Source organism: Schistocerca serialis, chromosome 6 (assembly GCF_023864345.2).
Source record: "Schistocerca serialis cubense isolate TAMUIC-IGC-003099 chromosome 6, iqSchSeri2.2, whole genome shotgun sequence".
Taxonomy (NCBI): Eukaryota; Metazoa; Arthropoda; class Insecta; order Orthoptera; family Acrididae; genus Schistocerca; species Schistocerca serialis.
The window spans coordinates 567829265-568117622 of record NC_064643.1 but is presented as its reverse complement, the minus strand read 5'-3'; the positions used below and the strand labels follow the sequence as shown (position 1 = coordinate 568117622).

The window sequence follows — 288358 nt, the reverse complement described above, 5'->3', positions numbered from 1 at the left end:
TGTAATAAATGCACTGAGAAAATTCTTTCAAGCTGCTTTCGGGAGGACGACGGTTCAAACCCGGTTTAGGTTTTCCGTCATCTCCCTAAATCGTTCCAGACAACTGCCGATATGGTTCCTTTGAAAGGGCATGGCCGATTTCCTTCCTAATTCTTCCCTAATCCGAGCTTGTGGTCCGTCTCTAATGACCTCGTGGTCGACGGGACGTTAAACACTAATCTCCTTCTCCTCTTTCAAGCTTTAACGACAATCGTGCTAATTTCCGGCTTAGAGCCACGTAGGGATATATTAAAGAAATTTAAAATCGTCACGCTTCCTGATTTGTACATGACATCACTAATTGTGTACACTAAACATTAAAGTTCATAGCTATGACACCAAAAATAGATGACTTGCATAGAAACATTCATACAAAAGCTCTGTACCAAAAAAGCGCACTGTATCTTTCGAAAACTCTGCTCAGTGATTTGCCAAAAAGAAAACAAAATCAAAGGAATAAAAAGACTGAATTATTTTAAAGAGGAATTAAGTTCCGAGTTGTTGACTCGGCCTCTGCAGCATTAATGAATATTTTAAATCGCAGCACAGATAAAGCGTATTCCAATAAGCTATTTCTCCTGTTATTCTATTGAAACTCAACCTAATTTACCGTATGACACTTACTTTTAGTATAAGATTGCCACATATTTTTGCAGACATAGGAAAAGTGTCTAATTTTTTACCTGTCTGAATGTCGAATTGAAAAGTATTTGTTTATTATATCGATAATTTAATTACAGTAATGAGTCTATTTGTAATTTTATGACACCAGTTTATAAACATTCAATAAAGTATTTGTAGCTCTCTTTCTCCCTCCCTCCCCCCACTCCTCTCTCTCTCTCTCTCTCTCTCTCTCTCTCTCTCTCTCTCTCTCTCTCTCTCTCTCCACACATGACAATTGCTTATGATGTATATGATGAAACGGTTGAAAACACTAAATGAAATGAAATCATTCTGACAGTTTCCATCCGATAGAATCGGCCCGACGTTGCCGGCCACAATATCCTCCGAGGGAAACGGATAGGAAAAAGTGGCCAGATTCCTCGTTGCCACCAGTGAGAGAGGCCGACGCAGCTGTTTCATTACAGACGTAGCCTGGAGATGGCCGTGAGGGAACGAAACGACGAGTCCTTTATGAGCGGCGTGTGGGCTGCGCGCCTGTCGCTACCGCACGTTACGCGATAAATCACGGCACGCCTCTCCATGTTGCGCAGCCTTCCATTTGCCATGGTAATATCCTCTCCCCCGAGACCAGCAGGTGGCCACGCACGTCTTTCTCGTCTCCGGCACACGGCTCCTCTCGGTAAGCAAGTGCTACGAGAAGCACTTCTTTGAATGTACGGGATTTGTAACGGAAGTAATGACATCTTCTCCATAACTGACATACGAGGGCGAGAAGATAAGATACCACCATATTAGGGTTTAATTACCTCTATGCAGAGATCATTAGCGACAGAGAATAAACCAAGCTTCGGGGAACGACTGGGCAGTAAATCGGTTACGTGCTTTTCGAAGCAACCACTGACATACTGTTTGTGGTGGCGGTGGTGGTGGTGGTGGTAAATTCCTGTGGGACCAAACTGCTGATGTCGTCGGTCTCTAGCTTACGCTCTACTTAAACTAACTTACGCTAAGGACATCACACACATATTTTACCTAACTCAAACGAACGGTAAGGACAAACACGCACCCCCATGCCCGAGGGAGGACTCGAACCTCAGCCGGGAGCTGCCGCGAGGCCCATCATTAGGCGCCTCAGACGACACGGAAGTTGCTAGTGGACACGGGCCCTCGTGTCCAGGGGCAGGTGTACTGTACCTCTTGGGGTGGTCATGAATTCGATGTTTGTAAATGCCATGTATTGATAATTATTGAATGAGTTACTGGCGATGTATGCCAAAGAATAAGAAATTCAATTGAATTGCAATATATTCCATGGAAATTCCAAATTCTGTGTCTGAACTTGCTATTCTTTTGTCTTCTTGTGTTCTAGAACTCGAAGCGAGAAGAACGATTATCAGAGGTTCACCTTGCTGTAATAGTCTATGCAAGTTGTAAATGAAACTAAAATATAGTTGTACATGACTTCAAACTTGTGTAAGGTGCATCATTATTTGTAAACCTAATCGTTGCTTGTCGTGAGTAGACGTGGCCTTAACGGAACATTGGCCATTGTTAGGCGCCATACTAGAAACTAATTAGTATTATTCTTTCAGCTAATCTGCGAGACGTGCTGCCAGTTACGACACCAAACTTTCTTTCTGATTCCACGAGTTATGCGGCCGCTACGAATAATTTAATATATTTCACTTTCAGATTTTCCCAAGGTTGCGAGGTAACATCCCAGGCAGAAAGGCCTGGTCACAGGATCGTAGTTCTAGTATAATATTTCATCTGCAGAATGTCATAGTTACTATCTTATACTGCAACTCGAGACGAAACCACGATCTGGAGTTACAGGTTGTGTTTCTTCACATTGAACTGTCCTACGAAATATTATCTGGTGCTATGAGCACATGAGTCTTAACCATATTTTTCATATATAAATGTATATCACACTACTTTATCTAACTTAAAGTAACTTACTCTAGGGACAACACGCACTCCCATGCTCAAGGGAGGACTCGAACCTCCGCCAGGGGGTTCCCGTCATTCGGCCCCTCAGAACACGGTAGTTGTACTGTAACTATTGGGGCGGTCATGAATTCGATGTTTGTAAATGCCATGTAGTGATAATTATTGGATGAGATGCTGGCGATGCAAGCTAAAGAATAAACAATTGAATTGAATTGGTTGGTTGTTTTGGGGAAGGAGACCAGACAGCGTGGTCATCGGTCTCATCGGATTAGGGAAGGATGGGGAAGGAAGTCGGCCGTGCCCTTTCAGAGGAACCATCCCGGCATTTGCCTGGAGTGATTTAGGGAAATCACGGAAAATCTAAATCAGGATGGCCGGACGCGGGATTGAACCGTCGTCCTCGCGAATGCGAGAATTGAATTACAATATATTCCATGGACATTCCAAATTCTGTGTCTGAACTTTGTATTCTTTTGTCTTCTTCCGTTCTATGACTCGAAGCGGAAAGAACGATTGTCTGAGGTTCATTTGCTGTAGGTCCCGGCGGAGGTTGGAGTCCTCCCTCGGGCATGGGTGTGTGTGTTTGTCCTTAGGATAATTTACGTTAAGTAGTGTGTAAGCTTAGGGACTGATGACCGTAGCAGTTAAGTCCCATAAGATTTCACACACATTTGAACATTTGCTGTAACAGTCTATGTATGTTGTAAACGAAACTAAATATAATTGTTCAGGACTTCATACTTGCGTAAGGTACATAATTATTTGTAAACGTAAACCTTGCTTGTCATGAGTAGACGTGGCCTTAACGGAACATTGGCCATTGTTAGGCGCCATACTAGAAACTAATTACTAATTTTCTTTCAGCTCATCTTCGAGACGTACCGTCGGTTAGGACACTATACTTTCTTTCTCATTCCACAAGCTATGCGGCCGCTACGAATAATTTAATATATATCACTTTCAGATTTTCTCATGGTTGCGAGGTAACATCCCAGGCAGAAAGGCCTGGTCACAGGATCCTAGTTCTAGTATAAGGTTTCATGTGCAGAAGGTCATACTTGTTGTCTTATACCGCTATTCGAGACGAAACCACGATCTGGAGTTACGGGTTTTATTACTTCACATTGCACTGTCGACCTACGAAATGTTATCTGGTGCTATAAACAGTGCAGTATGCATCCGGTTTTAAAGTGTGTGTAACCCATTGGCTTATGTAACAGCAGGGACATGTGTGTGTGTATTATATTAAATTTTGCAGATAATTTATGAATGTCAGTAGTTAAATGTTGGTAAAATTCTATTAATAACTATTTATTACCCTAGTTTGAGACTCTGATGTATCAGGTTTATTTGACCTATGTTATTGAATGTACTTATACTCCTGCTAATAGTTTAGGCTTCTGTAAAGACATTAATGATTCGCCATATTCAGGAAGACCTTTGGGGTTCAATGAAGATCATTAATACACAATGATCCTTGTCTCTGTACTCGAGAAGTAGCAAATGAGATGAACTGAGTTCATTCTACCGTCGTGCGACATTTGCATACACTGGGGAAGTTTCAAAAATCGGGTCGATGGGCACTGCATGTTCTAAGCCAAAACCACAAAAAGCAGAAAGTGGGCATACATTCGCCTCAGCTTGCGTTTGATCAGTTACCGGTGACGAAAAATTGTTTCTTTATGCTAACATAAGGAAAAGAAAAGAATGATGGAGCCCAAACAAAGCAACATCTCCCCGTATAAAGACCCGCCCACATCCACAAAAGATAATGTTATGGATCTAGAGGAACAGCGGCGGTGTGGTGTACTGCGAACTGCTTCCGCGAGGTGTAACCATCACTGCTGACATTTACTGTCAACAACTGTGACATCTTGCAGACACAATCCAAGATCGACGACCAGGAAGAACGCGTGAAGTGATGCTACTCCACGATAACGATGAATCTACTAGACTGACGAAAAACTCTATACAGGAGTTGGGCTGGTACGGCATTCCGCACCCACGTTATACACCTGATTTTGCGCCCTCAGATTTTCACCTTTTCTGCTCTCTATCAAACGACCTTCAAGGAATTTCCTTTCCGGATGAAAATGCGCTCCGAAAATGGATCGACGAGTTCTTCTCCTCAAAACCACGTGATTTTCACAGTCGCAGAATTGAAAAGTTAGCCAGCGTTGGCAGACTGTTGTCAGTAGTGAAGGAGAATATATTACTGATGACCAAAGTCTTACTGCTGTGTTTATTAAACTTATTCACCAACCCGGTACATGTTATTTGTAATTGGACTGAGACTAGGAGTTACGTTGCATTGCAACTACAAGTGAAACACACTGTTACGGGCGAAACGGACTGTCGTCATTTGAAGCAGCGAACTGTGTAGCGTCTGATCTGTTGTTGTTGTGGTCTTCAGTCCTGAGACTGGTTTGATGCAGCCCTCCACGCCACCCTATCCTGTGCAATTCTCTTCATCTCCCAGTACTTACTGCAACCTACATCCTTCTGAATCTGCTTACTGTATTCATCTCTTGGTCTCCCTCTACGATTTTTTCCCTCCACACTGCCCTCCAATGCTAAATTTATGATCCCTTGATGCCTCAGAGCATTTCCTACTAACCGGTCCCTTCTTTTTGTCAAGTTATGCCACATACTCCTCTTCTCCCCAATTCTATTCAATACTACATCATTAGTTATGTGATTTACCCATCTAATATTCAGCATTCTTCTGTAGCACCACATTTCGAAAGCTTCTATTCTCTTCTTGTCCAAACTATTTATCGTCCACGTTTCACTTCCATACATAGCTACACTCCATACAAATACTTGCAGAAACGACTTCCTGGCACTTAAATCTATACTCGATGCTAACAAATTTCTCTTCTTCAGAAACGCTTTCCTTGCCATTGCCAGTCTACATTTTATATCCTCTCTACTTCGACCATCATCAGTTATTTTGTTCCCCAAATAGCAAAACTCCTTTACTACTTTAAGTGTCTCATTTCCTAATCTAATTCCCTCAGCATCACCCGACTTAATTCGACTACATTCCATTATCCTCGGTTTGCTTTTGTTGATGTTCATCTTATATCCTCCTTTCAAGACACTGTCCATTCCGTTCAACTGCTCTTCCAAGTCTTTTGCTGTCTCTGATATAATTACAATGTCATCGGCGAACCTCAAAGTTTTTATTTCTTCTCCACGGATTTTAATACCTACTCCGAATTTTTCTTTTGTTTCCTTTATTGCTTGTTCAATATACAGATTGAATAACATCGGGGAGAGGCTACAACCCTGTCTCACTCCTTTCCCAACCACTGCTTACCTTTCATGCCCCTTGACTCTTATAACTGCCATCTGGTTTCTGTACAAATTGTAAATAGCCTTTCGCTCTCTTCATTTTACCCCTGCCACCTTAAGAATTTGAAAGAGAGTATTCCAATCAACATTGTCAAAAGCTTTCTCTAAGTATACAAATGCTAGAAACGTAGGTTTGCCTTTCCTTAATCTTTCTTCTAAGATAAGTCGTAAGGTCAGTATTGCCTCACGTGTTCCAATATTTCTACGGAATCCAAACTGATCTTCCCCGAGGTCAGCTTCTACCAGTTTTTCCATTCGTCTCTAAAGAATTCGCGTTAGTATTTTGCAGCTGTGACCTATTAAACTGATACTTCGGTAATTTTCACATCAGTCAACACCTGCTTTCTTTGGGATTGGAATTATTATATTCTTCTTGAAGTCTGAGGGTATTTCGCCTGTCTCATACATCTTGCTCACCAGATGGTAGAGTTTTGTCAGGACTGGCTCTCCCAAGGCCATCAGTAGTTCTAATGGAATGTTGTCTACTCACAGGGGCCTTGTTTCAACTCTGATCTAGTATCCTCTAAATTTGTTAATTTTTTATATATCGCTATCGCACTTTCAGGCACCATAGTGCAACAAACCGAGAAGAAAAGGACGTTTATTGGATAGATCTTTAATGCGCTTGGCACTGGAACTGCATATTTGCGTAATAAGCAAATATGAATAAGAAATCCACCAAATGCAGTACGATAGCATCGGAAACTGTAAAATCGAGATTGCGCTGTACTATATGCTATTCTTACGCAATATGAACACAGGATACATGATCTAGTTAACCAATTAGAACGAGCATAGCACATGTGAAATATTCAGCCAACGACAACGTGACTACTTCGTCACTCCCACACTAAACTAAAACACATACAATTTAGAAACAATAGAGCTATCTCTTCATAGATAATTTTGGTTCTGCTTTTGTTTTCGTCAGAGATGTGATTAGGCTAGGTTGTAAGACAACATCTCAAATTGATGCGAATCAAGCAATGGCAGTGCTGCTCCTGTTTGCGAGAAATAAATGGCTTTTTTATTTTGAATATGTCGTTATTTTCTTATCACGATTTCCGAGGGTATGGTATGACTTGGACAAAAACAAAACTTAATCCTAGAACATTGAAGGAAGGTGGGACAAAAAAATAAACCATCTTAAATTTTACTACTCCATGTTTTATTCAAAGGAAGTCATAATTTACAGTTTTACGCACTAGTTAATTACAATTAAAGGCCTCCAGCGGAACATCACGTACAAAATACGTAGAAAATATGCTTTTTTACGCTCTTTACTGACAAATAAACTGCTCTAAGTGTTGGCGGAAACCACGAATTTGTACCAACTGCAATCGTAAATTCTCGGACGGTTTAGTAATCTAGGGTTAACTGCGGGGAGTGAAGAGGTGACTTTTATATTCTTTGTTGTTACAAACACTTTGCTGTTGTTCTATGAATAGGATTCTTTTTCTAGGAGTGTGGTTAAGCTGTTTTCGGTTATATTTTCCGAATACATCGCGAATTCCTGAGTTGTTGTTAGGTTGGAGCACAAGAGCACAGCTTGAATTGTAAGCAAAAAACTGGTTGTGGTGACGGACTGATCCTTAGCGTAGCAAGTGTTCTAGGATAGGCTGGAATGGATTTCGGAAACATCGATCATGTGAAACCCAACTGGCACTTTTCTCACATGACATACTGAAAGCTTTGGATCAAGCCACTCAGGTAGATCCTGATTTATTTCTTGATTTCCGAAAAGCATTTGCCTCAGTGCCACACCTATGCTTATTGTCTAAAGTATCATATGGGACATCAAATGAAATTTGTGACTGGATTGAGGGCTTTTTGGTAGGAAGGACGCAACATGTTATCTTGGATAGTGTGTCATCGTCAGATGCAGAGGTAACTTCAGGTGTTCCCCAGGGAAGTGTGTTGGGATCCTTGCTGTTCATGTTGTATGTTAATGACCTTCCAGACAATATTAATAGAAAAATCACGCTTTTTGCAGATGATGCAGGTATCTACTATAAAGTATTGTCTGAAAGAATCTGTACAAATGTTCAGTCAGATCTTGATAAGATTTCAAAGTGGTGCAGAGATTGGCAACTTGCTTTATATGTTTAGAAATGTAAAATTCTGCGTTTCACAAAACGACAAAACGTAGTATCCAATGACTATAATATCAATAAGTCGCTGTTGGAATCGACCAACTTATACAAATATCTATATGTAACACTATGTAGAGATGTGAAATGGAATGATCACTTAGGTTCAGTCGTTAGTAAAGCAGGTGGTAGACTCGGTTTATTGGTAGAATACTGGGGAAGTGCTATCAATCTGGAAAGGAGATGGCTTACAAATCAAAGATGGCTTACAAATCACTGGTGCGAACGGTTCTGGAATATTTTTGAAGTGTGTGGGGCCCATATCAGGTGGACTAACAGGGAGTATTTAATGTATACAGAGAAGGGCACCACGAATGTTCACAGATTTGTTTAATTCGTGCGTGAGTGTCACAGGAGTATTGAAGGAACTGAACTGGAAGACTCTTGAGGATAGACGTAAACAATCCCGAGAAAGTCTATTAACAAAGTTTCAAGAACCTGCTTTAAATGATTACTCTAGGAATATACTACAATCCCCTACATATCGCCCACATAGGAGTCGTGAAGACAAGATTAGAATAATTACTGCATGCACAGAGACATTCAGAAGCCCGTGCTCCATTCGTGAATGGGACAGGAAGAAACCCTAATAACTGGTACAATGGGACGTACCCTCTGCTACGTACCTCACGCTGGTTTGCAGAGTATAGATGCAGATGTACACTCATGCTCATAAATTAAGGATAATTGCTGAATGTGGTGCCCACAACGTGGCATTACACAAAACTGGCGCTAATAGCATAGGCGCATAGGGAACACACACGACACAGTTCTGTAAGTCCAAGTATTCGTGATAAGTTGAGAAAACCGTCCCGAAACACATGTACTACAAAACGCCACTGTTTCCTGTGCAGGTACTTCGACATCAATATGGGATATGATCACCATTCACACGTACACAGGCCGCACAACGGGTTGACGTACTCTGGATCAGGTGATCGAGCAGCTGCTGGGGTAAAGTCTCCCATTCTTGCACCAGTGCCTGTCGGAGCTCCTGAAGTGTCGTAGGGGTTTGAAGAAGTGCAGCGATACGTCGACCGAGAGAATCCCAGACGTGCTCGATGGGGTTTAGGTCTGGAGAACAGGCAGGCCACTCCATTCACCTGATATCTTCTGTTTCAAGGTTCTCCTCCACGATAGCAGCTCGGTGGGACCGTGTGTTATCATCCATCAGGAGGAAGGTGGAACCCACTGCGCCCCTGAAAAGGAGGACATACTGGTGCAAAATGACGTCCCGATACACCTGACCTGATACAGTTCCTCTGTCAAAGACATGCAGGGGTGTAAGTGCCATCTAACCACGACCTCCATACAGGACCCTTTCAAGGACATTAAGGGTTTGGTGTCTGGTTCCTGGTTCACGCCAGATGAAAACCCAGCGAGAATCACTGTTCAGACTATACCTGGACTCGTCCGTGAACTTAACCTGGGACCACTGTTCCAATGACCATGTACAATGTTCTTGACACCAGTCTTTACGGGCTCTCCTGTGACCATGGGTCAGTGTAATGCACCTTGCAGGTCTCTGGGCGAATAAACGATGTCTGTTCAGTCGTCTGTAGACTGTCTGTCTGGACACAACTGTTTCAGTGGCTGTGGTAAGGTCCCGAGTGAGGCTACCTGCAGTACTCCGTGGCCGTCTGCGGGCACTGATGGTGAGATATCGATCTTCTTGTGGTGTTGTACACTGTGGACATCCCGTACTGTAGCGCCTGGAAACATTTCCTGTCTGCTGGAATCGTTGTCATAATCTTGAGATCACACTTCGTGGCACACGAAGGACCTGTGCTACGACCAGCTGCGTTTGACCAGCCTCTAGTCGCCCTAGTATTCTACCCCTCATAACGTCATGAACATGTGTCTTTTGAGCCATTTTCAACACACAGTCACCATTAGCACGTCTGAAAACGTCTGCACACTTAATCGCTGCACCGTACTCTGACATGCACCAACACACCTCTGCGTATGTGGACTGCTGCTAGCGCCATCGTGCGACGACCGCAGGTCAAATGCACCGCATGGTCATACCCCAAGGTGATTTAAACCCGCAAACCGCCCACCAGAGCGTTGTTTCACCATGTATCAGCCTTAATCTTAATTTATGAGTATGAGTATAAATGATTGGCTGATTGTGTAACGTGTAATGAGCTCTCATTCTGTGTTGCAGTTGGCTATGGAGATCACACGTCCTGTGCCCAGGAAATGTAACAAAAACACATCGCACTGCGTAATCACGATTTCAGTTTCCAAAGCTATCGTGCCGTATTTGATGGATTTCGTATTCATTCTTACTTATTGCGCAAATGTGCAGTTTCAATGCTATAGCGCATTAAAGACCTATCCAAGAGATGCCCTTTTTCTCGATTTGTTGTGCTGCAATGTTTGCAAGTGCGAAACGGATATACAGGGTGTTACACAAAGGTACGGCCAAACTTTCTGGAAACATACCTCACACACAAAGAAAGAAAATATGTTATGTGGACATGTGTCCGGAAACGCTTACTTTCCATGTTAGAGCTCATTTTATTACTTCTCTTCAAATCACATTAATCATGGAATGGAAACACACAGCAACAGAACGTACCAGCGTGACTTCAAACAGTTTGTTACAGGAAACGTTCAAAATGTCCTCCGTTAGCGAGGATACATGCATCCACCCTCCGTCGCATGGAATCCCTGATGCGCTGATGCAGCCCTGGAGAATGGCGTATTGTATCACAGCCGTCCACAATACGAGCACGGAGAGTCTCTACATTTGGTACCGGGGTTGCGTAGACAAATGCCCCCATAAATGAAAGTCAAGAGGGTTGAGGTCAGGAGAGCGTGGAGGCCATGGAATTGGCCCGCCTCTACCAATCCATCGGTCACCGAATCTGTTGTTGAGAAGCGTACGAACACTTCGACTGAAATGTGCAGGAGCTCCATCGTGCATGAACCACATGTTGTGTCGTACTTGTAAAGGCATATGTTCTAGCAGCACAGGTAGAGTATCCCGTATGAAATCATGATAACGTGCTCCATTGAGCGTAGGTGGAAGAACATGGGGCCCAATCAAGACATCACCAACAATGCCTGCCCAAACGTTCACAGAAAATTTGTGTTGATGACATGATTGCACAACTGCATGCGGATTCTCGTCAGCCCACACATGTTGATTGTGAAAATTTACAATTTGATCACGTTGGAATGAAGCCTCATCCGTAAAGAGAACATTTGCACTGAAATGAGGATTGACACATTGTTGGATGAACCATTCGCAGAAGTGTACCCGTGGAGGCAAATCAGCTGCTGATAGTGCCTGCACACGCTGTACATGGTACGGAAACAACTGGTTCTCCCGTAGCACTCTCCATACTGTGACGTGGTCAACGTTACCTTGTACAGCAGCAACTTCTCTGACGCTGACATTAGGGTTATCGTCAACTGCACGAAGAATTGCCTCGTCCATTGCAGGTGTCTTCGTCGTTCTAGGTCTTCCCCAGTCGCGAGTCATAGGCTGGAATGTTCCGTGCTCCCTAAGACCGCGATCAATTGCTTCGAACGTCTTCCTGTCGGGACACCTTCGTTCTGGAAATCTGTCTCGATACAAACGTACCGCGCCACGGCTATTGCCCCGTGCTAATCCATACATCAAGTGGGCATCTGCCAACTCCGCATTTGTAGAATTTGCACTGACTGCAAAACCACGTTCGTGATGAACACTAACCTGTTGATGCTACGTACTGATGTGCTTGATGCTAGTACTGTAGAGCAATGAGTCGCATGTCAACACAAGCACCGAAGTCAACATTACCTTCCTTCAATTGGGCCAACTGGCGGTAAATCGAGGAAGTACAGTACATACTGACGAAACTAAAATGAGCTCTAACATGGAAATTAAGCGTTCCCGGACACATGTCCACATAACATCTTTTCTTTATTTGTGTGTGAGGAATAGTTCCTGAAAGTTTGGCCGTACCTTTTTGTAACACCCTATATAAAAATTCTACCTCAGAATTGTATCTGAATTTGTGTGAGGGCCGATCTTCTAAACAATTTAATTTTGTGACATGTAAATTAATGAGGGGACTACACGACATAATTAATAATCAAGTAGCCTTTCACAGGTGTTCCTGAAAGTCAGTGTTCGTAATACTGTATTAAATTAACCCGATTAGTCCCGTCCCGTTCCGCTTTGAAACAACTCACACTAATAAAAACAGAATTACAATATCTTAAACTGCTCTGGATATATTTGAGGTAAATAGCGTAGCTGAATCAATCAGATTACACGATTACACAAGTGCACGGGTACAAAGTGATTTAGCGTTGAACAACCACATAAAACTACGTATTTGTGGGAATGGCAGATACCAGACTGAGTGAGATTCATTGGAAGAATCCCCAGGAGATGATGTTCGCGTATGAGGTAGGAAGCTAACAAAACCCTCGCTCGATCGCTGTTCAGTCTGGGACCCGTACCAGGTAGGAATGATAGAGGAAATAGTGAAGCTTCAAATACATTTCGTCACAGGTTATGTGCAGGTAGTCGAGCGGTCAGGACGTGGGAGTGGGAGACCAGGTTGATGTTGAATGAGAACAGGGAATTTGATCAAATAAAGAGCATATTATTCATTATACGGAATACATGGGGCGCGCTTAGGGAAGGAAGTTGCAGGTGGCTGAATAAACTAAAGAAATAGGCAACGGGAGAGGTGACGCTTCATGTGAAGTTCTGCTGGTGGCCGGTATTGAACGCAGAGCCAGAGGGACTGTCTCCCAAGAGAAACATTTGTTCTATACTCCGTTCATTATAAGAATTAACCGGATGTAAATATTACACAATGTGTTGCTCCGCTTTTGCTGGAATCTCTTTGGATTTAGTTTCACTTGGAGCGGAAGCCAAACTGTCGGAAGTACATACAGTCTAATACGATAATAAGGATACGTTTCACGCTGTGCGTTACGCGCACATCGACTCAGCGATAATACGGCATAATAGCTTTACCGGTGCACTGAACTTGGACACACTGGCTAGCCGGCTGATTCAACTAACGTGCAGTCATGTGAGCAGCAGCAGTTAAGGCGTAAAGAGAGAAGAGCAGAGAAGCAATATAGCTTCGAATGTCATTTAACTTTTCAGCAGAATAAAATTATATACGGCAAGAACATCGACATCTCATTTGCTACTTCTCGATTACAGAGACGAGGATCACTGTGTATTAATGATCTTCATCGACCCCCAAAGGTCTTCCTGGATATGGAGAATCACTAATGCCAAAACGATCCTCCTTAGCACGAGAATACCCATTTTCTTGCCGTGATGTGTCCAGTGGTATTATCCTCATTCGAGGAGCAAATTATTCTACATCTACATCTACATTTACACTCCGCAAGGCACCCAACGGTGTGTGGTGGAGGGCACTTTACGTGCCACTGTCATTACCTCCCTTTCCTGTTCCAGTCGCGTATGGTTCGCGGGAAGTACGACTGCCGGAAAGCCTCCGTGCGCGCTCGAATCTCTCTAATTTTACATTCATGATCTCCTCGGGAGGTTTAAATAGGGGGAAGCAATATATTCGATACCTCATCCCGAAACGCACCCTCTCAAAACCTGGACAGCAAGCTACACCGCGATGCAGAGCGCCTCTCTTGCATAATCTGCCACTTGAGTTTGCTAAACATCTCCGTAACGCTATCATGCTTACCAAATAACCCTGTGACGAAACGCGCCGCTCTTCTTTGGATCTCTCTATCTCCTCTGTCAACCCGACCTGGTACGGATCCCACACTGATGAGCAATACTCAAGTATATGTCGAACGAGTGTTTTGTAAGCCACCTCCTTTGTTGATGGACTACATTTTCTAAGGACTCTCCCAGTGAATCTCAATCTGGCACCCGCCTTACCAACATTTAATTTCATATGATCATTCCACTTCAAATCGTTCCGTACGCATACTCCCAGATATTTTACACAAGTAACTGCTACCAGTGTTTTTTCCGCTATCATATAATCATACAATAAAGGACCTTCTTTCTATGTATTCACAATACGGTACATTTGTCTATCTTAAGGATCAGTTGCCATTCCCTGCACCAAGTGCCTATCCGCTGCAGATCTTCCTGCATTTCGCTGCAATTTTCTAATGCTGCAACTTCTCTGTATACGACAGCATCATCCGCGAAAAGCCGCATGGAACTTCCGACACTATCTACTAGGTCATTTATAAATATTGTGAAAAGCAGTGGTCCCATAACACTCCCCTGTGGCACGCCAGAGGTTACTTTAACGTCTGTAGACGTCTCTGCATTGAGAACAACATGCTGTGTTCTGTTTGCTAAAAACTCTTCAATCCAGCCACACAGCTGGTCTGATATTCCGTAGACTCTTACTGTGTTTATCAAGCTGCCTCCGCTGCTGTCACCAATCTATTGAACTCAAACAGAAGAATATACCGGAAATGTTCCGATTTCTCCACTTGGCACTCCATTTTCTAGCGTCGATAGCTCCACTCACTACTACGAAGTTATAAAATTACACTACGTAAACTCAAACAGCAACAGTGAACTACACACAAAAAAATGACAATCGTTAAATAAACCCATAGCAACCGGAATACCAACATGCAAAACAAAGCCCCTACGAACTTAACGAACCAACCTAATAGGTAGTTTGTACTACATAGTTCATGTTGAGCTGCAGTATTGCTGAATAGCTTGCTTGCTGTTGCCTCTGAAGAGTTCTGTGGCTTTGATATAGAGTAAGTCATCTGCTTAAATCTTCCAGTCTTCTTTCTTACATTCTTCTTTCTTCTCCTTTTCGTATCTTCTTCTCTGTGTACTGTAAGACATTGTCCGTCTCACTGCTTCAATGACCAAACTTCCTCAAAAAACTTCTGCTCCTTCCACCACTTAGCATTTCATAAACTTTCCAAAACTTAATTCCGCATACACTACCGCGACATTAGCATACATCCTTGTCTCCCCTTGAACATAATTGCTCCTCAAGTGCCTCTCCATTCATAACGTTATGCACACATACTAATTTTCTTATTGGGCCAAAGCTCCTAAAATTACATACATAGCTGCATAGGAATAATATTACACAATAAACAACAATATGGATTTTGCATAACACATTACATAGCAGCTGTACACACAAAGCTATTACAAGGATAAGCAACAGAGAAAGAAAAAAATATATGCAAACTTCATCAATGTCTTTACAGAAGCCTAAACTATTAGCAGGAGTATTAGTAAATTCAGTAACATAGGTCAAATAAGCCTGATACATCCGAGTCCCAAACTATGGTAATAAATAGTTACTAACAATATTTCCCCAATATTTAACTACTGACATTAATAAAATATTTACAAGATTTAATATAATAAACACACACGTCCTTGCTGTTACATAAGCCAATGGGTTACACCCACTTTATAACCGGGTGCACACTGCACTGTTTACAAATACCGGGTAACGTGGCAACTTTCATTTGTTCTTCCACGCTGTGCAGCAGCATAGTCTCACGTATTTTCCCTCTATTGACAAACATTCCTTTGCAGTAGCTGGCAGCTCACCGGCGCACAGAGAAACCACCTTTTCGACAGCCGAAATTTGCCTCCTACAATAGTTGCTCACATATGTAACTGAGCGAGTGTTGTAACTGTCGTGTAGACTCATTAACTTCACTAGATAGCCTCACATAATTGCGTGGACACAACGCAAATTCCCTGATTAAAATGTGGCAAAATCTTCTTATCTTGAAATAATACTTCCCGTAATCAACAATCCTCTCATTTCTCTCTTCTATAAAGTCTCCTTAACTCAATGATGTTTCTGAAACTTCCTGGCAGATTAAAACTGTGTGCCGGACCGAGACTCGAACTCGGGAGCAGTTGCCCGCGAAAGGCAGAGGTCCCGAGTTCGAGTCTCGATCCGGCACACAGTTTGAATCTGCCAGGAAGTTTCATATCAGCGCACACTCCGCTGCAGAGTGAAAATCTCATTCCGGAAACATCCCCCAGGCTGTGGCTAAGTCATGTCCCCGCAATATCCTTTCTTTCAGGAGTGCTAGTTCTGCAGGGTTCGCAGGAGAGCTTCTGTAAAGTTTGGAAGGTAGGAGACGAGGTACTGGCAGAAGTAAAGCTGTGAGGACGGGGCGTGAGTCGTGCTTGGGTAGCTCAGTTGGTAGAGCACTTGCCCGCGAAAGGCAAAGGTCCCGAGTTCGAGTCTCGGTCCGGCACACAGTTTTAATCTGCCAGGAAGTTTCATATCAGCGCACACTCCGCTGCAGAGTGAAAATCTCATTTCAGTGATGTTTCTGTTACCACATTTCTCGATTGAATGGAGTTTTTTCAATCCGTACGCATTTGGCACCTGTTTCCTCGTTATGACAAGCAGACCCTCGAGAAAATCAAAAAAACTTCTCCGCTTCTCCCGCGTCTTCGTTTGATTTCTTGCGACAACATGCGAAAACCCACTCTCCTCGCTAGAATTCCATGGGTTTCGTACTATCATCACGGCGCCTTTTAAACCTTAACGCTTCCTTCTCACATTTGCGTCTGATGGGAATCTTCCGTTCTTCGATGTACACTACTGGCCATTACAATTGCTACACCACGAACATGAAGTGCTACAGACGCGAAATTTAACCGACAGGAAGAAGATGCTGTGATATGCGAATGATTAGCTTTTCAGAGCATTCACACAAGGTTGGCGCCGGTGGCGACACTTACAACGTGCTGACATAAGGAAAGTTTCCAACCGATTTCTCACACACAAACAGCAGCTGACCGGCATTGCCTGGTGAAACGTCGTTGTGATGCCTCGTTCACGAGAAGAAATGCGTACCATCACGTTTCCGACGTTGATAAATGTCGGATTGTTGCCTATCGGCATTGCGGTTTATCGTATCGCGACATTGCTGCTCGCGTTGGTCGAGATCCAATGACTGTTAGCAGAATATGGAATCGGTGGGTTCAGGAGGGTAATACGGAACGCCGTGCTGAATCCCAACGGCCTCGTATCACTAGCATTCGTGATGGCAGGCATCTTACCCGCATGGCTGTAACGGATCGTGCAGCCACGTCTAGATCCCTAAGTCAATAGATGGGGACGTTTGCAAGACAACAACCATCTGCACGAACAGTTCGACGACGTTTGCAGCAGCATGGACTATCAGCTCGGAGACCATGGCTGCGGTTACCCTTGACACTGCATCACAGACAGGAGCGCCTGCGATGGTGTACTCAACGACGAACCGGGTGCACGGATGGCAAAACGTCATTTTTCGTATGAATCCAGGTTCTGTTTACAGCATCATGATGGTCGCATCCGTGTTTGGTGACATCACATCGCGGTGAACGCACATTGGAAGCGTGTATTCGTCATCGCCATACTGGCGTATCACCCAGCGTGATGGTATGGGGAGCCATTGGTTACACCTCTCGGTCACCTCTTGTCGCATTCACGGCACTTTGAACAGTGGACGTTACATTTCAGATGTGTTACAACCCGTGCCTCTACCCTTCATTCGATCGCTGCGAAACCCTACATTTCAGCAGGATAATGCACGACCGCATGTTGCAGGTCCTTTACGGGCCTTTCTGGATACGGAAAACGTTCGACTGCTGCCCTGGCCAGCACATTCTCCAGATCTCTCACCATTTGAAAAAGGCTAGTCAATGGCGGCCGAGCAACTAGCTCATCACAATACGCCAGTCACTACACTTGATGAACTGTGGTATCGTGTTGAAGCTGCATGGGCAGCTGTACCTGTACACGCCATCCAAGCTTTGTTTGACTCAATGCCCAGGCGTATCAAGGCCGTTATTACGGCCAGAGGTGGTTGTTCTGTGTACTGATTTCTCAGGATCTATGCACCCAAATTGCGTGAAAATGTAATCACATGTCAGTTCTAGTATAATATATTTGTCCAATGAATACCCGTTTATCATCTGCATTTCTTCTTGGTGTAACAATTTTAATGGCCACTAGTGTAGATACTTCCGTGTTCAGAAAAAATTATGTTGTTCCTGATCACGTCACCAGGCTGTTCTTCTTTCACAACAAGGTATGTCATCTGGCTGGAGCTTCCGTGAGTGGTGTAACTGATAACGTCCACAGATATTTTGTAAGTAGGCTGTTTATGTTTTCTCTATGTAAGTAGGCTGTTTATATTTTCTTGTTGGCAACGTTAAGTAGGCTGTTTAGGTTTTTTTATGGCTGCTTCGTGATTCTGTAATGCATTTTCATGCCGCGAAAAAATAGGTTGAAAATGCTCACAAATTTGTGTTTTTACGTCATTACAGACTTTTTGACATTTCGATTCAATGTTATGTAACTCAGTAGTTAAATCTTCACGTGTTCGTTCAAGTGTGGTGTCTAACTTTTGAAGATTTTGTTCCATTGTGTCTAACTTTTTAAGATTTTGTTCGACTGTATCTAACTTTTGAAGCTTTTGCTGTGTTTGTCTCTGATTTTGTTCCATTGTGTCTAACTGTTGCTGTGTTTGTCTCTGATGTTGTTCCATTGTGTCTAACTTTTCAAGCTTTTGTCCCATTTGTTGCATTAATTGTAATAAAAATGCACTGGTGTCTGAAACATGTTCCTCAGTGCTTTTCGGCAGTGAATTTGCACCGGAAACATTCACATTTTGACAAGCAGAAAATGTGTCTTGACTTATTTGAGAAAACGGTGAGGATCCAAAACCTGAATCTACAGTATTTGCGAGATCGTGTCGTGTCATTTCGGCTTCCTGAGGCGAGCTATTGCCGACCGATCGATCGATAATGCTTCCCTCTTCACTAATTGTTTCACTGTCCACGCCATTGTTTGACGCCCGCTCCATTTCCCTGTGCACAGTTACCAAATTACTACTTTGAACATTAGTAAATTCATTACTCGGCGGCGCTGATAAGCTACGCTCGTCGTCACTATTATTTCTCAGTTTAGTTTGGAGCCTAGTGTTACGTTTTTCACACGCCATAATTGTCACAATATTTCACACGATAACACAGAAAAGCACAATTTGAAGTGCAAAAATAGGAGAACACATTAACATAGCACTGAAAATAATATGTAGTTAATTGCAAGCGATGCTGCGAAATACTTGGTGCAAATCTACATGCATGCCACAACTGTTTTACTGTACAACAATGAAAGGCTACAACTACAAAGGAGATTCTCTCTACAATTACGCGCTAGCAATAAACAAAAGCTACACTAAATACACAAACTACAAGAAAAAAAAAATCAGAAGATTCCAGTGAGGTATCCTAGGCTAAGGGTCGACATAAGCAACGTCCCCTTTTTAACAATTATACACGACTGTCCTTAAACTGACACAAAATATTTTTAGCGCAACGCAATCTGACTATCAAAGATCCCTGCAAAAGAATGGCCCTGACTAACATTAAACTATACCTTTCACAAATCACTTACCTCACAAAAATCTTCGCTGCTCAAGCTACTGCAATACAGCGAGCACCACTACTGCCAGCTAAATAAAAGATTCAAACTATGGAAGGCACTAACTACTGATAGGGATAGTTAGCAAATGAAAGATATTAATAGAGAACAAACAATGTATTTACCTTAATATCATCACAAGTCATAATATATATATCAGTTCATGACAAATTACAAATCTCCGCCATCTCTCTCCCCACATCCACCACTGCTGGCGGCTCACCTCCAACTGCGCAACGCTACGCGCTGTTCACATCCAGCTGCCGCTGCCCAACACTACAATGGCGAGTATTACAACAATGCAAAGCAGCCACAGACTGCACACAGCACAGCCAGTGATTTTCATACAGAGGTGGCGTTACCATAAAAAAACCTAAACAGCCTACTTAACGTTGCCAACAAGAAAATATAAACAGCCTACTTACATAGAGAAAACATAAACAGCCTACTTACAATTTTAACAAACCTCCCCCAGTCAGTTTGGCTTTGAGAGCAGTACGTTCTGGCTAATGGCGCTAACTCATCATGCAACATTCGGCCTTATTAGAAGCCGGATTGTACGGTGTTTCTTCAACATTATATTACGTCAACTTTCTCCTTCACTCTATTGACATAAATTAAGGACCATTGTCAGCAAAGATTGCTCTACGGGTAACTACCTCTTCTATGTATCTGTTAATCTTTGCTCTTACTGTTTTACCATTAGCTCGAGATATGTCGTATATTACAAGAATACGCTGACCACCTCCTAAAGTTTTCAGCATAGGACCAAATAAATCTGCACAAACTAATTCTAAAACATCCTGAGCTAGAACATTTTGCATGCTGCACTATACTATCTTATTCTGAAACTTAACTTTCTGGCACCTATCACAGGTTTTGACTCTTTGCACACTTTTTCTTCTCACATCCTTGACCTTAACCGATTCTCTTAGTGTTTCTAAACATTTTCGAGCGCCAGAGTGACTGACCATGGCTACAGTGTATATAGTCTATCAGGTTTTACATCACCTTACTGTACCAACAGATTCTCCAGCCCTGATCGTTTTCTCTCCTCCTTTCTGTAGCGTTTCGACTGCATTCAGTCAAAAAGTACGTTAGAGCGGAAATAAGCTGCAACAGAGCCAGACGCAGGCAGGCAAGATTGTTATGCGTTGCAAAGCAAAATAACCGCCGACAGGCGTTGCAAAGCAGAACCAGCTGGGTTTGGTATAGCAACAGCCGGTGCTTCAACACGATAGCAGAAGGACGAAAGTCTTTCCTCTCTTGCCATCACGAAAGTGTTTAGAGCACATGCTTTAGGCTCTAAATGAACATACTCTGAGGCGCATAAGTACTCAACCATTTGTATACTAGAATGTTACCGTCAGAGCACCACAGCCTGCGTTACAAGCCTGTGACACCTAGAATGACATCCTGGAATGCAGTACTGGGTCTAATGTTCGACCAGGGATGGGCAGACTGCCTTGAGTCAGAGCGGCCAACGCCAGAGCAGAGAGCAATACACTCACTCGAGGGAGGTCACGGCCAACTCTGCAGTATCGTCAGCTGCGCTGCCACACTGTCATCGCAGTAACAGCTGGAGACAGGTATTCGACTGACACCATGCCCGAACCTTCTCTCTGTGCTGTCAGCAATGCTGGACATCTGTTGTTTCATACGAGAGGCCACTGGACTCTTCCATCAAGCAACATCTGATGTACGAGGGTCACTCCAAAAGAAATGCACACTATTTTTTTTAAAATCCGTCTTTTATTCTACATGTTTGAAAGTTTTACAGTGTGTAGGTACATCAATTAGGAACAATATTTTCAATACTCCACATAATTTCCACCCCTCTCAACTGCCTTACGCCATCTTGGAACCAGCGCCTGTATACCTGCACCGTAAAATTCTGGACCAACCTGTTGGAGCCACTGTTTGGCAGCGTGCACAAGGGAGTCATCATCTTCAAACCTTGTTCCACGAAGAGAGTCTTTCAGTTTCCCAAAGAGATGATAGTCACATGGAGCCAGGTCAGGACTGTAAGGCGGGTGTTTCAGTGTTCGTTAACTCTCTGCACATTGTCTGGAGTGTGTGCAGTACGAGGCCTACCGCTGCGAGGACAATCCTCAATATTGTCGTGGCCGCTTTCATCACGTAACCTGCTTCCCCACCGACTAACTGTACTGCGATCGACAGCAGCATCTCCGTACACCTTTTTCAACCTCTTGTGGATGTTTCCCACTGTCTCGTTTTCACAGCACAGGAATTCTTTGACAGCACGTTGCTTCTGACGAGCATCAAGTGTAGCAGCCATCTTGAAGACATGCTGTGACGGCCCCACTCACGGGAACAGGTTGAACTAAGTTTGAAAGGGTGTATCTACACACTGTAAAACTTTCACACATGCAGAATGAAAACTGTATTTTTACAAAAATAGTGTGCATGACCCTCGTACTATGGCCAAGGGCTAGAATACAGAGGTTTATTAAACAAATCTACTGTCGTCCTGATGTCTTATTTCATTCTCCACTGGTGACAATCCATGGGTCATCTAACAATGGTGTCAGACCAGTGATGTCACCTTCTTAGAGCTGAACCTGCAGCATGCATTATGGTGAACCCAAAAATTTTGATGGTATTTGGTCATGGAGAAAAGTTCTGAAACTGGTGCTTTTTCTAAAGTAGATTTTAATGCCAATACAGAACAAGTGGATTTGTCCAGTTTTAGAGATAATGGAAGTTGCGATTGGTTAGTGCCTGTTAGATGTCCACAGTGTAACTTGAGGGCCATTCAGCGCTATGTATGGAATCAGTTCCAGTAAGATGCTATACTTTTAATCGTTTGGGGCATATGGCTAAGCGAAGCCAGGAGTTGAGATGGCTCATGGTTAGACATAGGAATTAAGTTAATGTATTGCGTGGATTGGTAGTATTGCAATCGTCACACCAGGGTCTGGATCTGTCAGCTGCAAGTTTAATCGTTCCTTTTTCTGGCAAGGCAAGCGAGAATGTGCGGGCCTTTTTGGGAGACATACAAAATCTGGGTAAGATTGAAGGTTGGTCTTATTAGGAATTACTGAATGCTGCAAAACTGAGACTAACAACGGAGGCTTAAACTTATGTATCTACATCTACATCTACACTCCGCAAGCCACCCGACGGTTTGGGGCAGAGGGCACTTTGAGTACCTCTATCTGTTCTCCCTTCTATTCCAGTCTCGTATTGTTCGTGGAAAGAAAGATTGTGGGTATGCCTCAGTGTGGGCTCTAATCTCTCTGATTTTATCCTCATGGTCTCTTCGCGAGTTATACGTAGGAGGTAGCAATATACTACTTGACTCCTCGGTGAAGGTATGTTCTCGAAACTTCAACAAAAGCCCGTACCGAGCTACTGAGCGTCTCTCTTGCAGAGTCTTCCACTGGAGTTTATCTGTCATCTCCGTAACGCTTTCGCGATTACTAAATGATCCTGTAACAAAGGGCGCTGCTCTCCGTTGGATCTTCTCTATCTCTTCTATCAGCCCTATCTTGTACGGATCCCACACTGGTGAGCAATATTCAAGCAGTGGGCAAACAATTGTACTGTAACATACTTCATTTGTTTTCGGATTGCATTTCCTTAGGATTCTTCCAGTGAATCGCGGTCTGGCATCTGCTTTAACGACGATCAACTTTATATGATCATTCCATTTTAAATCACTCCTAATGCCTTTTCCCAGATAATTTATGGAATTAACTGCTTCCAGTTGCTGACCTGCTAAATTGTAGCTAAATGATAAGGGATCTTTCTTTCTATGTATTCGCAGCATATTACACTTGTCTACATTGAGATTCAGTTGCCATTTCCTGCACCATCCGTCAATTCGTTGCAGATCCTCCTGCATTTCAGTACAATTTTCCATTGTTACAACCTCTAGATATACCACAGCATCATCCACAAGAAGCCTCAGTGAACTTCCGATGTTATCCACAAGGTCATTTATGTATATTGTGAATAGCAACCGTCCTACGACACTCCCCTGCGGCACACCTGAAATCACTCTTACTTCGGAAGAATTCTCTCCACTGAGAATGACATGCTGCGTTCTGTTATCTAGGAACTCTTCAATCCAATCACACAATTGGTCGGATAGTCCATATGCTCTTACTTTGTTCATTAAACGTCTGTGGGGAACTGTATCGAACGCCTTGCGGAAGTCAAGAAACACGGCATCTACCTGGGAACCCGTGTCTATGGCCCTCTGAGTCTCGTGGACGAATAGCGCGAACTGAGTTTCACACGATCGTCTTTTTCGAAACCCATGCTGATTCCTACAGAGTAGATTTCTAGTCTCCAGAAAAGTCATTATACTCGAACATAATACTTGTTCCAAAATTCTACAACTGATCGACGTTAGAGATATAGGTCTATAGTTCTGCACATCTGTTCGACGTCCCTTCTTGAAAACGGTGATGACCTGCGCCCTTTTCCAATCCTTTGGAACACTACGCTCTTCCAGAGACCTACGGTACACCGCTGCAAGAAGGGGGGCAAGTTCCTTCGCGTAATCTGTGTAAAATCGAACTGATATCCCATCAGGTCCAACGGCCTTTCCTCTTTTGAGCGATTTTAATTGTTTCTCTATCCCTCTGTCGTCTATTTCGATATCTACCATTTTGTCATCTGTGCGACAGTCTAGGGTAGGAACTACAGTGCAGTCTTTCTCTGTGAAACAGCTTTGGAAAAAGACATTTAGTATTTCGGCCTTTAGTCTGTCATCCTCTTGTTCAGTGCCATTTTTGTCACAGAGTGTCTGGATATTTTGTTTTGATCCACGAACCACTTTGACATAAGACCAAAATTTTTTAGGATTTTCTGCCAAGTCAGTACATAGAACTTTACTTTCGAATTCATTGATCGCCTCTCGCATAGCCCTCCTCGCACTACATTTCGCTTCGCGTAATTTTTGTTTGTCTGCGAGGCTTTGGCTATGTTTATGTTTGCTGTGAAGTTCCCTTTGCTTCCGCTGCAGTTTTCTAACTCGGTTGTTGTAGAACGATGGCTCTTTTCCATCTCTTACGACCTTGCTTGGCACATACTCATTTAATGCATATTGTACGATGGTTTTGGACTTTGTCCACTGATCCTCAACACTATCTGTACTTGAGACAAAACTTTTGTGTTGAGCCGTCAAGTACTCTGAAATCTGCTTTTTGTCACTTTTGCTAAACAGAAAAATCTTCCTACCTTTTTTAATATTTCCATTTACGGCTGAAATCATCGTTGCAGTAACCGCTTTATGATCGCAGATTCCCTGTTCAGCGTTAACTGTTTCAAGTAGTTCGGTCTGTTTGTCACCAGAAGGTCTAATATGTTATCGCCACGAGTCGGTTCTCTGTTTAACTGCTCAAGGTAGTTTTCAGATAATGCACTTAAAAGTTTCACTGGATTCTTTGTCCCTGCCACCCGTTATAAACGTTTGAGTCTCCCAGTCTATATCCGACAAATTAAAATCTCCACCCAGAACTATAATATGGTGGGGAAATCTATTCGAAATATTTTCCAAATTATCCTTCAGGTGCTCAGCCACAACAGCTGCTGAGCCAGGGGCCTATAGAGACATGCAATTACCATGTCTGAGCCTGCTTTAATCGTGACCTTCTCCCAAATTATTTCACATTTCGGATCTCCGTCAATTTCCTTCGATACTATTGCACTTCTTATCGCTATAAACACGCCTCCCCCTTCACTGTCCAGCCTGTCTCTACGGTATACATTCCAATCTGAGTTTAGAATTTCATTACATCTGGTTTCAGCCAGCTTTCTGTCCTTAGTACTTTGTGGGCGTTATGACCTTTTATTAATGAGAGCAGTTCTGGGACCTTTCTAAAGATGCTCCTGTAGTTTACTATTACCACATTAATACTGTTATTCCCTCTTGCGTTTTGCCTACTACTACGTTGTCGTGTCTCAAGAGGCGTCTTGTCGGGCCTAGGGAGGGAATTCTCTAACCTAAAAAACCCAGGTGTGCACTCCACACGTACTCCGCTACCCTTGTAGCCGCTTCCTGCGTGTAGTGCACGCCTGACCTATTCAGGGGGACCCTACATTTCTCCACCCGATAGCGGAGGTCGAGAAATTTGCACCCAAGATCTCCGCAGAATCGTCTGAGCCTCTGGTTTAAGCCTTCCACTCGGCTCCAAACCAGAGGATCGCGATCGGTTCTGGGAACGATACTACAAATAGCTAGCGAGCGCCATTAGTGTAGGGTATAGAGAAGCTCTTAAGGAAGCCACAACATTCAGAGAATTTAAAGAAGGGTTAATTCAGAGATATGTAAAAAGAAATAGTGCCAGACACAGTAAGGAACAATTAGGGGTAGTAACTAAGATAAATACGGACATGATGAACAATTTGCGGATAGGATAAGGAAAATTAATGGATGTACCTACGAATTAAGACAGGATGCTGCAGTCAATGAAATTATTTTGTAAAAAGCTGAGCACAGGGCGTTCGACGCTATTTTAAGAGGGTTGCATGAAGAAATGTCAAGACGTGTATGGACAGGGGGTCTGATGGATTTGTGCACAGCTGTGGAGATCGTGTTGTCGACTGGAATGCAGGGTAAATGCATATTGTTTACAGCTAATATAATATGTTTCAGGTGCGGACGAACGGAGCATGTGAGGAGGCAGTGTCGCCAGCCTCAGGGTGATGTTAATAAAGTAAGAGGAAGTAATAGTTTTAGAAGTACAGGACCAGGGAAGGATAATGTGTTAAAACGCCAACGGGAGCTCCAGGTCCATCTACGATCATTCCTGGTAAGATTGGATGCTACGGTATCTTGTACAGAGGTGGATTGTGCCATAAGACGAATAGTAGAAAAAAATGGTTGCAGGATATTACTGGACACGGGGACGCATGTGACAGTCGCCATTAGTGATATGGTGAAACGTAAGCAGAGGGACGCAGCACGGTACAGATTGCATGGTGCGGGGTATGAAGATGTCACACCGTAAAGATCGGTGGACATAGACTTTTGCGTGAATACAGTTCAATAAAACAATGTTTAAAGATTGTGTCACACGTGAGTGAGGCTACGGCATGATTCTTGGATTAGATTTCTTGTATCAACCTTGTGCCATAATCGATCTACGGCAACATAGGCTGGAACCTCACAGATAAATTTTTCAGTTAGGTAAAGTCACTACCAGTGTAGCAATGTCGCGAGGAGAGTGTGTCACGAAAGATGAACTGATTAATCCACGAACGCTCACACTAAGACTTGATTCGTACCTAGGGGTACTGGGAAATCACTTTGTGTCAGTGTTGAGTCTAGCTTGCCGGTAGGAATTTCGTGTGTGATGGAGCCGTTAGATGTGAACTCCTTAAGCAGCCTACAAGCTCTCGACCAGTGCTTTGACCATCCACGAGTCTCTTTATACCCTCGAGAACAGTGGACGTTCAGTGACCTTCATTTGGACACCAGCAAACGTCGGGATACCGGGCAATCAACTTGCTGACAGCGTGGCCAAACAGGCTACCAGTAAACCAACTCTCGAGACTGGCCTGCCGGAGACCGATTTGCAATCGATCTTCCGCCGCAAAGTTTTCGCTGCCTGGGATACTGAATGGTGCACCCTCAGTACACCAAATAAACTCTGTGCTGTCAAGGAGACAACATATGTGTGGCGGTTATCAATGGGAGCCACTTGCAGGGAATCTATTGTCCTTTGCCGGCTCCGCATTGGCCATACCGAACGGTCTACCCGACGGGAGGCCCTAGCCACACGACATTTCCATTTCCATTGGCCATACGTAGCTAACACATGGTCGCCTCCTCCGTCGCGAGGACGCACTTCTGTGTCACTGTGGCTCCCATACGACAGTCGCCCGCATCCTGTTGGACTGCCCAATTTTAGCCACTCTGCAGCGGACTTTCAACCGTCCTAGCACCCTGCCTATGGTGTTGGGCGACAATGCCTCAACAGCAGGTTTACTTTACTTTTACTTTACTTTACACGTGGCTAAGGCCTTATCGACCATACACCTGCTCTACGAGCCTCTTCCAATTATTTCTATCAAGGGAAATTGTTGTCCAATCAGAGTTGATGCCCATCCTAGCTGCATCTTCCCGGATATTCTCCATCCACCTAATTCGAGGTCTTCCTCTTCTTCTCTTTCCTTCTAATTTCTTAGTGGATGCTATTTTGGGTAGTCTGTTCTCCGGCATCCTTGCTACATCACCAGCCCAGTTCAGTCTTCTCTTCTTTAACATTTCCACAATGGTACTATGTTTGTACAGCTCCTGTAGTTCTTCATTTTTCCTTATCCTCCACTCCATGGCATTTTCATCGAAGATTGGTCCAAATATTTTTCTTAGTACTTTTCTTTCAAATATCAACAGTTTTTCTTCATCTTTTTTCCTGAATGTAATAGCTTCACATCCATATAATGCTACTGGTACAATAGTTGACTGATAAAAACGGATTTTGAATTCAGTACTAAGTGATCTCATCCTTAAAATTTTGATACAGCTGTAAGAAGTTCTATTAGCTGCTGCTAGACAGGCGTCTATTTCTATTTCTGCTCTATTGTCTCTGCTAAAAAGACTCCCTAAGTACTTGAAGTGGTCAACTGCCTTGAAAGTGAGACCATTTACGGTCAGTGGTGTATTCTTTTGGAGTTTTTTACTTATGACTAGATATTCTGTCTTTTCTTCATTCACATGAAGTCCAGCTTTCTCAGCTATTTTGTAATAATTTTGCATCATCCTGATTAATTCAGCTTTTGAAGTGCTTATTAAGGCTACATCATCTGCATAAGCAAGTCTAGTAATGTTCTGTCCCTGCAGTTGGATCCCTTGTGGATTAGTTTTGGTGAATTCTCTATCAATCTTCTCTAAGATAATATTAAATAGAATAGGTGAGATGGCATCCCCTTGTCTCAGTCCAGTGTACACCTTAAAATTTTCAGTCTCTCCTGCAGGTGTCTTAACTTTGCATATGGTTTCTTCCAAACACATTTTAACTAATTTGATTAATTTTAATGGAATTTCAAATTCTTTCATGGTGTTTAAGAGTGTCTGTCGGTGTATGCTATCATAGGCCTTCTTGAAGTCTATAAATAGAATATGGATATCTACATTAAATTCCCATGCCTTCTCATTTATTTGTCTCAATGTGAATAAGTGATCCAAAGTGGATCTGTTAGTGTGGAAACCACATTGGTAGTCCCCAATCAGTTCTTCGGTTATGGGAATCAGTCTGTGTAGTATACACATCGACAAAATTTTATACGTGACATCGAGTAGGGCAATTCCTATGTAGTTATCACAGACAAGGGGATCATTCTTCTTAAAGATGGGGCATATAATTGCAGTTTTCCAATCGGCTGGTATGTTTTCTGTCTCCCAAATTGTTTCAATTAAGGAATGTGGTTCTATTTCCAATTGTGGTCCTCCACTTTTTAAAAGCTCAGCATATACCTGGTCTTCCCCACAGGCCTTGTTGTTCTTTAATTTCTTTATTGTTTGTCTTATTTCATTTACTGATGGTGTGGTGACTTGTATATCAACTGTATCTGGTTCTTCACATGTAAAGTAATATTGTGGATCATTGCAGTTGAGCAGCTGTGTAAAGTATGTCTTCCATGTTTCTTTTATGTCATTCTTGTTTGTAAGTATTTTCCCATTATGGTCCTTTATAAACTGTTCCCTTTTAGTGAATTTTCCCAAGGACTTTTTTATATTCTGGTACATCTGCCTTGCTCTGTGATGCTTGAAATCATCCTCCGCTTCTCTTACCATGTTGTTGTAGTGTTTTCTCTTCTCTTGTCTTAGAGTTCGTTGTGTTTCCTTGCGGATTTTATAGTATCTCTCCTTTAGTGTAATATTGTCCATGTCTTGTAACCATGCCTTCCTCGCATTTTGCCTCTCCAGTACTCTTTCTTGACACTTTATATTAAACCAGATTTTGTTAGTTCGTTTTCTTTTACCTATAGTTTTGGAAGCTACATCTTGAATACTGTTTCTGAGGTGTCTCCATCTACTTTCCACGTCTTGCTGGTCACTATGTGTCAGTCTAGATTCCGATAGGTTAATTTCCATTTCTTTCCTAAAGTTTTCTTTTATTTTTTCTTCTGAGAGATTTTCTACATCGTACCTTTTCATTTCAACCCTATTTGTACTTTGTTTCTTTTTTAGCTTTATTTTCATTTGAGCTATGATTAACATATGATCTGTCTCACAATCTGCTCCCCTAAAAGTTCTAACGTCTTTAATACTGTTTTGAAATCGTCTTTGGATGGCGACATGGTCAATCTGGTTCACTACTTTTCCAACTGGTGATATCCCTGTCCCTAAATGAATGCGTTTGTGTTGGAATTTTGTGCTGCTTAATGTGAGACCATTTGCCATTGCAAAGTTTATGAGTCGCACACCATTCTCTGAACTTTCATCATGTAAGCTGTAATTCCCAATGGTTGGTTTGTAGATTTCTTCTTTTCCTACTTTGGCATTAAAGTCTCCTAACACTATTGTTGCGTTATGTCTACTTATTGAATTATATGTCTGTTCCAGTTGACTATAAAATTCTTCTTTCACGTCATCTTCCTTATCTTCTGTGGGTGCATGAACATTTATAAATGTAATATCAAACCACTGAGCCTGAACTCTAATGTGTGATATTCGGTTATTAATTGATTTGAATTCCTTTATTGTGTCAATTGCTGTTTTTGAATGTAAAAGCCCGTTCCAAATTCATGGTGCTGACCGCAGTCTCCATACATTATTGTCCCGTCTCCTATTTTCATTGCTCCCGTTCCCTGCCATCTTATTTCTTGGAGCGCTACCAGTTGTACCTTGTATTTTCCTAGTTCGTTTATTAGTATCTGTGCGCTTCCTGGGCGGTATAGACTTCTGACATTCCACGAGCCAAAAGAGAAATCCTTGTAACTTGGCCAATTTCTGTTCCAGTAAATTCTGTCCTGTTTCCGAGGCATACCTTGAGTGTCCTGACCGGCCATTGTTTTACATGAGTGGGTTGGTAGCCCTCTGCACAACCCCCAACCTGGAGGACCAGGAGTCTTGATTTAGGGGTACTCTACCCCTAGGGATTTGCCTTCACCATGGCTTGACGAGTCTTCCCTACCCGTGCTAGTTTTGGTCCACCCCGGGTATTTTATTTCCCCGGTACCCCCCCATACCTGGAGAGCATTCCCCAATCCGCCACCCGGGGAGGCGCCCGATGGGGGACTAGAAACCCCACAGCAGGTTTAGTTTTACGTTTTATTCGTGACGGGGGTTTTCATCGTACCATCTAAGGGTGGGCGTCTGGCCTTCTCTCGGAGGCCTCCACCCTCCCTCCTATTTAACTCTTGTCATTCTCTCTTTGAATTTTGTTTGCTTATTGATCATTTTTTTCCCTGTGTGTGTTCATCTCGCCTTGTCTTTTTAGGCTGGACGTTTTAGTGTATTGCAGAATGGCTGGCTCATACTCTTTTATTCTTGTGGTCAGCCAGCCCAGACCATCTGCTCATTGTTTTTAATACATTCCCCTACTTTTCCTTGTGGTGTACGTTTTCTCTCTCTTTCGTTTTCTCTTTCGGTGTGGTTCCCCATTCCTTTTACCCCTTTTTACTTTCCCAAATTAAATTTGGGTGTTGTTTTACCTTGAGCCTTCTTTGCGTCAGGAAAAAGGGACTGATGATCCTGTAGTTTGGTCCCTTTATACCCCAACACAACCAGCCAACCAACCAAGATAATGAACTACACTAAAGGCCATTAAAATTGCTACACCACGAACATGACGTGCTACAGACGTGAAATTTAGCCGACAGGAAGAAGATGCTGTGATATGCAAATGATTAGCTTTTCAGAGCATTCACACAAGGATGGCGCCGGTGGCGACACCTACAACGTGCTGACATGAGGAAAGTTTCTCATACACAAACAACAGTTGACCGGCATTGCCTGGTGAAACGTCGTTGTGATGCCTTGTGTAAGGAGGAGAAATGCGTACCATCACGTTTCAGACTTTGATAAAGGTCGGATTGTAGCCTATCACGATCACGGTTTATCGTATCGCGACATTGCTGCTCGCATAGGTCGAGATCCAATGACTGTTAGCAGAATATGGAATCGGTGGGTTCAGGAGGGTAATACGGAACGCCGTGCTGGATCCCAACGGCTTCGTATCACTAGCAGTCATGATGACAGGCATCTTATCCGCGTGGCTGTATTGTATCGTGCAGCCACGTCTCGATCCCTGAGTCAACAGATGGGGACGTTTGCAAGACAACAACCATCTGCACGAACAGATCGACGACGTTTGCAGCAGCATGGACTATCAGCTGGGAGACCATGGCTGCGGTTACCCTTGACACTGCATCACAGACAGGAGCGCCTGCGATGGTGTACTCAATGACGAACCGGGTGCACGGATGGCAAAACGTCATTTTTTCGGATGAATCCAGGTTCTGTTTACAGCATCATGATGGTCGCATCCGTGTTTGGCGTCATCGCCGTGAACGCACATTGAAAGCGTGTATTCGTCATCGCCATACTTGCGTATAGCCCGGCGTGATGGTATGGGGTGCCATTGGTTACACGTCTCGGTCACCTCTTGTTCGTATTCACGGCACTTTGAACAGTGGACGATACATTTCAGATGTGTTACGACCCGTGGCTCTACCCTTCATTCGATCCCTGAGAAACCCTACATTTCAGCAGGATAATGCGCGACCGCATGTTGTAGATCCTGTACGGGCCTGGATACAGAAAATGTTCGACTGTTGCCCTGACCAGCACATTCTCTAGATCTCTCACCAGTTGAAAACGTCTGGTCAATGGTGGCTCATCACAATACGCCAGTCACTACTCTTGATGAACTGTGGTGTCGTGTTGAAGCTGCATGGGCAGCTGTACCTGTACACGCCATCCAAGCTCTGTTTGACTCAATGCCCAGGCGTATCAAGGCCGTTGTTACATCCAGAGGTGGTTGTTCTGGGTACTGATTTCTCAGGATCTATGCACCCAAATTGCGTGAAAATGTAATCACATGTCAGCTCTAGTATAATATATTTGTCCAATGAATACCCGTTTATCATCTGCATTTCTTCTTGGTGTAACAATTTTAATGGCCAGTAGTGTATTAGATCAGGCGGGCTGCTTAATTAAAAAGAGGTACTGTACGTTTACAAGAAATGAAGACTGAAAAGAACATAACTGTTTTTATAGATAATGTGAGCACAGACGACATAGGATCAACAAAGGGGTTGTCAATGGCTAATATGAGTACCCTAGAGAAAGTAGAATGAGACACAAGTGGTATCAGCCACGGACAATCGCCGAACGCCATTGAAACTGCATTAGAGAAGATGTGAAGCACCTAGAGGGAAACAATATGGAATGGATGGAGAAATTACTTTTAAATTTGAGGATTTATTTGTTCCAAAGGGGCTATTAACAACTACGTGTCTTACACAGCACCGCATACCAAAGGGAAATGAATCACCAGTCTGCCGCAAACTGTACAGAATACGTAGGTACTTACACTCAATTTTGGAAGAATTTATCGATCAACAGCTGAAAGGTGGAATAGCTGAAGAAAGTAATTGTGCAAGGAATAGACGTTGTGCCAAAAAATCATTGGATGGAATACGAAAACAGGTTTCATTGTGATTACAGACATCAGAATGCGGAAACCATACCAGAAACCTAAGCTTTGATAAACATTTCAGAAACCATGTACCACAGAGGGCAACGAAAATATTTTTCAACAACGGATTTGCAGGGTGGTCATCACCAGATACAGGTTGCACCACAAGATCCACACAAAACAGCCTTTTCTGCACCCTGGAAACATTACCAGTTCAGAGGAAAGGCATTCAGATTAAAAAATGCACTTGCAACGTTTCAGACATTGTTAGACGGAGTACGCAGAGGTTTAAAACCATCGCAATCCTTAGTGTATCTCGATGACATAATCGTCTGTGGGAATGGTATGGAACAGCATATGCTGCGATTAAGGGAAGTATTCCTAAGGATAAAAGGAGCGAAGTTAACACTGAGTACAGAAAAGCGTAATTTTGTGATAGAAGAGGTAGCATACCTAGGTCATATCGTAAGTAAAGATAGGGTTAAGGCAGCCGTACTCGAATTTTCTGTACTAGAACCTGTAAAGGAGTTGCAATCCTTTTTAGGAGACGTGAATTATTACCACTGATTCGTAAAAGGATTTGCAGATATTTCCGGACCGTTCACACATTTGTTAGAAAAGGGTATTAAATTTGTGTTGTCAGAAGAGTGAAAGCATGCTTTTGAGGAGCTAATGGAAACCTCAACATCGAGTCCGATATTGGTATTTCTGGATTTTAAAAGAGAATTTTTTAATCATGCGATGCAGCAAACCATGCACTTGGCTGTGTATTGTCACAAGAGGTATAAGACATAGAGCGTCTGGTAACTGACGCATAAAGACAACTAAATTCTGCAGAAAGAAATTAATCCACAATGGAGAAAGAGATGTTAAGCCTTATTTACGGAATCACACATTCCAAATTTTATCTGTATGTTAAAAAGTTTAGAGTAATAGCAGACCATGTGGCATTGTTGTTGAGGTTAAGGGACTCTTGTAGTAGCTAACGTGATGGGCAGTAACACTAAGAGTATTTGATTTCGAAGTCACACATAAACCTAGGAAGAAGCACGAAAATGCAGATGGCTTAAGTGTAAAAGTAACAATATTATATATTGGGGGTAATGGGCATAAGGAACGGCAAACTGCCAGAAAGCGGACGACAAACGTAAGCAGTATTTTAAGGACAGTTTTGTATGTAGGATGGTTACTATGCAGAGAAACCAAGTTGGGACTGTGGGTAGTGGTACCAGCGAAGCTAAGGAATAGGGTGCTACAAACAAAGAGTTCATGATCACATATTAGCGGATCACGGAGGTTGCAGATCTACTAACAGAAGAGCAGCAGAAAGGTGTTGGTGAAGGAATAGGCAGACTAAACCAGTATCTGCGGAACTGCATACTGTGCGCACAGAGGCCGGATTTGTGTAGAAAAAGAGTAATATTGCAGAGTTTACGTGAAGCATTAACACCACTCGAATTTCTAGGGATTGATGTTTTAGGTCCATTCACTAAAACACCTGCAGAGAATAAGTATTTACTCACAGTCATAGATCATTTTTCAAGATATTCAGAAATTGTCACGATTCCAAACCATCAGGCAGCAACAGTGGCACAAGCACTTGTGAAGAAATGGGTACTGAAGTTTGAAGTGCCGGAAACTATGGTAAGAGACCAGAGAACGAACTTCATGTCAAATTATTCAAGTAAATGTGTAAGTTATTGAATGTGAAGAAGTTAAGGACGAGTCCTCTCCATCCACAAGCCAGAGGAAGAACTGAAAGGTGCATTGGACAATCGAGTATATTGACTTACATCACACCAGCTGGGATGTCTATTTGAAGCATGTCGTCGCCGCCTACAACTCAAAACAGCGTACGAATACAGAATTATCGCCACATGAAGTATTATATGGCCGTAAAATGCCACCATCATTCAGAATACTGAAAACGAAGGAAGGGAAGACCAGAGAGTCTGTTAAGGAATTTGTCAGAGTCATTAGTGAAATTTGGAACAGAGTACGGAGGGCAAATACATGAGCACTGGAGAAAAAGGAAGAAGCAGTGGGCCATATGAAAAGAATGCCACAGTATAAGGTTGCTCAGTGGGTGATGCTGTCAACTTCGTAAACTCTGAAGGAAAAGACAAAGAAGTTTTCTGCAAAGTATGAGCGGTCATACCAAGTAGCAGAGACTACATCGCCAGTGAATGTCAAGCTTCAATGGCCTACGAAAACAATTGCGCATGTAGAGTGCTTGAAACCTTTTCAAGGGAGTCGAAGTTATTCCAGGGCTAGGAGATGCGAACCGGAAAGGGAGAGTGAGCAGAAAGGTATTGGAAGGCAAATAAGAGGTTCAAAAATGGTTCAAATGGCTCGGAGCACTATGCGACTTAACTTCTGAGGTCATCAGTCACCTAGAACTTAGAACTAATTAAACCTAACTAACCTAAGGACATCACACACATCCATGCCCGAGGCAAGATTCGAACCTGCGACCGTAGCGGTCGCTCGGTTCCAGACTGTAATGCCTAGAACCGCAAGGCCACTACGGCCAGCCAGTAAATAAGAGGTTGTGAATGAAACTGTAATGGGGACACCGTATGGATGATGACTTAGGAGAAAGTCATTTAATATTTCTTTAGGTTAGGTATAGATTTAGTGTACAAACAGCTGCATAGCAGCTATGATTTTAAGGTGGACGAAGGTGATAGGTGTTCCTGCCCGTAGGTGAGGTGCGGGGAAGGCAAGATGATGTGGTTCATAGCAGTCTACTGATCTTTGTCAGTGTGGAAGCGTTATGGAACCAGCACCTGCATGGGGGAGCTGTTCTCCAAGCAGGAAGATGTAGTGATCACCAGTCACCGCTGGGTATTGCAGGTGGTCTTCAACGAATCGGAGATGCGTTATGAGGTGAGAAGATTGGAAGAAGCATTCGACATATTCCAACAGGGAACAGGAAGGCATGGGGTATTCAAAGGAAGTGCTGGGGAATGTGAGAAAGTACATGGAGCGTACGAGAAAATAAGAAGTTATATGACCCAGGTACTGCTGGTTATTCCACATACGCGAAGGAAGAGGGGTTGGATCGATGCTGGAGGTCGGCTTATGAAAACAATATTTGGCGCTGCGGATGAGGAAGACATTCAGAGGGTGAGCAGCACCGCAGATGAGGTTAAGCAGTGTGCAGAACGTAATAAAGCCGTGAGTGATTGGCACACTATGCAGACTGCAAGTTTAAAGAAGGACGTATTGAATAACACACGACTACTAAGACAACTGACTGGAGAGTTAATGCAGTATGACAGAGCTACAGAAAAGGCAGTTAATCAAAATATCAGAGAACTACAAACCAAAGTAGAGGTTTTAGACAGGTAAGCAGTAATGACAAAATGGTTGCAGTCTGTAGAAAATAGGGAAAGTAACAGAACTACAGAGGCTATGCAGCAGGCTGTAAGATGTCAGCTGGGGGTAAACATGAGCAGTATTTAGAAGGTCTAAGGAAAGTATAGAAGGAACTACCTGTAGAGTTTGGATTGGTTTTAGAACCCGAGCACAAAAACTTACCTTTTTCTTTCTAAATAGCCACAGTATCACGTTACGAGTGTTACGCAGTTTATCCTGTCAAGTGGGGTATACTGAAGAAATTTGTAAGAGGAAAAACGCAACGACTATTATTAATTGCAAGAGACAAGGTAAGGTATGTAGAAATAGAGGAAGAAAAGTTAGAAAAATGCTACCGAAGGGAAATCACAGTCTGTCCGAATATGATAATAAGAGAGGGACAGGATTCCTGTACAGTGGAATTGCTAATATTACAAAAGAAGGTAGGAGAATGCAATAAAGAAGTGATCGAACCTGAACTGTACTTTCTGCAGGTCGAGGCGCATTGATTGTATTCTACCTTTGACAAGATAGTAGTAGTGGCTAGTTGTTTGGAGCATGGGAAGCTTACGTCATCAAAGAAGCTAGAATTAAACGGGAGTGGTCTGTTATTAAATGGAACAGTGTGTGAGATAATTGGATCTATTTTCCATCTGTCCCTGCGATTTCAGGGATAACGTACCTAAATTTTTCGCAGCTTCGTTTGTATTGCCGCAGATCTAACCAGCTTAAATCAAACTCTAGGGCCGAAATTAATGCAGTCTATAAACACGCTTCTGAAACAGCGGCAGGGACGAGTCTCCTTGGAAACATTAGTGCAGCAAGTAAATTTATATCGGGAAAAATAAGTACTGGAAAGAGACAATACTGATTAATGTCGTACCAACCACCACTGCGACACATGTCCTGCTGAGCATAGTCATTGTTTTGGTACATAGAAAATGAAGCACATGACTGAGTTCAGACCTAGCTGTCATTGAGATTCCAGTGGATTGGATATCCTGAGCATAAAAGCAGCAGGAGGAAGATGAATGCACAAGGGTAGCATTAAGGATAATTGAGTCATTTTAGCCTCTAAGTTTGGAATAGAGAATTAGGAGTTACTGTACAAGAAGCGTAGTAATGAAATAAGTTCCAGGATATTTGAGTTAAGGAGCAGGACAAGGGGCCCTGTAGAAATGAGTAAAGTTAAGTGACATGGTTAAGCAAACCAATTGTTAGAATAATTCTTAAGAGATGGAACAGGGTCAGAAGGGCCAGTGACAAGGAACTCTAGTGTAAGGGATAACCTAGTTTAGTCGTCCCAAGGGACAGGGTCTTGACAAAAAGGAGGGCAATGTAGCATATCGACCGTATTCGGGCGAAAAGTATGCCAGAGCGCAAGTGAGTTTCAACAGAGCCAGCTGCAGACAGGCAAGAGTGTTACACGTTGCAAAACATGGTTCATCAGAGTTGAGAATTAGATCAAGCTGGTGCAATATAACAGCTGACGCTGCAATACGCTAGTGCAAAGACAGAAGTCTTTCCTCACTTACCACCGCAGAAGTGTTTATAGCCCTAAACAAACATAATATTACTATATATAAGTGTTCAGCTTTGATGGATGAAATAGTGAAGGCAGTAGAGGATCAAATAGGTAAAAAGACGAGGGCTAGTAGAAACCCTTGGGTAACAGAAGAAATATTGAATTTAATTGCTGAAAGGAGAAAATACAAAAATGCAGTAAATGAAGCATGGATGGCTAGAGGACAAATGTAAGGATGTAGAGGCTAATCTCACTAGGGGTAAGATAGATACTGTCTACAGGAAAATTAAAGAGACCTTTGAAGAAATGAGAACCACTTGCATGAAACTCAAGAGCTTTGATGGAAACCCAGTTCTTAGCAAAGAAGGGAAAGCAGAAAGGTGGAAGGACTATATAGAGGGTCTATACAAGGGTGATATACTTGAGGACAATATTATGGAAATGGAAGAGGATGTAGATGAAGACGAAATGGGAGATATGATATTGCGTGAAGAGTTTGACAGAGCACTGAAAGGCCTGACTCGAAACAAGGCCCCAGAGTATTCAACATTTCATTAGAATTACTGACAGCCTTGGGAGAGCCAGTCCTGACAAAACTCTACCATCTGGTGAGCAAGATGTATGAGACAGGTGAATTACCCTCAAAGTTTAAGAAGAATATAATAATCCCAATCCCAAAGAAATCAGGTGTTGACAGATGTGAAAATTACCGAACTATCAGTTTAATAAGTCACAGCTGCAAAATACTAACGCGAATTCTTTACAGACGAATGGAAAAACTGATAGAACCCGACCGCGGGGAAGATCAGTTTGGATTCCGTAGAAATCTTGGAACACGTGAGGCAATACTGACCCTACAACTTATCTTAGAAGAAAGATTAAGGAAAGGCAAACCTATGTTTCTAGCATTTGTATACTTAGAGAAAGCTTTTGACAATGTTGATTGGAATACTCTCCTTCAAATTCTTAAGGTGGCAGGGGTAAAATAAAGAGAGCGAAAGGCTATTTACAATTTGTACAGAAACCAGATGGCAGTTATAAGAGTCAAGGGGTATGAAAGGGAAGCAGTGGTTGGGAAGGGAGTGAGACAGGGTTGTAGCCTATCCCTGATGTTATTCAATCTGTATATTGAACAAGCAGTAAAGGAAACAAAAGAAAAGTTCGGAGTAGGTATCAAAATCCATGGAGAAGAAATAAAAACTTTGAGGTTCGCTGATGACATTATAATTCTGTCAGAGACAGTATAGGACTTAGAAGAGCAGTTGAACGGAATGGACAGTGTCTTCAGAGGAGGGTATAAGATGAACATCAACAAATGCAAAACGAGGATAATGGAATGTAGTCGAATTAAGTCAGGCGATGCTGAGGGAATTAGATTAGGAAATGAGAGACTTAAAGTAGTAAAGGAGTTTTGCTATTTGGGGAACAAAATAACTGATGATGGTCGAAGTAGAGAGGATAGAAAATGTAGACTGGCAATGGCAAGCAAAGCGTTTCTGAAGAAGAGAAATTTGTTAACATCGAGTATAGATTTAAGTGTCAGGAAGTCGTTTCTGAAAGTATTTGTATGGAGTGTAGCCATGTATGGAAGTGAAACATGGACGGTAAATAGTTTAGACAGGATGAGAATAGAAGCTTACGAAATGTGGTGCTACAGAAGAATGCTGAAGATTAGATGGGTAGATCACATAACTAATGTGTGGGTATTGAATAGAATTGGAGAGAAGAGGTGTTTTGTGGTACAACTTGACTAGAAGAAGGGATTGGTTGGTAGGGCATATTCTGAGGCATCAAGGGATCACCAATTTAGTATTGGAGGGCAGCGTGGAGGGTAAAAATTGTAGAGGGAGACCAAGAGATGAATACACTAAACAGATTCAGAAGGATGTAGGTTGCAGTAGGTACTGGGAGATGAAGAAGCTTGTACAGGATAGAGTAGCATGGAGAGCTGCATCAAACCAGTCTCAGGACTGAAGACCACAACAACAACAACAAGTGCTCAGCCATTCATGTACTAAAATATTCTCATCTCAGTATCACAGCCTACACCATGAACCTGTGACACCCGGAGTGACATCCTGGAATTCAGTACAGGGTCCTCTGTTCAACCATGGGAGGGGGGAGCCTGCCCTGAATCACGAGAGAAGCTACTGCTGAAGCAGAGAGCCACCCACTCGCTGGAGGGATCAGGTATCATCAGCTGTGGTGCTGCACTGCCATCATGGTCACAGGTGGAGATGTCGCTAACAGCAGCATTCGAGTGATGACACACTCGGCCTCACTCTTTGCACTGTCAGCAGTGCCAGACATCTATTGTTTCACATGAGAGGCAACTGGACACCTCCACCAAGCCAGGTCACAGGTTCAAATCCTGCCTCAGCTATGGATGTGTGTGATGTCCTTAGGTTAATTAGGTTTAAGTAGTTCTAAGTCTAGAGGACTGATGACCACAGTGCTTAGAGCCATTCCACCAAACTGTTACAGGTGTACATCGGCCGAGGGCCAGAATAAAGAGGTTAGTTAAATAAACTTACTGTCATTCTGACATCACATTTCACTCTCCATGAGTGACAAGCCATGGGTCACCTAACATTTGAAATAAAACTTGAAAACAGATAAGAAAATGCTTAGAAAGTTTATCATCATCTCATCAAACTTGGTTCCAAAACACCTTTAGAAGTGGGTCTTCCTCTTGTATCTGGGACAGTCTCTTACAAATTCTTCAGATTATCAGTTCTAGTGGGGTTCCTATGACACACATGTTTTTGATCTTCTCTTGTTCACCACATAACAGCAATCTAAAGAGACCACTTGATATTACATTATGCTCCCCTTTGACATATATTGTTTGCTAATCAAACTGTTGTAGGAATAAAGACCATCTGACCAATCTCCCATTTAATAATTAGCATTTCTTTAGGTAATTTAAAGCCTTGTGATCTGTAACTACTATACTGTGAAGCTAGTTACAACTAGTTAGGCTGCAGCAGCCAGAGACTATTGTTTTTTGGTGCTTCACTTCCTTCTCCCTGGTTTCTTGAAAAAGATGGCACCTGGCATCTGTTGCTAGGTAGAATGCTAAGGTCAGGTCTGGGAAGTGCAGGGTTATTGCTTTAGCTGAAGTTCTCTTTATGGTCTCAAATGCTATATGACATTCTAGGGTACATAACCAAATGGTATTCTTCCTACATAGTGTCACTGAATTTGGGTCTTTCAAACCTTGATCTGGAATAAATTTGTGATGGAATCCCATAGGTCAAATGATGAATTTAATTGCTACTTGTTCTTTGGGGGCTTCTCTAGAACTGCTCTTCTGGATTTGGCTCTATTTCTTCTCTTCAGATGTGATACCCTAAAAATTTGATTCTGTCTATTAGGAATTTGGACTTAGAATTTTCAGTTACATTCCACCCTTTCTAAGTGCCTTGAATAGCTCTTCTAGGATTTGACAATGTTCATCTCATTGTTCCATGGTTATCAGAAGTCATCGACATAGGGATGGGAAAAACCAACTGCGTAAAACCAATACCACTGTTTTGTTTCTGAATAACCAGTATTTTTCAATATTTGTTTGGTCTCATTTATAACAGGTATTTCTTATTTTTCACTAATAACTCATTAAAAAAGGGAAATATCAGTTAGCCATAACAGCAGTCCTAAAATTTTTTTATTTTTAAATATTTTTTAAGGATTACCTTTTATTCATAAAAAATTTGCACTGATTTGAAATATTGTGTTCTTATAGAAAATGGGAAATGCAAAACAATGAAAGAAATTAGTAACAAACACATGGCATAAAAATTAGTACAGCATTGCAGAGACAATAATGTCCCTGTTGCCATGTTTTCGTGGCTTAATGCATGTGTCCATGTAGTGTGTAAGACCTGTGTCCACCTGACATATATCGTAGTTTCTTACTGTCATTGCCGGACATCTATTATATTGCAGAATGGCACCAACCCTAATCTGGAAATATTTTTACAAAATGATGTAGCAACAAACTGCAATGCTTCATTTGCTTTAAAAGAGTTAAGATTTGTCTGCCATTTCTACGAAATAACAAAAGAAGGAGGTATTTGGTAACAGTAATAAATTATAAACATAAAAATAGTTCATTCATAGTACACAATAAAAATTGAAAGTAGCTGATCTGCTCTCTGTATGTACATAATATGCCTTTATCTGCTTGTAGCCCTCAAAAACGGACGAATTAGAACCAATAGGAAAATACAGGTTTTCTTCTTTAGTATTCAGCCACTTATCACTTTCTGAAAAAAGCAGTGAATGGTGGATGGTCTAAGATTTCCTTTATTTGCCTATTTAATTTAATATTTAGATTCTATGCACCTTGAGACTGAATCAAAATTTTTCAGTCTTCATTGGATTTCTATGTTTATTACAGGAAATTTAAGGAATAAAAAACTGAAAATCAGTTATTTTAGAAGCTGGATACTTTGAGCAGTTTTAACAATCAGGTTAAAGTGGCATGTAAAGTAACTGATACAACCGAAAACTGATTGTTTCAGTGCTAACTGCCTTCCCTATATCAATGTATATGGTTGATCTAGAACTCAACTCAGGCCCCAAGACAGTATCTAGAGCTCTGATAGGCACTGACATGGATTTGTTAATACCAAAAGGCATCACTTTATACTGGTAGGATCTTCCACTGAATAGAAATGCTGTGTATTTTCTACTACCTTCTGCCAGTGGTACCTGCCAGGATCCACACGCACCTTGACAAGCACCTCACTCTGGACTTTTATAGAATTTCTGATGTGTTTTCTGGCTTGTCTTTTCCATCACAATGACCTAATTAGTGTATCTGGCATCTAGAACCACACATACATAATGATCTTCTTTGCTTACTATTACCAATAGGTGCTATAAAGTGAATTTGCTCATTCAATCACTCCCCACTGCTCCATCTTTCTAAGTTCTTCCTCCACAGCAGCTCTCTTAGGTAGTGAATTGAATAGGGCTCCACAGCAAAAGGGTGATAAGGTCTGATTTTTAATTGATATTCATAATAACGAATCACTCGTGGCCAATCCACAAAGACTTGTTTGTATTTTAGTAGTCACTATCTTGGACAGGGTGTATACATGGACATGAAAAAAACCCTGAATTTATCAGTTAAAAATACACTTTTTCTCAGGTGAAAATAGACATTTTCATGTTAAGTGACAGTGTACTTTCCGTTGGAGCTGCAAAACTTATCAATCCTTTAAAAGCTAATAGTTTTATACACCGGTGTAGAACTTCCCAGCACTTTGGGAAATGAAACACAGCAAAAAACAACATGTTTGGGAAAGATCTTTGATGTGAAGCAATATGCAAACTGTGTATTTTCTTATTATGAGAGTATAATTCCACCAAATACAGAACATTAGTTTCGAATGCATTTAAATTGAGATCGCGACGCACTTTAGTCAGCCAGTCACAGTTCAAGTCACGTGAAATTACCAGCCAATGACAACAGATATTCAGAGCATAGGGCACATGATGTAGTCAGCCAATAGCAACATCACTATTAAGTAATGCAAAAAAAACAAATATGAGAAGTTAATGGTTTAAATTAATATACATATAGTATAGCTATGAGCAAAGATAAGGTTTCACATACAATATTCATCCTTTTTTTGCATGTCTTACCCTTTACGTAATATCAAACACAAATTAGCCAGTAAGTTTTAATAATGACATAAATGGTTGATCTTCTGGACCCAAATGTTTTCTAATTGGCTGGTCCTCACAGTGCTAAGTTTTGAATGAGAATCAAATGGTCTGTGATTAAGAAATTCATCACACTTTCTCACACTTAAAATAATTCGTTTTGCATAAAAGGAAATTTACTTTGGAGGTAACACTTCTCTCATTTTCCTCTGACCTGTTACAAATAGGTTCCTTTGAGCAGTTGCCAGAGTGTGCCAGAAGACAGGCATCACTGCCCATGTGTAGCTATAATGACGTAGGAAACCCATGTATAGTGTTCGCTCCGCTCGTAGGCCTTTCATCACGTTTCTGTTTGGAATTTCATGCCTAGTGGAGCATCACATGACCATGTGCAGCTCTGCAGCACATTGTTTGGAGAGGACATATGGGGTTATTGTGCTTAGGAAAAGTGATTTATCATATCCTATCGCCCACAAGGAATGCAAAACAAGAAAGCTGCCCTTGGCACAATATTCATCTCAAAACTAGATTCTACAACTCCCAAATATCCTAACATTTTGCTATGTGGTGACTTTAATAAGTGCCAGATGTTGACTCAATAAATAAAGGGTGGATAACCTTAGTTCTAACAGCACAGGATGTTTTAAAATGAGGATTTGCATTGAAGATGGATGAAATGTAAGGTATTAAGCTCAGCTAAATTTGGAGCTTTGCATGTTAGTCCATCCTAGTACTTTTCTGTACATTTATAATTTTGATGATCGATCATATTGTATGATTCATGTACCGTAGTAGGCTTTTTTTTTTCTTTTGAAAGACTTAATAAAGCATGTATGAAAATTTTAAATCAATGTATTTATTTCTAGGTGGTCATAGTTTCACTATATTTTTGAAATATTGACCACAAATGGAATGGTGGTTGACAGATACACTGAGTGTATCCCCAAATCTATGATAACTTTGACCATCTACAATTTTTTCCATTACTTCATCTGCATTTTAGACAATGTATTGTTCTAATTAGTATTTAATCCTTTCATACAAGCTCCTATGTTCACCACAGAGAACAAACAGTCATGTTAATCACATTAATCTAAAAATCGTTCAAAGTATAGCCGATTTATTCTGCTCAGCAGACATCACTGATGATTAGTGATGCAATATCTCCCACATGGCACGTTACAAGACAGTATGAACTTCTTTTATTTTTACTAAGAGTGTGTGATTACATTTCATTATGTTTGTTACTTTGTTGCCTTATTGATTAATTTTACTAGTTGCCTGAGGCTCTATACTGAATAAAGTAAGCAGTGCTTTCAGTTGATATGATTCAGCTGATTAGGCATATGTCCACAAACAAGTAAACTTCACAAAGTCGCTTGCAGAAGCTACTTCTGCAAGTTCTTTGACATCGAAACATCCCCACCAAGTTGACTTATGAAACTTTCATCAACATGCAGAAGTAGCTTCTGCACATTCGTGGAAACAGTTCTTAGCATCCTGCTGCAAGTAATTCTTGAACTCGCCAGCTGCTGGAAGTTTTTCTTAAACCTGCATAAGTTTTATGTGCTGAAGGCCAATATGAAAATGGCGGTGTCAAATAGGAGACTAGCACAAAGACAGATGGATCGAAACAAATGTACCATTGGAACCCGTAAACATAAACAATTAGCCACCATCAGTCAAGAAAGAGCGAAATTATTTTGCTGATATAATTTGTTTCACCAGAAGGGGAAGTAGAATGACAGTAGAGATATCTTCAAATTTTGACATAAACATAAATCTTTGAAAAGGATGATTGCTACTAGTTGCTACTAGTTTTTGTATCTTGTTTTCAAATTAAATTAGTTTGTTATAAAAGTAATAAATATTGTTTGCAAAGGTCAAAGAGTAATTAAAAAGTGATCTCTTGGTCATATAGCTTGCAGCATTAAATTCGCAGAAAGTTTTTTATCTGAGTGAAGTATCTGATTTTTGTTCATTGAGAAGTGTTCCTTGATAACTTAAACATGTACACCTCTGTTTCCATTTCTCCCCAAACACGTTTTTCTTTCCTCAAATTTTTTCTTAACTATTTTTCTTCAGTAGAAATCATGCAACAACAATGATGGCTGCTCTGGTTTTTAACCATGACAGTGTAAACATCCACTTGCCAGCCTCATCACAAGATTAGTGGAAACACTTCTGCAAGTGCCGGCCGCGGTGGTCTAGCAGTTATAGGCGCTCAGTCCAGAACCGCATGACTGCTACGGTCACAGGTTCGAATCCTGCCTCGGGCATGGATGTGTGTGATGTCCTTAGGTTAGTTAGGTTTAAGTAGTTCTAAGTTCTAGGGGACTGATGACCACAGATGTTAAGTCCCATAGTGCTCAGAGCCATTTGAACTTCTGCAAGTAGCTGCAAGAAGTTCCTGAAATCAACTTGCCCAAGTGACTTGCAGAAGTAAACTTGAACAAGTTTTTGTTCTCATTACATGAGTTTTGCTCAGCAGCTAAGATATTGTCAGCCCATCCATGTTCAAATCACATATGGTGGCCTCAAGTGCAGCAACATGTTGCTGCTTGTTTTTGTAGTAAACATAATAAAAATCCCACAAGTATTTGTGCATAGCATAGACACCCAAAAAGCGAATATTTCCTTCATTCCCTACTTCATATTTCAATTTGTTTACACGCCACTGATACACCTAACCTCAATACTCATGCAGCTAGGGTCACAAAAGTTGCGACAAGCCTCAGTTGTTTAGTTTCACCAATGAGTTGCACAAATGTGTGCCATGCATGTGCAGTGGCTGGTAGCACAGTTGCATGTAACCTAGTGTAAACACTTCAACAGGTGCTTGGAGAAGTTACTTGTTAGTGGGCCACAGACATAATGTATGTCTGTGTAAGGGGCACATGCCTTCAAGTTAAGCAAATTGTGCTACAAGCATAACACATGAGCACTGTGTAATCTCTGGGATTATGTTACATTACTGTAATCTAAATACAAAGAAAAATATAAGTATTTTTCACGTTCTAAGGCTTTGTTTTTGTAAATCCTGCATTGTAACAAGAAAAAAGTTGCACAATATTGATATGTTAAATAAATTCAAAGCCTCATGAGTATCTGCAGGCTTTGCAGGTTTGACAAGTTGATGTCTAGCAAGTGACTGAGTTATCTGGTATAATATATATTAGGGGTACGGAAAAGTATTTACCTTTTCTATACTACGATGTATTATGGTTAGGTGCCCCTGACTTTTTGTAAGAGATGCTATCTTCCAAAAGCTAGTAGTAATGTATGGAAGCAAGACAACATATGACAATACACGGACTTGTGTTGTTACTCTGTATCATCATGTTTACAGTAGGGATATGTTAGGATCAATTTTCAGGGCATGTACAGGTGAAGCTGAGACAAGTCCATTCTGTAGGGTGAAGGTAGGCATGATGGACAAACAAACAAATAAAGGTAAAGCAGTAGCCCGGAAAGAAAATTGTTTGGTGGCCATATTTGAACATGTACTTATTTATGAAGAAAGAGCACTATCAAACTGAATAACAAATGATCTGTGAATTTAATGTAGGGGACTCAAGTTACCTCTGAAGAGATAGAGGTAGTATATAAATTATTTGAATAAATACAATGAAAAGGCAATAATTATTATTATATTATGTGTTTTAACCTAAAATTGATGAATCGATGAGATATTCAGCAGATGTGCATTACTTTATAATTTCAATAATTAACAGATAGTATTTATGCATAAGTAACTTATAACAGTGCAAGAAGAATAGGTCAATATTATAAAAGGAGGAGTTAGTAAAACTGAATAAAGTTGATATAGGCTTACTATGGAGAATGCATAAAGAAAAGGGGTCATAGGCTGTGCACACTGTTAAAGATTTGAGATGGTGTATGCATGATTTTGAGTAGGTATTATAGATTACAGGGTAGGCAAACCCATAATAGGAATGGCCTATGCCAAGGCCAGGTAAATACACAGAACGAATGACCTGTGCCATTTTTTTCATGTGGATGGATGAAGAGAGGGACACTTTCATCAATGAGATTAAGGATATAGGGTACTTTACTGGCTCAATATTATGTAAAAATCAACACCTATTTCTTTCAGGTCCTGTTTATAATGTATGTGTTTTACAGATCTTTTGTTGATACCAGGTAATGCAGCAGACTTTCTAAACAAACAATAAGTATTTTGAACATTTTTGAATCTGCTTAGGTTTATTAAAAAAATTACAAAGAACTTGATGCAATTTTTTCTAAAATGCTTCCTCAAATTCAGGTACCATTTAATCCTACATTTCAAGAAATTTTTACCACATATGCATAACATGATGGCTGAGGTACTAGAGCTATTTAATTCCACCTATTATGTATATTACAAGGATAAAAAATATCACATCTTACATTTTAATTTTTTAATTTTGTCCTAGTAAAAATGTTATTTTTTCTAAAATTTAGTTGATTCTGCAGTAAAGCTTAGGTCTACTACGTAAGTATGGACTATCTCAAGTTACAGAAAAAATTTAGAGCAATGCTTTATAAACTTTAGGAAATATTTGTACCTGAATTCTGAAAAATTCAACTTGCAGGAAATTGCGAATGAAGATGTGAATCCAATGAAACTGTGCCTTAGAACATTACTGAAGCATAGTATTAATCCTGTAGCATTTCTTCATCTTCAAGCTTCCTCTTGGCATTCCTTTCAGCACTTCTTGCTTCTTTGGCAACTTGAAGAGCTAATCTTTGATATTCATGCACCTGTTGTCTGTCACTCACAAGCAGTTGATCTTCCATATTAGAGCCACATTTTTGCCTAAATCTCTCAGGACTTCCTATCACTCCATCATTGAAACATATCACTGCATCTAGTACACCAACTTTTAATGTATTTTGTCCCACAAAAACATTCTTGGGTAATCTTTCCCATATACAATGGTTGAAACTTTCATTTGTATTCTAAGTGCCCCCATGAAGACATTTACTAAGCAAAGCGGGGTCACTCTTGTCTCTAAAAATTTGTTTTATTTCATTCATAATAGGCTCAGGAAGAGAAAGCTTATGATGGTATATTTGACCACTTTCTTTTGCATTTTGGTAACTACACCAAGAATCTGCTCCTTTACAGCAATGTCTGAACAGGATGGTAACCTGTGGACAACTTATGAAAGTTGGTGGCCCATACAGTTTTTCTCAAAGAGGGTCTATTTCAGTTGTTGTCAATCTGCCTCGGCCAGACAGAGATTTTCCATCAAATAGCAACTTTCCTTTCATTCTCTTCATAGCTTCCTCAATCTAGCACCTATCCTCTTTTGCACATGTCCACAACACACCAGTTTTGTTACCAGGAAATCACCATAAACATTGAACTCATTAATTTTATCAAAAGCTTTAGAGTCTCCATTGCTTAGGTACTTCATATATCTAACATTATAAATGGGCACTGACCTCTGGAATATTTTTAGAGCTCCCTCACACTCCATACCTCCACTGTTACCATCATAATTCTTAGAACACTGATGTTCAATATGTCCTTCAGTGGTACCATGGCAGGTGTGGCAGTACTTAGATAAGCACTCAACATCAACAATTTTTCCATTCTCCATAGAAGTAGCATTTGCAACACCATTCAGGGAACAATGTCCTCAATTTTGCCATGTCCCATCAAGTGCCATAGCAATGTCCCTGGTTCCACTAATATTTACAGTTTCTTCTGCTGTATGTTTCATGGATGCTTTACACACAACTGTCAAGGCACCTAAAAGTATTATTTTTATGTACTTGCTGAACCTACCGGGAGGAGGAGGGGTAAGGTCCATCAAACCACAAAATGTTTGAGCAGCCGTTTTCCCTTTTCCTATTGCACGCATTGCATACACTAACTTCAAATTCAAATCATATGAATTATGCATAATGTTCAAAGTCATTTTCGAAGTAGATTTATTGCAGGATCTACACAGAACAACTAATTTTGATGCTAAACCCTTCCTGCCACTTTGTTGTTCAGTTATTTCCAGACAGCCTACACCATCACATTGTTTACATTTCGTCCCTTCCTTTATCAAAGAAGATAAGATGCCCACATTGACAACAACAAATCCACTACAAATGGTGTAATTGTTAACACAAAAATTTGAATCACCATGAGGTGTGCCATGTGGGAATTTCTTCCCTGAAGAACTGGAACAACGGTTACTGTTATAACGTCAAGTTTAACACATATTTCAGAACGACACAACACATATAAGTCACAGAGTAGGTTGACAAGCAAGACATGTATACACATTAGCATTCGAATGAGCACTGAGTCCCAGTCTAGCGGCCGCTGCTCGGCTGGCCGCTTAGGTGGCGCAGCTGCTGCATGGCTGGCAGACAGCGCCGCACGTATAGGACGCGTGTAATTGTGCGGCGGCGCTTTGAATGATTGGTGAGTCACAACACTTTTCCCCTCTTTGAAAATGTTGCACTGGTCTTGATGGAGGTGTCCTGGAGATGGCTAACGTCCATATCAGTTGTTTGACTCGCCGTAAAGTCTCGAGGAGGAGGCTTCCCGTACGGACGGAAGTGTCCCCGATGATAACGGGTCGAGATGACAGGAGACGTAGGGGTCGAATCTGCTGGGGCCCCATGCACCAATCTGCCCGTTGCGGCAAGTCCAGTTGATATGACAGGAGACATGGGCAATGTGTCGGCATCCGTTGGAGGAGGCGAGTAGATTTGCTCTGACTGAGGATGGTCATCCGGTTCCTGCATGGGCACGTCTCCTGGTGGCATCCGTTCCTGTGCTGGCATCACGATGACGGTGAGAGGGCTGCGTTGTGAGTATTGAGAGATGCCAAGATCCCGAGCGTCAGGTAGAGCTGAAGGTGGTGTAGCAGCATTCGGAACAGGCGTTGCCAGCACACGAGGCCGAAGCTGGTCCGAATGACGCACTGCAACACCCGTGTCCATCTGGATTTCATACAGGCATCTGCCACGGTGTCGTAAGATGCGGCCCAGGCTCCATTTTGGCCGCCTGCCATATCCCCGTACCCAGACGAGGTCGTTGGCGGTGAACCGGCCAAGTGAAGGCACCCGCGGTCGTGAGGTGGAAGACCACAGAAGATGAAGTAGCGTGCGGGGCTGTCGGCCATGTAAGAGCTCAGCCAGGCTGTGGTCGCCCATGGGGGTGAAACGGTAAGACACCAGAAACTGGAGAAGCGCATCATCAGCAGCAGAAGAAATCAGAAGTTTCCGCATCTGAGCCTTAAATGTGCGGACCAGTCGTTCAGCCTCACTGTTGGATTGTGGATGGAACGGCGGGGCTGTGACATGCATAACGCCGTGACGAGCACAAAAATTCGCAAATTCGCAAGAGGTAAATTGCGGACCATTATCAGTAACAAGAGTAGAGGGGAGGCCTTCCAAAGAAAAAATGCGAGCGAGAGCACTGGTGGTTGCCGCAGTGGTAGGCGACGTGTAACGGACAATGGAAGGAAAGTTAGAGTAGGCACCAATTATGAGGAGCCAATAAGTACCTAAAAAGGGTCCCGCAAAGTCAGCATGAATGCGCTCCCAGGGCTTCCCAGGCGAAGGCCACGGTGACAAAGATGACTTCGGGGCAGCGGCCTGTGACGCACAAGAGCCGCAGATTGCGACCACGTGTGCTATTTCAGAGTCGATGCCAGGCCAGTACACATGACGGCACGCCAGAGATTTTGTGTGAGACACACCCCAGTGCCCTTGGTGAAGGAGGCGCAAGACCGAAGCACGCAAAGACGCAGGTACCACAACATGCGGCGAATCATTGTCAGTGGAAAGGAGGATAACACCATCCCTAGCCGTGAGGTGGTAGCGCAAAGCGTAGTAGTTCCGCAACGGATCAGAAGTCTTAGCGGATGGGCGATCTGGCCAACCCTTCTGAATACAGCATAAAACCCGGGAGAGGGTAGGGTCAGAACCCGTAGCGGCCGCCAGCCTGTCCCCAGTGATGGGGAACCCGTTCACAACCCGCTGCTCGGCAACATCCAGATGGAAACACAAAAGTTCGTCCCTATCGAATGCCTGATCAGGACCCATGGGAAGGCAAGACTGAGCCATTGGCCAGAAATGAATCTCATAATTGAAACGAGACAAGTAAAGAGCCCAACGCTGGAGGCGGTGTGCAGCCTTGTCAGGAAGTGACGTTCATGGATGAAACAAGGAAACAAGTGGTTTGTGATCCGTAACAAGATGAAATTTTGAGCCATAGAGAAAAACACCAAACTTATGAAGAGCATAAATAATGGCCAAAGCTTCTTTCTCAATTTGAGAATATTTCTGTTGGGCATCTGTGAGCGTTTTGGAGGCACAAGCAATGGGTTGTTCCGAACCGTCAGAAAAACGGTGCGCAAGGACTGCACCGACCCCATATTGAGAGGCGTCTGTGGCAAGAACAAGATGTTGGCCAGGTCGATAAGTAGCCAGGCACGGGGCCTGTTTCAGCATAGTTTTCAATTTCTGGAAAGCCGCATCGCATGACGCGGACCAGTGAAAAGGCACGTTTTTATGCAACAGGCGATGCAACGGCTGAGCCACCGAAGCCGCAGGCGGTAAAAACTTGTGATAGTATGCTATTTTCCCCAAGAAGGCCTGCAGTTCCATAACAGATGTAGGGCAAGGAAGGGCATCGATCGCAGCATCAGTTTGCTGAAGCAGATGAATACCATCCCGAGAGAGTTGAAACCCCAAGTACGTGATAGATGCCTGAAAAAATTGTGATTTCTGAAGATTACACTTAAGACCGGCAGTCTGTAAGACATGAAAAAGTGTGCGGAGATTTTGAAGATGTTCTTCAGTGGTGGAGCCAGTGACAACAATGTCGTCCGTGTAATTGATACACCCAGGAACAGGGAGCAATAATTGTTCCAAGAATTGCTGAAAGAGAGCAGGGGCGCTAGCAACCCCGAATGGCAAGTGTTGGTATTGACAGAGGCCAAAAGGCGTGTTAAAGACCAGAAACTGACGGGAAGCAGCGTCGAGAGGAAGTTGATGATAAGCTTCCGACAGGTCAATTTTAGAAAAATACTGGCCTCCAGCAAGTTTAGTGAACAGTTCTTCAGGACAGGGCATAGGGTAAGTGTCGATGAGGCATTGAGCATTTACCGTGGCTTTGAAATCGCCACAGAGATGAATATCACCATTTGGCTTAGCAATGACAACAACAGGAGAGGACCACTCACTGGAAGTGACAGGAGGCAAGACCCCTGAAGTAGTGAGACGATCCAACTCCCGTTTTACCCGATCACGAATGGCCATAGGAATGGGCCTAGCCTGAAAAAAAACTTAGGCTGAGCAGTGGGTTTGAGCGTGATATAAGCTTCAAAGTCGTTTGCACGGCCTAACCCAGGAGAAAAAAGGGACGAAAATGTCGTCGACAAGGAATCCAGTTGAGCATAAGGAATAGCATCAGAGACAATATTGACAGAGTCATCTATGGAGAACCCAAAAACGCGAAAGGCATCGAAACCAAAAAGATTTTCTGCATTGCTTTGGTCGACCACAAATATGGGAACAGTGCGAACGACGGATTTGTAAGATACCTCAGCATGAAACTGTCCCAAGAGAGAAATCTTCTGTTTATTGTACGTCCGTAATTGCCGAGAGACAGGTGACAGGAGTGGAGAACCCAACTGAAGATACGTCTGAGAATTAATTATAGTGGCAGCAGAACCGTTATCCAGCTGCATGCGAACATCTCGACCAAGGATTTGGACAGTGAGGAATAACTTCCCTGAAAGGGAAGAAGTGCAATTGACAGACAACACAGAATCAGAATCAGAATCAGCGTCATGTTCATGAACATCATGTATGCGGTCGGATTTGCAAAAGGAAGACACATGACCTTTTTTTTTGCAATTGTGACACACAGCCCAACGTTGGGGACAATCCTCGCGTGAATGTTTCGTAAAACACCGTGGACATGAAGGAAGTTGCCGGGGGTTTTGCTGCAGTTTCTTAGCGGGTTGTTTACGGTTAGGCTGAGGCTGCGCGTGGGTGCGCACTGCGGCCAAGTCGGCCGGCGGGGACACGCCGCACGCGTCGTCAACAGCGCACAGAGGTTGTATTTCCCCGACATCACCCCACGCCTCTATTTGCGCCCCAGTGGCGCAAGAAATTTCGAAAGATTGCGCAAAGGAGAGAACTTCATCTAGAGTCGGATTTGCCAACTGAAGGGCCCGTTGCCGAACTTCTTTGTCGGGCGCCGATCGGATAATAGCATCCAATACCATAGAATCGGCATAGAATTCTTTGTGAACATCAGTAACAAATTGACACTTTCGACTGAGGCCGTGAAGTTCAACAGCCCAAGTGCGATAGGACTGATGTGGCTGTTTGTGACAACGATAAAAGGCAACACGAGAGGCTATCACATGCGTTTTCTTTTGAAAATAAACAGACAGAAGTGAGCACAAATCAGCAAAGGACAAAGACGCAGGATCCTTCAAAGGAGCCAATTGCGACAACAACCGATACATTTGAGGTGAAATCCAGGAAAGGAACAGAGACTTATGGTTGTTCGTCCATGACATGAAATGCCAAGAAGTGCTGTCGAAGACGTTTTTCATAATCAGACCAGTCTTCTGCCGTCTCGTCGTAAGGAGGAAAAGGAGGTATAGACAACGACGAGAAACGCCCCGCATTTGACGCCGCGACGAAATCTCAAATCGCCGCTGTTAGAAGCGTTTGCTGTTCAAGGAGATTTTGCAATAGTTGCTCGACAGTAGCCATGGAAACCTGTGGGTCAACGGTGAAAAGGAAAAATCCCATCCTCGTCGCCAATTGGTATAACGTCAAGTTTAACACATATATTTCAGAACGACACAACACATATAGGTCACAGGGTAAGTTGACAAACAAAGACATGTATACAAGTTAGCATTCGAATGAGCACTGAGTCCCAGTCTAGCGGCCGCTGCTCGGCTGGCCGCTTAGGTGGCGCAGCTGCTGCATGGCTGGCAGACAGCGCCACCGCACGTAGAGGACGCGCGTAATTGCGCGGCGGCGCTTTGAATGATCAGCTAGTCACAACAGTTACTCTCAACAGTGTGGCTTGTTTTGTTTGTGAACTGGTTACCACAGAATTTCCTTTTATTGAATTTCTTGATGCGTGGCACAGTTTGTATTTATTGCCCCCTAAAGAATATGTACTTCCACAAATATATAGCACTTGGGCAACAAACATTCAGTAACACATGAACAAACTGCTTCAGTGAAACAAAAGCAAAGATGATCATTTACAGACACTAGAAACCTGCACTGTTACCAACATATACAATATATCATACGTACAATCACTGGAAACAGGAAGTCCACAGTTCTTTTCGAAATAATACTGGTTTCTGTAACAGAAATAAAGGGGGTCTGGCAGCATACATGAAAGAATTTAATAAAGTCTTAAAAACATATCAATTTTTTCGCCATTTATAAGTACCCTGTATCATTAAAAAGTATTTGCACACTATCCACCCACAGAATAAGGTGTGAGAGCAGGTGTTACAGAGGTATGAAGCTGTACAATGATGGTTAGCCACACTGTCAAAGTGTTCTTGAAAATAGTTAAAGTATAATAGATTTACCTGGACACTAATGATTCTTTTCATCCACATTTACACACATGTTGACTTACCACAAATCTGAGATTTGAAGTTGTAAAGATGATTGTAGTTTAAAAAGCCAGAATGTAGCTCCTTATGGTAAAGACAAATCTAATCATTTTTGGTTTACCACCTCAATAAATCTGAGAGACTTATACTATTTTGATTACTGATATAAAAGTACAAAAGGGCAGCTACATCAGGGTAATTAGGATATTGTCTGGATAAGGAGAACTACTCTTTCTCATATTCTTCACTACAAAATGCGAAACAATGAACATGAAAATACCATACAAAGAGAGCAAAAAAATGCAAACAGGAGAAATTACACTCCTGGAAAAGGAAAAAAGAACACATTGACACCGGTGTGTCAGACCCACCATACTTGCTCCGGACACTGCGAGAGGGCTGTACAAGCAATGATCACACGCACGGCACAGCGGACACACCAGGAACCGCGGTGTTGGCCGTCGAATGGCGCTAGCTGCGCAGCATTTGTGCACCGCCGCCGTCAGTGTCAGCCAGTTTGCCGTGGCATACGGAGCTCCATCGCAGTCTTTAACACTGGTAGCATGCCGCGACAGCGTGGACGTGAACCGTATGTGCAGTTGACGGACTTTGAGCGAGGGCGTATAGTGGGCATGCGGGAGGCCGGGTGGACGTACCGCCGAATTGCTCAACATGTGGGTCGTGAGGTCTCCACAGTACATCAATGTTGTCGCCAGTGGTCGGCGGAAGGTGCACGTGCCCGTCGACCTGGGACCGGACCGCAGCGACGCACGGATGCACGCCAAGACCGTAGGATCCTACGCAGTGCCGTAGGGGACCGCACCGCCACTTCCCAGCAAATTAGGGACACTGTTGCTCCTGGGGTATCGGCGAGGACCATCCGCAACCGTCTGCATGAAGCTGGGCTACGGTCCTGCACACCGTTAGGCCGTCTTCCGCTCACGCCCCAACATCGTGCAGCCCGCCTCCAGTGGTGTCGCGGCAGGAGTGAATGGAGGGACGAATGGAGACGTGTCGTCTTCAGCGATGAGAGTCGCTTCTGCTTTGGTGCCAATGATGGTCGTATGCGTGTTTGGCGCCGTGCAGGTGAGCGCCACAATCAGGACTGCATACGACCGAGGCACACAGGGCCAACACCTGGCATCATGGTGTGGGGAGCGATCTCCTACACTGGCCGTACACCACTGGTGATCGTCGAGGGGACAATGAATAGTGCACGGTACATCCAAACCGTCATCGAACCCATCGTTCTACCATTCCTAGACCGGCAAGGGAACTTGCTGTTCCAACAGGACAATGCACGTCCGCATGTATCCCGTGCCACCCAACGTGCTCTAGAAGGTGTAAGTCAACTACCCTGGCCAGCAAGATCTCCGGATCTGTCCCCCATTGAGCATGTTTGGGACTGGATGAAGCGCCGTCTCACGCGGTCTGCACGTCCAGCACGAACGCTGGTCCAACTGAGGCGCCAGGTGGAAATGGCATGGCAAGCCGTTCCATAGGACTACATCCAGCATCTCTACAATCGTCTCCATGGGAGAATAGCAGCCTGCATTGCTGCGAAAGGTGGATATACACTGTACTAGTGCCGACATTGTGCCTGCTCTGTTGCCTGTGTCTATGTGCCTGTGGTTCTGTCAGTGTGATCATGTGATGTATCTGACCCCAGGAATGTGTCAATAAAGTTTCCCCTTCCTGGGACAATGAATTCACGGTGTTCTTATTTCAATTTCCAGGAGTGTATTTACAAGAAATAGGACATAATGAACAAAGGAATGGTCGGTTGAACATACACAAATATTCCCAATCCAGTGTGTTATGCCTCACTTGATCCTTTGTCTGACCAAACTGGATTAATTGATAGAAATTCATTTAAAAAATAGAAACAGATTTTGTTTTAAAAGACTTTATGCATGTAAAATCATGGTAATAGAAATAAAAATAAACCTGTTATTATTCAAAGAATATTTTGTTGATATGTGATGTTGTAATTAAGTATCTTGAGCTACACATCTTTCATCCAAGTGGGGGGGTGGGGGGTCTGTGGTGTAAAACAGGATTCTTAGGATAACACATTCCACTTTTATCCTCTCAGGCTGACATAAGATATTTGTGAGAAGTGAAAATGTAGGTTTCATAGTTGTTAAGTGTACAATGTCCCTCTAACAAAAAAGTTCAAGGTGCCGTATTTTACTGAAACTGAGCCAGTGGGACTCACTTCACCTGTTGTGGGGAAACCTGCTTTGTCCTGTGTCAAAAAGAGGCAAACACAAATGGCTAGGGATCTATTAATTATCAGCAGTTCAAACATAGGGCACAAAATGGCATTCCATAGGGAAATGGCAGTGAGGGATGGGAAGGAACAACAAGTACACACAATACCTAGGCCTGGAAGCCTCATTCAGCACATTGAAGAAGCTACAGTCCTGGAAATTGAAATAAGAACACCGTGAATTCATTGTCCCAGGAAGGGGAAACTTTATTGACACATTCCTGGGGTCAGATACATCACATGATCACACTGACAGAACCACAGGCACAAAGACACAGGCAACAGAGCATGCACAATGTCGGCACTAGTACAGTGTATATCCACCTTTCGCAGCAATGCAGGCTACTATTCTCCCATGGAGACGATCGTAGAGATGCTGGATGTAGTCCTGTGGAACGGCTTGCCATGCCATTTCCACCTGGCGCCTCAGTTGGACCAGCGTTCGTGCTGGACGTGCAGACCGCGTGAGACGACGCTTCATCTAGTCCCAAACATGCTCAATGGGGGACAGATCCGGAGATCTTGCTGGCCAGGGTAGTTGACTTACACCTTCTAGAGCACGTTGGGTGGCACGGGATACATGCGGACATGCATTGTCCTGTTGGAACAGCAAGTTCCCTTGCCGGTCTAGGAATGGTAGAATGATGGGTTCGATGACGGTTTGGATGTACCGTGCACTATTCAGTGTCCCCTCGACGATCACCAGTGGTGTACGGCCAGTGTAGGAGATCGCTCCCCACACCATGATGCCGGGTGTTGGCCCTGTGTGCCTCGGTCGTATGCAGTCCTGATTGTGGCGCTCACCTGTACGGCGCCAAACACGCATACGACCATCATTGGCACCAAGGCAGAAGCGACTCTCATCGCTGAAGACGACACGTCTCCATTCGTCCCTCCATTCACGCCTGTCGCGACACCACTGGAGGCGGGCTGCACGATGTTGGGGCGTGAGCGGAAGACGGCCTAACGGTGTGCGGGACCGTAGCCCAGCTTCATGGAGAAGGTTGCGAATGGTCCTCTCCGATACCCCAGGAGCAACAGTGTCCCTAATTTGCTGGGAAGTGGCGGTGCGGTCCCCTACGGCACTGCGTAGGATCCTACGGTCTTGGCGTGCATCCGTGCGTCGCTGCGGTCCGGTCCCAGGTCGACGGGCACGTGCACCTTCCGCCGACCACTGGCGACAACATCGATGTACTGTGGAGACCTCACGCCCCACATGTTGAGCAATTCGGCGGTACGTCCACCCGGCCTCCCGCATGCCCACTATACGCCCTCGCTCAAAGTCCGTCAACTGCACATATGGTACACGTCCACGCTGTCGCGGCATGCTACCAGTGTTAAAGACTGCGATGGAGCTCCGTATGCCACGGCAAACTGGCTGACACTGACGGCGGCGGTGCACAAATGCTGCGCAGCTAGCGCCATTCGACGGCCAACACCGCGGTTCCTGGTGTGTCCGCTGTGCCGTGCATGTGCTCATTGCTTGTACAGCCCTCTCGCAGTGTCCAGAGCAAGTATGGTGGGTCTGACACACCGGTGTCAATGTGTTCTTTTTTCCATTTCCAGGAGTGTATTATGGCTGCCACTGAGTGAACAGGGTGCAACCAATTACAGACTGTGATGCACCCTGAAACAAACAAAGATTGTTGCCTGGGCTCCAAGATCATACTTAGATTGTTCCAGCAACTAGCAGAAAATTTTGAGGATAGCAGCTTTGCTCATGGAGTTTCAATGAAGCTCACAGTTTGCAGCATTGTCCCCAGAACAGATCATGGTTGCTGGATCTGAGTCAAGTGGAAGGCTTGAACCACAGACTCCAAGAGTGCTGTAACAAGTTAGGCTGTTACTTCCTAGACTTGCGCTACAGGATTGAGAGCTGCAAAGTTGCCCTAAACCTGTCAAGTGAGCACTACACATCAGAAGCAATTACCCAAGTAGCTGATTGTGTGTGGGGTGCACACAAGGGGCAACTCTCCATCCAATCCAAATAGCAGTAGCTGTGGGAAACACAGAAGCATAAAACTCTGGTGGTTAACATTAAGCATACAGCTATAGTGAGAGATGCTTAATGAAATGTGTTTAGCAGTCAAGAGAGCTATGCATGAAACCTTCCATGACTACTGTAGAAGAATATTGTCAAATGACCTTTTACAAAATCTAAAGAAATTCTGATCATATGTAAAGGCTGCTAATGGCACTAAAGTTAGTGCCCAGTCACTCATGGGCAAGACGGAAACTGAAATTGAGAGGAGCAAAGCAATAGCATAAATCCTTAACTCTTGTTGTCAAATGTTCCTTTGCAAAGGAAAACCCAGGTGTATTGTCCCCTTTCATTCTTGTACTACTGAAAAGATGAATGAAATAGATATCAGTGTCAGTGGATTTGAGAAACAGCTGAAATCATTAAAATTGAACAAAGCCCCGGGACCCAGTTGGATCTCTACTAGATTCTACACCCACTTTGTGGCTTAGTTAGCTCCTATGTTAAATGCAATCTATCATAGATCCCTCAAACAAAAACCTGTGCCCAGTAGCTGGAAGAAAGCGCAGGTCACAAATGTCTACAAGCAGCGTGGCAGAATTGATCCACGAAACTAAGGTCCAATAACCTTGACATCCATCTGTTGTAGACTCTTAGAACATATTCTGAGCTCAAACATAATGAGATATCTCCATGCCAACCAGCTTGAATTTCAAAAACTCATCTTGCAGTTTTCTTACATCACATCCTGAAAGCCATGGAGATGCAGTATTTCTTTATATCCCAAAACACATTTGACTCAGAAACACACCTACACTTATTATCAAAAGTACCCATCATATGGAGTATCAGACAAAACTACTACTGAAGATGCAGCAAGTTATACTGGATGAAGAGTCATCAGTAGATGTAGAAGTAACTTCAGGTGAATCCCAGGGAAGTGTGCTGAGTCTTTTGCTGTTCACATTGTACATGATTTAGCAGTATTAATAATAACCTCAAACTTTTCGCAGATGAGACAGTTTTCTACAACAAAGTGCACTGTGAACGAAGCTGTACAGTCAGACTTGGATACGATTTCCAAGTGGTGCAATGACAAGCAACTTGCTTTAAAAGTTAAAAATGTAAAACTGTGCACTTCACAAAATGGGAAAAACATAGTATCCTATAAATATAATACTAGTGAGTCATAGCTGGACCCTGTAAACTCATAAAAATACTTGGTTGTAACACTTAGCAGGAAAATGAAGTGAAACACTCATATAAGCTCAGTTGTGGGTAAAGCAGATAGCAGACTTCAGTTTATTGGTAGGAAACTAGGGAAGTGCAATCACTCTACAAAAAAGACTGTTTACAAATCACTTATGCGATCCATCCTAGAATACTGCTCAAGTGTGTGGGACCCATACCAAGTAAGACTAGAAGGGGATACTGAACGTACCCAGGAAAGGGCAGTATGAATAGTCAACAGGTTTGTGTGACCCAAGGAACAGTGCCACTGAGCTGTTGAAAGAACCGAACTGGCAGACTCTTGAAGATAAACAGAAACTATTCCAAGAAAACCTACTCACAAAATTTCAAGAACTTGCTTTAAATGATGACTCTAGGAGGATACTACAACTCCCTACATACCATTTCCAAAGGGGTCATGATAATAAGATTAGATTAATTACAGCCTGCAGGGAGGCATCTAAATACTCATTTTCCCTGCACTCCATATGTGAATGGAATGGGAAAAGGCCCTAATAACTGGTACGGTGGGATGTATCCTCTCCCATGTACTTCACAGTGGTCTGCAGAGTATAGATGTAAATGCAGATGTAGTAGATGCACACAGTCTCAGATTCTATTACCGGTTTGTGACTGACATCAGCAAGGCATGATGGAGAACAAACCTCTCCACCTGCTGTGACAGAGTACTTGTTCTTTGAGCAGCTGACTTGCCAGTGTCTTTGAGGTCAAGGAACAAAAAGAGATGTGCAGAAATTAAAATGATCACAAACATCTGAAAAATTGTTATAACAACTGCCACTCTCTCTCAATTGTTGTTATCTATCATGAGGTACAAAGTAAGATAGACTTCACCTGTTCTCATAATTGAAGCACTACAAGAAAAACATTGTGAATAAAATACAGATGAGTTGACAAAAAACTATACACACACACACACACACACACACACACACACACACACACACACACACACACACACACACACTCTCTCTCTCTCTCTCTCTCTCTCTCTCTCTCTCTCTCTCTCTGGAGTGACATATCCAAGTGCAAATAGTAAATTTCTCCCACACACTGTCAAGATACCAGTGGATGCAAATACATCAATTACTAAGACACATATCAGATATCGAGCACTGCTTTCAGGAGATGGTGGACAGGCTTCAACAAAATGCTTGAAGAAATTGTGTTCCAAATATGATGTGGTACAGCAAACAAGTATCATTTTTCAGAATGAGATTTTCACTCTGCAGCGGAGTGTGCGCTGATATGAAACTTCCTGGCAGATTAAAACTGTGTGCCCGACCGAGACTCGAACTCGGGACCTTTGCCTTTCGCGGGCAAGGACAGCTTCTGTAAAGTTTGGAAGGTAGGAGACGAGGTACTGGCAGAAGTAAAGCTGTGAGTACCGGGCATGAGTCGTGCTTCGGTAGCTCAATTGGTAGAGCACTTGCCCGCGAAAGGCAAAGGTCCCGAGTTCGAGTCTCGGTCAGGCACACAGTTTTAATCTTCCAGGAAGTTTCAAGTATCATTTTATTTAAAATCAGAAGATATTTTTGATGTTGTTGTTGTGGTCTTCAGTCCAGAGACGTTTGATGCAGCTCTTCATGCTACTCTATCCTGTGCAAGCTTCTTCATCTCCCAGTACCTACTGCAACCTACATCCCTCTGAATCTGTTTAGTGTATTCATCTCTTGGTCTCCCTCTACAATTTTTACCCTCCACGCTGCCCTCCAATACTAAATTGGTGATCCCTTGATGCCTCAGAATATGCCCTACCAACCAATCCCTTCTTCTAGTCAAGTTGTGCCACAAAACACCTCTTCTCTCCAATTCTATTCAATACCCACTCATTAGTTATGTGATCTACCCATCTAATCTTCAGCATTCTTCTGTAGCACCACATTTCGAAAGCTTCTATTCTCTTCTTGTCTAAACTATTTATCGTCCACGTTTCACTTCCATACATGGCTACATTCCATACAAATACTGTCAGAAACGACTTCCTGACACTTAACTCTATACTCAATGTTAACATATTTCTCTTCTTCAGAAATGCTTTCCTTGCCATTGCCAGTCTACATTTTATATCCTCTCTACTTCGACCCTCATCAGTTATTTTGCTCCCCAAATAGCAAAACTCATTTAATACTTTAAGCATCTCATTTCCTAATCTAATTCCCACAGCGTCGCCTGATTTAATTCAACTACATTCCATTATTTTCGTTTTGCTTTTGTTGATGTTCATCTTATATCCTCCTTTCAAGATACTGTCCATTCCGTTCAGCTGCTCTTCCAGGTCCTGTGCTGTCTCTGACTGAATTACAATGTCATCGGCGAACCTCAACATTTTTATTTCTTCTCCACGGATTTTAATTCTTACTCCAGATTTTTCTTTTGTTTCCTTTACTGCTTGCTCAATATACAGATTGAATAACATCGGGGATAGGCTACAACCCTGTCTCACTCCCTTCCCAACCACTGCTTCCCTTTCATACCCCTCGACTCTTATAACTGCCATCTGGTTCCTGTACAAATTGTAAATAGCCCTTCACTCCCTGTGTTATTATATCCCTGCCACCTTTAGAATTTGAAAGGAAGTATTCCAGTCAACATTGTCAAAATCTTTCTCTAAGTCTACAAATGCTAGAAACGTAGGTTTGCCTTTCCTTAATCTATTTTCTAAGATAACTCGTAGGGTCAGTATTGCCTCACGTGTTCCAAAATTTCTACTGAATCCAAACTGATCTGCCCCGAGGTTGGCTTCGACCAGTTTTTCCATTTGTCTGTAAAGAATTCGTGTTAGTATTTTGCAGCCATGGCTTATTAAACTGATAGTTCAGTAATTTTCACATTTTCTTTGGGATTGGAATTATTATATTCTTCTTGAAGTTGGAGGGTATTTTGCCTGTCTCATACAACTTGCTCACTAGATGGTAGAGTTTTGTTAGGCCTGGCTCTCTCAAGGCTGTCAGTACTTCTAATGGAATGTTGTCTACTCCTGGGGCCTTTTTTCAACTTAGGTCTTTCAGTGCTCTGTCAAACTCTTCACACAGTATCATCTATATTCTCTTCCATTTCTATAATATTGTCCCCAAGAACATCGCCCTTGATTTGATTTGATTTCTTTATTAATCCATGTAACAAATTACATTGTGTGGATTTCGTCAGCAAAATCATATACAATACAATATACCTACAATTATACACATAAAATTAGTATTTACACACATTTTTGAGGTATCTAAAATTAGTTTTATATCCTTGTGTAGTTTGTAATTTTCTTATAGTACTGTACAATTTTTGATTTCATATTATAATTATTTCCTCATGTATTACAATGCAGGCTACTTTAATTACACTACATGTTTTAATTCAGATAGTCCGTTACTGTGTAATAACTTTTATTTAATAAAAAAAATTTTAGTTTTGTTTTGAACTGTCCGATTGTGTCAATATCTTTTTTTTTTGGGGCAATTTATTATATAATTTAACAGCATTGTACAACAAGCTCTGCTGAGTTTTAACTTTATTTTTCCTCTCTAGATGCAGATTGTATTGGTTTCTAGTTTCATAGCTGTGTACTAAAGAATTTTTCATATAGCAGTCAATATTTTTTTTTTACATACATAACACTTTGAAAAATGTATTCACAGGGGACAGTTAGGATTTCCAGCTTTTGGAAATGTTCAAGGCAGTGAGCCCTACTGCCACTCTTCGTTATTATACGAATTGCTCTTTTCTGTAATTTGAAAACTATTTGAATATTTTTACTGTTGACTCCCCAAAATATTATTCCATAGGTAATAACAGAGTGGATATAAGAAAAATATACAGATCTGACACATGTAGTATCACAAACTGCACTCAGAATTCTCAGAGCATAGCATGCTGTAGCAATTCTGTTACTAATTATTTTAATATGTTCTTCCCACTTTAACTGACTGTCAACATGCATACCAAGAAATTTTGTGTAGTCTACACATTCTATAGTTTCAATGTTTAACTTAAAGTTGTTATAGTGTGATTTTTTGCAGACATAGAAGTTAACAGCATTTGTTTTTTTAAGATTTAGTGTCAGTTTATTATTGGATGCCCACTCACGTACACTGTTTAGTGTTTGTTCGGCTTTTTCTTTTAGTGCATCTGGTGATTTGTCACTGATTAGAACATTTGAGTCATCTGCAAACAATATTGTTTGTCCACGCTTGATGCTCTGTGGGAAGTCGTTTATGTAAATGAGGAATAGTACTGGGCCAAGGACACTACCCTGTGGGACACCTATATTTACATAATTTGGGTCTGAAGTATACTTTGCAATATAGTTTGAGCAACTTGAAATATGTGAGATTTCAGTTATCTGTCTTCTATTTTTTAGATATGACTGGAACCACTTTTTCACAAGTCCCCTTATTCCAAGTTCATCTAACTTATTTAACAATATGTTGTGGTCTACTGTATCAAACGCTTTAGTTAGATCAAGAAATATACCTGTTGTGTAGTTCCCTTTATCTAATGCTTCTAGAATGTGTTTTGTGAGGTGTGCTGTTGCTGACTCTGTGCTTTTCCCTGATCGAAATCCAAACTGGTCAACAGACAGTAAGTTGTATTTATTTAAATAATTCATTAGCCTATCTTTCATAATAGTTTCTAATATTTTTGCAAAGCATGATAGTAGAGAAATTGGCCTATAATTTTCAATTATTCCTGCATCACCTTTTTTGAAGAGAGGTAGTAATTTTGCATATTTTAAATAGTCTGGAAAGTAGCCCTGCTTGAAAGATTGATTTATAATATCAACTAAAGGTGGAAGTAGGCTCTTGATACAGTCCTTAATTATAAAAATGGGGACTTCATCCAGACCAGCTGAGTTTTTGTTTTTCAGTTTGCTGACTGCTTTATAGACTTCTTCCTGTGTTGTAGGGAATAACACCATTGAGTGTGATACACCATTATTTGGCTTTTTGACCTGAGAGGCTGTTAGAAAATTTTGCTGTAATTTTATTCCTATGCTACTAAAATAATCATTTATATAGTTTGCCAAATATATTGGGTCTTTTATTAGAGTCCCTTCCTCTTTGATTTTCAAGTTTGACAGATTCATTTTCCTGGTACCAGTTTCCTGCTTCACAATCTTCCATACTGCCTTATTTTAGTTTTCAACAGAGTGCACTATTTTGGAGTTATGAGCTCTCTTTGCTGCAATCAATATTTTCCTATATGTTTTTCTATATCTTTTATAAAAGAGTGAGAAAGTAGGATTAGTTTGGCTGTGTTTAATGGAGCTCAGGTACTTGAGTGTTTCAGATGATTTTTTGATTCCTTTTGTGACCCACTTGCTTTTTCCTGTTGTTGGTAATGGACATAAACTTTAGGAAATGTTTCTTCAAAATTTAATTTAAACAATGTCATGAAATTTTTGAATTTTTCATTTGCATCTACCTCTGAGTATACTGAGTCCCATGTTTGTCCTGCTATCTGTTTGGCAAACTCATGTCTATTTTTTTTAGAAAAAATTCGTCTGTAAATATGCATTTTCTTTGTTTCTTCTGGAGCCACTTTTATATTAATGATTTGAGCTGAGTGATCAGATAATCCTAGCTCTGCTACCACCACCTCAAAGTTTTCTTTGCCTAAATCTGTTAATACCTGATCAACAGCTGTCTTTGAGTATTTTGTTATTCTGGTTGCACTGTTAACCATTGGAACTAAATTGAAACTTTGAGCAAGACTTTGTAATGAGTCCCATGTAGAATCAGGATTCAGTTTATCCACATTCAGGTCTCCACATATGAGAATGTGGTTCTTTGGAGTGGATATCTTGTCAAGAACATGATTAAGTTTGGAGAAAAAGATATTGAAGTCTCCACTAGGAGATCTGTATATACATAAGATAATCAAATTCCTACACCTGTATTGGTCCCTGATTTCAACTGCTGCCAGTTCAAAATTTTGCTGTTCACTGATTACACATAAATCGCTTCTGGTCTTATACTGATAATTTTGTTTTACATAAATACAACACCCTCCACACTTCATAGAAGTCCTACAGTATGCACACGCTAAATTATAAGACTGCAAGACTAACTGATTAATTTCAGCCTCATTGCACCAATGCTCAGTGAGACAGACAACTGAGCACTCTGTAGACTCCAGCTCCACTTCTAGCTGTTGAGTCTTATTTGCTAGGGAACATATATTTTGGTGAACAACTGTTAAGTAATTTTTTCCAGCGCTATTTGCATTCCCACTTTTTTTCGTTTTAATGTCGTTCTGTTTTGGTTCAACTGCGTCCTTATAACGATTACACTCAAGTTTTTTGTTTGCATATGGTATTCTTCGATAGTCACCCCCTGCAGACCGTATTAGTTTCCCTTATTTTTTATAATTTTACATAAATCCAGGAGCATTTTACTGAAAGTCATTGCACCTAGTATGTCTAGCTGCAGACCATCCCTACCCAGACATTTGTCGTCGAGAAATTTATTTGGGTCAACAAATACAACACCAAGCACTGTTCCCTAATGCCAGTGTTTATTTTGTTTGTATACGCGTTACTCACCGATCTTCTTTGTAGAATTCCGTTGATAACAATTCTGGAGCTTGTAAACAAACCTTTGGCTGACCGAATTACATTACGAATATCATTTATGATTTCTTCTTGTCTGCTGCTTCTAATAGAGTTTGTCCCTACGTGAATTATCACGCCCTTAAAATTTGTGTTGGAATCATTGTTGTTTTGGTTGGATTTTTCCGTGTTCCTAATGTTGTTGAAATGTTTCACAATCTGCTGTGGTCGGATTCCAGGAAGAACATCGACTTTACAGTTCGGAACACAGTCTAACATAACAGTCGCGACACTTCGCCTCGATTTTGTTGCCTACAGCGCCCCAAGCGGCTGGTAGGTTGAACTGTGAGTTCGGCGCGATCGTGAAGGGGAATAGTGATTGATTATTTTGATATATACAATGGTTTGTACCATCGGTAGCGTTTGTAGCGCAATAAATTGCAGCAACAACAGGAAGAAGACACCACAGCTGTCTCTTTTTAGCTTTCCTAAGGATCCTGAGACGTATATACCATCATGTTACTAAACTGTATCGCCAGGATTCACTTGCAAACTATATGTGTATAAATGATGAATGTATCGTTTTAGGAGCAGAAAATGGCTTGTTAATAGCAGACGAGAAGACCTTATGAAGAAAGACCCAGTTTACCCGCATAATAATATTAGGTTTTGTCCGCTGCATTTCGAAGAAAACCAGTTCATGAACGCAGACAATAACAAACTCGTGTGGAATGCAGTACCCACACTGTTTGACATCCTAAATAAGCCACCTCAACTGACGATGAAGAGGAAACTGCCACAAAGATTCGACAGTCAATCTAAAGCTGTAAAACAGTCGTATGACACAGAAGCAGCCAGTTCAGCTCTCCATGTATCAGTGCCAGATTCGTGAGAATCGTCACCACAGACGTGCTTTGACGATAAAGTGGTTAGATTAAGTGCAGCTTTTCACGTCTTACAAAAGCGTGTGAAGTGTCAGAATGTGCAGATCGAGCGAAACTATTACGGGGCAAGGAAAGTGCCAACAGACAGATTGTTTGAAAATTATTCAAATATTTGGTTTTTCGTGAAATGTAATGTAATCAGCTCATTATAATGTTTTCAGCATATTTCTGCCACTATTTGGCAGTTGCTTTACCCACTTTGAATAATATAAAGATTAAGGTCGTACTTGTGGCAACAGGCAACAGTGACACACACAGTAGGCCTACAGAACGATAAACGAGCTGTCGATCGCTTTTGCATGTTGTGGTACATGTCTGTGCTTGTTACATGTGAATCTGTGTGTTTATATTCTTTTGATATCAACGTGGTAAGCTGCAATTCTGTCCAATGTCACAAGTGTTTCTTCACGAATGTGTTGCAGCTTGCCACTCTATTCATGGTTTTTGTCCATACTTGCGCTTATTTTAGAATCATTAATAGAAACATATATGACTTACGATACTAAACAAATTCTTGGAGGCAAGAAAATAACTCGAATAATTCGGAAATTACGTAGGAAATGGATGTAAACAAACATTATGCTTACAACGCGTCTGACGTTCACCTTACCTGCCGCTTGGAGCGCTAGTGTCGCTCCATCTGTCAAACGGCAACAACTTTTACAGCAGTGAGTGTCGCGACTGTTATGTTAAGGTACGTTTACACTGGGATACATGTATCGCGACATGTATGAGCGACATGTCAAGGTGCGTTTACACTGCCATTTGTATCGGCACATGTATGAGATACATGTATATGCGACTTTGCGACATGTATCGCGACTTGTATGAGTTGACAAGTATCAACCTCATACATGTATGAGCGTGCGTTTACACTGGTTGATATGTATCACTGTGCGATAGCTTTCGACGACGATTTGGAAGATTTCACATTTTTATGTGCTGGTACACTTGCTCTTTTGGAAGATGATAGGAAGAAAAGGCGGAGGAAGCGTAGATGGTGGCAGAGAGAGTTTCTCGCGAATTAACGCTAAAGGATGGCGCATATTTTAGAAATTATGTTAGGATGAGTATGGAGGATTTCCATGGTTTGTTATCACTTGTGGCTCCTCTTGTGTCCAAAACCAACACCAACTTTCGGGAAGCGATTCCACCAGAGGATCAGTTGGCAGTAACACTCCGTTTTTTGGCCACTGGGGATTCCTCTTGAAACGAAGATTTCATTACAAAACATTTGCATTGTCGCGCGATCGCTAATGCCAACGTCTCACACACGATTGTCGGCTTCCGTTGTCAACATTATCACGCGAGGCCGCCGGAATAATAGCAAAAAATTGATATACGTGCCAGATGCATGAAAAAATTATAGAATGTATTACATACTCTGATATATATAAAACTTTTACCTTCACTTCTTGGAATAAAACTTGCACAATATCCCCGCAAACACGAAGAATAATGTTGCATATGGCACTTTTTGATGTTCTATGCAGATACATTAACGTCGAAACGATAGTCGGCACCTCCAAAACTCAAACAGCCGCCAAAGAGCCTGGTACTATGCATGCGCTAATCGTCAAAATAAGCAGCAGGCGACAAGACGACAGGAAATGATAGTACTGCGCATGCGCGAGTTCTTCAAATGTCGCTCATACATGTCGCGTATATGGCCAAAAAGCGATATACAAAATGTATACGCGACATGTATGAGCTCGAGGGTCCGCATACAAGTTCCGTGAATTTTTGTATGAGGTGATGTATCGCGACATGTCAAATTGACAAGTCGCTCATACATGTCGCGATACATGTATCCCAGTGTAAACGTACCTTCAATTTGACATGTCGCGATACATCACCTCATACAAAAATTCACGGAACTTGTATGCGGACCCTCGAGCTCATACATGTCGCGTATACATTTTGTATATCGCTTTTTGGCCATATACGCGACATGTATGAGCGACATTTGAAGAACTCGCGCATGCGCAGTACTATCATTTCCTGTCGTCTTGTCGACTGCCGCTTATTTCGACGATTAGCGTATGCGTAGTACCAGGCTCTTTGGCGGCTGTTTGAGTTTTGAAGGTGCCGACTGTCGTTTCGACGTTAATGTATCTGCATAAAATATCAAAAAGTGCCATATGCAACATTATTCTTCGTGTTTGCGAGGCCATTGTGCAAGGGTAAAAGTTTTATATATATCAGAGTATGTCATACATTAAATAATTTTTTCATGCATCTGGCACGTATATCAATGTTTTGCTGTTATTCCCGCGGCCTCGCGTGATAATGTTGACAACGGATGCCGACAATCGTGTGTGAGACGTCGGCATTAGCAATCGCGCGACAATGCAAATGTTTTGTCATGAAATCTTCGATTTACGAGGAATCTCCAATGGCTAAAAAACGGAGTGTTATTGCCAACTGGTCCTCTGGTGGAATCGCTTCCCGAAAGTTTGTGTTGGTTTTGGACACAAGAAGAGCCACAAGTGATAACAAACCGCGGAAATCCTCCATACTCATCCTAACATAATTTCTAAAATATGGCGTTAATTCGCGAGAAACTCTCTGTGCCACCATCTACGCTTCCTCCGCCTTTTCTTCCTATCATTTTCCAAAAGAGCAAGTGTATCAGCACATAAAAATGTGAAAACTTCCAAATCGTCGTCGGAAGCTATCGCACAGTGATACATATCAACCAGTGTAAATGCACGCTCATACATGTATGAGGTTGATACTTGTCAACTCATACAAGTCGCGATACATGTCGCAAAGTCGTATATACATGTATCTCATACATGTGCCGATACAAATCGCAGTGTAAACGCACCTTTAGAGTTAGACTGTGGTTCGGAACCACTACATTTTTTAACATGGAATCGCCGATAACAAAGAAATCACTTTTGTCGATCTGTTTTGCTGGGTTTCTTTCACATTTATCTTTGTTCTTATACGTCACACTTTTCCACTTATATTTGCTTACAGATTTACCGCACGAATAGTTTTCCGCCACTGTTTTCACTGGGATTTGCATATGCGAGTTTACACAGGTTTGTTTACTTCCCAATAACGGGGTTTGCACGCGGGAGTTTATTGAATTTCCACATGTTTCGCTTTCTGCCACTGTTTTTGCCGGAATATGCACATGTAAGTTTTCACGGTTTTGTTTTTTGCTCGCGAACGGAGTTTGCACAAAAGAGTCCTCACATTTGTTTGTTTTGTTCTGTAATGGGTTTCCACATACGCAGCTTGCCGATTCACTTTTTAGCTTTGCGTTTTCTTCTTTCAGAGACTGAATCTCTTTTTTGAGAGTTCCGATATCACTTTGTAGCACTTTAATTATTTCTTCTTTTGACTTTATGGTACTTACAAGTTCTGATGTTTCCCACTGCAAGCAGTCGGTGCATGTCCACGGAACTTCGTCACTAATGAATTTCAGGTTCACTTTTGCGCACTTCTCATGAAGCCAAAAATTGCACTTTACGCATAAGATTCTTTTTATCACACGTTTTCTGCATTGCTTACATGTAGAACCGCTGATTTTTTTCCTTTTTAGTAGAGACAGACGTGTCGTTACACTTTTCATTCGGCGCCATCTTGCATGCCCTTGTATAGACCCTCTGTATAATCCTTCCACCTTTGTGCTTTCCCTTCTTTGCTTAGAACTGGGTTTCCATCTGAGCTCTTGATATGCATGCAAGTGGTTCACTTTCCTCCAAAGGTCTCTTTAATTTTCCTATAGGCAATATCTTTCTTACGCTAGTGAGTGGTTTGCTTTTCTCCAAAGGTCTCTTTAATTTTCCTGTAGGCAATATCTATCTTACCCCTAGTGATATGCACCTCTACATCCTTACATTTGTCCTCTAGCCATCCCTGCTTAGCCATTTTGCACTTCCTGTCAATCTCATTTTTGAAACGTTTGTATTCCTTTTTGCCTGATTCATTTACTGCATTTTTATATTTTCTCCTTTCATTAATTACATTCAATATCTCTTGTTACCCAAGGATTTCAATTAGCCCTCATCTTTTTACCTACTTGATCCTCTGCTGCCTTCACCATCTCTCAAAGCTACCCATTCTTCTTCTACTGTATTTCTTTCCCCCATTCTTGTCAATTGCTCCCTAATGCTCTCCCTGAAGCTCTCTACGACCTCTGGTTCTTTCAGTTTATCCAGGTCCCATCTCCTCAAATTCCCACCTTTTTGCAGTTTCTTCAGTTTTAATCTACAGTTCGTAACCAATAGATTGTGGTCAGGGTCCACATCTGCCCCTGGAAATGTCTTACAATTTAAAACTTGGTTCCTGAATCTCTGTCTTACCATTATATAATCTATCTGATACCTTCTAGTATCTCCAGGCTTCTTCCATGTATACAACCTTCCTTTATGATTCTTGAACCAAGTGTTAGCTATGATCAAGTTATGCTCTGTGCAAAATTCTACCCGGCAGCTTCCTCTTTCATTCTTTACTCCCATTCTGTATTCACCTACTACTGTTTCTTCTCTTCATTTTCCTTCTATCGAGTTCCAGTCACCCATGACTATTAAATTTTCGTCTCCCATCACTATCTGAATAATTTCTTTTATCTCATCATACATTTCATCAATCTCTTCGTCATCTGCAGAGCTAGTTGGCATATAAACTTGTACTATTGTGGTGGTCATGGGCTTCATATCTATCTTGGCCACAGTAATGTGTTCACTATGTTGTTTGTAGTAGCTTACCCGCACTCCTATTTTCCTATTCATTATTAAACCTACTCCTGCATTACCCCCATTTGATTTTGTATTCATAATCCTGTATTCACCTGACCAGAAGTCTTGTTCCTACTGCCACCGATCTTCACTAATTCCCACTACATCTAACTTTAACCTATCCATTTCCCTTTTTAAATTTTCTAACCTACCTGACATTCCACGCTCCGATCCGTAGAACACCAGTTTTCTTTCTCCTGATAACAAAGTCCTCCTGAGTAGTCCCCGCCCGGAGATCCGAATGGGAGACTATTTTACCTCTGGAATATTTTACCAAAGAGGACACCTTCATCATTTAACCATACAGCAAAGCTGCATGCCCTTGGGAAAAATTACGGCTGTAGTTCCCCCACAGAACAAGAAAAAAGAGAAACGCAACTCCCGTGTTAAAAGTGGGAAAAACAGACTGACAGCAGCACCTCAAATGGTATGGAGATGAACTAAAATATGAAAACATTGCGGGTTGCATCCCCCCATAGTTTACTTACGTTGTAGGTTTTTATTTTTATTTTCATTCTATTACCTTATTTTTCTGGGCGTGCAATGTAATTATTTTGGCTGGCATCATAATAAAGTAATTGAAACACAGCTACAGCACACTGTACTACAGCAGAGAGAAACCTGTTCATTGATATTTTCAGTCTATTTTTGACGTTTGCATCTGACAAACAAGAAAACGTGATAGGAGCAGTGACTGTCAGGAACAAACGTCAAAAATAGACTTTTAAATTGACATGCTTATATTATTATCTATCAACATGTAAAAGCTCCTGCATGTTTTATGGCTCATAAGAACTCGATGCAACACTTGACACTGAGAGCAAGACGAAACAAGCTTGTGGTGTAAATAACTGAAGCAAAAGAAAAATAAGATTGTAGCAGCTAAACTGGACTACAAATATTCCTGAATAATGTCATTATTTTTATGTCATACAAGCTTCTGGATCAATGGAGAAAAAAAGCCTATTATTAAGAGAATAAGCAGCAGTTAAAGAGGTTCAATTAAGAAATATTTATCACAGTATTAATTAATGAAGAATTCTAAAATTTGTTACAACTATGTTGCAGGACTATAAGTTCTGAGTAACTGCCCAGCAAACTTGCACTACTGACCATTAATTTCTTAAAAAGGTTCCTACATCTTACTACTGTTAATGCTTCAACACAAAAAAGAAAACATCAATGCCAAGTACCAAAAGCAGGATAGGTGGATAAAAACAGTGAAATGAAAACAAAACTTACTTTTTATTTCTCAAGCACACGAGAAAAATTTTATTTTAGTTGTTATAAAGCTTTAAACAGTTTACTGATTTTGTCTTTAACAATATCAAGTCTTTTATTACTGATGGTGTGCTTCCAATCTTTTACATACTTGTAAATCAATAGAGGTACACATTGTCTTAAAATATACTGTTCAGAAAAATGGGCCTTGCAAAATGTTATTTCCTCTGGAAACTTAAACAGTGAATAGAATGTATTATCCAATTGTTCCTGGTGTCCACATTTATCTAAGAATGCATACAACTGACTATGAACATATGCTACAAAGGACATTAAGCTGTCACTAGCATACAATAATTTTGGGTTTAAAGCCTCATATTCTATGAAACTTGTAAATAAATGATGCTCTGTGGGTGTTGGTGAGAACAGAGTTGTTTTACAGTCACTACAGTTGGTTTCAGATATTACACCCATCTTTTGTAGAATGTAACCAGCTACATATGCTAGTGCTTGTCTGTCCTTTCTTACATGAGCCCCACCACTACCAGCAGCAGCTTCATTATCAGCAAGAGCACAATATAAAGCACTTTGATCCATAATGGAATGGTCTGTTGTGGAGTCAAGAAAGTTGTCATAACTAGTTCTCAAAAATTGCTTAATGGCATGCATCTATCATCCTCACAATTACCTAGTGACTTTGTAGGTAAGGATATGTTATTGACTATAACTGTTTTCAATGCTGCTTTGAACTGCAAGCAAGTTGGGTTGGTGTTTGCAACACCATGCTGCCTCACACAACAAAATACATTCTCCACTGGGTCTTGATTGAAAGCCCCCATGCTTAAAAAATTAAAGCCATTTTTTTTAATCTGTTCCAAATGAACATCAGTGATCTTATTGTAATTTGCCACCCACTTATGAAACTGAACATAGTTGTCTTATTTCTCCCTGTGCCTAGCTCCAACACTTTCCAATTTTCCATTTCCTATAACAGACTGTACCACATTTCAATATGTGGGGACTCTGCAGAGAGGGCACACTTATAAGATTTGCCATCTTGTGGATAACAATAGGAACTGTTCAGTGAATCAAATAAACAATCCATCTTTTCAACAAATTCTGCAATGCATATTGCCTCAGCAGGTTAGATATTAAATGCCACGTAAGTTTCAATAACTGCAGCAACTGTATGACTAAGCTGGGCTGCAGCTACCTTGACTTTCATTTTATTAAAAGAATCCTCTAATTCAAAATGATTCCTATGTAGTTTTAGCAATGTCTTAAACAACTTCTGCTGATCCAGAAGAAAAGCCTTGTGAATATATTCAAAACTAGCCTCTTTTTTAAACCCAAACTGTATTTTATTTCCTAGCAGAGTATTTTTAGTATTTTTTAATAGATGTAGGACATCATAAATGACTGCAATAGGTTCATCTCTGACTAAAAAATGAAATGGACTGGACTCAGCAGATTTCTCACAGCAGAGTTCCTTCAGTGCTCTCTGGTTGGTTGCACCCAGGTCACAAACTGTACAAACTACCTTTAGCCCTATTTCTTGCAATTGCCTTATGACATAGGTAATAAGACTTTTTAATGTGATACTTGAAACTGAGTTGTGAGTGAAATAATAAGCAACAACCTGCTTCCTGCTTTTATGTATGCTTCCAACCATGAAAAGTAATGCATGATTTGCATGAACATTTGATCTCCCTAAATCTTGAAATCCTGAAATTTCTTGTTTGCTTGCACTATAATACAACCCTCTTTCTAAAGACATTTCATCAAACAACAAAGCACAATATTTGTCACTGTTGTTCATTACTTCAACTTCTGCTTTCATTACATTCATGACCGAAGTATTCAATCCTGGTTCAAAAGGTATAGAAGACAATAGACATTTCAGATACCTCACAGAAGGAAGATAAAAATGAACAGACAAATATTTGTATAGGCGGGGACATTGTTTGTAAAAGGATAAAGCAAATACTTTGTCCTCGGTTGTCCATCGCCCTGCATTTGCTGATCGATGATCATTTCGTAATTGGCTGTTTATGAAATCTTTGGCAACAGAGTTTAAATTAGATTCTATGACAGAGAAAGCATTGCTGTCATATAAATCTTTAAGTGCTTTCAGTTCTGATTTTTCATGATGTAGCTTTGCTTTCAGTTTTGATAGCCTTGTTAGAGTATTCCTACAAATCTTGTACATTTTTGATTTTGTTGGAGTTAAGTCTGCTTTTGAAACCCCTGTACCTAAAACCTCATTTTCCTCATTACAAAATGTTTCAGATAAGAATGCGTACTCACTATCTGCAGATTCATTTTGAGGGGAGATAAAAAATTTAAGAGGTGCATCACTCAATGAATTACTCTGCCCAGCACAACTAGTGCTGGGTAATTCTCTAACACCAGTTTCACCTCTGGTATTGGCACCAGTATAATAAAGATTTTCCATGGTACTACTAGTGCTTGGCAAGTCTAATTCACTATTAATACCAGTTTCAACTGATCCACTTCTGGTACAAACACCTACATGAGAACTACTTGCCACAGCACAACAAAGGCTTTGCAGTTCATTAACACCAGTTTCACTTCTGGTATTAGCAGCTGTAAAATGAACAGTTGCCATAGCACCACTAGTGCTTGGTAGGCCCAATTCACTATTAACAACAGTCTCATCTGATTCACAACGGATTTTGGCAATGTCACAAGGAACACCTGTCACATGGTTTGGAAACACACCCCTGTTTAGCCTATGCCTACTTTTATTCATAAAATCTTCTTCGAAAAAATGATCTTCACAAACAAAATAAGAAGCACAGTTCGCATCTGGTGACAGTTTACAAACACTCTTCCACTTTAGAAGCAACTCTTGAGGTTGTTTTGGAAACCTGTAGAAATGCTTGTTGCAAATTTCCTCCGTTGAACCCACGTAATAGCCAGATGAACAGCTGGGGAACTTGCACGAGTATTTCAATGTCAATCTTTTGTGTTGAATATTCTGAAAGAAACATAAACGTCTCCATTAAATAAAACTACTACAGACATATCAAAGTTATTTAAATAAACAAACGGATACCACACTGCTTAATTCATGATAGAAGAGAATACATTTCATTTATATGCTACGAGATTATTTAATGAAAAAATAAATGTCTTACCTTACAATTAATTGTGGACATTTTTCAGCAGGAAATTTCTTCAATTTCACGGTGAGCTTTATGAATTTAAAGTAAAAAATCTGTTTATAATGAAAATGAGTAGTATGTAAATATGAAACAAATACAAAGACGACTGTAACCAAGGACCACAGGCTTCAGTGCAGAGCAAGACAATAGAATATTTCAAAACAACCACCATTGGAGTTTAGACAGCTCTCATTGGTCAATTCCAGCTTCGTTTGACCCCTAGCGCCTCTATGTGGCTTGTTGCCTCTTCGCCCATATAGCTTTCACCCCCGGGGTTTCCCCTTGCTTTCAGCCGTTTGCAGTACCAGCACAGCAAGGCCGTTTTGGTTAGTGTTACAAGACCAGATCAGTCAATCATCCAAACTGTTGCCCCTGCAACTACTGAAAAGGCTGCTGCCTCTCTTCAGGAACCACACATTTGTCTGGCCTCTCAACAGATACCCCTCCATTGTGGTTGCACCTACAGTACGGCTATCTGTATCACTGAGGCATGCAAGCCTCCCCGCCAATGGCACGGTCCATGTTTCATAGTTTTAACAATTACAATATCAGAAGTCATAACAAATAATGATAGCAGATGTGTGGTTCGAAAATCAGGAGAAGGCGGGGGGGATAGTAAAATCATAATGTGTTGTTGCTTGCTGAGTGTGGTCACTTTTTATATTGTACATATTGTATAATGTTGTGCTGAGTTAACAAAGTTGATAAAGAGAAAATAAATAGTAAATTGTATAACAACACAAAATATTCTGACAAATAAAATTACCCTATTTTTTTATTACATTACAAGTTTTGCTAGTTTATTTGATGTGCCTGTTATCTTACATCGGTGCCAGTTACTCTTTTAATGTGAAAGAATTCCAAAGGATGGAGTTATCAAATGCAGATATTTATATTACAGTTTTGTTCTTATAAACAGTTTCTCTACGCAGTTCCAAAAATTTGCAACTGCTTCTCATTTTACCATAACATCTTACATGGAATAAATAAAACAATATTTTACACTGATACAGCACGGAATTTCTCTATGGTGCTTCGTTGTCCTCTTGTTCCAAAATAGATTTGAAGGAGAATGGTGTAAAAAGGTAGCCAGTACCTGTATAAAATTTGCTCATAAACTCCACCCTGTAACAAAAGAAGATTGTAGGTATTTACATCTGAGCTAAAATTTCATAAAGTAGGTGAACTAAAATAATAGACAACAACTGGATACTGGTACTTCATGTAAAATTAAGAGGAATGATGCACAGTAATGGTCCTGGAAACTATTAGTTCCCAAGCTGTATAGTGAAGACCTGGCAGACAATTTTTTTGCAGATGATTCAGTTACCTGTTGTGAGAAACTATCTGAAAACAGCTGCACAGGTATCCATTCAGATCTTGATAAGATTTTAAAGAGGTGGAAAGCTTGTTTTAAATGTTCAGAAATGAAAAATTGTGCACTTCACAACACACATAAAAGAAGTATCCTGTGACTACAATGAGTCACAACTAGAATCAACTGATATACAAATATGTAGGCGCAACAACATTTACATAAATGAAATGGAACAGTCCTATTGGAGCAGTCATAGATAGGGCAGGAGGCAGATTTCAGTGCATTGGCAGGATACTGGGAAAATGCAGTCAATCTACATCCACATCATACTCTGCAAGCCACCTAATGGTGTGTGGCCGAGGATTGTCAGTAAGCATCTGTATTGGCTCATTGTGGTCATTACATGAGATGTACAAGGGTAATCCCAAAAGTAAGGTCTCCTATTTTTTTATAAGTACATAGACCTGTTTATTTCTACAATGGTTTACATCAGTTTACAGCTTGAACGTTTAGCTATTTTTCAACATAATCAACATTTCTGTCGATGCATTTTTGTAGACGCTTTGGCAGTTTTTGTGTGCCCATGTCATACCAGCTCACCACCAGCTCTGCGGCTTTGGTGAAGAAGGATGCCGCCACTGGCATGATTGGTCTCAGGTGTAAAGTGGTATGCCCAGGTTTCACCACCCATGACAGTCAAAGCCAGAAAGTTGTCCTGTTCAGCTGCAAGGCAGTGAAGAAATGCACGGGAAGCATCAACTCATTGCTGCATGTGGTCTCAGGTCAGCATACGTGGCACCCATCTTGCGCACACCTTCCGGTAGTTCAATGTTTCTGTTAAAATTCTGTGAGTGGTGCTTCGGGAAACCTCAGGAACCAATGTGCAAAGATCATCCAGGGTGATCCGCTGATCTTCACACATGCTTTGCTCAACCTTCAACACTGTCTCCTCAGAAACGGATGGTCTCCCACTCCTTTGTTCATCATGAATTTTGGTCTAATAGGGATTCCAGATAGATGAAGAATACTCCAGAATCTGGCAAACAAGTGCCTTGTAAGCCATTTCTTTCTTGCGTGAGTTACATTTCCTTAAGGTTCTTCCGATGAATCTGAGTCTTGTGTCTGCTTTTCCCATTATCTGTTTTGTACGATCATTCCCCTTAAGGTCACTCTGGATAGTTACGCCTGGATATTTTATGGCAGATGCTGTCTCCAACTGTTTGTCATCAATAGTGTAGTGGATTTCTTTTCCTATGTATGCGCAATATGATACATTTATTTACAGTATGTGTCAACTGACAGAGTCTGCACCATTCATCAATTCCCTGCAGGTCATTCAGCAAATTCTTACTATCTTCTGGCATTACTACTTTAGTATAAACAGCTGCATCATGTGCAAATAGCCTCGAAGAGCATCCTACAAAGGACTGTGCATGGCATCTTATAATACTGCTCAAGTACGTGGGGTCCATACCAAACAGGACTAACAGGGGGACGCAGAATGTATGGGAAGAAGGATTATATGAATGGTCACAGGTTTGTGTGACTCAAAGCAGAATGTCAGAAAACTGTTAAAAAACCTGAACAGGAAGATTCTTAAAGATAGATATTAATTATCCTTTGAAAGCCCACTTAAAAAATTGGGAATCAGTATTAAGTAAAGAATCTTGATAAAGTCTTCACCCTCTTTGTATTGCTCTCCTACATACTGTGAAGACAAAGGTAGACTAATTACAGCATGTGCAAAGTCATTAAAGCTTTCATTCTTCCTGTATATCATATGGCACTGGATTAGGAAGAAATGTTAACATGTAATCCAATTACATATCCCCTGCTACACACTACACAGTAATTTGCTGAGAATGAATGTAGATGTAGATGTGTTGGAATATGCTAGGCACAGTATTTGTTGTCTCAAATCCTTTCACAACCCACAGTAGCTGTTTTAGTATTGATAGATGCTACATCAGCTATCAGAAATAATCCATTAGAAGGAATTCTAATGATTTAAATCAGATAAGGATGGAGTCCACAGAATTTGCCCGCTTCAACCTGTATACTAGCTAGTAACTTTACGCGAACGTGTCATTGATCACGAATGCTGAAATATGCAGTAGTGCCACCATGGACAAAGATCATCCTTCAGTGGATTGATAGTGGTATGTCATCCAATTAATTAAAAAATTGTCTGGACAAGAATCCGTTCAAAGCCACATGCAATGCAGACAGTACCCATACTTGAATCTCTCATGCCTTGAAGACTAAGAATTTCCACATTAATGTAGACCTCCTTTCTTATTTTTGCAGGAGCAATTCAATACCTGATCTTCTATACACCATGTATATAAACAAAATAAAAATAGGTGCAGAAAAGTATGATATATTTAAATGAGTCCAATTTCTTTTGTTACAGTATTGAATGTATGGTCTGCAGTTGTGATATGCATGATATGTTTCTTCTGACTAGCAGCCTTGCCTAATACTCATGATTGTGCTATCAAAAAGAATGCTCTACTAACACAATGCTTTCCATAAAAAACATATGCCCCAACCAATTACGTGTTTTCCGGTCTGTGATAAGAGTAGCTCCTAATAACAATTAAATAAATCGGCATTTATAACTGTTATGGAAAGGCATAAGATCATAGAAACTACTGTATTACATTTAACATATTATGACCATCCATAGGATACTTAAATTTTAAGATGTTGTTCTTTCTACCGAAAAAGAATATAGCTACACTAATTAATATGCTTAATCTCTGAAAGGGTACACTATGGTCACTTTCATCTTTCTTGTATTTTTATTGATCCACTCAAATATTGAATGTACAGAACTGTACATGATGTGGAACAAGTCAAGCAGATGATGAAAACACATATACATACAACATTGTTACATATAGTATACATCACACAGAAGATATATTACACATGTATTCTTACTCAATCATTCAATATACAGAAGTGCACAACATAATGAAGAACGTATATACATATAACACTGATTCGCTTGATATATATCTTGATATAGATCACACTGAAGAAAAGCTTATTATCAGCCAGTCAAATCATATAATGCAATGGAAAAAGTCGATACATGAGGAAATGTAAAGCATCACATCAGATGAGGTAGTGTTGCAAGGACCAAATCAGAGAGAGAGAGAGTTGCTGTATGTGAGATAAACTTCTCATTATCAATGTGTGACATTGGAGATGATGCCATGCTCATGAAGATACAACAGAAAACTCTCAGTTATCCAGAAATGGATTATCCAGCTTGCAGATTATCCATGGGTAGGTTAGCAATGTTTGAAAAACTAAAATATGAGACATGAAGGAATTATTATAATTAAAATAAAGATTTTCATATAGAATAAAAATTTCTGGTTGTAGTGTGGATTCAGGTGCTTAAATAATAATGCCTGTGAACTGGGATTCCAGCAACTAAGTGACACATATATAGTGAAAGAAGCGTATTCAAAAGAACGAGAGGCAGAGGACTAAGTAACTGAGGAACTCATTATTAGTCACAGCGAGGTACTTAAATTCACTGATCTGTTATTAGAGCATGTAACACATGATTCATTTGACTATACCAATATTTTGACTCCCCAGAAAACGAGAACTAGTGTCCAGGAAAAGGTGAATGCAAACAGAAACAGAAAAAAATTGAACAGTAATGTTCTGGAAGTGAGGTTAAATCAGGTGTTATAAAATACAGTGTGTTTTAAGCATAATTTTGCAAATAAGTTGTCAGTTTCTGGCAACTAATGCAAGAGTAATACAGGGGCTTTTCAAATGTGACATGCTGGACATTTTAGAGATACTGTAGAGTAAATAGCAGTTTCCGCTAAAAACATGTGTTTTCAATTATCCATGTTTTTCAGATATTTGAGAAATGTGCATTAACCTCAATAATTGGGTGCCTGTTTTAATTACATTTCGTGCCTGCTGTCATAGACAATGAACTGTTCTATATTTTTGGATAACCAGTGTTTGCTCCATAGTGATCTAAAAAAATGTGCTATTTGATTTTAATGCACTTTATCAGGGGTGGAAACAAATCCTAATAAAGTGCAGAGTTTGTTAACTGCATTTGTGTTAGTACAATAATTATAAAATTAGACTTTCATGCCATTGTATACTTGGAGACAAAATGGAAAGATGTGTTCCAAGAGATAATCAGGCAGGCAGTTGGGACACAAAAGAATAATTAAATAACATCTGAGCCTCACATACAAGAAATAATATTTTCTCACATTAATTCTCAAAAGGAATAAATTATATGTCAAAATGTTTGAGGTTTCAGTGGCAGTGAGAGGTAAGAATCATAGAAAAACACAAAAGAGAAAATCTAATGCTGTAGTTGTATTAAGACGGATATAGATGTAGACACAGCGTAGGTGAATAAGGACCAGCACATCAAAACGTACAATTCATACTCAGGTACAAAGATTGGAATTTCTCTCTTCCCCCCCCCCCCCCCCCCCCCCCCTCTCACACCCTCTTCCTCATTCCCTTTCTCTCCTACTCTCTACTCTCTCTCTCTCTCTCTCTCTCTCTCTCTCTCTCTCTCTCTCTCTCTCTCTCTCTCTCTCTCTCTCTCTCTCTCCCCCCCCCCTCCCCCCCCCCACCCTCCCTCTCTCTTTCTTTTGCCCAATCATAAATGTCTCCTCCTTCCCATGATCTTCATCCTGCACACATTACATCCCCATACGCATATTTTACCGTATCCTTAGAAAACTGATATTCCTAACAGTACAAACTGTCAAATGCTGTAAATTAATGTACTCATATTAATACTCTTCTGCTTCTGCAGCTCTTGCTTGCTGACAGAATGCTCTGATGTACATGAAGACAATGTCATTAAGTGATTGTAGGATGATACAAGATGACTTGGACAGAATTTCTAGCTGGTGTGATGAATGGCAGCTTGCTCTAAATGCAGAAATATGTCAGAGAATGCAGATGAGTAGGAAGAACAATCCTGTAATGTTTGAATACAGCACTATCATTGTGCGGCTCAACATAGTCACATCAGTTAAATATCTAGGTGCAATGTTGCAAAGTGACATGAAATGGAATGAGTATGTAAGATTGCACGTTAATGGTCGACTTCAGCTTATTGAGAGGATTCTAGGGGAGTGTAGCCCATCTATACGGGAGATCTTTAGTATGGCCATTTCTTGAGTACTGCTCAAGTGTGTTGGTCCTCAACCAGATCATATTAAAGCAAGACATTGAAATGAAGCAATTCAGAGGCATGCTGCTAATTAGTTAGCAACAGGTTTGATCAAGGCACAAGTACTGTGGAAATGCTCCGTTAACTCAAATGGGAGTCCATGAAGGGAAGTCTAAGTTCCTTTCATGAGGCACTACTCAGAAAATTCGGAGAACCAGCATCTGAGGTTGACTGCAGAACTGTTCTACTTTTGCTAGTGTTTATTCTGCATAAGGACTATGAAGATAAGACAAGAAAATTTACAGCTAGTATGGAGGCATGTAGACAGTCATTTCCTCTCACTCCATCTGCATGTGGAACAGGAAGGAAATGACTACTAGCAGTACAAGGCATCCTCCACCACATGCCATGCTGGTCCCTATTTAGAAGCTGATGAGTAAGCATGATTTTCATTTCATTTCAAAATAATTGGTTCTCTTGATGCTACATAGAATTTTTAAGGCTTGTTTTTATTTATTAAAATGAATTCATCTTTATTCAATATTCTCATTTTCAAAATGCATGTAGTAACCATGCAGCAGTAACAACCTAATTTCATTAGATAATTGAAAAATAAACCTTATTTTGACACAGAGAATACTTTATGCCTGTATAATAGGTTTGGCTAATTCTACATTGTTTATAAAAGAATTTGTGTTATAGTTGTACTAATAATGCTTTGAAACATGTGAACTGGCAACATATAAAAGTTTTTATGCATAGTTCTGTTTTCACTTAAAAGTTGGGGTCATATCTTAATTAATAGTGTGGCTCATTGCCACAGTTTTGATGAATAGAAACAATATTTTCCTTTAATCAGCCTGTGATATTCTAGAAGTAACCACGCAATAACAGAAAAATATTTTCATCATATGATGGAAAAGTAAACAAAAAACACCTACATAAACTACATGTTTAACACATAAATAACAGCTTTGGTGTATTCCACATTGTTCATATTATGGAACTGGTTTGCATTTTACAGGGTGAAATATAGGCCATTATAAGTATGTAAGAATGTAGCTCTTGGTGTCATGTTTAAGAGATACAAAGGAAGTTCATTGCTACTGTACAAAGTATTTCACAAATATATTTTTAAAATTAAAATTTTCTTTTATTTGTTTTTATGAAACATATTTCTCATATATTAGTGCAATTCATAATACCTTTTTAATAAGCCCACATGGTAGCATCACTTACCAGTGCAGCCTCAATGTGTGAAGAAATGCTGAGAGGCCTTCCATCAGTACAAGGATGGAAAGAGTAAGGAAAGACCATGCCCAGAATATCAAGTATATTAAAACTCCCCCGCCATAGCCCAAATCCATCCCTAGAGCCATGTGGAAAATTTTGGACCACAGCACCTCAGACAGTTCTGTAAGACAGTTGGTGAAATACATGAATATAATTTTCTTATCAAACAAGTAAGTCATAACTTAACCTGATGAGGACTAATAATCCCAAAACCAATTATTACTAAATAAATATTAATTGAACAAAACATAATTTGTCTGCTTGTCACTCTTAAAAATCATTTCCTTCTATTTTTCATTTGCTTATTTTGAGACATAACACATCTTCACTGGCAATACACTAATCACAGTACTCCATCAGTAGTCAAAGTGCATTCCTTTAGTTCACTGGGGTACATTTTTTTCCCCATAAATTCTCTTACTGAAAACAAGGAGAGCCATTAAAAGATCAAGCTACCCCCCCCCCCCCCCCACACACACACACACACACATACACACACCAAACACACACAAAAGGCCACTAATTTTATTTTATCTTCATCTATTGTCGGTCAGCATTACCCCATAAGAAAGGTTTTCAGTTTTTGTATGACATGAGCTTATGAAGTAGACACTTTCCAGTAATTTAAAAGATTATATGAATGCACTTAGTGACATTGTTGTATACTCTGTATTGAACATTTGTGAAGATCCTGGTGAAGATGGATTGTAATTTCCTCACACATTTCCATAATCGATGAGTCATATAGTGTTTTTGTGCCTTACTTTGAAATGAGACAGTATTGATCATTCCGGAGGGAAAACATAATCTGATGTTGCTACGGTTTCCATAAACAAGTATAAGAACATTGTGGTAGATAAGAAAATAACAGATTATTACTCATTATGTTTTAGTGTAAATTTCCACAACTACTCATGTTCAAAAATATTATCAACAGCTTGAATGCATTTTGCAATTCATACATATTTTAACTTTTTGTGATCATGTCCACCAACTCCATCTAGCAACATAGTTTGGTAGTTCAATCTATGGAAGCAGTAAAATGCATTTAAGTTGTTGTGTTACTTGTGGTGTCACCCCAGACACCACACTTGCTAGGTGGTAGCTATTAAATCGGCCGCGGTCCGGTAGTATACGTCGGACCCGTGTGTCGCCACTGTCAGTGATCGCAGACCGAGTGCCACCACACGGCAGGTCTAGAGAGACGTACTAGCACTCGCCCCAGTTGTACAGCCGACGTTCATAGCAATGGTACACTGACAAATACGCTCTCATTTGCCGAGACGATAGTTAGCATAGCCTTCAGCTACATTTGCTACGACCTAGCAAGGTGCCGTATTCAATTGATATTGAGATTCTAATAATGTATCATCAAGAGCGATGTTCTACAAATGTGGATTAAAGTTAAGTATTCCAGAAGCTATGTACTTTTCTTTATAGCATTCATTACGGATCCTGTTTCAGACCTCACGCCAGCCTGCGTGAGTTTAATCGCGTGCCTTTCGGCTTCCTCTCATTGTGTCTAGGCTGTCTTGTCTAGACACAACATTTTTGGCGAGGAGGATGGGATTCAAACCCACGCGTCCACAGCACTGTACTTGGTTCGGAATCGATGCTGCGATTACGAATATGCGCTCTTCTTGCATGGCGTGTGCCGAACAACAATCCGCACCACCGCGGAAATTCTTTGCATGGCCGAATGCCACTTCCCCTTGGCAACGCTTGCACATTGATTTTGCTGGTCCATTCTGGAATGCTCGATGGTTGGTTCTGGTCGATTCCTTCAGTAATTTTCATTTTGTTGTCCGGATGTCTTCCACGACGTCATCTGCCACCATCCAAGCGTTATCCGCTATCTTTTGCATTGAAGGTCTTCCACAGACTATTGTTTCCGACAATGGCCCACAATTCATGTCTGCAGAATTTCAGTCATTCTGCAAGACCAATGGTATTCAACGTCTAACATCCGTGCCATTTTCGCCTCAGTCAAATGGTGCCGCTGAACGATTGGTCCGCACTTTCAAGTCGCAGATGTGGAAGTTGAAAGAGTCGCATTCTCGGGAGGACGCGTTATTGTTCTTCTTGTCCTCATATCGCTCTCAGCCCTGAGATGGTCGCTCGCCGGCTGAGTTGCTCCACGGTCGTCCTCATCGAACCTTGATGTCTTTGCTGCATCCGCCGCATCAGGTTCCTGTGTAGCGACAGCTACCTGCTTTTGCTCCAGGCAACATAGTATACTATCGCAACTATCACAGTTCACGGCGTTGGCTCGCAGGGAGCATTCTTCGCTGCCTCGGCCGCACTATGTATCTGGTTTTGGGGGCCTCTGGTGAGGTGTGTCGGCATCTCAATCAGCTGCGCCTCTGTCGTCGCACGGGTTCTGCCGCTCTCCGTCTGCTTTCAGCGACGGTGCCGTCCGGTCAGTGCCCTGGGGACCCATCTACTGGCTCGCCTCATCCCCAGGTGTTACTGACGCTCCTTCCATTTTGCCACATGGTGACGCGCCGCCGCCGCCGCCGCCGCCTGTTCTCCCACCGGCGACGCCCGTAGTGGACGCTTCGCTGCAACCGCCAGGCGCCTCCCTGGGTCATGCGCCGCCAATCGCTTCCCGTGACCAGCTGTCCTCCGACATGGAACTCTTGCCCGCTCCGGACCAGATGTCGTCTTCGCCCGTCGGGTACCCCGACGCAATGGAGGTCGAATCTTTGGCCCCTCCTGTCTCGTTACGGGCGCATACACCGCATGTTGGCGTGCACCCTGGACTAGGTTTTCAGGCGTTTCCTAGCTCCCCTCGGACCGAATGGCCGGGTGCGGTTGGCACAGCCTCGCCTGTTGTTAGGCTCCCCACCTCGTTGCATACGTCAATATGGAGTCCTCCCCACGGCGGGCGGAAGCCTTATAACACAACCGTACGCCGATTTGCGGGGGAGGAATGTGGTGTCACCGCCAGACACCACACTTGCTAGGTGGTAGCTTTTAAATCGGCCGCGGTCCGGTAGTATACGTCGGACCCGTGTGTCGCCACTGTCAGTGATCGCAGATCGAGTGCCACCACACGGCAGGTCTAGAGAGACGTACTAGCACTCGCCCCAGTTGTACAGCCGACGTTCATAGCAATGGTACACTGACAAATACGCTCTCATTTGCCGAGACGATAGTTAGCATAGCCTTCAGCTACATTTGCTACGACCTAGCAAGGCGCCGTATTCAATTGACATTGAGATTCTATTAATGTATCATCAAGAGCGATGTTCTACAAATGTGGATTAAAGTTAAGTATTCCAGAAGCTACGTACTTTTCTTTATAGCATTCATTACGTATCCTGTTTCAGACCTCACACCAGCCTGCGTGAGTTTAATCGCGTGCCTTTCGGCTTCCTCTCATTGTTTCTAGGCTGTCTTGTCTAGACACAACATTACTCTCAACTGCATGCCTGATGCTTTCAAATAACTCTGTCTCATAAAGTAGTGAGCACCGACCGTATGTTTACAAAATGTTGTCCCTTTAGTGTTTGTGCATGTCTGTCTGCTTCTGGAACACTGTTGTTTAATTCTGTTATGTGAATGTATCAGATAATGGTGTCTGCAATTTATTGTCGTGTTTGTGGTACCATGAGTTATTAGGGAAATTAGTCAAAGAAACAGAGTGACATCTAGCACCTCTACGTAGCTTACGTCACTCATATGGTGAGGAAGATGCCGAGATAACTGTCCCCAACCAATAGACATATCACCGCCACTATTGTTTCATGACCACACTCCAATAGAAATTATAGAGAGGTACAGGACTAAATTAACCCAGCACACATACGCAACAGTTGGTAGCATACCTCTGGAGAAATCACAAGCAATACTATTTCAATAGTTCCCTAGTTTCTGTATGCCATAGCATTTGGGCAAAAATATGTCATTATCATATCTTCTAAATACTCATTTGGATTCAAATGAAGAAGCAGCCACATGATTATCTGTCATTTAAAAAATCCTCATCAAAACAAACCTGTGACATTATTTTACCTATTAATACTGCTTTTTCATATTCACAGTCTTGAGTGAGCATAAAATGCAATCAGGATGTGAATGGTATTTACACTGTCTCATAGTTGTCTCATTACCTAATCTACTACTAAGAATAGTGAATCCACTGCATATCACTAGTAGAACTGCAAGTGTACAGAAAATTTAGCAACCTGCACAGTGAACTCTGCAAGTCTACACAAAATTTAGCAACCTGCACAATGCCTCATGTGGTCTCCACCATTCCTAAACTGACTGACCTCAAACAACCCACAGCTATGATTCAAACTGATAAAGAAATTTTTTTTAGACATCTGTGGCCTTAAGCTAATCCACGGTTACTAATAATTCACTGATGATCTGCTGTTATCTTAAAATAAGCAAATCAGTGAAAGCTGTGCATTAAATACTGGTGGCATTTAAAGTACCCTTCTGGGCGGTTCTTTAGATGTGATATGGTAATTTGAGGGGGGAGGGGGTTACTGCACACTTGTTATGATTTATCAGGGAACAGCACTGTACTAAACAGTCATTTAGGGTAATGAAGGTGGAAGGTAGTGAAAAGTTGGGCTGCTTCCCTACTCTCTGCCATGCAGCTAATGGACAGTACAATTCAGAAAGGTGTGTCAGCATGGTCAGAAGTATTTACTTCTATTGGGAAAGGTAGAGATTGTTTCTGTAAGTTCAGTTTTGAAATAAAACTATATGTGCTACATACAAGTACTATTGAATTTATACCCTGATGTCTCGAGTTCGTTTATGACTGCAGTTTCACAGAATTTTTCAAGGGAATAGTTCACTTCAAAACTCTTATTAGAAAAATAACCTACAAATGTCAGACACAATAACTGAATTTCGTTTTTACATAGTCTGCCAAAGATAATTCCCTTTACATACCGGTTATGATTCAGCAACATGGGAACCTCCTTATTCCACTTTATTAAATCAAAATACTGAGATTCTTTGTATAATACCTGAGCTTTTCAAGTTTTTCTTAAAGCAATTCATTGGTTTCTTGACAGTATTATGAAAATGATAGATTGCTACTCACCATATAGCAGAGATGTTGAGCCACAGACAGTCACAACAAAAAGATTGCTAAACAAGTAAGCTTTTGGCCAAAAGGCCTTCTCCTAAAACACACACACACACACACACACACACACACACACACATGACCACTGTCTCTGACCGCTGAGGCCAGACTACAAGCAACAGCGCTTGATGGGAGAAGCTGTGGGGGTAAGGAGGAGACCGTACCAACCAGTTTGCTTTTCCCGTTATGCGCTGTTACTCGCAGTCCAGCCTTGGCAGAAAGACAGTGGTCATGTGTCTTGTATTTTGGTGACTCTCTCTCTCTCTCTCTCTCTCTCTCTCCCCCCCCCCCCCCCCCCTCTCTCTCTCTCTCTCTCTCTCTCTCTCTCTCTCTCTCTCTCTCTCTCTGTGTGTGTGTGTGTGTGTGTGTGTGTGTGTGTGTGTGTGTGTGTGTGTTTGCTTTTCCCGTTATGCGCTGTTACTCGCAGTCTAGCCTTGGCAGAAAGACAGTGGTCATGTGTCTTGTGTTTTGGTCACTCTCTCTCTCTCTCTCTCTCTCTCTCTCTCTCTCTCTCTCTCTCTCTCTCTCTCTGTGTGTGTGTGTGTGTGTGTGTGTGTGTGTGTGTGTGTCTGTATTTCAGAAGAAGGCCTTTTGATTGAAAGCTTATTTGTTTAGAGTATTTTTGTTGTGACTGTCTGCACCCCAGTATCTATCCTTTTCATAATATTGTCATTATTCTGCCCTTGATTTTTCATTGGTTTCTTGCAGATACATAAAACAAAAATATGAATTTCCTAGGTAGCACAATTGCCATAGAATCTTTGACAAGTGCTGTACACTACCTTGTGGAGTGATATAGATGTTATTGTTGAGTTTATGTATTATTTGAATGAATTGTAGTCTGGAGGGTTACAAATATACAGAGTGTTAAAACTTCTGAATTTCAAAAGGCTATACTTTTAATCAAATAAATAACATGGAATTGCTTTTAAAATAAACACTTAAACACATTTTTATGTAAAAATGATTAAAATCTTCATAATCTTTCTGAATACTCTGCCTGTATAGTTGCATTTACGTCGGATGAATATATGTGTCGCATTGACACATGCCACTGAAGCATCTCCTAGTATGACAATCATGCAACAGATTCAGCCAAAAAGTCATTCATCTTACTAGAGGAATGGTACAAAAAACATACAATTTAGGTGAATTTCTCGCAAGTTAAACAACTTCACTAGGCTCCTATGAAAGCCAGGTTCTCACATTTTGACAGTTCACCTCCCTACTTAGACGAAAAGTTGCTTCATCATTGCATAGTTGAATGCCCTCCACGATTCATGAGAAACGTGAGGACACCCTCTTGATTTCCCCCTTGCACAGGCAACCTGTGTCTTTGAAATGTTTGTGCCAATGTCAGAACACTTTGAGTGGTAGAAGTTCAACACCAAATTCTCAACTAAATTTGAACTGTATTATTATACTGTATTTACACACAGTAAGGCATAGTACACAGAAAACGTTTTGTTGGATGTTGCTGTCTTTACTAACTGATGTAGGGAGAAATTCTCCTGTTCACCTTGCTAGTAGATGTGTACAATTTCTCTCCTCTTCCTAACAGTATGTTGTGTAATGTGTTTTACCAAGTACACACTGAGTTGCCAAATCAAATGACCCACTATGTCTGACAGAATTGCTCAAATTTGAATTTATCTTTCAGGTAGTAATTATTTGAAGAGTTTAAAAACAAGATTGCTAGGACATTTGTTAATGGTTTTCATTCTCACAGTTACATGTTGAGAACTGAGACAGCGCAACTGATATTTCTACCATTCTTCTTTGGATGTTATGTGGCAGCTCCAAGTGTGATGTATATAGAAGTATTGTTCAGTTCCTGTGTCAGTTTGTTTCATTATAACTGTTTGGAATTTTTTTAGATGTGATCATATTTTCAGTTTGTTTCTGGCTCATTAAATACCTACACAGACTACCACACAGTGGCAGATATTAACAAAAAGATCATAGTAGTATGCTCCATTCCAATGTGGAAAGCACTACCTCTTAAGCAAGAATTTTATCTGTCACATATCAATCATTGTTGTCACAAACAGATAATGTTTAATATCCATGCCACATCAATCACTGTTGTCACAAATAGATAATGTTTAATATCTGGTGTACTAAAGCAATGATTCTAAAATAACTCTATGAAGAAGGAAGAATTTTTTCCCTTTACTTATACACAAGGACTTGTGAATTTGCCAACAGTGTTGCGCCTTGTTTCTGTCTCACTACAACTTTGAAATATACTTTCAGCCTACCACACAGCATGCCAATACTGATGTGCTGTCCTGGCTTCCAGTGGGGTCAGATCCTACCTTTGATCAGGATGAGCTTCTTTGTTTTCATGTAGATGTACAGTGGAAGAAGTTGCTGCCAATCCAATTGGGCACCATGTTGTTCACCTTGTTCACCATGGTTGGCCAGGCAAGGATCTGGCCAGGACTTCTAATACTTTACTTAACTGTTTTGCCCTCCATCAGTCTTTCAGTGTAGGAGGGTGATGTTTTCTTAGCCACCGATGGGCTGTCACCCAGGGTTGTGACCACAGCCACCCTCTAGCAAGATGTGCTTCAGCTCCTATGTCACGGAAATTGGGGAGTCCTGGCCTGATGCCAGTATTTTGGCCCAGTTTTGTTGGTGAATTTGTGCATCTTGTTGTGGCTTGCTCTCAGTGTGCTACAAACAAGTGACACCATTGGTGTTGCTCTCTTCACGGCCCACACCACAGCATCCATAGGAATGTGTTCATGTTGATTTCGCGAGATGTTTCCAAAGTTGTTACTGATAGATGGGAATCAATGCCTTATGTAAATTTTCATACATTGTCTGCTGTCCCTTGATGTCAGCCACAGCTATGGTTCAGACCCTTTCTAAGATTTTTTTCTGTTCAAGGATTGCCGTATGCCCTTGCAATGAAAATGGTATGCTGCTTGAGCCTAAAACCTTCCATGATTTCTGTGCCCATCAAGGTATTCACAGTGTGACTACTCCTCCTTTCCACCCCCAAACTAATGGTGAGGTAGAACATCTCATCTGCACATTCAACGTTCAAATGAAGAAGTATGTCATCGACTCTTCCACAGATGACACCTTGAAATGCTTCTTGAATCCCTGCAAGATTATGCCAGTGGGGAATCAGAGTTTGCCTGACATGCTACATAGTCACCAAACCTGCAACCTCACCCACCTCCTCATGCCACCTCACTTGCGTCCGTCAAAGTGGCCCTCATCACAGTTTTCTTCTTGCTCTGCGGTCTAGTTGTGGGGGTCTGGCTGTCAATCAAAATGGATTCTGGTGGCATGCCATGCCAGTCAGCTGTGTCTTCACACCACTGTGAGGGCCACGGATCTGTCACCACTACCTCCATCTACTCCCATAGTACCCGTCCAGGTCTTGTGAGGCATCATTGCTGTGTTAGTGTTGCTCTTCTTTTCTTACAATAGCTGTGGTCTCAATAAGAGTATGGTCTAATGCTTTTTATTTATTTCCTGGTCAATGGAAACAGAATTGAGAAATATCATTTGTATCAAGAATGAGCAACAAATTGTTTATAATTTAGGAATAAAGGGAACAGTGCACCAATTAGTGGAAGAGTTGAGTCATCACCTACCATACATAAAGGAATGAAACTTCACTAGCTTTTTTTGAGTTAGAGTACACACACACACACACACACACACACACACACACACACACACACACACACACACACCTATGATGTTATTGTTGAGATAAGAAAATATCTGAATTTGTCCATTGTCATGCATTCCAGTACAGATGCTTTGTTTGTTCTAACGCATCCCCTGATTAAGATGACATAGTGCCAGTAAGTGATTGGCAGATATACTTCATGCAATGATGGCATGACTGCATATTTCAGTGTGTAAATATGAGTGCATCTCAGTTGTAAATGTGAGAGAACCTTAGTCAGGGGTAAGTAGAGGTGAATCAATTCCTAGCCCTCAACACACACCTGGCATAAACCCATCAGAATTGTTTCTGTGGTATTATGTCTGATTAATAATGACATTATGTCAATGATAAGTATTGCATAAATGCAATGTGAACTGTGGCAGTATATGAGAGAGTATGAATTGTCAGGCATATTCAATTGTGTGGAGAACTCACTTTTTGAATACTTTGTTTGAAGTAGTGTCAACCACTAGTAAAACACAGCAAATGATAAGTCTAATGAGCAGTTGTTTCAATGGACATGCTGTATGTGACAGAATCACAACTCATGAACTAAATATTTTCAGGTCCATGTTGATGCAAAGTATTCATCTTACTTTTTACACAGACTGGAATCATTAACATTGTCAACTATTTTTGATGTTTCATAAAAAGTTTCTAAAATAAACAGATCACACTCTTCATTTTCATGGAATAATCGAAAAGTGAATAACAAACATCTAGTATCAATGATGGAACAGAAAAAGCTACAAACAGACAAAAATAAAATTTATTGTACTTATTCCATAATTATTTATTTATCCATCTCCATTAAATATTTTATACTCACGAGAATGTGCAAGAGAAAGAGCCCACAGCCGCAAGTATGAGGCAGTGTGGGATATCGTTCCAAGGATATACTCGATTGTGTGTATGCCCTGGTAAATGAAGATATCACTAGTTTCGCCACCCTCGTGATCATCATGATTTCCTTCTGAAGAAGTCACTGGTCCAGCCTCTTCATCTCTATGTTCCATTTCAATGGTTCCATTTCCCTCAATATTTTCTGATGAGGGGACTTTCTGATGAATAAAATATAGAATTAATGTCACTGAGATGTTGCCATAAGATGGTAACACACTATTATCAGTTCATGAATAAGAAGATATATGTTTGACTGTTATATTTGTATTCACTTCAGTAAGGAATGGATTAAGCCTCCTGTAAATAGAGTCTATAGAATGGAGCTTCACTTACAACTGTCAACATTCTATAAAGAAGATACAAGCTAACAGCGCAGTGACATTTATATTATCTTACATATTATTTTAATTACATATAATGGAAGGTGTTAGGATTACAACTCAACATACAGTTGAGGCAGTGGGCAGTTTACAGTGCAGTCAAACTGCAGCATCAGTACGAGGTGGTCAGTCAGTATAATGTAGTCATGGAAGTGTATGAATGTAAATGAAATTCCGTACTGATCAGTTTTGAAAATTATATGTCTTCTTTGTGAGCCTGTTGACCACTCAGTGCCTCAACTGCAAAGTGAAATTTTACCCTGACTCTCTCCCATTATTTATAATCTAGCCAGGACTTTTCATTATCATTTTTTTACATTATTTCTGTTTTTTACATCACAATAAGCTTTTTATTGTTTATTTCTTTCTGACTGGCTTACTGTGTCTGTATCTCCACTGACTTGGGTTCCTGCTTAAACGCACAATAGTCTGCTTGCCTCATCTAATATATTTGTCTAAAACAATAACCATGTACGTGTTTGCTTTAGTTTCATAGGCAGATTTTAGAAAAATTCATTTTAAACATACATGTTTTTGAATAATCATAATGAGCTATTTAAAGGGTTTTGATCTCTTCCCCCCCCCCCCCCCCCTCTAAAGCTCTTTCATTTACATTTACACTCATTCATATGCAGTGTTTCACAGACTCCTGGAGAAAAACCAGTGTGTTATAAGTCAATTACTGGATTAAATAAGAATAGGTTTTTTATATTATATTGCTAAAACAGCTTACAGTTGTTAGTAATGGACTATGTATTATGTCATATCATGCAATGTCATTTCATTCATCCATATTTAAATAAGATACAAATGAATGTCTTTGTTAGCAACCAAAAGGAGTTACTCCAAAAAGTTTACTGTTTCTGCTATACAGACACCTGTCAGTGGGATGTGAGAAGAAGCCAAAGATGTACATTACAATGCCATAGGTCGGCTTAAAGCTATGAAATATTATATATCAGTGACAATATGAATTACACAGCAACTGAACACATTAAGAATCTCTGTGAAGAGACTCATCAATGGAGTAAAGGACATTGGAAAACAAAAAATTCTTGGATCCATCCCTAAATTTCATTATACTACAACAAGCAATTTAATATATTCTGGCAGGTTCTTCAACACTTGTATACTCATGTATTTGACTCCTTTCTATTCTAATGCAGCAACACTTAATTATCCATAGATATTGGTTTTACTCTTTATATTAAAACCATACTATCTACTATTTTCCAAAGAAAGAGAAATATTGCTAATGACAAAGGTCACTGTAGAATACCTCTCAAAATACAGATTTTTTAAAGATGTTTCTGTATGTCATTCTAAGGCCAACATCAGACATAATTCTTAGAACTCACATCTGTCTTTATAAAAACTGTCACAAAAAATAACTCCATACCTAATTCATGAATGGCAATATGTGAAATAAGGTGTTTCTCATATTTAAATTAATAAAAGAAACATTAGACAAACTAAAGTATTTGCCAAGACCAAGCTTTGGAATTCCCAGTTAAAGTTGAGATCTGTGTGGAATCTCAAACTTCAAACTACCTGTTCTCGCATTCTGTAAGAACTACTGAACTTTATGGGCTGAGGTTTTGTCATTTAATGAACCATCGACTGCTAATTTTCAAATTTATGGGGACTAGTATTGTTGTTTATTCCCAAACTTGTAGAAATAATCCAAGGTATATGTTGTACATCATGTAGGACTGTTTCAAATTCAAAGTGTCTATATGTTTGTACTGGGGATAGAGCTAATAGACACTGCCCCCCACCCCAAAACCTTTATTATGAATACTTCCAACTTTCACTCCTAATGTTTCTATGTATATGTACTGGAATATGAGCAGTTCATCAGAACATATGCATCCACATTGCTTCTACATGTTTTCTAATGTTGTCTACCTGTTTCCCACTATCTATCATCTAGGTCTTTTCTTATTTCTTAGAAGGTAAGGGCCTTTTTAACCCATCTATAAGGTGTCCGTAATTGATGTTCCAGTTTCAAAATGCTGTAGAAAGACAACCACTGCTCAGTATGATATAAATTTGAACAACATATTACTGATCTACATCTACATGGATACTCTGCAAATCACATTCAAGTGCCTGGCAGAGGGTTCATCGAACCACCTTCACAATTCTCTATTATTCCAATCTCATATAGCACACGGAAAGAATGAACTCCTATATCTTTCCGTACGAGCTCTGATTTCACTTATTTTATTGTGGTGATCATTCCTCCCTATGTAGGTCAGTGTCAACAAAATATTTTCCCATTTGGAGGAAAAAGTTGGTGACTGGAATTTTGTGAGAAGATTCCATTGCAATGACAAATACCTTTCTTTTAATGATTTTCAGCCCAAATCCTTTATCATTTCTGTGATGCTCTCTCCCATATTTCGTGATAATACAAAACGTGCTGCCTTTCTTTGAACTTTTTTGATGTATTCCATCATTCCTATTTGATAAGGATCCCACACCGTGCAGCAGTATTCTAAACGTGGACGGACAAATGTAGTGTAGGCAGTCTCCTTAGTAGGTCTGTTACATTATCTAAGTGTCCTGCCGATAAAACACAATCTTTGGTTAGCCTTCTCCACAACACTTTTTATGTGTTCCTTCCAATTTAAGTTGCTCGTTATTGTAATACCTAGGTATTTAGCTGAATTTACAGCTTTTAGATTAGACTGATTCATCGTGTAACCAAAGTTTAACGAGTCCCTTTCAGCACTCATGAGGATGACCTCACACTTTTCATTATTTAGGGCAACTGCCACTTTTTGCACCATTCAGATATCTTTTCTAAATCGTTTTGCAGTTTGTTTTGATCTTCTGATGACTTTATTAGTTGATAAATGACAGCATCATCTGCAAACAACCGAAGACAGCTGCTCAGATTGTCTCCAAATTATTTATGTAGATAAGGAACAGCAAAGGGCTATTACACTACCTTGGGGAATGCCAGAAATCACTTCTGTTTTACTTGATGACTTTCCATTGATTACTATGAACTGTGACCTCTCTGACAGGAAATCACAAAGCCGGTCACATAACTGAGATGATATTCCATAAGCATGCAATTTCACTATGGGCCGCTTGTGTGTTACAGTGTCAAAAGCCTTCCAGAAATCCAAAAACACAGAATCAATCTTAAATATCTTGTCAATAGTGCTCAACACTTCATGTGAATAAACAGCTAGTTGTGTTTAACAGGAACGATGTTTTCTAAACCCATGTTGACTGTGTGTCAATAGACCGTTTTCTTCGAGGTAATTCATAATGTTCAAAGACAATATATGTTCTAAAATCCTGCTGCATATCAACATTAACAAAATGGGCCTGTAATTTAGTGGATTACTCCTACTCCCTTTCTTGAATATTGGTGTGACCTGTGCAACTTTCCAGTCTTAGGGTACGTATCTTTCGTCGAGCGAATGTTTGCATATGATTGTTAAGTATGGAGCTAATACATCAGCGTACTATGAAAGGAAACTAATTGGTATACAGTCTGGACCAGAAGACTTGCTTTTATTAAGTGATTTAAGTTGCTTCACTACTCCGAGGATATTTACTTCTATATTACTCATGTTGGCAGCTGTTCTCGATTTGAATTCTGGAATATTTACTTCATCTTCTTTTGTGAAGGCATTTCAAAAGGCAGTGTTTCGTAATTCTGCTTTGGCAGCACTGTCTTCAATAGTATCTCCATTGCTATCGTGCAGAGAAGGTATTGCTTGTTTCTTGCCGCTAACATACTTCACATATGATCAAAATCATCTTGGGGATTTTGCATTTGTTTAAATTTGGCATGTTTGTTTTGTTGTTTCTGCGACAGTGTTCTAACCCGTTTTGTGTACCTAGAAGGATCAGGTCCGTCATTTGTTAATTTATTTGGTATAAATCTCTCAATTGCTGCCAATACTATTTCTTTGAATTTAAGCCACATCTGGTCTACACTTATATTATTAATTTAGAATGAGTGGAGACTGTCTCTTAGGAAGGCATCAAATGAATTTTTATCTGCTTTTTTGAATAGGTATATTTTTCGCTTATTTTTCTAGGATTTGGGGATTACAATACTCAATCTCGTTACGAGAACTCTGTGTTCACTAATCCTGAATCAGTTTTGATGCTCGTTATTAACTCAAATTTATTTGTTGCTAAGAGGTCAAGTGTGTTTCCACAAGGGAAAAAGTCAAGGAACAAAAAAAATTAATGAAAATTTGCCCAACAGAGGGCCCTGTAAGCATCAAAACATGCACACCAACAGACTCGCAGAACATGACTGTTCCTCAGTTTGCATCCAAGACACCAAACAAGACTGTCTCCATGAAGACTCACACACTACATGTACAGCTCTTTTACAAGAATAGTCACTGTGCACCAGTAGTCCTGCAGAAGTCCTGGACACTAAAATAATAAAGAGTATGAAAAAAAGGCATTGACCTGATGCCTACTAATGGTCTGGAGAAAATGATAATAAAATTCTAAAACAAAGGTTCAATACCAGAGAAGGAAAGTTGCTACTCACTAGCAGAGATGCTGAGTCACAATAGGCTATATGGTGAGTAGCAACTTTCCTTCTCTGGTATTGTTACATTCTATCCTGGATTCTCCATTGTTTGATTAAAACACAGGTTCTTTTGAAGTGCAATGTGGCAGAGCGGAAACAGCAGCTGATCAGCCATGTCTCAAAGATACAGCCACAGCATTGCAGGAGGAGTCAAAAGGTGGTGTGCACACATGCAGTGCATGGGGAATTGCCCAAACATTGGACATGCCTGTAAAATGTAAATGTCGTGTGACTAGGGCCTCCTGTCGGGTAGATCGTTTGCCGCGTACAAGTATTTCAATCTGATGCCACTTCGGCCACTTGCACGTTGATGGGGATGAAATGATGATGATTATGACAACACAACACCCAGTCCCTGAGCAGAGAAAATCTCCGACCCAGCCGGGAATTGAACACGGGCCCTTAGGATCCTAAGAAACATCAAGAATTTTTATCCATACAAAATCACCTACATTCAGGAGTTGCTTCCTCCTCACCTGCCAGCAAGAAAACATTCAGTACGGAATTTCTTGCTCTCATGTAAGTGGACAATGAACAGCCATGGAACATTCTGTGAACAAGCAAAGCTCATTTCCTGCTCCAAAGACATGTCAGTATGCAGAGATGGAGAATATGGGCCACAGAAAATCCACACACACATCAACTGGTACCACTTCATTCTGCAAAGGTGACTGTGTTGTGCAAGTTGATGGCTTCATTTATTGTAGGGCCACATTTTTTTGAGGAGACAAGTTCTTTGGGTCCTGTTAGCTGTACCATCACTGGTTAACACCATGAGAGCCTTTTGCACACCAATGTCAATCCAACCCTTCAACAGCATGGCTATGTGGGTAGGAGTTTTATATGTGAGATAGCAGTCCTCCACACATTGTACAACCTGTAAAGCCAATGCTACAGAGGCATTTCGGAAATGCTAGAATTATCAACCGTCATTTCCCTAGAGCCTTTCGATCCACATCACCTGATCATAAACTGTGTGACCTCTGGCTGTGGGGTTATCTGAAAGATGTTGAGTTCACTGTTCCAATTGCAAATGTAGTTGAACTGAAGGCACTGCAGCAACTAATTCTGAATGTAAGTCCTGAGACACTCCAATTTCTTGTGGAACATGCTGTTTCTCTATTTCAACTTGTGGCAAAAACAGTGGACAGCATATTGGACATGTCCTGCACCAGTCTCATGACAATTAGAAGCTGATGTCCTTCTGTTTTTATGCAGTTTTAGGCCACAGAACCATTACAAACCAATGTCATTTTGCTTTTTATGTAGTTTTTGGCCTCAGAATAATTAAAAACCAATTTTTCCCATCCAATACACTACAGCCTTGCCATGGTGGATCAGCTTGCCAAATAATGCCACAACTGTTGACTGCCAATTTGTGCAGTTGTGCACACTGAACAGTATGTATGGTGTAATGCGCAACTCAGAACATAGTCAATAAAAACCTGTTATGGAATCACCATGTGGACAACATACTGGTCCGACTGAATAGCCTTGTATATATTATGAATATCTTGTATAGTATTACTGATTTAGCTGTAAGAAAAACTGTATATAATGCATATTTTGTTTCAGTCATTAGGTATAGTATAATTTTCTGGGGGTCTGAAAAAACAAATTTATTTAGAGCTTTTAGACTACAAAAAAGAATCATCTGAGCAATGGTGGGAGCAAAACCAAAGCAACACTGCAAACCTTTATTTGTAAAACTACATCTAATAAGCATTCCAGGCATATACATCTATGAAACTCTCACTTTCACGAAAAGGAACCCACAACTTTTTGAGGGCAACCTCTTCTTGCATCAATATGATACTAGACATAGAACGAGTTACATGTTACCTACCCACCATTTAAAATCATATGAAAAAATCCCATACTATATGGGCATGAAATTTGTAAATAAAATATGGAAAGATATGGATGACCCAAATGTAAAAGGTACCAAAAGAGACCTGGAAAAATATCTGAAAGATAAATGTTACTATAGTGTAGAAGATTTCATGAATGGTGACAATGCATTATAATTGTAATTAAAATACCTCTTTGAAAATGTTACACCATATATATTATTAGTTTATTGTCTATTTTTAGTATTGTTATATATAGTGTAAAACTGACAAGTCACCTATGTCACAATCTTTGATTCTATAAGGCATGTTATGTGATAATAAAAATTGAATTGAATTGAATTGAATTGAATAGCTGTCGTGTTGCAATTCATCCGTCATTTGTAGCCAACCCCATTTATGTTAGGATGCTTACAGTACCTTCTATTTCTAGAAAAATTCACCCACCCACCCTCCCCCCATCCACCTACCAAGCCAAATAATGACATGCATATTAGTCATTGCAACACCACATTGTGCCAAACAGGTGTATATCATGCAGCAACAAAATTATAAAAGTCTTTCTGAACTACACACCTTTAAAAATTTTGTGACCTCCTACCTACCACAACAATGCTTTTATTCAGTCTCCCAGTATCTCATGCATGAAAACACGTAATTCAAACAATGGAAAACCCATAACTGAATAATGACAATGTTACGAAAAGGACAGATTGCTACTAACCGTATAGCAGAGATCCCAAGTCACAGATAGGTGCAACAAATAGACAGTGAAACAACACACACACACACACACACACACACTCACACACACACACACACGTGCACATGCAAATGCAATTCACACAAGCATGACCACAGTCTCCAGCGACCGAGGCCAGATTGTGGATATTCCATTGTTTTATTCTGATAACATTTTAACCATTTTGTGGCAATAACCGAAGGATCAAATTGATGAGGACGGAATGATATAACAACATAATAATCAATAAAGATATTACTGTATTTAGAAACATATGGTTAAATATCTATCAGCTTTCACGATTTCAGTTCAGCTATCATTTAGCGTTCTTATTTACTTGCTGCTGTCAGTAACATTAAGGACAGTATTGGCTATGATGGAATCATCTACCATAACAATGTTCCCACTGCCGTAAGTGGTAATCTTTCCCTCCTACATGTGTCGTTCATGTTTTAAGTTTACAAGCTCTGTTCAGCTATGTATCACTATCATTTTCAACATTTTTTGCTATACTCATCTCTCAACAACCATTACATTTAGCCTTTAGTGGAATCTGCAGTTCTCTGTTGATGTTTTATACCTGATGTATCTGCTCTCAGACAACATTACACACTCATAAGAGATCACATTTCCTATAGCTGAGTTTTGTAATTACTGGTAATTTTTATTCCAAATAACATAGTTAGGAATATTTTCTTAGAAAAAAAATCTCATGTTCTATCATATGTGGTACGCCAATGAAGAGCATGATTGTTTTAACATTATTCCATAGCACAAACTGTCTACCCATACTATCCAAATTTATACAGTGTGTTGAAAGTTCCAAATGCTACTGCATGTAGTGTTGGCAAATGGAAACTTCTTGATAATTCAATGAATATACTTAAAGTCTATTATAATTCATGAGGAATCTGTAAAAATTGCAACAAAATGTGTGATAACAACTGCATCTCTCACTGTAAAAATACAAAAAGCAGACAAAGAACCTAGAATGATGATGAAAAATTAGAATACAGATATAGCATGTACATGCACTTAAATGGAAGCAGAAAATCTCACATAAGCCAAGAACTTGAGCAGTTGATCAATACCCCACATGAATGTGTCCAGGTCCCAAGACTCTTCATCAAGGAACTGATATGACCTCAAACTGTAAAACAGTTGATTGCAACACCCACCTCACATGTCCTCTTCCCAAGAAAGGATAGCAAACAGCCTGTTCACTGAACATGAAAATAAACACAGATCAATCATAATCTACAACAGTAACCAAACAAGGGTAGCTCCTAGGATGAAGAAACACTGGAACTGGATCAGTAGCAACCACTCTGGGAATGTGTCTGAGACACAGGAGAGCAGCAACTTGACGAGAAGATATTTAATGGTACCATGTCAGGAAATGGAGACCTTGGAAGAATACATAAATGAAATCATATATCCTAGTTACAGTGCAGAAATGTTGCCAGTAATTCAAATATACTTCAAAGAGAAATGTCGTTTCAGTACTACACCCAGATAATAATTGCTGTAATAGAGTAGATGCATGGGAGTGAGTGTAGTGCATAGTGCATCAAGGAGAAGACAGCACGTATTGATAATGCAAATGAACATATAATTTGTATGTATATTTGAAGGTTTCAGATGAAGGAAAATATTTGACAATTTCATAATAACAATATGATGGCTATCCGAAACAGTAAAATATTGTTTATTGATTCAAATACACTACATGCTGCAAAAATTGCAACACAATGAAGACAATATGCAACAAACATCAAATTGCCATGAAGAGTACTGAATGCTTGGATATTCCTACGATTAGTACTTCAGCACAACCCCACTAACTGTGTAACAGTAATGCCACCTGTATTCTGTATATAAGGGAAAATTACAGAACAGGTTTCCCATTTAGAATTTGTGCATGTATATTGCTTGTTTGAGAGAAGATTATATTTTTCCTCATATAAGAAAGAGAAACATCTACCAGGAAGTTCCATAATTTGACAGTTGTAGGATCATGGCCTATCAAGACAGCAGTTTATTGTTCCATGATATTGTTGGTCACATTGCTCAGGATTCTGTGACTCGGTAGTAAAATTAGAACCAATGAGTTCAGGAGGGCCATACTCAACACATGCAGGATCTCAGTGGTCCCACATCACTAGTGCCTGAGAGGGCAGGCATATTGTTTGCTTGGTCATGGAGGAGCATACAGCCACATTATGCACCTTGTGGCAGGAAATTGGCTTCTTTGCTTGCAGCAAGATAAGTATCTGTATGAACAATGTGATGATGTTTGGAACGCCATGGACTTTCAGCATGACAACTACTGTTGCGGTTTCCCTTGATGCAGCAGCAGACAGAGGCACACTGACAGTTGACATTGGTGTACCCAACAACTCTGGACACCACACTATTTTCTTCAGATAAGTTCCAGTTCTCTGTATGGCATCACACTGGACATATCCACATGGGAAGGTTCCAAGGAATGAACATTGCCAGAGTGCATTCATCATAATTGTATGGGTCCAGCAGCTGGTGTGATGGTATGGGGTGCCACTGGTTATACAACATAATCAAATTACTTCACATAGCTGATAATTTGTACAGCAGCCATTACATTTATAACATGTTAATGTGAGTGGCTGTGCCTTATCTTCGAGAGCTTCACAACATTATCTTTCAACAAGATAATGCAAGACTCCATATAGCCCCTGGTGACTTGAGCTGCCTCACTGCAGTGACTGTTCAATTGTTGCTCTGACCAGCACATTCTGCAGCTCTTTCACCCACTGAAAACATCTGGTTATGGATTGCCGAAAAACTCACACCACCACTTGTGAGCCGCTATGATCAATTAACCTTGGCATAGAGGTGATGTAGCATGGAATGATGTACCTATATAGAACATATCCCTTTGTCATAAAAGTTCCAGGACAGTTTTTTTTTAATTTCTGAGTTTGCAGTACTAAACAGAAACAATTTTTGTTTTGTGTTATCTTTTTGTGTGTGCTCCCTTGAAATGACCTTAGCCGTGTTTTTGCGCAAACTCACTGGGTAGCAGATCTGTGTTTAGCAACACACTGTTTGGGATCTTGGTGAATTACAGTGACATAATGGATCCCATTTGTGAGCAAAGCTCATGAGAACCCCTGGTGAAACACGGACAATAATTAAACAAGCATATGCAGTAAGGCACTTTCAAGTAGTCATGTTTTGGATTGGTACAATAGGTTTCATGAAGGCAGAGATTCAGTGCAAGATGATCTCAGACCTGGTTGTCCATCTACAGCACATACCAATGCAAATGTGGAGCACGTAAGGTAGTTATTGCAAGAAGACCATCCTGGAACCATGCTTGTGATGTCAGAAGATGTTAATGCAAAACTCATCCCTCACACACTAACAAATGAACAGAAAGAGAAAAGATGAAGAATTTCTGCTGAACTACGGGATAGAGCCAGACATGATCCCACATTTCTGTCAATGATTATTGCTGGGGACGAAAGTCGGTGCTACCAGTATTACACTCACTGGAAGTGTCAAAGGGCTGAATGGTGGAGTCTGGATCACCAGGCCTGAAAAAAGTCAAACAACAACCTTCAAGAATAGAGACAACGCTGATCACATTGTTTGACATGGATTAGTAAAGGATTAGTGCACCATGAGTATGTTCCTCCACGTCAAACAGTGAACCAAACTGTTTACAATGAAGTTTTGAAATGTTTGTGACAAACAACTAAACATTGCCACCATGATTTGTGGCATTCTCAGAACTGTTTCTTATTGCATGACAATGTAAGATCCCATATCGTACTGCTTTATCTGTTACTGTGTATCTGGCCGGACATTCCATTATTGCCATCCTACATCCGACATATTCATCCAACCTAACCCTTGCAATATTTTTCTTGTTTCCATGAGTGAAAAGGCGACTGGAAAGAAAGCTTCATCAGGATATCACAGACTCCAACGAGATGTGACAAAGGAGCTTACAATCATCATTGTTGAAAATTTCCCTATTTGCTTCCAAGACCACCAGAAACGTTGGTAACTATGTATAGACAGCAAAGGTGATTGCTTCAAAAGGAGATAGGTTCATGACTTGGTAAGTGCAATTATCTACTTTAAAAAAAATTAAAATGTCCTGGAACTTTTTTGGAAAAGGGTGTACAAGTTCAGTTTAACCCAGTGCCCAGCTGAGTCAGAGCCATTGTTGGTACCAGATGAAACCGCTCTGTGTAGTAATTTTACATCCTGCACAACCCCCAAAACACTTACAAATTAATCATCTGTTCTTCATACCATATTGTATATGCACAATAAGTAGCACTTTGTTATTTGCTATCCTTCAGGGTGTTGCACTTGTAATTGCCAGCAGTACAGAAAGGAATTTTGGAAGCAACCAATCAAGGCTGAGAAATTTTACAACCAGTCAAATGAAAGGTCCCAACAACTATTGCCTAAGTCTTAGTCAAAGAAGTAATTATGCAAGGTGAGATAGACGTAAAGGTCCAGTCTAAACTAGAATTTATGATACACAGACTTAAGGTCAATGAAACTGGAATAGTTGGTATGATGTTAAGTAGAAACTTCCCAATACTTATCCAAATGACCAGCAATGAATTATATTGTTGACAACTTCCATTATTTTCCTTGGATGATACTGTGCACCAGGAGTACAGAATACAAAAAGATTCCAAATTTTACAACGCAGTAGGGTTAGAAACTTTGGGATGGAATGTTGCCACAAACTTCCAAGATCAAAACATACCTTGTATCTATAATGTGGTCTGGAATGGAAGCAGCGACACATGCTGGACCAAACAATAACCCTCTCCAAGCAACAGAAATGATGTTCCTTCATTACTGCCTACAAAAGACAAAAACCAAATACTGTAAGGAATGGGAATATCCAACAATACCTAACGACTGGAAAGTAGCCAGCTGGTGACTCTCACACTGAAGTAACATTGATGGTATGGTTAAATGAAAGAGAATGGCTCCTCATAGGACCAATCAACTAGGCTTTAACGAGAATGACTCCAGGAAGATTCTACAAGGCAACATTAATGATGCCCACAAAAAACAAAAAGATCTTCAAGGACCTGAGAATTAGAGGTGGCATCAAATGTACAAACACAACCGATGACTGGGCAAGACAAAATGTAGAAAAATCCCAATAAGTTGACTTGATGGAAGAAATGATGATGGCTATTATTTTCAGATGCAAGTACAGTAACATTAATACAATAAAAATGCACTAAATTTAAACTTCTTTATTGCTATGAACTGCTATGTAGAATTGTCTTAAAGATTGATCTACCTGATTTTAGTACCTTTTAAGTAATCAATAAGGTCCCTCTACTGCAACAATCAAACAAATTAAATCACCTATATTTTATTGCCTACCTAAAACCACAATAGCATGACACCGCTGTTACGGATTGAACACTTCTGATTCATCAATGAGCAGATTACTGAAACGTTTTGTAAGTTTTCTGAAACCTCGTTCAAGTCAGTTTTGAAACTGTCCTACATCTTCAAATACATTGTACCAAATGTTAAGATTTTTTCTGAACACATGGAGCACAGAAGAATGGTTGCTTAAATGCCTCTGTGCATGCTGTAATCAGTCTAATCTTGTCTTTGTGGCCCCTACAGAGTGAGGTATAGGGGCTGTAGTATAGGCTGCCCAAGATTCCTCACACAATGCTGGTTCTTGAAACTTTGTAAGTTGACTTTCAGGGAATACCTGGTGTCTATCTTCAAATGCCTGCCAGTTCAGATGTTTTCAGCATTTCCTCAATGCTCTCCCATAGATCAAACAAATGTGTGACCACTTGTGATGCCCTTTATGTATGTGTTCAGTATCCCCTATTGGGTCAAGAATTTGAATAACTTTCTCATCTGACTTCAGCATTTACATCTTTTTCAAAATTGGTTCAGTCCTAAGCCTATCTCCATTAAAGGTTCCACTGATTTGCCCTCTATGTCTCCTGAGTTCAGCATCATGTAATTATTCAAGCATATATTAATGACTTCATTTATAAATAACATTCTCAATAAAGGTGGTGTGCAGCTCAGTTCTTGTGAAGAGATAGATTACACAGCAGTGTAAGATTAATTTGTATAGAAATGGGAATGGTGATAATGGTAACATAAGACAAATATTTAAGGATGGTGCCAGCAACAACATGGGAATCTAAATACCTGACAATGGCTGACAAATTAGCCACACCTTCTGCATATTTAAGTATCTGTTATGGCTCCTAATCTGAGAAAATAATATTGACTCTGATAGCTGATAGGTACATCAGCATTCCTGAAAATGAAGTTTCTATGCATGAACGGTAGAGCTACATAATAGGCATACAATAAATACAAAATTGGAGAAAGCACAAAATGATATTGATATTTTATAACATACCTGTCTATTTTTCTTCTGGGAACGAATTATATATATTGGTTTGGCCAGAAGAAGCCACGGAATGCAAAGGAGTGCCACAAGTACCATGACTGCCTGTACCATTCTTTGGTTATTAAAAAAGTATGGATCACAGCAGTCTTCACCTTCACTATTACACAATGCATCAGATTCCTTGAAAAGGAGCATATTGATGAATGTGATGAGCACATTTGGTGCACAATGTTCACTTGTCAACAGTTCTGTAAGTAGACAGTTGTATTACATGAATGTTTTGTTGAACAGAGAGAAGGAAAGTAACTATCAAAAGCATAAAAATATATGTATTTATATTAACTACAGCCTCTGTTCCATAAATTCACAGAGAAAAATTCCTCTCAAATGTGGAACAGATCAGAAAAACAAATTAGAGATACACATTTTAGATAAGAGTATAGATGTTTACAATTAATGTTTAGTCTATAGAAACCAACTGAAGAAGTGGAACAAGACAAAAAAATTGTAAAAAATTGTAAATTAACACAGTGATTATTGTTAACAAACAAGTGTATATTTACCAAGCAGTGGCAGAACACACACATAAAACAAGGTTGTAATTAGGTAAGCTTTCAGAGCCAGTGGCTCCTCCTTCAGCCATAAGGCCAAGGCAATTGAATTGGTCTTTCCTTCTCATTCTGTGCAGTAAGTCTCCCCTGATCTGCGGTTCTGGGTGACTTTCCCAAAATCTACCCCTTTTCCTTGACTCCTCTTCCTTCCCCTTCAACCATTCCGTCTGAAGAAGAAGCCACTGGCTTCAAGAGCTTGCCCAATTACAACCTTGTTTTATGTGTTTGTTCTGTTGCCTCTTGATGAGTAGATTTTTTATCTCTCCAGTTAAATTATTTTGTCAAAAATTGTTATATTACAACTGTATATTTAGTGTCCCCCCACTGGACATCAATACAGACACAGATGAAGTGGCATGGGTATTATGTCGGAGTAGAGCAGAATGCTGTCACTGATGGCAGGCATGCAGTGTGGTATGTACAGAACTGCTGATGCTGGGAGAAGAACAGAATGCTGTCACAGGTGGCAGGCACAAAGTATGGCGTGGGCAGAACTGTTAACTCTGTTGTATGCTTGGTGGAGTGGGATAGACCGGCTCAGTTCCTTTCTAATGCTGAGATCATCTGACATGGATCTGGCTTTAGCATCATGCTGTGCTCTGGGTTCCACATACTAGTCATTTCAGTCATTCACACTAATCATATTTTATTTTCCTTTTCATGCCAGTCTCTGTGTGGTTTCATATTCTCTGCTCTCTTGTATATGGATGCTTGTCAAGTTTTCTAGAATGGTGACATTCGTATCACCAGTACGGTTTGTAGCATTGTCATCAATGTGCAGATATGATAAAAGTGGCAATGTGGGCATTCCTACATGTGTAACACATTTACTTTGTTTTGCAGTGTTCATCTGTTGTCACCAGGACTGGCATTTTTGTTATGCTGGCAGGAATAGTTGGACCTCCACAAGGAACAACAAAAGCTGCAACAGGAGAAGGTGCAGGAGATGCTCAAACAGAACATGGAATTGTTCTGGTCTCAAGCATTGTTGATCAGGTGTCTGAAGAGAAGTCTGCTTCCCTGCCCCCAAAAGCTACTCACCAGTTTCAGTAAGTCTGTAGAAATGTGGGAGAGTTACCTGAACTGGGTGTTGCTGCACTGTCAGGTAAGGCATATCACTGGTCCAGATGATATTGCCACCTTGTCACTGTCCAGTAGTATAGGGTAGTATGAAATCATACAAAATTTGAAGCCCTCTGCTGACCCCAACTTTGAGGAACTCTTTTGGTTGCTCATGCAGTATTTTGGAAATCAAACCCATGGGCTGGTGGAACAGTTGCAGTTTAACAAGTACCACAAGCACCCTGGGCAGTCATATGTGGACTGCATCACCGAACCTAAAGGTCTCTTGTGAAAGACCAACTAATTAGGGACTTGATTGTCCAATAACCACCGACCCCAAGGTTCAAACTAGAGCATTGTTCTTGTCTGACCATCTTTTGCTTGAGTGGCTCAGATAACTGAATCACATGATCTTAAGGCAGAGACAAGGGACAGACTTTCCAACAATTGGCAGGTGGTGAAGTTAGATTCATGTGGTAAACAGTATCTGGCACTCTGCGAGGTCTTCCACTAGCTTTCATGTGATGACATCACTGAAAATTCAAGCACGGTGATGTTATGATGCTGCTCTTCTTTGCCCATGGTGAGCTCAGTGGGTACATGCAAGTCAAAGAATTGTGGTCCCAATTCACAAGTTTTTCTGAGCTCTTGGCACTGTCATCCTGGCTCCACTCAGTGAGCAAGCTGGCAGTCCTACATCAGTTGTCATCTGGCACATTTCAAACAGTACTGCCTCTATGATGATACCATGCATGGGGTGTGCCAAAAAGTAGACCACTTAGCATTCATTTGTAACAGTAGGTAAGCCACAGGACAATTGTTGATGGCCTCAGAGTTTCCCTGGTCTCAGAGGCCATCTCTGAAGCCATAAAAGCATCACCCCACTAATTCTGGTGATGTACGGGTGATCAACTGAGTTTCTGGTAGACAAGGGGGCTATGGGTCAGTGTAATTATTTCGACACTACTGGCTCTTAGGCTGTCCTGCATTGCAAAGACTGCATGTGTCAAATAGTATCTTTTAGTAAATAGAGTATTCCATCATGGAGTGTTATAAGAATGTGGATGGGCAACTTACACTGTTAGAGTGCTTAGCACTGTCAGAGTTGGCACAAAATATTTTTGTTCAAGATGGATTTTGTGTTTTTGGATTTCAGATCATTGGTAAAGTCCATTTACTGCCCCAATCAGCCCCCTTTCAGGATTTGGACCCTATACTAAGTGAGAATACATTTGGGCAGGTGGAAAATTTAGAGGCTTAAATCTTCCTTAAAACATCAGCAATACCTACATTTTGTTACCCCTACCTCATTCCCTTTGCCACACATGACAAGGTTAAAGCCAAGCTGCAGCATTGGCTGAAACTCAGCAATGTTTCTCATGTTTCACCTAGTCATTGGGTTCTGTGTCCAGAGGAGCTGTTGTTGATGTCATGAGCTAATAATGGGTCACCCTTCTCTAACATTACCTTTTTCTTAATAGGAATAACCAATACCTTGTATGCTCTCAAATCTGGCATAGGTGAACATTCTCAGCTGTTTAATTAAATGAACTTCATATGATTTTGTATATCATGTGTTATGTTTCAAGCTAAAGTATGTAAAAAGAAATTAATTTGTTAGTATTCTGTACGGACAGCTAAAATTACTCTTCTTTTAAAAATATTTGAAATTACAAAATTTGTGGCATGATTAAAATTCATATTATTAATTTCACAGTCTACTGTTAATTATTAAATTTATTACTGGACTCATTTACAAACTAATGATATATTTTAGCAAAGATTCTTCCTTGTCAGGAAAGTTTGTAAACTCTTTTGCTTTGTAAACACTTTGGAAATTTTAGTACCACAGAATGTAAGTAGTAATGGTGAGGAAGCCTCTGTTGGAAACACATGCATTTTCCTAAACTTGTGGTGTGATAGAAGTGAAAATTGTTAAGTCATTGTGATTTAGAAGACTGGGATAAAATAAAAAATATATTCATAGCAACAGGCAAATCTTCATCAGTTATTTTGTCTTCAGGAACTCAGAATGTTAAATCAAAATTTCAGCTGCAAGAATGTACCCCTAGACACAACAAGACTTTGAGGCAACAACAACAACAATGAGATAATGAAGATAAGTAAAAAGTTTTTTCTTTTGTGTATCTTACACCTCTTGAAGCTTTCTTAACTTTTTGGTGAGACATAGAACTTTAATGGTGATATGTGGTGGGGTAAGATTACAAAACCAATATTTTTCTTCTATCAGCTTGTGCAATAGACATCTGGAGTTTCTCTCAGATGCTCCCTCTCAGCATTTCTTAGTGTTCAATACCCCCTTTGGGCTTTACCACTTCAAGTGTCTGCCTTCTGGAATTTTGTCTGCCTCAGAAATTAATCAAAGAAATTTGGAGCATTTGATTAAGGACATTCCCTGTTGTGTCAATTACTTCTACGATGTCTGGTTCATGAGATCCATGCAAGAGGATCTCTTATTATGCTAAGGTTCTTCCATAGGCCGTGCATATCTGCCATCCTCGTAACTTGCTTCACCAAACAGACATCAAATTCATGTGTTGTTCAGACTGTAAGCAGTCTTTTCAATCTATCAAACTGTGTTTGTGCTCTGTTCCCTGTGTAGCACACCAACCATATTTGGTCAGAAATGTACAAATTAGGAAGTGGTTTGCAATAGCACTAGCTACAGGCAAGTACAGATGCTATACCATATAAAATATAACACAGCTGTCACAACGTTGCAGAAGAGGATGGAAGCCTACCACACCAGTGTCCACCAAAATGTTTAGTATAGACCTATATGCTGCAAGGTATAGCAAGCACAGCTCAGAAATGTATAAACATATAAATACTTAGCCATTTTACACTAATATCTCTATCACTACGGGGCTGTGACGCTTGGGCACAATTCAGAATGCTGTTCACAAATCGTAGTTCAACTCTGCATCAGAGCATTCAGCCCTGAAATCAGAGAACTTGGAGCCACAACCACGTCAGGCAAGCACCAGCCCTGGGAAGAAACTTGCCTGCCTTTGACCCAGGGCAGGTCACTGCCATTACGTTACCTGCCTTCTGTCTGCTGGGCAGTGCAGGGTGTGAAAGCCACTCCATGACATATGCTGCAGACCTGATATTACCATTAGTGTAGGCAATTGTGTCATGAGGCATTGCTCAGCCACTGCTGTGTTCTATCAGTAATGTGGGACGACAACACACACATGGCAGCTGGATGTCCCAGCCATGCTGCTGCTTCCTGTACTGCAGGGCTATACTACAGCAATTTGGAATTTCAGCCTGCTTGATTGGCACTGCACAGTGTCCTCTTGTTCCAAAAATCTACAGGTTATTACAATTGGTGTCAGAAGTGGAACCATGCAGCAAGGATTCCGCAATAGAATGTTGGCTAATGGATAATGTTTTTGAATGCTTATACTCTAAAGAAGACAAAGATATTTTTTTGCAAAATAACAAGGGCCATATCAAGTTGTGGGAACTATGTCACCAAGATCCAGTTGCATGTGAGGACAACAATTGTACAAGTGGAATATTTGATACCGTTTCATGGGAGTCCAGAAGTTATTCCAGGAATTGTGGGATTGGAACAAAGGGAAAATGTGGAAAAGAAGGGGCAGAGGAGCAAGCAGGAAGTGTTGGATGAACCAGTGGGAAGAAGATTGTATGCGTGGAGACCTATAAGATAAGAGTAAATTTATATTTTGTGCTTGTTAGGTATAAGTATAGAATAATGTATAATGTAGGTGGGATGAACTGCTGCGGAATGAGGTGAGATGATTAGAGGAAGCATTAAACAGTTTCTGGCAGGCTGCTGAGAATCATGCAGCTTTCTAGCCACATATCAGGTGATACCCATGAACAGCTGCAGTCCGGTGGATAATTTGCATGGGTGCCAGCAGCAGGGCCTATTGCATTTCTTACACACCAAGTCATATGCTCCAGAATGTAGCAGCCCATTAGCCCATTCCATTTTCCTTGCAGGGCTGCCATTTGGGCCTTGTGTTTCAGCTGGCATCAAGTGTTGCTGCTGGGTGTTGTGGTGGGTCACAAATGGTGGCATTTATTTGTGGTGGATGTTGGTCAGATGCAGCAGACCCGTCATTCCGATCAGTTCCATCCATGACTCACAGGCCCTCAATGCCTCCGTTTCTGTGCCAGGCAGGCAATGAGGTCCATTGTACTGTTTTCCAGTAAGAGTCTCAAAAACTGTGGCACCATGCACATCAGCTGCTTTCCCCACTACGCTCTCCCCTGTCCTCCTTTCGTCTGTGGAATAGGGTATCCAGTGGCAATCACTCCTGCAGCACCCAATGCCGAGCTCATAGACTTGGAAGCTGCATCCTCCTTTCCCCATTCAACTGCGTATGAGTCCTTGTCCCCACTGATGCAGACAGACCACTTGTTATGTCAGCCTTAGCAATTTTCTGCCATTCTGGTGGAGACAGCTGCATTGGTGTTGCCTACTTTGATGGTAGACCTCCTGCTGGATTTTGCAGTGGAAGTTGTGGCAGAAACCAGGCCATTTTTGTCCCTACTTTGTCTTTTCAGTGGAGAGAATCTTAGTATCCCCATTTGATATGGATGTTGATGAGCTGGCATGGATATTGCAGCAGAGTAGTGCGGAATGCTCTGACAGACTTTGCACACAATGTGCAATAAGGGCAGAACCACTGACCCTGTTGTTTACTTTCTACTGGCGATATGCTCAGCCAGTTCAGTTCTACCACCAAGACCAATTAACACAAACATGGCTTCCACATCACTCCATGTTCTGAGTTACACATACTAGCTGTTTCAATCATTTGCACTGATCACATTTTGTATTTTGACTGCCCATTGAGTTTCCTGGAATAATGACATTCATAATGCCAGGATAGTTTGTTGTGTTGTTACACCTGTGCCAATAAAAAAGTATCATAACAAAGTGCATATAATAATTCCTAAACTATCAAAGCTACATATTATGCAAGAAAAAATGTATGGTATTTACTTGTACTGGTAGGATTACTGCAAATCATCAGCAAATACATCAATTAGTTCTGCTAAGAAATTTGTCAATGAAGCAACATGTGTTCCCCATCAATAAATTCTACAGGTTCTTATTAAATCATAGGTAAAACATTTTGTGGTTTGTACCAAGTTACTGAAAATAGGTGTTTGTGAATAATGGAAATATTTTAGACCAAACTATGTTCATTAATTTTAGGCCTGCATCTAGATTGTTCTTATTCCTTGCACTGATTGTGTGAACTGAGCTTTTGAGTGAGTACTTGAGCAATTTTGCAGCACTTTCAGTGCCACCACAATATTATGATATACTTGAAAGGCTACTGTGGTATATGCAGTAAAATGCCACTGACAATTCATAGAAGACACTAACAGTAGTAATTTATTGTCTAATGGATAAGTACATTCTTCCTATATGTGTAAATTGTCTTATCAATATCCAAATGCCTTAGAAGACCAAAGTGTAAAATAAGCAACATATTATGAGTGCCCAATATGTCTCTAACAATTCTGTGGCTTCCTGCAAAACTGGAATTAGATGGAAGAGTGATGAGAATTCTCTACCCTCTCACTTAACATTGTGATATCTTAAGCAACTGGAAATGTTCCAGTCATAAACAACTGGTCATAATAATAACATAAGCTCAGTTAGAAGACTGTCCAAAAAGGGTAGAGTTCAGGCTCAAGCCCAAGTCAGGCAGACAGTTTCAAACTCTAAGTAAGTTACACAACAGGAAACACAATTACTCCTGAGCAAAAAATTTATTCTGGAAACAAACCTAGCCTGAGACTTGCTTCTGTCTGGAATAGACTTTCTTCCATGAATGGTAGCCCAGCAAGATATGAAGGAAAGCTTGTGTGAATTTTGGAAAGTAGGAGACAAGAACTTTTAGGACTGAAACTGTAATTGTGATTCATGAATCATCATGGATAGCTTACTGAGTAAGAACAATCCCACAGAAGGTAGTGTGAGTCCCAAACTGGCTCAAAGTTTTAAACTGTAAGGAAGTTCACACCTTGGAAGGTTACTAAACTGATAAGAACACTGTTCAATTGGCTTGATATTTCATGATAAACACTAGAATTTCTTAAAAATGTTACTTCTTCCAATGAAGTAAATACTCGTGTTACGGATGTTTGTTCTCAAGGCTGCTTTTATGAAAACTTCTACAATAGCTATACGTTACAGCTTCAAACAAACCTGGAATACCTACAAATGTTTCACTCTAGCTTACATGTCGGACATTGCTAATGCTTTCTTGTACTGTTTACAGAAACTGGCACAAAGCCCCTAATGAGCAATTATAGATCTAACAGAGTTTTAGCTCTGTGTCGTAGGAAGTTCTTGCACTGTCATCAAGACTGACCTAACCCTTCATCAAAATGATGGATCTGATAACTGCCTGCCCCACATTAAGTGCTATTCCTACTTAATTCAACATTTTATCTGTTGGTCATGTTCTATCTGGGATTTTTGCAAATACCACTCTAAAGACTTCCATATTACTGTTTCCCTCATGGTATTTAAACAATAGGTTGTTATGGGGATTGGACACACATATTTGACGAAACAATGAAGTGTTAATGATCTCTTTTTCTATTGTCTTCAAGAATACAAAGATACCCCTTACTGTGCATAGATGTTAAGAGACTGGCATCCATCGCAAAGCGACTTGCTACATATGTTTATTCGACTATGGCATCCACAAGTACCTGTGTATTCCTTCTTGGTAGTTGCTCAAGTAACATTCTTTTTAAGGCGTGTGTTTGTATGCTGAGCCTAAAGGCGTACGTATTGTTTCCCACAATGGTAACCTACGGAGGGTGGAATTAAAAACATAGTTTGCACATGGCTTGTTCAGTAAGTAGTGATCCATGTTTCCTTCTTTCAATAGCTCATCTTTTCCTATTCTGAGCAGAACTTTTAAACCTTTCTACATCTTTGAACTCTTATTACCTAAGTTCCTATCCTGAGCTTCATGCACAGATTATTCAGCCTTAGCACCCATGTGTGCTATATTCTATGTCCAGTTCCAATATATACCTTTGAACATGTGCTACCTTTTACACTACTGTTGAAAATGATCATTATTTTTTGTCTTCGCATCATTCAATAGCCTGGTGCCTAATTTGTCTGATGTGGAAGGTGCAACCATAACAAGCAGAAATAAATTCAGATCCTTGAACAAGTGATGGCTGCTAACAACTAAATTGGAGAAGGGGAAGGATATAGGTAAACTGTATATAGGATAAAAGAATCAAATAGTACAGACCACAAAGCAAAGAAAGGATCTGATAAAAGAGAAATATGTGTAGCTCAACTACTTAGGGAAAGCAAGTAATAAGATATACAAACTCTTTAGAAACATGGATTTAAGGTTTAAAGCCTCCACACCACAAAAGTTAGGCAGAAATATTCTTACTGTTGCCAAGATAAGAAACAATGATTTATGGCAATCAGGTTGGTATAGGGATAAAATATAGGACGTGCTTGAAGACATAAATTCACTAAACTGGAAGGAGCTTTAGACTGTAGCACAGTAAAAGACCATAAGGAAGGCACTATGTCCAAGAAATCTATGGATTGTGCTCACTTCAAGAATTTCAGAAATGACCCTGGAGGTAGAGTCTACAGAAAGCTTAACAGTTCTGTACAGGGTAAAAAATAAACTATTTGATGTATTTGAAAAGCTACAAATATTTGCTGCAATAGAAGAAAACCTGACTCACCACTCAATGAACAAGATGGTATTAACTCCACCTTTTAGAGTTTAATGAGCTATAAAATGACAACATAAACATATCTAACAGAGAGGATATTTCATGAGTTTGGTATCTTTGGGCAACTGTGAATGTTGCCATCAAATAAACATCTGACTTTTGAGTTTTACACTTAAGGAATGTTTCACTGGTGTCAGTATACTGAAATTAATGGTTTATAATCAGCTGTTTACAAGTTCATAGTTACAGTTTTTTAATTTCATGCATTTATAGATTTAGCAATGTTAGTATACTTGCACCTAGGAGATAATAAATGTTACAGTGAGGAAATGTGTTACAACCATCTTGGACAAAAAAAGTATCTTAGTGTGTAGCATTAAAAAAATCAGTAAATTTGTGCAGTAAATAATTTTGTGTAACTGCAGTATTAACAAAACTATCAGTTTAATATAATCTGACACTTAAATATTCACCATGTAGTGTATGAGGGACAGTAGGAAAGTTTCTAGCCCGAGATAGTTACCACAATGTTTCGTACAAACAACACCACCTATTTTTATGGTGACCCTTTGTGTGTATGCAAATCAAATTTTGTGGCTCCAGCTCTGTTAATTTTGCCACTAGGATGTGTAGTATACTGTAGTGTAAGCAAAACGGTGAGTCAAGAACCGTGCTGTGATTGAATATCTTTATTTGAAGGGAATTATGCCCAAGGAAATTGCAGAGGACATGCGGAACACACTTAAGGACAGTGCTCTGTCTTATGCAACAGTGAAAAACTGGGTATCTGACTTAAAATGTGGAAGAACAAGTGCGGAAGATTGACCAAGGATTGGAAGGCCTGTCACCATTGCCACTGATGAAATAGTGACTGCAATTCATGATATGATTTTGCAGGATCATAGAACAATGTTTCAGCACATTGAAAGCACATTTGGAATCTCCCAAAGGCATGCTCATGACATTTTTGTGGATATTCTGGGAATGTGTAAAGTTTCATCTCAATGCATCTCAAAAGACTTGAAAGGAGATCAGAGATGGGAGTGTGTGCAATGTTGGGAAGAAATCGTCCACCAATTTGAAGCGGATGAAGACAGCTTTCTTGAAAGGTATGTAACAATGATCGAAACATGAGTTCACTACTTTGGTCCTGAGACAGAATAACAGTCACAACAATGGAAATGTCTTTCATCCCCCCAGCCCAAAAAAATTCCGGGTGCAAAAATCAGCCAGTAAGGTGATGGCATCAGTCATCTGGGATGCTGAAGGGGTAATTATGGTGAATTACTTGCAAAAGGGTGTAACTATCAATGCATCACACTATTGCACCCTCCTGCACAATTTGAGAGAAGAGATAAATAAAAAAAGGCACGGAAAATTGGTGTGTGGAGTACTTTTGCATCAGGAAATGCACCGGAGTACAAAGCCCTTGCAGCACTGGAAACTTGGTGTGAATGTGGATTCAAATTGTTACGTCATCCACAATATTCTCCAGATTTGGCTCCACCAAACTGTTTTCCTTTCCCAAACCTAAAAAAAATACCTCAAAGGACGACAATTTGACAATGATGATTCAGTGATTTATGCTGTGAACACTTGGAGGGACTCAAAATGGAAGACCTTTTTGTGTAAATTGTTTGCAGAAGTTATCTGAGCATGCCCACAAGTGTATTAGTGTACACAGGTATTATACTCAAAAATAAATTGGTATTATGAAACTTCTGTCACTTTTTATTTGTTAAGTTAGAAACTTTTCGTTTTCGACCCCCCCCCCCCCCCCCCTCTTGTAGGCACTGAGTCGCACATAAGCATAATGATAAAGATTGCTAAAATGTTAAAGCTTTGGGACAAAGTTCTTCTTCTGCAGTGGAAAACAGATCACAGACACACACACAACAGACACACAGAAAAACACACACACACAACTCACTAACACATGACTGCAGTCACAAGTTGCTCAGGCCACACTGCGAGCAGCTGCACATGATGGGAGATGCAATCGGCTGGTGGGGGTAAGGAGAGACTGTAGCAATGAGGCGGAGGGATACCAGGGTAGGGGTGGAGGACAGTAAAGTGCTGCTTGTGGGAGCATACAGGCGTGAAGTGGAGAAAGAGGGTAGGAAACCTAGGTGCAGTAAGACGAGAGGATAATGGGAAAGGAGAGAGGTTAAAAGATGTGGGTGCATTGGTGGAATAGAGGACTGTGTAGTTCTGGAATGGGAACAGGGAAGGGGCCAGAGGGTAAGGACAAAGACTAGTCAAGATTGAGGCCAGGTGGGTTATGGGAATGTAGGATATATTACAATTCAGAAAAGCAGGTGTTGGTGGGAAGGATCCAGATGGCACAGGGTGTGACACAGGTATTGAAATGAAGAATATTGTGTTGGGTGGCATCATCAGCAATTGGGTAGTCCAGCTGTTTCTTGGCAACAACTTGTTGGTGGCCATTTATGCTGACAGACAGCTTGTTAGTTGTCATGCTCAAGTAGAATGCAGCACAATGGTTGGAGCTTAGCTTGTAGATCACTTGACTGGTTTCACAGATAGTCCTGCCTTTGATGGTATAGGTGATGCTTTTAATCAAACCTATCCCAGCAAAGGCAGGTCTACCTGCAAAATGTAGTATGTTAATTTATATTATCATGTAGTTTGTGTACATCATGTAATCACAGTGACTGCTTAAATCATAAATTAATTTTGTTTATACCTTTTCCTGTAACATATGTATGAATAATGTGTTAAAAAGTGATTTCCTGGACCAAACAAATAGCTTGGTTCAGAGTGAAGTTATGTACTCTTCTGCAGATGTATTCAGCAAGCCCCCATCTAACACAAAGCATGAAACTGTAAATCCCTACCACTTGGAAAGGAAGCTAAAAACATACCTCATTAGCCACTATTTCAACAAATTATCTAAATATCTATATTCATGGGTTTAAAAGTAGCTGTGTTTATTGTTAAGTTGCATGACAGTAGTAATTTAATACAAACAGAACTCAGTATTTACAGCTGCATGTAACAAATGTCTTTCAAAAAGGCCAATGTAGGCAAATAAATACTAAGCTTCCAACAGGAGATAAACAACAACCATTTGGTATATATGAGGAGGTAGCAAGCAGTAGCTGCTTTATTTTGAATTTGTTTTACAAAGTTTTACAGGCATAACCATGAATAGCATTAAGCAGTATAATGATAATTTATTATTACTACAGTATTATAGAGATTAAGTTTTTACAATTTGCTTGGCTTTTGTACACCTTGAATTGTTCCATACCTATTAAGGTTCTACTTTTTGATGAGAACTATGGAACACAATGAATCAATTAATAAATGAATGAACCAAGTCACTTAGCAATGAATGCCATTCTCCTCACATTTTTGCACAATTAGGAAAATCTTTGTATCCTGAGGCCAAAGCAAAATGAAGAGACTCCAGCACTTCATTTTAGTATGGTTGAGTCAGATGATTATTCTTAGCCTGCCTTATTTGCAATTTTAACACAACATTTTTATGTCATAACTGAAATAATTTTAGATGAAGGCTTGCATTGTAAATTCTTCTAAATAATGTGCAATTTGCAAAGTTCTGCTATTAAAGTTGATATATCTATCTGTGCAGGTTTGTGGCTAGCAAGTACTTGTGATGCCCTCAGAATGTGACTAAGAGGCAATGTTAGTGCTAACTGACAGTTTTCCATCAGTTTTATTGTATATGTCAACTGTTGTAGATGTTGCTCATTATCTCCTAGTCTTTATTGGTTCCTTTCAGGGTGTGAACTAATAAAACATCAATAAATAAATAAAAAATGTTTCATGTGCTGCTTCACATGCTTATATTTACAGGTTGAATTCTATTTGAAACATTTACTGTCGTTGAAGAGAATTGCACATTTATCTTAACATAAAATCACTTACAAATTTGATATCAGAAAAGTATTCAATTTCACACTGAAGTATAACTAGATTGTTTATATTATGACCTTTTTTTTATATGAAGAAATTGAATTTCAAAGTTTGCCATAACAAATAAAATTTGAAAACAAACCTTTTATTTCATACCCATTACATTCCTTTTTATGTCTCAATCCTTTAGATTTTATTTTAGGAATAAGTGAGAAGGGCAGATGATTCTTAGAAATTTGAAACTACTGTAGATTCAACTCAAGTGTTTCAACAGTAGACAATTTTTTTCATTTTTAATCATTGTTTTCTACATGGTAGAATATGTATAAGCACACAGATTCCATATAAGAGAAATTCCACGTGTTACTGAATGTCCAAATCTAGTAACTTCTGACAATCAATCATTACAACACTCATGTAATAAGTGGTGACAGAAGGCTCGTTTTCACTGAATATGCGATCTGTGGTTTGTTGAAAACATTATGACATATATAGTGTGTACAAAAACTTACCATTTTTTGCTCCATATAGAATCCATTTAGCAAACATAAGTGACACCAAGTATCCAAACAGCAACAGCAGGAAAAGAAATTGGGGCACAGTTTCAAGGAGGATGTTGATTGGCTTACGAAAGTGGCTGTAAACAAAAATGGATATTGTCATCTTTGTTGCAAATGTAAAATCGCCTTCATAAATACACACTGCTTTGAGCATAATTCCACTTCATTAAACTGTGTATTTATAAGTTCGTTTAAGCAGTCAGAAAGTGGAAACTGTATAAAATTATATGGAAAATTCTGTTATTTGTTTATAGAATAAGTAAACTATGCACTCTAAAGTAATGTAATAATTATCTGACAAGTCACTGAATCTCTCAAGATCTCTCTTTTCTTTTTGCAGCCTACCAACAGTGAAATTTGCCTATGCTTTGTGTCACAACTTCAAGATGCTGACCTTTCTTTTCTCAAATAGTTCACAAGCACACCCATAATGCAACATCAGAAAACTCACAGGGTGAATTGTCATTTATTATTGAGAACTATACTAATATTTTACCCAAATTACATATTAAACTGTGTGGCACACTAGAATTTGCATGTGGAAATTTGCCAGTTGATACCAAACCATTTAAATAGATATCTTGGTTCAGCTGTCTGTCTGTCTGTCTGTCAGATTTTTATTCCTACACTTTCCGGCTCAGATGCTGATGAAAGTGATGGTGACGTATTCTGCCATTTATTGAAAAAGAAACAAACAGAACACTCCAATGATGATATCTAAAGAAAAACCAACAAATGTGTATCCAGTGTCTTAACTATGGCACAATATTTTCATTTTGAGGGTCTCAAAACAATACATTCGCAAATTGTTTCTTCCACTTCTTGAAAGAGAAAGAAATCACATGGGCTTGGATCTAGACAGAACCGTCTGAATTTAAGGTTTACCAAAAAATGCTTGTGCTTTGACTGTCTCCTCAGCAACCATTCTGCCATGGTCAAATAATAATGTACAAAATTTAATCTTAAGATGCTTTCAGTGTGTTTTTAAAAACCTTAAGACAGCATGCTAATATTATTCAAATGAGTTCACTCGCAGCACAGAAAATGTATATAATTTCCTTGCTCATACTCACTGCTGTCTGTACTTTTATTGTATGTTTATCATCAGAAACTTGAAGAGAGGGCTGGGAATTGGCCAAGGAGTGTGTGAACTTCAACAAAATCCAGTGGGCAGTGGGAACATTCCAACCGTTCAAGTCACCTAGCCCAGATGGAATAACGCGGCACATGCAGCTGCTCGACGACTGACACTGTCTTTCCAGATTCATTACTTATATAGCTGCCAGTTACCAAACCACAACTTCTGGGCTGCGGCACAGTGGCAACGAAAGCGGAAGGGCGTTGACCGGAAGTTTTCATTTTAGTGCCACGGCCAGTTTGTTAAAATTAGAGCTGGCCTGGCTCGGCAGATAGGCAACCAGTTACAACACTTTCGAGAAGAGCTTTTTCGCCCATATGAACAACACTATCGAGATGAGATTTTCGCCCATATGAACAAATATTAATGAGCATTTAGCATCACAGGGTGCCCCAGAGAGCATTCCAGGGTGCCCTAACACCAAGAAGAATCACTTCTCAGCTTTTGGCAAGATCAATGTGTAGTTTTTTTTTTTTTTTTTTTTTTTTTTTTTTTTTTTTTTTTTTTTTTTTTTTAAAAAATAGATAAGGATAAGGAAGGGAACTTTATTTAATTTTTTATTTAATTTCTATAATAATGAGTCAGATCACCAATGAGTGTGATCTTTTTACAGTTGTCAACACCTTTCACTCACACTGAGGCAGATTCCAATTCATTTATTTTATGACGGTTCCTGGTCCTGAGAACCTGGCGAGCATCATCTCTTTAGGGAAACTGGCCTCTGTTATAACCTTTAATCACCAATAATTGCGTGGATATTCAAACACACTCACTTAGAAACAATAGCTGGTTACATGATAACAACTCAGTACCTCTTATTCGACTGCCGTGCCGTGACGTGCGGCCGGCGCCATTCGTAGCTAGGTGGCGCTCCCGCGCTCAGCCAAGTTGCGGAGCACCTCTATCGCCATTTGCGCGTACTGTCGTGGCGGCACTGTAAATGTCATGGCACTGCCACAACACTTTTCCCCCCTTGAAAAAAAAAACACTCACTTCCTTGGAGACATGGACAGTGCGGAGACATCCATGGCCTCTTGTGAGGCCCCAAGAAGATCCCGCAGAGAGACAAGAGAGTATGGTCGAAAATGTCCAGGATGGAAGCTCGTGCGTGGAACGTGCCTCCTGGACGAGATGATGGGTGAAAACTCCGGAGCAGCATCCATAGGCGTTGTGGACCTGGGGGTGTGCTCCAGCGAGATGGGTTCCGGAGAAGGCGGCGTCATGACTGGGGCCGGTCCCGGGGTACTCGGAAGTGGTAGCGACATCGGCTGCAGCAACACGTACGGTACATCGGCAGCAGTGACAGGACTGGCGTCTCGGGCTGGTGGAGACGAAGGAAGGGGCAGTGGCACCAGCATGGCCACCACTCGTGGGCGCATCTGGTCATAATGGCGAACAACCATGCCGTCGTCCGTACATATTTCACAAAGCCGGCGGCCGCGAAGAGCCTTGACCACCCCTGGAATCCATTTAGGGCGAGATCCATACCCTCATGCCCACACGTCGGCGCCCACCGAGTATTTTCCTGCACTAGGGGACACAGCACAAGGCCTGACAGGGTGAAGCAGGTGCAGTAGAGTGCGCGATTGGCGGCCATGCAAGAGTTCAGCAGGGCTGCAATCACCCAGAGGCGTGAAGCGATAAGAACTCAGAAATTGCAGCAGACTGTCATCTGTGGAAAAATCACTAAGGAATTTTTTCATCTGGCTTTTGGAAGTGTGGACAAGGCGCTCGACCTCCCCATTCGATTGCGGATGGAAGGGCGGTGCTGTAACATGATGAATCCCCTGTCCAGTACAAAAATCATGGAAGGCCTGCGAAGAGAACTGAGGGCCATCATCTGTGACAATCGTGGATGGAAGACCTTCTAGCACAAAGATTTTGGACAAAGCCAGCGTCGTTGCTGCAGTGGCGGGCGACGGACATCGAACAACAAATGGAAACTTCGAGAAGGCGTCAATCAACAGTAGCCAATAAGTACCGAGGAAGGGGCCGGTAAAGTCAGCGCGCACCCGTTCCCATGGATGCGCTGGATCAGGCCATGGAGAGGGCATTGTATGAGGTGCAGCCAGTTGTGAAGCACACTGACCACACGCAGCATCCATGTGGGCGATGTCCGAATCAATACCGGGCCAATAAACGTGCCTGCGGGCCAGGGACTTAGTCCGAGAAATACCCCAATGGCCTTCATGCAACAGTTTGAGAACATCTTTGCGAAGAGAGGCTGGCACCATGACCTGTGGAGATGTGCCATCCGTGGCCAGAAGAACAACACCATCATGAACAGACAGATGAAGGCGCAAGGCATGGTAGTTGCGAAGGGGATCCGATGCCCGGCCCTTGGTCCTGTCCAGCCAACCCCGTTGAACAAAACCAATCACCTGACGCAGGACCGGGTCCCGCACAGTAGCCGACGCGACCTGTGAACCTGTAAGTGGAAAACCCTCGACTGCACGACGTTCTTCCTCATCAATGTGTAAACAGAGTAGTTCATCACGATCGAAAACCGGGTCGGGGCCCATCGGCAATCGCGACAATGCGTCAGCATTGGCGTGCTGGGCCGTAGGCCGATAGTGAATCTCGTAGTGAAAACGAGACAAGTATAAGGCCCAACATTGCAGGCGGTGAGCGGCTTTATCCGGACGCGACGCCGATGGGCTGAACAGAGAGACCAGCGGCTTGTGGTCGGTGATGAGGTGAAACTTAGAACCATACAAAAAAACGCTGAACTTTTTTAGAGCATAAATGATAGCAAGCGCCTCCTTTTCGATTTGAGAGTAACGCCGTTGCGCATCGTTGAGGGTCTTGGAAGCATAGGCGATGGGTCGTTCTGACCCATCCTCATATCGATGGGCGAGAACAGCCCCTAGGCTATACTGTGACGCGTCAGTCACCAGAACCAAGTGCTGACCCGGACGGAATGTGGCAAGACAAGGCACCGACTGCAAATGAGCCTTCAGGCAGACAAAAGCCTGCTCACACTCGTCGGACCAACAGAAAGGGACGTTTTTGCGTAACAGCTGATGCAGAGGATGAGCTACCGCCACCGTGGATGGAATGAATTTGTGATAATAAGCATTCATGCCTAGAAACGCCTGAAGTTCTTTGACCATAGACGGCTGGGGTAGAGTGTTAATGGCCGCAACGTGCTGACGTAGAGGACGTATACCCTTACGGGACAAGTGGAAACCAAGATACACAATGGAGGGTTGGAAGAACTGTGACTTGTCCACATTGCACCTCAACCCAGCCGAATGCAAAACCCGAAACAGGGAATGCAAATTGCGAAGGTGCTCCTCAGTGGAGGCCCCCATGACAACAATGTTATCCAGATAGTTTATGCAGCTGGGAATGGAAGCCGTGAGCTGTTCCAAAAACCGTTGAAAAATGGCCGGCTCGCTAGCGACGCCAAATGGTAACCACTGGTACTGATACAACCCACAAGGAGTATTGATGACGAGAAATTCCTTGGAAGAAGCATCCAACGGCAACTGATGGTACGCCTCCGATAAGTCAAGTTTGGAAAAGAACTGGCCCCCAGCGAGCTTGGTAAATAACTCCTCAGGACGGGGAAGAGGATAAGTGTCAATGAGACTCTGAGCGTTAACAGTGGCTTTAAAATCACCACACAATTGCAGACTCCCGTTTGGTTTAGAAACCACCACGATGGGCGATGCCCATTCGCTGGAGGTAACAGGAAGGAGAATCCCTGAAGCTGTTAACCTGTCTATCTCAGCCTTGACAGGTGCACGCAACGCCACCGGAATAGGGCGTGCCCGGAAAAACTTAGGGCGAGCTGTAGGTTTAAGAGTAATGTGGGCTTCAAAATCCTTGGCACGACCCCGACCAGCAGAGAACACAGGCAAAAATTCAGAACACAATCCATCCAGCTGTTGATAAGGAATATCCTCAGATATGAGGTGCATATCATCATCAATGGAGAACCCAAACAACCGGAAAGCATCATAACTGAACAGGTTTTCAGTGCCCGCATGATCCACCACATAAAACATGAGGAGCCTAACAACAGACTTGTAGGCAGTGGAAGCATCAAACTGGCCAATGATAGGAATTTTCTGTTTATTATAAGTTCTCAGATTTCGCGTAACTGGAGACAAGGGAGGGGAGCCCAACTCCAAATACGTGTGAGAATTAATGAGAGTTACTGCAGAGCCAGTGTCCACTTGCATGTGAATGTCTTTATCCAGAACACGAACAGTAACAAACAACTTATTTTTTTGAGAAAGCACACAGTTAACATCCATGTCCGATGCCTCATCCTCATTGACAGGAACTTTAGGGGACTGACACACAGAAGCAATGTGGCCTTTTTTCCTACAGGAATTACACGTGGCCCAACGTTTTGGACACGCGGCCCTGTCATGCTGTACGAAACAATGTGGACAAGAAGGAAGTGCGGAACGAACCTGCTTCTGTGGTTGCTGTTTTCGCTGCGAGCATTGCGGCCCAACGCGACGTTGTCTACACGAGTGAACCACTGCCACATCTTCATTCTCCTGTGAAACAGGCAAATTGTCTGTGTCGAAAGTTGACTGTACAGCGCCTACATCACACCACGCGCCTATTTGTGTGCCAGCAGCGTGAGACACTTCTAAGGATTGAGCGATGCTTAGAACTTCCGACAATGATGGGTTTGGCAGTAGTAGGGCACATTGCCGAACTTCTTTATCAGGAGCAAGCCATAGAATAGCATCCCTAACCATTGAATCAGCATAAGACTCATGATGAGTGTCCGTGACAAACTGACATTTCCTACTCAGACCGTGTAGTCCGCCGCCCAAGCCCGGTAAGATTAATGGGGCTGTTTACGACACTGGTAGAACGCCACGTGGGCGGCAACGACGTGGGTGTTTTTTCGGTAATAGTTAGACAATAAGTCACACATTTCTTGGAAGGACAGAGAGGCAGGTTCCCGCAGAGGGGCTAACTGAGATAGCAGCTGATAGATTCGTGGGGAAATCCAAGATAGAAATAACGACTTACACATAGGAGCGTCGACAATGCTGAAAGTCAAGAAGTGTTGCCGCAAACGCTTCTCATAATCCTCCCAGTCTCCAGTGGCCTCGTCGTAAAGAGGGAATGGAGGCGGAGAAGAGGAAGACAGACGATGAGTAAGCGACATTGACAACATCTGAATAGCAACCGTCAGCTGTGTTTGTTGTGCCTGAATAGCAACCATCAGCTGTGTTTGTAGTTCAATGAGCGCTTGCATAAGCTGTTCCATGTCTGCCCTGTCACGAACACACAAATCCACAATGCAGTGAAAATATCCGACCTCATCGCCAAAAAGTGTTATAACCTTTAATCACCAATAATTGCGTGGATATTCAAACACACTCACTTAGAAACAATAGCTGGTTACATGATAACAACTCAGTATCTCTTATTCGACTGCCGTGCCGTGACGTGCAGCCGGTGCCGTTTGTAGCTAGGTGGCGCTCCCGCGTTCAACCGAGTTGCGGAGCGCCTCTATCGCCGTTTGCGTGTACTGTCGTGGCGGCACTGTAAATGTCATGGCACTTTCACAACAGCCTCTGTATTCCAAGCTGAAATTACTGCAATCAGGACATGTGTGGAGGAGAATATGCATAGATGCTACAATGACCATAGCATCTACATCTATTCAGACAGCCAGGCAGCCCTGAAATCATTGGCAGCTCCTGCAACAAGATCTAAGATTGTTGCAGATTGCCACAGGGCTCTGGAGGAGCTGGGGGAAGCAATAGGGTGAACCTAGTGTGGGTCCCTGGTCACTCAGTGATCTGTGGCAATGAACAAGCCAATAGATTGGCTAGGATGGGGGCAACAACTCCATTTATTGGACTGAAACCTGTCTGACAATCACCAAGGCTATGATCAAATTAGAACTATGGAACTGGCTTAGGAAACAGCACGTAGGATATTGGACCAAGGTCCTTAAACAAAAACATGGTAAGGTAATGATGCCCAAGCCATGTTTTAAAAGAAGCTCTGTAGTCCTGGGATTGAACAGGAAAGAGATCAAACTCATGACTGGACTAATGACCGGCCATGGGAATTTCAAAAAACACATACACAATGGGTATAATGGAAGAGGACCCTAAAGGTAGGCTCTGTGATGAGGGTGAAGAAACTGTATCACACCTAATCTTCGAATGCATGGCATTGGAGAGTAAAAGATACAGAATCTTTGGGACAACTAGACCTGAAGAAATTGTGTCTAACAAAAAAACTGGTAGAGGGACTCCTTGCACTATTTACGGGTGCTGGTTGGCTGGCTGGAGCAATACCACACAATAAACATAGTTTCAGTGTGGGCAGTGGTGGGGCAGACCTAAGCTGTGTTAGCTCCCCTGTTAAAATCAGTCAGTCATCAGAAAGGACCTAGACTCATGTCAACTACTGTATCTGTTCATCAGACAAGTAAAGACATATATTACTACCAGTTAAAATGTTGTATGTTGAGTTTACCTTATCAGATTTAAGATGTCAAGGCTCTCCTGATAAAACTCCAACCTGTATCAGATGGAATGGCATCCACAGGCTGTGTATTTTGAAGATCCTGATGACAGATGAGGATCCAATACCAAGAGTACATAGAATGTGTTAGTGTCCTCCTCATTTTCCAACTACAAAATGTATTTGCTTTGTTGTTCTTGTGGTCTTCAGTATAAAGACTGGTTTGATACCGCTAGTCTACCTTGTGCAGGCCTCTTCATATCTAAATAACAATTGCCACCTACATCCATTTTGCTGAGTTTCAAATTTTACCACCAAGTAGTATCTTTGGTGTCTACAGACATCACTATGTTTATGTTTCTGAGTCTGTTGTTCTTATTTCTTTGTTATTCTCCATACAGTAAAGTACAAATATAATTTTTTGGTAATTACATGCCAAGCCTGCAGTTTCAAACCACAACCCAACAGGTTAAATGCCAAGTTATGTGATCAGTAAAAATGCCATTTTTCAATTAGATGAGAAACTAAATTCGTAAGCTGAAAAGTGCAGAAATAAACAAGTTCATTAACACAACAAATACGGTGCATATGACTGCTGCACATGAAGTCTTACTCAAAATGATGTCACACAGTAATTCAACACATGGAGAATACAAGCTGAAGCACTAGCCATCAAAAATGACACACAGGAATACAAGTCTGCAGACATACTGCAGCTTGCAGTGACTTGTGAATCTGAAATGCTTGCTGCTACAAAAGCTACATACAAAGAGTGATTAGCAGCAGACAGAAAAGCAATAGCAGGCTTGATTTTGTCCAGTAACCCACCCGAGCTGAAGCAAAACTGCAGTACATCACATTATATATGGCTTAAACTAGAATCATTTCACTACATTATGTCAGGTATAGCTTAAACTAGAAACAGGCTATGGATCCAAAGGACCTGCTCACAAAGCAATGCTGCTCAAGCACCTCATGCTTCACAAAACGCAACCCAGTGCCAACGTGACACAACATCCAATTGATGCTTTGAACAAGTTACAAGCAATGGATGTCAACATAAGTGATGATATATTATCAATAATCCTGCTCTACAGTCTTCCAGATAGTTACAACAATTTTAGATGGGCTATTGAATCCCATGACAATCTACCAGATGTCAAGACAATAAAAGTAACAGTCTTGGAAGAAAACAATGCAAGTATTCAGAAAGACAGTGAAAATACGAGTGACACAATGTTTGTTAAATCAGGTAAACATTTCATGAACAAGTCAGAAAGTGCTGTCAGTGGCAGTGACAAATCGGAACAAAAATAGAAACAAAAACAAAAAATCATAGGAATCAGCATACAAATACAGTTTTTGTGACAAAAAGGGTCAGAAAGAAGATGAGTGTTTTTTTCAAGAAGAATATAGGTATGCAAGCTGTGATCAAAGTTAATGAAGCTCATTGGTGTTTCTCTATGAATGAGACCACTGCAAAGTTAACTCCAACATTTCTGGTTCATAGACAGTGGTTGCAAATCACATCAAAAATGTGTCACAATCTGAAAGTGCTTGCAAGCAACAGTGCTACGTAAGTAACAGCTAAAAGTAATGTATGCATTGCAACTGCAGCCAGCACCAGTAACTGCATAACACTGAAAAACACTTGATATGCACCAAAGCTTGGAGCCAATCTGATTTTAGTGCCAAAAGTTGTGGGCAACAACCACATGGTACATCTGAGACAACTTTTTCAGTTATATTAGATAAAGTCAAAATGATTGCAAACAGAGATGGAAACCTGTTTTATTTACAGGAAAATTGTCCCAAAGAGTGTATCACTGCTGAGCCAAAAGTTATATGCAGATATGGCACACTCAAGTAAGCCACTTGAACTCGTGAAATATGATCAAAATTTTCAAGAATAAGTACATGATAAGTATGAAATTCAGCGGTGCCAATCTCACTAGATGCACTACATGTCTGATGAAGACAAGGGTACTCAGATGAACTTCTGGAGTTAACCCACTCTGATGTCTGTGGGCCAATGAGAGAAACATCTCAAGATGACCTGATAGATGACCAAAATACATCATTTCAAGCCCCTTTCATTTGGCGTAAGTAGAAGTTGTTGACAAATTTGTGAATTCAAAAACCTAGTTGAAGATCAAGCTGGTCACAAAATTAAATACTATATGTCAGCAATGGTCAGAAGTACTGCAGTGAAAGAATGGGTTCCATTCTCAAAATGGCAGGAATACAGTGACATCTAAAAGTTCCATGCACACCACAGCAGAATGAAGTCACCAAATGAAAGAATCATTCCTTACTCAAAGTGGCTCATTGGATGCTGTTTGAGTCAGGATAACCACCACAATTTTTCACCAAAGCCATCAACCAAGTTAGGTACTTCTTAAATCATTCTTAACTTAAGGACTGTTTGATGGAACTCCATGTGAGAAGTGGCTGAAGATAAAACCCAACTTATCTCATCTTTGTGCATCTGCTCAAAAGGTTTTCATCCCAGATAAATTACCAAACAAAGGAAAGATTGATCCCAAAGGCAAAGAAGGGATTTTTGTAGGCTATTATGACTGTTCGAAAGCCTATTGTGTGAGAGTCCAAGAAATCACAAGAGTTACATATCAAGAAATGTGAGGTACCTTGATAATAGTTTTGAGCCCAAACAAACTGAAGTAGACTATTAGCAAGATGAACCAGATCATCACCAAAGCGGGAGCATCAACATGAATTGCCTGGGAGGAGATATTAATGGTAATACTAACACTGAATGAGAGTCATTGTCAGATGATGATCCATTCTATGGTTTGGAGTCAGAAGTTGCTCTGTCTGCACCCAATGAAGGACAACAAGATTGAAATATGGGGACATGACAGACCAGGGTTAGTGTGAACAGTGAAAAGGGGGCATCCACACATCAGCCCCCCTCTGTCATACAATTTGAATGTAAGCTGTTGTGACTATCCACCAATCCGATAAGTAACATACTACAACTCCCTGCTCTCAACAGTTTATTTTAGTTTTAAACTCAGCAAGTATTTCAATACATAATGTTAACTTCATTGCAAATGCAACAGAGGTCAATGTCATAATGCAGTAACAGAGGTCATTGTTGATAATGCATTGTGTGGTCCAGATCATCAAGAGTTGTTTGAAGCTATACATGATTAAATCTAGTCACTGGTGAAAAATGATACCTGGGACATTGTAGAAAGACAAATAAATGAAAGGGTAATTGACTGTTGGACTGTTTTCAGGAATAAGTACAGCAGCAGTGGGTCTTTTCTGAGGAGAAAATCAAAAATAATTGCACGAGGATTCAAACGATGTAATGGAGTTGACTGTGTGAACATGTTCTCTTGAGCTGCAGGATCTGATTCATTTATACTACTTATGGCTCTGTCAGTCAAATTTGACTTAGGTGTCTCACAACTGGATATCACCACTGCATTTCACAATGGTGAAGCTGACACATTCTTTGTAAGAATTCATGTGGATTCAATGGTTGAATTATTACATAAAATGAGAGATGCACAGAAAGATAATCACATAATCAAAAAGGCAAGTGACATGCTCCAAACACTGAAATCCAGAAATAAAGTGTGCATGCTTAAAAAGGTCATTTACAGTTTGTGCCATGCTGGTTGACAATGGTATTCTAAATCGAATGCAACTCTAACCTCAGTTGTACTGCAACCCTCAAAATCAGATTCACCTGTCTTTGAAGACAGTGTGGAAAACTGTCCGTCCCCTTACTCATTTATGTAAATGACATTATAGAAATTTCAGCAGAACCAGAAGGGACAAAACAAACCAATGATGAGTTATCTCCCAGATTTGATGTCAAGGATCTTGGTGACATGCTGTCTGGGCATTGAGGAAAATCAGTCTGTTGACATTATTACATTGTATCAAAGTGGTTATATCAAAAAAGTTTTACACTGATTAAAAACAGATGACTGCAGGCCAACAAGGCTTCATTGTCAACTGGGAGAAAGTAGGATGCAAGAGCTTTAAATATGAAGATGGCCCTCATTATCCATTCAGAGAACTACTTGGAGCATTGATGTACATCATCATCAGTACTCGAAGCAACACATGCTGTGTAGTCAGTAAGCTAAGCCAGTACAATAACAACCATAATTTTGTTCACGAATCCTTAGATGACTCAAAGAAACCATAGGTGAGAAAGTAACGTACTTCAAGGATAAGGAATAAATATTCAATTTCATAGATACTGACTGAGGAAGTTCTGATGCTGGAAATCATATACGGACAACAACTCCATCTTATGCAGATGGTTTTCACACAAGCAGAGAGTCATTGCTCTTTCATCAACTGAAGCTAAGTACATGAACCTCACTGTATCAGCAATGGGAGCAATTCATTTGTCAACATTCATGAAGGAGCTGAGTTTAAGGCAACTGTCATACATCAACTTGATCACTGACAATCAATCAGTTGGAAAGCTACCACATAATTTAATTTTTCACTCAAAGGCAAAGCACATGCATGTAAAATATCACTTCATACAACAAGCTCTACAAGAGTACCCACTGAAAATAGAAGTTCAGCCAACACAAGATATGACGGCAGATGTACTAGTGAAGCCTCTTCTTGCATTGAAGCACAAGACATGTATTGAAGGACTTGCACTTCAGTCATAGAGCCACTAACATAAGACTCAATTCTTAATTTATAACGGTCTGAAAAAAATGAATGGGTCCTGTTATGGTTCAAATTTTACTCCTAAGTAATATCTCTGGTGTCTACAGACGTCACTATGCTCACATTTTCAAGTCTGTTGTTCTTAATTCTGTACTATTCTCTGTTCATTAAACTATAAATAAGATTGTTCAGTAATTATGTGTCATGCCTGTATTTTCAAACTACAACCAAATACATTTGAACCTGAAACTTCCCGGCAGATTAAAACTGTGTCCCAGGCCAAGAGTTAAAATCGGGACCATTGCCTTTCACAGGCAACTGCTCTATCAACTGAGCTACCCAAGCACAACTCACAACATGTCCTCGCAGCTTTATTTCCATCTCCTAACTTCCACAATCCATTTCCGCAAATCCTTTACTGTCTAACACAGAGTTACAATGTCATCAGCAAATTTAAAAGTTTTAATTTTGTGTCCCTGAATTTTAATTTCCTTTTCAAATTCCTTCTTGATTTCCTCCAAAGCATCCTCAATGAACAACATCAGGGACAGGCTATAGTCCTGTCTCCAATCGCTTCTCAACTACAGCTTCCATTTCATGTGCTTCAGCTCTTATAACTGCAGTTCACTTTCTGTATGAGTTGTAGATAACTTTCATGATGAGAGTGCGCCTTGACAGAGCAATACTGTGAACTTCTGATAGAGCCTGCCAATGAGTACCTTGCATTCATTTGCCTTATCTTATTGTGTTCAGTGTACCTTACAGTGATTAGTGTGCATGCCACAGTCTAATAACATTGTACTAACATTCTTGGTTGTGTTGTGTGCCCAAGTTACAACACATGTGACAAAGAGTGTGGGATTGTTCTCCACACAGTTTTCAGTCTCTGGTTGGTCTTCCATTGTGTCTACAACATCTAACAGTGCTACTGATGAGTCTTTAAGCTGGCAGGTTGGTCAGCAAAGAGTTCTTACTTTGGTGTTGCAGCATCTCAGTCAACAGCAAGAGCTGTTTGCCACAAAGTAACACAGTCAACACCAGGTATTGCAAATGCTTGCCTCTGCTTTGGCCAGTTTGGGTCTGTCTCAATCTACGTCATCTGCCACATCGCCCCTTGTATCTCCTGTTTTGCTTGTATCTCCTGTTTTGCCTGTTACTACTCCAGTTGTCCCCCCCTCCCCGCCATTCCAGTTCACCTCACGTGTATCAACTCCATTGCCAAAGGGCCCCCCTGCAGGATCCATCTTCACTCCTTTTGGTAACATCTGTGACCTTCTTTCAAATTACTGCTGTAAATAGATGCAAATCATTGCCAATTGAGTTGAGTTCTGTTGGTGCAAGGAACTGGAACATTCCTATAAGACTTGGACAGCTGAGCTTCACAGTTTAAGCTGCCATTGTCACACTGTCATTGATGTACTTAAGGAGTTGTATGCTGACCACATGGTTTGTGATGCAATCATCAGTTGGCCCCCGATCATGAGTTTCATGAGTGTGCCCTTCAATGTGACTATTGCACAATTGTTTGAAGTTTCAAAGCTTTGGGTACTGAAATTGAGTCATGGTGAGAGGTTTCAGATATTCAACCTGCTTTCCCCCACCAATTGTAAAATGGTTCATACTGGGACTATACTGACAGAGGTCTGCGGCAAGCAAAACATGACAGCAGCCATCTCATCTCACTGTGGCAGCCATGGGTGCAGCAGCAGAACAGTAAGCCCAGTAATGAACAACAATCCAAGAACTCCATGCTTCCCTCTTGTCCATCATGTTTTGTCATTCATGATAGGCCAGATTGTCCTAAGTGGTGCATCATTTGCCGCCAGTGCTACAAAATGGGTCACACTGCTCTTGTTTGTGATGTTAATTGCCAACAGCCTATTGCAGATGCTGACTTGGATGTCAATTGTGTGTCAGCAATCTCTGTTGCAACCAAACTGAAAATTTGTTTTGTTTGGATGCCTTTAACCTTTCCCAGTTAACTATTTCTGATGAAGTTATTCAGAATGGGCTATTCCCTTAGTCATTGTCAAGAACCCGTATGGGCAGTTATGCCTTTGCAGAAATTTCAAAGTTTCTGTCAATGCTCAATCTGTCATTGAAATGTATCCCTTGCCGTACCCTGATGAACTTTTTGCTAAGCTCACTGGTAGTCAGTATTTTCCAAGATCGACCTCTCTGATGCATATTTGCAGCTTTCCATTGATGCTGACTCAACAGCTCTCAGTTATTAACAAGCCTTTTGGTTTGTGTCATTACTTGCAGTTACCATTTGGTGTGGCTAGTGCCCTGACAATTTTTCAATGGTTTCTTGAGAAACTCACAAGGACTGTGCCTAGATACGCCAGTTATCTTGATGATATTGCGGTCTCCAGCTCCTCCACTGCTGAACATCTCAACAACTTGCTTATGCTCTCTTTGGTGTTACAGGCTGGCAGGTTAATGGAAAAGTCCCATTTCTTTCAGTCTATTGTTTGTCTTGGGTTCGAGGTCTGTAGTGCTGGTATCAAAGCCCATCATCAGAATGACTCTGCTGTCACGCCTCTTCCACATCCTCCATCGGCCAGGGAACTCCAGGTTTTTTTTAGGTAAGATAGCTCACTATCATCAGTTACTGCTGGGGGGCGACATCAATTGCACAACCATTACATGCCTTGCTGCATAAGAGGATGTCTTTCCACTGGTCACAAGCATGTGAAACATTGTTTTCCAAACTGCAGTCTATGTTACAATCTGCACCTTGCCTTATACTCTACCATCCAAGTCAACATTTAGTGGTAGCAACAGGTGTGCCCCAACATGGGCTGGGGGCAGTATTAGTTCATAAATATTCTAATCGCTCTGAGCGCTCTATTGAAATGCATCAAAAATTAATTTGGCTCAGACTAGATATTCACAAATAAAGAAAGAGGCCTTGACCATTGTTTATGCCTTAAAGAAGTTTCATGTTTTCCTGTATAGTGCAAAATTCCATCTCATCATGGATCACAAGCTGTAAGTTTTGCCGTTTAACCCCTCAGCATCATGGCCAGACAAAGCACCACATCCCCTTCAAAGTTGGGCACTATTTCTCTCTTGGTACAACTATGTGATTCAGTTCCACCCTACAGCTGAACATGTGAATGCTTACGTGCTCTCCCATTTTCCAGCCACACCAGATCCAATTTCCGTTTCCACATTGATGAATGCGCTCAACAAACTGTCAATGTTTTTGCCATCACAAGCACTCGGGCTGTGCGAGCTAGTGCAACTCATCCAGTTTTACAGAAAGTGAGACATTGCTTACAGCATGCTTGGCCTGAGGCACCTCCATCACAGGCTTCCGACCCCCCCATAACTACTATGTGTTTCGGCATCATTTCTCTGTTTGTTGATGGTGTTCTACTCCTTGATATGGACTATCAGCTCCTTGCTTAGTGGTTACCTCAGCTCTCCATTCAGAGATCCTGCAAATTCTGCACACTGGTCACTGGGTGGTACCACACACCAAGGCATTGGCCACTGTCATGTTTTTTGGCCTGGTTGGAAGGTGACATCACTCATTGGGTTACGGAATGTTCTCAATGTGCATAACAGCAAGCTGCCCTGCGGACAACATTGTATCTATGGCTCTAACCTTTACAGGCCTGTGACCATCTCCACATCAATTTTGTCAGACCTTTCCTTAATGCATACTTGCTAATAGTAATTGATGCATTCTCTCAGTTCCCATATGTTGCTCATTACCTGCCACCTTTGACCTCTAATGACATGGCAACCCTGTCAAAAAAAGGTGATGCTGAAAGGTTAGTTAGAACATTCAAAACGCAAATGAAAACATATGTGACTTCGTCCCCATCCAACATTGTCTTGGATCAATTTCTCTCTTCCTATCTGATATTGCCACTCAACAACAACAGCCCCACTGAACTGCACCATAGGTATCAACCTCTGATGCTCCTGGATCTCCTGAAGTCCGGCCAGGGATGCCAACCCATGCAGCCATCATCCCACTCCCAGCACGGACTGCCTGTCTGGGCACTTGGGTTTGTTCGCCCAAACTGGATTTGTACCATCATCTCCCGATGCCATGGCTACCATCCCCATGACTTCTGTATGGAGGAGGGCATCTGTGAACGTCATTATGGCCAGTTGCACCTGCACATGGATGACCAGACAACCTCAACCAGTACACCAACAATGTCATGCCTGTCTGCATCGCTCGATGGATCACCTGATGTTTCTGGGTCCCTGTCATGACATATGAGGGGGCCACCCATCACCAGTGGATGAACCTGGCACAGCTTCTGCAATACCATTACCAGTACCAAAGCAGTCATCATCCACAGTGAAGCCATCTCCTCCATCCCGGCTGCCACCTGCACGGGCACCACAATCACCAGGTGCTGGACCTGATATGAACATGGAGGTCACATTGACATCAACTACCCTATTGTATGAATTGACACAAGAAGGCAGACCAAAACACTGCCCACATGCCAAGTACTTAATACCATATGCCCAGGTATCACCATGTCATCTGAGCACCTCGAGGAGGAAGACACCATGGACATCTCACAAATCCGAGCTGCAATGAAGTAATGCACACACGCTTGAAAGCCACATGTAATAGCAGTGTGTTATATTTGCGAGAGTATGCCATAAAAGAGCAATCCTGTGAATTTCCAATAGAGCCTGCCATGGGCGAGTACCTATTTAAGCCCTGACACGCTATGCTCGCATTCAGTTATCATATTATTACTGCTTGCATGCATTTGCCTTATCTTACTGTGTTCAGTGTCTGTTATAGTGATTGGCATGCATACCACAGCCTAATAAAGTTGTACTAACATTCTTGGTTGTGTTGTATGTCCATGTTACAACATATCACTCCCAATATTTTAGCCCTGCTACTTTCAGAGTTTCCAAAAGTATATTCCAGGCAACAGTGCCAAAAGCTTTCTCTAAATCTACTAATGCTATAAGCATAAATTTACATTTCTTCACCTGTGGCTGTAATCAATGCAGAGAAATATAAACACTGTTACTTGTTCAGCGTAATAAGAGCTACGGTTTAGTGACAAAAGTAGCCATCTTGACAAAAGCTGAATGGTCTGGGTTAGTGGTGACAGATTTCATGGTGCAGCCAACCTAGTAAGCCACAGTTAACAGATGACAATGTGTTCAGCATAACTACATAGTCATAAACAAAAGTGATAACAGCAACTGGAATTAGAGATCACAGGAATCTTGTACGTAATTGAATCTAAAATGGTTTGAATTTGTTAATATGTTCAATGAAGGTACCCTTTGCACATGGTATTGACAGCTAAAGTTGAAGGGACCAGAATCAAATGAAAATCAGCCTGAAGTCATATATGAGGACAATTCAAAAATTCTGGAACATTTGTAATTTTGCCCCAATGGTGTGTTGGAGTGAAATGCAGTGGCATCCCTGCACACACCTGTGTTTACTGTGTAACTACTGGAAGTTTCATTGTTGTATGTCTGTTAGTTATTGTTCAATGCTGTATTGAGTAGAATGTTGTGTTGCACAGTTTATGAGTTTTAAGATGGCAGAGTTAGAGGAGCAACATGCCTGCACTAAATTTTTTGTGAACCTCAAAAAAAACTTTACAGACACTTCAAATGATGCAGGAAGCCTACATTGGTGAGTGCTTAAGCTGTACTCGGTGTTATGAATGGTTCACATGGTTTAAAAATGACCAGACGAAAGTTAAAGATGACCCTTGTTCAGAATTCCCTCTGAAGTCCACCGATGACGCTCATGCCAGGAACATCAACGAAATTGAGCATTGAGCTTGCCAATCTAAGACTGACTGTCCAAGAGATTGCAGAAGAATGTAACATTTTAGTTGTATCATGTCATGAAATCTTGACACAGCATTGTGTTGCCACCAAGGTCATCCCACAGCTCAAGAGTCAAGACCAGAAAGGTCTTCACCCTGCAATCTGTGAAGAGCACAAAAAATGAAATCACTGTGTTGCCTCATGCTTCGTACTCTCTAGACCTGGCCCCTGTGGATTTTTTTTTTTTTTTTAATTTCCAAAGTTGAAAACCCCATTGAAAGGATGAAGATTTGCAACGATAGATGGAATAAAAGAAAATTTGCAGATGGCACTTCACATGATGGAGCAAGAGGTGTACCAAGACTGCTTCTGGAAGTGGTAAAGGTGTTGGGAGCGGTGTATCAATCGTGGAGGAGAATATTTCGAAGGAAAGGTTCTGGGATTTTTTTGAACAGTCCTCGCACCTTCCACTAAAATGGCTACTCCCATAAGCCACTGCACTGTAGCTCTTCTTAGAGTCGGTAAGTAACAGATGATTCCAAGGCAAATCCACCATCAAACAATGCCAATATTAAATATCATATGTGGCTTTGAAAATACCACTTTTCTGGTGAAAAAAGCTGAAAAAGAGGTTTTTTACAAGAAGAATCTTAATGTGTTAGCACAAATATAAGCAATCAAGTGACAAAACAACATTATATTTTGGGATCAAACAATGGAAAATCCAGGATGGAATGTAACACTATTAGAGAAGGAAAGTTGCTGCTCACCATATAGCACAGATGCTGAGTCGCAATAGGCACAACAAAAAGATTCACACAGTTATAGCTTTCAGCCTTTAAAGTCTTTGTCAGCAATAGACACACATACACACACAAATGCAACTTACACACACATCTGCAGTCTCAGACAACAATGTGTGGTTTCAGTTGTCTGAGACTGCAGAAGTGTGTGCAAGTTGCGTTTGCGTGTGTGTGTGTGTGTGTGTGTGTGTGTGTGTGTGTGTGTGTGTGTGTGTGTGTGTGTGTGTGTTTATTGCTGATAAAGGCCTTAATGGCCGAAAGCTACAATTGTGTGAATATTTTTGTTGTGCCTATTGTGCCTCAGAATCTCTGCTATATGGTGAGCAGCAACTTTCCTTCTCTAATATTGGTATATTTTGGGATCAGTAGATAGGGAAGTTGTTGAGCTAATTTCAGATTTTATATGGAAACCATTATTAACTTCTCTGTATACAGACTTAGAAACAAGCCTCATCTCAGATTTGGAAAACTCAGAGTCACATAAAGTAAAAAGTAGCACTAGGAGACAAAAAACCTTTTACTGTGCTTATAGGTGCATGCTCTTTCTGGACTGCAGGTACCCAATGATCTTTTTTTAACTATGTTCCTTCAATGACTACCAACCAATGCACATTCTCTCTTAACAAATAGTCGATATTTAAGTCTGGATGTAGTGGCTTCTACTGCTGACAAAATCTCAGGGAATATGTAACCTAGTCGGTACTTATACAATGCTGAAATACACTCCTGGAAATTGAAATAAGAAGACCGTGAATTCATTGTCCCAGGAAGGGGAAACTTTATTGACACATTCTTGGGGTCAGATACATCACATGATCACACTGACAGAACCACAGGCACATAGACACAGGCAACAGAGCATGCACAATGTCGGCACTAGTACAGTGTATATCCACCTTTCGCAGCAATGCAGGCTGCTATTCTCCCATGGAGACGATCGTAGAGATGCTGGATGTAGTCCTGTGGAACGGCTTGCCATGCCATTTCCACCTGGCGCCTCAGTTGGACCAGCGTTCATGCTGGACGTGCAGACCGCGTGAGACGATGCATCATCCGGTCCCAAACATGCTCAATGGGGGACAGATCCGGAGATCTTGCTGGCCAGGGTAGTTGACTTACACCTTCTAGAGCACGTTGGGTGGCACAGGATACATGCGGACGTGCATTGTCCTGTTGGAACAGCAAGTTCCCTTGCCGGTCTAGGAATGGTAGAACGATGGGTTCGATGACGGTTTGGATGTACCGTGCACTATTCAGTGTCCCCTCGACGATCACCAGTGGTGTACGGCCAGTGTAGGAGATCGCTCCCCACACCATGATGCCGGGTGTTGGCCCTGTGTGCCTCGGTCGTATGCAGTCCTGATTGTGGCGCTCACCTGCACGGCGCCTAACACGCATACGACCATCATTGGCACCAAGGCAGAAGCGACTCTCATCGCTGAAGACGACACGTCTCCATTCGTCCCTCCATTCACGCCTGTCGCGACACCACTGGAGGAGGGCTGCACGATGTTGGGGCGTGAGCGGTAGACGGCCTAACGGTGTGCGGGACCGTAGCCCAGCTTCATGGAGACGGTTGCGAATGGTCCTCGCCGATACCCCAGGAGCAACAGTGTCCCTAATTTGCTGGGAAGTGGCCGTGCGGTCCCCTACGGCACTGCGTAGGATCCTACGGTCTTGGCGTGCATCCGTGCATCGCTGCGGTCCGGTCCCAGGTCGACGGGCACGTGCACCTTCCGCCGACCACTGGCGACAACATCGATGTACTGTGGAGACCTCACGCCCCACGTGTTGAGCAATTCGGCGGTACGTCCACCCGGCCTCCCGCATGCCCACTATACGCCCTCGCTCAAAGTCCGTCAACTGCACATACGGTTCACGTCCACGCTGTCGCGGCATGCTACCAGTGTTAAAGACTGCGATGGAGCTCCGTATGCCACGGCAAACTGGCTGACACTGACGGCGGCGGTGCACAAATGCTGCGCAGCTAGCGCCATTCGACGGCCAACACCGCGGTTCCTGGTGTGTCCGCTGTGCTGTGCGTGTGATCATTGCTTGTACAGCCCTCTCGCAGTGTCCGGAGCAAGTATGGTGGGTCTGACACACCGGTGTCAATGTGTTCTTTTTTCCATTTCCAGGAGTGTAGTTTTGCCTCCATTTGATAGACTGGAAAAGCAGGTTTAAGAATTATTGAGCCAGATTCAGAAGCTACAAACTTTGATATGATCGAGAACCAAATCAAAATCACCATGGTATACAGAGAAACACCCCGTGTGCTAGTAGCATTATAAACCGAAGCAAAGCACAATGAAATGTACATCAACATGTTCCTTTGTTCCTCAACAGTCCATTACTCTCAGACAAAAAATTACTATGCTCCCACTGGGCACAGCACAGCGTGAGGAGGATAAACCACCTCACCAACTGTTCGTAAGTGATCACAACACAAATTTTCAATTTTTGGTTGGTTGTAGCAGACATATCTGTACACGCAGCAAACAGCACAAGACAGCAGAAAAGTTCAGAAATGGCAACTCTGCAGTGCAAACAGTTCCATAACACACACATATGGTTAACACTACTGAACCTTGAAGTAGGCATTCGAAGACAACTTCCATCACCATTTCTTCTTATTACAGATATTGTCAAGAAATTATCACCAACAACTGGCTGATGAACATCAACAAGAAGAAACAACTATGAAAATCTTCTTCAAAGACCTATTTCTGGGTTCAGTAGGAATTCACTATATGCATGTATTAGGAACTGTAGTGAAATGAAAGTAGCAGAACTTGGAGCACCAAAATCAGGCCGTGAGCTATGGACATCAGCCACAGCCAGACAGACATCAATTCTGCTTGATCAGCACCACTCAGCAGCACTGCTCTGGGTGTCAATGCCCTGGTGCTAGCCTCTGAGAAGCCACTCTGACTTAACCAACTTCTGCATCATGAATGTGTGCTGCTGATTACACCACACACTGGCAATTGCCCTGTTCCAGATGGTTCGCAGTGGCTCACAAACACAGCTCTTCTGCAAATTCAGCAATGAGAACCAGCATTTAAATGACAGTTCAGCTGAGTACGTCATGCTCAGCATGGCATGGGCAAGCACAGTGCCTACTGATGCAGCCCTGGGGTCTTCACAGTAAACTCTGCCATCACAGTTCTCCATATGCAGTTTAGAATCTGGTTTTGAAATATCTGTCTTACTATTACCTAATCTGTTCAGAACCTTTTAGTATCTCCATGTCTCTTTCACATATACAACGTGCATTCATGATTCCCAACCCAAATGATAGCGATGATTAAACTATACTCTGTGCCAAATTCTACCAAGCAGCTTTCCATTTCATTCTTTTCCCTCACTCCATGTTTTCTAACTTTTTTCCTTCACTTCCCTTTCCTTCTCTCTCTCTCTCTCTCTCTCTCTCTCTCTCTCTCTCTCTCTCTATCTCTCTCTCACCAAACAGGTCTGGTAGCGACTGAATTTGGCGTCATCCTCAACCCATAGGCACCAGTAGATGCAGATATGGAAGAGATGTAGTCAGTACACCGCTCTCCCAGCCATTGTCAGTTCTCATGGCCAGAGCTGCTACTTCTCAATCACGTAACTCCTCAACTGGCCTCACAAGGGCTGAGTGCACAGACAACTCATACGGTAACCCATGCAAGTGCTAGCCAAAGCTCACAGCGCTTAGCTTTGGTGAACTGATGGTGACCAGTGGCAAGGTTGTTGGCTTTCCTTTTTCTACTACTGAGTTTCAGTCACCCATCACAATTGAATTTTCATACCCTTAACTAGTTGAATAATTTATGTTATCTCATAACATATTCATGCAATCTTTTTATCTTCAGGGGAACTAGTAGGCATATAAACTTGTACTACTGTGATGGGTGTAAGGTTCTTGCCTACCTGTCTATGGTAATGTGTTCAATATGTTGTTTATAGCAGCTTGCCCACATTCCCATTTTTATTCACTATTAAACCTACTCTATTTGAATTTGTATTGATAACACTGTACTCACTTTACAAGAAGTCCTGTTTTACACCATATCTAACTTAATCCTATCTGTTTCTCTTTTTAGATTCTCTGTCCTACCTACCCAATAAAGTGATAAAAAATTCTGTACTGTAACCCATAGAACACCATTTTTGTTTTTCCTCAAGACAATCCTGAGTAGTGTCTATCCAGAGATCCAAATGGGTAACAATTTTATCAAGATGATGCCATCATCATTAAGCAATACAGTATGCCTTTATATCCTTGGAAATATAATGTCTTTAGTTTTGCTTTGCTTTCATCCAATCCCTATACCAACATAGCAAGACCACACTGACTAATGTTATGACACCAGATCAATCAGTCATCTTGCAACTACTTAAAAGGTTGCTGCTTTTCTTCAGGAGCCATATGTTATTCTGGCCTCTTCACAGATATGCCTCTGAAGTAGTTGGACAACCACAGTACAGGCATGCAAGCCAACCCACCTCATTCATTGGCAGGAATGGGGTAGGGGGGAGGGATGATTTAGCGACAACTATTGCTGGGATTCTGAATTGACTTTCATCTTTAAGACAATTTATTTTATGTGTCTGGGTTCTTAGTATCAACAGCAGGCCATGACTTTGAAAGAAGAAACACCAAGGGCAAGCACAAAAGCCACTGATTCACACCCATAAACGGTACAGAAATTTACTATTTATGATTAGTGGCTGTCAATAACCATATACTAGGTGGGTCATCATAATGGAAGCCCCACCTTTTGTCAGTTGCTTACCTTTGGAAGGAGTGTAATGAGTCTCTCTTTGAGTACAATAATAGATATTTACAAAATTTTTTGAGTAAAACTTGCAATCCCACAACAAGGTGGGAGAGCCTTGGCAGAGTTATAAACTGTAGAAGAACAAATCTGGCAGACTTGAGCTGTGAATCACATTATAGAAGATACTTGGGTGGTGTAGATGCTTTTAATTAGGACAAAGATCTGGTGTTTGAGTTCTCATTTGGCATAGAATTTTCATATGTCAGATAAATTAAAACTGATTATAACTTCACTGATTTGATGATAATATCATTCAAGACAGGCAGTAATTAATGCAACAGGTTGAAGTTATTCACTGAAGTAACATTTTTCCTTAAGTCATTCTCAACTCTTGAAATATCACCACTATACTGTGGCATAAGGAATTTTCTAATCAAAAGAAAATATTGTGCAATATTTTCCAGTGCAAGTTGTTCCAGCTGGAGCACACATGTATTAGTTGCCACACATAATTTAGTACAGATGAGCAAGCATAATCTGTGTATGGACAGTCCAGGCAGTATTCACTGTCTCACCAGGTAGTTAGAAAGAAGAGATACAAGAGAGTTGTGGCCAAGAAAATAAGATTGTGAGAGGCAGAGGTAACACAAAAATTCAAATTAATGGAAATAATTCAAACTTTTGTTAACTTTACCAATTTTCCATTGCTGTTTATCTGCAAGTGATGAAATATCAGTCTACTGTGATAGGCAGAAGTGCCTCCAGTGTTTGTTCTTGAAGATGAGTATTTTCTCTTTTGCATTATATTCCAGCATAAAATGCTGGATAGATATGCAAGCTCACCACATTTGACCAATGTAATCTTTAAGATTTATTGGCTGAGTAATATCACTGTTTTAGAACAATGTTTCAAGTAGTTTCATCATTGTTATCTAAGTAAAATTTAAAACATCGAACTTGGCTCAACTAGTAACCCAAGATGAAGTCATCAGCAGAGAAATGGTGTTCACAGTGAACATTTCTGTGCCCAAATTTCAGACCTACCTATATGTTACCCTCCAGCTTTCTTACATCACTGTCCAATTAATCATACTGCATCATATCAAACAACATGTAGTGCTGGTGCACTGTGAATTTCTACACTAAGTACCAAACAACTACCATGTATTTCAACATTATGTCTTTTTCAAAACACAAAAATTTTGCCTTTCCCTAAAGAATGAAAATGGGCAGAAAACCATTCTAACTGTGATGAAATAGCCAGTTAGCACAGTATGTTATAATCAAGTTAATCACCTTAGGAAATAGGTTGAAATTAAATGAAAAAAATGAGAGATTATCAATAAAAATAGTGCTACTATAATATATTATATGTATGGGTACAGCTCAAATCAGTCAAAGAAAATAAGTTTCAAAATTTTAATTCAGATGAGGCAAAACTCTACATTTTTACTATGGCAGCAGTTGAATTACTATAGTGCTGTGTACAAAAGTAGCAAGGGGAGAAGAAAGAAAATGTAAGACATTGTATCTCTGTCTTGAAGACACATTAACACTGTCATATGCATAATTAAGAGACTAAGAGACTAAGTTTAGATCTACATTACAAAAAATAATTCTCTCTTGTTGTAGAGCTAATAAAGTATTAAAATTTCATCTTTATATGGAAACAATAGGTACTGAAAAAATTTGTTATGGGAAGTCAATTATTTGAGAAGACGTAGTGTACTTACATATGGTTCACAACACCAAGAATCACTCCAAATCCCATATGAAAGAAACCAAATATTATGGATAACTTCATTTTGAATGAGTTCAGGAACATAATCTTGTTTGCTTCAGCCAACTGAGAACAGCAAAAGGATATTCCTTCAGATGATATTGTTTTCAAACTTGTCAAACATGGATTGTGTAGATTAAGTGCTCATTCCACCATTACCCACCACTTCCCCAGATATGACACACTCCAGTCACCCCCCTCTCCCAATGAGATAAAATGTGTAATTAATCTGCAAGTATACATTCTGTCTGTCAGCTGACCAACCAATTTTTATCATAGTTCTTCAATGAAATTACTACCCCCTAATCTGTGACTACAAACAAATGGCTGTGCTGGTAACCAGTAATATTTGTCACTGAACATAATCTGCATCATAATAGTGGGATCGTAGTATTCGTTTCACCTCACTAACCATCTACCACTTCAATCTTTCTTTTTTTTCATCACATCTGTGTCTTTTCACTACCTTTTCCTATTTCCTATCAGCCACTTTTTTAAAAAGGGGAGAATTAATTTTTTGAGCTTTGTGGTGGCTATTCTTGTATCATTTTCCCCTCCAATATAGTGCTGATGTATATTCTTGATTTCTTGTAAGTTAAATATTGCGCTTCTAGAAATCTCAACTGATAACACCATATTACTACTATTACCACACTTTATGATATGAGTGTACTACTTGCTACTAAAGGAAAACAGCTATTATACCCTATATGATGTAGTCTTATATATAATGAATCTCTTTCTATTAAGTGTCAATGGGACTTTCCAAATCCAGAACCCCAATTTCCAGATAAATTGCATATGCATGATAATATCTTCATTAGTAAATGCAACTTGTTTGTCCTAAATTGGTTGACTAAGGAAATTATTTGACAAAAGAAGATGGTTTCACGACCTGATTATTGCTGCAGAAGTTAAGTCTAGATTAGTTCAAGTTCACTATACATGTACATAACTGTTCATAAAAAATGTCTCAGGTAAATTATACACAATTAATAAAATCCTGTACGCTGAAATGACACAAAAATTAATAACTGTTAGGGCCTGTGATACAGTATTTTGTTCTTAATGTGAAACTCAACTTTTGTAAACTAATACATGACATTAATGATGGCAGTAAGGATAAAATTTAAGTGGCTGTCCCTCCACAAAAAAATGTGAACCTTTCAGGGAAAAAGGAAAAAAAAAGATAATGATAACTGTAAGGACAAAATTAACAAATGCGCAACTAATTTACAGTTTATAATTGGTGCTCTGAAAAGGGATAGCATGAAACCATACAAAGGAAAAACTGAACTGAGCACACTAAAATTTCCACATGACAGTTTGACCCTTTTGGAAAACCTGAAAAAGTAAAGTTCAATAGCCACAAACAGAAAGTGAGAAATCTGTGAAAGGAACAAGTTTTGTGCACAACAACTTCTTCAATATAGTTCTACTATAGATTATTGAAGAGCACTATGTAGTTTTTGCAAGCCACAAGAAAATAGTGAGGACAATCCAGAACAAGAAAGGTTATGCACACAAGTAAATAAGAAAACAAACCTGAATATGGTCAATGAAAACTCACCGATCATATGAAACCCAATCTGTGCATTTGTTGCGTGACATAGTGAAGACACAGATCAAGGAAATTAAGTTGGTGCAGTTCTGAAAACCATTTGACTCAGCACAACACTTTTTTTTTTAACCAAAGTATGATTACATGAGGCATAAAATAAAATGTGTGACTGCATTGTGGATTTCTTGGTAAACAGGAGCCAGCATGTTATACTGAATAAGAGTAATTGACAGAAGTAAACTAACTTCTGGTGTGTCCCAGGTGAGTGTGTTGTTGAGAGCTTTGTTGTTCATGTTGTACATTAGTGACCTGGCAGACAATAGTAACAGCAATGTCAGACTTTTTGTAGATGATGCGAGTATTTCTAATGAAATACAATCAGATTTTAATAAGATTCCAAAGTAGTGCAAAGACTGGTAACTTACTTTCAACGTGCAGAAACGTAATATTATGTACTCCACAAAATGAAAAACATTTTATCCTAGAAGACATTATTAGTTATTCACAATTAGGATCAATAAACTCACACAAATACCTGAGAGTAACAACTTGTAGGTACATGAAATGGAATGATAATGTAAGCTCATTTGTAAGCAAGTAAATGGTAGACTTTGATTCATTGGCAGCATCCTTTGAAAATTCAGTTTATATATGAGACTGCTTACAAATCCTTTGAGCATCCTATCTTAGAATGTGTAACTCATACCAAATAGAACAAATACGGCAAATTGAACATATATAAAGGAGAACAGCATGAATGGATGAAGGTCTGTTTGACTCATGGGAGAGCATCGAGGAAATGTTGAAAAATCTCAATTGGCATACTCTTGAAGGTAGGTGCTGTGAGGGCATGGTGAAAAATAATGCCTCCAAATTTTTTATTCTGTTCTCAAGATTGGTAGTTGTGGTCTCAATAGTTCTGATGACAAAAGCGTAGGTGCACGCTCGTAGGTTGGCACTGCACCAACCACAGCGCCCTCCAGTTGATGCTGAGGAGCTCAACAAGCGCCACTCTGCTTTCTGCCCATTTCATCAACAGCGGATGGCCTGGATACATCATCTGAACTTTAGAGGGTGTTGGCTCGCTATCGAGACTTTGTACTACTTACAACTGGAATATGGCTTTGCACCTATGTGCTCACCATCACAAAGTTATGTAACCACTTATTAACTTGTTTTTGCCTATACTAAATGTGCTTTTACTGTACACACAGTACCAAAGTGCTTTACCTCACCTGCTTCTTCATTTGGCCTATTGCTTCAGTCTGGAAACACGCGACCGCCATGGTCGCAGGTTCGAATCCTGCCTCTGGCTTGTATGTGTGTGATGTCCTTAGGTTAGTTAGGTTTAAGTAGTTCTAAGTTCTAGGGGACTGATGATCTAAGATGTTAAGTCCCATAGTGCTCAGAAGCATTTGAACCATTTTGAACCATTTGGCCTATTTTGCAGATTACAGTACCAGACCCACACGCCGCCTTCCAGGCGGGATACAAAAGAAATGACAACGAGGATCACTTTTTCTCCTCCTACCTTTTTTTTTTTTTTTTTCTCTCTCTCTCTCTCCAAGAGCGTGAGTGCTTCCACCCTTCACTATAAGGCATTATTTTGTGTCAATGATGGCTTCATCACAGGAACAGGCTGTCCAATCTTGTACAGTTTCAGGCTCAGCAAATGACACAGCTGCTTGCTGCTGTAAATGGACTGGTCACACTGCAAACTGCAGCTACTACAATGCCTCCGATACCCCCACCTGTACCACAGACGACGCCTACAGTGCCGCCATTTCATGCCTTCAGTTTGGACATTGAACACTGGCCAGAATACATCACCCAGCTTGAGGCACACTTCGCCACATACAACATACCAGGTACAGAGCGGCTTGCCTTCTTCATTGCCAATGCGGGTGTAGTGTCATACCATTTGCTCGTAAAATTGTTCCCCACCGCCTACCCAGAGACTAAAACTTACACAGAAGTGATTGATGCATTGACCTCCCACTTCCATGACAGTGTAAATGTGGTAGCTGCACGCTACAAATTTTTTCGTCTCCGGCGTGGTCCTACTCAGTCCAATAAATCTTGGTTAGCAGACCTTCAGGGACTAACATCTGATTGTGACTTTAATTGCTCATATGGACTCTCCTATGCAGATATCATAATTAGAGATGCTATTACGCAGAATGAGGAGGACCACCGCATCCATGAGCAAATCTTTAAAGATTTAAAAACTCGTCTTTGCAGGAAGTAGTGGACTTGCTAGACAGACAAGATACATTAGATATGGCTACTTAGACGTTCAACGTGACACCAGGTGTGTGTACTGTTAGCACAGCACAACACGTGTCCTCCCGCCTGGCCCCAACACAGAGCGCCGCACCACACCCTTCTGGGCAAGTCAACAATTTTCCACCCAGGCATCCACTAAGAAACTGAAATCATGTCTGAACTGTTTTTGTGCCCATCCACGGGACAGCTGCCCATCCCGTCAAGCACAGTGTTATTTTTGTAATAAGAAAGGACATGGGCAAGCTATGTGTAGTAAGAGAACTCTAATTCACAGCCTGTTTACCATTTGCATGACTTGTATGGGCGTCACCGCAATGGAAACTGCCATGATTATGATTAACATCATCAGCGTATGGAGATCAATGCCATTTTTTCAAGGCCTTCTGCTTTACTGCTTTATGTGCTTCTACAGCTCATTGTGTGAATAAACAAGTTTTGCCAGACACTTCCTCTCACATTCAGCGCAATGCGAGGAAACTTTTTGTAACTTTGAACATTTGTGGACATTCTGTTTGCATGCAGCTGGACACTGGTGTGTCTGCTTCTTTACTCAACAGATCAACATATGACTTGCTTGGCTCACCCCCGCTTCATCGTTCACATTCCACGCTGACTGCATTTACTGGACAAGAAATCTCAGAGCTCAAAATGTGTAGTTTGCAAGCCATGTATAGTGCAATGACGAAAACAGTGTCTTTCCGTGTGCTCCACTCTAGTGATGCTATGAACATTTTTGGCATGGACGCATTTAAACTTTCTGGCCTCACAATACAGGGCAATGTACTTTGCCACAACGCTAGTGACCATGCAGAGAGTATTGCCACACTATGCGATGATTTTGCTGAACTCTTTTCTGATGGCCTTGGTTGAGCCACAGACTTTGCAGCGCATGTTGTAGTTAAAGACAATGCCATGACTATTTTCCAGTGCATACGCCCGGTACCGCACGCAGTGCACAACACCGTAGCTGCTGAACTTATGCATTTGCAAGACAGTGGTGTCATTGAACCTGTTTCTGCTTCGCAATGGGCTTCGCCTATAGTGTGTATGTGAGGAAACCAAACAGTTGTCTCTGTATTTGTGCTGACTTTAAGTCTATGGTCAATCCCCAGACGGTGGTCGCTATGTTTTCCTTACCGCATTCTGAAGACATTTTCGATAAGCTTGGTGGGGGAAAATTATTTTCCACGATTGACTTGCGGGACGCATACTTTCAAATTATGCTCAATGAAAAGTCACAGCACTATTTTGTGGTCAACACCCACCTTGGATTGTTCAAGCTTCACTGCCTTCCGTTTGGTTGTGCTTCGGCTCCTGCTATTTTTTAGTCTTACTTGCAGCAGTTGTGTGCCACTATCCTTGGTTGTTCCAATTATCTTGATGCTATTGTGGTATCAGGTCACACCCCTGACGAACATTTGCAGAATTTGCATGCCTTATTTACTGTACTTTTGCAGGCAGGACTCAAGTGTAAGAGAGACAAGTGCAAATTTTTTTCAAACTGAGATTCAGTATTTAGGACATATGATTAACAGACAGGATATCCACCCCTCACCGTCACATCCCCGTGCAATTAGAGACATGCCAGCACCCAGGAACTTGAAAGAACTTCAGTCTGTGTTGGGCAAAATTACATATTATGTTCAGTTTGTACCAAATGCAGTGCAGATTGCAGTGCCTTTGCATTGCCTTAGGCATAAGAACATTCCTTTTGTTTGGTCTTCAGAATGTGACGCTGCTTTCCACAAGCTCAAATCTGCTTTGTTGAGTGATTGCTGTTTGATGCCTCCAAACCAGTTGTTTTGGCTGTCGCTGTGTCTTCTCATGACATCGAGCTGAATCTCTCACACTGCATTCATTTGTCGATTGCCCAGTTGTTTTTGCATCTAAGTTGCTCAACTCTGCCCAGCAAACCTATTCTCAAATTGAGAAAGAAGCTTTAGCTATTGTCTATGGAGTGACAAAGTTTCATGATTTTTATACAGTTGCAAGTTTTATTTGGCACCGAACATAACCCTTTGATGTCATTGTTTCAGCTGTCAAAGTCAGTTCCAGCCTGTACTGCACAAAAGTTGCAATGTTGGTCTTTGTTTTTATCTAACTGTAATTACGAAATTTTGTTTTGGACTACAGCCCAGCATGGCAATGCCGATGCTTTGTCTCATCTACCTATAAGTCCTGATGATGAGTTTGATTCTTCCGAATTATCGTGCATGTTTATCGATTCACTGGATAAGGAATTAGCTGATGGTTTTCCAGTGGATTTTCATCGCATTGCTTCCGTGACAGCCGTCGATGCTTCTTTGCAGATTCTTTAAGTATATTCATACTCAATGGCCTCCATTTGCTAGGCAGATTAGTGATCCCCTTGTTTGATGTTACTTTGCGCAATGTCACAACTTGTCTGTACACCACGGTGTTATTATGTTACAAACTGACAATGACAGTCTCGTGTGGTTGTAACTCATTCATTGCAGTCGGAAATCCTCTGCTTATTGCACACTGGTCATTGGGATATAGTGCGGATGAAGCAATTAGTGTGTCATCACTGCAATTGGGTCGGCATTGATAAACAAATTGAGAATTTGCTTGCTAATTGTCGCCCTTGTGTGGAGCATCATTCTGCTCCCTGCCAAAGCTTCTTTGCGTGGCCAACTCATACTGTGGCTGGGCAGTGCTTTCATATTGATTTTGCAGGTCCTTTCTGGGACACCCATTGGTTGATAGTTATTGATGCATATAGCAACCTTCCTTTTCTCACTGCTTAACAAGCACACTTCTAGTTACATACTTATACACCGATGAGCCAAAACATTATGAACACCTGTTTAATAGCACGTTCATCCAGCTTTGGAACAAAATGCATGAGTGAGTCTGCATATCAGGGATCCAGCAGTTTGTTGGTAGGTTTGTGGAGGTAAGTGGCATTAGATGTCATGGGTCATGTAATTCATGTAAGTAACAATCTACTGATTTGTGTATGTGGTTATGGCACCCAATAGCGACCCAGATGGCTTCCATAGCAGTTACATCAGGCAAATTTGGTCACCAAGTGATCAACATGAGTCCACTATAACACTGCTCAATGCTCAAACCACTGCAGCATGGTTCCAAGACATGAACAATTATATTGCTGAAAGATGACATCGCCATTTGGGAAGGAATCTAGCATGAAGGGATGCAGGTGGTTCAGAATTGTCACCACGTCTTTGATTACTATCACAGGTCCCATGCAAGCACAGGAGAATGACTCCCATAGCATAATACTGCTCCCACCAGCCTGCATCTATGGTATGCTGAATATTTCGAATCACCATTCACCTCAATGATGGCATTTGACAATCATCGACCTAGTGTAGCAAAAATATGACTCATCTGAAGAGCTGACACATTTTCACTGATTCACTGTCGAATCCTGATGATCTCATGCCCACTGCAACAGTAATTTACAATGTTGTTGGGTCAATGTGTGAACACATAGGGGTGGTGTGCTGCAGAGCTCTGTGTTTAACAAGGCACGATGAACAATGGGCTCCAAAATACTTGTGCATATGCCAGCATTGGGCTCCTTCAGAAGAGATACCACAGACCACCATCTATCCAACTTTACAGAGCCATAGATGCTCATGACAGTAGCACATGAACATCTGTCCAGCTTTGCTGTTTTCGTTACTCATTCACAGGCTCTACATAATAATAATTTGCCCTTTGTGAAAGTCATGTATCTTAATGGATTTCCCCATTTTCAGCCCTTATCTCTGCTAGGGTGAGCCTCTGGCTGTGTCTGCTCTGCTCACATTCTTCTGTCATTACATCAAATGCCTGCAATGTCACTAGGTGGCATTCAACATCATGGTGGACAGTGGTCATAATGTTTTGTCTCATCACTGTATTCTAAAACTGTAATCACACTAAAAATAACTAAAACCTTTAAACAGAACCTTCTAAATGATTAGAGCAGCAGATTTTAGTAGCTATTCAAGAATGTGCCAACTTCAGGAAGTTCTCTGAGACATTGGCAATGTTCCTTTTCTTACATCTCTCAACATGTGATACTGCTGTGTCCTTAATTGCCAAGACTGTGTTCCAAATACTTGCAAAACAATGTTCACTAGATCATTATAATCCAAGCAAGTAAAAATCATCATAATAAATATCCTGTCAAATCTATAATCATGACATGTGTGACATGATGAACGGTGAAATATGCTTGCAAATTGCTATACAAACTTACTGTACAAAGTGCTCAAATGTAAATCTCTGTATTTAACAGATTACAATAATGAATAAAATGAAGCCAGAAGGAATGATTCAACTCAAGCTAGAAACAAGTTAATGGCACAGTGTTACATCAGAGCTACTTGTGGCCAGTATTAGTATATGCACTAACCTCTTCTGTTACCACGTTTGATCTCTTATTATTTTATCAAATTTCACCGTATTACTTCACATCATCCATTTTATTTTTTTCATCATTATTTTCCCTTCTTCGGCGTTGTTTTCTGACATACACTCCAGTGTCTTTACTTGGGACTGTCCCCAATACTTCATATGATCTTTGGAAAATTGCATTTGTATTTTATTACAAGGTGTGCAACTTTGCTTCCACCATTTTTCACCAACATTTGAGGCTTTAATGAAATAAATTGGTTACACATGTATTCAAAGTATTTTGAGGTTTTAATGAAACAAATTGGTTACACATGTATTCAAAGTATTTTTCATTGCTGGCCACTACTTTCTCCCCTCTTTTGGGCAGTGTACGAATCCCATATCGAAAAAATTGTTCATCTTTTGAAGTCATCCACGAATCTATCCAATTTGTGACTTCTTCATGAGATCGGAAGTGTTGGTCAACCAGGCCATGCGCCATTGATCAAACAGGTAATAGTCAGAGGGAGCAATGTCTGGATAATATGTCGGGTGGGGTAGGACTTCCCATTTTAATGTTTCCAAATACATTTTGACCTCTTTTGCAATGTGGGGTCGAGCAATGTCACGCTGCAAAATCACTTTATAGTGCCTCTTGTTGTATTGTGGCTGTTCGTCCTTTAATGCTCTGCTCAACTCATTAATGGCATTCAATAATGAGCACCTGGGATTGTTTCACTTGGTTTTAACACTTCATAGTACACGACACTGAGCTGGTCCCACCAAATGCAGAGCATGATCTTGGAGCCGTGAATATTTGGTTTGGCCATCAACGTGGAAGCATGGCCGGGATATCCCCAGGATTTTTTGCACTTAGGGTTATCATAATGAACCCATTTTTGTCCCCAGTCACAATGCGATGCAGAAATCGCTTCCGTTTTTGTCTCTGAAGCAACTCTTCACAAACACAGTTCAATGTCTCTTGGTTTCAGCTCACACAGAACCCATGTTCCTTCTTTCTGAATCATGCCCATAGCCTTAAGACGTTTTGAAATGGCTTGCTGTGTCACTCCCACTAATTGTGCCAGTTCTTCTTGAGTCTGACACGAGTCTTCACTCAAAAATGTCTCCAATTCTGCATCTACGAAAACATTCTCTCTTCCACCACTATGTTGGTTTCTTCCACCACTATGTTGGTCTATGATGTTAAAATCACCATTCTTGAAGTGTTGAAACTGCTCATGACATGTTCTTTCACTAATAGCGCCCTTATCATATGTACATGAGAGCATTTGATGAGACTCAGCTGCTGTTTTCTTCATATTGAAACAAAACAGTAACACCTCCCACAAATGACAAGAATTAGACTCCTAAACTGACATTTTCAATCAAGAACAACTTTATGATGCAGACACACATGGACTAATTTTTGAATGAGGTTATGTTGAATGAGGTGCAAGCTAACTGCCTGAAGTCTGCGATCTTTTTCTTATGACTGCTACTTAACGTTGTCACCACCTATCAGCAAACAGCAGAAGCAAAATTTTACACCTTATACATATTATGATAGCCTTTGAAACAAGAATCAGTTTGGTTAGGAATCTTGCTTTAAAACCGAATTTTATGTATATTTTTAAGGTTGTAGAAATCATTCTATGGAACTATGAGAAATTTAGTTAAACAATTTTTGAATGCATTTAAAAAGAATTTTCTCTCCAAAAATAGAGCTGAAATATAAGAATTAATATTCTTCGCCCATACTGCATTTAATTCTTTTCCTTTAATACCCTTCAGGTGTAGTATACTGGAGATAGCACATTTTAATAACAATTATGCATTACAGCCTATCACAAGTTTTGTCCCATGATATGTCCACCTATTATTTTTCTAACAGTGGAAAATCCAAGATGAAATAAAGACAATATGATGAAAAGGGTAGATTGCTACTCACCATATAATGGAGATGCTGAGTCGCAGACAGACGCAACAAAAAGGCTACTAAACATGTAAGCTTTTTGCCAGAAGGACTTCTTCCTTTTCTATTTTAGAAGAAGGTCTTCTGGTCAAAAGCATGTTTAGCAGTCTTTTTGTTCCACTTGTCTGTCACTCAACATTTTTTTATTATGATGAAAATATATTTTATATATCTTTTTTAAGTTTTTATTTCAGTTTTTTTTTAATTAAATGCAAATCATGCTTTTAAAATCCACCACCATTTCCACAGTAATGGGTTAGTTACTGTATACACCATTAACTTTAAAGATTGCTGCATGTACTAATCAAAGTGATACTTTTTGGTGCTAGCAATATAGTGTTTAGCTGACTGCATATGCAGTCAGCAAAAAGAGGAGTAAGTCACTCTAACCTAAATTAAAAATTTAATGGTATTACAGTCGTGTAGCAAATTGAGTTTCAGACTTACTATGTCCCATGCTCTACTAAAGGTGGAGGAGAACCATTTAGTTAACAAGGCACCCTCTGACAGTTAACATCAGCTTTTAAAACTAGAGACAGTATTTGTCTCTCAACAATATCCTCAGTTGCCCACAGGAAGTCAAGTGAGCAGCATCCAACTATGCCCATCAAGGAAAATTCATTAGTTATAGAGGAAACTAATTCAAAGTTCTCTGTGAAGTAGCCAGAGATGCTGGCTGTTCAGATGTGCTGGCACCATGAATTACAACACTAGTTTTGGGAAAAATCTATAAATAATTTTGATATTTGATGGCTTATTTTCACAACAGAAATTTCAAAAATAAACTTAATATTGTGTGACACTGTATAAGAGCATCTGTATCATTATTCCAATTCTTCATGACAGTCTTCTTACAGAGGAAGACCTTTGCATGATCTTTTATCATGTTTTGTATTTATTTCTGTTTCAGCATATGGTAATCAGAAATCTGTAGTCCAACTCAAAACTCTAAATTTTTTATCAATTACTCTATTTTTACTAGCAGTGGCAACAACAGCAACATTGTTAAATTCTGGTAACTCCTTTAGAAACCATCAGCATTGTACACATACAAAGCATGTAAGTTGTGTAATACCTCACCTGCCAAGCTGGATCCATGCCTAAGGGATATATGTTATCACCATAATCTGTTGCTGGATTGAGCTGAAGTTCATCATTTGATCTGAGAGTTGAACTATTATAGGAGACTTTCCAATTGCTACCAAAGATGTTAATTGATTTTGAGAAAATATCATTGTATATTAGTCCAGTATAAACAGAAAATATTCCCATTAAAACTATAATGTAACGTCCAGCGAAGAAGATGCCCCAAATCTGAAAAAAGAAGATTAATTACTGAACTGAAGTCTGTTTTTGAACTATAATACATTACTTCACCAAGAAAAACAAACACTGAATAACAGGAATTATATCCACACTTTCTGAAGCAGCTTTCAGCTGCCTTATGATCAGATGTATGACTAATATGATTTGTATTTTCCAAGATATTGTAATTAAATATGAAGAAACAAAACAAGGGAGCAAATGTGGTCATTTGATGTAAGGCTGTGACTTTCTATTTCTGCAAGAGAAGAAGAAGATATATACCAGGAAAAGGCCCTTAAAAAGCCAGCACAGCCCTCATGTAGGTCTCACTGGGCCCTCTGACTTGAGCACAAAAAATACTCAATACCTTTGCTAATATTTTTATGTCCTATAACTGGGCTATAAATCAATAAATGGATTGATATGCAAAGCACAGGAACATGTGACACAAAACACATCCACAGTAGTTTTTGAGCACTAGCTCTTTTTCTAGTAAAAGTACACACAATCACATAGATGCCCAAATGAACACTCCCAGGGCCATGGTAAGATATACTGCTCTGTCAGATTAGCCATCAATCAGAAGATATCTGATCAATTACCAGCCATGTTGTAAACATGATGCCTGCCACACAAAATGCCACACTCTTATATGAGAGCAATTCTCAAACTTTATTCAATTATATACAGGAAGGAAGTGTTTGTCATTGAAGAATACAACTTCAAGAAATTCCACCTTATGGTAATGTTATCCCTAAAAGCATTAACTAATCTCCAGCATGTAACTAAGTAACTATTTGTTACAAGGAAGGTACAATATTCAGCCAAAGAATAAGCATAACGCTGTTGCAGAACACAGCACCTCTAGTGGCTGGTGCCAAAATATTTGACAGCATGATGTAAGAACACCCTCACAATACCAGATGGTGGTGCACTACACAGAAGCAGTGGTCTTGGCTTTTACATCAGCCCCCTCCAGGGGAAGTGGAATATCCTTTCAGAAGCATCCTGGAAAGTGGACATGTTGAACTGATCTTGTTTTATGTTCAGGAGATATATTTGTGCTGCCTGGTGGAGATACCACTGCTGTTGTTTCTGCTGGTACTGGTATAGGCCAGCATTATAGTACAGTGGTAAGTGGCTCTTCTTGTAACACATATGCAGGTTTCACTCGGTCAAGGGAGACAGTAGTGGGCCTGTTGTTAACAAGTATGTTGATAACATGCGCCTCCCATTGTATTATCCTGTGTGGCCCTGTGTACCATGGTTGCAGTGCACATTTAACACCATCAGAATGAATCATGATGTACTTACACTTGTCTAGGTTCTGATGTACATAGCTGGAAGCCATGCCATGTCTTGATGTTTGCTGAGGACAAATGCATGAAACTTGCCCTCTCAATAAATTAACTGACATGGCCGGGCGCTTGTAGTGAATGTGCATTCATAATCTCTCCTGGTGACTGTTATATTTCACTATATATCAACTTGGCTGCTGTAGTGTCTAAATCTGGTTTTGTAGGTACTCCACAGGCCAAGTAAAACCATTGGCAGGGCAGTGGTCCAATCTGTACGGTGGCAAATTAGGGCAGCCTTCAGAGAATGGTGCCAGCATTCTATCATCCCATTACCCGCCAGGTGGTAGCTTGTGGTTCTATGATGCACTGTGTTGCAGAATTTAATAAGCTAGGTGAACAGTTTGGACTTGAATCGGAATCTACAGTCTTCTCAGACATGTAGTGAAGAGCTAAAATGTGACATCAGATGGAAACGAAGGTGGAACCTAAAGTCTCTGCTAGAATGTTATCTACCAGCACTGCTTCTAGCCAGTGGGTGAATCAGTTGATCATTGTTAGTAAGTATTGTTGGCCATTTGATGCCAGTAATGAGCCTACCATGTCAATATGGCTGTGTGTCAAGTGAACAATCATATACGGAAAGTCAATGATTGATGTGTGGACATGCCAGTTGACCTTGCTGTCCTGACATTTAATGCACATTTATGTGCACACTCTGCAGTCTTTGTGAAAACCTGGCCACATGAGTCAGTTTGAGACTGAGTGAGTTGTTGGTCAAAGCTCCAAGATGACACAGATTATGTAGGCTGTCAGATGCTCCTCTTCAGAATATGGTAGGTAGCAAAGGTTGATGTTTACCATTTGGCATGTCACACTATAACTTTATGTCGACTCCATGCACATGGATTAATTGAGGTTTCAACATTGATGACATATCTCTAAGCAGACTCCACTGCTCTTGGTCAGTCTATTGTGCTTTGGTGAGCTGAGTAAAGTCAAATTGAACATGAGATGCTGCTGACCTGAGAAAGACAGTTGGTGACTATGTTGTCAATCCCAGAAATGTCTCATACATCCATGCTGAACTGGGGTATGTACGCCAATTGAACGTGCTGTCACAATGAACAAATTATATGGTTTTGGCAGAAAGCATATGTAAGTGGCTTGTGATCAGTATAAATGGTAAAACCCCTGGCTTCTAGTTGTGGTTGGAAGTATTTTATGGCTTCATAGCTATCCAGAAGCTCTCTGTCGTAAGTGCTCCATTTCTGTTGTGTTTGTGACAGCTTGAGGGAGAAGAAAGCTAGAGGCTGTGCTCCACTGCCACACAGTTGCTGTAGTGTGGCACATATTTCTACCTGGCTCTCATCACCCATTAATACTCGGCTCAGAGTGTGCAAGCAGTGCATAATCCGCTATGCTCTGCTCAACTGCCTAGAAAGTGGAGATCATGTTATCTGTCCACAAAACTGACACTTACCTTTGCTCTTTGGGCCAGTGAGCACTGCTGTTAATGGTTCTTGCAACTCAGCCACATGTGGCAGGTCTTGGTAATAGAAATTAAAAGTATCAGGAAATATGCAGTTCTTTAAGGTTTCTTGATCGTGGGACTTGCAAGATGGCTTTAAACTTCTTAGGTAAAGGCAGTGAACCTGACAATGAGATCTTATGGCCCAGGAATTTAATCTGTGTCTGACCAAAGATGCATTTGGCAGTGTTTAAAACTATGTCTTACTATTCTAAATGTTCAAACACCATAGTTATAAGCTGACAGTGCTGTTTTGGTGAGGCTAAGAAAACCAGGAGATCATTCAGATACTCAAACCAAAAGGGGAGACCTTGTAATACCACATCTATAAACTTTTACCAACTCCATGCAGTGTTTTGGAGGCCAGATATTGTGAAACAACTCTCAAATAAACCAAATGAAGTGATTATGGCCATCTTTGGTATGTCTGCCTCTGCTGCTGGAGTCTGAATGTATGCCTTGGCACAGTCTAGCACACTGAATGTCACATCACTTAACACATAGTTATAATCTCGTAGTAAGGGTAAAGGGTATCAGTCCAGCACATTTCTGGCATTGATGGCTCAATAACTCCTGCATGGATGCCATTCACCACACATATTAGGCACTAAGTGACGTGGGGACAACCAAGGAATGTTCAATGGGCACATAATACCTACCTGAAGCATGCTGTCAAACTTAGCTTCTTCTATGTGCAGACGGTCTGGGGACAAATGACAAGGTCAGCTGGGTACCAGTGGGTTATTGGTAGTTTTAATATAATGCATAGTGTTGTGATATATCTCACTCAGTGTTCCAGGCAGTTGCATCAGTGCTGGGAATTTCTGCAGTAAGTCCTAATACTCACTGCATATGACTTATACAAGCTTCAGCATGGCCACATGGTGCAATTCGTCGGAAACCTGAGGTTGTTAAGCTGGTGACACTGTCAACTAGCTGAGCATTCACCACAACTGCTAACAGTTGGTAATAGGTTACAAAAGCCACCCCTACTATGGATTTTGACATGTCCACAATTCCACAATTGTAAAGCTCCGCACCTGGTCATACTGCAATCCGAGATCCAGCTTGATCCACAGTGTACCATACATTAGTATGCTAGCATTATTATTTGTGTTCAGGCAGAAGGTGGTTGGTGGTCACTTGCTGTGTAACTGCATGTGCAGAAATATGCATAGATCCAACCCAGTGTCCATCAGATATTTTTGTCTGGACTTGTAGTCACTTATGAACAGGTGCCGCGACACAGCCTGGCAATCGACTGACTTGCCTACATCTGATTGCCAGTGGGATTTGGGTGGTGCAAGGCATAGTATATTTAAGCACTTTGTTTCCAGATCTTTTGTGCTGCCAATAGATAGACGCTTTACTTGTCCCAGACATTGCAGATGTAGTTGATAAAGTCAGCCTTGGCTGCTAGAACATCACAATCAAATTGTGTAACCACAGACAATGACACATTGCTACCTGATGCTGTCACTGCACTTACCAGTGTAGGCATTATTGCATTGAATATTTTATCAGCTAATTCAGCCACTGCACCCAAGACTACATCTGTTTGACCTGCTATAATAGCTTTCACTTGAAATGGCAGATGACACTCCAAAATGTATGCATAAGACTATAAGGCATGGTACTAGTATCAATCTTACTCCAAAAGTGTCAAAAATATTGTGATGGTCACTTGTCACCAATATCTTCTCATGCTAAACTTTGCCTGATTCATTTCTTTTGCAATGCAGACGCCCTACAAACCAGATATTAATCTCATAAGCATCCATCATAGGTGGAGCAGTGATCCCGTCTTCAATTTCCGTGGTGTATTTATGGTCCAGCTGGCTTACCATGATCACAAATTTGGTGAAATCCACCGTAATCCCCGCATAGAGAAAACTTGCTTCCACTTGCATGAACCACAATGCTGGATTACATGGCCAACCACACTTTTCTGACATGACATACTGAAATCTTTGATCAAGGCAGTCAGGTAGACACAGTATTTCTTGATTTCTGAAAAGCATTTGATTCAGTACCATGCCTATGCTTATTGTCAAAAGTATGATCACATGGGCTATCAAATGAAATTTGTGACTGGATTGAGGACTTCTTGGTAGAGAGGACACAGCCTTGGATGGAGAGTCATCATCAGATGTACAAATTACTTCAGGTTTGGCCCCGGGAAGTGTGTTGCGACCCTTGCTGTTCATGTCGTATATCAATGACCTTGCAAACAATATTAACGGTAACCTCAGACTTTCTGCAGTTGATGAGTTGTCTATGATGAAGTACTGTTTGAAAGAAGCTGCATAAATATTCAGTCAGATGTTGATAATATTTTAAAGTTTTGCAAAGATTGCCAACTTACTTTAAATTTTCAAAAATGTAAAATTGTGCATTTCACAAAATGAAAAAACATAGTATCGTATGACTATATTATCAATGAGTCACTACTGAAATTGGCCGACTCATACAAATATCTAGGTGTAATGCTCTGTAGAGATATGAAATGGAATGATCACTTAGCCTCAATTGGGAGTAAAGCAAGTGGCAGACTTCAGTTTATTGGTAGATTGCTGGGAAAGTGCAACCAGTCTACATAGGAGATTCTTACAAATCACTAGTGCAACTGGTTCTAGAATATTGCTCAAGTGTGTGGGAGCCATACCAAATAGGATTAACAGGGGATATTGAACATATGCAGAGAGGGGCAGCATGAATGGTCACAGATTTGTTTGATCCATGGCAGAGTGCCAAAGAGATACTGAAGAAACAGAACTGGAAGACTCTTGAAGATAAACATCATCATTTTGGACAGTTTCCAGCCACTGGCTGGGTCTGTCGGGAACACAAGCCTCTCCATCGTGTTCTGTCTTTCCACCATTTCCCCTCTTCCACCTTCGTCCAGTTCTCTCCTCTTCTCGTCACACATTCCTTCACTCCCTTCACCCATCTATCTCTTGGTCTTCCTCTGGGCCTCTTCCACTCCAGTTGCAGATCAAACATCCTCTTTGGAATTCTTCCCTCATCCATTCTCTTCATGTGTCCATACCACTGCAGTCTTGATTTTTCTATCCTGTCCTGTACTGGTTCCTCCTTTAGTCTTTCCCTCACATACACATTTCACAATCTGTCTCGTCTTGTTACACTCAACCTGCTCCTCTGGAACTTCATTTCACTAGCCTGTATTCTACTTTTGTCGCTTTTGTGCATTACCCATGTCTCACTTCCGTATGCCAATATGGGGACAAAGTAGGTTCGGTATATAATTCCCTTGGATTTCTGTGGCACCTCCTTGCTCCAAATAAGCCCCCTAATGCATTTGTAGAACTGCCCTGCTTTTCTGCACCTTTCATTTATTTCCATTGCATTTTCCCCCTTACTTTCAATCATGCTTCCCAGGTACTTGAAGTTCTCTACCACTTGTAGTTTTTCCCCTCCACAAGTTATATCCACATTTGGCCTATTCTTCTTCCTTGTTGTGACAATTATTTCACTTTTCTTTGCAGAGAAATGCATTCCATATTGTGCTGCCATTGCCTCCCATACATCTAACTGCTCTTGCACCTCCTTCTCGCAATTTCCCCATAACATCAGGTCATCGGCAAAAGCGCTGCTTTCATTTTATGATCTCCAATTGCATCTGATACTTGCTGTAGGATTTCATCCATAACAATAATAAACAATAAAGGTGAAAGTGCACTTCCCTGTCGCAGCCCATTTTCCAGCTTGAACCATGCAGTACGTTCCCTCCCCACTTTCAGACAACTCTCACTACCCTCGTACATTTTTCTGACTTTTCGTGTTATCTCTTCATCTATCCCTTTTGCGTTCAGCACATCCCAGAGCTTGTCCCTACAGATACTGTCATACGCCTTCTCAATATCTAAAAAGGCCATGATTAAGTCCTTCCCGTACTCGTAGTGCCTTTCCTGCAGTTGCCTTACCGCAAATATGAGGTCCATTGTTGATCTTCCCGGTCTGAAACCATACTGCTCCTCTTGCAGTCTACTTTCAATACTGCTTCTTATTCTCTTCTCCAGGATCTTTTCATAGATTTTTCCACAGTGGCATAGCAGGGTGATTCCTCTGTAGTTCTCACATCTCCTTTTATCCCCTTTCTTGAAGATCGGGACTATAATTCCTTTCTTCCAATCCTCAGGAATTCTGTTCTCCTTCCACACCACCCTCAGCACTCTGTATAGCCACTGGGTTCCTACTTCTCCTGCTGCTCGTATCATATCCACTGTTACTTCGTCCCAACCTGGTGCCTTGCCCCCCTTCATCCTCTTTATGGCTTCTTCCACTTCATTCCAAGTTAGAACATCAATTTCCCCACTATTATAATCGTCTGCTGCCTTAGGCTCTCCATCGCTGTTTGTTACCCGCTTGGTGGCATTCAACAGATCTTCAAAGTACTCCTTCCAAATCTTTTTGAGCTCATGCATTTCCTCCACAACTCTTCCATTATTATCCATGATCCTCAGGCACTCGCTTCTGTCATTCCTCTTATTTCTTACCATGGTGTAAAGTACTTTTTTGTTCCCTTCACTGTCCTCTTCTAACATTCTTGTCCATTTTTCCATCCACTTCTTCTTCTCCGCCCTTACTATGGTCTGTGCCGCTTTCTTGCTTTCCTTATATTTTACCCTAGCTTCCTCTGTTCGGGTCTGGAACAATTCTCTGAAGGCTTTGTTCTTTCGAAGTACTGCCTCTTTACATATGTTGTTCCACCATGGGATTTCCTTACTTCTCCTCTTTGTGCTAGTTCTTCCACACACAGTCTCAGCTGCCTCAACTAGAGCCCTCTTAAAATCTCCCCATTCTTCTTCCACTGTTCTCTGATCTTCCTTTGGCAGCTTCTTCCTGATCAGTGTCTGGTACTGGGTCCTCCGTTCATCCTCTTTCAGCATCCATGTCTTCAACCTTTTCTCCTGCATATCTGTTGCCCTCCTATCTTTTTTCTCTCTCAGGGTGGCTACCAACAGCTGATGGTCACTGTCTAAGGCCCCAGATGGAATGACCTTAACATCTGTGAGGCTGCTCATCATCTGCCTATCCACTAGTACATAGTCTACTACTGAAGTTTGGGACCAGTCTCCACTGTACCAAGTTATTTTGTGGCTACTTCTCTTCTTGTACCAGGAATTTGCGATCGCCAGCCCATTCCTCTTGCAGAATTCCAGCAACAATTTTCCTTCTCTATTTCGGTTCCCCCAGCCCTCTGGTCCCATTATCTGCTCGAATCCTTTCCTGTCTGTGCCAACATGTGCATTGAGGTCCCCTATTATAATCTGATTACCTCCATTTAGCTGCTTTTGCATGTCATCTTCAAATTCCTCCTTCTCCTTTTTTGTACACCCCACCTGTGGGGCATATGCTTGGATGATTTCAATGCTTTTTCCTTTCACTCGTACTCTGGCTTTTATCATTCGATCATTGATACCTTCCACCTCCTCCTGCAGACCCTCTCTGACCACTATTGCCAATCCATTTCTTCCCCTCTCATTCCCTATCCAGTACAGTTTACATCCTTTAATTAGTGGTTTTTCACCAACTCCTCTCCACCTAGTCTCAGCAAGTCCCAAGATGTCCTATTTCCTCCTTTCCATCATTTCTACAATTTCTTCTAACTTCCCAGTTAGAGTCCTTATGTTTAAGGTGCCCAGTCGTAAACCATCTCGTAATCCTTTTCCATTGCTTGGTCGGTTTCCTTGAAATCCGTTCCGTGATCCGAGGCATGTTCCCTTTTTAAAAGCAGTTGATTTATCCACTACTGGCTTGCTAGGCCTATCGCAGCTTCACCAGAGCCCCATTAGCCGTCACGTTTCAGGGTTCCCATAGGGCCTTCCCAGCTACCGTAGCGGTCCTGGGGCACACGAAGTCCCCGCTGTACATCGCCCCTATAGGCAGGCCCCTACTTTGTGCCGTTGCCCATCTCCCACAACTTGGATGAGGGGTTGGACTTATGGGAGACTGGACTTATGGGAGATAAACATAAGCTATCCAAAGACAGTCTATTAACAAAGTTTCAAAAACTGGCTTTAAATGATGACTCAAGGAATATATCACAACCCCCTGCATATAGCTCACTTAGGGATCATTAGGATAAGATTAGAATAGTTACTGCATGCACAGAGGTATTCAAACAATTGCTCTTCCTGTGCTCCATACAGAATGGAAAAGGAAGAAACCCTAATAACTGGTACAATGAGACATACCCTCTGCCATGCACCCCGTAGTGGTTTCCAGAGTATGAATGAAGATGCAGATGTAGAAGGATGGTAAGGATACAGTGAGCTGAGAGACTGAGGTACAGGCTCATTTAATTATTCCATCATGTTATGACAGTTGCCCAGAAAGAAAGGCACCGGAATTTTTTTCCTTCAACAATTCTTTATTGAACATAGAGTGAATTACATGGTGTTTTATCTACACACCCTATTTTTCCACATAATCTCCATCCCATTCAATGGCCTTCCTCCAGTGTGAAACAAGGGCGTGTATGCCCTGTCAGTACCAGTCCTTGTTCTGGTGGCCAGAGCCAATGCTTGCTATGTGAATCACCTCATCATTGTCTTCAGAGTGTCTTCCATGACTGGCACCCTTTCATGCCCCAAACATCAGCTCACAGCAACATGTCAGGTGTAACAAGCATGGATGGTCTCCCCGACTGCTGCAAATCATGGAGCTCCACCGAATTGCTTTCCGATGACCTAACCCTCCATGCCTAGCATAAATGTCTTGTACTTCCAGTGTTATTGTGTGCTCAAATTGCATTAGGGTAACCAGTGCCTGATTAGTCATAAATAAGAAACTTTCCAATCAATTACCATGCATGTTGTAATCAAGGTGCCTGGCATACAAAACATGACACTCTTGTACAAGAACAATTCTCAAACTTTATCATCCAAAGAATAAGCACAATGCCATTGCAAAAGAGCACCTCTGCTGGCTGATGTGGAAATATTTGATGCTGTGATATAAACATGCAATTGCAACACCACATGACACTGCACTACACTGAGAAGTGATTGCCTTGGCTCTAAACTTCATCCAATTTCTATTATTGCTATAAAATAATACTTTTGACAAAAGATGTTTTACTACACTATATGTAATTTGAATATAATAATATGTGCACAGTGAGCAATGTGATGTGATGATCTGAGGTGAGGGACACTTGATATTGTGGTCATCAGTGCCCTGACGAAAAGTCAGCATGCTAATCTCATGGGTGGGGACATAGGCTGTCCCCACACGTGGAGCTGTTTATAATGTATTTAAGTCTGCCTCCCTTCCCCAGCAATTTAGGGATGAGGAAGACAGTTCACAAAATTTCACCACCCTTGTAACACTGGAATCAGTATCTGTGAGGATGGTGGGCAGATCTCCATCGAGATTGAGGGCTGCCCTAATATCATTATATAGGACACAAATTGCCAAAATATGCTGAACTGAAAGTGGCCCGCCACTAACTTCACAGAGTGGTGGATCCTCCCACTGGAGGAGGAAGCCATGTGTTAAAGGGCTAAGTCCAATGCGCAGTCTGGTAAGCAGAACCTCCTTCCAGGAGTGGGGCTGACATGAAGTCTGCCATGCCTTTGTGTTCGATTTGAGTGACCACTGTTTGTTTTCTGTCACCTGCAACCATTCAGTCTCCCGTTGATGCTTGATGCATCTGTCAGAAAATGAGATGATAGCGTGCAATGGGATGGGATGGTGATGGACAGCACCATCCTGACATGCTACGTTGACAGCTTTGTTGGTCATGTCATTTCCCTGTATCCTGATGTGGCCAGATACCCAGCAAATGATCACCTCCTAGCCACAATGTTGGAGCCACTGTAAGGAGTCATGGATGAGTTGAATCAGCTGGTCTACTAGACACATTTGGTGAAGTGCTTGCAGTGCACTAAGCAAATCAGAAGAGACAATAAACTTTGTACAGTGATTTTTGTGAACCCTCTCCAGTGCATCAGAATGCCATATAAATCCGCATCATAATTTGTAAATTGTTCTGGAAGGAGCACTTTAAAAACCCTATCAGGTAAAACAGCAGAACAACCAAGGACATTCTCTTGCTGGGATCCATCTATATAAACAATTATCAAACTGTGGTATGTATTTAAAATGGACAAGAACAAAGTTATAAAAACATAATCTGGAGTACAAGTTTTCTTGTACTGTGTCAAGCTTAAAATCACTTTGGGACTCTTAAAATGCCAAGGCGGCAATGTGTTCCATCGCTGGCTATGTGTTTTGATGCCTGATAGATCCAGATCCCTGAGACAGTCTGTAGCATATATCCCAAATGACTTGGTCACATGAGGCCAGCTCCTGAACAGCCATTCAAAGATGGGTTGGACCACTGAACTAAATCCCTATGACTGAGATGACACTGAGATTTTTGCCGAATCCAGAGTGGTGGTTCATCGACCTCTACACACACACTTGGAACTGGGCTGGTCTGAAAGTCTCCGAATGCCTTCATGGTTGACAGCATCTAAAATTTTCAGGTAGGAAGTACGGACTGACCAATATACTGTGCTGCCATAATCTAAATGTGATCAAGCAAATGTCCTATAAAACTGCAGGAGGCAGGACCTGTCAGCTCCCTATGTTTTTCCACTAAGTCATTTCAAAATATTCAATGACTGGAAGGCCTTTGTTCATAGGTCTTTCAGGTATGGGAGCCAAGTTAATTTCGAGTCAAATAATAAACCCAGAAAGTGCACAGTTTCTTGAAAACGTAAAATATTATCCCCCATTGTGAGCAATGGTTGGGTAAAACTTTGAAGAGCACAGTTAAAAGCAACACATGTAGTCTTCACTTGTGAGAACTGAAAACCAGTTGTCCTGGCTCAGGTTTCCAGCCTCCTCCCAAGCCATGGGGTACTGCCCATCAAACCAGACCAGATCTGATTGAAACAAGAGAGGAGCTGTCCTTTTGCTTCAGGGCCCAGATAATGAAGCATGGAATAATGGATCTCATCAGGTCCTGGAGCAGTGTCTCTGGCTGTAGACAAAGCTGATTCCAGTTCCCACATGGAGAATGGAATATTGTAGACTTCCTCATTATGCAAGAAGAAACTGAGCTTCCTCATCCCCACAGTCCTACAGAACACCTGAAAAGTAGGAGTTGGCTGGATGACTTAGTGAGTGAAAAAGAAGTGTTCAACTAAAACCTGTGTCATGTCTTCTGGCATGTCCACCAAGACCCCATTACTTGACAAGGCCATAAGGGGACACGTACTGCCCTTGCCAGAAATTTGTTGGATCTCACAAGTGATATGGGCCACCGTCTCCTGTGCACAGTCCTTTTGCTTAAAAATAGCCTGTTGACTGTACTGCAACCAATTTGCCCTTTGTATCATCCACCTGCGTGGTCTCCTGTCAGCCACAGTCCTAGTCAGCAGATGGATCCACACTGGGAAGTGGACACTAGATTGTAAATCTGTAACCACTTCTCACTGAACTGAGTCAGCGATAGCCGTGGTACAAAAACAAAAGTCAATGGCTGAAGAAGGCTCTGTAGCTGTGGAAAAGTGTGTCATTCAAAAGACAGATATTCTCAGAATGGACAAGTAGCTTGATCATCTGACCCCTGGAGCAAGTGATAGTTGAGCCATACAGCACATTGTGTGCATTGAAGTCCTCCACAAGTAGAAATGGGCACGGGAGTGCCTGGAAGAGTTCTGCCAGTGTGTCTACATCCTAAGCGTCATTAGGTGGAAGGTACTAAGAAAACACTGTGACATAAAAGGTATGAGGACTTTCATAGCAATTGTTTGCATGGTCAGGGTAAGAGGGACAGGAGAGAAGTGGCATCTGTTATCAATGAAAACAGCCACTCCACCTTTAGCCCTGTCTCCAGTAGTATCATCCTTCCTGCATGGGTGGTGACCCCATAATGCAGGTGTGTCGGTGACTTTAAGATGTATTTCTTGTATGCAGATGCAGAATGGTTTCTCCTAGACCAGGAGCTGTAATACTTTCAAATGTGAGTGATAATCATTTAAATTCCACTGCAACACAGAAGTCCCTGCGGAAGCCATTATTTAACAAAGGTTGTTCTTGTCTGTCTCCCTTTGAGGTGGTGATTTACCAGGGATGTCAGGGAGAACGTTAGACTGTTCCCAGCTCCCCATGTCCTTTGACTGGAAGTCCGTAACCCCAAAAGCATAGTCCCCTTAGAGAGGGAAAGAGCTTGCCGATCCGAAGGTTTAACTACCACTTTCTTGGACTCGGAACTACTTTTTGAATGATGTTTTTCTTTATTAATGGGAGGAGGTAGTTGTTTGGGTTGCAGGGATGCCTTAGTACAGGTACATTGACAATGACATGTGTTCATACTTCAGTCTGTGATCTGAGTTTGTGTGGAGGCATCACCCTCAGCGATTAGCATCTTAAGGGCTGATGTGAAAGAAGTAGCAAAACCAGGAGGTTGCATAGCTTTGAAAGCTTTTTTAGCTTTACCGTAGGCTATGCGCCTTTGACTTACAACTCGCTGAATTTTCTTTTCCTCGCTGTAAACCTCACACTTTCTGCTCCACACTGGGTGATCCCCAGAGCAGTTTACACATTATGGAGGAAGTGTACAAGAATTGCCTGATTCGTGAGCTGAGCCTCCACTATTGCAACATGTAGCCCTCCCATTACATACCATAGTGGTATGGCCAAATCTTTGACATTTGTAGCATCAGACTGGGTTAGGAACAAATGGGCAAACCTGAAGATAGGTACAGCCTGCAAGGATATGTTCACATAATTCTGCAGCACTGAACGACTGAATGTTATGTTGCTGATTTTTCCAATTTGCCATTCACTCTCTTCATATAGTTCTGCACTTCCATGATGCCCACATTTTTCCATTCTTCATGTAGCTCTGTGGGGTCCACCTCTATCATATAGGAACAGGTAAGCACTAAAGTTAAGGGTGTTATGCAACTCAGCCTCGACTAGGTAGTCACCTAAGGCCTTGCATCCCAGGAGCTTGGATATTTGGTTTGAATTAGCAGTTCCACTTTTTTGAGGCCCAGCAATACCTTCAAATTCCTTGTGAATATACAAAGAGGAGGCCTTCTCAAAAGTTCCCCCAGTTTGATTGATTACAAAGAAAGTGTTATGGCTCACTAATACCCTCTTAGTATAATTCTGAGACTTCTTTTTGGGAGAACTGACCAACCAAGCTATCTTTAATGAGTGGGTGTAAGTACTGCCTGATGGTACACCCAGCCTGTCACGAGTAGTAGTCTGATGGGACCATTCCATAGGGATCCCTTAAGGCACTAGGGAAACAAACATCAATACAGGCAGAGCCCTGCATGCTTGGGCAAGCCTTATGCAACTGGGAGGTGGCAGGTGCCCTAGAGGTTGCCCGCTAGAGATTGTTTTACCTCAACAGCCATTCACCTCATCAGCAAGTAGCACACCTTGAGGTTGAGGGTTTTTTATAGGGATGCGTACCTTCCTCACAGTCCAGGCAGTGAAGCCAAAACCCCCGTTCTCCAAAATACACAACATTCCACTGCTGCACCGCACAGTGGTCGCTGAAGCCTGCCCAAAGCTTATGGTGACAGAGGGCTGGCAGCACTTACTAGTCCCCAGCTCATGAAACCTGGAGGCGACAAGCCCACACTCAGGAAATGAATGCTGAGCCTCCGAGGGGCACAGTGAACAACTTGAACTTAAGGTTAGCCTATAGTAGATTGCATGGTCTGTTAGGGAGAATGACTTACAAATGAAGGGAACATTGTTTTCTCAATAAAGTACCTAGTATTATCCTTTCTTACTTCTTTCTAATAGTGAATTCTTCACATTTACACTGAAACTTCTATAAATTAAACTTGACTTTCTTACATTCACTCTTCTAAAAAAAAAAAAGTTTAATGAAGTTGTCACATGGATCCCTGCAGAATTTCTGAGTCTCTTGCAGCAGTTCAGGGCCTAGCACTTTCATCGCCATGTGCATCATATTTGATGAACATCAGTTTTTCCGTTTTTGCCATGTGCGTCACATTTGATCATACAAGGTTTCGTGAGTATTTGCCTGTGGTGCATACATGATCACACCTGCATTGAAAGCAAATGGGCATCACATTATTCTGGCCAATAGTACAAGTATTGTGATGTTGGTTTTGTAGTGGCAGCAATAGATGACAGGCAATTGTTACCTGTTTACGATGCAGCATCAGTACATGTTCCTTGTTGGCACTGACATTTTGTTTACATATGTGGCATTGTGTTGTGCTTGTTTCCAGTAAGATTTTGTGGATGTTAGGTGAAAAATGGATTCTCAAGAGGAGAGAATCTGAAAATGGTTGGAGGAATCAAGTTTATCTGATGAATCACTGTTCGGAATTGCTCATTCCTTGAGCAAGAGTAGTAGTGAAGGTGAAGTAATTCCTTTGAAGAAACAAAAGGTAGACATGCAAGTTTCAAATATCACATCTACAAATGGTGCAAACAAAGTTTCATCTTCCACCTGCTCTAGAAGTTTCAGCAAGTGAGGTCAACTGGCTGTTGCATGCATCTTCAATTTCAGCTGATAGTGCCGTCTGAAGATGGCCTACGGATAAGCCAAAACCGGTCATTTTAATAAAGTTCCATTGCAATGTAGACTGTTTTTTCACTGATTTTATATAGATTACAAGACTGCTGCTTCCTGAAAATGTTACCAAACATTTTAAATACTGAGAAGTCTACTAAATGTGAGTATAAGAGAGTAGTTAATCTACCAAAAAATTATCATTTTATGAAACTGCTCAAAGATATGAACAGAAGAGACATTCACAGTGCTTATGATATGAATGAAAAATACAACACATTCATTAACAAAGTCATTACCTTGTTTGAAAAATGTTCCTTCTAAAAGTAATTCAGATTAAAGAGAACTCTGCTACAAAATCATTGATTAGTCAAGGAATAAAGGTATCTTGTAGGACAAAAAGGAACTGTATCTGTCAGCCAGGGACAGCTTCAATGTTAATTGTTCAGCTTATTACAAGGAGTACTGCAGAATATTATGTAATCATGCAGCTAAGAAAATTCACTATGAGAAGAATGAAGCAACATCATCCAACAAAATAAAAACAGTATGGGACATAGTAAGAGATAAGTCTGGTACAACTAAAACGGAATAGGAGCAGATAGTTCTACAAACAGATGATTCATTGGTTACAGATGGATGTAGTGTGGTAAATCTCTTTAATAAGTACTTTATATGAGGGTTGCACCAAAAGTAATGTTCCCATATTTTTTACAAATAGAAAACATTGTTTATTGTTATTAATTTATATATTGTTGAAAAGTTTACACTTTTGTCTATTTTTCAACATAGTCTCCATTTTTTCTGACACACTCTTGAAGACGGTGCTGCAGCTTTTGTATTCCTAAGTCTAAAAAGTCTCCCGCCAACCTGTTGAGCAAGCGTTTGACCTCTGCTCAGACTTCATCATCGCTCTTGAAGTGTTTGCCACCTAAGTGTTCCTTTAGCTTGGGGAAGAGGTGATAATCGCTAGGGACTAAGTCCGGACTGTATGGGTGGGTGGGGCATAACAGTCCACCCAAATTTCTTCAGAAGCTCCTGCGTTTGACGAGTGATGTGGGGTCAAGCATTGTCATGAAGAAGCACTACTCACCCCTTCAGTCATTCTCTCCGCCTATTCTGGATTGCTCGCCGGAGTTTGGTCAATGCTTCACAGTATCTGTCTGAGTTTGTCATCCCAGGTTGCATAAAATCAATGAGGAGTACCACCTTCCGATCTCAAAACACAGTCACCATGACCCTTCCTGCCGACTGTGTTTGTTTGAATTTCTTTGGTAGAGGTGAACCGAGATGTGAGAAACCGGATTACTGCTTGAACCTCACACTTGGCGGGAGCGCAGCAGTGATTAACACTTCCATCTCTGACAGCTGTGAAGCCAACACTGAGTGACGTAGCGAATTGTGGATGGGATGGATTGAGAGTGTGGGAACCACTGTGCACGGCACTGTTGTCATCCTCTCATCATCATCAATGCTCAAGTCACCCTATGTGGCATCACACGCAATAAGACTTGCAACACAGTGACTGAACTTCCCCAGATGGGGCCTCCCTGCTAGCCATGTCATACTATCATTTCATTTTATTTTTTCATTGGATAATAAACTAAAAGCTACAAATATCTCCTGTGATTTTTCAAAGGAAGTTGGCTCCGTGAACCACAACATCATTTTAAGTAAATTATAATATCATGGTGTCACAGGCAATACTGCAAAATGGTTCATGTCACATCTCACAAGCAGGTAAAAAATGATGTAAGTAGAGAGACTAACAAATTAAGTTATCAGTCATCATCAGAATGGGAATCAATTCTGTGTGGTACTCCGCAAGGGCCCATGATGGAGTAGTGAGGCTGGGTGATTTGGGGGAGGGGACCAAACAGCAAGGTCATCGATCTCTTTGGATTTGATATGGATGAGGAAGGAAACTGTCATGCCCTTCAAAGGTACCATCCTGGCATTTGCCTGAAGCGATTTGGGGAAATCATGGAAAACCTAAATCAGGATGGCCGGACATGGGTTTGTACTGTCATCCTCCTGAATACAAGCTCAGTGCGCTAATTATTGCACCATCTCACTTGATCATTGCTTTGTCTTGTGTACATTAATGGTGTCTAGTAAACATCACTGTCAGAGCAGAGTTTGTTTTGTTTTCAGATGATACAAGTATTGAAATAAATAGCAAATCAAGCATAATTTTAGAAATGCAGGGTCATGAGATTTTCATGAACATTAATAAATGCTTTTTAGTCAACTTAAATAAAATCGAAAAAGGGAAATTCCAAATTGGAATATCAACAATGTAAGGAAAAGATAGGTTGCTACTTATGATAGAAATGACACGTTAAGTTGCAAACAGGCACAAGTAAAAGACACTAACAGTTTAGCTTTCAGCCACACCCCTAATCAGAAAAAGATGAGAAACACACACACACACACACACACATACACACACACACACACACACACACACACACACATATGCACACACACATTCATTCACACAAGCAACCTCACCTCATGCACAAATGACCATGTGTGTTTCACTTTCTTTTTCTGAATAAGGCTGTGGCCAAAAGCTAATGTGTAAGTGTCTTTTATTTGTGCCTGTCTGTGACTTAACATGTCATCTTTATGGTGAGTAGCAATATATCTTTTCCTTACATTACAGTCAACTTACTGTCATTAAACTTTAAAAAGACTCAATGACTGTATTTCTGAACACAAAGGTTTTTCACTGAGCATATACATAAAGTATGAAAAAATGCAGATAGAAGACGCTGACAGGGTTAAATTTCTGGGATTACAACTTGATGATAAATTTACCTGAGGCATACCACAGAACCATCAAAACATTTAAGTAAATCCTGATTTGAAGTGAAAATGTTATCAGACACAGGTGACATAAAAATAAAAAAGGTGGCATACTTTGCTTACTTTCTTTCAATAGGTATCATATTTTGGGGTAAATCTTAAAGTCAAACAAATGTTTTCATTGTTGAAAAGCACATAATGCACATTATTTGCAGTGTGATTCCACAGATATCCTGTAGAAGCTAGTTCAAGTTACTGTGTATACAGACTACTGTTCCTCAGTATAAATATTTTGTAATGAAATCTGTAGTAAATTATATATATCTGTATCCAACAAAAAGTTCAGGTCACAAAATCAGTACTAGGAAAAAGAAAAATCTACTTAAAGACTCAATGACTCTTGCTGTAGTTCATTAATAGGTTCACTGTTCAGGAACACACATTTTGAATAACTTGCCAACAGCCATAAAAAGATAAGCTACAAATATAGTTGAGTTTAATGGGAGTCTGAAAGACTTATACATGGCCAGTTCCTCCAATGGTAAATTTTCAAACAGAACCAGTTGAAGCACTGTATGTGTTATTAACAAGATTGTTACTACCAGGCGTGGCTCTTGGTCTCCATACTATGGAAGGCTGCAACATTTATCAATCAGAACTTGCCTAGATATGATGCTATGCTACAGGTCAATCTGTCACCACAACCAAGTTTTCTACTAAATAACATCAACTGCCAACTCCAAGGTAAAATCTATAGGCAGCTTATTTATCCCCAAACATCACATTTCCTGACAGTTTACCACAACAAATCGTATTAAAAGACATGTTTTAGAGAGATCTTTAATGTGGTGTATGTTAGCTTCATTGCATGCTTAAAGTTTTTCATGTTCATTTCTGAACCTCAAACATTTACTGTTTTGTGTACTCAAACCGCAGTGTTTGTGAGTTCGCATGATGATGCAGTGATGTTTCAATGACATCATGGATCTTGTGCTGTGATTGGCTGACAAAAGCAACTGCCATGGAAATGTACAGATTGTGTTTGTCATATTTACACTTGTGTATTACAAAAATATGTCTTTTAGTTGATATAGCACACACAACCACTCAACTGCATTGTGCAATGCCCTTTTAAAACTGTATGTATACCATTGCCCCTGAATTTACATTGTTTTTGTTCTTGATTCATATTTACATCAGCTCTGGGCGCACCAAGTTCCTTCAGTTTCATCCTAACTGCATGTTACAAAGCCAACAGCCTTGCCGCAGTGGTAACACCAGTTCCCGTCAGATCACCGAAGTTAAGCTCTGTCGGGCTGGGCTAGCACTTGGATGGGTGACCATCCGGTCTGCCATGTGCTGTTGGCAAGCGGAGTGCACTCAGCCCTTCTGATGCAAACTGAGGAGCTACTTGATTGAGAAGTAGCAGCTCTGGTCTCTTAAACTGACATATAACCAGTACAGCAGTGTGCTGACCGCATGCCCTTCCATATCCACATCCAGTGATGCCTGTGGGCGGAGGATGACATGGGGGCCGTTCGGTACTGTTGGGCCTTCCAAGGCCTGTTTGAACAGAGTGTTAGTTTTAAGGCATGTTCCAAAATTTTACCTGATAAATTGCACACTGAATTCACACTGTGTTGTTTTCGAACTCATGGTATGCTGCTGTTATTCGCAAGAAAATAAAACTCACTAAACTCATGCATAAGACAATTGCAAAAAGGCACTTGCTGATAATGCAAATTAGCCTTAGTCAGCAAGTAAGGAAACTAAAGTAGCATGACACATTTTGTACAAGTGGTATATTTCACACACTTTTTCTCTAATGATTCATGAAACTCTCACAAGGGGGTGTGTTACCATATTCTAGTGCACTCTGGTGAGACATTTGCAAACTTATTCCAGTGATGGATAGAATAGCTGAAGGCAGAAACAAAAAAACTGTCTAAAATACTATCAAAACAATAACACTAAATGTCGATTAAAGACGCATCAAAGCATAACAGAGATATACAGAGACCAGGATTCAATAGTGAAGTTTCACCAGCTCTGTTCATTCTCCTTTTGTGTATGCAGTGGAACATGAAAATTGCATGCAAGTTGGTAGGACACCCTTAAGCTGAAACACCGGAGCCTTCATGATGCCCATAAGAACTGTAGTCTATGGAAACCATGCCCCCAAACCTCTGCTAAATAGAGATAAGCAGGATTTCAAGGCACAACCTTAATACTAGCTACTACCTGTTTGAAAACATAATTTAACATCACATAGCAGCAGTTCCAAAAATGTTGACCAGCATTATTTACATCCAAGTGGGAAATATGCGAAATTTGTTCCAATAGTTTAACTTCTGTATAATGTCACAGAGAAATTTATTTTGATATATATTTTTGGGAAGTTCCACCTAGTTACTACTCTCACATCCACAAAGATCTCCTCAGAATGTAATCTAATCTAATCCCTGAAGAATAATGCTATTCAGTTAGTTAGCAATGAGTTATAATATCACATTTGATCAACTATAGCCCCTTCAAGGGTTATTGAATATTTCATAACAATGAGTCAGGTTCATAATTCACTATTTCCCCTTTTTTCAAATGTCTTTAAATAATTTAATTTTTATTGTGCAAGTTAATGACGCACAAAGAAAAATGTTGGCTCAGATAAAAATAATGTTAATTTTTCAAACAAATCTCAATGAAATCAAACTTGCTGACGAATTTTTCACAGATAATGAACCATTGTTTCTTCACATTCTGCTATAATCAATAGTCATAACAGAACAGAAAGAGCAGTGTATTAATGTGTTTCTAGATAGTGGTATAAGGTGAGACTTGGAGTAAATACAAACAGAAAAAGCTGAAATGGTGTTCTGATGATTTGTTTCACATTAGTAATGAGGTGCTCGTGTATGGGATGGATAACAGTTATTGTGAGTGAGGAATTCACTTGAATAACAGTACTCATAATATTTACTGTAAAACACATCTGCCTAGAGAAACTTTCTTTTGAGCAGCACACAGAAGTTGCTCCTAACAAGTGAAAGCAGCATGCAGTATTGTCAAACAGTAAAACACGCAATCAGGGCATCTGTTTCTAAATTACTAACCTGTATCAATTTCTCACATATGTTCTGAATTTTATGAATCAATCTGCTAAACGACTATTTTGGAAAGGATAATACTCTCTTGAAGACTAAGTTGGATTTCCAGCAAATTAACAGTTTTTCTTCTACTGGACTTGAAGTAAGTAGCCCAGTGCTTACTGTATTTGAGAATAAAACAATGGAAAAACCATGATGGAATGTAACAATTTTATGAAAAGGAAAGGTGATACTCAGCATACTGGAGCTAGTGCACCCTTGTTCTTAGTTCTCAGTTTACTACATTTTGTATTGCAATCACTAACTTATATATAAAAGATAACTCATTGCTATGTTATTTGAAGATAAGACTGCACTGCTTAATACATACCATAACTCAAAATCACATCACCCACATCAAAAATCTGATTTTGCAGTAATTAACACTTGCGGCCAAAGGTGACTATATTTCAGTCCTCAGATTCACATTCATCAGTAGTACCCTGATATGGGGGCGATCTTTTCATACCAATGTCTTTTAACAACATAACAAAAGTTATTCAAAACATTATGCAAAGACAATCAAAAAGAATTTTGCTGTCCCCTCTGATTATGAGTATTTCAATTAGCTACAGGCATAATTTAATTCTGGAAGTGTCTCTCAACAGTCATCAGTATACTGACAATGCAATAAAAGTATGATTTTTGTGACTGGAACATACCTCATTTGTAATTTTCTTTTTCAAGTGCTGCTTTTCAGTGAGAATCATATACAATCCAAAAGCAAACAGAATGAGTCCATGTCCAGAATCTCCAAACATTATTGCAAACAAGAATGGGAATGTAATAATTGTAAACAATCCTGCAAAGAATATTTTCACAGTTACATTTCTTACATTTTTAATTGTAAAACACCTATTAAATGTTTATCTCTTAAAGGAACTGCAATATCAAATTTGAATGTGAATAGAAATAAAGGCATCATACATGAATGGACAGGAAAAGTACAGAATGGCAAACATTAATTCAATATTAAATATCTGATTTTATTTGTAACTAAAATCAGGACACATTTTACTGGTAACACAATAATGAAGAAAATCTCGTAAAGTATTTATTGTAAACAAGAAAATCAAAATAACAGTTTCATATATTTAGTTGCATAGTGTAATGGGTCACCCTCCTCTAACATTATTTCTTCTTTTATAGAAATTAGCGATGCCATGTGTACTGTCAATTCTTGTATAGGTTAAAATTATCTCAGTTGTTTAACTGAATGAACTTCATATGGTTTTGTATGTGATGTGTTATGTTTCAGGATAAAATATGTAAAAAGAAATTAATTTGTTACACTCTGTATGTACAGTTAAAATTACTCTTCTTTTAAAAATAATTGAAATTGTGAAACTTCTGGTATATTTAAAATTTGTGTTATTAATTGTACAATCTAATGCTAATTATTAAATTTATTTCTGGACTCAATTATAAAATAATGATATAAATTAGTAAAGATTCTTCTTTTGATGTGAAAGTTTGTAAACTCATTTGCTTTGTAGACTCTTTGGAATATTGTGAGTACTGCAGAATGTAAGTAATAGTGGATGTGCCTCTGGTGGAAAGGCATGTATATTTCTAATTTTGGCGACAACAATGTGAATTCATGTTCTGAAGTGGAATTGTAGTCAGTGTGATATAGAAAATGGGATAAAATAAAAAGAAATTCTCAGCAACAAGCAGATCTTCATGAGTTATTCAGTTCAATAACAACCCGCCACATATCAAAATTACAGCCTCAAGAATGAACCCTAGATGCAAGACTTGGAGCCAATAACAATGAGATAATGAAGATAAATAAAAATTTTTCTTTTGTATATCTTACACCTCTCAAAGTTTCTGAAAATAGTGAGGAGATTGAGGGAAAATTAATGGTGATGCGTGGGAGGGTAAGATTACAAGTGTGGGAGTCAGCTGTGATCTGTTGACTGATAACAAAGTATTGTCTGTTGCAGAAGAAGAAAGAACAATTATGTGAGCATTTGCAATTTTTATGTAAATTAACTTCAATTACCTGATGAAAGAAGACCAGTGGACTGCCCAACAAAGTTGTATCAACAGTGACGAGATAATATCAACATTGACAGACCGGATGAATTGAAAGAGGACTTTATAACTACATGAAGGACATCAGAAAAGGTAGGTACAAATCATTTGTGAAATTGATTTTCTTTTTTGGTGGACTCGTACGATTGCTAGGAAAATGAATAGAGATGAGGGTAGTGATGTAGATGTGAAAGCTGCAGGACCCAGCCTAGAAACATTTGAACCAAATGAAAGTGTGGACAGCAAAGAAACAGTGAAAACCAATATTATGCAGTTGATTTTGGCCAAATTGGGTGCAGTTAATGATCAGTTAATATAAATAAAAACAGATAACAATAGCAAATTTAGTGCAATTAGCTATCAGTTAACAGAAATAAAAACAGATAACAACAGCAAATTTAGAGCAGTCAATGATCAGTTAATGTAAATACAATCTGAAAATAATGATAAAATGGACATTGTACAATACCAAATAGACCAACTAAATAATCTGGTTTTGGAACTAAAAAATGTGTTGTCAGATGGATTAAAAAGTGTGAATGAAAAAGTTGATGTATTAGAAAATAAATTTACTGTTTTGGAAAATGAGTTCATGGACTAATCTGCACAACAAGCAAAAAATGTTGATGACATCAGAGTTGAACAGAAAGCTGTAGTAGAAAGAATGGAACAGAACTTCAGTAGTTTAGGTCAAAAATATTAAATGTTGAAAACAGCATGCTAACTAATGTAAATGTTCTAAATCAAAAAATTTCAGTAGTTCAGGAAAATTGCATTCACAACAATCTGTACTCAAACAATGGTATTGTGTGGTCCAACATTCCAATCAAAAGTTTTCCATCAGACAATTTACATCCAGTGGATTTGCTAAACCACTGTAGAGATAGTTCTGTGTTGGGCAAGCTTGATGACTAAAAGATTAAATTTGTTAAAAGATGTCTTGAAGGTGAAGCTCTGCCTTTGGTAAATCTACATTTAGGTCAGTGGGAGACATACCAAAGTATCAAAAAAAGTTTTTTAAATAAATTTTGATCAGAAGCTGAGCAAGGGAGAATTAAAAGTGAATTTTGAATGGTCCCAATTACAGGAATAGGAACAGTATACTGTAAGAGTTTTGTAAGAACCAGCTTAAGAAATTAGCACACCTTGACAGGCCATTTGACAAAATGACTTTGATTGAAGTACTCAAAATGAGAATACCAGAGACGTTGCAGTGGGATTTAGTACACAGACCTGACAATTGCCTTGAACAACTGTTACAATATGTTGACAGGTTGGATAGGGCAGTAGAAAGAATCATGTACCATAACAGTCGAAATGATAGAGATCACAGAGGTAACAACCACAGAAACAGAGATAATGGTAATTTCTATCATGGTCAAAACTGTAATACAGACAGAAACTTTGAACATCAGCAGAATAGGAGTTATGGTGATAACCATGAGCAATTTAATAAGAGAGACAATCATAGAGGTGACTATTCAGGAAAAGGCAGTCTGCCTCGAAGAAGATACACAGTTTTGGGGCAAGGAAACACAACAAGTGCATGAGCTCCAATTTACACTCACAATTAGACAATAATAACAGCATTAATAATGTGGCACAGGTATCTGAAGCTAGACAGAAGGAACATCAGATTTCTCATTTATGTTTTGATCAAGAGTTTTGGAATACTATGTTACTTATAGCAATGTAAATGCTAATCACAAACCAGAATGTGAGAGTAATGAGAATTTTGATTTAATATGTACTAATGATTTCTTCCCTTGGTCAGAAAACAATGTTACTGATATATGTAAAACAGATTATGACTATATTGGATCCAAATTAGGAGGCATTTTTTTATGTAAATGTGAATGAGAGCTGTGAAATGACTGACGTTGGTAAGTCTGAGACTAGTAGCTTATTGCAATGAATGTAGGTGAGGTTGTTGTTGTTGTTGTGGTCTTCAGTCCTGAGACTGGTTTGATGCAGCTCTCCATGCTACTCTATCCTGTGCAAGCATTTTCATCTCCCAGTACCTACTGCAACCTACATCCTTCTGAATCTGCTTAGTGTATTCATCTCTTGGTCTCCCTCTACGATTTTTACCCTCCACGCTGCCCTCCAATACTAAATTGGTGATCCCTTGATGCCTCAGAACATGTCCTACCAACCGATCCCTTCTTCTGGTCAAGTTGTGCCACAAACTTCTCTTCTCCCCAATCCTATTCAATACTTCCTCATTAGTTATGTGATCTACCCATCTAATCTTCAGCATTCTTCTGTAGCACCACTTTTCGAAAGCTTCTATTCTCTTCTTGTCCAAACTATTTATCGCCCATGTTTCACTTCCATACATGGCTACACTCCATACGAATACTTTCAGAAATGACTTCCTGACACTTAAATCTATACTCGATGTTAACAAATTTCTCTTCTTCAGAAACGCTTTCCTTGCCATTGCCAGCCTACATTTTATATCCTCTCTACTTCGACCATCATCAGTTATTTTGCTCCCCAAATAGCAAAACTCCTTTACTACTTTAAGTGCCTCATTTCCTAATCTAATTCCCTCAGCATCACCCGACTTAATTAGACTACATTCCATTATCCTCGTTTTGCTTTTGTTGATGTTCATCTTATATCCTCCTTTCAAGACACTGTCCATTCCATTCAACTGCTCTTCCAAGTCCTTTGCTGTCTCTGACAGAATTACAATGTCATCGGCGAACCTCAAAGTTTTTATTTCTTCTCCATGAATTTTAATACCTACTCCGAAATTTTCTTTTGTTTCCTTTACTGCTTGCTCAATATACAGATTGAACAACATCGGGGAGAGGCTACAACCCTGTCTTACTCCCTTCCCAACCACTGCTTCCCTTTCATGTCCCTCGACTCTTATAACTGCCTTCTGGTTTCTGTACAAATTGTAAATAGCCTTTCGCTCCCTGTATTTTACCCCTGCCACCTTTAGAATTTTAAAGAGAGTATTCCAGTCAACATTGTCAAAAGCTTTCTCTAAGTCTACAAATGCTAGAAACGTAGGTTTGCCTTTCCTTAATCTTTCTTCTAAGATAAGTCGTAAGGTCAGTATTGCCTCACGTGTTCCAGTGTTTCTACGGAATCCAAACTGATCTTCCCCGAGGTTGGCTTCTACTAGTTTTTCCATTCGTCTGTAAAGAATTCATGTTAGTATTTTGCAGCTGTGACTTATTAAGCTGATAGTTCGGTAATTTTCACATCTGTCAACACCTGCTTTCTTTGGGATTGGAATTATTATATTCTTCTTGAAGTCTGAGGGTATTTCGCCTGTTTCATACATCTTGCTCACCAGATGGTAGAGTTTTGTCAGGACTGGCTCTCCCACGGCCGTCAGTAGTTCCAATGGAATATTGTCTACTCCGGGGGCCTTGTTTCGACTCAGGTCTTTCAGTGCTCTGTCAAACTCTTCACGCAGTATCATATCTCCCATTTCATCTTCATCTACATCCTCTTCCATTTCCATAATATTGTCCTCAAGTACATCGCCCTTGTATAGACCCTCTATATACTCCTTCCACCTTTCTGCTTTCCCTTCTTTGCTTAGAACTGGGTTTCCATCTGAGCTCTTGATATTCATACAAGTCGTTCTCTTATCTCCAAAGGTCTCTTTAATTTTCCTGTAGGCCGTATCTATCTTACCCCTAGTGAGATAGGCCTCTACATCCTTACATTTGTCCTCTAGCCATCCCTGCTTAGCCATTTTGCACTTCCTGTCGATCTCATTTTTGAGACGTTTGTATTCCTTTTTGCCTGTTTCACTTACTGCATTTTTATATTTTCTCCTTTCATCAATTAAATTCAATATTTCTTCTGTTACCCAAGGATTTCTACTAGCCCTCGTCTTTTTACCTACTTCATCCCTCAAAGCTACCCATTCTTCTTCTACTGTATTTATTTCCCCCATTCCTGTCAATTGCTCCCTTATGCTCTCCCTGAATCTCTGTACAACCTCTGGTTCTTTTAGTTTATCCAGGTCCCATCTCCTTAAATTCCCACCTTTTTGCAGTTTCTTCAGTTTTAATCTACAGGTCATAACCAATAGATTGTGGTCAGAGTCCACATCTGCCCCTGGAAATGTCTTACAATTTAAAACCTGGTTCCTAAATCTCTGTCTTACCATTATATAATCTATCTGATACCTTTTAGTATCTCTAGGGTTCTTCCATGTATACAACCTTCTTTCATGATTCTTAAACCAAGTGTTAGTTATGATTATGTTGTGCTCTGTGCAAAATTCGACCAGGCAGCTTCCGCTTTCATTTCTGTCCCCCAATCCATATTCACCTACTATGTTTCCTTCTCTCCCTTTTCCTACACTCGAATTCCAGTCACCCATCACTATTAAATTTTCGTCTCCCTTCACAATCTGAATAATTTCTTTTATTTCATCATATATTTCTTCAATTTCTTCGTCATCTGCAGAGCTAGTTGGCATATAAACTTGTACTACTGTAGTAGGCGTGGGCTTCGTATCTATCTTGGCCACAATAATGCGTTCACTATGCTGTTTGTAGTAGCTTACCCGCATTCCTATTTTCCTATTCATTATTAAACCTACTCCTGCATTACCCCTATTTGATTTTGTGTTTATAACCCTGTAGTCACCTGACCAGAAGTCTTGTTCCTCCTGCCACCGAACTTCACTAATTCCCACTATATCTAACTTCAACCTATCCATTTCCCTTTTTAAATTTTCTAACCTACCTGCCCGATTAAGGGATCTAACATTCCATGCTCCGATCCGTAGAACGCCAGTTTTCTTTCTCCTGATAACGACATCCTCTTGAGTAGTCCCCGCCCGGAGATCCGAATGGGGGACTATTTTACCTCCGGAATATTTTACCCAGGAGGATGCCATCATCATGTAACCATACAGTAAAGCTGCATGCCCTCGGGAAAAATTACGGCTGTAGTTTCCCCTTGCTTTCAGCCGTTCGCAGTACCAGCACAGCAAGGCCGTTTTGGTTATTGTTACAAGGCCAGATCAGTCAATCATCCAGACTGTTGCCCTTGCAACTACTGAAAAGGCTGCTGCCCCTCTTCAGGAACCACACGTTTGTCTGGCCTCTCAACAGATACCCCTCCATTGTGGTTGCACCTACGGTACGGCTATCTGTATCGCTGAGGCATGCAAGCCTCCCCACCAACGGCAAGGTCCATGGTTCATGGGGGGGGGAAGGGGGGGGGGGGTGGTAGGTGAGGTGTGTGACTTTAATAGAGATGAAACTTGTGTTGTTAATCTTGTTGTTGATGAGATAACTTTAGAAGAGTATACTGATGATGATGATGATGATGAGTATCAAGTTTTTGTGGAGTTTAAGAATAATGAAGTTTCAGAGTTATTTCTGAATACAGGTAAGGTAAGTGATGTATGTGAAGACGTAAGTGAGAGCCATGGCACACCAATCCAGTCAAAGCAGTTTTTCATTAATGTCATGCAGAGTAATGATCCAAACAGTGAAGGTGAGGTATCTGTAAGCCTAGAGAATAAAGGTGAAAGTTTTTTGAAATTTGTTTGGGACCAAATTGATGATAACCTACATAAAGGTGCATTCTGCAATATGTTAGCTGTGGTTAGTCGAAATTTGTATCCAAATTGGTGGAATAAAGTGAAAGAAGATCTAAGGAGGAAATGTAATTTTGACAGTAATATATTTTGTGTTCCTCCTGTAATAAGTACGGTTAGTTGTGCAATGGAACCCATTCAGTGTATTCAATTTTTACTGGACAACATGTGTGACTAAAGTAATGCTATGATACCAGTAAAGGTGATAAAACCTTGTAAGAATAGTGTAGATGTACCAGTTGATGAAATTTAAAGTGATCTTTTACATGAAGTGTCTAATAACAGAGACGACAATTCAGATTTTGGATGTCGTTACATTAAGATTAAGATTGACCAGTGGGAAGGGAACTGTTTGATTGATACAGGTAGCCCGATTTGTGGTACATCTGAACAATTTAGAGACAAGATTAAATATAGTAAGAATTTTGTGGAAACACCTGTTGTAGGTACAAAAATAAGAGGAGCTACAGGTAAGCAAAGCAAACTGGTAAAATCTCAGGTATTTTTAACATTTAATATAGAAGGTAAAACCTTTGAACATGGATGCTTAGTGATCCCCAGTCTGGAAGAAAATATAATTTTTTGTGTGGATTGGATAGCAAAAGTTGAGGCTTGTTTTGCTAAAGAATTGTTTATTTTGGAACTTAATACTTACGTGAAAACTAATTTCTGTATCTTAAGCTATGGGAAAAGTTGTACCTATTTGCAAAACATTGTGAATCAAGGTGAGTACCAGGTGTTTGATGATATAGATTTTGAAGAGACTAAGGATCAGGATTTTGAAAGTGTAGTAGATTCGTAAGTAAGGGGAGCTATGTCTCTTAATGACATACAAAAGGAACAACTTAGGAATTTGTTATTGGAGTTTAGAAATGTTTTTAGTGAAAAACCAGGAAAAGTGAAAGACTATCAGTGCATACTTTACCTTAGAGATCATCAACCTTTCTTTCTCAGGCCACATAATATACCATTTTCAAAAAGGAGAGATACAGAGGAAGAAATTCACAAATTGGAAACATGAGGTGTAATAGAGAGAAGTAGGAGTGCTTAAAATTGTGGTAAGTAAGACAAAAGATGGAGTGAGAATTGTTTTGAACTCTAGACATCTTAATAAATTTCTATCAGAGAGAATGACCATCCTGAGAACATGGACGAGCTGTTACACAAATTTGATTATGTAAAGTAGATGAGTAGTTTAGACTTCACCTCAGGATTTCATGAGATACCACTTGAAATTAATTCTAGAAAGTGTTTTCAATATTGTGTAGTGCCATTTGTGCTAAAGGTATCTGTAGCTGAATTCATAAGAGCTCTGGGTTCTGTCTTAGGAAGTGAAGTGAGCTCAAAATTAATTGTGTATATAGATGACATTCTGGTCACTGAAAAGACTTGGGAACAACATTTGAATCTGTTAAGAGATGTGTTTTCAAAATTAGAATCATTTGTAACAAAAAACAGCTTAAATCTTCGTTGGGTTAACTGGATTTTATATAAAATTTCTACGAATGAATTTTGTTATGTTTTTTTTGGCAGTTGATGTCTTTTGGAACTTCATAAAGCTGTTTCCTCTTAAGAAAGCTACCAGTAACCAAATCATCTCTAAGTTTGAAAACACATATTTTCATCAGGTGGGTATTCCTAAGACAATTATATCTGAAAATGTTTTTCAGTTTACATCACAAGCTTGGAGAGATTTTGTTGATCATGCAAAAATAAGACATATTCTAACCTTGATTTGTCATCCTTTGAGTAATCCTGCAGAAAGATATATGAGACAGATTGGAATGCTGTTTAGAACATATTGTACTAAGAATCATACCAGTTAGATAGATTATGTCAATGATTTTGAGGATATTATAAACAGCTTACAACATTCCTCAACAGGTTTTCCACCATTTGAAATAATGTTTAATCACAGACCAGTTAACTTTATTTCTGAAAATGTTGGGTTTCCACCATGTAAAATTCTGTATCCACAAGAGAGGGAACAATGTGTTAGGGAGATGACGAAGAAACAGGGAGATAGGAGAAAGCAGAGACATGATGGTAAAGGCAGATTTTCTATGTTTGAAGGAGGATATCTTGTGTTGGTGAAATCCAAAGAGAAATCTAAAGTGTTGACATCTGAGATTAAGAAATTTTTCAATATTTATATTGGACCATTCGAAACTCATGAAAATCCACATTCTAATGCATACAGACTTGTGTATCCAAAATCTAAGAAGTTGTCTGGATTACACAGTATCACTGAACTGAAAGCATGTAGACATGGGTCATAAGTATCTGATTTTTGTTTGTTTGTTCTTTTTCCATTGTCACAAATTTAGTATGTAACATGATGTGATTTCTAGAATTTTATCTTATCCATTGACTGAGTTAAAATCTGTGATACACTACATAGTTGTGTTCTGTAGTAGATATATGGTTTAGAATTTGACATATATATGCCATGAGACTAAATGAGTAGATCTTTTAGTAATCTTGACATGGGACAATTTTCATAAATTGTACTGCAAAAATTAGTAGAAGTATCTGAGCATATCTGTGTGTAATACGTTATTAGTCCAATTTTTGTTGCCTTTAACTCTGTTTATCAATGTTTCATATGTGAATACTTTTTTGTCTCAACTGATATAAATCCCATATAATTGACTTTAAAAAAAGTTTCTAATGCGAACATATCTTGTATGATGTTAAGGAGGTACTGAACAGCATATTTAGTACACAAAACAATGTTTCAGGATTTGATGTGAACACTAGATGGGAAGTTACCTATCTGTTGGAGCATGTAATGAGAACTTTAAGGAGGAAACTGAAAGATGTTGGTAGATCCATCCCATCCTCACACTGCTGTATGTCTGTACCTGCTGGACCAGTCAACTTGCAAGAGTTTGTGGGTGCTGGGTAATGTACTCAAGCATCTGTTGACTGGATCTGTGTTGTGACTATTATTTATGAATTGTTAGCCAAGACTGCTAAAGACAGTGTTGTTGTTGTTGTTGTGGTCTCCAGTCCAGAGACTGGTTTGCTGCAGCTATCCATGCTACTCTATCCTGTGCAAGCTTCTCCATCTTCGAGTACCTACTGCAAACTACATCCTTCTGAATCTGTTTAGTGTATTCATCTCTTGATCTCCCTCTATGCTTTTTACCCTCCACACTGCCCTCCAGTACTAAATTGGCGATCCCTTGATGGCTCAGAATGTGTCCTACCAACCAATCCCTTCTTTTAGTCAAGCTGTACCACGAATTTCTCTTCTCCTCAATTCTATTCAATACCTAGTCATTAGTTATGTGATCTATCCATTCAATCTTCAGCATTCTTCTGTAGCACACATTTTGAAAGCTTCTATTCTTTTCTTGTTCTAACTACTTATCATCCATGTTTCACTTCCATACATGGCTAAACTCCATACAAATTCATTCAGAAACGACTTCCTGACACTTAAATCTATACTTGATGTTAACAAATTTCTCTTCTTCAGAAACACATTCCTTGCCATTGCCAGTCTACATTTTATATCCTCTCTACTTTGACCATCACCAGTTATTTTGCTCCCCAAATAGCAAAACTCATTTACTACTTTAAGTGTCTCATTACCTAATCTAATTCCCTCAGCATCACCCGACTTAATTAGACTGCATTCCATTATCCTCGTTTTGCTTTTGTTGATGTTCATCTTATATCCTCCTTTCAAGACACTGTCCACTCCATTCAGCTGCTCTTCCAGGTCCTTCGCTGTCTCTGACAGAATTACAATGTCACCAGCGAACGTCAAAGTTTTTATTTCTTCTCCATGGATTTTAATTCCTACTCTGAATTTTTTCTTTTGTTTGCTTTACTGCTTGCTCAATGTACAGATTGAATAACATCAGGGATAGGCTACAACCCTATCTCACTCCCTTCCCAACCACTGCTTCCCTTTCATGCCCCTCAACTCTTATAACTGCCATCTGGTTTCTGTACAAACTGTAAATAGCCTTCTGCTCCCTGTATTTTACCCCTGCTAGCTCCAGAATTTGAAAGAGAGTACCCCAGTCAACATTGTAAAAAGCTTTCTCTAAGTCTACAAAGGCTAGAAACTTAGGTTTGCCTTTCCTTAATTTATCTTCTAAGATAAGTCGCAGGGTCAGTATTGCCTCACATGTTCCAACACTTCTACAGAATCCAAACTGCTCTTCCTCAAGGTCGGCTTCTACCAGTTTTTCCATTCATCTGTAAAGAATAAACGTTAGTATTTTGCAGCTGGGTTTGAATTATAATATTCTTTTTGAAGTCTGAAGGTATTTCACCTGTCTCATACATCTTGCTCACCAGATGGCAGAGTTTTGTCAGGGCTGGCTCTCCCAAGGCTGTCAGTAGTTCTAATGAAATGTTGTCTATTCCTGGGGCCTTGTTTTGACTTTGGTCTTTCAGTGCTCTGTCAAACTCTTCACGCAGTATCATATCTCCTATTTCATCTTCATCTACATCCTCTTCCATTTCCATAATATTGTCCTCAAGTACATCACCCTTGTAGAGACCCTCTATATAATCCTTCCACCTTTCTGCTTTCCCTTCTTTGCTTAGAACTGTGTTTCCAACTGAGCTCTTGATATTCATAAAAGGTGTTCTCTTTTCTCCAAAGGTCTCTTTAATTTTCCTGTAGGCAATATCTATCTTACCCTTAGTGAGATACACCTCTACATCCTTGCATTTGTCCTCTAGCCATCCCTGCTTAGCCATTTTGCACTTCCTGTCGATCTCATTTTTCAGATGTTTGCATTCCTTTCTGCCTGCTTCATTTACTGCATTTTTATGTTTTCTCCTTTCATCAATTAAATTCAATATATCTTCTGTTACCCAAGGATTTCTACTAGCCCTCATCTTTTTACCGACTTGATCCTCTGCTGCCTTCACTGTTTCATCTCTCAAAGCTACCCATTCTTCTTCTACCGTATTTCTTTCCTCCATTCCTGCCAATCGTTCCCTAAAGTTCTCCTTGAAACTTTCTACAACCTCTGGTTCATTAAGTTTATCCAGGTCCCATCTCCTTAAATTCCCCAGGTTTTTGCAGTTTCTTCAGTTTCAATCACCAGTTCATAACCACTAGATTGTGGTCAGAGTCCTGTAAATGTCTTACAGTTTAAAACCTGGTTCCTAAATCTCTGTCTTACCGTTATATAATCTCTCTGAAACTTTCCAGTCTCTCTAGGCCTCTTTCATGTATACAACATGTATTATTCAGCATAAATACATGTAGGGGGAATTAACTTTCCAATGCATTATGTAACCTTAAATCACAATGTATTCTTTTATCAACTGCAAAAGAATCTTCTAGGTTTTTATATATGTAGGTTAGTTTGGGTGAACAGTTTGCAAATAGTGTGGAAGACATTTACTAGTATTGACAATATAATAAGATGTATACATGTCTGCTTTCATACACTGATTTTGGTTCTCAAGCTACTGGATTGTGTCATCATTCAAAACTAATTTATGACTGTGTTTACCTGTATTTATCCTGAGTATTGAAATATTGCATCTGATTGGAAGATGAGTTGTGGACAGACTCATGCTGAGCACTGTTTTGGGTATCCCTGGTAATCGGGACAGTGTATGTGTATACTCAAGGAGAGTGTACAACTGTCGATTAAGGCTAGATGCTTCTTACAGTTACTCTTTGCGTATAAATTGACTTATTGATACAATTATGAGCTTTATTCATTTTGTCATGATGAAACTCTTTTGCTGGTTTCTACCCAGCGTGGTTTGGATTCGTGGGTTGATCCCCACATCGTAAACTTTGGCCCTAATATTTTTCCATTATTTTGTCAATATTTCCCCAAATATTCTGGTTTATGTGGCTGATTGATTCCTATTCATGGTTGAGTATATTCTTTTGGTCTGTACCCATCACTGTGAGTTTTTCGAGTCGGCTCACTCATGATACACTTCAGCTCTGGAATTTTTTCTCTTCTCTTTCAAAGATTTTGAAGGTTTCATTGTATAGATCTTAACTTAAAATTTATAAATTCTAGTAATTTACATGGTCTCTGTAATTATTTCTATGGTTTAGTGGTGCAATGTTGTAGTTTTGATTTTGTATTATTTGTCTTGTGTCAGTATGTTTCACAGATATGAAAATCTGAGTGCCATATCCTGATACATTTGTAGATTATTATTTGTGTAGTAGATATTTTTATTGTATTTTCTGTAATAAGTTATGTATCAGATACTTCTATACATCTATATTATATCCTGGGCATCATTTTGTACACCATTTGGCAAACCATATAGCCTGTCACAAAATATTGTAAACATTCTGTTTCCAAAATTTGTTTGGGGGATACTGTAATGGGTCATCCTCCTCTAACTTTATCTCTTTTTTTTTTATAGAAATAACTGATACCATGTATACCATCGATTCTTGTACAGTTTTAAATTATCTCAGTTGTTTAACTGAATGAACTTAATATGATTTTGTATATGCTGTGTTACATTTCAGGCTAAAATATGTAAAAAGAAATTAATTTGTTACACTCTGTACGTACAGTTAAAGTAACTCTCGTGTTAAAAATAATTGAAATCATGAAATTTCTGATATATTTACAATTGGTATCATTAAATGCACACTCTAACTCCAATTATTAAATTTATTTCTGGACCCAATTATAAAACAATGATACAAGTTAGTAAATATTTTTCTTTTGACATGAAAGTTTGTAAACTCTTCTGCTTTATAAACTCTTTGGAATATTGCGAGTACCACAGAATTTAAGTAGTATTGGACATGCCTCTGATGTAAATGCATGTATATTTCTAATTTTGTCAACAACAATGTGAATTCATGTTCTGAAGTGGAATTGTAAAGTCAGTGTGATATAGAAGAATCATCATTATTTATTGGGATAAAGAATGGGACAAAATAAAAAGATACTCATAGCAAGAGGCAAATCTTCATCAGTTATTAAGCTCAACAACAACCCGCAACATTATAAAAATTACAGCCGCAAGAATGTACCCTAGATGCAAGACTTGGAGCCAACAACAACAAGATAAAGAAGATAAGTAAAAAGTTTTTCTTTTATATATCTTACACCTCTTGAAGATTTTGAAAATAGTGAAGAGACTAAGAGAAAATTAATGGTGATGTGTGGGAGGGTAAGTGGCCCCTTCTTCAGGCAGAAGGGTTGGTGGGGAAGGAAGAAGGGTGAAGAAAATGCAGAGGTCTAGGAAAAGGTGTAGATTTTGGGAAAGTCACCCAGAACCATGGGTCAGGGGAGACTAACTGTACGGGGTGAGAAGGAAAGACTGATTGCTGGGGGCTGCATCAGGCAAGATTTGAAAACCTGAGAGCCTAAAGTTTTCCGTGATTTCCCTAAATCACTCCAGGCAAATGCTGGGATGGTTCCTCTGAAAGGGCACGGCCAACTTCCTTCCCCATCCTTCCCTAATCCAATGAGACCGATGACCACGCTGTCTGGTCTCCTTCCCCAAAAAGCCAATCAAACCTGAGAGCCTAAAGGTGGAAGACAGGTAATTTCCAAGACAGAAATTACTACAAAAACATTGTGCGTGAATTAATAAGAGTGAAAAGCTAAGTGCATTGTATCTAACAGAGGTGGGAGGGGGAGTGAAAAATAGACCTGCAAGATGACACATGTCATATGTAAACACTGTTCGGCATTCTACATCAGCATGACTGCCACCAAATTATCAATTAGGATGAATGGATGTAGGCAGGGGGTGTATACTGGCACCTCACAATATCCTGTTACAGAGTATGCTCTACAACATAACATTCGTGACCTCTGTGCATGTTTCACCACATGCATCATCTGGATTCTTCCTCCAGACACCAGTTTCTCAGAACTCTGCATGTGGGGACTAGCACAACAACATTTCCTTGGTTCCCGCCACCCACTTGGCCTTAATTTATGTTAATTTCTTCCGTCTCAGCATTTCTTCACTGTAACTGCTCCTTGCTTCACTCCATCTAAGTTTTCTACATCTTTCATTGTCTTTCCCATCTATTTTTCACCACCCTCTTCCCCCCTCCCACCTCTTTGTTGTACAATGCACTTACCTTTTCTCACTCATTAGCTCAGGCATGATGTTTTAGTAGTAATCTCTGTCTTGCATATTACCCTGTCTTCCACCTTTAAGCTCTAAGGTTTTCAAATCTCATCTGATGCAGCCCCCAACAATCAGTCTTTCCTATTCCTCCCGTATGGTAAGTCTCCCCTGAACTGCAGTTCTGGATGACTTTTCCAAAATCTACCCCTTTTCCTAGACCTCTCCAGTCCTTTTCCTTCACCTTTCTTCCTTCTCCTTCAACCCTTCTGCCTGAAGAAGGAGCCACTGGCTCTGAAAGCTTGAGAATTACAGCAGTCTTTTATGTGTGTGTTCTGCCACCACTTGGTGAGTAGATTTTTTATCCATTCAATTAAATAATTTTGTCAATAATTGATTGTTTTCATTGTTATAGATATAGTTACTGAATCTCAAAGAGTAGAACAAGACTTGATTTAAAAATAAGGAGAAAATATTCCTTGAAAATCAGGTGCCAGCTTACTCACATTCTGATGGAAAGAGAGAGAATACCTATACAAAGAGTTACATAAAATGCTGACTGGCAACAAATCCCACTACAAGGCGATAATGGAAGATTTTAATGTAAAATGAACACTAAAACAGAAGAATAGTTTTCAGTGGAAAGATTTGGATACCTTCATCTACATCCACATGAATACTCTGCAATACACACTTAAGTGCCTGGCAGAGGGTTCTACAAACCCCCTTCAGGCTATTTCGCTACCATTCCACTCTCCAACAGCGCGTGGGTGAAAGAGCACTTAAATCTTTTTGTACAAGCTCTGATTTCTCTTATTTTATTATGATGATCATTTCTCCCTACATACATTGATGACAGGAAAATATTTTCACATGCAGAGGGGAAAGTTGGTGATGAAATTTCACGAACTTTAAAGATTGCCACCTCAACTTATTTACCATATCTGTGACACTCCCTCCCCTATTTCACAACAGAACAAAATGTGCTGCCCCTCTTTTGACTTTTTCAGTGTCCTCCATCAGTCTTATCTAGTAAGGATCCCCTAAAGCACAGTAATACTCTAGCAGAGGACAAACAGGCAGTCTCTTTAATAGAGTTGTTGCATCTTCAAAGTGTTGTGTGCAATAAAATATGGTCTTTGGTTTGCCTAACCTACAACTTTATCTATGTGAGTGTTTCAATTTAACTTACTTATAATTGTGATCCCTAGGTATTTGGTCAGATTGACAGCCTTTATATTTGTGTGATTTATCATGTAATGGAAATTGAATGGATTTCTCTTTGTACTCACGTGGATGACCTTATACGTTTCGTTATTCAGTTATTTGAAAAAGACAGTGATCACGCCTTAGCAGAATTTATCGAAACAAACAACTATTCTTCTAGAAGATCACATAAACTGAATTTGGCAAGCAACAAGTAAAAGTAAATAGAATGAGATAAGAGTATATTTTACAAAACCATAATGAAGAAATCTTATGGGTTGTGATGTTTCTAAATCACTTTTGAACTGCCAGTCATCGCTGGCTTGTATAATGCAGAGTAAAATACAGATACATAACTAAACTGAAACAGAATCATAGGGCACAAAATCAGAAATGTACATCATAATAGTATATTTAAAGAGATGGAAGTATTCGAGGACAAGTGAAGCATGTTTAATATTATCATTGCCACTCTCCAAATCTGTCTCTATATTGCAAAAGTAGTGAGATATTAAATGTTTAGCAAATTATTTTTTCAGACAGCAAAATGTGATAAATAAGGAAAGGAAACTAAAGAAAACAAAATCATAAATGGAAGAAGGCAACTGTTATTGAGGTGCAACACGTTGTATCCTCCATGCACCATGGATCTTGCCGAGGTGGGGTGGCTTTTGTGCATCAGTCATAGAGATAGCTGTACTATAGATGCAACTATAATGGAAATGTATCTGTGGAGAGGATAGGACAGCCTGTGGTTCCTGAAAAGAGCAGCAGCCTTTTCACTGGTTACAGGGTTGACAGTCTGGATGAATGACTAAATAACCTTGTAATGTTGGAAAATTTGCAGTGTTGGCATGGAAAACACATGAAAACAAGGAGGAAGTGCATAAATTATTTTTCATGATGGCATGCAGCTCTTCCATATCACTTTGTAATGATGGCATCCTCTCAAGTAAAATATTCCGCACCACAGTAGTATAAGTTTATATGCCTACTAACTCTGTAGATGATGGAGAGACTGAAAGAATGTATGGTGAGGTAAAAGAAATTATTCAAAGGTTAAAGATAAAATCAGTGACACCTGCCCATGACTGGGCTACTGGTCTGACTGTAGGTAAGGAACAACCTACTTTGTCACGGCACTAGGAGGGGTAGGGTGGCGGCCCTGGCCGAGGCAAAGATCCCATGAGTTCATTTGATAGCAGACTGAGTGGACCTGGAGCCATCCTGGAGGAACTAGAATGAAGGGAAATCACCACTCTGGGATCCCCAGGGGTAAAGTCTAATGCTAGACCACCAAGGCCACTCAGGTATGAGAGTCAGCCAGAAAGTAATGCCTCCATTTTTTTCTGCTTAAATTAAGTTTGTTAAGCTGGTCCCCAGCATTGTTGAGAAAGGTAAGGAAGAGGGGGAGGAGTAGCACCTCATTAAAAACCTAGGTTCACATGCTCCATGTAACAGTACTTTGTGAGGGCTTCTTGCCAGTTTAATGGCGAAAACCTCAATGGAAGTGAAGGCAGAGATGAAAATCATTAGTATGGGAGAACTGGCGGAAGAGGTAATGCTGATTTTATGGATAATATAAACACTCAGTATGTGCTGGACTCTTCAGTGGAGGAAACTCCATTGGAATTCAGCATTCATAGTGTGTTCTGCAGGTTAGGAGCAACTGTAAAAGGCATCTGTACTCCAGGTTAGGGGCGGCCTTAACTAAACTCTGGGGCTTACAACCTGAGTTTTAACTCTGTGGATGGGCTATACTCACCCCCCCCCCCCCCCCCCACAACTATCGTAAACCTAGGGCAGGAAGGGGAACACTTTCAGTAAAGACTACTACACTAGGCAACTGGAAACAGAGCTGTCGGTTTCTGGAGAGCCTGTAACATCATACAGGGAAGATTGGAGCTTCCCAGAACCTCAACACAAAAGGTAGAATCCAAGAAAGAACACCTGTTTGGAATGCTAAACATCAATACACTTCTGAAGACAGGAAAATTAAAGCAACTGGTCAACGCTTTAAAAGACCAGAATTTCTACATACTGGCACTAAAAGAGACCAGATATGTGGATGAGAATCCATTTGACTCAGAAGAGTTCAGAATAGATAAAGGAAACCTTGTGATAAAAAAATTCCAGTTCAATGATCCTAGGGATAGTCTTCGTAGTCAGAAGGAACATAATTGGATCCATAATCAATTTCACCTCCCCATCAAACAGGATCTCACTTCTGTCCATTTGATATGGAAATAAGGCTTACACCCTTATCAACACACAGGCCTGATAAATGAAGACAACAAGAGAGACCCTCAAAAGGTGGATGACTTCTGGGAAACTCTTGAGGATCCAACTTCAAAGTCCCTCAACATTATGTTAATGTCTTTCTTGGAGACTTCAATGCTGACACAGGCAGAGAAAAGAAATACAGAATAGTTGTTGGGGACTACCTGCCACTTAGAAGAACAAAAAAAAATGGTGAATGACTTGTCACATTTTGTAGACAATTCAGTCCTATACTAATGTCCACATACATCTCAGCACTTTATAGATATTTGTAATTATTTACCTGCCTCGTCTACATTTTGTAGCTTGTAGGCATGGAAAAACAGTATGTGTATGTGGGTTTGAGTGAAGAGTGGTAAGTAGGGGGGGGGGATGATGGTGGGGGGGGGGGGGGGGGGGGGGAGAAGGAGGTGTCTCACCATGTGCTTCTGTGTGCATTCCTTGTTAATAATCTCAAATTTTATTTTATTTTTCAAATGGTGCAATATAACTCACTATGGGATGATGATTGGTGATGCCTCTAAATAAAAATATAAATAAAAAATATGGCTAAACTAGCCTGATGACCACAGTGAACAGAACTAATATTGCTAAAGAGGTGGTACTAACCTGGATTAACTTCTTGGTATGTTATGGATCCATATGAATCAATAAGGGTTTGAAATCCTGCTGTGAACTTATTTGTTCTAACGTATGTTGGTGGAGTATCTGACGTTTCAATTATATTAAGAAATGAAGCTACAGAACTTCCAGAAGCAACCTGAAAATAATACTTTTTATTAAATGCTGAGTGATAAATATGCAGTACATAGCTTTCTTTCATACAGAACACAAATATTTAAAAAGTAGCTTTTTTCTTTTGTGTCATAACAGAAGGCTGAAAAAGGATCTGAAACACCTTTAAAGTTCATCAGTTTGAATAAAGCTGAAGCTAACATCATTTAGGAAATGTCTGAGCTCTGAAAGAAGGTACAAAAGAGATTATGTTCAAGAAGACACACCCCAGCTCAATAGCTTTTATTAATTTAATTATTTTTAAAAGTATTTTATCAAGGTGTCAGATAGTATTATTATTTATAGCAATTTTTGTTGCTAGATCTTCCCATTTCCACATCACTGGAAATCTTTTCAACTAACTAACAATGTTATTTGTCAATAACAATAAAAATAAAGCTTTGCAGCAACTAAAATGTGCTGCATGTTTCCAAAAGTGGAATAGACAGTTTATGTTACAAAATGTATTGAATTTAAATTTTTCTGCACTTACCCCACCATCTTGCAGTGCTTGAGTCATCCTTGGTAGGTCATTCACAGGCACCCAGCACTCTGCAATAAGGCATCTGCTTGTGACATCCATATTGAAACCATTGAGAGTATGGTAAATAGCCTTCATCTTGCGTACCATCATTATCCATCTGTTCAGCTCTTTAGCAACAGACTGTAGTGCCCTCTGCCTGTGATCTTTAGTTTGATTTAGAACCTGTGAAGAGTAAACGATTTGGACTGCATTGAACTGAACTGAATTTTTATTATTGTAGGGACCTGTGGCACTGCAAGCATCAATACAGTTACAGTACACATACATACACACACAACAAGTTAGTTATCATTGTGGCACTACATATGTCACCATATTACTGATATTAATAATCACAACATTAAAATAAGGTATGTGTCATGTTACTGTTCAGTGATATACGAGGGCTATCCACAAAGTACATTACGTTTTGGAATTAAAAATAAATAAAGTATTGGAAATTTTTTAAATTATATACAGATGAAAGCCACACTTAAATACTACTTTTCTACACAGTTGCCATTTAAATTAAGGCACTTATCATAGCGATGGACGAGCTTGGAAATTCCTTCGTCGTAAAATTCGGCCGCCTGCGCCTTCAACGACTTGGTTACCTCTTCTTGAAGCTGTGCATCGTCATCAAAATGCTGCATAGCCAACCACTTCTTCATTGCTGGGAATAAGTGGAAGTTGCTTGGTGCCAGGTCGGGACTGTACGGCAGATGAGGAAACATCTCTCACTTAAAAGATTCGAGAACTTCACAAGTGGCATTTGCCGTGTGGGCCCGGGCGTTGTCGTGAATCAGCAAGATCTTTGAGCCCAACTTCCCCCTGCGCTTGTTTTGTATTGCTCTTCTGAGGTTGTGCAGAGTTTGGCAATACCTTTGAGAGTTTATTGTAGTGCCTCTTTCCAGGAAATCCACAAAAATCACACCTTTTCTGTCCCAAAAGACAGTCGCCATCACCTTCCTTGCCGACATTGTCTGCATGCATTTCTTGGGTTTTTGGGGGGAATTTGTGTGCCCCCACTGCATTGACTGCAATTTTGTATCGCAGTTCACATGCTTAACCCATGTTTTGTCACCAGTAACAATGCGATCAAGTAATGAGTCGCCATCTTTCTCGTAAGCGTCCAAAAACGTTAACACTGCAGCCATTCCCTGATTTTTGTGAATCTCTGTCAAGATTTTTGGTATCCATCTTGCACAAAACTTGTCGTAACCAAGCTTTTTGGTAATGATTTCATGCAACAAACTTCGTGAAATTTGTGGAAAACTCGTAAAGAGTTCCGTTATTGTGAAACTACGGTTTTCACGGACCGCGGCATCGACTTTTTCGACAAGTTCGGCAGTCACTATGCTGGGTCTTCCACTTCGCTCTTCGTCGTGAACGTTAGTTCGGCCATTTTTAAATTTTATGACCCATTCACGCAGTCCACGTTCAGTGATTATGTTGTCCCCATACACTTCACAAAGCTGCCGATAGATTTCTATCGGTGTACAGGTCTTTGCAGTCAGAAACCTTATTACAGCACGCACTTCACACTTCGCGGCATTTTCAATTAACACTGACATTTCAAACTGTCACAGTAACTCAACGGAGTACAACACGAACCTCTTACTAGCACAGCAGGATGGCCGCACTAGCCCCGCCCCTAACGGACACAAACGAAAACGTAATGTACTTTGTGAATAGCCCTCGTATCATCACTTCCCAATACTAATAATACAATAATAACAAGATTTTAAACATGGCTGCAGCAGCAACTGTTAAAATTCTTCACAATAAAGGATGGCAGCCAAAAACTGTTTTTGGCTGCCATCCTTTATTGTGATACAATAATAACATGGGCGCCCATTACCGGTGGCAAAGACGGGGGGAGAGGGGGGGGGAGGGCCTTGATCCCTTTGCCAGCCCTAGCTCTCAGGGAAAGGGAAACAATATACTGTAGTGACGCGTTTTTCTTTCAAGAAATTTTTAACAGGGTCAGAACTGGAACTCTTTTTGGTACTTCTAAATCCCCAGTTGTGTTCCAAAATATTAAAAATACTCCATACTTCCCAGGCTTGCACCTCCCCTCCCCCAACAAACAATCATATGGATGCTTTTGAATAACAAATATGTTACAATACCTAAATTTTCTTGTCTCATTTAAAAATTTCTTCAATGTTTCTTCCAAATTGCTAATCTGGTAGCTCACTGATAAATTTCTTCCAAACTGCTAATCTGGTTGCTCCCTGATAAATTGAGTTTATTACACTGAAAAGTTTAGATAAATTGTTTACAGAGTGCTTCTGTTTTTTTTTTTTTTTTTTTTTTTTTTTTAAATAATGGAGTGATACCATGCCACCTTTGTTCCTGGTATTTTACTTACGACATTTGCCATACACCTGGAATCTACAGTAGTTCACCCTGATATGCATTACAAACTGCATGGTATACAGTGATGACAGAGGCATAATCTTTAGTGTTCTGATGCAGGCTCTACAATGAGGTCTGGGCACCATGCTGCCTGTTATCCTCAATGCCTTCTTTTGCAGTTTAAAGGAACAGGAGAGTAAAGTATCTTCAAATTACTTCAAAAACTCAGTTCATTTACACATTTGCAAGGGGCAGCTACTGATTAAGTGCTTCTAACTGAAGAGGCAGGGGTTTTTAGTTGATGGAATCTTTGAGTTAATAAATATTAACTATTCACTTATATTCACTCCCAAATATATAAAATGTGATTTTTGTGTGTGTGTGTGTGTGTGTGTGTGTGTTTGTGTGTGTGTGTGTGTGTGTGTGTGTGTGTGTTTTTGGCCAAACACACTTAAGCTAGCTGATGAATTCAGCTAAATTTTCTGAATGAATATAGCTAATTGTCTGGTTCACTTACAGACCTGTAGCCATTACAAAATGTTTCATCATTCCAGTATAAACCATTTCTATTATGTCATTATAGACTTTTGACAAAAATATACAATTTACAACTTGCATCTGTAATGCAAGCAATGCAAGTGCTCTAAATGGTTAAGGGCCCTGGCCTACATGTGGGATAAATGGCACAGTCAAAATATTTTTTTTAAAACTATTCATACATGCAAGATGGTTTTACAAATGGTGTTCTTTGATGTTATGTTTTTGTCAAAGTAAGCTACAAATCTGAAAATTAAACACTGTTTCAGTAAATAATAATTTCATGTCACTCAATAAATGAGTGAATATCTTGCAACTGGATACTACTTCTGCAACTTGCATGTCCCTAATTCATCACAGTTATCCAGCCAATAAAGGAGAGCCTGCATTTAAGCATGGAAACTGAACCATGTGCTGTTCCTCATAAATAGTCATACTGTCGAAAGGTGAAGGCTAGATTAAAGGCAGACTGAAAATTTTCAGTCTGGTCGGACTCAACACCACAACCTCTCAGTTTCTAGACCCAACATGATAACAACATCAACAGAGCTTCTGAAACCCATTACCACTACAAAAAACTGCAATATTCGGCAGGGTTGACATTATTATCATTTTAATTATGCCTCTACCAATGCAGCAACCACTAAATCTGCAAACAATAAGAATGATACATACATGAGCTGCTGGAGCAATCTTTAATGGTTCAAGATGACAATTATGGTACCTTGGTTTGGGCCAAGTAAGTCCGGAATTAGTGTACTGTGGATATGTTGAGCAAGATTGGAGATGAGTAATTTTTATACATTAAACTGAATCAGCACACTGTCACAGACAAGATTACAGGACACTTACCACATGCAATTGCTAATTATCAAACAGTGAATGCTAACAAATCCAAGACACAACTTTCTATTTAAGACAGAGGGCACAAGCTGCTTGAACCTATGGCCATTCTTGTCTTTTCAGTTATCAAATATTCACTCTCATGTAGCCTGGACAGAGAGCAATGGACAGACATGACATTATAGGTTAAGTCTTCAATTAAACAATTAATAGTTTAGTTATTATCAATAATGGTGAGGTCTTTGGTCCTATCACATGCTGGAAATACCCTGTGGAGTGACAGAAAAGCATTTTATCTTGCATCCATGCATTGAATTGGATGTGTGAAAATTAAAATTCCACTACAAACTGACTGTTATTTTGGGTTTTAGATAAATCCACGATATGCATGAAAGAATTAAACAAAGGAGTCTAACACAGTCTACACTTTTTTCTCATAATACTTTCAGATAAGCAGTGTAGCCACACATAAAATTAAAACAAAAAAATTATCATAACCAGTCACACTATGTTGCATATTTCCACTCATCAGTGATAGTAATAAGTGGTAATTTTTGGAGTCAGTCACAGTTAGCTAGAAGGTTTCCTTTCAAGAAGATACATGTTTCAGCACTAGCAGGAAGAATGATTGCTTATCACTAAAGCTATAAGCAAATTAGAAAGGCATTCTACAGGCTTCTACAAAAAGCTCTATCATTTGTCCAATATCACAAAACTGTCTTGACAAATGAGAAATTAAATTTAAAATCTAAACTGGAGCAATTTATTCTAAATTATTTCTTCTAATCTACAATAACTATTTAATCAAAAACTATAAGTATAGAAGACATATATATTCACTTCTAAGCTTTTTTTTCTCAGTCTTGATTGCAGGAACTGATGAAAAGTTACCATATTAGCTGAGAAAATATACTCTGTGTACCTGAGCACTTTGCTAAAATTACTACATCAAGATACAAACTGTACCAGTCAAATACATAGTGGTAAATTAAAATAGCTCTCAGATTTGATTATGGTATTATTCACCCAAACTGGCAACTGTTCTTTAATTCCAGTGATCAATATGGAGAAACAAAAATTTCAAGAACTGGGATAATTGGATTTCTCCACTTGAGACTAATTTGACCCCAAGGTCAGCTTCTATCAGTTTTTCCATTCTTTTGTAAAGAATCAGTGTTAGTATTTTGCAACCATGACTTATTAAACTGGAAGTCCAGTAATGTTCACACCTGTCAATATGTAGCAATAAATTTATTACACTCCTCATTTGTATTGTTAGAGTTGTAAACATCATTCGAACTTTCTCTTTTCAAAAGAAAATAAAAATATTACGTATTTTACATACTGAAATTCCTTTCACTAGTTTCTAGTTCTATGGAGTGTTGTCCAACAGTGGAAGTAGTGGTACTTGTTAGACTATTTGTAGAGGTGTTTCCCATTACCAGTCAAAAACAATGTTCATATTTCATTTTATGCCATTTCATATTACTTTTCTGTTTCCTAGAATTTTTTGAGATCGCTGAAAACCCCCAAGCTGAAGCCAAGGTTATACAATTTACAAAATAGTGAGGAATAGTTCCCATGATTAATCTTTTGCATAGAGAATGGAGATTTCAGTTCATTTGTTGACTTTAAAGTTTTAAATTAATTTTCATGAAAGTTTTTTTCATTTTCTTTGCTTCCCAAAAATAGTGTTAAAGTCTGCTGTGGAATTTACAAAATTTTTCATATAATTTTAATAGTTTTCATGTTTCCTTTTTTATTCATGTTTTACTTATCTAAAATTAAAATTATAAAAGAGAACCAACAAAACTGATTACAGAGAGGGGAAATAATACAGGGAGTAAGATAAATATTTTGGACAAGTTATGGAAAATACTCTGCACTGGCAATTTTCTGCATATCCTAATGAATCAAATTTGTTAAATTCTGGAAGTATTGATATTCAACTGTATCTTTAAATTTGTTTTCCATATTTGTTCAGCTATTTTCAATAAGCAAGGATACTTACAACTGTTAGGTCTTGAAGGCGGGTGCGGACACCAGATAACATATCAGCACGCTCTTCTGCAACAGTTGGACATGAGTACAGTGCTGCATGGAAACCTGTACACACTTTTTTCACCCGGAGTCTCAACTGTTCGCCTTGAAAGAAGGCCACAAACACTGTCTTCTGTACCATGTTGCCCTGTAAGAAAACCATTACACTTCAACAGTTCATGATTAAAATAAGTATGCAAGTTATGTACTCTAAATATTAGAGAAATAAAAGGTGCAATCAAAACAAGCAAAGTGGCACAGTGGTTAGCACACTGGACTCTTATTTGGGAGAATGATGGTTGAAACCAGCATCCAGCCCTCCTGATTTGAGTTTTCCATGATTTCCCTAAATCACTCTAGGCAAATGCTTGGATGGTTCCTTTGAAAGGGCATGGGTGATTGCCTTCCCCATCCTTGAAATAATCCAAGCTTATGCTCCATCTCTGATGACCTTCTATCGTGTGGACATTAAAGCCTAATCTTCCTCTTTTCTTTCAAAAAAAAAATCAGAAGCTGTAATACATTGTTCTTCCTTGCTCTTAATTATGTAACACTTTTTTTTTCAGATGTAACATGATAATCTACAGAAGGTCTCTTGTCTTGTAACTGGAACATCGTCTCTTCTGTAGTATATAATGAAGCAATTTTGGGGGGATTAATTCAGAAAATTAAAATTTTTGTCATCATTGATTATAGTGCCTTTTGGCTCTGTCTGAAACTACTGTACACTGGTATATATATCAATCTTTTTAATTTATTTTGCTTAATATCTAACACCCAACTGGTGAAAATTGTTGGCAATAAGAGTAGAGTGTATAATGGTATAGCCTTCATTTACAAGGGAAAGAAAAAGAATAATTCAACCCCAGGGTCATTACTGAGCAATAATTCTATGTGAACAGAATGAGAATATTCTGCTGTGAAATAAAAGGTACTGAATTGTACACTTGCAGTACAGGTTCATAATTTAAAATTCTGAAAAGCAAAAATTATTACATTGATGTGTAATATTTACACACATGATGTAACACATAAATCATTAAATTTACTGTGGACTGCAGTATTACTTTTTTTGCAACTGTGCAGTACAGCTCAGTTTTATTGTATAGTTAAACAAATTCAAAGGAAATGTGAAATATGTCAGTCAGTTTCATAGATGTTGTTAATAAGCATTGTTTTTAAGTAGTTCATTTGGTGTTCGATAGAAACAACATTTTCCTTGGTAATTAAAAATTAAATCTAACATTTGATGATAATTTTAACATTTATATCAAATACACTTTTGATGCAATAGTATTTTTGATTCACTACAACTATCAATTTCTGTTCAATTCAATTTGAAACAAAACATACCAGTCAGTTAAACTTACTGTCTTTGGCTCTTCTAAGGGTTCTTCTAAGTCAGCCTGTCGCAAGAACACATTTCCATGTGATATTCTCCACAGCATTCTCTCAAATCCTGGAACCTTCGCTTTAGGTACAACTCCAGCAACAAATCTATGAATCAGAAAAAGCAAAACCCCTCAAAACTTTCAGTCAGCTTGAAATGCCATAACATCTATATATAAAATAATATATGAGCACATAATTTTTTTTAAAAATGAGCAGGTGGTATAAAATTATCCTTCTTTGCTACACCGGTTTGTGGGTTTCACTCATAATTTATCACGTCTTCTTTAACCATCTGCCCCATTAGACAAGTGAAAATATGTTGTGTGAACAATATATTTATGACAAAGATACCACCATAGCAGCTGTGAAAAAAATTGTTGATTTCTATCACAACAACTTTCATGATCCCTTGAGCACCAGTGCACAAAATGCTGTACAGATATTGATGACCATATTGAAAAATACGAACTATTCTTCAGATTTTTGCACTAACAACTAATACTGATGCTTTTAAACTCCACTGAAAGAAGGTAACATCTTTTTACTTGCTTAGCCTGTATTTACTGAGACCTTGTCTTTATACCACTAAATAATTGGGAAACTTTACTTTTTTACTGACTCATACCAACAGTAATGCAATACATAAGACAAAAAATGTCTGAATTGATTCTGACTGTCAAGTTAATAGTTATTATTGCTAACAAAGAAAAATGACTGTGAAAATGATCTATTTCCTACAGTATAAACCCAAGTCCAGATGTAAAGCACATTCACGCATCTAATGTATGATTGAATTTCAAAAGAGTTCAGATAACAAGCAGTACAGTGTTTTAGTCACTAAGGTTACTTTCTTGCAGTCTGTTTCAGTTTCACACATCTTGCAAGTGCTTATTCAGTGTTGGAGCTACACTATTCATGCACAAGTGAAAGATCAACTGCACTTGGAATAATTGGTGAAGCATGCAAAGTTAGCTGGATGAAATTAAAGGACACTTTTGTGGTGTCACCGCCAGACACCACACTTGCTAGGTGGTAGCTTAAATTGGCCGCGGTCCATTTAGTACATGTCAGACCCGCGTGTCGCCGCTGTGTGATCGCAGACCTAGCGCCACCACAAGGCAGGTCTCGAGATACGGACGGGCACTCGCCCCAGTTGTACAGACGAGATTGCTAGTGACAATACGGACGAAGCCTTCCTCTCATTTGCCGAGAGACAGTTAGAATAGCCTTCTGCTAAGTCCATGGCTATCGACCTAGCAAGGCGCCATTAGCCTTACCTACTTTGAGAGTTATCGTAAAAATGTCTCACGAAGAACGTTGTAAACAAACCAAGATTAAAAGTTAAGTATAAAGCAGCTACGTACTTTTCTTGCTACCATTCAATACTATCCTGTTCCAGAATTCACGCCAGTCGGTGTGTGTGTACGCGTGCCTTTCTTTCGGCTCCCTTCCCAGTGTGGCGTAGCAGGCTTGTTACGCCACAACAGATTTGGCGCCGAAACCCGGGATGGTCGCTTGCCGGCTGAGTTGCTCCACGGTTGTCCTCATCGAACCTTGATGTCTTTGCTGCATCCGCCGCATCAGGTTCCTCTGCAGCGGCAGACTTCTGCTTTTGCTCCTGGCGACGTTGTATTCTATCGCAACTATCGAGGTTCACGGCGTTGGCTCGCAGGGCGCATTCTTCGCTGCCTCGGCTGCGCGATGTATTTGGTTTTGGGGGCCTCTGGTGAGGTGCGTCGGCATCTCAATCAGCTGCGCCTCTGTCGTCGCACGGGTTCTGCCGCTCCCCAGCTGCTTTCAGCGACGGTGCCGTCCGGTCGGCGCCCTGGGGACCCATCTACTGGCTCGCCTCATCCCCAGGTGTTACCGACGATGCCTTCCATTTTGCCACATGGCGACGCGCCGCCGCAGCCGCCGCCGCCTGTTCTCCCGCTGGCGCCGCCCGCAGTGGACGCTTCGCTGCAGCCGCCAAGTGCCTCCCTGGGTCACGCGCCGCCGATCGCTTCCCGTGACCAGCCGTCCTCCGCCATGGAACTCTTGCCCGCTCCGGACCACATGGCGTCTTCGCGCGTCGGGTACCCCGACGCAATGGAGGTCGACCCTTCGGCCCCTCCTGTCTCATTACGGGTGCATACACCGCATGTTGACATGCACCCTGGACTAGGTTTTCAGGCGTTTCCTAGGTCCCCTCAGACCGAATGGCCGGGTGCGGGTGGCACAGCCTCGCCTGTTGTTAGGCTCCCCACCTCATCGAATACGTCAACATGGGGTCCTCCCCACAGTGGGCGGAAGCCTTATCTCACGACCGTTCGCCGATTTGCGGGGAGGAATGTGGTGTCACCGCCAGACACCACACTTGCTAGGTGGTAGCTTAAATCGGCCGCAGTCCATTTAGTACATGTCGGACCCGCGTGTCACCGCTGTGTGATCGCAGACCTAGCGCCACCACAAGGCAGGTCTCGAGGTACGGACGGGCACTCGCCCCAGTTGTACGGACGAGATTGCCAGCGACAATACGGACGAAGCCTTCCTCTCATTTGCCGAGAGACAGTTAGAATAGCCTTCTGCTAAGTCCATGGCTACGACCTAGCAAGGCGCCATTAGCCTTACCTACTTTGAGAGTTATCGTAAAAATGTCTCACGAAGAACGTTGTAAACAAACCAAGATTAAAAGTTAAGTATAAAGCAGCTATGTACTTTTCTTGCTACCATTCAATACTATCCTGTTCCAGAATTCACGCCAGTCGGTGTGTGTGTACGCGTGCCTTTCTTTCGGCTCCCTTCCCAGTGTGGCGTAGCAGGCTTGTTACGCCACAACAACTATCATGTCAAGAAAATTCACTAACAAGCAAATAAACTTTTTTATAAAGAGACTAAGTCGAAAAACTTGGTATGAAGTGTATACTTGTGGAAATACTAACAAAAAGTTTGAAAAATTCATGGAAATCTTCATGTCATACTTTGAAGCTGCATTTCCTTTAAAAAAACAAAAATGTCAACCTAACTTCAAAAAGAAAAAACGGATAACAACAGGTATTAAAATCTCTTGTGCAGAGAAAAGATGATTACACAATATAGCAAAGACACAGAACATGTCTCATGAATTTCATTTGTACTTGAAGAATCCTCAAAAATATTGTAAGGAAAGCCAAAACAATGGCAAATGACAAATACATTGAAAATTCAAAAAACAAATCTAAAGCTATATGGGAAGTTATAAGAAATCAAACAAGTGAAGCTAAACAATATAAAAATATGAACTTATGTTTTGAAGGACAAAAGATTTCTTGCCCAACAGAAATTGCAGGGACCTTCAACAAATATTTTGCAAACATAAGTGAACAGTGGGTGAGTGGACTGGAAGAACACAACAAAATATCACCTCCATCATCCAATAGTGTGAGAAATGTGTCTACATCTTTGTTCCTTTCACCCACAAATACTGAAGAAATTTTATCAGTTATAAAATCCTTGAAAACAGGCTACTCATGTGGAATTGATGGAATACCAGATGCAATTGAGGGAATATAGAAGAGTTGTAGGTAAACAACTAGAATTCTCTCAGATACAGATTTATTCACACTTAGCTTCTACACAGATACAAGTCCGGAGGCTAACTCCCGTTAGCATCCAACATCCTGCCCCAAAGCCCTCTCCTCAAAGATAGCACACTTATGCACAGAACAAATATCGATATTTATGGCGCTCTAAGCCACATTGCGCCCCCCCCCCCCCCCCCTCCCCCCCGCGCACAGTATGGAGTACGTCCCTGTGAATGGGGGGGGTGAGAAGTTAGGAAGGTAACACACAGTTCTTCTGCGTCAGGCGGAAGCGGTCGACTGGTAGGAGACCGGGGGGGTGAAACCCGGTACGTCGACGGTGAAGTCAGCAAACGACGCTGGTGGCTGAAGACGACGTCCCGTCCTGGAGTGGAGGTATAGCACTTTGTCAGCCGGCAGGCGGACAATCACCTTGCCAGAAGGCCTAACAAAGGCACACAAATTGCCACACGCAGCACTTCTGCTCAATTTAAAGTGGCGAACCACACGAGATTCTGCACTTCCTCCGTCAATATTGTCACACGCGAGTACCACACACACAGTATCGCCATCTACGACAACAGATAATTTATGTATGTCATCAGGGTGCACATGTGTTGTGAATTCTTGGATGGCACCTGTACGAGCAATGGTAGGGAGGCAGGGAGGTGTGAGAAAGCCATGGCAGGGGGAAGCATCTGCCAAGAGGGGGGTGGCAGGTGCACTGGACTGCGCAGGAGACAACCTCGGGTGATCAGCTGACAGATGAGGGAGCGTGACCGAAGGCAACGAGGAGCCAGCGTGGATTGAACGGCGTGACAAAGAGCTGTCACACGAAGATGGCAACAGAATGGTAGAATCCAAGTGGTTGGCAGTTCGACTGCGAGGGCTGTGAGGAGTGAAGCCCCGAAAAGATTGGCCACTCGAATTAGATGAACGTGGAGAAGGAGCAGTGCTCGGCAGAGAAGCACGCTGTGGAGAATCAATACCCGAATGCATGATGTGGGAAGATGGATGGCCGCTCGAAGCAGGAGTGGGAGAAATAGGGGCAGAATTAGGGAGGTTCACCTGAGGCTCAATGAAAGCTGGTTTCACTCGGTTGAGTGAGACCGTGATTACAGAGTCTTTTATGAGGAGATCCATGTTATTCTCCGAGCGTTTGACGACCTTGTAAGGACCTGTGTAGGGCAACTAAAGTGGGGCTTTGACTGAGTCGTCTCTGAGAAACACGTACTCACAAGAGTCTAGCGTGCGCAGTACGTACACGCGCGGAGGTGTATGAGCAGCCGGAGGTGGCGGCTGAATTTTGCTGCAGTGCAAGTGCACCCGCTTGAGAAGTGAAGGGAGTTCAGAGAGCCGTGGAAGTGGGGTCAGAGTGACTAATTCTCCAGGTAAAACCAGAGGTTGGCCATACACAAACTCGGCTACGGAACCCTTGAGGTCTTCCTTGAAAGTCGCACGAAGGCCAAGAAGCACAAAGGGCAGTGCCTCTGTCCATAGTGAGTCATGGCAATGCAGGGCAGACTTTAAGGTGTGATGCCATCGCTTGAAAAGCCCATTGCTTTGGGGGTGGTATGCAGAAGTATGAATTTTGACGATACCACACATTCTACATAAGTCAGAGAAAACTGAAGACTCGAATTGTCGCCCCTGGTCAGTGGTGAGGTAAACAGGTGAGCCAAATCTAGAGATCCACGAATCTAAGAATGCTCGACTTACTGTCTCAGAGGTAATGTTCGGAATAGGCACAGCCTCAGCCCACCGAGTCATCCTGTCAATAGCTGTAAATAAGTAACGGAAACCCTTGGAGGGGGGCAAAGGGCCTACGAGGTCGACATGGACATGGTGAAACCGGCCTGGTGGTTGGGCAAAACAGCCAAGGGGTGGAGAAGTGTGCCTGGAAACTTTGTTCTGTTGACACACCATGCATGCCCTTGCCAAAGACTGACAGTCACGGCGCATGTCTCTCCAGACAAACCGTTCAGCTACCAGACGGGTGAAAGCTTTGACACCTGGGTGTGCTAATGTGTGTAGTTTGTCAAAGACCTGGTGTTGAAGGGGCTTAGGAATGAATGGCCGCAACGTACCAGTCGATTCATCACACCACACTAAGTCAGATATGCCAGGGAAAGTAGAGTGTACCGGTTGGAGAGAGGAGCTGTGGTCTGAAATTAACTGCATGCTATTGGGGTCTGCCGATTGCAATCGAGGTAGGTCTGTTAAGTCAATTAAGGTTGTGACAGCACCAACACACGAGAGAAAATCAGTGACCACATTGTCCGCTCCTCAGATGTAGCGAATGTCATTTGTAAATTGCAAGATGTAATCGATGTGACGAAAGCGTCTTGGGGGCGGATCAGCCGCAGGATTTTTTATGGCAGGAACCAACAGCTTGTGATCAGTGAGCACATAGAAATCTCGTCCCTCAACATCAGTTCTGAAGTGTCTTATGGCCTCGTAAACTGCAAGTAATTCTCTGTCGAATGCTGAGTATTTCTTCTGCGCGTTGTTTAGCTTTTTTGAGAAAAACTGCAGGGGGTTGTAACATCGTTGTATGTCTGACTCAGTACTGCGCCGATAGCATTGTCACTAGCGTCAGTAGTGATAAACATTGTGGCGTCCGCCCGTGGGTGAGCAATAGTGACAGCGGAGGCCAACAGCTGTTTGAGTTCATTAAATGCCTTGTCCATGTCTGGTGTCCATGGTACCTGGCGGGTGCCAGAAGTTTGTGGGTCAGCGAGAGCATCTGTGAGAGGAGCCTGCACCGCAGAAGCGGCTGGCAAATGTTTCCGGTTATAATTAACTGTTCCGATGAACCTGTGTAATTCCCTATAGGTCTGAGGGCATAGCATCTCGAGAACAGGCTTGATCTTGTCCTGTGGTGGTGTCAGACCGTCCGATGACACAACATAACTTAGGAATGTGACGGATGACTGGTGCAATTGAGTCTTTTTATTGTTCAGTTCAATACCAGCGGCTGCTAAAATATCTGTCACGACTTGAACACGCTCCTCATTCTGTATCAAAGTAGAAGCAAAAACCAATATGTCGTCCATGTATACGAAACAAAAGTCTAGATGGGATAAAGTTTGATTGATGAAACGCTGCCACGTTTGGGGGGCGATTTACAACCCAAACGGCATAAATTTGTATTGGAACAGCCCGAAGGGAGTGGTTATGGCAGTCTTTTCAATATCCTCCAGAGCCATAGGAATCTGATGAAATGCGTGCTTACAGTCCAAAACAGAGAAGTACTTTGCACCTGCGAGCGCATGATTGAAGTCTGCAATGTGTGGCACCGGATATTTATCAATGATGGTGCAGGCATTTAAATGCCTATAGTCTCCGACCATACGCCAAATACCGTCTTTCTTTTGGTCAAACAGGATAGGACTAGCCCAGCAACCGGAAGAAGGTTCAATTATTCCCTTTTGTAACAGATCGTCCAATTGTTCTTTTGCAATTTTCATAAATTCCGGCTTGAGGCGGCGTGGCCATTGCGATATGGGCAGCTCATCACTTAGACGTAACCGATGAACTGTGCCATTAGTGACTACTGCAATACGTGGCACGGTTCGACAGTCAGATGTCCTTGACGTGGAGCAGGCAGTGGCGGACGGGCCAAGCTGTGGCGTTGAGGGCACGGAAGTACAGGTGTGCCACCCGCTCGTAGGCTGCGTAAAGGCCGCACACGTGTTAACATGGGCGAGGTTGGTACACTGGTTCTTGGTAGCGGGCCGTGCTGCTACGAGTGCTGTAGGCACGAGTGGGCGTGGCCGAACAGCAGATGGCCGTAGTTCATTGCCATGAGCTTGGCAAGTTAATTGTCCATTCGGAACGCAAGGAGCATGAGCACTCGGGCATACCCTATCATTACAGAAGGGGGTGCTGACACAGTTTACAGAGTTCACAACATTGTTGTTAACGTGCGCGGGCATGGGAACACCAGATTGGCAGGAACTGACCTTGTCTGTAGCCGACGAGTCGTCTGCTTGTAGTGCCACGAGGTGGTGTTGTGCGGAGGCCAACTCGTGGTGTATGTCGCGGAGATGCAGCAGCATTTCCGTACGTTCCATCCGCAACTTTGAAGACTTGGCGCACTCCACTAGCCACTTGTTTGTCCAAGATTGCAGCTCCAAGGATAGGTTTACACACTTCTTAGCAAAGCACACATGTTTGGTGTTAGCCGAACTGTCACTCGGCGAAGCGAAAGGAATATGTTTGTTATTAGCAGCACCAGACAAGGGCGTGGCCTCAGAAAGTGTCTTAGTGCGGTCACATCCAGAATGCAGTGCACGGAGCTCACGTTGCCTGGCAGAGTATGCTCTGTCGGCGGCGCGTAAACGTTCATTTACTGGCCTATCTTCATACGCAGAAATTGCAGTCTGGACAGGCAAAGGCAGCTTTTCAGTCCAGATTTCTGCGAGCGTGTCATCAGGCATAACTTGCTCATCGACGAGAAGATGGATGCACCGCCACAGCTGGGACAGAGACCTGTCGCCGAGACACTCTTCGTAGATAAGCTGTCGCACATTTTCTCTCCTGGTTTTAGAGACGCGCTCCAGTATCATCTGTTTCACCACAGCATACTTCCCTGCTAGGGGGGGTTGCTTTGACCAGATCGTAAATTAAATCAACGTGGTCGTGAAGATGGTTCATGAGGCAGGCAAAGCGTGCATCGTCATCCAAAGCACAGACATTGAATGTTTGCTCAACCAGGTTAAACCAGAACTCCGGGTGAGCGGGTTTGAAGTCTGGTAATTTCGGCAGATTCAGCACTGCGGAGGTGCGCCCATTACTTCGGACGGAAGTAGAGCATGCAGAAGATTGTGAGTCCGAATTATTGGCGTCCCGTAATGCGGGAATCGCGAAATTCACTTGACGCCGGGGGGGGGGGGGGGGGGGGGGGGCGGCTGAGAAGCGCCGGACGCTCGAACGGTGTGAGGATCATAGTCAAAATGTGCATTCTCATTGAAGTGGTAGCTCTGAGAGAAGCCACAAGTGCTTAAGTATGCCGGTGAATGTCCGTTATGCACACAGTATTCACTCGACCGTGAGTGGTGGGGCTGGTTGTAGATGTCGGAGTAATTACTGTCCAGCATAGAATTGTTGACTTGATTAGAAGCAACACAAGGATCCCACACACGTCCACTAGGATGCACACTCGGTGTGATATCTGCTGTTTGGCGAGCATTGAATACCTGTTGACTAGCCAGCGCGGAAGGATACACACGTGGTGGGAACTGATTCAAGTTTGAATTTACTACTGGATTTTCCAAAGTAGCAAAACCTCGCTCGACGCCACGAACTGTATTGAATTGTGTGTTCAACACAGGAGTAGGAATGTTCCGACCAACACTCTGTGGAGAACACGTGGGAAGGTCCAGGCTAACAAAGCCAGAGTCCACGACCGTTGGTGGTTGGAAGAAACTGGCGGCACTCGATGAATTCCACTGCATGTTCTGGCTGCAGGATTCCAAAGATTCTTGCGGCATGTCCACTATGACGGCAGGAGTGCTGGAGAGATGTTGCTGGAATCCGGGCAGCAGTGAATGCTGAAAGGCCATTGTCTGGAGCTGATAAAGGCCCTCACGATCGCGGAGAAACCCGACGCGGTAGGTGCGTAAATAACCTTCGGGCGGTAACTCGGACACGTATTACACAAAAACGGGGTCACCAGTGAGGGAATATAGAATAGTTGTAGGTAAACAACTAGAATTCTCTCAGATACAGATTTATTCACACTTAGCTTCTACACAGATACAAGTCTGGAGGCTAACTCCCGTTAGCGTCCAACATCCTGCCCCAAAGCCCTCTCCTCAAAGATAGCACACTTACGCACAGAAAAAATATCGATATTTATGGCGCTCTACGCCACACAATTATTAAAAAATGCTGTCTTGCCTTAGGTGAACCCTTGACACACTTGTGCAACAGCTCACTGGCATCAGGAACCTTCCTTTCATGCTTAAAAACAGCAAAACTGAAACCACTGTTCAAAAAAGGAAATCCACAATGTGTTTCAAATTATAGACCAGTAGCCCTACTGCCTGTATTTTCAAAAATTTTAGAAAAAATCTTTTATAAGAGATTGTCTGATTTCCTAAATAAAAATAAAATTCTCTCTCCTTCACAGCATGGCTTCAGGAAAGGCTATTCAACTGAAAGTGCAATATTTGAATTTCTTAATGAAATCTATACTAAATTGGATCCAAGTGAGTTTGTGACAGGCGTATGTCTTGATTTATCTAAAGCTTTTGATGTCACTGACCATAATGCCCTACTGCAGAAGCTTGACCAATTAGGAATTAGAGGTATATCCAATGAGTGGCTCAAGACATACCTGTGTGGTCACAAACAGGTGGTTGAAGTACAATATACTGACCATAACAAAATCAGCTACTACTATTCAGGATATGAAAATGTGAAATATGGTGTACCTCAAGGATCAGTATTAGGACCCATTCTGTTTTTCCTTTATGTCAATGATCTTATGTACAACAAGTATTACCAAACTACCCTCCAATTTGCAGACTATACAAGCTTCTTTATTAGTGGTAAAACAGAAGAAAAACTAAAAGACTCCGCTATCCAAGCAATGAACAGTGTAGAACAGTGGTTCAGCTATAACAAGCTAATTATAAACAAAGAAAAGACAGTAGCACTGAACTTCTATAATGTAACAGGAAGACACCACCCAAACATAGAAATAGAACTTAGGGACAGAGTTCTTGAAAGTGTTGACAGCACAAAATTTCTGGGACTCTGGCTCCAGAACAACACAAAATGGGAGGTACACATTGAGTATTTGCAAAGAAAACTAAGCAAAACCTGTTACATGATATGGATCTTAAAAACTTGTTGCAGCAAAGCCAGCCTGTTAAATGTATACTACTCCTACGTGCATTCTGTAATTAAATATGGCATAATCTTCTGGGGCAATGCAACAACAAATATTAAACTTTTCAGGATGCAAAAGAGAATATTAAGAATTATTGAAGGGGTAAACAATACAAAATCATGCAGACCCATATTCAAAAAACTGTCAGTTCTTCCTCTTCCTTGCATTTTTATCTACGAAACATCATTTTTCATCAGACAATATATTGATAGACACCCAGATATCTTATTAAAAAATGAAGATATAAATGCACACAATGCAAGGCAAAAATCTGACCTTCATATGAAGCAGGTGAGAACACCATTGTATCAAAAAGGCACACTACATACTGGAATAAAGATTTTCAATAATCTACATAACCACATTAAATCAGCAGGTAAACTCTGTAGTTTTAAGGCTGAAGTAAAGGCATATTTAATTGATCATTACTTTTACAGTCTGACAGAATACATAAAAGCCAAACAACAAAAATAAGATATGAATATTCTTCTTTGTATGTTGCCTGTAATGTTTGTTGTATGTTTGAATATTTGCTAAATTACTTCAATATCTAATCCTTAGGATTGCAATACAAACTGTATTTTATCTTGTAAATACCTAACCATGTCCAATATCCTTGTATATATTCTATACATGTAGGATTCGAAGGACTAAATAAAATAAAACTGTATGAAGAAACACTGACTGAAGCACCTCAGAGAATTGAACAGTATGCAATAGTTCGTCATTACATCAGCTCTCTCAGCAGTAAACATGCCAGAATACAAAATACAGAACACTGAGATTCTTACGCTTATAAACGTATTCTCATCTAGTGCTGTTGGTGTTATTTGATTGGCTATCACTTTATCAGGCTAGGTATTCACATTTATGAAAAAGACAGTGACTCCAGAATTTGCAGAGATTCAATTCTATACGAAAAACTCACTGGAAAAATCTTACGATGTGCCAAAACATAGATCTTTAACAGAAAACCACAATGTAGCACTTCCTTATATGATTGTAGGTGATGAAGCATTTGGGCTGATTGAAAATTTAATGAGACCCTACATAGAAAGCAGCTGACATATGAAAGAAGGTATTTATCTATTGCCTAACTGGAACATATAGCTATGTTGGGTGTACTTTTGGTAGGGTATGTAATAAGTGGACAATACTATTATTGACCATGAGATGTCAGTGGGGATTGCATCAAACACATTGTAAAAGCGATTACTGGTACCGTACTTCGCAACTATGTTGGAATGAAAGATAGTTTTAATCACAAAGATGTCTTAGGAGGCAGTTTCACAAGTATAGATGCTACCCACACTGGATGAACCATTTCATCAGTGGATAATGTTTCGGCTAAATTCACCAACTGTTTTGTTAATGAAAGTAGACTTGAAAATGTAGACCATATGACATGAACAAAAATATACTTACTATCGATAAAGCTTTTCTTACTTATACTTTTTTTTTTTTTTTGAGTCATTTTCCTCACAGAAGATCAACACCACTTCTTCTCAAGCTCACCATCTCAAAATTTTATTTTTATGCAGTTCTGATGATATGTTCCAAAATGCTGGCCTTTTTGCTACTTCATCAATTAGTAACTCAATGTCAACAGTCAGGTTCATTCCTTTTCACAATGTCTGAGTCATTTTCCTCACAGAAGATCAACACCACTTCTTCTCAAGCTCACCATCTCAAAATTTTATTTTTATGCAGTTCTGATGATATGTTCCAAAATGATGGCCTTTTTGCTACTTCATCAATTAGTAACTCAATGTCAACAGTCAGGTTCATTCCTTTTCACAATGTCCAACAAAGAAAAGTAACAGAAACACAAAGAAAATTCATCTAGCCATGACAGAAACATGTAATCAACTGAACAGTACACAGGTGCCACTTATCTTCTAACCATGAAACAACAAACATTAGTCTGCTTCTAGAACACACTGTAACATGTTTATGTAAATATCTTTTAATTGTGCCTGTCTGCAACTTAGCATGTTGTCTTTACGGTAAGTACCAATCTGTCTTTTACTACATTATTGATATTCCTACATGGAGTTTCAATCGTCTGCTTCTACAGACTTTTTCCACAGATGCTGCATTAACATGCACGCATATCATCAGTTCCAATTTCAATGCTAGCTGTCTAAATGAACATTTCAAATGTGTGTGTCGCATTTCTGTCATGTCAGCGTAGTCTAAAACAAGTGAATGCTGTTAATGAAGCATTCTATTTATTCATTCACAGAGTTCTGTAGATCCTGTTAAGAAGGAGAATGATAAGGGCTGTGGAATGAATGAAGAAGTACATTAACGAATGACAAGGAAGTCACATAAACTTAATCTGTAAACTGTACTAACAATGAACTGTCACTGCACTTGTTAATGCTGTTCATGCTTAAGCCAGATAAATTCAAACAAGCAAATTAAAATAAGATTATCACTCTGGAAAAAAGTTACTTCCTGCTCAGCTGTGCTAGACAGTTTCTGTTTATCTGCTATTGGTAGCTAAATATTTCTCGTCTTCCACTAGACAGTGGACTACATCAAAAATTATTAAAAGTGTATGGATGACTGCTTTGTGTGCAATTGTGGTGTAATGTATAAGCTATGAACAAAGTCCATTTTGTTACATACATGTTTTGAAGAGCAATGATGGTAATGTTCAGTGTGAAGTATAAAGTATAACGTTACTGTTAGGTAGTCTGTCAACAGAGAGACAATAAGAAGTAAATTATGTATTTTGTAGCAGTGCAATGAAGGTGTCTATTCATGTTCCAACCTAACAAAGGTATCCAACAAAAAAGGCAGAAATGTGTGACAGATGCTGCAAAATTTATTTCCATTTGCATAATTAATCCTTCATGTCATAACCCAACCACAACCCCCAGCTGTTTTAATATTCAACATTCACAAACTTTCAGTCTTGGCATAAAATACATAGTATGTTTTCTTACTTCTCATTAGCTGTCTATAACCATACTGGCAGTTCCTGCAGGAAATTAGTTGAGTTGTCAACTTCAAGCAATAGTGGAGAAGTGTCCTGGTCTGAATTGGACCTATTGTTATCCCTGACCTAGTAGTACTATAACATGTGTGTTACTATTGATTGTTGTGTAAATTAAGAGAAAGGAGGCAGTGAAACTTGATAGTTTAATGCTTCCACTCCTCTCCATACAAGACAGATTATCAACATCCTTGACAACAATAGTTAACTACTAGTGCAGTTTACAATACTGATTTCACTTTGTTAATATAACTTGATTTGTTCCACACTACTCAGTCTTATCCATCAAGGGACACAGGGAAAACAATGAATTAATTAATTAATTAATGGTAAATGGATATGATACTGTAGAGAGATAGGAACTTGAACAAGGGCATTGGCATCCACTTTGATAATCAGAATCAGTGTTCCATCACATCAAACTACCCATCTACCTCTCCCTTGCTCCTCCCTCACTGCTTGCCAAATATCGATGAAAAAATATCTTTCAAATCCTTTGTGTGCAGATCCAGGGAAGCAACACAACACAATTATCATTAGATTAAATACTAATATTTATTGTTAAGTCCATTGTAAATTTTAATTCAATTTCAGCTGATATAAAGTTTAGGAAAATCTTTAAACTGTATTAGAAGTTTACCCCAGGCTACCCTTATCAGGGTTCCCACTGTCAGGCTCATCCTGCATGAGTGCCCTAGTCTGCAGGTCAGAGGCATTTGCAACTTCCAGATTCTTAAAAAATCCCTCTGCCTTATCCAGCACATTCTTCAGTTCTGTCAATTCCAGGAAGTTCTGCTTCAGATTCACTGCATTCTGACTCAGTTCCCGTAATTCATTCTCCGTCTGCTCAAATTTTGCCTGAAAGGAACAGAAGACAAAACTGTAGAGAAACTTCTTCAACACATTTCTTACAATCACCTGGGCTTCAAAACAAAAAAGAAACAACACTGCTCACACTACTAATATGCTACTTGTCATGTTCATTATTGCATGACTGTTTCTTGACCTTGATCAGTGACCTGTGCTGTGACAAGATTCAGGAAAATCATTTAGCTCAGTGGCAGTGGTCAAGAAGTTTACTACAGATGTATCATTTCCACTTTGCCAGGAAATGTACGAGGTTTGACACAAAACAAATGAATGATGCTGCAAATATTCATAGCCCTACTTGCCAAATATCTTCAGTTAATAGTGGTCACCTTCAAAGCAGCACCCATTTGAATCCACACACTTCTGCATTTGTTACTTCCACTGCACAAAACAACCTGCATGTGATTTTGCTTGAAGGTGCCTTTGAGGTGCACAGTTCTTGCCTTACTGTGCATCACAAAAAGTACATATAGAGTTAACTGCTTGCCCACTACCACTGAGGTGGTCAATTTTTAAAAAAAATATCTCATTTGAAGGACAGAGTTCAAGATTTACGTAAAAGTCATGCACTAATACAGGATGAGGAATATTGCATTAGTCATTCAAGGAGTGTCATTTCTTTTCTATCATTATATGTACACTTACAAATATTGGAGAATCATTCATCAATGGTTTTGTAAGCTATCTCTCTTGTGGATGAGTAAAATCTCCTTAAGATTCTTCTTGAGTATCATTCTGAGATCTGCCTTTCCTCTAACTAATTTTATGTAACCATTCCACTTTATGTTGCTCAGCAAACATACTCCTAGATGTGCCACATTTGTGACTGAAGCCACCCCACGCACTTTGGTTCCAGATAACAGGACAGCATTCACTTCCCATGACTTCAAATAATTTTGTGCTCATAACAAGCTTCAATACTTTTGTATTATGCCCTTTCACCCGTCCTCCAACGTCAATGTGGAATGTTTTGTTTGGAGCTTCAAGATCCAACAGCAAAGGAAAGGTTGTCTAACAATGCACCTAATGCCCTCTGCGGCTTTCTAACAATTTATAGGGTCACTCCCAAATGAAGGCCACAGCCCAGCGGAGTGGCTTTATAGCTGCCTTCACTGCACACACTTAGACGCACCACACCCACATGTTGCCACTGCAGCATCTTCTTTCTGAGTGGACTCCCTGCTGTGCACCAACAAGTCCAGATGCCATTCAACCTGGATCAGCAGGATGATCTCCACCCAGGTCCATGATGTATACCATGGCCTAGACCTGTATATACGCCAAATCAGGGCCAGTCTGAGCCAGTTTTAATTTTACCATACATGGATACAGTGTGAGTGTGTTTGCCATTTGGACTTGGTTTACAAGTGTTTACTTTATGGGTCTGTTACTAAATGGCTGGAGTCACGACACTGCATGAACTAGGCTTTGGTTGGATTGTACTGCCCTGGGGACCATTCTGTAATACATGTTAAGTTCTCAAACAAACTGGAGTATCTCACTGTTAGTTTTGAGTGTAGATTGCCTTTACAAAAGCTGCAGTGACTCAAGACCTGTAATGCATGCAAAATTGTACTTTGAATAGTATGTGATGAGGCAAGAGTGGGGATTTTCATCCACAGAGCAGCTACAATTACTAATGCAAACAACACAAGGCTATCAAAAGCTAACAGCAAATACTGTTATAATCAGCTTAAGCATTAGCAAATGCAAGAGGTATGTCTTCCAGGTCATACTTGTTTATGGCCTTTCCACCTTTAACAAAAAGAGTTAACAGTGTGAGACCTGAGTTTCTTACAGCGTATACAATGTTCAAATAACTTATGGGATTGCAGCTGGTTGATGCTGTCGAGAACCGCCAATATTTCTATAGGAGCACACCCTTCCCTTTTCAAGGCAAAACTATAGCGAGTAAGTGCTGTGCAAGGGAATTTAAAATTTCAGTTTGCAAAGGAACTCCAGAAATACAACACACACACACACACACATATATATATATATATATATATATATATATATATATATATATAAAAAATGATGTGACTTACCAAATGAAAGTGCTGGCAGGTCGACAGACACACAAACCACAAACAAACACAAACATACACACAAAATTCAAGCTTTCGCAACAAACTGTTGCCTCATCAGGAAAGAGGAAAGGAGAGGGAAAGACACGAAAGGATGTGGGTTTTAAGGGAGAGGGTAAGGAGTCATTCCAATACCGGGAGCGGAAAGACTTACCTTAGGGGGAAAAAAGGACGGCTATACACTCGCGCACACACACACATATCCATCCACACATATACAGACACAAGCAGACATATTTTAGATATATTTTTCCTACGTGGAATGTTTCCCTCTATTATAACTCTATATATATATATATGTTAGTGTTTCTATCAACATACCAGCGGTTTTGTTTGGTAAGTTACATCATCTTTGTTTTTATATATATGTATACACACAAACCAAAGAGGACTTACATCAGAAGTCAGTTATAGTGAAATTAATAATCAATGGATGAGGTAGCATTAACTCTGTCCCTCTGTTTTTTGACAAGGGAGAGAGCAGGATGCCATACAGAATTTAAACAAAAACCATCATCTCTATATGACTATTTGCTAATTTAATTTCAACTGCTTCCTTCATAACACTATCTCAATAGCTGGAAGTGTATGCAAAAATCTCCTTGTTATATTCCACTGGATGACTGGTGTCAACACAATATTCTGCAATGGCGGGTTTGCTTAGCTGTTGTAAGCATGTGTGATGCTTGTGCACAGTACATGTGTCCTCCTCTGTCCTTGTAGCCTAGAGCATAAGAATTTTGAATACGTATAACTTTTCAAATATAAAGTTGATTGGAAAAAGTAAAATGGTTGTTGAAAAGACAAGACTGAGGACTTTCAAATGAGCTAAATTGATTAGAAACAAACAAGTTTTTGCTCATCAAAAATTTCACTTTCACTTAGTTTGTATATATAGTAAATTACTGGTATTTCCATGTGAACTAACTATAGCATTGTGGCAAGTAAATGGAAATTTATACAATAAATGATAAAGATTTACAAATTCCTGCCTGAATAAGATTTGGATATTTTGTGAAACTATTGTATGTTTAATACTAATGACATGATATCAGAAATGGAAAAATATAATACTGATGTCAGGAGTGATATAAGATCAAGTGTGATTGTTCCACTTTTTTCTGCTACTACTAAAATCCAGAACCTCGCCTTTTGTGGGTAATACTCTTACTGACTAAGTTACCATAGCAATATGTTCATTCTGAAATCAATGCCCAAGGCATTTCTCCACATATCATTCCGTGCTGGAGTGCTTGTCCAGTAAGGTACACAGGAGAGATCTGTGAGTTTTGGAAGGCAGGAGAAAGGTACTGACTGAAGTAAAGATGTGAGGGTGGGTAATGAATTGTGCCCAAATAGTTCAGTTGGTAACAGTTTTGTCCTTCAAAGGAGAAATTCCAGGTTCGGGTGATGGTCCAGCATATATTTCTGATCTGCAAAATAGTTCCAATCATCATTCTGGGAAGTACACAACATGCCAAACAGCACTAGTCTTTTTTTTTTAACAAACAATATTTGATTGACACATGTTGTTCCATTTTAACTACACAATAGACACTGTACACTGTGAAACATGAAACATTCATTCCTCTTGACAAATATAAACCACACAGAAGTGGGACTTCTCATGTCTGGAGTCTTTGGGATCTAACAAGGGGATTTCCATAAGTGCTGTAAATCCAAATTTCATGAGGAGTTGGCCAATCTCATTATTTTGTTATGTTTTTATTTTGGTTGAAATAGAGTAGATTGGGGAATTCTATTTTAAATCAACACATTTTAGTTCCTACTCCAAACACCAATATAATGTGTTTACAACAGCAGGGTTTTCATATTGCTTAATACCAGAATTATAAAGCTATAAAGGATAATAATTGTTGTATAATGGGCATGTCACACAATAACACACAGTTTAAATACTAGTATTATAGTTAGAAATAAGAGAGCTTGGAGCAATAAACTGGCTGAAGCACTGACTAGCAATATCACATCTAGTGCAGTCAGCATATGATAAGATGCAGGAACAGATACTATGATACTGAAGCAAAGTCATGGAACATCTGTATCTGCTGCAGATATTGTTGTGAGCCAATAAACTGGGTTCTGCATATTTTGTAAGACAAATGACACTGGACGCTGTCTGATGGTATAGCACAACCACTTACCTCCAGATCGACAAGCTCTCTTGGGTTAGGTGCCTTTGGGTTGTCCTCTACATCAGGAATTGGTACTTCATCCTTGATGATCTCAGCCTCAAAAAATCGTAGCTTGCGTTCAAGCTCATCACATAGTCGAACTTCATTAACAAACTTGCGCAACATGACATTCACATCATGATTTAGCTACAGGCAGGGAAAAAGTAAAAATTCAATGGGTTAGTGCATTCTGAATGATTGATGTAAATGAGCATAATAATACATGTTTACAGATATTCTCAAATATATAAATCTACACTAGCAGAAAACTAAAAACGACTGTTATAAGATGTGAAAGGCAGTGACAGACAACACTAACAACAAGGTGCTGTGAGCAAAGAAGAGAGCATACAGTGGTGTTGTAGTCTCCAACCCAAAGACTGGTATCATATAGCTATCCATGCTACTCCTCCCTTCATGTGCCAGGCTCTTCACTTCTCCATAACTATTGCAACCTACATCCATTTGAACTTGTTTACTATAGTACTGTAGTCTTCCTTTATAATTTGTACCCCCACAGTTCCATTACCAAACCGACCTTCCTTAAGATCTCACTCGGAATGTGTTACTCATATATCAACCAACCCTGTCTTTTACTCAAGTTGTGCATTTTATCTCCCAAATTAAATTCAGGACCTTATCATTAGTCATCTGATCTACACATATGATCTTCAGCATTCTTCTATAGCTCAATGCATCAAAAGCTTCTACACTCATCTTGCCTTAACCGTTCATCATCCATACACTGAGGTGACAAAAGTCATGCAATAGCGATAAACACATACACAGATGGCTGTAGTATTGCTCACACAGGGTCTAAAAGGTAGTGTATTGCCAGAGCTGTCATTTGTACTCGGCTGATTCATGTGAAAAAGTTTCTGAAGTGATTGTGGCCTCACAACAAGAATTAACAGACTTTGAACATGGTATGGTAGTTGGGGCTAGATGCATGGGACATTCCAGTTTGGAAATCATTAGGGGATTCCAAGATCCACAATTTCAAGAGTATGCCAAGAATGCCAAATTTCAGGTATTACCTCATACCATGGACAATGCAGTGGCCGACATCCTTCACTTAACGACCGAAAGCAGCAGCATGTGCATAGCGTTGTGTTGCGAAATCCACTATTGAGGGATGAAATACAGCATTAAATTCAAAGTTGTAAGCAAGACACTGGTTGGGAAGAAGATGGAGGAGCTGGTGCAATCGGGTATTCAAACAGAGGCAGGCTGGCAATGGTCAGTGCACAGGCTAAGTACACATGGAAACAGCCTCTAGTCGGTAAGCGCGTGACCGAGGTCCTGTATAGCAGTTCATGACTGTGACACAAGTGCCTCATGAGTTTCCCATATATGGTAATATACACTCCTCATTGGCAATGTGCGTCAGAGGGAATGTTCTAAAAACTCGATGAGCATTATAAAAAGGGGACCCGCCAGAACCCAAGGAAGAGCACGGTTGGTAGTCATCTGGGACACTACCCCTGTACCGGGCATCGCCAGGCTGAGGATTTAGAACAATTAGAGTCATGTCAGGCTCGAGATAATACTGAGAAGATAGTCTCAGGACTGCAAAATAGAAGGTAGCTCGCAGTTCAAGTTACATGAAGCCATATATACTAACATTGTGCATTGAATAGAAGAGGCTAATGTCAGTAGTGCCAGAAGTGAACTTCCAATGAACTTTATCAGTATGAGTTTGATTAGACCTGAGTTTCCTTGTGCTGTACACCAAGTTCTGTGTCCCTGAATACCCTCTTTATCTTGTAGATTCTTTACAGGGACAGTTCCACATGCTGCCTACGCAAAATTTGCCAATCAATTACATTGATCAAGGAAAGCCCTCATAATTACAATGTGTCCTTCTCACTCCCTCTTGGGACACTATAGTTGTCACTGCTAGCAGACAAGCAACACTGCATGAAATAACCACAGAAATCAGTGTGAGATGTACAAAGAACATATCCATTAGAACAGAGTGGAAAAATTTGGTGTTAATGGGCAATGGCTGCAGGTGACCAACACAAGTGCCTTTGCTAACAGCACTACATCGCCTGCAGCACATTTCGTGGGTTCATAACCATATCGGTTAGACCCTAGTTGACTGAAAAACTGTGTCCAGGTCAGATGAGTACTGATTTCAGTTGGTAAGAGCTGATAGTACGGTTGGAGTGTGGCGCAAACCATAAGAAGCCATAGACCCAAGTTGTCAACAATGCACTGTGCAAGCTGGTGGTGGCTCCATAATGATGTGGGCTGCGTCTATGTCGAATGTAGTGGGTTCTCAGGCCCAACTGAACTGATCATTGACTGTAAATGGTTATGCATGGCTACTTGGAGACCATTTGCAGCCATTCATGGACATCATATTCCCATATAACGATGGAGTTTTTATGGATAGAATGCACTATGTCACCAGGCCACATTTGTTCCTGATTGGTTTGAAGAACATTCTCGACAGCTTGTGCAAATGATTTGGCCATCCAGATTGCCCAAAATGAATCCCACTGAACATTTATGGGACATAATCGAGAGGTCACTGGCAACACTTTGACAATTATGGGCAGCTGTAGAGGCAGCATGGCTCAATATTTCTGCAGAAGGCTTCCAATGACTTGTTTAGTCCATACCACATCAAGACACTGCACTACGTCAGGCAAAATGAGGTCCGACATGATACTAGGAGGTATCGCATGACTTTTGTCACCTCAGTGTATTTCACTTCTGTATAAGACTAAATTCCAGACAAATCTCTTCAGGAATAATTCCTAATATTTAAATTTATATTCAGTTTAACAAATTTATCTTTTTCAGCAATGTTTTTATTGCTGCTGTAAATGTGTATTTTATATCCTTTCTAACTACCACATCATCAATTATTTTGCTACTCCAATAACATAACTTATTTCTTGCTTTTAATGTGACATTTCCTCATCTAATTCCCTGATTTATATGATTAAATTTGACTACATTGTGTTATTTTTCCTTCAGTTTTGTTTACACTGAACTTATGACTTCTTTTCAAGACACTATCCATTTCATTCCAATTCTCGTTTCAAGTCCTTTGCAATATCTGACATAATTACGATGTTATCAGCAAACCTCAAAGTTTTTATCCTTAACTTTGAAATAGAAGTCACTTTCCAGATTTCTACTTGTTTCCTTCACAGTTTGCTTAGAGTACAGACTGAATAACATTGGGCACAGGCTACAATCTTGCCTCACTCTCTTTTCAATTCTTGCTTCCCTTTCATGTCTTTCGACTCTTATAACAACATTCTGGTTTCTGTACAAGTTGTAGGTAACCTTTTTCTCCCCGTATATTACTCCTGGTACTTTCAGAATATCAAAAAGTGGTCTCCAGTCAATATTATCAAAATTTTCTCTACATCTACAAATGCTGTAAACATAGGTTTGTCTTTCTTCAGTCTATCTTCTAAGGTAGCACTGATTCAGGAAACATCATTTTTGTGAAACACAACAAGCTCTTAATTCACATGAAGTAATGAGAGATATCAATAGAGGATCTCAAGTTGATTTCATATTCCAGATTTCTAGAATGCTTTTGAGGCCATTTCTCACAAGTGACCTCTAATTAAATTGCATGCCTATGGAGCATCATCCCAGTTGTGATTTCCTGTCAGAAATGTTGCAATTCGTAGTAACTGATGGAAAATCATCAAGCAAAGCAGAAGTGATACCAGGTGTTCCCCAGGAAAGTGTTATGGGCTCTGTACTATTTCTAGTCCTTATAAACAATTTATGAGACAATATGAGGAGCCCTCTTAGACTGTTTCCAGATGATGCTATCATTTACCATCTAGTGAAGATTAAAACAAATTATGAAATGATTTAAACAATATTCCTCTACTTTGCAGAAAGGTACAACAGGCGCTAAATAGTGAAAAGTGTGAGGCTATCCACATATGTAAATTTCATTTATAAAGTAAATAACACATAGCTAAAGGCTGTCAATTCAACTAAATACTTACAGATAACAATTACAAATAACTTAAATTGCCACAACCACATAGATTACACTGTGGGAATTTACAAACAGAACGCTTATAACATGCGAGAGTTCCACTAAAAAGATGTCTACACTACAGTTATCTGTTTTCTGAAATGGAAAGTTGCTACTCATCTTATAGCGGAGATGGTGAGTCACAGATAGGCACAACAAAAAGACTGTCACAAATAAAGCTTTCGGCTAGTAAGGCCTTCGTCAACAACAGACACACACATGTGCGCACACACACACACACACACACACACACACACACACACACATGCACAACTGCAGTCTCAGGCAACTGCAGTTGTCTGTGTGTGAGCTTTATTTGTTACAGTCTTCTTGTTATGCCTATCAGCAACTCAGCATCTCTGCTATACGGTGAGTATCAACTTTCCTTTTGATAATATTGTTACATTCCATTCTGGATTTTCCATTGTTTGATTGTTATCTCTGTTCTTCTAGATTACTGCTGAATAGTAAGGGATCCATATCAGATAGGGCTGACAGAAGACATTAAAAAAGTTCAAAGAAGGACAGCTCATTTTGTATTATCACAAAACAAGAGAGAGTGCCATGGATATGATACATGAATTGGGGTGGCAGTCATTCTTTCACAAAATTTCAGTTGCCAATTTTCCCCTTCCAAATGTGAAAATATTTTGTTGACGCCCACCTAATTAGGAAGAAACGATCATTGTAATGAAATAAGAGAAATCTGAGCTCCCACAGAAATATTTTAGTGTTCCTTTTTCCCATGCGCTCTTTGAGAGTGGAATGGTGGAGAAACAGTCTGAAGCTGTTTTGATGAACCATCTACCATGCCCTTAATTGTGAACTGCATGGTAGACACAGAAAGTGGATGTCAGATAAGTTGTAAGGACAATATCACCTCATGTGTTACTTTATTTCTTTAGAATTCAAACTAATCATTTTCTAAGTTGACTGCTATCAGTTTTTACATTCTTCTATAAATAATTCAGATTCAGTATTTTGCACTGTTAGTTATTAAATTTATGGTTCTGTACTATTTTTACCTGTTAGTACCTTAACTGAGGATATTATCCCAAAAAAAGGTCGCACTGGTCAATCAAGATTTAGGAAAGGTAAATCCATAACGGATGCAATGGACTCCCTCATAAAATTAGTCCTAGATGTGTTCGAGGCTAGGGACTATGCCCAGGCTACATTTTGTGACCTGAGCAGAGCCTTTGACTGTGTAGAGCATGACACTGTGCTGAATAAGCTCATTTACTATGGTTTTTATGACAACAGTATAAATATGATCAGGTCTTTTCTAGAGAACCGTCAACAAGTTGTGTGCATTGGTAGGGAGAAATCAAATTTGATTAATGTTAGGCATGGAGTGCCTCAAGGGTCGGTGCTTGGACCTTTACTGTTTATACTAATGATTAATGACCTGCCCTTATTCATAAATTCTCATACAATATTGTATGCTGATGACACAACTCTTCTACATAAAAGCTCTGATCTAGGTACACTGTAAACACTGACCGAAAATACCCTTACTCAGTACTCATTATCGTTCAAAGCTAATGGCTTCTTGCTAAATGAAAACAAAACCCAGACACTTTACTTTAGCCTCAAAGAGATTCCTAACTACCAGGAATTAGAAACTGTTAAATTTTTAGGTGTTACTATTGACAATAAAGTGACATGGGAACCACACATTAAAAATATGTTGGCTAGGCTTTCAAGAGTTATTTATCTCATTAGAAATTTAAAAAGACATGTTCCCAATGACTATGTGAGATCAGCATGTTTTGCCTTCTTCCAAAGCATCATCTCTTATGGAATTTTACTGTGGGGTAGTAGCTGTCATGTAAATGACATTTTACTTTTACAGAAGAAAGTAATAAGAATAATAATGGATTCTGATAAAACAGAACATTGTAAACCTCTGTTTATTAAATTGCAGTGTCTTACAGTAGTAAACTTATTCATCTACAATGTTTTAATGTACATTAGAAACAATGTGTCTAATTTTGTGTTGAGAAGTGATATTCATAGCCATAATACTAGAAACAGAACATCTGTAGACGTACCATATCATAGATTATCAAAATCGCATAACTCTTACCTAGTTCTTGGACTAAGGATGTTTAATAGACTAAGTGCTGACTTTAAAGAACTGCCTGTAAATATCTTTAAAGCTAAATTATACAAGCTACTAGTGAACAATCTGTTTTACACCATTGATGAATTCTTTGAAGATGAAAATATTGTATTCTAACGTGTACCTATTTTATGTAAACCAATTTACATTGATATAGTAGTTTATGTAGAAATATATGCTCTTGACTTTGTCTATTGCTGTAATCAGCTGAACAACAATAAAATTATTATTATTATTATTATTATGTACAAGTTTGAAATAATTTTAACTGATTTTAGGCATCCAAAGTAAGAGTTAAATGAGTTCGCAATGGATTTTGGCTTGTGCTAAGCTTTTGAGGACCAAAATATCATGATTTCATCTCAGAGTAGCACTTGCCCTCTAGTCCTCAATTACTTGCTGGATATATTCCAACTTGTGTCTTCGCCTGCAGTTTCTGCCTTCTACAGCTCCCTCTAGTACCATAGACGTTATTTCATTATGTCTTAATAAATCTTACCATCTCGTACATTCTTCTTGTCAGAGTTTTCCATATGTTCCTTTCCTCATTGATTCTGTGGTGGACCTCCTTTTTCCTTATTAGTCCACCTAATTTTCAACGTTCTTCTGTAGCACCACATCTTAAACACTTCAATCCTCTTCTGTTCTGTTTTTCTCACTGTACATCATTATACTCTCTTTGCCTGTGCTGGTCTGCTTGTTTGTCGTCATAGCTTTATCCGTAATTGGATACTTTGGTTTCAAGGTAGCAGAATCCCTTAACTTCGTCTACTTCTTGATACAGGTACCCAATTTTTTTTTTTTTTTTTTTTTTTTTTTTTTTTTTAAAAAGTCTCTCGCTACTCTGATTTCTGTTGCTTCTTATTATTTTCGCCCTTTTCCAGTTTACTCTTGGTGCATATTCTGTACTCCCAACACCTCCTGTAATTCTTCCTTAATTTCACTGAAGCTGTGTCATCAGCGAATCTTATTATTAATAACCTTTCACCCTCAATTTTAATCCCATTCTTAAACTTTTCTTTTACTTCAGTCATTGCTTCGTCGATGTACAGATTGAACAATAGAGGTGAACAGCTGCATTGCTGTCTTATACCCTTTTTAATCTGAACACTTTGTTCTTGGTTATTCGGTGTTGTACCGTCTTGGCTCCTGTATGAACTTTATATTACTCATCTTCCCCTATTGCTTACTCCTATTTTTCTCAAAATTTCGAACTTCTTGCTCCATTTTACATCATTTAACGCTTTTCTAGGTCGTCCAGTCCTACAAGCATGTCTTGACTTTTCTTCAGTCTTGCTTCCATTATCACACACGTCAGAACCGCCTCTCTAGTGCTTTTACGTTTTCTTAAGCCAAACTAGTCCTCATCTAACATATCCTCGATTTCATTTTCCATTCTTCTGCTTGGAGACATGAGCTGTTAAGCAGACTGTGTAGTAGTTCTTGCACTTAATGGCATTTTCGATTATAGCTCCTTGAGCAAATTTCCAAAACAGCAAAAGGAAAGCGCGTAAATTATCATGAGAATGGCTTTCTCAAAATTTAAAATCGGCTAACCCGTTTAGTGATAATCAATCGTCAAAAATCGACAGTTTTTATGAACTTGGCAGCAAAGTGAGTTACGCTCATGCTCTAACGCCTGTACCTAAAATTCGGTTGCTCCAAATGAAAAGTGTCATGCATGGAAGCTGAGCATCAAATTCTGCGTAGAAATAGTTCCTAAATTTTAAAATTCACTCACGCTGCTAAGCCTTTATTGTGAAGTCAGGTTAAGGTACTTTTGAATGCTAAATCATCCACATTGGTCCAAATATTCAAATTTAAGGGCAATTTCCTTCGGTAACTACCTACCTAGGTAGATAGCTCTGTTTATTAATTTAATTATTCAAGTAGATAATTTACAGTGTTCGTGTTAATTTCTTGTGTTTATGGTAATCATACGAGGAAGTACCCCCTGTCCCGCCCCCAAAAAAGAAAAAAAGCGGAATAACGTTGTCGTGGGCGGAGCTTGTGTAGTACGCATTTCTGTCCCATGGCGTGCACAGCGCAACTCACTACCAGTGCAGTGCTGCCGCCTGTGTTGTCGACTTGGCTTTTGATCTTCATCTGCTGCAATTCTTCTCGCTTGCGCTGTTTTGTTCTTGTTTTCTTTTTTATGACGGCAAGTTTAAGTGAACAACTTGAAACTGTGAAATTTTGTTTTCTTCTCGGTAAAAATGCTGCTGAAACTGTTTTAATGTTGAAAACAGCTTACCAAGATTTCGCTATGGGAAAAACCTGAATGTACGGGTGGTTTGCTCGATTTAAATATGGCGACATGTCGATTGATGCCAAATCCTCTTGCTTCCCCACCTCCCCTCTCTTTGCACCCTTCTCTCCCCCGAGTCCTTTTACATTTCCCTCCTCTGCCTCCTCTCATTCCCTCTCGCGTCTGCCCTTCTCCCCCTTTATTAGTCCTCTCCCTATTTGGTTCCCCCCCCCCTTTTCGTTTTTTCCTCTCCTCCCTCCTTGTGTTTCCCCCTCCTCCAGGTCCCCCACCCCCATATCTGCCTTTGGATCGGGAGTGCCATATTTGTGCCGCCATTTTCGTGCAGTGTTTTACAGTGTGTTTTTCCAGTGAGTGTTCCGTGTTGTGTCTTTTGGGAAGTGTAGCGAACAGCCATCATACTGTCACTGGGTGTGCTTTTTTTTATCTCTTCCGAACAGAAACCAGACTGTCGCCATGTTTTTTAATTGTGAGTCTACTATGTTACTTGTCTGATCCCTGTGTATTTTATCAACATTGCCAACCCCTTTTGCTTTCTGTTTTAACTTTCCGCATTTTTACGCCATTTTACACTTTAAATCACCATTTTATCGCCTGTTTTTCCTTGTTTCTTTCTTCTTCCTTTTTTTTAAAAAAAGTCTGTAGGCTGTAGAGCAGCGTAGTAAGCTGCTGCCAGCCCGCCCCCTTCGGGGGGAATTGAAAATCAATCAAGAAAAAAAAAATTGATACCAAACTTCGTTCTGGACGTCCGTCAACTGTCCGAATTGACGAAAATATTGAAAAAATTCCAAAGCTTGTGCTCACAGATTGTCGACAGGCAATTGATCAACTGCCAGAAATTAGTGGGTTATCTGGGAGCTCAGTTCAGCGAATTTTAACGGAAGATTTGGAATGAAAAGGGTTGCTGCCAAGTTTGTCCCTCAGGTTATGACTGACATTCAAAAGGAACGTCGACCTAAAAGATGTCATGCTTTCAAACAACAGCTTGAAACTGATCCAGATCTGTCAAAATCAAACTTATAAACACAGTTCAAAAGCTCACAACCCTTCAACAATTCGCCTTAAATTTCATGGATCCCAACGCCACTCCTGATAAGATCGGTGAGGCAGGAGCAAAGTTCATTGTGTGTTTGCCTATGGGTGGTAGCTCCAAACCTTTGAATGAAATCCGTCTGCAACTTTTCCAGAGAGCTTTATCGAAAAACTGTAACTTGATTTTGACAAGGTAGCGTCCCTCCTGCATGTGTAAGAAGGGATGACAAGCATGCTGTTTCTGCAGGAAGGAATCTGTAATGTGCTCAGTTATATGCAACGATTGCAAAGCGCTTTCCTGCCATAACTGTCCAACGGGAAAATACTTCCTTGATTTGACGCAAATCAGCGATGAGATTAACATAGTCGAGGAGCAAATCGATTTAGATCCCTTGCTGGAAGAAAAAGAACTGGTCGGCAATGTTTCCTTCCAGGACCATTTTCCCCAAAATTCAGAAAAACGACAAAAAATAAATTTAAGTAAATGCAAACACAGACTAATTGGTTAAATAATGCTTGTAAAAAATTTCTCTATCATCAATTTTGTATTGTAATTGAGGTATTTTACCACTTTCAAAATCTTTCATTTGGTAGGCACTTCATCTTCAATCCCATTTAATAACATCTTGAACTAGCACGGTAGTAAACATTAATACGTAGAGCTATCAGGGTGGGTAGGTACATAACTAAATTGTCCTTAAATTTAAAATTTCTAATGTCTGGGCGACTTTGGATGATTCGAGTTCAAAAATAATTTGACTTCACAAAAACGTCTTACCTGCAATTCATCGTTGCGAATACATTCACCTTTTTACTTGTATTTTTGCGCAGGTGTGAATGAATTTTAAACTCTCATGCTTGACAGTTTTCATTTGGAGTAGCCGCTTTTGAGTTACAGGCATTGGAGCACGAGCATAGCTGTTTCCCACTAGTTTCCTTAAAACTATCTCCATTGAGTGTCGCTAAACGGCTGAACCGATTTTAACTTTTGAGGAAGTCATTCTAAGTGAAATTTTATACTCTTTCATTTTTTTTCGAATTTTTTGTGGAATGTATCGTTTTCGAGTTACAAGCGAAAAACTGAAAAATGCCCAAAAGTTGCGTGGTTTTTCGGTCCTCAAAATTTTAGCACAAGCCATAAATAGTCACAAACTCATTTAACTTCTATTTGGGATGCATAACGTCGATTAAAATTATGTCAAGCCTGTGCATATTTATTGGCTGGCAAAAGTAGTTTGCCTAAGCTACCTGACTTGGTTCAAATGGCTCTGAGCACTATGCGACTTAACTTCTGAGGTCACCAATCGCCTAGAACTTAGAACTAATTAAACCTAACTGACCTAAGGACATCACACACATCCATGCCCGAGGCAGGATTCGAACCTGCGACCGTAGCGGTCGCTCGGTTCCAGACTGTAGTGCCTAGACTTCTTTACAATTTTAATTATTACATTTCTCGTGATGTCAGAGTGTATTTTACCTAATTCATATATTTGCATACAAGACTGAATAGTCTGTCATAGCTGGCTCACACAAGGATCTCTATTATTTTACTCCATGGGGTTTGTTTCAACTTAGGCCTTTCAGTGCCCTGTCAAATTCTGCTCACAGTGCTACATCCCCATCACATCTCCATCTAATTCCTCGTGTTTTTCTATTTTCATTTCTTTCCCTTTCATAGTCCTTCTATATATTCCGTCCATCATTTCAGTCTTCCTTTCTTTCTTTAACACTGGCTTGCCATCTGAGTTATTTATATTCATACAGTTACTTCTCTTTTCTCTTAACACAACTCATGAAGTTACTTTTCTGTAATGTATACCACGAGGTGGGGTGTCTGGAACCCTTATGTTTAAACTGACATTTAAGGCAAAAATAGTTTAAAATTTTTAATTGATGCTATATAGCATTTATTTTTTACAATTATTTAAGTGTTGTTTAAATGTTTCTAGTTCATTTTATTGCACTAAACAAAGCCTGCGACTTTTTACAATTTATCACACAAAAGCACATAATTTTGTATGGTTCTTTTAAATAGTACACATAAATAGACTGTTGGAGTACTAAATTTTACATTCTGAAAAATTATTCAATCTCTGTAGCAAATAAATTTCCAAATAAAACTAAATTCCAGGGTTTAAATTTGCGCATAAAAAAATCCACTCGACAGGCACAAAAAGAAAGTCTGTCAAATTGACATTCATTGCTGGGAACTACATTTTTGTCAACACTCGTAGTACATTCGATTTTAACAGACACTTTAAGTATTTCATTGAAGAAACAGACAGATCCCCATCACAACTTTCCTTAAGTTCTTCCTCTGAATGGTACTCTTGTTCGATAGTAGAATTGTGATCACTGGCTAATTGTAAAATCGTCGTCTTTTTCGTTTATTTCTTGATCTATATCACTGACACCTTCCTCCATTGACCGACTAATAATTTCATCAAACTCGGGAAAGTTAAAAATGACACATCTGTGCGAACACATCTTGAGTTTTACGGTGCCGTACTGAAGAAAATAGGTAGGTAGTTCACGAGGCGCAGTCTAGGAGACCCCAACACCTATCAGTAACACGTGTCAACAATAACACAGAAGGCGATAATGCAACCGACAACAAAACATCGAAGGCTTGGAAGTTTAAGGAGGGCAGGGGGAGTGTAGTAGCATTCCACTACAACTGGCCTTCGCGCAGTCTGTGAGACCACACCTCGTGAGTTGAGGAATATAGCCATCTTCATCCGAAATCTAATCGACAATATCAGATGATGTGTGTGGGAAAGTACCCACCAGAGAGTGTAAAGCTGACTGCTCTGCGGCCTTCCCATGCTAGAGGAATAATTCCTTTTCCCACAAAGTCTGAATTAGACGAATTGTTTACCATCTAAAATATTAATCGTTAACTGCCGCCAGGCCATGCCAGTGCTGAAAAATTGGAATGGTCGTTTTACCAGGCTTTAGGACAAGAAGTTACAGGATTAGCTGTAATTCGATTCTGAATGCCTGGACCCGGAAGCAGCGTTCCCTTGTTGTTAATTAAATATAATACACTAAAGTAACTCACCAAGTTTCGTTATGTAATTACGCTTCCTTCCAGCACTATGAAATCGCGTGACGTTTTATTGGACGTCTTCTCGCGATGAAGACGACAAAGCTGCAATGAAATGAATCGTGAGGACCACACTGACCCCATGTGGCGTTCTGTGAAATCAAACAATGCTCCAGAAAGCCCTGCGCTTAGCTATTGTTGACTGCGTTGAGAACGCTGAGAGGGGAATTTGATTCTGCTACAGTTGGAATACGGTTCGTAACCAGCTGAACAACAATGGTTCGAAGAAACTAACAAAGGAAGTCGGCACGACTAGCAAAGGTGGCATTTCTTTCGCTGCACAGAAGTGTCCTCATTATTATGGATAGTAGAACGACTGAAGGCCGGGGTTCTGTAATCGAGTGCCTGGCGTTAAGGGCAATTTCTAAAGACACTATGGTAACTACAGAAAAGAGAACCACATGTATGAATATCAAGAGCTCAGATGGAAACCCAGTTCTAAGCAAAGAAGGGAAAGCAGAAAGGTGGAAGGAGTATATAGAGGGTCTACACAAGGGCGATGTACTTGAGGACAATATTATGGAAATAGAAGAGGATGTAGATGAAGACGAAATGGGAGATAAGATACTGAGTGAAGAATTTGACAGAGCACTGAAAGACCTGAGTCGAAACAAGGCACTGGGAGTAGACAACATTCCATTAGAACTACTGATAGACTTGAGAGAGCCAGTCCTGACAAAACTCTACCATCTGGTGAGCAAGATGTATGAGACAGGCGAAATACCCTCAGACTTCAAGAAGAATTTAATAATTCCAAACCCAAAGAAAGCAGGTGTTGACAGGTGTGAAAATTACCGAACTATCAGTTTAATAAGTCACAGCTGCAAAATAATAACGCGAATTCTTTACAGACGAATGGAAAAACTGGTAGAAGCCGACCTCGGGGAAGATCAGTTTGGTTTCCGTAGAAATATTGGAACACGTGAGGCAATACTGACCTTACGACTTATCTTAAAAGAAAGATTAAGAAAAGGCAAACCTACGTTTCTAGCATTTGTAGACTTAGAGAAAGCTTTTGACAGTGTTGTCTGGAATACTCTCTTTCAAATTCTGAAGGTGGCAGGGGTAAAATACAGGGAGCGAAATGCTATTTACAATTTGTACAGAAACCAGATGGCAGTTATAAGAGTCGAGGGGCATGAAAGGGAAGCAGTGTTTGGGAAGGGAGTGAGATAGGGTTGTAGCCTCTCCCCGATGTTATTCAATCTGTATATTGAGCAAGCAGTAAAGGAAACAAAAGAAAAATTCGGAGTAGGTATTAAAATCCATGGAGAAGAAAAAAAAAACTTTGAGGTTCGCTGATGACATTGTAATCCTGTCAGAGACAGCAAAGGACTTGGGAGAGCAGTTGAACGGAATGGAAAGTGTCTTGAAAGGAGGATATAAGATGAACATCAACAAAAGCAAAACGAGGATAATGGAATGTAGTCGAATTAAGTCGAGTGATACTGAGGGAATTAGATTAGGAAATGAGACACTTAAAGTAGTAAATGATTTTGCTATTTGGGGAGCAAAATAACTGATGATGGTCGAAGTAGAGAGGATATAAAATGTAGACTTTCAATGGCAAGGAAAGCGTTTCTGAAGAAGAGAAATTTTTTAACATCGAGTATAGATTTAAGTGTCAGGAAGCCGTTTCTGAAAATATTTGTATGGAGTGTAGCCATGTATGGAAGTGAAACGTGAACGATAAATAGTTTAGACAAGAAGAGAATAGAAGCTTTCGAAATGTGGTGCTACCGAAGAATGCTGAAGATTAGATGGGTAGATCACATAGCTAATGAGGAGGTATTGAATAGAATTGGGGAGAAGAGGAGCTTGCGGCACAACTTGACTAGAAGAAGGGATCGGTTGGTAGGACATGTTCTGAGACATTGAGGGATCACCAATTTAGTATTGGAGGACAGCGTGGAGGGTAAAAATCGTAGAGGGAGACCAAGAGAATGAATACACTAAGCAGATTCAGAAAGATGTAGGCTGCATTAGGTACTGGGAGATGAAGAAACTTGCACAGGATGGAGTAGCATGGAGAGCTGCATCAAGCCAGTCTCAGGACTGAACACCACAACAACAACAACAGTTGGAATACGGTTCGTAACCAGCTTGACAACAATGGTTCGAAGAAACTAATAAAGGACGTTGGCATGACACGCAAAGGCAGATTTTCATCCGCTGCACAGAAGCGTCCTCATTATTATGGATAGGAGAACAACTGAAGACCGCTGTTCCGTAATCGAGTGTCTGGTGTTAGTGCAGTTTCTAAAGGCACTATGATAATTGCAAAAGTATTGTCTTACTGCGATTAACCACGTAGTTCTGCAACTGGCTAAACAAAAGATTTTGCGGAATCACGGAAAAGCGCTTCTAGAAGTGTATGGAAATGCTGTAACGAATAAGAATTCTGTATTCCTCCCTTGCGGCATCTGTCACCCACCGTCACCTTCACTGGTGCCGACGCAGCGGGAAATTAAAGTTACGTCCGGATTTAATACGCGTGTATTATTTTAAATCTCCGGTGGCGAGTTGTTCCAGTGAATTCACAAGCAATGCCCTGCAAGGTGCTGGGACACCGTTCTGGCCGAAATTTAGCCGTGCTGGGAGCACCACAAATTGCCAGCATGGCGACCAGCCGACCGGGGTGGCGCAGTGGCTAGCACACTGGACTCGCATTCCGGAGGACGACATTTCTAACCCGCGTCCGGCCATCCAGATTTAGGTTTTCCGTGATTTCCCTAAATAACGCCAGGCAATGCCGGGATGGTTCCTTTGAAAGGACCCGGCCGACTTCTTTCCATATTCTTCCCCTTCTCCACTTATGAAGGCACATATGATGTCTGAAAAAATACCATCAGCGCTGCCTGAGAAGGATCCTAAGGGTGAAATGACAAGATAGGCGTACTGACATTGGTGTTCTGGAAAAAGCAAACTTTAGTACATTGAAGCCGTGATCATCAAGCATGAACTCCTTTGAACGGGCCACATTGTTCGTATGCCTGAATCCCGTCTACCAAAACCAATTATGTATTCCCAGTTAAAGGGTGGCCAAAGAAAACTAGGAATACCACCGAAATGATAAGAAGATTTACTAAAGGAAATCATGAAAAGATGTCAAGTTGAAACTGATAACTGGGAAACTACCGCACTTAACCGTCCAGTATGGTGCAGCTATGTTGGGGAAGGTATTGAGCGCTTCCAGCAACTGAGGCGGAAAACAGAAACTGGCAAGCTCAATAAACATCATACTCCTCAGCAAGTGAACCTGATGCCATATCTCACAGAGACTAGGTGAGTAGCAATTTGGCATAGCGCGGTAGATTTCAGTGCCATATATTTCAGATTATCGTATCTATGTTACGCTTAACAATTCAAAGAAAAATAGCCAATAAATCCGCAAGGTGTCAAAAGTTAGGTTGTCCACGTGCTCTTGCGCTCTTACACAGCAGCCGGCATTGTTTACCAAGTGTTTTAGTGTGTTTGCGTTCGGCTCAGCAAATCCTTTCACCACGCAGTGTTCGGTAATTTTGTCAATTTAATCTGGCAACTCCATTCCCAGCCCGATGAGAGCGACTGTGGCTGCCAGAAGTTGCAGCTCTGTTTAGATTTCGCACCCTTCGTACCCCAAATCACCTATGAATTTAGTCACGTCTTCTTCCTGCAGTACTGTATATTTACAATAAGTGTTTGACATCGTTCCTGGTCCTGCATTTTTAATGGCCGACGGTGCATCGTCTTGAAAAAGATGACGTAAGTTTCAATAAAAATAAGTTAACCGTTTCTAAAAGCACTGATCTCTGCTTCGTTGGCTCCATCTACTCCATGATAACACATTCTTGCAGGTGACTGAAGTTTGAAAATTACACTACTGGCCATTAAAATAGCTACACCAAGAAGAACCCCAGATGATAAACGGGTATTCATTGGACAAATATATTATACTAGAACTGACATGTGATTACATTTTCACGCAATTTGGGTACATAGGTCCTGAGAAATCAGTACCCAGAACAACCACCCTTGGCCGTAATAACAGGCTTGATACGCCTGGGCATTCAGTCAAACAGAGCTTGGATGGCTTGTACAGGTACAGCTGCCCATGCAGCTTCAACACGATACCACATTTCAATAAGAGTAGTGACTGGCGTATTGTGACCAGCCAGTTGCTCGGTCACCAATGGTTCAAATGGCTCTGAGCACTACGGGACTTAACTTCTGAGGTAATCAGTCCCCTAGAAGTTAGAACTAATTAAACCAACTAACCTAAGGACATCACACACATCCATGCCCGAGGCAGGATTCGAACCTGCGACCGTATCGGTCGCGCGGTTACAGACTGTAGCGCCTAGAACCGCTCGGTCACAGAGGCCGGCTCTGCCACTATTGACCAGACGTTTTCAGTTCGTGAGAGATCTGGAGAATGTGCTGGCCAGGGCAGCCGTCGAACATTTTCTGTATCCAGAAAGGCCCGTACAGGACCTGCAACATGCGGGTCGTAACACATCTGAAATGTAACGTCCACTGCTCAAAGTGCCGTCAATGTGAACAAGAGGTGACTGAGACGTGTAACCAATGGCACCCCATACCATCACGCCGGGTGATACGCCAGTATGGCGGTGATGAATACACTCTTCCAATGTGCGTTCACCGCGATGTCACCAAACACATATGCGACAGTCATGATGCTGTAAACAGAACCTGGATTCATCCCAAAAAATGAGGTTTTGCCATTCGTGCACCCAGGTTCATCGTTGAGTACACCATCACAGGCGGTCCTGTTTGTGATGCAGCGTCAAGGGTAACCACAGCCATGGTCTCCGAGCTGATAGTCGATGCTGCTGCAAACGTCGTCCAACTGTTCGTGCAGATGGTTGTTGTCTTGCAAACGTTCCCATCTGTTGACTCAGGGATCGAGACGTGGTTGCACGATCCGTTACAGCCATGCGGATAAGATGCCTGTCATCTCTCCTGCTAGTGATACGAGGCCGTTGGGATCCAGCACGGCGTTCCGTATTACCCTCCTGAACCCACCGATTCCGTATTCTGTTAACAGTCATTGGATCTCGACCAACGAGAGCACCGATGTCGCGATACGACAAACCGCAATCGCGATAGGCTACAATCCGACCTTTATCAAAGTCGGAAACGTGATGGAACGCATTTCTCCTCCTTACACGAGGCATCACAACAACGTTTCACCAGGCAACGCCGGTCAACTGCTGTTTGTGTATGAGAAATCGCTTGGAAACTTTCCTCATGTCAGCACTTTGTAGGTGTCGCCACCGGCGCCAACCTTGTTTGAATGCTCTGAAAAGCTAATCATTTGCATATCACAGCATCTTCTTCCTGTCGGTTAAATTTCGCGTCTGTAGCACGTCATCTTCGTTGTGTAGCAATTTTAATGGCCTGTAGTGTACTTCTCACCTGTGGACGTTCTGTGTATGCGAATTGTGTGACAGACTGCAGAGTAAGTTCGTTTGCAGACCTTACTGTGACCTGGTAACATTTCCATCGCATTAGCTCAATCGTTCTTATGTTAGTCCACTTAACCCTAGAAGTGTACACCAGGATCATTGTTAGTTACTGTCGATGCGCCACTGCACGTAACACAGTCCGCTGCCGCCAATTCAGCATTGAATGAAACTTCGTGGAAGACGGACGTTCGAAATTATGAGAAACCGTTGTTCAATTTTACTGAGTTAATGAAAATTGTGGGATACCTTTGCCTGGCATAGTGAAACATCTCGACATGGCATGGACTCAACAAGTTGTCAGAAGTCCCCTGCAGAAATATTGAACCATGCTGCCTCTACAACTGGGCACAATTTCGAAAGTTTTGTAGGTGCAGGATTTTATGCACAAACTGACCTCTCGATTGCGCCCCATGGGACTCATGTCTGGCGATCTGGGTGGCCAAATAATTCGCTCGAATCGTCCAGAATGTTCTTCAAACAGTTGCTTGGGAACATGAAGTCCGTGAATGGCTGAAAACGGTCTCCCAGTAGCCGAATGATCGGTTCAGTTAGACGAGAGGACCCAGTCCATTCCATGGAAAGACAGCCCACACCATTATGGAACCACCACTTGCTTGGGTAGTGCCTTGTTGATAAGTTGGGGCTATGGCTTCGTGGGGTCTGCGCCACACTCGAAACCCTATCATCAGCTTCTGCCAACTGGAATCGGGATTCATCTGACCAGGCCACGGTTTTCCAGTCGTCTAAGGTCCAACCACGAGCCAAGAAGAGGTGCTGCATGCGACGTCGTGCTGTTTGCAAACGCACTCTTGCCGGTCGTCTGCTGCCACAGCCCAAATTTCGCCGCGCTTCCCTAACGAATACGTCCGCCGTATGTCCCACATTGACTTCTGCTTTAATTTCATGCAGTGTTGGTTATCTGTTAGCACTGATAAATCTATGCAGACGCCGCTGCTCTCCGTCGTTAAGTGAAGGCAGTCGGTTACTGCGTTGTCTGTGGTAGAGACAAAGCCTGAAATTTGGTATTCTCGGCACACTCTTGAAACAGTGTATATCGCAATATTAAATTTCCTAACGATTTCCGAAATGGAATGTCCCATGCTTGTAGCTCAAACTACCACTCGCATTCAGTCTGTTAATTGCCGTCGTCTGGCCATAATCACGACGGACACCTATCCATACGAGTCATCTGAATATAAATGCCAGCTCCGCCAATGCACTGCCCTTTTATGCGTTGTGAACGCGATACTACGGCCATCTGTATTTCTGCATATCGCCATCCTATAACTTCTGTCACTTGAATATAATTTGATAGAAATATTTTTGGAAATATCACTGTGACTTTCGAGTACACATTGTGTAACTGCACACACATTGTGTAATGCTACAGCATTTATGGGCAATGGCGAAACTGATCAATCTGCCGAACCTTCAAACAACGATGAAGAAAATGCAGTCGTAAACGGCAAGAGTGGTCACTGTTGGGACACAGTTGTTCCTAATAGAACAGGCCTGTCAGCTGCTGATAACATTGTAATTCACATTTCCAGAATTCGGAAATAATGATCAAACGGATGTATGACTTACCAACGGATGTATGACTTACCGAGAACACCTCAAAATACTAGTGTAATATGTGCATTTGATTACATGAATAGCATCTTCATCTAATTAAATTGCAAATAACGTGTTTTAGATCCGGATTACTTTCAAGTTTCTTCACTGAAAAATTCCATGTCATTTTTTATTTAGTCACGAATTTCCGATGCAGTAATATTGACATTGATTGAAAAATCACATGAAAAAGGTGAAATAAAATGAGTATAGTACATGAGAGTCCAATTTCATTATAAAATATTCTATTTTCAGGCAATTTCTCAGCAAATAATGTCACTGTGACCCTGGTGTACACCTTCGCGTGACAATTTCAGAGATGTTCACTACTTCAGTTAAGTATTCGTCTGTCCTCAGCATTGAGGATTCTTTTATGCCCAGTATTATTTTCCGCTGATGATGTCCTGTCATCATCTCATACAGTCATCTAAGCAGGGGTGTCCAACCCTTGCCCCGAAGGCTGCATGCAGTTCAAAGCAAGTATCAGTGCGGCGCAATAAGTGAGCATCTATTAAACAAACGTTTTTCCTTTATCCGTAAAATTCCGTTTATGTAGACTGATGAAAAATTGAATATTTTCATTTTGAATCTCCCACCACACAATGCTATTCTCTCATTAATCCATCGCGATCTTAAAATTTCGGCCCGTGCTATACTGTACTTGAACCTCAGAGTCTTGCTCTTATAAACAGTCAATCCGTCAGACGCACTGGTCTGTTGTCTTATGGTTACTCCAGTTGCAGCTACGGAACTACAGATTTGGAGGAGTATAATGAAATTAATTTATGGAAATGCAAGGATATTCTGTGTTATTCCTGTACAATTGTGACCAAGAATTTTTTTCAATGTAGTTCGCATCATCACAAGTAGGTAGCAGTTAGAAATCTTTATGTGATCTGCAATTTCTACCAATGTGTGCAATCTAACAGTACCGTAATTATAACAGGTTTAATTTCATATCGTATCCATTGCTACAAATAACAACCACATTTGAACTTGAACTTCGCTATAATGGGTTTAAACGAAATGTTTTTACTTTCCTGTGCAATTTCTACGGTAGCTGGTGGTCGGTACAAAGAGTTGGGCTTTAATTCAACTCAATTTCTTCATTCGACAGCCCATAGACTAGCGTCCTTCGCGACTGAATCATCTTCAGTTTCAGGAATTTCTCTGAAGTTAGGATGCTGAGAATGGTGTTCTCAGAAAGGATTCTGAGAATGGTGACATCGTATATTTTACAGAAGTAAAGTTGCTCAGTCGAGATCAGATGTTAAAAAGATTTTATAGCATAATTAATTAAATCAAAGCAATAGAAAAACTTTGCCAGAGCTTGGCGATGGCAACTGGATGGCACATTTAGCGGTTTTGGTAGATTTGACTGGTCATTGAGGTGACTTAAAATTGCGTCTTCAAGATAGAAACCTGCTTAGCAGTACAATATTTCAAACAATACACGTGCTCCAAACGAAACTGAAATTATGGCAAGCACAAGTACATGCAATTTTTTTTACTTTCAACGCGTTGACCAAACAATCTTGAATACGGGATGAAATACACAGCCATACTTTTCAATTTGATGCTAGAATTTGAAAATCGATTCCAGGATTTTCGAAAAATTAATGAAAATTTTTGTATTTATGCGACACCTGTTACGAACAATATAGGCACATCGCCAGAACATTTCAGATGGAGTGCCCAGAGTTGCAGTCTGAGATGCAACTAAAAGAAAATTTTAATTTTGTATCTTTTTGGACTTTTACAGATCATAACCCTTGCTGCACAGTCATGCGCTATTTATGTTATCTTTGTTTGGAATCACGTACGTTTGTAAACAGCTATTTCCAAGAGTAAAGCGCACAAAGAGTAAAAAAGAACCAAAATCTCTGATGAAAACCTTGAGAACACCCTGAGAATTCCAAACATTCGACTGGATTATAGTTTCCCAAATTCAGAGTCAAATGTCACATTAATTCCATCTCGCTTTTTTAGAGTAAAAAATCACAAAAAATCCTTTCCCTCGTCCCGCGACTGTTAACGCACGCTATTATGTCATTTCACCCAAGTATCAAAATTAAGAAACAACTACTATTCACTATATCACGATTTATGTACCAATAGCGCGCTTGGTCCACACAGTTGTAGCCTACATAGTCTCACGTATAACAGTGGGGTCCCTTGCTGCTACATCGCTACGGTACCACAGAATATCAGTGGTCGGCGAGCGGGTGCGGAAGCAAATATGCTGTTTGAGCGATTTTAGCTCCTGCCAGTGACGATGATTATGGGGGCAATCATCGAAAGCTTGGAACTTTATCAGGATTTGACGCGGCAAATAATCCGAGAACTTTTTTTTGCAGGGACTCGGTCGCTAAAAACTTCGTAATCATTTCACTGTGAGTACTTTAAAGCCTCTTACATACGTTTATTTTCTCTGTTACTTCTCGATGTCTTCATCTTCAGCAACCTGTAGCTATTCCGTCGTTGGTCTGTTAACTGTCTAGCTTTCATCCATGTCTGCTGCTGTGATGCAATCACATTATCCAATTCTCATGAGTTTCCAGCTATAATTATGCAAATGTCGACAGAATTGTACTTTTATCTGTTCTTCCTATGAGCTGAATGTTAATATCAGGCGCATTGTAAGTGGTTTCAAGACATAATGTTGCGCATATCAGTCGTAGTTTTTGGAGAAATTCTGCAACTTACACTAACGTTACGTGAACGTTTAATTCAGAACGAAGTGTCAGTAAACTACCAGTTCAAATTTTTATTCCGGTGCTTGCATTTTTACTTGTTTTATTCATACACCAATTTTCAGTTTATCAATGTGAAGAACTTGACCAACTAGCAATGCTTATTTTTTTGCAAACGACAGTTGTTCATGGATTTCGCGCTCGCAGGGTAAGAAGGTTTATGAGAATGTCACAAGGAGAGCAAGAGAACGATAGTGTTAAGTAGGAGTATTAAAGGCATTATGAAGCCACTACTGTTATAAATACATGCATTAGCGTATCAGATGAGATTAGCAGAAATATGATCGATTGTATGCTAATAAACAAGATCCACCATACAGAAATCCAAAATAACGTACAACTCCGAACAAACCATGAGATCAAGACCCGACGACTACTATTTTAAAGTGTTTGCTTCGTAGTGAGAGGAAGAATATAATGAAGGAAGAGGTTTCCTCTTACTCATGGAATCCTTATTTCTGCGTTAGTATTTGAGTTGTTTCCGCAATTTGTATGTGGGGCGGAAACGAAAAATCAACGCAAAACGACTCTCCATAGTTTTTTGTTAATTGTGTTTTAGAGCTTCGATGAACTCAAGAAACGGGATTATGTAATATCATAAGCTGATGTGTAAATTATTCTTTAAGATGAGACCGGTTTCGGTCTAAGGGCATTATCCAACATTGTTGTACAAATGAGATGAATACACAACAATTTCAGGTAAAAAGTATGTTTCAAAACTGTAATTAAGGTACAAGCATTACTTACAGTTTGGGTTAACGGCAAGAGTTACATTCATATGTCAAAAATGTGGTGTTACGATTCTGATAAATATTGCTTCGGAAAAATAGGTAGAAAAATATGTACACGGTACTAAGAATAGTGTAACATGGACAAAAGATGTCCATCGAAATCTGCTATGCATTTAAGGGATGAAAAACTCTATTTCACGCAAGCCGGACGAAGGTAAATATATGGACCTCTGGGAAATGATGGATTTTTTTTTTCAAATTATGCTGACTGAATTAACAAATTTAACTGAAGAACACATGTCTCTCCCTCTGGACGATTAAGAATCATTTACAAATATTATATTCTCAATATTGTGTCTTTTTTGACGTTCGTAGGTAACTCTTGCTGTCAGTTCAATCTGTAAGCATTGCTCGCATGTTTATTACAATGTTTAATCATCCTTTTCAACCTAAGTTTCTCATATTCATGGCGTTTGTACAAAAGATGCTGAATAATAGTCTCTGACCGAAACCAGCCGCATATTGGAGAGTAATTTCAACAGCAGTTTATGGTGCCACATAATACGATTTCTGAAGTATTTTCAGCAAATGTGGGAAAGCGGTTAGTGCTTCACTCATCTCGCATACTTAACAGACTCGAACCTCTGCAGAGCAGGTTACTGCAGAAGGGCAGGTTACTGCACGAGACTAAAAGGAGTAACTGAGCTCAGAAATATAATACCATGTTATCTAGTTTGCTATGGGTTTCGACCCCCATTTCTAGTTACGTTCCGCCTTTTTCTTCATCGCCTGTAATTTCATGTTCTTCCTTAAATTCCATATGCATTATTTGACCACAACAGACAAAACATTCCTTATTGCAGCACAGGGCAAAATCGTAGTGGAGGCCGTTTGCTGTCGCTTGTCTTGACCAGTGAAGAATAAGTCACAGGTTAGGTTTACCTGTTGTGTCAGTTGCCGTGTGTGATGTGGTTACAAGTCGTTTGAAAGCATTTGGAATGCCAGGCTAAAGAATAGTTCCAAAGTTCTATAACCCTCACTCCATAACACATTACGAAGGCCGGAGTTTAAGCCATGGCAATGATAAACAACTTGGTGATGAGACAGAATTGTGTCACCTCTCTTTATTTTGCAGGCGGATTTCCTCAGATGTCAATTTCGTCGTTCATCACAGTTAGTACTAACGACTTAGAGGGGGAATCTCATTTCATTTACGCGACCTCGTCCCTTGAGGTGACAGGTTTTTCAGCAAGTCATTTCATTGATACAAAGCTGGGGACTTTTCCTTCCAAGTCACGGATATTCCTCGAACTTCATTTCGGTAACGTTAGCCGATAGGCTGGCCGATCTAACTTGTACTGCTTTCGAATAACACCAACCAGAGACTTTTCTTTTTCTACCCATTCCTTTAATATTACACTGCTGGCCACCGTAAATGCAACACCAAGAAAGGCAAGAGGTAGCACAACAAAATTTTTTTGTAGATAACATGTTGACCAAGTATCAAATGATTACGTTTACAGACGTCTGTGACATGTGGTTCCTGCCAGAATCAGTAGCCAGAGTAGCCGCCATTGTTGGAGATCACCGCTGCCACACGTCTCGGCATTGAGTCAAAGAGACGTTGGATGTGTTCCTGGGGTAAAGCAGCCCAAGCAGCTTCCACACGTTGCCGAAGATCATCTGGTGTGGCAGCTGGGGATATAATCTGGGTCACTCGTTGAGCAACCATGGACCACATGTTTTCTATCGGCGAAAGATCCGGAGAGCGAGCCGGCCAGGGAAGCAAGTCAATCTGGTTATTGACGAAGAACCTTCGGACAATGCGTGCCACGTGTGGTCGCGCATTATCCTGTTGAAATATGGCTGTGGCCGAGCCCTGAAGGTAAGGAAGGACAACTGGCTCCAGCACCTCGGATATGTAGCGCCGGCTATTTAAAGTACCGGCAATGCGTACTAAAGGCGTTAAAGTACCGGCAATGCGTACTAAAGGCGTGCGAGAGTAATATCCAATACCGTCCCATACCATAATACCCGGTGCAAGACCAGTGTGGCGGTGCATAATGCAGCTGTCCAGCATCCTCTCTCCACGGTGTCTCCACACTCGACCATCGTGGTGCTGCAGACAGAAGCGTGCCTCGTCAGTAAAGACAACGTCATTCCATTCTGCCGTCCACATCCGTCTGTCATCGCACCATTGGCGACGGAGACGTCTGTGGTTCTGCGTCAATGGTAGACGAAGCAATGGACGTCTTGCGGACAGACCACTCTGCTGTAAACGGCGTCGAATGGTACGCGCAGACACTGGATGATGCGTTACAGACGCAATGTGCTGTGCTATGGTTCGGGATGTCACTGAGCGATCCGTCACTGCCGTGCGCACAATTTGCCTATCAGCACGTGCAGTGGTGCACCGAGGTGAATGCGATCGACCACGTCGGTCCATCGTACCCTCCTGCATCCAACGGTCACATATCCGCATTACAGTTGTTTGGTTTCGTCCAACACGACTAGCGATTTCTCTGTATGATAATCCACAACCTCGGTAAGCCACTATCCTTCCTCTGTCGAACTCGGATACTTGATCAAACTATGTTCGCTGTTGTCTACGAGGCATAACTGATCGTCTTGTGAAACAACCACAAGGTAAACACACGTGCCGAACGTACACTCGTCGAAATCGCCAAGCCTTAAATGGCGTTATGAGGTGGCGCCACAGGCGCGCGTGATGTGCGTCTGTGCTGAAATTCTAATCAGTTGCATATCTCATCGCTGCAAACCCATGGTGTAAATTTCACTTGATTCGGATGCTTCCTTCAGGGTGTTGCATTTACGGTGGCCAGCAGTGTATTTCGCTTTTCCAACATAACTGTCCTCTTACTTTTTTATTTTCTTTATCCATTTTTCCTATCTCTAAATATCAAACAGTCTTCGTATTTCATCTCTATTTTCGTAAGCGACGAAATTTTGAAACAATTTCTGCTAGGTTCATCCATAGTGATCTTCCCTTGTGAATGTTATCTTGTCCGTAGATATCTGTGATATCTTCGGGATGCAGCAAGCGTTCGTTCAAAGCACTTTCCAAGTGCTTGATTTAGTCAACGTTTTCCGAAGCCTAATGCAGGGTATTTGAGGACGCTTATAACTGGAAAACCTTCAGGATAAATGCTGGAGCATATTCAAAGGAATCTGAAACCGTATTCATGTAGATTGTACTTGCATAATCGTTGGCGTGTTACTAGATTTACTGAACTGGGAAAACAACGTGCGCGTTTCCTCGTTACGGAACTGAATCGACAGTGAAGTAATGGAGGTACGCCGAAAATATTTATTCAGTAGACTATTGTATCGGCGGTCATGAAGGTTTACCGGAAGGAAATTGAATTTATCTAAAATTCACTGGTACTTAGATCGAGCATTGGATAATGTACTCTGCATGTAAGAGGATGATTTGAAAAGTTCTCGGAATCACCACGAGAGGTCAGCGCTAGCGCCACGAGTTGTTCACGTGATAATTAATTAACAGTTGCCTGTAAACTCTCGCCGCGTCAGTGCTCTTGGAAGAATACTGTGGCGGTGACGTGGTTCTGTACTTGATCCCGCATAGTGATTTACGAAGATGGAAAAAACCGAGATCAGAGCAGTGATTAAGTACTTCGTAAAGAAAAGTATGAAAGCAAAGGACATTCATGCCGATTTCCAGAATACACTGGGGGACTCAGCGCCTTCATATTCAACTGTTGCCAAGGGGACAAATGAATTTAAATTTAGACTGTAGAGCTTAGATGATGATCCACACAGTGGTCGGCCAAGATGTGTCTACTGCAGAAATCATTGCAAAAGTGCACAAAATGGTCGTGGAAATCGCCGATTGAAAGTGCGTGAAGTTGCTCACGCTTGACAGATGTCATCTGAAAGGGTACATCATATTTTAACTGAAGAATAAGAAATGAAAAAAACTATCTGCAATATGGGTGCCGCAACTCTTGACGCTAGATCAAAAACGCATGAGAATGGACATATCTGAACAATGTTTGGCCCGTTTTAGGAGAAACGAACAAGAATTTTTGTGCCTGTTGGCGACCACAGATGAAACTTGGGTGCACAGCTATACCCTAGAGACAAAACCACATCATTCAGAGCGACAGGTCATGGCATCAATGTTCTGGGATGCAAAGGGGTTCTGTTTGTAGATTATCTCCCCACTGGGCAAACAGTTACTGGAGAATACTATGCTAACCGCCTGGACAAATTGTAACAACAGGCATGCGAAAAAAGGACAGGTTTAGCAGGGGAGAAAGTCATCTTCCATCAAGACAATGTGCACCAACACTTCTGCTGTCTCCATGGCAAAATTACACGAACTAAGGTATGAAATGTTGCCACACCCGCCTTATTCACCTGATTGGCTCCATCAGACTTCCATCTCTTCCCAAAACTGAAAATTTTTCTTGATGGACGAATATTCACTTCAAACGAAGAATTGATAGCCGGAGTTGACAACTATTTTGCAGACCTGGAGGAAACTCATTTTCGAGATGGGTTCAAGGTTCAAAAAATGGTTCAAATGGCTCTGAGCACTATGGGACTTAACATCTAAGGTCATCAGTCCCCTAGAACTTAGAACTACTTAAACCTATCTAACCTAAGGACATCACACACATCCATGCCCGAGGCAGGATTCGAACCTGCGACCGTAGCAGTCGCGCGGTTCCAGACTGAAGCGCCTAGAACCGCTCGGCTACACCGGCTGGCTGGGTTCAAGACATTGTAACATTGTTGGACCAAGTCCATTGAAAAAAGAAAAAAGTTTCAGTGATGTAAGTACTTTTTTTCTATTCCGTTTCGAAAACTTTTCAAACCACCCTCGTATCATTCACTGACTCCAGCATGACATTTTTCCTCTGCATTGAGGTAAAGGCAATGGTTGCGCAATGACCCCTATAGGATATTACAAAGTATTAAGAGCCTGTTCTGTTTGGTTATGGTATTGTTTCGTCAAAAGATCTTGTTTGTTAGTCGAAGTCTCAGTTTTACGCAGAATTACGTAAATTCATTCCAAGGCAAGCTGGTTTGAAACTCTGACAGCTTCAAGTGCTTTTTGATGTTCACATACTTTACATCAGCTGATACCAGAGAGTGTCACGAGGTAGCACTACAGGTGATCAATTAGAGAGATAAAAGATAAACTCGCATGTGAAACAACACAGTAATCAAAAGTTAGCTTTCGAAATATTCACGGACTTGATACTTCCTACAGTTGATGAAATCGTAAGTGATCAACTGTCATATAAAAGCCTTCCGCACTATTTTAGTAACACATAACTGATGCAAATCTATCTGCCTCCTCTAGAGGCTGTGATATACCAAGTCAACCACGAAGAAGAAAACCAGCAGAAGACATCACTGATTTCGATTTCTAGCCATACACTACTCGCCTCCTTCCCCCCAAATGCCACACCAGCAGCTACAGTAAAAAAAAACAATCTACAAAGTGTTCTAGATTAATCTAGTATAAGACTGCTTATTTTTAAGTAACATCTCTCTATGTATGTATATATAAACGCCTGAAGATGAACAGAACATCTTCGAAACACGTTGCATTTTGTTAGATTAAGCATAAAATAAAAAGTGACTGGTAGCAGAAACTTGAAATAAATAATTATCCCACACAGTTACGGTTCACAAACATAGCCATTATGGCTGAAAATAATTCCTATAGTTTACTTATTCTTTCTGCTACGCACTGATATTTACACGGTCCAGTCACATTAACGTGACCACCGCCTACGTTTGACGTCAGCGTGCAATAACCACTCACAGACGGAAGGTGGCAGCATCAGCAGTGGAGAGTACGTAAAGCGTGCCGGGTGCGAGGGGGTACTCAGAAAACAGTGCAGTCGTTGTCGAAATGCGGAAACAGAGCAAGTTATCTGACGTAAAATTGGGTACGATCATTGGCTTTCGGACCAAGGGTGGAAGCATTTCCGAAACGGCTAAATATGTACATCTACATCTACATTTATACTCCGCAAGCCACTCAACGGTGTGTGGCGGAGGGCACTGTCATTACCTCCCTTTCCTGTTCCAATCGCGTATGGTTCGCGGAAAGAACGACTGCCGGAAAGCCTCCCTGCGCGCTCGAATCTCTCTAATTTTACATTCGGGATCTCCTCTGGAGATATAACTAGGAGGAAGCAATATATTTCATACCTCATCCAGAAACGCACCCTCTCGAAACCTGGACAGCAAGCTACACCGCGATGCAGAGTGCCTCTCTTGTAGAGTCTGCCACTTGAGTTTGCTAAACATCACCGTAACGCTATCACGCTTACCAAATAACCCTGTGACGAAACGCGCCGCTCTTCTTTGGATCTTCTCTATCTCCTCCGTCAACCCGACCTGGTACGGATCCCACACTGATGAGCAATTCTCAAGTATAGATCGAACGAGTGTTTTGTAAGCCACCTCCTTTGTTGGTGGCCTGCATTTTCTAAGGACTCTCCCAATGAATCTCAACCTGGTACCCACCTTACCAACAATTAATTTGATATGATCATTCCACTTCAAATCGTTCCGCACGCATACTCCCAGATATTTTACAGAAGTAACTGCTACCAGTGTTTGTTCCGCTATTATATAGTCATACAATAAAGGATCCTTCTTTTTATGTATTCGCAATACATTACATTTGTCTATGTTAAGGGTCAGTTGCCACTCCCTGCACCAAGTGCCTATCCGCTGCAGATCTTCCTGCATTTCGCTGCAATTTTCTAATGCTGCAACTTCTCTATATACTACAGCATCATCCGCGAAAAGCCGCATGGAACTTCCGGCACTATCTATATTGTGAAAAGCAATGGCCCCATAACACTCCCATGTGGCACGCCAGAGGTTACTTTAACGTCTGTAGACGTCTCTCCATTGAGAACAACATGCTGTGTTCTGTTTGCTAAAAACTCTTCAATCCAGCCACACAGCTGGTCTGATATTCCGTAGGCTCTTATTTTATTTATGAGGCGACAGTGCGGAACTGTATCGAACACCTTCCGGAAGTCAAGGAAAATGGCATCTACCTGGGAGCCTGTATCTAATATTTTCTGACTCTCATGAACAAATAAAGCGAGTTGGGTCTCACACGATCGCTGTTTCCGGAATCCATGTTGATTCCTACAGAGTAGATTCTGGGTTTCCAGAAACGACACGATACACAAGCAAAAAACATGTCCTAAAATTCTACAACTGATTGACCTTAGAGATATAGGTCTATAGTTTTGCGCATCTGCTCGACGACCCTTCTTGAAGACTGGGACTACCTGTGCTCTTTTCCAATCATTTGGAACCTTCCGTTCCTCTAGAGACTTGCATTACACGGCTGTTAGAAAGGGGGCAAGTTCTTTCGCGTACTCTGAGTAGAATCGAATTGGTATCCCGTCAGGTCCAATGGACTTTCCTCTGTTGAGTGATTCCAGTTGCTTTCCTATTCCTTCGACACTGGTCGCTTGCCGTCGTAGTTAAAGTAAACTGTGCACGGCGACGTGTCGCTATCCAAAACTGACGCCGAAGTGCACTGTGGTGCACCAAGGGCCATAGACGATAACAGTGAATGACAGCTTGAAGAGATGTATACGGGCGAATAGAACGTGCAATTGTTGAGTAACTGACCGCCCAGATGAACCAAGGGGCAACCAAGAGCGTCTTCTCAACGACCGTTGAGCGAACGTTGCTGCTGATGGGCTGCCACAGCAGGCGCCTCGTTCACGCACCCGTGCTGATTGCTGTTCATCGGGGCGAAAGCTGGAACTTGCACACCAGTACCACTGAGTGGCGACAGATGGCCTTCTCGGATGAATCACGTTTGATGCTCCATCGGACAGATGGTCGTTGACGTGCACAACGTGAAATGTCGGGAAGCAAACACTCTGCAGACTTTATGGTCTGGGGAGTCCGCCCAGCTAGATGCCGGCACGGTAGCTCATCGTGTTCGGTCAGAGGGTTACGTACCCTCTGTAATAAAAAAAACTGAGTTACTCAATCATCAACGAACTTAATCGGATGTCTTACGACGTCCGCCCCGAGCAGATACAACGAACAAAAGCGAACAAAATGAGATTTAGAAAAAAGTCAGTGTGACGGATTGCAGTCCTATGGGCCCGGGTTCGATTCCCGGATGGGTCGGGGATTTTCTCCGATCAGGGACTGGGTGTTGTGTTCTTTTGTGACGGCTCCCAAACCCAAGGTCCTCGGCAGTACTTTTGGGGGCAGCCACCACAAATTGTATAAAGCGTGGGTAGTGACCAAGATGTAGCTACGTCTGTTGGCCGAAAAATAATTATTGACAAGAATTGCGGCAGCTAGAATGAAGAGATAACTTATCTTTGTTATTGACGAAACGTGCACCAGCAATACAAGTCCAAGTAATATCCAAGAGTAATCCGTGCACTGAGCCTAATCGAATACAATAGCAAATATCACACTGCAATGGGTCCGCTATAAACTCCACGAAAGGCTAGCAATAGACAATCGACAATAGACTGTCCGTCTCGGGGCCAGTGCTCCTCCTTTTATGCGTAAGGCAGAGGGCGCTGCGGACCCGAGCTCAGCCATGGCGCGACCTCTTCCGTCGGCGGTAACGCCCTGAGACACCGACGGCCGCGACAGGAACTGTGGCCAGCGATGTCACGGTCAGGGCGAGCGTGCGCGAGTTGGTTCGTTGGTTGGTTGGGTCCGTGGATACAACATGTTCTCTTCTCATCATTTCATCCTCATCCGGCGCGCTGGTCGCCCAATATGGCGTCGACCGTAACAAGACCTGCACCAAGGTGGCTGGACCTGCCCCGTAAAGGGCCTCCCGGCCAATGACGCCAAATGCTCATTTCCATTTCCAGGGTCTGGGGAATGTTTTCGTGGCATCCCCTGGGTGATTTTGTCATTCCAGAAGGCACAATAGATCAACGCAAGTATGCATCTATCCTTGGGGACCATGTCCGCCGCAACATGCAGTTTGTTTTTCCTCAGCGTACAGCTGGCACTGTCCGTGCATGGTTTGAAGAGCACCAGCATGAGTTTACCATACTTTCACATACCACCAGACTCCTCGGATTTAGACCCCTCGATCAGGATGATCGTGTCATAGATCCTCAGTTGAGAAACCTAGCGCAGCTAGCCAGAGCACTGGAGTCGGAGCCGGCCGAAGTGGCCGAGCGGTTCTAGGCGCTACAGTCTGGAACCGCGCGACCGCTATGGTCGCAGGTTCGAATCCTGCCTCGGGCATGGATGTGTGTGATGTCCTTAGGTTAGTTCGGTTTAAGTAGTTTTGAGTTCTAGGGGACTGATGACCTCAGAAGTTAAGTCCCATAGTGCTCAGAGTCATTTTGAACTGGAGTCGGCATGGCTTCATATTCCCATCGTATCTTCCACAACCTCACTGATTCTCTTCCTGTACGTCTCACAGCAATCTGCGATCCAAAATGTGGTTATTCAGGCTTTTGACAGGTGGCCACATTAGTGTGACCAGACGGTCTACATCTGCACTTGGAAAGCTACCATACACTGTAGCATAGCGCAAACAGAGTATTCGCCTCAATAATCACGAATGTATTCCATTAAAGAACGACGTGCCCTACAGTCAGGAGCAATGAGGTTCTAATACTTGCCATGCTTTTTTATTTTTTTGGTGGGGGTGGGGGCTCTCCCTGTTATCTGGAGATTTGATGCGACTCGCCATGAGTCCCTCTACTTTGTCTACCACTTCAACTCAGAAGCATCACTTACGCCCAACGTCTTTCGATATATAACAATCTCTGACTTTTTCTACAGATTTTAGCCTGTGCAGCTCCCTCAACTGCCACGGAAGATATTCCTTTATGTCTCATCACAAACCCTATCATCCTGTTCACTTAGTCAGTGTTTTGCACATGTTCATCTCCTCGAGTTCTGCGACGGATCTCCTCAATTATCAGTAAACCTAATTTTCAGTGTTCTTCTAAAGCACCACATCTCAAACGCTGCGATTCTCTTCTTTTCCGATTTCCCCACGAATCACTTCCATTTAATGCTAGGCTCCAAACGTAAATTCTCGAATATTTCTTCCTTAAATGAATGCCGATCTTTGATACTGGTAAACTCCTTTTGGCCAGGAACGCCCTCTTTGTACTTCTCTGCTTTTACGTCCCCCTCACATCGTTCGTCCTGTGTTATTTTGCTTCCAAGGTAGACGAATTGCTTTACTTACTCTACTTTGTGATCAGTTTTGATGTTAAGTTTGTCTCCAATCTTGTTTTTATTACTCTTCCTACAGTTTCCTTAAACCACTAAAGATGAGTGGCGGATGCTTCCTTGAAAAGACCACCCGGGGTTTCTGTCTCATCTTTACCCAGTTCTAGTTTGGGTTTACTTTCTGGCGACTTCGACATCGACTGACGTTTAAGCGTAGTCTCTCTTGGTTTCTTTTCCTATTCCATCCAGACACAGCGTGCAGAAATAACAACTGCATCTTCCCCTCTGTGTGAGTTCGAATATCTCTAATTGTGCTGTCGTGGACATTACGTGATATTAATCTGCAATCTAGTTGCATGACTCCTCCGGGAAATGAGAAGATTTGGAATTTTAGTAGCAATCCTTTTTAATATGTACAGCATCTTCGTTGTAGCTCTTCCCAGAGGAGATGTCTAACGTACAGGTATCTGGGGCACTCTCACTCCAATTAAGAAAATTCCTGAAGAATTAATAAGCTGTACTGTTAACCATTTCTAGCTCTTCTCTTAATCTTGCTCGGTAAGAGACACAAAGAGAAGCAGACTACTGTAGAATCTACCAGACAAAATTTTTAAGCACCTTGTTTCATAGATAAGCTACAAATAGAACAAATTCATAACCTGAAGAATTCAATGAAGTATTCCTCTAAGACAGCAAACAGAGTGTTTGTTATCATGTTTGTAGGTTTCGAAAATGTGTATGACAGCGAAAACTAAGAACTACTCTTCGAAATACTAGCTGTATTTGGAGCAAAAGCCCACAAACATAGTAAAAGAAAAATATGACAGAGACATTTTGGAAGTATGACAAGGAGGTGGCATATCCCTACTACTGTTCAACAGTGCCCTTGAAAAAATGTAAGAGAATGGAGAAGAGCAGGAACACCAACACTACACCTGCGATTTAAATGTATAGATTTAGCTTGTCTAGCTCTTGCAGGACAAAGACAGTAATTGGCACTGCGTATTACAAATGAATAACAAAAAAGACTGACTGCTATACTCTGTCTGAAAAAAAAGTGAAGCATCTAGAAGTCAAAATTAGATGTGAATGTAACTTCGTACATGTACACGCCGTCAGCAATACAGACCGCGCAAAATACCATGGCCGATAGGTGCGCAGTCGGCAGGGCAAACTGTAGGATTTACCGGCAGGCGCTGTAGGGGTAACACCGAGCGCTGGTGAATTTTGAGTAAGACATACACATTTCTCTTGTAGCCACGTTAAAATTTGCTTCTTTTGCCAAAACACAGCTGAGCTTACAGTGCCACCTCACTAACGCGTTGTACAGACGCAACTGCAGGGAATTTTGAAACAGTAGTTTATTAAGTTTATTAAGCGACGAACGGAGGAAAAGTAAGGTCAGCAGCTTATGAAAAAGCGCATCCTCACTACAGATTAAAAGTGTAAGTCTTCACCTATGTTGTTCCAAAACAAAGCATTTCTCGTTTCACCAGATATCGATGGCCGTTAAAAATTATATTCTTTCATCGAAAAAATCGGTAGTTGGTGGAGTAACATGGTAGATAATGAAGTTTTGCATAGCAACCGTATGGCCGGCCGGTGTGGCCGAGCGGTTCTAGGCGCTTCAGTCTGGAACCGCGCGACCGCTACGGTCGCAGGTTAGAATCCTGGCTCGGGCATGGATGTGTGATGTCCTTAGGTTAGTTCGGTTTAAGTAGTTCTAAGTTCTAGGGGACTGATGACCTCAGATGTTAAGTCCCATAGTGCTCAGAGCCATTTGAACCAGTAACCGTATGGAAAAATACTATCCTCTTTGCGTGCTATCATTTGCTAGACTCTCATTCTGATATCTCAAACCATTTATGAAATATTAGGGATGTTACGAATATTTCACACTGGCTTTATTGCTGGCGCAGCATGACTGCAGATGGAAGCATAAAAATTCTCGAGATTGGTGACAGGTAGAGACCTACACCCAAGTCTGAGGAAACATTCAGTATGTTAGCTAAATTTCATGAGCAGCAACGTATTATATAATATGCACCAAACACAATATCATGGTGACCCGTATTTTTCATTGCAACCTTTTTGGAATTTCGCGCAGCGTCTCACTTCCACGTAAGTATCACAAGAACTGTGACCATTAACGAAATGACAGCCACATCATCATGAACGTGACATATAAAACTAATGAAATTTGTTACTGTATAATTCCTGTAAAATCGTTTGAGGAAGATTGCAACGCGTTCGCCTCGATTCTGTGATCGCCGACGGTCGAAAGGTGGCAAACACTGACGGCCTCCCCTTCCAAACAAACGAATGAACTCGCCGAGCGCTTTGGACGAAAATTGGTCGCTGTGCATCAACCACCTTATCCTGCACAGATCTTTTGTAAATGATTAGAGTTGCAATCCTGTCTGACAGGGAGAACGGTCACTAGAGTATATTAAAGTTGTTCGTATTTAATGTTGTTACCAGGTATCATAGTGTAAATAACGCGCGAACAGCCCGATGTTGAGTGATCATTGTGGAAGACACGAAGATGTCACATACTTCTGTGAGACAGCGTTATCAGCTCCTGACATAGTCTGAAAGGGCCTCATTTTGGGATTCCGTTTGGCCAGCTGGTTAATCGTGGTATACAAGGTGAAAAGTATTTAAACCGAAAAACTCTGAGAGGTTGTAGGGGACATCAAAACAAATACTTTTCCCTAACGTCATTTTTTCCTATGAGGATTATTTAAACCGGTGGAGGCCGTATTACGCTCTTCAGTTTTTATAGGACGTATTACGCTCTTCAGTTGTAGGCAGTTGCTGTACACTAGTGTAGTAGTGCATTGTCTCTGTTTACTAATGGAGCGATACACCTGGAGTGAGTTCACTGATATGGTTGGTGCGTACTACGTAGCGCACCACAACGGACGAGCTGCACAGCGGGTTTATCAACAACAATATCCTAATCGCCGTATCCCGCATCGTACGACCTTAGCTACTGTGTACCAACGTCTGCGTGAGACCGGGTCATTTAGCAGATTACCTGGACGGGGACGCCACCGCACGGTAAGACCGCTGCAATTTGAGGAAGCTGTCTTGCAGCAGGTGGAGCGGGATCCTTCAATCAAAACTCGTGCAATTGCTCGTAACATGGGGACCAATCAGACGAATGTAAGAACAGTCTTTGGAGAGCAATTGTTACGTCCATTTCACTTACAGCGTGTCCACAACCTGGAACCAGTTGATTATCCACCCAGAGCACAGTTTTCGCAGTGGTACCTGGAACAGTGTGAAATGCATCCTACATTTCCATCCCCTGTGTGCTTTACTGATGAAGCAACGTTCGGGAGTGATGGAGTCTTCAACATTCACAATTCGCATGTTTGGAGTGAGGATAACCCGCATTCCACAGTTACTAGCGCTCATCAAGTGCTGTTCTTCGTTAATTTGTGGGTCGGTGTTGTTGCAGACTGTTTAATTGGGCCGTATCTGCTACCTAGGCCATTAAATGGCAGGCACTATAACAATTTTCTCGCCAGAGTATTGCCAGAATTGCTGGAAGACGTCCCGCTCCCTACAAGACAATGCATGTGGTTCCAACACGACGGGGCGCCGGCACATTTCAATCGTCGTGTGCGTCGATTCCTGGACCGACGGTTCCCAGAAACGTGGAATGGCAGAGGTGGCCCTGGCCTGCTCGATCCCCAGATATGTCCCCTCTGGACATTTTTGTGTGGGGAGAGATGAGCAACCTTGTTTGCGCAACTCCTGTCGCATCAGAAGAGGATCTGGTCGCCCGGATAGTAGCAGCAGCAGCAGGAACAGTTCAGGTACTTGTGGGGTTTTTGCCCGTGTCGGACAGAACATGATCCGACGGTGGAACCTTTGTTTACGTGTCAATGGAGGCATTTTTGAAAAACTACTGTAATTGAAATTGGGTTGCGTTAATGTGTCGTCTCTTGGTCATAAAAAAATGGAAAAGTGCTTGTTGGTTTAATTAATTTGCCGGCAGTGGAATCTTCCTTTGCCAGTTTAAATACACCTCATAGGAAAAAATGACGTTAGGGAAAAATATTTGTTTTGATGCCCCTACAACCTCCCAGAGTTTGTCGGTTTAAATACTTTTCACCCTGTATACAGATATTCGAGGTATTTGGATGCGACAGTGGCACAATCTTAGACTGTATGGGAATGCAATAGCAGGCTTACTCGTCTTCATGTTTCCTGCTCACCATGTCTGATCATCACATGGCAGTAATGGGCACCAAGCACATTGTCACCCCTTCACATCTGTAGCTGCTATCTGAAAACAGGTAATGGAGTTCCTGAACACTGAATGTCATCCTGCCCTATTGGTCAGGGACTTATCAGTACTCGGTCTAGGAATGGCTGCCTCACGCATAGTCTGTCATTAACAATACTACCTGGACTAAGGCATAACCATTCCATGTGTAAGCTGCCACTAGCACCACAACACAAACAGTCCCATTTGGACTGCTGATAATGGTGTAGCATCATGTTCGGAAATGAATCGCGATTCTGTCCTACATCAGATGATCACCGTCGGTGAATAAAGCGGCCCATTCTACCGACGCCTTGGAATGTCATCATGGTGTGCCGAGCCACCGCGTGTGACAATAGGTCACGGCTGGTAGTAACTGAGGGAACTCGGAATGCACAACATCATGGACCTGCGTCTTCACGTGTTTTCTCTCGAGCAACAGTATCGTGATGCCATTTTTCAACTGGACAATGCTCCTCCATACGTGGCACCTGTACCTCACGTGTGGGACCAGCTTGGCGGTCGACTCTGTCCTAATACTGGCATCTGGGTATAAAGAAACAGATACAACTTTTGTGGGCCAGTCTGCCACATGAGAAGATGCAAGGGCTTTATGACACCCTTCACAACCGAATTACTGCATCCATCCAGGCCAGTGGGGCACAAATTCATATTGATGACTGGGTTCATACCGCCAAAATCTTTGTAAATTTGATTCGATTTTGTAATCACTGAAATAACATCGCTTACACCTTCGACGTGTAAAAGTTCGTTTCGTTTCCTCCACCTTTGTGGGTGCCTTTTTCTTGTCAGACAGTGTTTTAATTGTTGGACCACGCAATCTATTCACCAGATTTTCACCTAAACGTAGGTCAAATGAAACCTGTGGTTGGTAAACGTTCTGAGGCCAGCGAAGATGTTTTCGCAGCCGTGATGTGTTTTTCAGATCTATTAGACTACTTACGGCGAAAACAGATTCCGGCAGCTAACAGCCGCGAAATGAAAACTGTTGCCGCAGTAATGATTGAAACCCATAGCTGTCTAACACTGCCATATCACTGAGACGTTGCCGTAGAAGTGCAAACAGAAACGCGTGACGTGATTCGTCGTGGCAGAGGCGAGAAGCAGCCGCGCCAAGCCCACGTTAACTGTCAGGGATCTTGTCTGGCCGTAAGGGCTACATAGTCGCGCTTCAGGCGTGGACACTAATATCTGGAAAAGTGTTGGTCCGTGTTCAGTACATCGAGAAATAAGTGCATTTGCTTTTTTTAAAAATAGATAAAGAAAAAAGTCTATCGATTACAAGCCGAGAACTTTTTCTCCTTGTTGTCAAAGTCTTAATTTGAGAATGAACTTATCTTTATAAAAGTATCAAATGTAGACTAGCGTCCTTGAATAGTAACAGTTGGTGAGGGATGAGTGGAAGAGGAGTAGACACTGCAAGCGCGACAAAATAAAATATTTCCAGTTTAATAGCTGAATCCCTAGAAACCACCTCACCCTTTCCACATAGCTGACAATGGCATTTCCTACCATAGGATTCAAATATCAAATCGAAATCCGATAGTCTGTGGAGGGTAACACGAGAATAACATTTGAAGTTTGTCTGGGCAAGTGTAGAATACTTCAAAAGAATAAAGAGCTTCAAATGTAGCAAGTCAATAACAGGGTGGTTCACCTCTGGCCCTTTTGCAAGCTGTCATTGGCTTGGCGTTGATTGACAGAGTTGTTGGGTGTCCTCCTGAGGGATGTCGTGCCAAATTCTGTCCACCTGTCACATTAGATCGTCAAAATCCCGAGCTAGTAGGAGAGCCCTGACCCTAATGGTCCAGACATTCTCAATTGAGGAGAGATATGGCGACCTTCCTGGCCAAGGTAATGTTTGAAAAGCTCAAAGACAAGCAGTAGAAATACTCACCGTGTGCGGACGGGCATTATTTTGCAGAAAAGTAAGCGCAGGATGGTTTGCCATGAGCAGCAACAAAATGAGGCTTAGAATATCGCATACGTATCTCTGTAGTGTAAGGGTGTCGCGGATGACAACCAAATGGATCCTGCTATGGAAAGAAATGGCACCCCACGTATCTCACCTCTGTCCGGGGCATCTGGACATACATATCACCTGGTCATCGGCGGGTCATTTCAAGGCAGGACTCACTCCAGTCAATGAGATTTGAGGCCGAAGACGAATCTGGAGGCACTCCGGACAGCGGGGGAACAGCAACCTGATTATCACTTGCCCTACGACCCGACATTTCATAGCAGGACCCCTTTGATTGTCATCCGCAGGACCCTTACAGCACAGCGATACGTCGAAGATATTCTACGCCTCATTTTGTTGCCCTTCAGGGCAAGCCATCCCACGCTTACATTTCAGCATGATAATGACCGCCCGCACACGACTAGAGTCACTTGTCTTCGTGCTTGCCAAACCTTACCTAGGCCAGCAAGGTCGCCAGGTTTCACTCCTCATTGAGAACGTTGGAAGCATTATGGCAAGGGGTTTCCAACCTGCTCGGGATTTTGACGATGTAACACATCAACTGGACAGAATTTGTCACGACATCCAAAAACTCTATCAACCAATGTCAAGCCGAATAACTGTTGGCATAAGGGCCAGAGGTGCGCCACCGTGTTATTTAGTTGCTCAATTTCTGAAACTCTTTCTCTTGTACAAATCATCCAGGTTTTCTTAAATCGTGATTATTTGTTTGTCTACACATGTACATTATATCGATCGATTACCGCCCCATTCGGATAGTTAGTTCATGGTACGTCGTTTTTTTTTTTTGTCTTAGAGTGTATAAACCTCATGTCTTAAGCCTTTTGTGTTCAGTGCCGATGAATAACACCGCAGTCGTTGACACTAGTCCAGGTAAAGAATTCTGTCTCATATATTCCTGTAGACAATGTACAAAGGACACAATTGTAGAATTAGATCATCATTGGAGAACTCTTAATACTTCGAAATAAGACAAGGACTTAAACAAGGAAGTATTCTATCTCTTGCACTTTTTAATGTTGTGATGGTGGGAATGAATAGGGTAGTTAAAAATATAGTAAAAGAAAAAGACAAAAATATGATTTTTGCAGATGATACGGTAAAATGGGGCGATAAAGAGGTAGATGTACAGTTACAACTTGATGCGTGGAAGGAAATAATGAAAAGGTATGGATTACAAATAAATAAAGATAAGAGTGAAGTAATGGTATTTGGAAGAGACAAAGGGATCAACCGAAATATTACTTTGAATGGAAAACCCCTCAAAGTGGTAGACAGTTTCACTTATTTAGGGAGTGAAATATCTAGTGATGGAAGAATAACCAACGAAATTAATAGGAGGTTACAGAAGGGAGGCAATTTCTAGCAAACAATAAAACACCTGATTTGGAATAAGGAAGTTTTAGAAAAAGCAAAGCTCCTTATGTTTAGAGTTATTACTTCCCCATTGTCACCTATGGAGGAGAAACATGGACAGTGACAGAAAGGGACTGGAGCGGACTGCAAGAAGCGGAAATGAAATTTCTCAGAGCAGTTAAGGGAAAAACAAGAATGGACAGAGTAAGGAACGGCCGCGCGAGATTAGCCGAGCGGTCTCAGGCGCTACAGTCACGGACTGTGTGGCTGGTCCCGGCGGAGGTTCGAGTCCTCCCTCGTGCATGGGTGTGTGTGTTTGTACTTAGGATAATTTAGGTTAAGTAGCGTGTAAGCTTAGGGACTGATGACCGTAGCAGTTAAGTCCCATAAAAAAAAGTAAGGAACGTAGATATCAGAAAGGACCTTAAACAAGAAAGTATGAGAGAAGAAATTGAAAAAAAGGGACTAAGATGGTAAGGGCATGTTAAAAGGATGTGTGGGCAGAGACTCCCCAAAATTGTGGGAGAACTAAAGATGGATGGAAAAAGACCTAGAGGGCGCCCAAGAACACGATGGAAAACAGGAGCGAGAATATCTGTGGAAAGGAGACGTGTGACCTGGCAGCAAGTGGAGGAAGAAAAGTGGTGGGAGGACCGAGCCAAATGGAGAGGACTCGTCAGCACCCAGACCTGGCAGTAGCTGGAGCGGGATCCAGATATAGATAGATAGATATTCCTGTAGATTTTCACGGTTATCATATTACAATATAAAATATTCTGGGGTAATGTGGGTGTTCATCCGAGGTGTTGATTCCATTTTGTGCACGATATTTCAGAGACCTAATCAGTAGTCTTCTTCAGGTGCTGCAACTCTATTAGGAGAGGTGATCAGAGCTTCTAATATCAAGTCGAAATTAATTTGTTTGTTTGTTTGTTTGCTGGTACGTTTCTTCATTCCTGGTACACATGGAAATTTCCGCGCCACATTTCCGCAGTACGCCGCCAGATGACCTCAAATAAAATTGCGCTACCGGTTCATTAAATGAAGTAAAGTATGGTGATTCGTTTTCAGCATCTGAAGAGGAGCAGCCCCACAAGAATCCATGCTGAACTGGTGGAAGTGTACAGTAACACTACACCATCATATGGCAGCGTGATTAGGTTGTACAGGCGCGCTTCCAGTGTTGACAAGTAAGTCTGAATGACGAACAACCAAGCGGCCACAATCCTTCTGTGAAGAAATGGGAATCTCAAGTTAAGTGGAGGTCTCGAACCCGAAAGCTGTCTGGTTTGGAGAGTCTTCGAGGGTTCTTTCAAAGTCTGAACTCCGTACATAAAATTTATTAAGGAAATGATGAAATAAGGTTATGTGCCGTTTTCTGATGTCTTGGTACGATTCAGATGTCTTGGTACGAATGTAACGGCGATGGCACTCGGTATTTTGAAAGCCCACTCACACATACCTGTATTTATAAGCTATTACATTTCAGTCGGCATAAGTAGAACTCTGACAGTTGCAAGGGCAAGTCGCATCAGCTTCACTCGCTTACTTCAGCCAGTTACTTAACGAGGTTTTTTTTTTTTTGTAAATGTCTCTGTGGCAACGCCTCATTGTTATCACAGCTCTATAGGCGGATGTCGTTGTCGGTTGCAGCCATCTACTCTTCGCAGTTGAAAGCTGGCAACAGTCTAGCTGTCAAGGAACTACTTACGCAAAGTTAGCTATAGTTGCCACCATCCAGAACAAACAATGGCCATTCTGAAGATCTTCATTCACGACGCCCATACCATCTCAGATGCCGATAACCTGCCAGTGGAACTAGCGAACCTACGAACTGCGTTCCCAACAATGGAGATTCGTCTCAGCAATTACAGAGGACGCTACAGAAGTACAAGTGGTAGAACAAGGAATTGGGTAAGGCCTCCAAACCGATAGTTTGCCTACAGTTCACGCAAAAATAGGTAAAGTATTAAGAAGACAAAGTTAATGTGATCTTCCGGCGCTTTTGGGATCAGTTCAGGACGACTTAGAGCTGCGCAAGGCATGTGTTTATAAGGTTATGCGTGATTGTGGTAACTCATGCACAGGGTGTAACTAAATTCCCTTCACAGACTTTGAGAAAATGTTCAGTAAAAATAGGCTCTAAAATGCATGCCTTAAAAACTGTGAGCGCTTGTTTTATTGTAGAGATGTGTTTCACAGTAGCGAAGCTGAACAAGTTATCATAGCTCTTAAGGTACGCATTTTAGAGCCCAAGTCTACTATATATTACTGTGGGGTAAGGAACCAATCCTCAGAGTTTGTAATGGGAATTTAGTTACACTCCGTATTTATTTATATAGCGTACTACAGTAAGACACAAATGACAATACAGTTAATTAAAACTGAAATAATTATAGTTGTAAACAAACATCTAACATATTAAAATTGAAATAATTATTGTTGTAAACAAACTAACATACAGGGTGTTTCAAAAATGACCGGTATATTTGAAACGGCAATAAAAACTAAACGAGCAGCGATAGAAATACACCGTTTGTTGCAATATGCTTGGGACAACAGTACATTTTCAGGCAAACAAACTTTCGAAATTACAGTAGTTACAATTTTCAACAACAGATGGCGCTGCGGTCTGGGAAACTCTATAGTACGATATTTTCCACATATCCACCATGCGTAGCAATAATATGGCGTAGTCTCTGAATGAAATTACCCGAAACCTTTGACAACGTGTCTGGCGGAATGGCTTCACATGCAGATGAGATGTACTGCTTCAGCTGTTCAATTGTTTCTGGATTCTGGCGGTACACCTGGTCTTTCAAGTGTCCCCACAGAAAGAAGTCACAGGGGTTCACGTCTGGCGAATAGGGAGGCCAATCCACACCGCCTCCTGTATGTTTCGGATAGCCCAAAGCAATCACACGATCATCGAAATATTCATTCAGGAAATTAAAGACGTCGGCCGTGCGATGTGGCCGGGCACCATCTTGCATAAACCACGAGGTGTTCGCAGTGTCGTCTAAGGCAGTTTGTACCGCCACAAATTCACGAAGAATGTCCAGATAGCGTGATGCAGTAATCGTTTCGGATCTGAAAAATGGGCCAATGATTCCTTTGGAAGAAATGGCGGCCCAGACCAGTACTTTTTGAGGATGCAGGGACGATGGGACTACAACATGGGGCTTTTCGGTTCCCCATATGCGCCAGTTCTGTTTATTGACGAAGCCGTCCAGGTAAAAATAAGCTTCGTCAGTAAACCAAATGCTGCCCACATGCATATCGCCGTCATCAATCCTGTGCACTATATCGTTAGCAAATGTCTCTCGTGCAGCAATGGTAGCGGCGCTGAGGGGTTGCCGCGTTTGAATTTTGTATGGATAGAGGTGTAAACTCTGGCGCATGAGACGATACGTGGACGTTGGCGTCATTTGGACCGCAGCTGCAACACGGCGAACGGAAACCCGAGGCCGCTGTTGGATTACCTGCTGCACTAGCTGCGCGTTGCCCTCTGTGGTTGCCGTACGAGGTCGCCCTACCTTTCCAGCACGTTCATCCGTCACGTTCCCAGTCCGTTGAAATTTTTCAAACAGATCCTTTATTGTATCGCTTTTCGGTCCTTTGGTTACATTAAACCTCCGTTGAAAACTTCGTCTTGTTGCAACAACACTGTGTTCTAGGCGGTGGAATTCCAACACCAGAAAAATCCTCTGTTCTAAGGAATAAACCATGTTGTCTACAGCACACTTGCACGTTGTGAACAGCACACGCTTACAGCAGAAAGACGACGTACAGAATGGCGCACCCACAGACTGCGTTGTCTTCTATATCTTTCACATCACTTGCAGCGCCATCTGTTGTTGAAAATTGTAACTACTGTAATTTCGAAAGTTTGTCCGCCTGAAAATGTACTGTTGTCCCAAGCATATTGCAACAAACGGTGTATTTCTATCGCTGCTCGCTTAGTTTTTATTGCCGTTTCAAATATACCGGTCACTTTTGAAACACCCTGTATTTATATAGGCTATTGCTTCTGGAGTCGCCATCAGGAAATCTTCAGGTTTCACTTCATCAGCTGTCCGAGAGCATTCTTTTATAATGTGTTTTAAGGTTTGGATTTCACAACATTCGCAGAAGGGCGTCGATTTCTTGCCACATCTATGCAGAAAATAGGCACATCTACCATTATGGATCCGTATTCTCTTCAGAGTCGACCAGATTTTACGTTTACCTCAAAAACCGTAGGCTTTTGGGTAATACATGGAATTTCGTTGCTCTGCTTTGTGGTCTATTGCTGATGCCAGGTTTTAGTTAAACATACACACTCTGTATAGTGCAGATGACACGCACTGTTCAGGAGCGTATCCAGGAGCACCATTTATATGCTCGCTTCCTTCAAGACAGCAATGCTGATCTTGTGACACTGATGGCCGTGAGGCCCCACGAGGGGGGTGAGGGGGCGGGGGCGGATGGGGAGGGGGGGAGTTCGGCCTCCGAATTGCAAGTCACATTGGGAGACTAGCGTGTCCATGAAGAGAGGAATAGGAGGAGATTAATGTTTAACGTCCCGTCGACAACGAAGTCATTAGAGACGGAGTACAAACTCAGATTAGGGAAGAATGGGAAAGGAAGCCGGCCGTGCCCTTTCAAAGGAACCAGCTCAGCATTTGCCTGAAACGATTTAGGGAAATCATGGATAACCTAAACCAGGACGGCCGGAGACGGGTTTGAACCGTCGTCCTCCCGAATGCGAGTCAGCCCAGTATTTGCCTGAAACGATCTAGGGAAATCATGGAAAACCTTCATCAGGATGGCCGTCGTCCTCCCGAATGCGAGTCCAGTGTGCTAACCACTGGGCCACCTCTCTCGGTGTTGATGATGATGATGAAATGATGATGAGGACAAGGCAACACCCAATGCCCAAGCGGAGATCACCTACCCGCCCGGGAATCGAACCCGGGCCTGCTGCATGGCAGCCAGATGTGCTGACCCCTCAACCAACGGGGCGGACTCCAAGACCACAACTGCGCTATCACAGAGCACTATAATTCTACTGATCATTCGATGAAATACAATGTAACAAGAAATACGGCCCATGCATCAAACTTTTGCAGCTCCATCATCAACTGTCTCGAGTCCCTTATCAGTCAGGAGAAAAGCTTTCAGTTATATTCTTCATGGAGCCCTGTCATAAAAAAACTGCGTGCTCCGCATAACCAGCGCCGTTCTGTAACTTTACTAAATGAACAAGATCGATCTGATGCCGATGAGGCAATCTTTCACCACGGACACACGGCGAAGCGCACTGCCTTGCAGCAGTAGCGCATGCGCTCAAGCAGTGCAGTTGGGAACACCATGCATGTTCTGACGGCGTCTTAAATAGGGAAGCTCAGTGTAATTTCGCCTGTATTCATCTGAAGACGACCAGGACACTCTCTGCGTCGAAATACCATGGCAACAAGTTACAGACACCCGACAATTCGCCAGAAATGTCATAAAACAGTGTGTACGAAGGGAAAGTACTAAATTTTCAGGGCCTACGAAGTTCTTTGCTGGATTCCAAGAGATAAGTTAATTCCAAGACGACGCCGTAACAGAAGACGGATAACATGTAGAGCAACAAGGATGCTTACACCTCGTATTGGAGTTGCATTCGGGAGGACGACGGTTCAATCCCGCGTTTGGCCATCCTGATTTAGGTTTTCCGTGATTTCCCTAAATCGCTCCTTTGAAAGGGCACTGCCATCTTCCTTCCCCGTCCTTCCATAGTCCGATGAGGCCGATGACCTCGCAGTTTGGTCTCTTCCCCCAAACAACCCAACGCAACCTTACACCTCGAGATCGTAATGCACAGAAAAGCATAAGGAAGGCTTTACTGCGTAGTGGATGTCAAATGGATGATGATGCTGCCAATTGACAGATCGCACTGTTGCTGTCAGTGTTCTCAAAGTCATAAACTGTTCAATATATTCTACGTTAAAAGTATAATTTTTTATGTTTAAGAAGTCAGAGAGTATCACTATATGTCTGCACAGTGATACTGTATAGGGGCATTCATACTCACATCCCGAAACTGAGCAATGCCCAATTCTCCCAGTTCGGACACAGAAGCGTAAGCGGCTTCAGGCTGGATGAAGAGCTGGCACAAGGCCATCTTCTCGCTCCGAAACATCGCCCCCATGGCTGCTGTGAACAAATACAGAGAAAAGCTGTATTAAAAAGCGAATCTGGTGCATTAAAAAATTGAAAGAGAGAGAGGTAGAGAGGTAGAGAGAGAGAGAGAGAGAGAGAGAGAGAGAGAGAGAGAGAGAGAGAGAGAGAGAGAGAGAGAGGGAGGGAGGGAGGGAGGGAGGGAGAGGGAGGGAGGGAGGGAGAGAGAAAGAGAGAGAGAACATATTTACAGTATTCTGACATTTAGATCAGCAAGTAGGAGTCCAGTTTTGATTCAGAAAGTTGCCAGAAATTTACACGTTGAGTGCTCACAAAGTAACTTTGACCGACACCTGTGTAGACGGCGAGTTAGGAGGGCAAATGGAGGTACTGGTTGGGGCTTCGTTAGACCTCAGCGCACTAGGGGAGGACCAGTAAGACGCTGAAGCCTAGACACTAATCAATTGTCTCGCGTAATTTGTTAGCTACAAAGATCGAGCCTGTAAACTATCCTGTTAACTGGTAATTTCAGTATAACCTGCAATACGACCGATTTTTACGTTCAGTTTCTCATTGGAGTACTGAAAAAGGAATAGTTGGATAAACAAAGGATCAAGCAAAGCAGAACACGTCTGAACAACGCACTACAATAAATCTCATAAAACAAAAATTGTAAAATATGTAGTGTAGCAGATGTCACTTACTACAACACTGACAATGTAAAATAAAGAACATCTGCCACAAGAAAATTGTATTGATGACGAATTGTTTGGCAATACATTGTTACCTAAAGATGTTAGCCGTGCGGTCTCGGGCGCCTTGCCACGGGTCCTGCGGCTCTCCACGTCGTAGGTCCGAGTCCTCCATCGGGCATGGGTGTGTGTGTTGTCCTTAACGTAAGTTCGTTTAAGCTAGAATAAGTAATGTGTAGGCTTAGGGACCGATGACCTCAGCAGTTTGGTCCCATAGAACTTACCACAAATTTCCAATTTCCTAAAGATAAAATTTTCTTTTCCTTTTTCCACATTTTCCACAGTAGTGAAACCTTGGGAGGTGCTTGTACGCATGTTTCCCCATCCTTCTTTATTCTCTTGATTGTGCGACTGGAATACCAGCGGTTCCTGTAACCCCCCACAAGCACAGGTTTTAATAAGATTTTTGCTTCCTCGTTTGCCTTTTCAGACAACATTTTAATGGCATTCGACATAACCACGTGTGCCCGATTATAAAATTCTTCCCTGTACCTGCGATGCCCGAAGACTATGTTGCCAAGGGATGGCAAACGAGAGTGCTGGAAAGTACGGGTCTGCAGGCGACGGTCAATTGGAGCGGTTGTCCCTTCTGAAAAAATGCGATGGATTCGACCAGCACTTATGACGAGAATGCGTTTCTGTGCAAGTGCCACATTATTCTGTACAAGCTCTACTCACTGCGAGCAACGACAAAAGCTCTGCAGCACGTAATATAGAGTGTGTAATTAGACAGTAGTACAACACTAAAGGGACGAAAAATCAATTGAAACTAGCGTGTTTGATTCTAATTTCGAAGAACGTCCTTATATGCGAACGCTATTCAGCGATCCTTACCTCCGAAGTACGACAAACTGAAATTCAAATTTTTTGCTTGTTTGACCTCTCGTAATGCATTTATGTCCAGTATTTAAAAGTGAGTGAATCATGCTTGTAAAAGTTCTTTCAGCTTAGAAAATACGGTTAATGTCAAGACACCGCAATTTCTCGTCCTATTATTAGTTGTTGGGTGCAACTGGAGAATATCTGATCCTGCAAAGTTTTATAATTCAGTTTTGTGAGTTGCCATATAGCTCCCAATTTTTCGCCGTGCTCTCTCTTCCTTTTTTCAGTCCCTTTTGTTACTGTTTTCTTCGTAGTTTCGTTCTTCGACTGCACTTTCCGTCTATCAATAGTCTGGTTTGTAGTAGTTTCTGCCCAGAGCTTCCGAGGGATTTTTCTGGGTTCTTTCTAGATATTTTATGACCTGTAGAATCCAGTGCATATTTTTCAGCTGCCCCGAGTACTTTAAAATTTTGTGAATAACTCTTGTTGCTGAGAATCTATGGATGTGCCGGTTCAGTTTTAATGCAATTTTTCAGATTACTGCCGTGAGGTTGGATAATTTTTGTGTTGTTTTCCGGAAGTTTAATCCGCAGTCAATGTCTGTTCCATTTGGGCCGAGAATCTTTCTCATAATTTTGGGCTCCTCTTTCAGATGTTTTCGATGCCATCTTTTTTGTGAAAGGAGACAGTTTAGGTGGCATGAAGTGCTTCTGATGCGATGGTCCGTAATGCCTGACATCGTGTGTGTGTGTGTGCGTGCTTGTGTGTGTGTGGGCAGCCTTTTTTACTGTAGCTTTCCTGAATTCTTCCGCAGACCATCTTCAGTTTCTACAGGTGATTTTTCTGTGCGATTTTTATCTGCACCGGTAGGTTCCGGATTCTCGCTTAGATACGTAAAGCACAGGACTCTCTCGATCTGACAGACTATGTGGACAGTTTTTGAATGTGAGAATTTTAACAAACAAATTGAGTTTTTTTGGTAGGAAATCGGTAAGACAACTTTTACAGTGTAGGTTTTGAGGGTTCCTGTTGGTGTGATTGCGGTGGTCTCGTCATTTATTAAAAGGGCCGAGTCGTCAGCCACGGTCATGCATACAATTTTGCTATAATCTTTCTGGACTCTTAGTTACGTGGATGGGTTTCCAACAGTTCAGCAAATTTATTTCTTTTTTCCACTTTCGGATGATTTCTTTCAGTATGATGCTGAAGCGAAGTGGTGGTGCACCTTCGTACTGTCCGAGTTATCTTTTAATCAGGACGGGGTCAGATATTTCGCCCATGGATTCCACTATTGAAATGATGCTGATGAGATACTTTTTAACTTCTGAATGTTCGGATCAAGTCCTTGTTCTTCGAAGAGGAAAGAAAGAGCTCGACTGTCGACTGACTAGTATGATTGTTTTAAAATAAAAAACACACACTTATCTATTCGTGGCGATTAGTACTGCCGTACCCAAAAAATATCTCCATATTTAGCAATTATATACAACCACTCACTCACAGAAAGATACGTACCTAAAGACTGGAAAATTGCTCAAGTCACACCAATACCCAAAAAGGGAAGTACGAGTAATCCGCTGAATTACAGGCCTATATCACTAACGTCGATTGCAGTAGGGTTTTAGAACATATACTGTATTCGAACATTATGAAGTACCTCGAAGAAAACGATTTATTGACATATAGTCAGCACGGATTCAGAAAATATCGCTCCTGTGAAACACAACTAGCTCTTTATACTCATAAAGTAATAAGTGCTATCGACAGGGGATGTCAAATTGATTCTATATTTTTAGATTTCCTGAAGGCTTTCGACACCGTCCCTCACAAGCGTCTTCTAACCAAACTGCGTGCCTACGGAGTATCGCCTCAGTTGTGCGACTGGACTCGTGATTTCCCGTCAGAAAAGTCACAGTTCGTAGTAATAGACGGAAAGTCATCGAGTAAAACCGAAGTAATATATCCGGCGTTCCCCAAAGGAATTGTTATAGGCCCTCTATTGTTTCTGATCTATATTAATGACATAGGAGACAATCTGAGTAGCCGTCTTAGATTGTTTGCAGATGATGCTGTCATTTACCGTCTTGTTAACTCACCAGATGATCAAAACGACTTGCAAAATGACTTAGATAAGATATCTATATGGTGCAAAAAGTGGCAATTGACCCTGAATAAAGAAAAGTGCGAAGTTATTCACATGAGTACTAAAAGAAATCAGCTAAATTTCGATTACACGATAAGTCACACATCTGAGGGCTGTAAATTCAACTAAATACTTGGGGATTACAATTACAAATAACCTAAATTGGAACGATCACATAGATAATACTGTGGGTAGAGCAAACCAAAGACTGCGATTCATTGGCAGAACACTTAGAAGGTGAAACAGGTCTACCAAAGAGACTGCTTGCACTACACTTGTCCGCGCTATTTTGGAGTACTGCTGTGCGGTGTGGGATCCGCATCAGGTGGGACTGACAGATGACATCGAAAAAGTACAAAGAAGGGCAGCTCGTTTTGTATTATCGCGAAATAGGGGAGATAGTGTCACAGACATGATACGTGAATTGGAGTGGCAATCATTAAAACAAAGGCGTTTTTCGTTGCGACGGGATCTTCTCATGAAATTTCAATCACCAGTTTTCTCCTCCGATTGCGAAAACATTCTGTTGGCACCCACCTACATAGGGAGAAATGATCATCACGATAAAATAAGAGAAATCAGGGAGTGCACGGAAAAATTTAAGTGCTCGTTTTTCCATCGTGCCGTGCGAGAGTGGAACGGTAGACAGCATGAAGGTGGTTTATTGAACCCTCTGCCAGGCACTTTATTGTGAATAGCAGAGTAATCACGTAGATGTAGATAGCGAACAACGAATTCTAATTATTCTGCATATACGGTACAGTAGGAAGGAAGCATAATTAACTCTGTACTGTAGATGATTTAGGGGTGTACAGGGCGTGATATTTAGTACACAGAGTTTGTGAAGGGTCGAAACATTTGATAATATCTGGTGTGACGATAATATAATCGCCATAACTTGTTGGCTCATCACGTGGGTGTATATTGTCATAAAAAAAGGCTCTTTATCGTATGTCGTTATAAATGTTTACTTATACTTTATTGTTCAAATATTGTTGTAGATCAAAATGAACGAGTACCGCAGCAAAATCACTTATCCATTGCCTACATCACAGCAGCATCTCGTGTAGCGAGCACGCGACAGCTGCCCACTAGAAGATGAACTGGAGACCATTCTTAATAATAACTCATTGTCAAAAGTGATGGTAGCGCTGTAAGATTGTTTTATTTAATGGCTGTATGGGCAAGTGCAGCTGTGCTTTGGGTACTGACAGGGTCGGTGTAGGTACTAACCATATACAAGGGGCGTAAACCTTTTTTATTCTTCGACATAGTCTCCTATTAGACTTACACGCTTCGTCCAACGCTGTTCTAATTTGTTGATCCCTTCCGAATAATAGGAATCGTCCAAGTCTGCAAAATAGTTATTTGCTGCAATCACCTCCTCGTTAGAATAAAATCTTTGTCCAGACGGCCATTTCTTCAAATTGGGGAACAGATAGTAGTCTGAGGGAGCCGAGTCTGGAACATAGGGGGGGATGTGAAATGAGTTGGAATCCTGTTTCATTTAATTTTGAGACCACAACTGCTGAGGTGTGTGATGGTGCATTGTCGTAATGGGAAAGGACTTTTTTGCGGTCCAATCGCCGGCGTTTTTCATGCAACTCAGTTTTCAGACGGTCCAATAACGATGAATAATATGCACCTATAATAGTTTTACCCTTATCCAGATAGTCGATGAGGATTATTCCTTGTGAATCCAAGAAGACAGTCGCCATAACCTCTCTGGCTGAAGGAATGGTCTTCGCCTTTTTTGGTGCAGATTCTCCCTTGGTAACCCATTGTTTAGATTTGTCTTTGGTCTCAGGAGTATAGTAATGTATACATATTTCATCCACAGTGACGAAACGACACTTAAAGTCCTGCCGATTCTTCCTGAACAGCTGCAAACCATCCTTGCAACACTTCACACGATTCCGTTTTTGGTCAAGCTTGAGCAATCGCGGAACACATCTCGCGGGTAGCTTTCTCACGTCCACATGTTTATGCAAAATATTATGTCCCGTTCATTTGAGATGACCACAGCGCTACCAATCTCACACACCTTAACTCTTCTGTCATCCATCACCACATCATGGATTTTATCAATGACTTCGGGAGTCATAACATCCACAGGTCGTCCAGAACGTTCAGCATCATTTGTGCCCATATGGCCACTCCGAAAATTTTGAAACTACTTGTAAAATAGTCAAAATATCCACGGGTGTGCTGCCGGTCTACAGTGTCCAACGGGCACAATATTTCGGCGATCATACATGTCGCCATCATCAGGTGAACTGACGGACTGAGCTCCTGTGAACGTGCCGGCACGGAGATCCGTACGCTATGGCTGCTCAGAGGGAACTGGGTTCGGTCGCGGCGGCGGCTGATTTAAATACCCTCCGCCCGCGGCGCGCTCCCTCCGCCGTCCGCGCCCCGCGCCACGGTCGCGCGGTGGAACAGATTGCGACGGCGTCTGAGATGACGTCGGAGTGATGGCTCTGTCCGCCGTGGTCGTCACAACTATACGTTTGCTCGATTTACTCTTGATTAACCCGATCGCTGGTTCCCAAGCCTTGCTAAGATTATAGCCACAGTCACGGTTTATGAGGTCGTCATTGGTGCGAATTTCGATGGCCTCTCTAACAACGCTGTCCCAATATCTCGACGTCTGTACCAGAATCCTCGTGCGGTCATATTCCATGGCGTGATTTTCCGACAAACAATGTTCAGCGACCGCCGACTTGCTCGGATACATCAGACGAGTGTGCCTCTGGTGTTCACGGCATCGATCTTCGACGGTACGCATCGTCTGACCAATATACGACTTGCCACATTGACACGGAATCTGGTACACGCCGGCCTTCCTCAAACCGAGGTCATCTTTGGCACTCCCCACCAGTGCACGAGTTTTATTTGGAGGACAAAACACAGTTCCGACCCGGTGTTTCTTCAGAATGCGAGCGATTTTCCCCGAGAGTGCGCCTGTGTAAGGAATAAATGCAGTGCCTACCTCCTCCCTCGTGACTTCATCCATCTCAAGAGGTTGTGCTGCAGTGGTTGGGCGGAGAGCACGTTGAATCTGCCACTCTGAGTACCCATTTTTTCCGAAATACAGTTCTCAGATGTTCCAATTCCTGGGGTAGACTCTCTGCGTCAGAGATAGTGCGCGCCCTATGTACTAGAGTTTTAAGTACCCCTTTCCTCTGTGAAGGGTGGTGGCAGCTGTCTGCGTGCAAATACAGATCAGTGTGCGTAGTCTTCCGATACACCCCATGACCTAGGGTGCCGTCAGCCCTTCTCTTGACCAAGACGTCAAGGAAAGGTAATTTACCCTCCGTTTCAGTCTCCATAGTGAATTTGATGTTGGGGTGTATGGAGTTTAGATGTGTAAGGAAGTCAAGGAGTTTATCCATACCATGTGGCCAGATGACGAACGTGTCGTCCACGTAACGGAAAAAGCAAGTAGGTTTCCATACGGATGACGACAGGGCTTCCTCCTCGAAGTTCTCCATGTACAAGTTCGCTACCACCGGTGAGAGTGGGCTACCCATGGCGACTCCCTCCGTTTGTTCGTAGTATTCTCCATTAAAAAGAAAATACGTGGAAGTCGAGACATGCCTAAAAAGTTCAGTGGTCTTCTCGTCAAACTTCTGACTAATCAATTCTAGTGACTCTCGCAGGGGTACCCTCGTAAACAAGGAAAAAATGGGTACTCAGAGTGGCAGATTCAACGTGCTCTCCGCCCAACCACTGCAGCACAACCTCTTGAGATGGATGAAGTCACGAGGGAGGAGGTAGGCACTGCATTTATTCCTTACACAGGCGCACTCTCGGGGAAAATCGCTCGCATTCTGAAGAAACACCGGGTCGGAACTGTGTTTTGTCCTCCAAATAAAACTCGTGCACTGGTGGGGAGTGCCAAAGATGACCTCGGTTTGAGGAAGGCCGGCGTGTACCAGATTCCGTGTCAATGTGGCAAGTCGTATATTGGTCAGACGATGCGTACCGTCGAAGATCGATGCCGTGAACACCAGAGGCACACTCGTCTGATGTATCCGAGCAAGTCGGCGGTCGCTGAACATTGTTTGTCGGAAAATCACGCCATGGAATATGACCGCACGAGGATTCTGGTACAGACGTCGAGATATTGGGACAGCGTTGTTAGAGAGGCCATCGAAATTCGCACCAATGACGACCTCATAAACCGTGACTGTGGCTATAATCTTAGCAAGGCTTGGGAACCAGCGATCGGGTTAATCAAGAGTAAATCGAGCAAACGTATAGTTGTGACGACCACGGCGGACAGAGCCATCACTCCGACGTCATCTCAGACGCCGTCGCAATCTGTTCCACCGCGCGACCGTGGCGCGGGGCGCGGACGGCGGAGGGAGCGCGCCGCGGGCGGAGGGTATTTAAATCAGCCGCCGCCGCGACCGAACCCAGTTCCCTCTGAGCAGCCATAGCGTACGGATCTCCGTGCCGGCACGTTCACAGGAGCTCAGTCCGTCAGTTCACCTGATGATGGCGACATGTATGATCGCCGAAATATTGTGCCCGTTGGACACTGTAGACCGGCAGCACACCCGTGGATATTTTGACTATCAAATACGCCGGGAGAAACTCAAGAATCATACTTGTAAAATGTTCTAATCGAAGGTGCAGAGTCCCGGTAATGTTTATCAAGCATCTCTTTAGTCTCCTGAGTCGTTTTGCCGTTCATAAAGTAATGTTTAATCACAACACGAAATTCTTTTTCGTCCATTTTTTGACAGTCACTCGACTTCCTTGATTCACACGAATGCCAAACATAAAGAACTAGACCAATATGGATGAAACTTTGTGTGCGTTCTTTCCAAAGATGCTACTAACTAAACATGACCTCGATACGCGCCGGTCGTGCCATCTCTCGGACTTTGCACGGACCTTTCAAACGCCCTTCGTATGTCTGGGAGTCCAGATATAGTCGGGAGCTAGTTTGCAGGTACATAAGCCAACTATAGAGTGACGACCAGGAAATTTCGTAGCCCCTAGAGATTTCTACCAGCAAAATATCTACAGTTACAGCTATGTGGCCACTCTGCAAATCGCACTTGAGTGCCTGGCGGAGGGGTCACCGAATCACCTTCGCAGTAATTCTCTATTATTCCACTCCAGAACAGGGCTCGGAAAAAACGAACACCTATACCTTTTCGTGCGAGCTCTGATTTCCCTTACTTTATTATGATGATCGTTTCTCCATGTGTAGGTCGGTGTCAACTAAATATTTTTACATTCGGAGGATAAACCTGCAGACTGAAATTTCGTGAGATCCCGCCGCAACGAGAAACGCCTTTGTTTTAATGATGACCACCCCAAATACTATATCATGTCCGTGACACTCTCTCCCATATTTCTCGATAATACAAAACGAGGTGCCATTCTTTGAACTTTCTCGATTTACTCCGTTAATGCTAACTTATAAGAACCCCCCCCCCCCCCCCCCCCATACCGTACAATAGTACTCCAAATGAGAACGAACAAGCGTGATGTAGGCAGTCTCTTTAGTAGATCTGTTGCATCTTCTAAGTGTTCTGCCCATAAAACGCAGTCTCTGGTTTTTCTTCCCCACAAGATTGTCTATGTGTACTTTCCAATTTAAGTTTTTCATAATTGGAATTCCTTGGTTTTAGCTGAATTTACGACCTTTTTATTTGACTGATTTATCGTGTAACCGAAGTTTAAAGGATACCTTTTAGCGCTCGGCCTTGCACTTTTCATTATTTAGACTCGCACCATACAGATAGTAGACGATAAGCGATAGTATCATCTGCAAACAACCTAATATGGCTGCTCAGACTGTCTCCTAAATCGTTTATATAGATAAGAAACAACAGTGGGCCTTTAACACTATCTTGGGGAATGCCAGAAATCACTTCTGTTTCACTCGGTGACTGGCTGTCAGTTACAACGAACTGTGATCTCTTTTGACAGGAAATCACCAATCCAGTCTCATAACTGAGACGATATTCCATAAGCACGCAATCTGGTTACAAGCCACTTGTGAAGTACTGTTTCAAAAGTTTTGGGGAAATCTAGAAATGTGGAATCAGTTTGAGATCCATTGTCGACTGCACTCAACACTTCGCGTGAGTAAAGAGCTAGTTGTGTTCCACAAGAACGTCGTTTTCAAAATCCGTGTTCACTGTTTGTGAATATATCGTTCTCTTCGAGATAAATCATAACGTACAAACGCAATATATGTTCCAAAATCCCGCTTCATATCGATTTTAATGATAAAGGCCTGTAATTTAGCGGATTACTCCTATTGCCTTTCTTGAATATTGGTGTGACATGTGCCACTTTCCAATCTTTCGCTAAGGATCTTTCGTCGAGCGAGCGATTGTATATGAGTGTTAAAGTATGGAGCTATTGCATCAGCATGCTCTGAAATAAACAGTCTGGACCGAAAGACTTGCTTTTATTAAGTGATTTAAGTTGCATCACTACTCCGACAATATCTATTTCCAAAGTACTCATGTTGACAGCTGTTCTTGATTCGAATTCTGGAATATTTACTCCTCTTCTTTGGTGAAGGAATTTCGGAAGGCTGTGTTTAGTAGCTCTGTTTTAGCAGCACTGTCATCAATAGTATCTCCAATGCTATCGCACAGAGTTGTTGCCTTGCCCCTTGCATACTTAACATACGAGCAGAATCTCTTTGGTTTTCCTGTCAGTTTTGGAGACTAAGTTTCGTTGTGTAAGCTATTATAAGCATCTGGCATTGAAGTCTGCGCTTGATTTCGATCTTCTGCAAAAGCATCCCCATCTTGGGGATTTTACATTCGTTTGAATTTGGCGTTCTTTTTTCGTTGTTTCTGCGACAGTATTCTGACCAGTTTTGTGTATCATGGGGATCAGCTCAATCGTTTGCTAATTTTTTTGGTATAAATCTCTCAACTGCTGTCGATACTATTTCTTTGATTTTAAGCCACATCTGGTCTACACTTACACTGTTGGAACGAATGCACATTGTCTCTCAGGAAGGCGTCAAGCGAATTGTTATCTGCTTTTTTGAACAGATATATTTTTAGTTTATTTTTGATGGATTTGGGAGTTATGGTACTCAGTTTCGCTGTGACGTCCCTGTGTTCACTAATCCTTGTATCCATTTTGATGCTCGTTTTTAGCTTAGGATTGTTTGGCGTATATCTGTCGTTTTGGGCGTTAGTCACGTGGGGCCGTTGAATATGGCATTCCTGAACCCATCGATTCCATATTCACATGACAGTGCTGGGACACCCTACTAACGTGAGCAGCAGTTTCTGAGAACGATAAAATATAGACTCGTTAGGCTACAATCCTGCCGCTCAAAAGCGGTTTCTGAATGAGAAACCCCCTCCCCCCTCCTTGTAGTCTTTCCTTATATACAGAATGTACCAGGGTCATTCAATAAGTAATGCTCCACATTTTTTTTCTCAGAACATATTTATTGTTAAGAGTCAGAATTTGGTGCAGTATACATCAACATGTCTTGTCCATGTCCTATTTTTCTACATAGTCTCCATCACGTTCTATGGCCGTGCTCCAAAGTTGTGGAAGAGCATGTATTCTGTGCTGTAAATGCTGTTGTCCTGTAGGGGTAGCAATGTTTTCACTTCATAACTGACACTCTCGTCATCTTCAAAGTGTGCTCCCCATAGAGAATCTTTAAGCGGCCCAAAGAGATGGAAGTTTGAGGGGCCAGGTCTGGACTGTAGCGTGGATGAGGCAATGATGTCCAACCCAATTTGGCGATGTGTTCCCGGGTTCTCAGACTTGTGTGAGGGCGTGCATTATCGTGTTGGAGCAACATTTCTGCTGGATTCTTGTCCGATCGAACACGTCGGAAACGGTTCTTGAGTTTATTCAGTCTTCACGTATGCCTCTGAATTGATGGTTGACCCTCTTGACACCATCACAATCCCAAAAGACTGTCACCATTACTTTTCCGGCACAGGGAGTTGTCTTGAATTTCTTCTTTTGTGGTGAATGAGGATTATGCCATTCCATGACTGCCTTTTTGTTTCCGGCGCAAAGTGGTGCATCCAGCTTTCGTCCCCCGTAACGATCCGCGACAGAAAGGCCTCTCCGTCGGTCTCAAAATGCTACAACAATTCAGATGAAATGTCCTTTCTTCGAATCTTTTGGCCCGTTGGGAGCATTCGTGGAACCCATCGTGAGCACCTCTTTGAATATCCAATGCTGACCGACAACTGTACAGCCAATCGTCGAGTCGTGATGCGTCGGTCGGCGCGAGTAATGGCATCCGCACGATTCAGCGTGTCTTGAGTCCTGGGTTGGGGTTGTTTCGGGGAGAAGACCAGACAGCGAGGTCATCGGTCTCATAGGATTAGAGAAGGACGGGGAAGGAAGTCGGCCGTGCCCTTTCAAAGCAACCATCCCGGCATTTGCCTAGAGCGATTTAGGGAAATCACGGAAAACCTAAATCGGGATGGCCGGACGTCTTGAGTACTGGCTGAGACAGGACATCCCGAGCGTGGCTGATCATGGAACTCTGTTTCTGCATTTTCTGAGGCTGTAACTTTCTTTACCCATCGCTCAACTGTACTACTATCAACTGCAGCATCACCATACACTGCATACAAATGTTTATGGATGTTCACCACGCTTTCTTTTTCTGCACACAAGAATTCAATAACAACACGCTGCTTGTAACGAGAGCCATATGTAGACTCCATTTCGTTGCTGTACTACTGCTCTGCCATCTGCCAGAAAGGTTCGAAACTTCACCGGCGCACAGACCAAGCATCAAATATGAAGCACCAACAAGGACGTTTGTCTATGTATATTAATGGCTTTTCTTAAAAAATGTGGGGCATTGCTTATGGAACGACCCTATAATGACCAACTCCTACCTACTATGTCCAGTTGCGCTGGTATGTTAATAGTTTGCATATCCAAGCATGTCGTAAACTCTATGCCAATTTGGCATTTATTGCATTCCACCATCTTGGTGATGCAATTTAACAGAGATGTGCAAAATAGCTTATTAAAAATATTTAATTTCAAAATGGAAAAACTTGGTTATATTTTTCTATTCCATACGTAAATACAAGATGGTTTTAAATAAAAGTATTTAAAAACAAAATGCAAAATACGTATTTTCAAAATACCTTTATTTAAATAAAATACCATTTTACGTGCCATTTGTTTCAGTGATTTTAACACCAATAATTTTTCAATTATTATTCCACCAAAGAAACATAGTCCTTCAGCAGAAGCAGAATATGATAAGTATTATACCGGTATTTAGGGAAACTGTTTTACAGCAGGATATCTGTTCAGGCAACCAAAAATATTGTCATTATCTTTCCAATATTTTGTATTTTCAGATCTGTTGTAGTATTTGCGTTATCACTGGCTACAGAAGAATCAAAGTCCTCAACAACCATATAATAAGATTTACTTCTTTGTTTTAGTAGAATGTTGCAAACTCTTCCTATCTTCTTCTTGTTTCATCTTTCACACTTCTGAAATAACCATTTCTTTAATGTATTTTCTGATAGCCTTCAGTCCCCATTTCAATTTGAAAAAAAAGGACAAAATGTGGATGCTAATACCCCATCCTTTGCTTTTCCCTCCTCCAATTCATAGAATCTCTCAAAGTGACTATTAAGACTTTTTTTGCTCACGTCTATCACCAGGCCGCAGTATGTAAGTTTATCCATTTGCAAGCTGCTTAGCATTCTTTGCATTCTTGTTAGTTCTGGCAGAAGACGTCAATTCGTAGGTATTTTTGTCCCATTCTAAACTTCTGATGTCGTCTGCAGTAGGTTTCGACAGTTTATGTATTCTTTAGGAAACTGCATTTCAGTTTCTTTAAAAGTTGCTAATTCGAGTTTCCTTAACGTTTCAGTTGGAGTACCTTGACTGTGAGTAGATCCTGAATAGAATTACAGTACGTGTTGTTAGGAATGAGTAGGGGATTTTCCAGGTGTTTCTAAATAAGTTTCACAAGATTTAGGAGACATTGATCACATATTCTAAAGTGCTTGACGTGCTGACGTGGTTGCATCCCAAATTTTTTTGGATGAACTACTTTGAGATCTGTACTTATACATATCTTCTGAGGCTATTAAATGTAATGTATGTGACTGCGTTCTCTCCTCCCTTCACT

General features: G+C 41.0%; 1 protein-coding gene and 1 pseudogene across 1 annotated transcript; one reads left to right on the top strand and one right to left on the bottom strand.

Moving 5' to 3' along the window:
• Positions 1-78549: 78549 nt before the first annotated feature.
• On the bottom strand, positions 78550-274534 carry LOC126483942 (V-type proton ATPase 116 kDa subunit a 1-like). The gene is made up of 16 exons (XM_050107230.1): positions 274418-274534; positions 227350-227526; positions 222868-223085; positions 208762-208888; positions 207363-207539; positions 201581-201793; positions 200923-201073; positions 181805-181944; positions 159591-159824; positions 148271-148383; positions 122860-122984; positions 118786-118788; positions 109038-109276; positions 94983-95214; positions 85290-85464; positions 78550-78672 (listed from the first exon to the last, which is right to left on the bottom strand). Exons 1-16 carry the CDS (start codon positions 274532-274534, stop codon positions 78573-78575), a joined length of 2541 nt encoding a protein of 846 aa, XP_049963187.1. The 3' UTR covers positions 78550-78572.
• LOC126485328 (5S ribosomal RNA) lies at positions 179250-179367 on the top strand (annotated as a pseudogene).
• Positions 274535-288358: the final 13824 nt, after the last annotated feature.

Bases quoted from the DNA above. Each gene is read 5' to 3' on its own strand.
- LOC126483942 (XM_050107230.1), bottom strand. From the start codon at position 274,534: ATGGGGGCGATGTTTCGGAGCGAGAAGATGGCCTTGTGCCAGCTCTTC. The intron at 201,074-201,580 runs GTAAGTGCAGAA...TATTATTTTCAG, and splicing joins AAGCACTGCAAGATGGTGGG to GTTGCTTCTGGAAGTTCTGT. The intron at 159,825-181,804 runs GTATGTTCCAGT...TTCTTTTTTCAG, and splicing joins AAAAGAAAATTACAAATGAG to ATTTGGGGCATCTTCTTCGC.